This window comes from Melitaea cinxia, chromosome 29 (assembly GCF_905220565.1).
Source record: "Melitaea cinxia chromosome 29, ilMelCinx1.1, whole genome shotgun sequence".
Classification (NCBI taxonomy): Eukaryota; Metazoa; Arthropoda; class Insecta; order Lepidoptera; family Nymphalidae; genus Melitaea; species Melitaea cinxia.
Window position 1 is genome coordinate 219,225 of NC_059422.1, and position 288,358 is coordinate 507,582.

The 288,358-nt window shown below is 36.3% G+C and overlaps 8 protein-coding genes and 5 long non-coding RNA genes across 14 annotated transcripts; 3 read left to right on the forward strand and 10 right to left on the reverse strand.

Annotated features, from left to right (window-relative positions):
- The first annotated feature begins 734 nt into the window (after positions 1 to 734).
- On the forward strand, positions 735 to 74,741 carry LOC123667676. Its single transcript, XM_045601518.1, has 9 exons — positions 735 to 817; positions 49,149 to 49,244; positions 57,325 to 57,431; positions 63,064 to 63,209; positions 64,478 to 64,558; positions 64,924 to 65,073; positions 72,199 to 72,346; positions 73,069 to 73,207; positions 74,099 to 74,741. The coding sequence occupies exons 1-9, from the start codon at positions 760 to 762 to the stop codon at positions 74,293 to 74,295; spliced, it is 1,122 nt and encodes a 373-aa protein (XP_045457474.1). The 5' UTR covers positions 735 to 759; the 3' UTR covers positions 74,296 to 74,741.
- LOC123667679 lies at positions 1,341 to 17,706 on the reverse strand. The gene is made up of 2 exons (XR_006745475.1): positions 17,639 to 17,706; positions 1,341 to 1,372 (listed from the first exon to the last, which is right to left on the reverse strand). It is a non-coding gene; the product is annotated as an uncharacterized LOC123667679 (long non-coding RNA).
- LOC123667677 lies at positions 23,370 to 23,851 on the reverse strand. Its single transcript, XM_045601519.1, has one exon. The coding sequence runs from the start codon at positions 23,797 to 23,799 to the stop codon at positions 23,398 to 23,400; it is 402 nt and encodes a 133-aa protein (XP_045457475.1). The 5' UTR covers positions 23,800 to 23,851; the 3' UTR covers positions 23,370 to 23,397.
- Positions 24,412 to 24,917, reverse strand: LOC123667678. Its single transcript, XR_006745474.1, has 2 exons — positions 24,763 to 24,917; positions 24,412 to 24,556 (listed from the first exon to the last, which is right to left on the reverse strand). It is a non-coding gene; the product is annotated as an uncharacterized LOC123667678 (long non-coding RNA).
- A 5,320-nt stretch (positions 74,742 to 80,061) lies between the features above and the next one.
- LOC123667675 lies at positions 80,062 to 102,496 on the reverse strand. Its single transcript, XM_045601517.1, has 15 exons — positions 102,398 to 102,496; positions 101,279 to 101,432; positions 96,828 to 97,012; positions 96,211 to 96,282; positions 95,739 to 95,824; positions 94,879 to 94,979; positions 88,877 to 89,021; positions 85,811 to 85,916; positions 85,029 to 85,107; positions 84,464 to 84,557; positions 83,760 to 84,134; positions 83,020 to 83,486; positions 82,725 to 82,806; positions 82,024 to 82,114; positions 80,062 to 81,267 (listed from the first exon to the last, which is right to left on the reverse strand). The coding sequence occupies exons 1-15, from the start codon at positions 102,494 to 102,496 to the stop codon at positions 80,098 to 80,100; spliced, it is 3,306 nt and encodes a 1,101-aa protein (XP_045457473.1). The 3' UTR covers positions 80,062 to 80,097.
- A 19,272-nt stretch (positions 102,497 to 121,768) lies between these two features.
- LOC123667671 (probable NADH dehydrogenase [ubiquinone] 1 alpha subcomplex subunit 12) lies at positions 121,769 to 124,882 on the reverse strand. Its single transcript, XM_045601512.1, has 4 exons — positions 124,704 to 124,882; positions 123,214 to 123,355; positions 122,469 to 122,525; positions 121,769 to 122,093 (listed from the first exon to the last, which is right to left on the reverse strand). Exons 1-4 carry the CDS (start codon positions 124,808 to 124,810, stop codon positions 121,956 to 121,958), a joined length of 444 nt encoding a protein of 147 aa, XP_045457468.1. The 5' UTR covers positions 124,811 to 124,882; the 3' UTR covers positions 121,769 to 121,955.
- A 595-nt stretch (positions 124,883 to 125,477) lies between these two features.
- On the reverse strand, positions 125,478 to 129,015 carry LOC123667856 (G patch domain-containing protein 4). The gene is made up of 4 exons (XM_045601690.1): positions 128,874 to 129,015; positions 128,646 to 128,797; positions 126,863 to 127,140; positions 125,478 to 126,021 (listed from the first exon to the last, which is right to left on the reverse strand). The coding sequence occupies exons 1-4, from the start codon at positions 128,917 to 128,919 to the stop codon at positions 125,487 to 125,489; spliced, it is 1,011 nt and encodes a 336-aa protein (XP_045457646.1). The 5' UTR covers positions 128,920 to 129,015; the 3' UTR covers positions 125,478 to 125,486.
- Positions 129,016 to 130,266: 1,251 nt separating this feature from the next.
- Positions 130,267 to 134,416, reverse strand: LOC123667898 (putative gamma-glutamylcyclotransferase CG2811). 2 transcript variants are annotated; one of them, XM_045601729.1, is made up of 5 exons: positions 134,135 to 134,416; positions 133,864 to 134,059; positions 132,460 to 132,565; positions 131,765 to 131,890; positions 130,267 to 130,340 (listed from the first exon to the last, which is right to left on the reverse strand). In XM_045601729.1, exons 1-5 carry the CDS (start codon positions 134,192 to 134,194, stop codon positions 130,283 to 130,285), a joined length of 546 nt encoding a protein of 181 aa, XP_045457685.1. In that variant the 5' UTR covers positions 134,195 to 134,416; the 3' UTR covers positions 130,267 to 130,282. The 2 variants fall into 2 exon arrangements, with proteins under 2 accessions (XP_045457685.1, XP_045457686.1); XM_045601730.1 differs by having other exon boundaries at positions 131,695 to 131,890.
- A 15,896-nt stretch (positions 134,417 to 150,312) lies between these two features.
- On the reverse strand, positions 150,313 to 151,519 carry LOC123667908. The gene is made up of 4 exons (XR_006745489.1): positions 151,240 to 151,519; positions 150,964 to 151,077; positions 150,503 to 150,746; positions 150,313 to 150,352 (listed from the first exon to the last, which is right to left on the reverse strand). It is a non-coding gene; the product is annotated as an uncharacterized LOC123667908 (long non-coding RNA).
- A 7-nt stretch (positions 151,520 to 151,526) lies between these two features.
- On the forward strand, positions 151,527 to 212,301 carry LOC123667907 (pyruvate dehydrogenase (acetyl-transferring) kinase, mitochondrial). The gene is made up of 9 exons (XM_045601739.1): positions 151,527 to 151,855; positions 195,912 to 195,969; positions 202,304 to 202,453; positions 203,211 to 203,395; positions 207,430 to 207,637; positions 208,240 to 208,399; positions 209,027 to 209,141; positions 209,794 to 209,903; positions 210,747 to 212,301. The coding sequence occupies exons 1-9, from the start codon at positions 151,753 to 151,755 to the stop codon at positions 210,888 to 210,890; spliced, it is 1,233 nt and encodes a 410-aa protein (XP_045457695.1). The 5' UTR covers positions 151,527 to 151,752; the 3' UTR covers positions 210,891 to 212,301.
- On the reverse strand, positions 161,546 to 162,012 carry LOC123667910. The gene is made up of 2 exons (XR_006745491.1): positions 161,818 to 162,012; positions 161,546 to 161,644 (listed from the first exon to the last, which is right to left on the reverse strand). It is a non-coding gene; the product is annotated as an uncharacterized LOC123667910 (long non-coding RNA).
- Positions 180,771 to 184,296, reverse strand: LOC123667909. Its single transcript, XR_006745490.1, has 3 exons — positions 184,062 to 184,296; positions 183,229 to 183,233; positions 180,771 to 180,783 (listed from the first exon to the last, which is right to left on the reverse strand). It is a non-coding gene; the product is annotated as an uncharacterized LOC123667909 (long non-coding RNA).
- A 9,549-nt stretch (positions 212,302 to 221,850) lies between the features above and the next one.
- On the forward strand, positions 221,851 to 262,497 carry LOC123667937 (methionine--tRNA ligase, cytoplasmic). The gene is made up of 24 exons (XM_045601767.1): positions 221,851 to 222,070; positions 222,786 to 222,909; positions 223,857 to 224,010; positions 225,468 to 225,611; positions 226,546 to 226,643; positions 228,500 to 228,613; positions 230,344 to 230,460; positions 231,326 to 231,401; positions 231,937 to 232,064; positions 232,213 to 232,317; positions 233,336 to 233,513; positions 244,046 to 244,210; positions 250,007 to 250,108; positions 250,463 to 250,580; positions 251,379 to 251,449; positions 252,400 to 252,497; positions 253,198 to 253,346; positions 253,558 to 253,690; positions 255,254 to 255,397; positions 258,407 to 258,542; positions 259,340 to 259,405; positions 260,067 to 260,267; positions 261,411 to 261,572; positions 262,366 to 262,497. The coding sequence occupies exons 1-24, from the start codon at positions 221,965 to 221,967 to the stop codon at positions 262,480 to 262,482; spliced, it is 3,006 nt and encodes a 1,001-aa protein (XP_045457723.1). The 5' UTR covers positions 221,851 to 221,964; the 3' UTR covers positions 262,483 to 262,497.
- The last annotated feature ends 25,861 nt before the right edge of the window (positions 262,498 to 288,358 follow it).

The following is a 288,358-nucleotide window of genomic DNA, read 5'->3' on the forward strand; positions in this document are numbered from 1 at the left end:
TTATAATTTTGAAGTTGGTGCCAAGTAAATACTACAACAACCTGGCTACAATAACAAATACAAACAACACACACACACAACAAACAAGTACAAAAAATATTATTAGATATGTCAAAACAATAACAGAATAATAACAGTATTCAACCTAATAGTCAATGAAACAAATTATGAAAGAAAACTGAATACAACTTACGAGTAGATACTAGAGTAGTTATTGTTTTATTATATATATATATATATATAATTTATTATAATTATATTATATATATATATATATATATATATATATATATATATATATATATATATATATATATATAATGGCATGAAACCGGTGCTTACACTCCCGTGGTTTGCCGGTTCGATTCCCCCTCGGGATGGATTAGTATTTGTACATATATTTCTTTCCGGTCTAATTATCCTTGTGAGTCTCCCCACCGCGCCTCGGAGAGCACGTTAAGCTGCCAGTCCCGGTTGTTATCATGTACACCTGATAGCGATCGTTACTCATAATAGGGAATATATCCGCCAACCCGCATTGGAGCAGCGTGGTGGATTAAGCTCTGATCCTTCTCCTACATGGGGAAAGAGGCCTATGCCCAGCAGTGGAATGTTACAGGCTGAATCGTATCAATCTATCTTATTATATGGGAAGTTATTTACTTAATTTTTTTCTATTTTATTGCTTTTTATTCTAAGCTAACAATGATCACTTTGTTACAGGTTTTAGTGCCTTGTGTCGAGTGATTTGAATTCAAAATGGCGTTCCGTAAACTAGTGTTGTGCCTCGGCTTCGTTCACATGGTGGCGGCGAAAGGTGAGTTGTATTAAATATTAACGAAAGCTTTGAAATAAAAGGGTAATGTTTAAATTTATGTACAGTTTCATTTACTTGTTGACAACATACGATACAAATGAAAACGTAACACAAATTAAATATACTACATACCTTTGTTTTAACTGAGGTAGGGCACAGCAGAAGTACCTCAACCTTACAGAGGATCACAGCTAAATGCTTTCAAGCAGTGTTGTGTTCCTGTGGTGAGTAAGGTGACCAGAGCTTCTCGGTGGAACTAGAGATGGGGTCGGCAACACGCTTGCGATGCTTCTGGTGTTGCAGGCGTCTATAAGCTACGGTAATCTCTTACCATCAGGTGAGCCGTACGCTTGTTTGCCGATCTGGTTACATTAAACACATGGAACAAAACATACACACTCACGCACAAGTGCACTTAGACTTATGAAGAATAATTATAATATTTTCATTGTGTTATAAATTATTTTACCTAATGACGTTTCAAAGGTGTTTTAAAGCCTAGTTGAATAAAGGTTTCTTTATACAACTAGGTCGGCAAACAAGCGTACGGCTCACCTGATGGTAAGCGAATACCGTAGACTGTAAACGCCTGGAACACCAGAAGCCGAGCGCGTGGCCGACCCTATCCACAATCCCTCTAAAAGCTTTTGATACAAACACAAAAAATAATACAATTTATGTAATAAATATTGCAGCAAAAACAATGAACAGTTTAACAGTGCACCGTGTTTCTAAAGTAATAATACTAAAGTATCAAAGACATTATAAACAAAATATGCCATTAACGTGATAATAATAAATTTCTAAAACTTCGTTATATGGGGAAGTAGCGAGTCATTTCCCAAACGAGTGTCTACCACTACTCACTGGAAGAGTCGACCAAACTTTACTGGACGAGATTAAGAAGGGATTAAGAGTCTGTTTGTAATTTGAAAATAACCGATTTTTACTAAATGCATATGGATGTAGAAAACATACGGTACATATTACATCAAAATAACATTTTTTACATTTTTTGTGTCTGTCAATCTGTCTGTCTGTTTCTTCCGGCTAATCTCTGAAACGGCTGGGCTGATTTTGACGGGACTTTCACTGGCAGATAGCTGATATAATGAAATTTATTTATTTTATAATTCTGAGAATTGAACAAAAACTTTTTTTGTTAAATTTCGAGCGGGCGAAGTCGCGGACACAGCTAGTGATGTGTATATTTCTTTTTTCGTTTTAAATTCAGTCCAGTTTTTGTATTCCTTTTAATAAATACAAAGTCAGTCTTCATAATCCGCTGAGCCTACAGGTTATTTAAATGACGGTTTGTCTCTGACAGCGCTCCGCGGCGATTAGGAGGGATCAACGTCGGTATTGTGTGAAGCTAATTAAGTTCTAGTAAGCAAGAATTTTATATGTATATATATATATATATATTATTAATAATATAATTAATTGTTGTTAAGAAAATAGTGACTCATTGATGTTACTTAGCCTAGCCACGCATTTTGAAAAAAATAATAATTGATATTTAGTGCTTACTAGCTGACCGAACAGATAATGCGTGTCTGGTGAACTGCCAAACGTTGTGCTGTTACTGCTGCTGCTGCTATTCATATTTCAAGTTGTGTTGCTGTTTTCAAGCAGTGTTGTGTTCCTGTGGTGAGTAAGGTGACCAGAGCTCCTGGTTGGCATTGAGGGTAACGTCGGCAACGCGCTTGCGATGCTTCTGGTATTCCAGGCGTCAAGCTACGTTAATCACTTACCATCAGGTGAGCCGTACACTTGTTTGCCGACCTAGTTGTATAAAAAAAAGAAAAAAAATATCTTTTCTAGCCTAGATGAAATAGTTTTTTTTGTATTTTAAGTCCGAATAATATACACAATATTAAGGATAAAAAAAAGAGGTGTGGCTACGGCACTAAAGAATTTAGCCACCCCCTCTCTTCCCGTGGGTGTCGTAAGAGGCGACTAAGGGATAACAAGGTTCCACAACCACCTTGGAACTTAAGAAGCCGAGCGATGGCGGGATAACCATCCAACTGCTGGTTTTGAAATACACAGGCCGAAGACGGGCAGCAGCGTCTTCGGTGCGACAAAGCCAGTACTGCGGTCACCAACCCGCCTGCCCAGCGTGGTGACTATGGGCAAAACACATGAGTTCACGTTTTTTTTGGCGTAAACTTGTGGAGGCCTATGTCCAGCAGTGGACTGTATAGGCTGTAATGATAAGGATAAAAATAATTTGTGGTGTCATGGGTCACCAGGTAGGAACGAAGTTCCTTCGGATAGTATAGAAGCAACACAATTTGAAAAAAAGTGTTGAATTATATATATATTTTATAGTTTTTGATTTTTTTTTTAATTTTTTGATTGGTTTTTATTAAGTACATAAAAGTATTTAGGAAATTTAGTATTTTAGAAAATAGCAAATACCGTAAAATAAAAAAAATCAAACAAAATAATAATAATAATAATAATTCAAACTATTAAGTGAAATAAAAAACATGTGTCTTTATTTATTTTTGTCGACAGTAGTAATTACATAAATAATTTTAAAAAAAGTTTACTAGTAATATATTAGTTTTACAAACGTCATATTATACAGTCGTGTGACTGATATTACGTCACTTCTGTTATATATTTTTTTTACGGTTTTAGTCTCACATTCTTCTCAGTTCGGTCGCTCAGCCAAATGTCAAGCCTGCCGTAAGAAGCTTCGTTCCAATATTTGAATTCTGGAGAGGAAATCGGGGTCATTGAAACCTTCGCAAAAATAACTATAAAGTAATATAATTCTATATCAGACGGTTTGAATCCTTCCTTTTGTCAAACAGAAGTAACACGCAGTCGCTAATTAATTGTATTCAGCATATCACGCGAGCGAGGCCATTCAACACCAGCCACCAATAAATTTAGTTCTTGTATTTTGCTTTACATTCTGCTTGCGATTCTTTCTTCTTTACGTTTAAGTTAATTATGGTTTAAAACAACTGAGCTTCAAAAGGTAATTTTTTAATTTAATTGTAAATTTTAATCAACGTTTTAAAAAAATATTATTGTTATTTATGAGATAATAGTTTACAAGCTTTCATTATTCAAATGATAAAAACCGAGATATATTACTATGTTTTTTATTTTCATTTTAAGGAAATCGATATTTCGACCGTATCCACGAATGTCTTGTCCAAGAGACAGTCTATCAGACTAAAATAATGTCAGTAAAGAAAATAACAATGTTAATTTTAAATCTAATATAAACTTTTATATTCACTAGCTTTATGATTCACAAGCTATAGGGTAGGTAGGTGTATATGATAACAACCGGGACCGACGACTTAACGTGCTCTCCGAGACACGGTGGGGAGACCCATAAGGAATGCACAAACACCTAAACCAAACATCAGCATGGCCAATGCAAAAGTTTGTCATGTGCGGGGATCGAACCCGCAACCGCTAGTGCAATAGCGACAAACCAGTACTGTAACCGTTGCGCCAACGCGTCATCTTTATTTCAGAACTAGTTAATAATTAAATTTAATAAATCATGAAATAAAAAACAAAAAAATCTTAAAAGAACTCGCTTTGTGAGCACGGCCATATTAATATGAAATTCAGTCCACTACTTTATTCTTTGTTGGACTGGAACGGGGCATAAACTTTTTTACCTAAGTATTTTTAAGGTCTAATTAAAGAATATAAATGTTATCGTTTGGTATTTTAATTATAAAGCAGTTAAGATGAGCTTACAATGTATTTTTTAATTATATCCCTCGAGGGTATTAGTCAAAATTAATGATATTTTTATAACTCGGATTATTACAAATGTCTAGAATCTTCTGGGAAAGGTCATTAAATAAATATTAATTTTATTACAGCCTACTAAATTAATATGTGTAATTAAATGGAATGAAAATATTTATATCGCCATAAGGTGAATAACTGAATACACGCATTTAACGCACGTCGAAAAAACATTACAATTACAAAAAAAAAGTGAAGGTAGCAAACACATTAGGTACATTACAAACTTAGGTATTCTTCCCATTGTTATCCAGTAACCTTAACTTTGTCACAATTTAATTAACTAAATCCTAATGTCGCGGTAGACATTACAAATTCCCGATTAAAATGTATAATACTATTTCAATAGCAAGTTTACGCCTCAAATGTACGAAACCAATGTAATAAAGATCACAGAAAATCTAAATTTCTATAAAACCTTCTTATTCTGTTTATTATTATATTAATTTTTATTTTATTATCATACTAGCTGTGTCCCGCGGCTTCAAACGCGTTAATTTAAAGGAAAACATACTAAAATACTATACATATAGCCTATCTATAGCCTTTCTCGACGACGCGCTGGCGCAACAATACTGGTTTGTGGCTGTTGCGTTGGCGGTTGCGTGTTCGTTCCCCGCACATGACAAACATTTGTATTGGCCATACAGATGTTTGCCGTGGTCTGAGAGTTTGTCTTTGTGGGTCCTCCACCGTGCCTCGGAGGTCACGTTAAGCCGTCGGTACCGGTTGTTATACACCTGATAGCGGCGTGGTGAATTAAGCTCTGGTCTTTCTCCTACATGGGGAAAGAGGCCCAGCAGTGGGATATTACAGGCTGAAACGAAGCCTTCCTCGGTAAATGGACTATCCAACACAAAAAGAATTTTACAATTCAAACCCGTAGTTAATGATTAGCGCGTTTAAACACACGAACAACACTTTTTCAGCTTTATAATATATACTATCTATTTATATATTATTGTATTATTAGATTGTAGGATCTACTTTGTTTTTAATTTTCTGTTTTGCCTTTTGATAACCCTACTCTTTTTATTTTAAAATCTCCTCTACCCCAAGGTTATCTGGAAGAAATCGCTTACCTAGCGATAAGACCGCCTTTGTGCCTAATATTGTTTTGAAAATTTTATTTTTAAAGATGTATGTCATGTAATATGCACAATAAAGTATATTTTTTCTTCTTCTTCTTCTTCTTCTTCTAGCCGATCTGTGCCCACATCGTTGGGCCTTAATTATTTTTGTGATGCAAATATATGTATAGTAAAGTGGTCATCTCCCTCGCATTTCTCCGACTCGATTTACATATATTATTATATTATTTTTCACTGAATTTTCTATTCATCATCATCATCATCACTTCAGCCTATGGCAGTGCACTGTTGGACATAGGCCTCCCCAAGTTCGCGCCAGACATCCCGGTTTTCCGCAATCCCTATCCAGCCTACACCGGCAATCTTACGTAGATCGTCGATCCAACGGACCGGAGGACGTCCCACACTGCGTTTGCCAAAACGCGGTCTCCTCTCCAGGACCCATCTAATCCAACGGCCATCGGTCCTGCGACACAGATGGCCAGCCCACTGCCACTTCAACTTGATAATTCTGTGGGCTATGTCGGTGAATGAATTTTTTGTTCAATAACAATAAAATAGCCTATAGCTTTCCGTTAGGGACAGAATTTTCATGATCGAATCAGAACTTGCGAAGATCTACAAACAAAGTTAGAAATTTTACCTTTTTTATAATATTAGTATAGGCTGTAGATTAATTGTTGTAATTGAAAACCAGAATAAAATATAATGACAAAAAAGCAAATGTACTTGGCATAACGAGTTGTCAAATAAATTAAAAGTTTTATAGTTCGATATATATAAAGCCTGTGGCGTTGCATAAAATTTTTATTAAACATCGTGCCCTGTATGTATCGTGGCAGTCAAGCGTAGCACCGATGATATTTCAATCATAAAACGTGTCAAATGTCAGTTATAAACGATTTATAAATTAAGCGTATTTATCGAGAATATCCCTGAGGGCTCTTTTTTACGGTGTAAGGGTACGCCCTGCCATACGTAACAGATATTATTGGAATTGAAGAGATTCCAGTTATCTGATACGGATAATGTATCTTGTAAATCAATCAAAATCAAAATCAAAAACAACTTTATTCAAATAGCATGAGCACTTTCGAATCGTCATTTTACAAATTAAAACTTTAAAAGTGATTATTATTTACTTAGCTCTGACCCTTCTCCTACATGGGGGAAGAGGCCTATGCCCAGCAATGGGATATACAGGTTGAAGCAAAGCCTTTCTCGGTATAATTGCGTTTCCTCGCAAACGTAAAAACAAACCAATCGACCAGTAATACAACGTAGGTAGACGAAAACTCAAAAATAAATCAAAAAGTAATCGACATAGATCAATATTATATTATCTGTGTATCCACATATCTCTCTTGCTCCGTTCGCCTCACCCGATCACACTTTTCGTAACGCTCTCGTCAAGCATTCACCAGTTTTTTGAAATTCTCGGTAAGTTCTTTTCCAAATTTAAAGTCGTTATTCAAAAACTTTAACAAAATTCACAGTATGAAATAATCAGGACAAACTCGAGACAGCCAATCGTGTGCCGAGATCACCACATGCCACCTTCCCACAATATTTGAAACTATATGTAATGACAGGGCGGGATATAGAGATAGCCTGATCAAGCCTAAATCATTTCCACGCCTTTGCATCGTTAAGGTATTCATCGATATCGTAATAAGCTTAAATTTAAATGGAAGTAAAATAATTGTGTTTGCTCGCAAACGAAAGAAAAAACCAACTGGAATTACATCGACAAGTAATACAACGTAGGTCGACGAAAAAATTGTCAAGTAGATACGCATTATTAGATATAATTCAAAAAGTAGTTGTTGGATCTCAAATAAATTTAAATGGGACCAAATGACACACACCACCTTTCAATTATTATTTTTTTGTCGAATTCAGTCCACCCAGTCAAAAGTTCTGATGTAACAAACATAAAAAAAAAAAAACGAAATACAGTCGAATTGAGAACCTCCTCCTTTTTTGGAAGTCGGTTAAAAATAGAATTACCTAAAACAACACACCCAGTAAAAAGTCATGAAGTAACACAGAAAAAATACAGTCGAATAGAGAACGTCCTCCTTATTTGAAGCCGGCTAAAACTATTGAATATAACTCTATAACTACTTATTTGAATTAATCGTCCATACATTGTTTCTGATTCCCAAACATAAAGTTTAAAACACTAGTTAATATTAATTAAAAAAACAATTAACAAAAAAGTTTCGTACCAAAAAGTTTTTAATAGAGATTGGAACATGATATGATTCATTCGTCCCACGCGAGGGAACGACCTTATGCCTTAAAAGGAATAACCTTTAGACACATACGCCATTCAAAAATCAACTTTACGTTCATAAAATTAAGATCGATAATTCTTTAAAACATATGACTAATCTAAATTTAAATGTGCTTATATTTGGTTCTTATTGCAAGGTAATAAGATTGGTTTTAAGATATATTTTTAAGACGCCTACGTTTGAGAAAAAAATATCAATGCTTCTGTTGTAATCGTAATACTTATAAAGAATGTATCTTTATGTGTCCCCAGTACTTTAAGGTTAAAGAGAATAGAAAACTGACTCATTTGAACCCATTAAACTGTTATAATTCAGCCTGTAACATCCTAGGCATAGGCTTTCTTCTTGTAGCAGAAGGATTGGAACTTAATCCACCACGCTGATCCAATGTGAGTTAGAGGATATATTCCCTACTATGAGTAACGATCGCTATCAGGTGTACATGATAACAACCGGGATCGACAGCTTAACGTGCTATTCGAGACGCGGTGGGGAGACCCACAAGGACTACTCAAACATCTAGACCACGGCAAACATCTGTAGGGCCAATACAAATGTTTGTCATGTGCGGGGATCGAATCCGCTAACGTCAGCGCAACAACTACAAAACAGTGCTGTGACCGTTGCGCCAACCCGTCGTCAAACTAATCGTATCTTAATTAAATTTATATAGAATCCTATGTACCAGCTTTCGCCTAAAAAAGAATCATCGAAGGTAACATCCACAAAAAATACAGTCGAATTGGGATCCTCCTCCGTTTTTAACCGACTTCCAAAAAAGGAGGAGGTTCTCAATTCGACTGTATTTTTTTATGTATGTTACTTCAGAACCTATTAGACTAGGTGAACCGATTTCGACAAAAAAAAATTTAATCGAAAGGTGGTGTGTGTCATTTGGTCCCATTTAAATTTATTTGAGATCTAACGACCACTTTTTGAGTTATTTTTAATAATGCGTTTTTACTTGACTATTTTTTCGTCGACTTACGTTGTATTACTTGTTTAAAATCAGTTCAATAACGAATATAATACACATGATAAGTTAAAATCTAATCAAAGAGGCACTAAAAACATAACCCCTCTTCTTCAAAGTCGGTAATCGGTTATAAAATTAAAAACACAATAATGGCCAGCTTGGAACACTGAATCAGTATCAGCGACACGTATTTGTAGCATCGCTAAAAACTATAGTCATTGACCCGAGGAAGCCGTTAGCTGGGAATCTGCAAAAAATATTATATCTAATTGTACCGGAGTGGGCGGAGGTCATTACACTACCGCCGGTAGCTCTGGCTTTTGTTATCAAGGGGTAGAATTACATACGGGACTACTCACTAAATAAAGTATTGTATTGTCTACGAAATATGTCACGTCATCGACACTAGAACAATTTAAACTACTGCAAATATTAAACGGTTAGACGTACGTTTTATAACATTTTTAACCGACATCAAAATAGGAGGAGGTTTTTTAATTCGACCGTATATATATATATATATATATATATATATAATGTGGTATAACGATAATAAAATTTTATGCTTGTCATGGTCTTAATTGAACACTAATTGTTATAAATATAATTGTGTTTGCTAGGAATCGAAAAAAACCGACTTCAATTACATCGACAAGTAATACAACGTAAGTAGATACAAAAAATTGACAGATGTTAGCCGTGGTCTGGGTGTTTGTGCATTCCTTGTAGGTCTCCCCCGTTAAGCCTTTGGTCCCGGTTGTTATCATGTACACCTGATAGCGATCGTTACTCATAGTAGGGAATATATCCGCCAACCCGCATTGGAGCAGCGTGGTGGATTAAGCTCTGATCCTTCTGCTACATGGGGAAAGAGGTCTATGCCCAGAAGTGGGATATTACAGGCTGAAGCGCGTAGAAATGCTATGTAGTGTGTGGTTTAACTAAATGCCTCTTGCTTGTATTCATCTGTATATAATGCCCCTAATGAAGTTTCAATGTGTTACCCATACAGATATGTACTAGACTATGATTTGTGACTTATTAAATGCCTACCGTTCCTTGTATGGAGGACTTCCAACCCACACGTATGGAACATTAAAAGCTCAGTACACTTATAGGTGATTCACATGTAATAATAATAATAACTAGCTGTGCCCGCGACTTCGTTCGCGTGGAATTAAAAAAAAAAAACATTGTTCAGTTCGCGGAGATTCAAAATTAATAAATATCCAAAATAAAAGTAACCTAATTTACTCCTTGTTAAATCAGATATCTGCCGATAGCTATTCTGGCTATCTGCCGATAGACTTCAAAATTATAAAATATTTATTTAATCATTCCTGATTAACTAAATCAAAATACGAATTACTTTGTACTAAGTAAATTTATTTTTCACTTTTTAGTTTCCTTTTTGAAGTCGGTTTTTTTTGTTAAAAATTATTTTTTTTTTTTAATATTACAAACAGACAATCAAATTTTATTTATGTGTTTAGATAATAAATACTCTTTATTTAAAAACAATAAACGTTACAAAAAAAGTGATACATACAAAGAAAGATGTACAAAGGCGGTCTTATCGCTAAGAGCGATTTCTTCCAGACAACCTTAGGGTATAGGACAGGGCGTAAACAATGAAAAGCGGTAGGGAAGTATACAAAAAGTTGATAAAGAATTGACACGTAGCTTACAAGCTATATGATATAAAAAAGTAAATACCTATACTACATCTAATATATAAAACTCTCGTGTCTCGGTGTTTGTAGGTAAACTCCTCCGAAACGGCTTGACCGATTCTCATGAAATTTTATGTTCATATTGGGTAACAATTTAAACTACTGCAAATATTAAACGGTTAAACGTACGTTTTATAACATTTTTAACCGACATCAAAATAGGAGGAGGTTTTTCAATTCGACCGTATTGACCGTATTGACCGCTTGACCGATTCTCATGAAATTTTATGTTCATATTGGGTAGGTCTGAGAATCGAACAACATCTATTTTTCATCCCCCTAAATGTTAAGGGTAAACCACCCCTAAGTTTTTTTTTTTTTTTTAATTTTTAGATAAATTATTTATTCTTTATTTTATTATGATTTGGCGTTGAAAAATACATACAACCCTAAATTTTCACCCTTCTACCACCAACCCCTATTTTTAAATAGCGTTTAGCGGCAAGACAACGTTTGCCGCTAACGGCTAAACGCCCCGAAGAAGATTCTATAGAGAAGCCGTCTTAAAATGACGTCAGCAATATGACGTCACTATCTTCAATATAATAATGTTCGTGCTATACGTCGTGATAATTCGTTTCATAATAAAACTATATTCGATAAAAAGCAATAACTTTAATTTTACAACACTTATCAATAACTTAAGCGTTACACTCGATAACAATATTTCAATGAATACAAATTTAAATATTAATACTCAAACACTAGTAATGTTAATAGTCAGACGGCTCGAATAAGAATAATAATGAAAGTAGCGCGACCGTCATAGAGACACCGCACCAAACATAAAAGCATCTTTCCTTTTTTATTAAAATCAATTAATAATAATAATTAATAAACGCTTCACTCTCAACGGATGCCCCAGTAGGATTTTCTCCTGTGCTGGGGGTCCGGAAACATACAATACACAAGCACACAACGCCCAGACCACGACTAACGTCTATATGGTCGATATAAATGTCTGTCGTGAGCGTGAATCGAACCAGCGACCGCCAGCGTAACAGCCAGTCCTATGACCGCTGCGCCAACGCGTTGTCAAGCGAACGATATTTGAAACATTTCGTCTCATATTTCACCTATTTTTGTGCATCACGAAAATATGTGTTATGTGGTGTAACAAACAGCACACGAATTGTAAAATGTAACATCGCCTTTATACAATTTATGAAATAAAGTAGAAGGCGTAGTAACGTGTTTTTGACATCGGAAAGTGTCTCGCGCCGACTTATACATGTAATTGTGTCTATACTAATATCAAAGAGGAAAGATTTGATTGTTTGTTTGCAGTGAATAGGCTCCGAAACTACTGAACCGATTTGAAAAATTCTTTCACTGTTGGGAAGCTACACTATCCGCGGGTGACATGAACTATACGATATTTTCAAAAAAATAATTGTGTTTGCTCACAAATGAAAAAAAACCGACTTCAATTTCATCGACGAGTAATACAACGTAGATCGACGAAAAAATAGTCAAAATTGGTACACCCAGTAAAAAGATATTGCAGATTTTTGAGAGTTTCCCTCGATTTCTCTAGAATACCATCGTCAGATCCTGGTTTCCTTATCATGGTACTAAACTAAGGATATCCCCTTTCCAACAAAAAAAGAATTATCAAAATCGGTACATCCAGTAGAAAGTTATGCGGTATAATACAACGTAGGTCGACGAAAAAAGCGTCAAGTAAAAACGCATTATTAGATATAACTCGAAAAGTAGTTGTTAGATCTCAAATAAATTTAAATGGGACCAATTGACACACACCACCTTTCGATTAAAAAAAATTGCCGAAATCGGTCCACCCGGTCAAAAGTTCTGAGGTAACATACATTAAAACAAAATACAATAGAATTGAGAGCCTCCTCCTTTTTTGGAAGTCGGTTAAAAAAAGGAAAAATTATTTTGAATTTTTTGTTAAATAGCCTCCCTCTTCCCGTGGGTGTCGTAAGAGGCGACTAAGGGATAATACACTACCACTATCAAACTGGAACGTATAAAGCCGACCGATGGCGGGATAACCATCCAACTGCTGGCTTTGAAATACATAGTCCGAGAACGGGCAGCAGCGTCTTCGGTGCGACAAATCCAGCCCTGCGGTCACCAACCCGCCTGCCCAGCGTGGTGACTATGAGCAAAACACATGAGTTCACGCCATTTTTGGCTCGAACTTGTGGAGGCCTATGTGCAGTAGTGGACTGCGATAAGCTGAAGTGATTTAACAAAAGAGGAAGACTTCAATTAATATCGACAAGCCCAGTACAACATTAAGTATAACTCACTACCGTCAAATCTCGCTATAATTTAAACGGGAGTACACGAAAAGAACCAGCGTTCGTAATGATGAAAATAACAATTCAAATCGGTATAACCAGTAAAAAGTTATGCGGTAACACGCCCTCCTTTTTTGATATGAATGAAAATGAAAAGCAGAATGTACGCGCAAAATATCTGGACGAAAACATTCAATTGAATTTTTTTTTTATTTCGTTCATTATTGATAAAACAAGATTTATATATGATTGTGTTTGCTCGCAAACGAAAAAAACCCGACTTCAATTACATCGACAAAAACAACGTAAGTAGACGAAAAAAATTGACAAACGCACTAGTCGTCACTACGATTTTCGAGGGTTTCCCCTCGATTTCTCTGGGATAACATCGTCATATCCTGGTTTCCTTATCATGGTACCACACTTAGGATATCTCCTTTCCAAAAAAAAAAAAAAAAAAAAAAAAAAATAAGAAAAAGTTATCCCCGAACATACATAAAATATAATATATGGTGGAATTGAGTAATCTGCTCCTTTTTTGAAGTCGGTAAAAAAATCCAACTTCAATGACATCAACAAATAATACAACGTAGGTAGACGAAAAAATAGTCAGTTAAATACGCATTATCAGAGATTACTCTAAAAGTAGTCATCAGATTTCGATAAAATATAAATAAAATCACCGATTAAGCAGCTTTCGATTAAAATAAGAATCATCAATATCGGTACACCCAGTGAAAAGTTATGCGGTATAATATAACGTAGGTCGCCGAAAGAGTAGTCAAATAAATACACATTATTAGATTTAGCTCAAAAGTACTTGTTAGATGTAAACAATTAAATTTAAATGGGATCACATTATACGCCATCTTTCAATTTAAAAAAAAAAATCATCGAAATCGGTCCACCCAGTCAAAAGTTCTGCGGTAACATACATAAAAAATAGAATCGAATTGAGAACCTCCTCCTTATTTGGAAGGCGGTTAAAATGTAGATTACACTACAGAATACAACACTAGCTAACGAGTATCGATATCGACTAGGAATATAAAATCGGTATTAACAATTCAAGTCGATGTATCGATATATCAAGGTAGTGCCTAGCTAACACCGCCCGGTGTGGACAGGTAGCATGGCCTGCGCGTTAATACAAACTGCTTTGTAATGTTAGAGAAAGACGGAATGATATCTTCGTTTCAATACCAGGCTAGTTAATTCTTTCGTGAGCATTAAATAAATATTTACGGTCAGACGTTTTGCACGTTACGCTTCAATTTGTAAATGAATCGAAAGTTAAATCAGATGGTGGAAAAAGAGGGTAGGGGAGAGGTTATTTTTAAGGATAAGTTTTAGTACATACAGAAGCTTAGTCCAATTTTATGCAGTCATTCGGAAGTTACGCGCGTGCATACATTTCGGCGATCCATTTTTATTTATACAAATTAATTGAAACAAAGTTACATATTTCGTAGATCGCATAACGTCTAGACAAGCATACGAGTACAAGACAACGGATACCGGTTGGCGGGAAAACGCAAAATTGACACAAGTTTAAAAATAGAACTCGTAGCGATGTTTTACCTTTTTTTTTTAAGTTAATATTTCTTCACGAAGCTGCCAGTGTTTTTATTAGTTTATTTTGAAAAAGACCGTTTCTAAGATATTTAATTTCCATGGTGTAACCTTGTAACTTTGTAAAATTGTATTTGTGGTCTTGTTTTTTCTTCTCTTTATAATGTAAGCACTTTCCAGCTTTCGAATAAAATAATTGTGTTTGCTCGCAAACGAAAAAAAAAACCGACTTCAATTACATCGACAAGTAATAAATACAACGTAGATCAACGAAAAAATAGTCATGCAACTACGCGTTATCAAAGATTACTCAAAAAGTAGTTATCAGATCTCGATAAAATTTATATTTGACCACATGATAAACATCAGCTTTCGATTAAATTAAAAATTATCAAAATCGATACTCCCAGTAAAAAGTTATAACGGATTTTCGAGAGATTCCCTCGATTTCTCTGGGATTCCATCGTCAGATCCTTGTTTCCTTATCACGGTACTAAACTAGGGATATCCCCTTTCCAACAAAAAAAGAATTATCAAAATCGGTACATCCAGTAGAAAGTTATGCAGTATAATACAACGTAGGTCGACGAAAAAAGCGTCAAGTAAAAACGCATTATTAGATATAACTCGAAAAGTAGTTGTTAGATCTCAAATAAATTTAAATGGGACCAATTGGCACACACCACCTTTCGATTAAAACAAAATTTGTCGAAATCGGTCTACCCGGTCAAAAGTTCTGATGTAACATACATAAAAAAAAAAAAAAAAAAATACAGTCGAATTGAGAACCTCCTCCTTTTTTGGAAGTCGGTTAAAAATCATCAAAATCGGTACTCTTAGTAAAAAGTTATGAGGTAACCAAAACATATACATACAACAAAATACAGTCGAATTGCCTTGTCCTGCTCTTTTCTAACCGACTTCAAAAAAGGAGGAAGTTACTCAATTCGACCGTATATATTTTTTATTTTTTTATGTATGTTCGGGGATAACTTCGTAAGATATTCTAAGTGTGGTACCATGATACGGAAACCAGGATCTGATGATAGAATCCCAGAGAAATCGAGACGAATGTTCGGAAATCGTAGTGGCGACTAGTGCGTTTGTAAATTGTTTTCGTCTACTTACGTTATATTACATGTCGATGTAATAGACGTCGATTTTTTTCGTTTGCTATCAAACACAATTATTGGTTAAAAATAAAACAAAAAAAACAAATTTTTCGAAGTCATCAAATCATGTAAATATAATAACAATAATACAAATGAATAAGTCAAACCGCATAAAACACGCCTCAACGAGTCATGTGTGTGTTCACGTTTCTCGGTACCCATTATTTATTGAGTCCACTCAACTGCTTACCATTAAACAATACATATACATACATAAACTGTTATTCTTACTAATTAATGCCCGCGGCGTCGCGTGCTTGGCTATATTTTATTTTATTTCTACTTTCAGTTGAACGCAGTAAAATCAGCAAATAACGGTATAATATTCAAAATGGTATTAAAATAATGTTTACATGTTTATGAAGATTATAGGCTTTAATACATATATGTATGATCTATAGAGGATTAATAGTAACTATTAAACAGTGTACGCGAGTATGTGTAACGATCGTTATCAGGTGTACATTATAACAACCGGGACCGACGACCCTATGAGGCACGGTGGGGAGACCCACAAGGACCGCACAAACACCCAGACCGTGGTCTCAAACATCTGTATGGCCAATACAAATGTTTGTCATGTGCGGGGATCGAACCCGCAACCACAAGCGTCGTCAAAATAATTAAACAATGTGCGTCCATCTAATTAAAATAACAATACTCCGATTTATAACAGTAGGTACCTACATAATAGAATATTATATATTTAATTTATATTTTATATTTATATTTTATATACTTTTAAGCTATTTTGTATTAGTCATACCACATCACTCATCTTTTTTAACTATTTTATGGAGAAAACAATACATATACGCATTATAAATTATCGTGTAAATTACAGAAATGACAAAAAAAAATAAACAAAGATAAAATGATGACGGGAAAATGTAAAAAATGTCGCAAACACTCCATTTTTATTAATGTAACTTAAATTAAATAAATAAATACAGCATACACGCACGGTCGTCTGTTCCAATTTTAAGCAACTTAATGCTTGTGTTACAGGTAACAGCCGATTGTTACAACTAAATATTTTTTTGAGAAATAATAATAATTATTATTTATTTATTCACTCCTTCCAACAAAACAATTTACAGCACAGTAAGTATTCACATTTTAAAATAATCTTAATATATATAAATCTCGTGTCACAATGTTTGTCCTCAATGGACTCCTAAACTACTTAACCGATTTTAGTCAAATTTGCACACCGTGTGCAGTTTGATCCAACTTAAAAGATAGGCTATATTTTATTTTGATATATTATGTTATTATTATATTTCAGAAAAAAATAAGGTGATACGAAGTTCGCCAGGTCAGCTAGTACATATATAAATACTCCTATTAGACCCACTCACGCGGGGGCGGGGCCACTACAAACTGCGCCAACGAGCTAGTCTCTATATAAACTGCTATCATGACAAACGCATCGAAAAACCACTTTTATCATAAAAACTTTCCTCCGCGACTGTCCTTAACCGACTACAAAATGTTAATGTAAACTTAGCTTAAGATATTATACTACTTATTTTTTTAGTATACCTACCAGCATTTACTACCACGTATATTTACATAATAAGTAGAATATTAATACATTTATATAAAAATACAGTATAATCTTACTGATAAAACTGCACATAATTTTATCGTTGATCTTGTATTATAGTTTATGGCTACAGTATCAAACAGATAACCGCCAGATAACATCGACTCTCACGCTATCCTACAATTACGTAAACTTGCTGATGATATTTAATTGGTTAATATTCATAGACCAAGTTATTAAAAGAGTGCTCATTCTCTGTAAGTAAACACTGCTGGGTTAAGTGCATCTTAGGGTAGTGGACTACAAACGTAAATCGAAATATTAGTTTTTTATACAACTAGGTCGGCAAACAAGCGTACGGCTCACCTGATGGTAAGCGATTACCGTAGCTTATAGACGCCTGCAACACCAGAAGCATCGCAAGCGCATTGCCAGCCTTTCCTCCCTCCTCCCCAGGAGCCTAGTCCCCTCCCCAGGAGCTCGTCTACCTTACTCACCACAGGAACACAACACTGCTTGAAAGCAGTATTATTTAGCTGTGATCTTCAGTAAGATCGAGGTACTTCCCCAGTCGGGTTGCTCCAGATTTCGAACAGGCTGTTTCCTGCTGTACCCTAGCTCAGTTACTTTATTGAAATAGACTTCAAAATGTTTTCATTATCTATTGTAGGTAATATGAAGTTATAATTGATTTAGAATTTAGATTTCACTGAGGAGAAATTTTAAGGAACTCAAAAGTTTTTTACCCGTCAATACATAACTTAATCATTATTTATTAGTAGTACTAGTAGAGGCGATTAAGGGATAACACAGTTCCACTACCACCTTGGAACTTATAAAACCGACCGATGGCGGAATAACCATCTACTGCTGGCTTTGAAATACACAGGCCGAAGATGGGCAGCAGCGTCTTCGGTGCGACAAAGCCAGCCCTGCAGTCACCAACTCACCTGCCCAGCGTGGTGAGTATGGGCGAAGCACATGAGTTCACGCCATTTTTGGCATGAACTTGTAGAGGCCTATGTCCAGCAGTGGACTGCGAAAGGCTGTTGTGATGATGATGATGATGAGTACTAAAAACTAACATGTCAAAATTTTAACAAAACTGTAAATTTGGTCCTTTTTGTTCTAAACATTGGGCACTTATCACGCTGAAACTGCTGAAGAAAATTGAACTTGGCAGGATTTGAGTCCAAACAACGAGCTAAGAAGACACTGGGACACGTTTAACCTGAAATTTAGTAAAATTTCCTTAGAAGATACAATTGAAACGTGTTATAGCGAACGAAAATGCGCACAATTATAATAGACAGACAAAAAAATTGGTAATTCGTTTAATAAATCAAATAAAAAACAGAATAATAGTCACGTAAAGAAGAGGAACAGAAGCAGGTGTCCGCTATATATCGCTCAGTATATCTAATAGCATGTGAATATATACCCTCAACGGAATCCCACGCCTCATATCATCACATCTGTTATGATATCTTATAATTTGATACATGAATGAAATTGTACTTTCATTAAGATGGGATGATAAATATGATTAACTAGAGAAATATGAGACGGACCTAGCATATACATAAGTCAAAGATGAGCTTAAAATAGAAGAACCGAATAAGTCAGTATATTTCCGGACACCCGATACAGGAGTGAGCCCTTAGCTAATAGCCAATTTTTTTCATATATATAACTAGGTCAGCAAACAATTGTACGGCTCACCTGATGGTAAACGATTACCGTAGCTTATAGACGCCAGAAGCAACGACCTATCCCCAATCCCCCTTAAGAGCTCTGGTCACTTTACTCACCAACCGGAACACAATACTGCTTGAGATCTGATTATTTAGCTGTGGTCTTTTGTAAGGTCGAGGTACTACCCCAATCGGGGTGCTCCATACTTTGAGCAGGAAATTTCCTGCTGTGCCCTACCAATTAATTAGCTTAATAGTTGTAACAGCCCAGCTGCAGAAGTAGCTCAATATTACGGAAGATCTCAATATTACAAAAGATCTCAGTAAAATAATCCTGCTTTCAAGCAGTGTTGTGTTCCTAGTATTATATTAGCCAGAACACCTAGGGAGAGTTTGGAGTAAGGTTCAACTATCTTAAAATGTTTCTGGTGTTGCATGCGTCCATAGGCTACCACTTCACTACCGCTTGACTATCACTTAAAGGTAATCGCTTGCCATCATGCGGTTTGTACACTTATTTTCCTCCTTCTTCCGACCTGTTGGACCGACGATCTACGTAAGATTTCCGGTGTAGGCTGGATGAGGATTGCGGAAAACCGGGATGTCTGGCGCGAACTTGGGGAGGCCTACATCCAGCAGTGGACTGCAACAGGCTGAACCAACTGACTAACCATAGGCTACGGTAACCGCTAACCATCGGGAGAATTTTATGCGTGTGTGCCACTTAAATTATGTAAAAAAGCATATAGTTACTATTAGTCGACGATCTCGACAGTAAAGAATGACTCTAATCTGTCAGTAATCTAGCTTAACAAAAATACCCATTGTTCAAAACTCCCACAGTAATGGGGAAAACGCCATTTTCGTATCAACTGTAGTTGATACGGTTGACATCAAAATTATCTCACTTTTTGTTTGAAAGGTAACAGCTAATAGGCCTCGTAATGATGTTGCTTTGATATCTGAATGAGATGTAATAAAAGATGTTATGTTTCATTTGCGGTTTTTCTCATGGTCTCAACTTGTCTGACTTGAGATTTATGTTTATAATTGTGTTTGCTAGCAGACAAGAAAAAACGACTCTAATTACATCGACATATAATACAACGTAAGTAGTCGAAAAAAATTAACAAACGCACTAGTCGTTACTACGATTTTCGAAGGTTTCCCTCAATTTCTCTGGGATTCCATCATCAGATAATGGTTTTCTTATCGTGGTAACACCCTTGGAATATTTTCTTATCAACAAAAAAAAAAGAATCATCAAAATCGGTTCATAAACGACGAAGTTATCCGCGAACACAAATCAAAAAAATATATTATATATACGGTCGAATTGACAGACGTCTTCCTTTTTTAAAATCGTTTAAAAATGTTATAAAATGTCCGTTTAATATTTGCTTAATCTAAAAGTAGTTTAAATCTCTCTTGTGTCGATGACGTGACATATTTCGTAGACAATACAATCCTTTATTTAGTAGGTAGTCCCGTATGAGGTTCTTTTTCTAACAAAAAAAAAATCAAAATCAATAATATTATCTTCCACCAAATACGATTCATCTACAAAAAAAAAAGCAAGAAACTCAAATATAACATCGTCAAATGAACAAATATTGAATGTTTGTAATATTGTAAGTAAATGAACGGGAAACAGTTTTAATAGCAAGGCGAGCAAACCTCAGCGCGTACTCGCATGTGTTCGCAGAATAGGATCGTCACTGACAACGCCTGCGGTCACGAGTGACGACAGCAGAATAATATATCGAGGGGTGAAAGGCAGAACGGTTTAAGCGACATTTTGTGAACTTTACAGGAGAGCCATTTAAAGTTTAAAATTTCAGAAAAAAAATCATTAAAAAAAAAACTATTGTAGCTATTCTATGGGACAAATTTTTAAATAAAGAAAGTTAAAAATTTCTAACTTTTGGTGATATCAATAAATTAATTAGAGCTACAGATAAGAAAATAATGGTCGCTTAATACAAAAGCGGTTTTAAAAAGGTAAAGGCAAAACGGTTTAAGTGACAATCATATCGTTTCTTCGTAGCTGCCAAATAAGTTTAAGCGCATTATCTGAAACTTTTTAATGTAAAGCAAAAAGTTTTATGCGACATAGTATAGAAATATTAACTGCAAGCTATTTGAGTTATCTTACACCTGCGATAATTTTTACTGAAAGGAAAAATAGTTCAACTGACCCTTACTCTAAAATGTTAAATGTTTTATATCTCAATTTTTGTCATCAATATTTAAAATTGGTAGTTAAACCTAAGTTGATTAGGAGATTTGTGTCATTTTTATACACCTTAAGTGCTATTTGGGGTTTTTAAAAATAAATAAAATTCTCTTATTTACCCTGTTTTTATTGAGTTTTATCACAATAATTAAATCAGTCTTATAGGAACTATGAATAATTATCAAACAATAATCATTATCAAACAACCTCTATTAAATTAACAGAGTTCTAATAAAAATAAACTTAACTCACTTATTACACTTTAACTTATTAATAATATATTTAGATACTAACGTAACGTAACTTTTTGTTTTTCTTTGCTAATTATAACCTACCTAATATCTATATTTTGTTATTTTCTTTGGTTATTATGACTTACCTACAAATATAATAAACAAAAAAGTAACTATCTCTAGTATAACAGAAATAACAGTAACGCAAATGATAAAATATTAAAGTAACCTATTCATTATTATCTGAACTATCTTCAATGTCGGTGTCCACTAAGACGTCTTTGATATTGACACTTTCTAATTGTAAATATTCTTTATGGAATATTTTTGGTATGACTCCAGTATCACATAATTTCTTGAGATCGTTATATTTTGCTCTAGTGATGGGTAAACCTGATTTATATTTTTGGTTTATACTTTTTGGTCTAGCTTGTATAGTAATTGTCTCCTCTATTGCATCATCTTTCATACTACATTTTATTTTTAAGATATTTGGAGAAGATTTTTTAAATGTAGCTATTCTTATTTTGCTAATCTTGCCCGATAAGTTACCTTTAAAATATTTGTCTGATATAGCTTCATAATTAAGAAAATCGTCGTGAGTTAGCTGTTCTACTATGTATGCCTCTGGTTCTTTTCGAGCCAATTGGGCTACTGTAGCCCATTGGGAGGGCGCCCAGAGTATAGTATTTCTTACCGCCTGTTCTATGGTGGAATGAATGCTGTCTACGGTCATTTCAGTATGCCCAGGCAGAAGATAGTTTAACTGGATCGACTCTAGATTTTTGGCTTGAAGCAGTGCATTATGAACTGCCGCAAGCACAATTTTATTTTTATTTTGACCGGGGCATGAATCTGAGTACAAAATTAAATTTCTTATCGATTTTCTCTCATCGACATCTTGTATATATTTGTTTAAAATAGTAGCGACTTCGTTTGCTCCCCTTTTTGCTTCAGACTCGTTCCAGATGAAACAAAAACCTTTTCTGGTAATGCTCTCATAAAAACACAAATTATATACAGCAAATTTTCTTGCGTAAAATAGTAACATACTGTTACCATGAGGAGTAGTAAGTACTTTTTGTAGATCGAATGATGTACATAGGATGGAAGAATTATCTTTACCTATTTCTCTATGAAATTCTAAACGCTTCTTTGATGCATCTTTTTCTTCTAAATGGGATTTCAGTTCCACACACTCTTCAGGGTTTTGGCCTTCTAAACGTAAGCATATAGTACATTTGTCCTTTTTGGGTACGTGAAACCCGATGTTAAATTCCGTATTGAATATATTACGAAATAATTTTTCACTTACTACGTCCATACCTTTGTTAGTGCGGTCTTCTTTGTAAATGCGATATACGTTTTTTATATTCTTGAGTTCGGTTGGAAGGTATAGCTTTGTGGAATCTTTTCGACAGTAATGTGAGGCCACTGCAGGAAGGTTTTTTATGAAATTTTTTGCCGATTCCTTGATTTCATTTGTCGTTTTATTTACTGGAATATGTTTGCCTCTTGCATCGTCTTTTGAAATTCCTTCTGACAGATTTGACAAAGTATAGTATACGTATCTCTGCGTAATATCAAGAGTATTAAGGAGGAACTTGAGGCAGACCTGGCGGCGACCGTCTCCGTCATTTACGAAGTAGTTGAAAGTGTTGCTTCTGTAGCTAGAATCTTTCGATCTTTTTCGTTTTATGGCTTGTTTCGAAGACATAGCTACTAGCCATTCTTTTTTTCTTTGTTGTGATAATTTCCAATAATATTCAAAAATATTTCTTCTTTTTTCTGTCTCTATTTCTCCACATTTATATGGACAGTTTTTTCCTATGCAAGGATTTGGTTTTAATTCTTTTTCCTTCACAAGTGTACCATCTTTCTTGACATATTGCTCACCCTTCGATTTTGCTTCTTTTTTTTCTTTTCTTTTGTTAGTTCTTTTCTTTTTTAATCCTTCACTCCCTACTTTTCCATCTTCTGTATTTGATCTTTTCTGCTTTCTTTTCTTTTTTTCTGATTTGGGTCACTAGAAGTAGTTGAAGAACCGTCTGTATCCTTCCAAGACGTTGAATCCCATACAAAGTCTTCATCTTCGCTTAAAAAATCTACATAATTCTTCTTTAACTCAGTTTGTTTTCTTTTCTTTTTTTCTTTGTCTGAAGCTTTTCTTTCTGTTTCCATTTCTGTGTCCTTTTTCACATTGCCGTCTTCTAAAGATTGTCTTAAAATCTCCATGTCTTTGTCTGCATTATCGTCTTCTAACGATTTTTTTAGTTTTTCCATATCCTTTTCTCCAATTACTTCTGTAATTGTTGGGTGAAGACTATCATTACTGACTCTTCTTTTTTCTTGCCTTAGTGACATATTTTCTGTAAATTTTTCCTTTTCAAATTCTTCTGTTTCCTTATTAACCTAAAAAAAGTCAAAATAGTAATGTAAATTTCTTTTGTACAACTGTATTTACTAAATCTGTTCATCCCTAGTCTCTGTATTTCCCTAGCCCTACTTGTTATAAATGCGAAAGTTTGTATGTTCCCTTTTTCGCTTTATATAGCACAGAGGTAGACCATGGTATGAAGAAAGAGCATAGCTTTCATTGACACTTATGTAGCGTGAGTAAAACCGTGTGGCACAGTTAGTACACAGATAAAGAGACAGACATTAGGCCAACTTTAAAACAGTGCTCTTTGTGCAGTCAGGGGTTATAATTATAATGAACCATGTGTGAATCTATCTACAAATTAAGAAAACTGTAAAGAGTTAGGTGCTCTAGTTCTGGAAGAAATACATAAATGTTTAATACTTAACTACACAATAGGTACCCAATCTACTCACACACTATTGGTAAATGTACCTAGTTGATACATTAATAACTAAAAGTAACATAAAATCCTAATATATAAATCCTAATTGATATATGACATACCTCTATGTCAAAATTATTTACACAATTTTCTTTGTCTTCAGATGATGTTCTGTAGCTTCTTGAATCAAGAAATATCTGCGAATCTCCATTTTGACTATTAGAAGGGTGGATGCTTTCCGATGCTTCATGTATATCAGCTAAATACCTTTTAATTTTGTGTTTGTAAAATTTCTGTCTCTCAGAAGTCATAATGATCTAAAACCAATAAATAAACTAAGTAAACACAATACTTAATACAAAGCACTTAAAACAACGTAATGTTAATAATAGGTAATTAGGTTTTTAAGCAGAAGTTTATCGCAATAGGAGATTTTCCATAAAAAAAGTAACGTAGTTACTCAATTACACACAAACATTCTCATTTATAATAATCAATGACATAATAAGGGATAAATACTTACGATTAACTATTAAATAATAAAAACAAACTCAATCGGCGTGTAAGTCCGAGCACAAATACTAGCTATCTGCGACTGCGCACGTCCGAACTCGCTCACGCTCGCGACCTGTTTATGCAAGTTATTTTACTATTTGCTCGCGACCGTCTGACGACTGAATCGCCATCGCGTAATGGTCCGGTCACAGCTGTCAACTCACGATCGACGATATAAAGTTATAAACTGTGTATTATGTGACAGTAATAAAATGCGCCATATTAAAATAAGTCGGCTTAAATTACAATCATGTATCTTTTAAAAATGGGAAAAACGTTTTAAATCTCAGCTTTTAATTAACTGTTTATCATAAGCGACAATCTTTTAAGACTTTGGTAGATTAAAAATGTTTTAAACGACGTCTGTAGATATATAAAGGAAAGGAAAAAATGTTTGAAGCGTCACTCTGGGTGGAAATCAGTTGCAGGCTAAATAGTTTAACCGACATTCCTCATAGAATTTGGATGCAGGCAAAATGTTTGAAGCGACATCACACCGTGTAAGTAATGGCAGGGAAAATGTTTTAAGCGCCATCACATGGTATAATCAGTGGAAGGCTAAATGTTTGAACCAACATTGGACTGTAAATTTGGGTTAGTAAAAATAGCTTATATCAAGGGTGGGTATAATGATGTCAGGTTTAAGTCCGTCATCGAAAAAAAATATATAAATTAATGTTGGACAATACACTGGCCCTTAGAATTGAATCCTAAAATAGCTATGTCTCAAGCGCCAAAAAAGTGCTCCGATTTAGATGCTACTTGGCTCAATCGACGCAGAAAAATGCGCTGATTCTGAATATATACATAACTCAATATCACCCAAAATGTCGCTTAAACCTTTTTGCCTTTCACCCCTCGATATATATCCTACACTATTTACTTTATTTTAACTTAGAAGTTATAAAGTATATAGCTATGGTTAGTTTATTAAAAATGGATATGATTTTATTTGTAATATAAAAAAAATTAACACAAAAATTTAAGCGCCGCCGATAAAACTGAAAAGCAAACAAATTGTGAAAACTTAATTGCCAATCGCAATCAAGCAATAACGCAATAAGTCCCGAGTTCACCCGATTGAGCCTTTCACCTCAGAGCGTGACGGAGGAACTTATTACCTACGAAAAATGTGTGCGCGATACGCCAAAAGAAGATTTTAATTCAAAAATATATTTTAAAATATAACCTTTTTATATAAAGACTTATTCATATATATTTTTTCAAGCAAATAAATTAATTATTAAGCGTCATGCGAGATGACCGAAAAATGCCGAGCGTTCACGAAGCTAATGTCAGCAAGTTTAATGTCGGCAAACGTTGTGGGAAGTGTATGTGCGGAGAGCGTTGGAGATTTCACGTTGTAAACAGTCTGATATCGATAAATATATCAAAAGCTAATATTATCTTAGTCTATAGATTTATTTTTCTGTCTGTACCGATATCGTTAGGTAATATGCGCTCCACCGCAGGCTCCTGTCGAAGTCGTACAATGTTAGGGCAACTTGTCAAAATGGCGGACCAATTTAGACATTAAATAGATCAATGAACCTTTGAAATATATATCGGCACGGAAGTTGAGCGCTCGGTGACAGTGGGGATCGCTTTGTGTAGGGGCGGCGAACAGAAAATAAATTGTTTAGTGTTATTGAATAAAATGTGAAGGTATGCAATAATCAATATATTATTGAAATAAAAGTAGAGAGCAGAACCAATACAAAATGCGCCAACGGCCTAGTAGGGCTTTTAAATTAAGCTGTTGTGGATTACACTAAAAACCTTTTGCACCTTATTGTGACCTACAGCTACGTAGAAGAACTTGTGTAATTTAAAGAATTTTGACAGTATATATAATTGTAAATTATATTTGGAACGACGAAATTTGACCTCAGTTTACAATAGAAGATATAAAAACGTTGGTTGTCAAAAACATTGTCAAATAAATACGCAGTATTACGTATTACTCAAAATAAAATCGTCAGATCTCGATTAACTCGATCAAATTTAATAGGACCACACTACAAGCACCAGTTTTCGATTAAAAAAAGAATCGCCCTGTAAAAAGTTTTTAGGTAACACACATAATAAAATTCGCTGTGTGGTTACGGCAGTAAGGATACAGCAACACCCTCTCTTCCCGTGGGTGTCGTAAGAGGCGACTGAGGGATAATAACACAGTTCCACTACTACCTTGGAACTTAAAAAACCGCTCGATGGCGGGATAACCATCCAGAAGAGACGCAGCAACGTCTTCGGTGCGACGAAGCCAGCCCTGCGGTCGCAAACCCGCCTGCTTAGCGTGACTATGACCAAAAAATGGCGTGAACTTGTGGAGGCCTATCTCCAGCAGTGGACTGAGATAGGTTGAAATGATGGTGATGATGATGACACATATTAATAAATATAACAATAAAAAATAATACAGTCGAATTGAGGACCTTCTCTTTCTTTTAAGTCGGCTAAAATTAATCTGGTTTTATACATTATACATACAAAACAATAAAACCACTTCTAGTTCTGACTGGCCACCGGATAATGTAAGCAGAATTGTGGGCAAAAACTAGTATTAAACGTGTCAGTAGAACTTGAAGGGAGGTCTCGACCTACTGTCTGTCACGGACCTCGGAACCCGGATGGACGCTAGCTCATCCAGTTTAAGAAGTTGTCAACTTACCCGATTTCACTAATTTTTAATTTAGTTTTGTATTATAACTAAAGTGTTTCATGAAAGATACCTTTTTTTCATGAAAGATACCTTTTTTTTATTAAAACAGTTAATTTTTTTAAAACAGTTACTGTCTAGTTTCTTGCCGATTACTCTCTGCAGAATCTACATTCCAAATCCCTGGTAGCTTCACTTTTAATACGCTTCAGCCTGTAATATCCCACTACTGGGCATAGGCCTCTTTCTTCATGTAGGAAAAGGATCAGAGCTCAATACGGGTTGGCGGATATATTCCCTACTACGAGTAACGATCGCTATCGGGTGTACATGATAACAACCGGGACCGACGGCTTAACGTGCTCTCCGAGGCACGGTGAGGAGACCCACAAGCATATTTGAACGATCATTGACTATTTTCGACTATCCTACGTTGTATTACTTGTCGATGCGATTTGAAGTCGGTTGTTTTTCAACATTAATATTATCCTGTGTATGTGGGTGTTATACGTGGGAAGTTTTATATTATGTATTACATTATTGAAGTTAAGTTGTTATAAAATTAAATAAATATCAAAATAGAAAAATGTATGTCTTTCTTACGAATTTCCCGAAGCGTAATGATCGTCGTGGGACGACTCATTTATTCCTAAAATAACTGTTCACTATACGACATTTTTAACGCAAAAACGCAAAACGATTGCGACAAAAAATCATATAAAAATATGCTGTATGAACTAAATTATATTCCCTTTGCATTAAGTAAACTGTCGCTTTAATTGTCTTTATTATTTATAATAATCCTTTATTTTCAAAAACATGGTATTATTGTTGTACAAGGTACATTAAGAGCCAAGTCTCTTAAGAATTTGTTTGATAATCAGTTCAAATCAATATTATTAGTAAGACTTTTTGTATACAATTAGGTCGGCAAACAAGCGTACGGCTTACCTGATAGTAAGCGATTACTGTAGCTTATAGACGGCTGCAACACCAGAAACATCGCAAATGTGTTCCCGGCCCTACTTTTAGATTTCCTACCTTACTCATCACGGGAATACAACACTGCTTGAAAGCAGTATTATTTAGCTCTGATCTTCTGTAAGGTTGAGGTACTACCCCAGTCGGGCTGCTCCAGATTTTGAGCAGCATATTTCTTGCTGTGCCCCACTTTAGTAATGTGTGACGACAGTGTAGAAGTTCACGCGACTGTCTTACCACGAATGGCTAGTACTACACGACGTAAAAGCGAAATTTCTCTAATAAAATTAGATTAACATACAATTTCCTCGCGAATGAAAAGGAAATAATGTAAAAAAAGGTCCTAATTTACATGAATTACATATATTAATATGTAGCGCTCCAAATTGAAGGAAAGCCTTTGGATATTACGTTTTTTTTAAACTCATAAAAAAATATTAGTATCATTTTATTTTAATAAAAATAAGCGCTAACATTCAACCTTTACTAAAACAGCAAGTAAGACAGACAGATTAATAATTGTATCTGATGGCAAACGAAAAAAAAAAAACGAGTGTCCTTTAGACCACAAGACTGAAGTAAAACTTCGTAAAAACGTAACTCTGTCTCTTTCTATCTTCCTCTTAACTTTAGTTCGCTTCGCCCGATCACACTTTTCGTAACGCGTCACGCATTCACGAGCTTACTCCTAAAGTCAAGCGTAAGCAAAGAAGTTTAACTCCAAAACGACTTAAATTACATCGATAATTAGTACAACATAGGTAGTCGATAAAACAGTCAATGAAATCCGCATTGTTACGGATAACGCAATAAAGTACTCGTAAGATCGATGAAATTGAAAAGGGTCGACACGACAAGCGTCATTCAATTACAAATAAAAAGATCGATACACCCAGTAAAGTTCCCGTATACGTATAGTTCATCATCATCATTGGCCATACTCCGTCTATTGCAGACGATTTAGACAGTATCAGACAGACACTGTGTCGCCTAGGACACTCTTCAGGAAAACGCAGAGACGCCTAAGCTTGCGCCACCCTCTCAACCACTGGCTAGGCCCACAGGAATGAAGAGTCGATACGCGTGGAGCCAGTTCGGCTGCAGGAGTCTTTCGCATTTTAGAGTTATGCCACGATTGCTTGACGGAGACTCCATTCTGGGTTTCAAATGAAGTTTTTCTTCTCTAAGACCTGGCTCAAAATCATTTATACCCAATACAAAAACAATAATGTAGGACTTCTAAAACTAGGATATTCTGGTCTTAGCTCAGTATTATAAACTACTATATTCTGGTCTTAGCTCAGTATTATAAGTTCTAGTAATGTAGGTACATAAGGGAAGCGTGTAATGACCGGATTGTTCCGAGTAATCTCCGCACGGATGTAGGATTCCGGTTAAAGATTGATGCTCATTTGTTTGCAGAACCGTATTACTTTACATATAATATTGACGCATTTTTATTATATACTTTTATAACGTTTCGTGTCGTCTCGACTTTTCTGTCGAGTAGAGTCTGTTTTCGACTTTTTTTTTTGTGAGTTACCTCGTAATCTCTTACCGGGTGGGTCGATTTCGAGTAATATTTTTTTAATCAAAAGGTTACGTTTGTCATGGAGTCTCATATAAATTTGATCAAGGTCTGATAAGTAATTTTTGAGATATAATATCTAATATATCTATATAAATATTAAATGTAACCACATGACAAGCACCAGGTTTGTTCAAAAAAAAAGAACATCGAAATCGGTCTAAAAAATTAAGAAACTTCTCCTTTTTTGAAGTCGGTTAAAAGGTCATTAAGAGATTCGGCTTTCTATTACAACGTCAAACAAGCAAACGTAATTCCAATATAAATGCGAACGAAGCCAGGTCAGCTTTGAGTATTAAAAAGTAATTCCGTCAGAGCTCCGAAGTCCGGTTCGCGCTGCCTACATTCAGTGCCCTTGCACACTGACCCATATCCCTACTCGGTCAACGATAGATCCTATACATATGAACTATTAATGTGTTCTGGCTTTACATGGATGCTATGATGTTTTGGCGCCTTGGTTATGTTGTATGAATGTTTTATAGTCGGGAACTGATTCGATAAAAAAAATCTGCTGATCTTTTTTAGGGCGCTTGTTAAAATAATCGATTAGGAGAAAATTAGGCCGAGATATATTTCGGCTGTTTTTTAAGTACACAGGTGAAAATGTTTTATTAAAATTCGATTGTAACAAAAAATTATTGATTGTTGTAAAAATTGATTATTTTTTTCACATCACTAGTATGCTCAGCTTGCGGCTCCCTCGAAAAGTGTCGTTTCGGGCCATGGCCCTATTGGCCCTAGGGTAAATACTCCCTTTACTGGGATTGATAGCTCTACATGTTTTCCATATATGTGCATCTAGAATAGAAGATAATATTTCTTTTTTTTTATGTTACGGCAAACAAGCGTACGGCTCGCCTGATGGTAAGCGATTACCGTAGCTTATAGACACCTGCAACACCAGAAGCATCGCAAGCGCGTTGCCGACCCAATCCCCAATCCCCCCAGGAGCTTTGGTCACCTTACTCACCAACAGGAACACAATACTGCTTGAAAACAGTATTATTTTGCTGTGATCTTCTACTTCTGCTGTGATTTCAACAAATATATACAATATCTGCCCGAAACAATAACAAAACCTAATGCGGTTTAACAATTTGAGTATGCTATCAAGGAACATGCTATCGGTCACTACCACGTTCCAGCCCGTAACATCCTACTGCTGGGCATAGACCTCTTTTCCCTGTAGGAGAAGGATTGGAGCTTTAGACACTGCGTTGACGCAACGGTCACAGCTATGGATTGTGTCTGTTGCGCTGGCGGTTGCGGGTTCGATCCCCGCACATGACAAACATTTGTATTAGCCATACAGGTGTTTGCCGTGGTCTGAGTGTTTGTGCAGTCCTTATGGGTCTTCCCACTTGTCTTGCTAGCAATGAAACAGCGTGATGTGTTACGCTTTAACCTGTAATATCCCACAACTGCGCATAGGCCTCTTTCCCCATGTAGGAGAAGAATCAGAGCTTAATCCACCACGCTGCTCCTATGCGAGTTGGCGGATATATTATGTATGTATGTATATATTCCCTACTATGAGTAGCGATCGCTATCAGGTGTACACGATAACAACCGGGACCGACGGCTTAACGTGCTCTCCGAGGCATGGTGGGGAGACCCACAAGAACAGACATCGTAACTACACCAGAGCGGTTGAACGAGAGTGCTATACGAGAACGTAAGCTAATTTCTAGCTAATGGCTTAACATATATATTATATAACATATATTTTTCTAAAGCCCAGTCTGAAAGCAATCACTGCAGGTTAAAGGTGAGCCAGCATTACCTACTTTCAGACCCGTCCCAGATAGGTAATGGGAGGCAAAGGTACATATAAATTATACATTTCTTCGTAATTTAAATTATCTTTACATTAACGTTTAATATTTACACCGCTAGATGGCGCTGTTGGTTTTATTTTTTTATTTGTATAATGTATTTTAGTTAAATGTTGCAAGTTGTTAATGTTGGAAGAAAAATACGCTGCAAGTTGAAATATAAGTTTCATACCACAGTTTCGAAAACTGTAGTTTTTAAAACCGCTTTATACTTTTTTTTTTTGGGTTTTTGATAATTAATGAGTAATAAAATAAATAGGAAACCAATTGTAAAAGGCCTATTATTTTTTCATTTTAATTACGAAAACTAATAGCTTACAATGTCACTTATTTAAGTTAAAAACAGCTTTTTGATGCAGTATTTTGATGATATTTATATTCAAATAATTCTTAATCCTCTAGCCTAGCAACATTTACGCCTGATTTCCTTTAAAAATCTAAAATGATATGGTTTTTAATTTAACGATCCTACGGAACCATTTCACGTGTGAGACAGGTTTGCATGACAAGTATAATCCTCCTAATTGTCACACCTCTACGCAGAGATTGTAAAACACTTATTTTATGTGACATTGGCTCAATCATCTGTGCTCATTTGGCACTACTGAAAGCCATTAACCCTGAGGAAGAAGGAGATGTAAAACACTTACGCTATAACGATATATAGTTCTTTATAACTTTATTTATTAAATAAATAATATATTTTTCATATAAACAGAGTGTTTTATTATTATCTTTCATAATATTAATATGAACGCACCGGCTCATGATTTTATAACATTATCTGTGGAAAATTACAATAACTCAGTCGATTTAAATAATGTTCTTAACAAAGAGTTGCTCATTTGACTAAATTTATTTGACAGAGGTAAAATTAAAAATTGTTTGTGATAAAATTTTGCTAATTTGACTAAATTATATATACGCTTATTACAAAGATTCCTAGCTTGGATTTCGTCAAAAATGTGTCTGATTATTATAAGCCTTCTAGTGACGACACAATGGCGACTAAACGGTTATACCAACTTTAATATAGTTAGCCTCTTTGAGTTGCTTCTTCATATAACAAATACACGGATTAAAAAATAAGAATAAAGGACTTTATTCTCCAAGCATACAAAACAAAAACCCATTTATGTTGGTATTAACATAAATTACAGAACAGTTGCCAGTGTGAGACCGTACACTCAGCCTACGGCTGTAAATAAATATGTTCAATACACACGGTCGTCTGTTTCTAAGATGGGTAACTTAATACCTGTGTTATATCATATATTATTTTCATATTACACCGAGACTCGACTATAAGGCAAAGGCAGCTGCGCCAAAGGACCAGTCGATAACCAATATGGCACACAATTGTATTTCAAAACGCATTACAAGATCATTGATTCTGATTTTGCAAGCGTCTAAACACATTAGTCGTACAAGAAAAAAAAATGGGGTAGGGCATAGCAGGATATATCCGGGTCAGAATCTGGAGTGGCCCGACTGGAGAAGTACCTCGAGTCTACAGATCACAGCTAAATTACTGCTTTCAAGTAATGTTGTGTTCCTGTGGTGAGTGAGGCTGGAGCTCTGGGTGGCTCGGGGGTTGAGTCGGCAACGCACTCGCTTTGCTTCTGGTGTATATAATTTATATCACTAATTTTGAATGTATATATTGCAAAATAAGTATATGATTTTTTTATTATTTATAACCTTTTTGTTCAATTTTTTTTTACTTTATCACAATTGCTTTTATGAGTCCCGCGATAACATCATTTCTCATCACCATGGGTAGACTGGTAGAAACCTCTTACAGAGATAAGTTCGCCCTTGCCAACACCCTTTGTAAAAATGACTTGTAATTATGTTTTGTTTTAAAGTGCAATAAAGAATAAAGAATATAACCTTTAAAAGAATAAAAACATTATTCTTTATCATAATTGTTATAACAATGCACCAGTGTACCCTTTTTAAACACCTTTTACTTATAAAACTCCGTAAAAGTTCATAAAATTTCATAAAAAAATCCATTAATACATAATCCTCACGCTGTCTCAAGGTAACGAGAGTTCCCGAGGGACAGGAAACTTGGAATGTTGCTTGATAATGTATTTTTATAACTTATCGAGTATAAAAAGGCTATCTCGTTAAGTCCATAAGTTACGGGAGCGCTAGTGATGTTCGTTTATCGATACTATTTATCGATTGTCGTTTTTTAATTAGTAAGATTTTACTTCATAGTTATTTGTTTATGTGTGAGTTTGATAACAATCACTTTAACCGTTCTTACATAAAAGAGCAATAACCATCTGTCTCCATAATATTTCGAGTCTCTGTATTAGATGAAATTAATCGCATAATGTATGTACGAACATAACTTGCAAACAATTGCACCAAATTTGAAAAAAAAATTTTATGTCCATTATTGTCAAGACGAGTATTTGATCATATCAGCTACCTTATCTATATAAATAAAAATGAATGTCGCTAAGCGCATAACTCGAGAATGCCTCGACCGATTCGGATAATTTATAGGCCCACGGAAGGTATTCACCTTAACCACCCCACCCAACTTAAAAAAATATTTTTACTACTAACTTGTGACAGAACGAAGTCTGTCCGGGCAGCTATTATTTACAAATATTATAAGCTAGTTGATATTATCAAGTATAGCCAGCTAGCTGTGCCCTGCGGCTTTACCCGACTTTATTTAAGTAATAAAATATGCTAAAATATTATATAGCCTTTCTCGGTAAATGGACTATCAAACGCAAAAAGAATTTTTCAATTCGATTTTGTAGTTCCTGAGATTAGCGCTTCCAAACAAACTCTAAAGCTTTATAATATTAGTATTGATAAAAATATAAGTAGGCTAGACAGAAGGACATCACTAGGTAACATTTACCTCGTGAGCTACTTTTTAACCGTCTTGTAAAAAGGAGATATAAATAACTATGCAGGTTCATAACAGGTCCCGACTTGTCTTACTGTTAATCTAATGAGATATTTTTATGTACATTTAATTATATTATGGTCGGCCAGTGGTCGAAATTCGACCATAACTAATTTAAATTATAAGTTTGAGCATTAAACAAAAGAGTATATATGCGTGTATGTGTTAAATAGTGGTAGTGTGTGTAATGCTTATTTTATTGATTTAATATTTTTTTATGTATAATTAAAAAAATACATTTTGCACCCCTCTATATAAACAATAAGTGTACGAAATTTCACAATCCTCCGTCCGCGCAATTTTCGTAAAAATGGTTTCAAAGTTTTTGCTTCACGTATTAATATAATAGATAACACATAAATTATATATTAGTTACCGTTATTTTAATAATTGTATTTGCTGTCAAACGAAAAAAACCGACTTCAGTTACATCGACAAGTAATACAACGTAGGTAGACGAAAAAATAGTCAAGTAACTACGCGTTATCAAAGATTACTCAAAAAGTAGTTATCAGATCTCGATGAAATTTAAATGTGACTACAAGATAAATTTCAGCTTTCGATTAAATTAAAATTAATCAAAATCGGTACATCCAGTAAAAAGCTATGCGGTATAATACAACGTAGGTCGACGAAAAAAATAGTCAAGTAAAAACGCATTATTAGATATAACACAAAAAGTATTTTTTAGATCTTAAATAAATTTAAATGGGGCCAAATGACACGCACCATCTTTCGATTTTTTTTTTTTTTTTTTTTTTGTATAAAAAAATACAATCGAATTGAGAACCTCCTCCTTTTTTGGGAGTCGGTTAAAAATAATATTTCGTGTTATCACTATTTTAAAACCGTTTTTTTTTCTGGGTTTTTTGCTTTTAAAGTATATTACATTTTTACTACTGCTAGGCTTATTGCACTCAAAAGTCAACTTTTGTAAAATCGTAATGTTATTAATGAAATAAAGATTTTTTTTGACGCAACGTGTGATGTGCGCGACTTGAGCGGTGATTTAACGCAATCGCTTCAGCCTGTAATATCTCACTACTGGACATAGGCCTCTTTCCCCATGTAGGAGAAGGATCAGAGCTTAATCAACCACGCTGCTCTAATGCGGGTTGGCGGATATATTCCCTACTATGAGTAACGATCGCTATCAGGTTTACATGATAACAACCGGGACCGACGGCTTAACGTGATATCCGAGACACGGTAGGGAGACCCACAAGGACTGCACAAATACCCAGACCACGGTAAACACCTGTATGGCCAATACAAATGTTTGTCATATGCGGGGATCGAACCCGCAACCGCCAGCGCAACAGGTACAATCCATGGCTGTGACCGTTGTGCCAACGCGGTGTCTGATGGTGATTTAACAATTGTTGTAAATTATTTATTTTTAACAACCTTTTGGGTATCGTTGCGCGAGTAGTCGCCTAAACACCGACGGTTTGGGGGATATGTACAAATATTTCTTTCCGGTTTGGTTCCCCACTGGATTTCCGGTTGTGTCTACCGACCGTACCTCAGCACGTTAAGCCGTAGCTCCTGATTATTATCATACTTACCTGAAACTCGCTAACCCGCAGTGGAGCAGCGTGGTGGATTTAGCTCCGACCTTTCTGCTACCCGGGGAAAGAGGCCTATGCCCAGCTTTGGGATGTTACAGACTGGCTGGAGAAATTATGGTAAAAATCTCATAAACCTAACAAAAACATGGACAAATGCAGACCAAATTCTCATAGATCTCACAGCCTCTCATTACTCGGTATGAGATTTTTTTATGAGATTTTTTTATAATTGGAACGAAGTTCCTTATGGCAGGCTTGACATTTGGCTGAGCGACCGAACTGAAAAAAATGTGATACTAAAACCGTAAGAAAAATATATAACGGAAGTGACGTAATGTCAGTCACACGACTGTATAATATGATGTTTGTAAAACTAAAATATTACTAGTAAACTTTTTTTTTCAAATTATTTATTTTATACTGTCGACAAAAATAAATAAAGACATATGTTTTTTTTATTTCACATAATAGCTTGATTTATTATTATTATTATTATTATTATTTTGTTTTATTTATTTTATTTTACGGTATTTGTTATTTTCTAAAATACTAAATTTCCTAAATTCTTTTATGTACTTATTTAAAAACCAATAAAAAAAATTAAAAAAAATCAAGAACTAAAAAATGTATATAAAATTCAACATTTTTTTTTTCAAATTGTGTTGCGTCTATACTATGCGAAGGAACTTCGTTCCTACCTGGTGTCCCATGACACCACATAATTTTTTTTTTTATTAATATTTTTTATTTATTTATATACTTAATAAACATAAATATCTATTCGAAGCGAAAGATATTAATTCACAAAGTGGTCCGCTAATGTACAATCGTTACGACTGCTCGCAACTCGCGGTACAGTTTCAACGCAGTAATTATTCAGAGATTCGCCGGCGTCAGGCGCGTGCGCGGAATCGTTAACTTATGTTATTATTACGTATGGGACTCTGGTACTTGCTACTGCTGTCTGGTACTTGTTAGCTTGTGCTGTGAGGTAATCTAGTACTTTATTGGTAATCTAGTACTTTATTGGGTACGGCTAGAAGACATCCTTTAACTTTTCGACCTGCAGTGATTGCTTTCAGACTGGCCTTGGGAAAAAATATACAATATCTTAAGTCATTAGCTAGTGATTGGCATGTGTTGTAACACTGGCAGTCGTGAGTTCGATTCCAATTTAGGACAGATTTTAGTATCTGTTCATATATTTGTTCCTGTACTGGTTGAAATCTGCGAAAAAGAATGTAAGAATGTAAAGATGCTGCGTGAACGCTGTCCTAACGTGTGCTGTATGCTATTTTGCTACTAGTTAGCTGGGCGTCTAACGTCATGTTAGTCGGTCATCATCATCACTTCAGCCTAATACAGTCCACTGCTGGACATAGGCCTTCACAAGTTCGCGCCAAAATGGAGTGAACTCATGTGTTTTGCCCATAGTCACCACGCTGGGCAGGCGGGTTGGTGACCGCAGAGCTGGCTTTTCGCACCGAAGACGCTGCTGTCCATCTTCAGCCTGTATATTTCAAAACCAGCAGTTGAATCCCGCCATTGGTCGGCTTCTAAGGTGGTAGTGGAACTGTGTTATCCCTTTGTCGCCTCTTCCGACATCCACGGGAAGAGAGGGGGTGGCTATATTCTTTGATGCCGTAACAGTCCAGTAGTAGACTGCAAAAACCTGCTGTGATGATGATGTGATTATGTGATTATATATAAAAAAATCTTGTGTCACGATGTTTGTCCGGGCTAATTTCCGAAACTACAGGACCGATTTTAATTAAATTTTGCACAGTTAAGTAACTTCCTCCAACTTAAAATATAGGCTATATTTTATTTCGATTAATAACCACGATATTTTTATTAAAAATTAAAAAAAAACATGGCGATACGAATTTTGAAGGTCAGCTAGTTATTTTATATAAAGACTGAGCTTAACGTTGCAAATACCACTAGCTAGAGTTCCCTAGATAAAAGTGACATGCAAACAAACAGCCGGCCATTTTATCAAACTTGCAATCATTAGCTAATGAAAATAAGCATTAATAAATAACATCGCACAAAATTCCCGGGAATCGAATCCGATACCATCGCGCGATTAATCTGCATGCTAATGAATATTTTTATATGCGCTATAAACTTTACGAAGTTTATTTATATCTTTAACTAGTAAAAGCCCGCGGTTCTGTTCACGTTCAAGATTATCTATAGATAGGCATAATAAAATATAACAGACCCTATTACTAACAGTACAATCAATAGGTACATATATTAAAAATGTAACGGATCGCTGTCTGTATATGGAAGATATACGAGATAATTGTGTTTGCTGGCAAACGAAGAAAAACCGACTTCAATTATATCGACAAGAAATAGAACGTAGGTAGACGAACAAATAGTCAAGTAAATGCACATTATGAAAGATTACTCCAAAAGTTGTAATCAGATTTATTTATTAAGTAAGAACCACCAACAGAGAAGCATCGCAAGCGCGTTGCCGACCCTACCCCCAATCCCTCCAGAAGCACTCTACCTCACTCACCACAGGAACACAACACTGCTTGAGAACAGTGTTATTTAGACGTCACATTCTAAGGCTTAAAGTAAGGCTTAAAGTACTTTCCCAGACGACCTGCTACAAATTTTGAATAATTTTTTTTCCTAGACATGGGATCAAAAAAAATTATATAGCAAACCTAAGGTAATGTTAGTGGACCTTAGCGTGAAACTCATTACCATCTAAATATACGCTGTCGAGCAACAATTACTATAAATTACGTTTAAGAGCTTTGTCTGCAGCGCCGCGCTGATACCATCTGCTTCCTTAGATACCCCTTATCTGATTAAAGAGATAAGGATATACAGACGTCTTGTGTTTTTGTATTTTGTTAAAACCTTAATTTATATTCGATCCGGTGTAGCGGTGTATGCACCGTGTTTTCGATCACACACCAGCGATTGCTGATTCGATTCTCGCACGGGATGAATATTGGTATTTGTACGAGTATTTCTTTCCGGTGTGATGTTTGTCTTTGTTGGTCTCCCCACTGTGCCTCGGAGAGCACGTTAAGCTGTCGGTCCCGGTTGTTATCATATACGCCTGATAGCGATCGTTACTGATAAGGGAATATATCTATCAACCCGCATTGGAACGACGTGGTGGATTAAGCTCCGACCCTTCAGCCTTCTCCTACTTGGAGAAAAAGGCCGACCTTCAATTCATGGGACAAGGTGACATTTGCGCCACCCTAACTCGAAGCCAATATTTGCTATTATTAATCCGAATCACTTATTTCTTAAGATGTTACCAAACAACCATCTGGCATCATTATACTAATACACATTTTTATGTTCATTCTTTGTAAGTCTGTCTAACTGCTAATATATTTTCTACCTACCCGTTATACCTACCTTTGCAATACTCATAAAAATATAATAATACATTATATACAAAGTAACTAATTACATATAAGACTATATATTTAAAAAACAAAAACAAGTAATGATCGCGGAAAGCCGGAAGCACGCGGGTCACGGTCTGGGAGCTTTACTATAAATCGTGTTGACTTCTTTATCTGATTTCACATGGCATCAAAAAAATCATGTTTCTTTACCAATTTTGAAAACGAAAAAGTTTTGTTGCGTAAGATTTTTCCTATGTTTCTAGTGAAACAGTTTTTTTTTCAAACTCCGTATTAGTTCCATAGTTACTACTATGTGCCAACCTGCATTAAAGCAGCGTGGTGGATTAAGCTCTGATCCTTCTCATACATGGGGAAAGAGCCCTATGCCCAACAGTGGGATATTACATGCTGAAGATAAGTTACTAGTTAGTAGCTTCAGTTTCAATTGTAACTAATTGGTTTAAACTAATATAAATTATAATTTTTAAAATCACAATTTCAAAGTCTGTCTAACTGAGGTAGGGCACAGCAGGAATATCCTGCTCAAAATATGGAGCAGCCCGACTGGGGTAGTACCTCGACCTTACAGAAGATCACAGCTACATAATAATGTTTTCAAGCAGTGTTGTGTTCCCGTGATGATTAAGGTGGTCAGAGCGCCTGGGGGGATTGGGGGTAGGTCGGCAACACGCTTACGATGCTTCTGGTGTTGCAGGCGTCTATAAGCTACGGTAATCGCTTACCATCGGGTGAGCCGTACGCTTGTTTGCCGAACTAGTTATATAAAGAAACACCTTTATAAGTAATTTTTTTTTTTTCGATTTGATATCGTTTTTATTTGTAAATAAAATTAAGTTCATTATTTATAAATAACAAGAATTTTTAAATGAACTTACTTGCGTTATCTACAAGATATCTAATACATAAAAAAGACAAAGAAATTAATAGTTACAAATAAATAATAGTAAAAATTTAGTAAACAAAACTCACCATCCTTAAATAAAGGCTCTTCACACGGGACCGCAGCCGAGCGGAACGGGCATCGAACCTGCTACCTCGGTCAACTTATACGTAATTATGGCGAAATTATAAAATGTTTTTTCTTATCTTCTTTCATACCTGTTACTTGTTAAATCGTGTTTTATTTATCTTGATAGAATCTATGTTTATAATAAATTTCTAACAGGTAGGTCATTATGTTGATAATATTTTGGATGTTATTGTATAAATAAGCTTTAATATTGTACAACGCGACGCCGCGTTGACGCAACGGTCACAGCCAAGGATTGCGGGTTCGATCCCCGCAGATGACAAACATTCGTATTGGCCTACAGGTATTTGTCGTGGTCTGGATCTTTGTGCAGTCCTTGTGGGTCTCCCCACCGTGCCCCGGAGAGCACGTTAAGCCGTCGATGCCGGTTGTTATCGTGTACACCTGATAGCGATTGTCACTCATAGTAGGGAATATATCCGCCTACCCGCCGTGGAGCAGCGTGGTGGATTAAGCTGCAACCTTTCTCCTACATGGAGAAAGAGGCCTATTTCCAGCAGTTGTTACAGGCTGAACTGTGGAGTATTTTTTGGGACTGATGCTATTATTAATTGAATTGTATGACTTTTTATGCCTCTATTAAAGGTACTGGTGGCGAAAAAGCGTACGTTTCGGCTGTCAGTACGTGGTACCGCAGACTACGGATATTGGGAAACCAGTGTTATTTAACACTGTCTTTGAAATTCTTGTTGTACATTTGGGGAATGTGAGGAACAGGGTGTTAAGTCCCTCATCCACCATTAAAAAGGGGGATCTTCCGACCAGACGGGTGTTGTGTCTGGTGGGCTAACGCCCCCACGGTTGTTGTCGGGTTCTTGTATATATACTCAATCACTTTGATAACTTTGATAGCGCGATGTAGAATACGTCAGTTTTCTCTAGTTCCCTAAGTTCGAATGCTGCTCGATAGATGTCGCTACATCCATAATTGTGTTTGCTCTAAACGAAAAAAATCGACTTCGATTACATCGACAAGTAATACAACGTTGGTAAACGAAAATATAGTCAAGTAAATCGCTTTAATTTAAATGGCACCACACGACACGCACCAGTTTCCGATTAAAAAGTAATCACCAAAATTGGTACACACAGTAAAAGGTTATGAGGTAACACAGAGGTCAAGTTGAAGTCGCATTGGAATGTGACTTCAACTTACACAAGAGTTTCTCGGTAAGCTTATCGATTCATATAATAAAAATGTAACTGGTCGCTGTCTATGCTTTATCAACGCAGATAGCACCCAAAATAACTATTGTTAGAATTTTTGTCCATTTGTCTGTTTTTCTGTGCGTTTGTGGACGCTAATCTCAGAAACCGCTTATACGATTTAGTTGTGGTTGTCACTAATATATTTTGGCAAGCTAGTCAACCGGTTCATAAATAAAAAATTTATGCCAATTCAAATAATCACATTGAACATGTAAAGTCACTATTCCACGCGGACGAAGTCGCGAGCACAACTAGTTGGATTATATGAATAATAGAAATTTAAATGTTTAGCTTTGTTTTGTTATTTAAATATATACACAGTGATGCAATGATGACGCGTTCTAAATGTCTTATGTAACATACATAAATAAAATTAAATTTAAATAAAAATAGTATACACGATATTATACTGCGTGTTGGGAAACGTTTTTAAGGGAACCAGCTGACGAAGTTTCCACCGCGATACAGCCAGCTGATATTGATCTGACATTAATTTTCACTCATGATAGCATAGATACTATCACCAGGTCAATTTTTATTTGAGAGGCAATAATTGAAAATATTTTTTTTTTTTCATTTTCAATCAGCCAGCAAATGTATAATCCATAATGTTATGGTCAGCTGACTTGAATTTTCCTTCAAGATATTTGATTAAACTATAATTCAACATAAAGTGGGAGGAAATGACTAAAAAAAACTTTTTTCTCCATGCGTGGGATGCTGCCACTGCCCCACCCACGGAGTCACATCTGACGGTCGCGAATATTCATAATATAAATCCCTAACAACTAGAGGAAATGCTGACAGAACTAAGCGCTGCTAGCGAAAATATAGGTCTACAACTAAATATCTCGAAAACAAAAGTGGCTACCAACGGTACGAAGAATCCCATACTAATAAATCAAACACTTATAGATTACGTAGAGAGCTATATTTACCTCGGAAAACTAATATCATTTAAAAACACAAGACACCATGATGAAACAGACAGGAGGATCAACATGACCTGGAAAAAATATTGGAGTTACAAAGAAATATTAAAGTCTAAACTTTCAATTAAACTAAAGAAAAAAATGATGGATTCGAGTCTATTACCCTGTTTATCGTACGGTGCCCAAACCTGGATCTTTAACAAAAGTACCTTGTCGAAAATACGTACCTGCCAACGGGCTATGGAGAGGAGCATCCTTGGCATCAAGACCATCGACAAAGTTAACAGTAAAAAAATCAGACTCAAAACCAAAGTGATAGACGCATTAGAACTAGTGTTGCCCAAATGCAAGAACAAGACGAGACTTAGCCAGTCTTGGTCTTGGTCTTGCGCCAATACACCTGGTCTTGGTCTTGGTCTTGGTCTTGCGCTCCCAGTCTTGGTCTTGGTCTTGGTCTTGCAGCAAGAGTCTTGCAAGTCTTGCAATTACCTATTAGTCTATTACTATTTATTAAAGTTTACTTTAAATCTTAGAAAAACGTATTAGAATTGGAACATTGTGAGCTTGAATTAACATAGCCATAGTAAAGATCAAGCAGATTAATAAATAACTGAAGATTTGATAAGAAATTCGAAAAATCAACTGACCTATATGTCGTTTTCCATGGAAGTAACTGTTTCTTAATAAACATTTATGATTTATAAGCTTACATTTGCTAAAACATGTAAAAAAACAAATTAATTACAATAACTTGACTGTATTTTAAAGAACAATACTTATCTGTCTAGAAAGAGATTGAACCCTCAACTTATAAGAAATTTAATAAAAGAGTTTTACGATTTATCATTTATTTGAATAAAAAATAAAATACAACACAAATCAACAGCTTTATCATTAGGTTATGATACTTTATATCAATTTTTTTGACCAAGAATTAATACAAAGTAACCATCTGGCTGACTCATCACTTAACCTATTTCTATGTTTTCTAATTACTAATGATGCTTTAGAAAATAACCTCTCAGCAGGTACTGAAGTTGCAGGTATTGAGAGAAAATCACGGGCCATTTTCGATAAAATCGGATACTCTGTCTCATGCGTCCTCCACCAATCTAAAATGTCTTCCGAGCTGGCAGTTCTTGGTTTTCTCAGGTACTCCTCCAACTCGTCTATCACTAAGCCTTGAAGACAAGATCCAGATGACGTCGAGGGACATTCATAGAGTTTATCAAAGTCTATTACGTCTTCATCTTCATCACATACTTTATTTTCTTTTTCTGGTAATTCCAGAGATTTGTTCAGTGAGTGTAGACTTTTATATTCTTCATAAAGTTCATTGAACTTGCGCAGACTTTCTGTTTTAAGTTGCTTCCCCCACATTGTCAGGTCAAAAGTCTGAGCCTTATGCCTTGGGTCTAAAATTAAAGAAGTACAATAAATCCAGTTGCTCTTCTTGTAATGTTTAAGCATTTTGTCTCGAGCTGCTTGGAAAGCTAGAATGAGCCTTTCATCCACTTCAGATCGATTAGGTTTCTCATCTAACTGTTTTACCATGGATTCAATTTTATCTAGCAAGAGATTGAATGATACAATGACTAGCGGTAATGTAACATATTTGTCTCCACCAAGTTTTGTACTTAAAAGTTTAAAGTTTATTAGAAATTTATGTAATTTTTCGAGTACCTGCCATTCATTAGCTGTGATTTGAAAATCATTTAATTCGGTGACAGAACTGCACAATATGTCAATGCCCGCTCTCACTTTTAAACCAAATCCAATCATATCATGTGTGGAATTCCATCTCGTTGGACAGTCAAGAATGGCATTTAGATTTGATGGCACGCCAGCTGCTTCACAAGCAGACTGAAACTTCTTCTTCACTATCTCACTTCTTTTTATTTTACTGGAAATACTGCGTAACTTTGTTACAGATGTACGCGAGTCAGCAATATTTGGTGCAGATTCTTCATCTTCCTCATCCTCAGTTTCGTCTGCATAGTCTTCGTACTGCTGATCTTGCGCGTTAGTGTCAGACTCACAGTGTAATGCTAAGGTCTTTAATAAATCTTGTACACCAAGGTTTAAAATGTGAGCAAAGCACCGGAAATTTTGATTGTCTGAATCAAAGTGTGGCGGCAGCTGTTTGCCCAGTTCATACATAAATTTGGTATTTGCAGTTGCGTTGTCGACCGTGATACCTTGTATTTTATCAATTATGCCATATTCCAATAAACATTCATGGAAAATCGTTGCAATATCTTCCCCAGTATGTCGACCGCGTGATGGTATAAAATCAAGAACTACAGATTGATACTTCCATTCGTTGTCTATATAATGAATAGTAACCCCGTAGTAACTCCTACCAGCAATTGACGTCCACCCATCAATGGTAAAAGACATTTTAGATGATAATTGTTGAAGTCGTTCCTTGAGATTCAATTGGAGCTCTTCAAATCGCTCTTTGACTTTCCTTCTAAGTGTAGACCTTTTAGGAAACACCATATTAGGGCAAATACATCGAAAATATACTTGTGTAGCTTCGTCATCGAAAAATGAGAAGGGAAGATATTTTTTCACCACCCAATCAACTGTAGCTGTCGTGATGTTGTCACTGCTGTTTTCCGACTGAAACAAAACAATAAATCTTGTGTTATTATTTAAAACATACTAGGTTTGAGCGTATAAGAGGAGGAGGTTTGTTGTTGTTAAATCGAGAAAATCGTTAAATTGATATTTGTTATATTAAGGTTGCACTGTACTGTAATTTACCAAAATAAAGTACTTAGTTGTTACTGGCCGATTAAATGAAAATATGGGTGTTTATAAAAAATATTTAAGACGATAATTACATACTTAATATGTCGCACCCCTAGATGAAAACACCACTAACTCAAAAATACTTACGTAAGTTAATGGCGTTTTTGAAAGTATCGCATGAATAGCTACGCAGAGTTAAAATTCTTTTAACTGTTAAAAAAATATTCTTACCTGTCCACTTCTTCCAGCGGTTACTAAAAAGTTTGTGATATCTCCACTTAATTTTGGTTTAACAGGAAGAAATATTTCTGATTCCTTTTTGTGGAAAGATATTAGATGTTTCCTTAAGCCTGAAGTGTTTCTGTTTTTCATTTTTATTTCAATCTTTTTATGTGGGCACAATTTACAGAAGGCAGTTTGGGATGCATGAATTATTTCGAAAAACTCCTCAAATTTGCTTTTGGGTCTTTTAGATCTGTGACTCAAACTCTCGTTACTCGGACTAGAATAATTTGAATCTTCGTCACTCATATTAAATTGTACACGTGATACGTTTTTAGAAAACAACGAGAATTAGTAAAAACAATTATTAAGTTAGACTCGAAGCACAGCTCAATTGGAAATGACTGGAATTAAAATAATTCCTTTATTTATAGTACGTTTCCTTGCTTTCTACCGCGCCGCCTCGCCACGTGCCGGCTCTATGAAAAGGATGCCGCCGCAAATCAAACAATGCCGCGTGCGGCGTACAAACACACACTAAATATTACCTACTTGTACAGACGCGACGCGTGAATAAAATATATGTAAGAATTAGTGCCAATCACTATTCTTTACATATAAGTGAATGTTTTGGCGTACATCTATACTAATATTATAAAGCTGAAGAGTTCGTTTGTATGTTTGATGACAGAAGTTTTAAAATAAATAAATAAGTCCTGAACGTCACTATACCTCCAAAGTTACTATTCCTCGTGGACGAAGTCGCGGGCACAGCTAGTAAATACTTACTCTCATCATCTCTCTCAGAGATATTCGGGCTGGTAAGTAATACAAAACTCTTATCGCAGGCTTTTTATTTTATTAGTAGGTAAGTACCTACGCTTTTTATATTATTTTATTAGTTTTGTAGAATTTTTTTACACGTTTCAAGTATATTTAAAAGTGGCTACAATATTTATTAAACGGGTGATATTTGAACACTTTTTGCTATTTTTTCTTGTAAAAACTTAAGAAATATAATGACTAAATGTACAATAATAGTACCTAAGTAATTAGTTTAAAACCATATAAGTAATCAATATTATAATATATACTTACTAGAATGAATTTATATGACATCTACTACCTATCCTTACCATTTTATCCTAATCATAATACTACTTGCGTGATCAGTATAATGTATTCATTTTCATTCTAAGCACTCTGAAACTTATTTATTCTTTGGAACACCTGTAGGTACTCTTAAAATTCGAAATTATTTTGCATGAGTATACCTACGCCCTATGGCGGCAATCAAATAGTGTCAAATGTTATGATTTCGGCGTTGCGGCAACGATTGTTTTAGATTTCAAAAGAAGCCGCCGGCGCGTGTATCATAACCATGTACTTCCGAAAAGCGGCAAATTTCTTTGAGAAGTAAGTACAAAACCTTTGATGCCGCATTATCAAAGTGCCGATGGTTAAAACATAACTATGCATGCACTCAGTTTGATTTTAATAGATATTTTTTTATTCGCTATGTTTATGGTATTAGTCGTAATGCGCATAGGTCCAGTTTTTCATATTCTTTGATACAGTTTTTTGCGTCTCATAGAATTCCTAAGCGTACCTACCTATACACCGAACTGTTACACCTAACTACTCAGTGAAATAGCGCTAAGTCCTAGCTGCAAGACGCAAGAGTCTTGCAGGCTATGTCTTGTTCTTGCTCAAGTCTTGCACGGTCAGTCTTGGTCTTGGTCTTGCTAAAAATACGCGGTCTTGTTCTTGGTCTTGGTCTTGCAAAAACGCAAGAACAAGACCAAGACTGCAATACCAAGACTGAATTTGGGCAACACTAATTAGAACACGCGCAGCGCTTGAAGTGGAAATGGGCAGGACACATCGCCCGTTCTTCTGAAGAAAGATGGCCTAAACGAGTAACAAAATGGACAGGCCCGGGAGGGAAAAGACAAAGAGGCAGACCAAAAGCCCGCTGGATAGATGACATAATTCGATTGGCAGGAAGGGACTGGATGAAAACAGCTAACGACAGGCAAAAATGGGGACAATTGGAGGAGGCCTATACCCGAAAGGGGCCATGACAGATTAATCTCAGACACCTTATTGATACATAGTTTTCTATATATAGTTTCTATATATATATACATATATGAAGTCATGGATATGAAATAAAATAATTTTAACAAAAAAAAACCGACTTCAAAAAGGAAACTAAAAAGTGAAAAATAAATTTACTTAGTACAAAGTAATTCGTATTTTGATTTAGTTAATCAGAAATGATTAAATAAATATTTTATAATTTTGAAGTTGGTGCCAAGTAAAACAATAACTACTCTAGTATCTACTCGTAAGTTGTATTCAGTTTTCTTTCATAATTTGTTTCATTGACTATTAGGTTGAATACTGTTATTATTCTGTTATTGTTTTGACATATCTAATAATATTTTTTGTACTTGTTTGTTGTGTGTGTGTGTTGTTTGTATTTGTTATTGTAGCCAGGTTGTTGTAGTATTTACTTGGCACCAAATTCAAAATTATAAAATATTTATTTAATCATTTCTGATTAACTTGTTGAAGAGTTCCTTCGACTATCTTTCTTCTCCATCATCAGATCGACTCCAGACCTTTATTAAATAGTAGTGCTTTATAGTACTTAATGAAAACATGATTAAATTTACTAGTCACCCTTACGATTTTTGAAAGTTTCCCTCGATTTCTCTGGGATCCCATCATCAGATCCTGGTTTCCTTATCATGGTACCAAACTATGAATATCTCCTTTCCAACAAAAAAAGAATTATCCAAATCGGTTCATGAACGAAAAAGTTATCTCCGAACATACATAAAAAAAAAAAAATATATATATATATATATACGGTCGAATTGAGTAACCTCCTCCTTTTTTTAAAGTCGGTTAAAAAGGCTTATATAAAAATAATAATAATAAAATCCCTAATGCATTTACGAAGTTTTATCGCATTTTTTTATAAACATTTCAAGGAAAGTCTTGAAGAAACATCAAATACATTGTAAATTCAATTCAATTGTAATCGTAATAAAATAACTCGCATTGTATTATATAATACCTAATGATTGAGAAAAACCTTAAAAAGTTTTTTTATTTTTTTAGTTTTTACTATAATTAAATTGTTAAATAATTTTATGTTTAATTGCAAATGTCAATAAAACTGTCTCCTTGTTCTAGGTTCTGAAGCGCAGATCGAGTGTACGCCGGAGTACATGCGGGTAGTGGTGCCCATGGACGGCGACAGGAAGCTGTCCTACCTCAACCAACTTAAAGGTAATTTTATAATATAATTCGGAAAAAATGGAAGAAATCGCTCTTAGCGATAAGACCGCCTTTGTGCATCTTTCTTTTCATGTATCACTTTTGTTGTAATGTTTCTTTGTGGTGTACAATAAAGAGTATTTATTATTGTTATTATTATTATCCATACATATATAAATCAATTGCTGTTCGTTTGTCACGCTAAAACTCGAGAATAGCTGGATCTATTTAGCTAATTTTGATCTTGAAATATTTGCGGAAGTTCAGGGAAGGTTTAAACGGTGAGAAACATAATTAATAAGTACCTATCGGAAAATACTAAACCGACAATTTAAAATATTTGACGTCTTTTGCCTTTTTTTAAATAAAAAATTGTCCCTTGGTTGTCAAATAGTTATGGGTGCGTTCGAAAGTCGTTACAAGTCCACCGCCGCGGCGCTCATCATTATTACAGCCTATACAGTCCGCTGCTGGACATAGGCCTCCACAAGTTTACGCCAAAAATAACGTTAACTCGTGTGTTTTGCCCATAGTCACCACGCTGGGCAGGCGGGTTGGTGACCGCAGTACTGGCTTTTTCGCACCGAAGACGCTGCTGCCCGTCTTCGTCCTGTGTATTTCAAAGCCAGCAGTTGGATGGTTATCCCGCCATCGGTCGACTTCTTAAGTTCCAAGGTGGTTGTGGAACCTTGTTATCCCTTAGTCGCCTCTTACGACACCCACGGGAAGAGAGGGGGTGGCTAAATTCCTTAGTGCCGTAGCCACACAGCACCGCGGTGCTCAGTTAGTAACAAATAAGGTAAAATATATAATCACTGAGATTAGGTAGAAGATATTTTCTAATTTGATTCAAGTTTTACACTTGATATTAGTTGAAGGTCATGAATTTAAAACGCCACAAAAACTGTAATTTTACTAGTTTTTATCCTAACAATGTAATGAATCAAAGGAAAAGGAAAATATTCAATTTACTTAAAACAGATAATACAACACAGTATAAAGATGTATAATTAAAAGACAAAAAAATAATAATGAGGTTATATATTTTTTCCCGCTGAGCTCTACCGCAGAAGTATGCCTTTTGTCTATTAGCCTACGTGTTCTGGATGTCTAGCTATCGACGTGTCAAGTTTCATTAGAGTTCCATTTATTCAGTTCAGTACAATTTGCGTGAAATAATCTAATATATATAATTCTCGTGTCGCGGTGTTTGTAGTTAAACTGCTCCGAAACGGCTTGACCGATTCTCATGAAATTTTGTGTGCATATTGGGTAGGTCTGAAAATCGAAATACATCTATTTTTCACCCCTCTAAATGTTAAGGGTAGTCCACCCCTATTTTTTTTAATTTATTAGATAAATTATTTATTCTTTATTTTATTATGATTTGGCGTTGAAAAATATATACAACCCTAAATTTTCACCCTTCTACCACCAACACCTATTTTTAAATAGCGTTTAGCGGCAAGACAACGTTTGACGAGTCAGTTAGTAATTAATAAAAATAATAATGATTTAGTTGATTATAATGAAACAACTATTTCGGATTTAATCGCGGTTTATTTAATTTCTTAAATGCTCGACGTTTCGGATACTTTACAGCAACCATGGTCACGGGAGGATGAGACGGGCATCTTAATAAACCGCGATAAAATCCGTTAAAGTTGGTTCATTATAATGAGTAAAATTCGCGTAAACATTAGAAAACAATAAATGATTGTTGAGTTCTTGTGTCAGTAAATCGTTGCATTAAATTTCGCTGAATTACGTCTTGACCTAATGATTAGTATGTACTTTCGTGCGTATCGAATTGTTGAAATATGGTAGAACATTTTATTATAGTTTTGACCCGGTTTTTTACTATAACAATTTTGTAAATATGTTTGATCAATTAATTATTAAATCTGTATATATATAAATGAATGTTTGTCTGTATGTCTTTAATAGAATCGTAAACTACGCATTTGATCATGTCATGATCTTCAGCAAAGTGTTGTTCTGAGCCCACGAAGGTTACTGAGTTGGTACGACCAAAAAACAAAATAATTGTGTTTGCTCGCAAACGAAAAAAAACCGACTTCAATTACATCGACGAGTAATACAATGTAGATCGACGAAAAAATAGTCAAGTAATTACGCGTTATCAAAGATTACTCAAAAAGTAGTCATCAGATCTCGATAAAATTTATATGTGACTACATATGATAAACATCAGCTTTCGATTAAATTAAAAATTATCAAAATCGGTACACCCAGTAAAAAGTTATGCGGATTTTCGAGAGTTTCCCTCGATTTCTCTGGGACCCCATCATCAGATCTTAGTTTCCTTATATAGACCAACTGTTTCCTACCAAGTTATTTGGCATTCAAGTGATATATAAAAAAATCTATAACGCGACGAATTTTAATCTTTTCCACTTGAAATCTCAATATGGCCTAGTTTTAATATATAATTTCACTATACCACGAATACAATTAAAAGAAAGCGATGAAAACGTGCGAATGGGAACACTCTCGTTGACTCGTATCTCAAATCTTAAAAACAGAGGAATAATTAACTCGGTACATTTATTTTTAATCGACTTCAAAAATAGCGATTCAACGGGAAAATGCTACCAGCATTCTTGGCACAATTCAACGCGGACATGATTTGTACCAAAACTATCTATTATCTGTTTTCGTTTGCGAGCAAACACAATTATTATTAGGTACAAATCGGCTATAGATAATAATTATGAATTCTTGTAAAAATTGATAAAATTTACACATTCTTAGCTAGTGGCAGCCCCACTATTCCTACGGCAGCGGCCGCGGTAACGGTGGGGTAGAGGGTGCTAAGAATCACCGGGTTACGGGACGCTGAGGAATGCGGAAAACCGAGATGTCTGGCGCGAACTTGGGGAGGCCTACGTCCAGCAGTGGACTGCAATAAGCCGAACTGACTGACTGACTGAGTTATCACTCTTAATACGTATGCTCAGCTCGCGCCCACCTCGCTGATTGCCACATCGGGTCATAGCCCTTTTGGCGACTACTGGTATGATTACACCAAAAAGGTTGCCATAGTTAACCCAACTATATTACTATGTTAACCGAAAGAGAGTTTAAAATCAATCAGACAGATCTTTAAACAAGCTTGATAAAACAAAACAAAATATCTTTAACCAAACACCTAATTGTCACCAGTTATGTTAATTTGCAAGTTATTTCATATGTCACGGTCACGAATATTTTTCGCAATATTTTGCCGAATTGCTAATTATTAATTGTTTACATATTTTCTACGCGACGTCTGCAACTGATGACATAATGTGACATTGGAACATTGACGAGTCAGCGAAAAACGATTGATGTAACTTTGTGGTCTATACAAATAAATAAAATTGGAGTGTCTATTTGTAATATTGAAATAACCGCTTTTTACTAACTGCTGGATGTATACACGGTACATATACCAAAATTACATTTTTAACAATTGTTGTCTGTCTGTCTTTCTGTTTGTTCCGGCTAATCTTTGAAAAGGCTGGACAGGATATTTGATTTAACGGACTTGAAAAAAATGAGAATGTTCCTGTTAGACTGTGGACTGATTTTTATGATTATTTTTTTGATTCGAAAACCAGTGCATGCCGTGTGGTTCTGATTAAATTTGAGCGAAATTTGACGACTCATTTTTGATTTATCGCCTATAGGTCGGAGAATCGGCCAATATCTATTTTTCATACCTCTAACTTAGAAGGGGTCCCCCCCTTCCCCCCCCTTTAAGGGGTTTAATAACACATATGGCAAAATAACGTTTGCGGGGTCAGATAGTATATATGTATATATCATTCAAATTCCTCTCAACAGTGACTATTGAAGATCGTATTCGATAAGCTCTGTTATCCACTTAGGACATTTATTACAGGAGCTGCGGCGAGCGACGCTTGAATAGAACAAACACACGGCATGTTACACGTTGATTTAGGATCGTACAGTTCTGAGGTCGTGGGATCGAGTTTGTTTAAGATTATTTGTTAGACTGCACTGCACAAGCATTCTCGTGATTCCATGAGAGATGAAAATGAAAATTGAATTTCATTATTTCGAATCTTTGCCTAATATCACATAAAAATACTGTTTCCTGTACCATTTAAAGCTACATAGCGTAATTTTAGTTGTAACCTATCTTGTGACTAAGATATATTTGACTGATTTTACTGATTATACCGATATTATAAAGAGAGATTTGATTGTTTGTTTGCATTGAATAGACTTCGAATCTACTGAACCGATTTGTAAAATTCTTTCACTGTTATAAAGCTACACTAGCCACGAGTGACATAGGCTATATTATATTGTAAAAAAAATAGGGAAAACTTAAATACCATTACATACAATACACATTAATTAGACACAGCTAAATAACACTATTTTCAAGCAGTGTTGTGTTCCTGTTGGTGAGTAAGGTGACCAGAGCTCCTGAGGGGAATTGAAGTCGGCAACGCGCTTGCGATGCTTCTGGTGTTGCAGGCGTCTATAAGCTACGGTAATCGCTTACCATCAGGTGAGCCGTACGCTTGTTTGCCGACCTACTTGTATAAAAAAAAATGGATAACTCAAAAAACATCTGTCGGATTTCAATCAATTTTATCGACAAATGAGACCACATAACAAGCACTAGCTTCTAAATAAATAGAGAATTATATAATTGAAAAAAAAAATAGAGTCGAATTAATTCCTTTTTACATCCTCCGGCCCACTGAAACGACGATCTACGTAAGATTGCCGGTGTAGGCTGGATGAGGATTGCGGGAAACCGGGATATCTGGCGCGAACTTGAGGAGTTCTGTGTCCAGCAGTGGACTGCAATAGGCTAAACTGACTGATTAAATTCCTTTTTTGAAGTCGTTAAAAACAGATATGTTTCATCTGTACCTTAGCATTTCATTGTACACATACATACATATAATCACGCCTCTTTCCCGTATGGGTAGGCTGAGACCACTTCTTTCCACTTGCTACGATCCTTACATACTTCTTTCGCTTCGTCCACTTTCATTATTCCCTTCATACATGCTCTTCGGTTTAGGGAGCTCATGACCTGGCCTTTTTTCAAGACGTCCCTTATTTGGTCTCGGAACGTCCGCCTAGGTCTACCCCTTCCAACCCTTCCATCCACACTCGCCTTATACACTTTTTTCGTCAATCGTTCTTCACTCATTCTCTCGACATGACCAAACCATCTGAGCATACTTTCCCAATTTCTGTCACTACATCTTCTTTCAGACCACAACGTTTCCTTATCTCACTATTTCTTATCCTGTCACTCAGTTTAACTCCTATCATACTTCTTAACGCATCCTATCATACTTCTTAGCATTTCATTGTAGTTATTGAATAATACATTTTATGAGAAAACGCGAATATTAGATGGAAATTATGGAAAACTGTCGATCGATTGTGTCGATGGGATGAGAAATAGACAACATTTATGGGCAACGCCAGCATATAATTAGAATAACACCATAAATGACTCGTTATAAAAACTGTGAAGCTATTCTGATATCTGGGATTATAATGAGAGAATATTGAATACGATTATTTCTATTATTAAAATATACATATAATAGGTAATATCTTGCTTATATCAATTTTATCATCTGGTTGTGACCTATACACAGACATTCCCTGTTTTTCAAACGCAAACCCTAATTAATAATTATCCATAATTCCCTGTTTTCATACGCTGTGTGGCTACGGTAGTAAAGAATATAACCACCCCCTCTCTTCCCGTGGATGTTGTAAGAGGCGAGTAAGATGTAACACAGTTTTACTACCACCTTGGAACTTAAAAAGCCGACCGATGGCGGGATAACCATCCAACTGCTGGCTTTGAAATACACAGGCCGAAGACGGGCAGCAACGTCTTCGGTGCGACAAAGCCAGCTCTGCGGTCACCAACCCGCCTGGCCAGCATGGTAACTATGGGCAAAGCGCATGAGTTAACGCCATTTTTGGCGTGAACTTGTGAAGGCCTATGTCCAGCAGTGGACTGTGATAGGCTGGAATGATGATGATGAATGATGATATTATAAAAAAGAAATCTGTGTTAATGTTATAAATAAGAAAGGTTATTTTCTGAAGTTGTACTTCTTTTGGCGTGTTAGAGAAAAATAATGAAATTAAACCTGAAGTTAGCTAGTCAACGAAGAAAGAGTTAACAACGTGAAGTTAGCTAGCCAACGAAGTAAAACCTCTTACGTGCGTACTTAAGTACAGACACACTATTTTTTTAAATGTCGCTAAAATTAAAAACTGCAGCACCGATTTTAAATTCTTTCAACAGTATAATGTTACTAATCACTCTAACATGAGGTATATCTTAGCGGCAGAAAACAGACCAGCCAAAATCCGGCCACACACGGCTAAGCCACAGACGGTTCAATATTACTTTTTTTTTTTGTTCGATATATAAATGAAAAAAAAACGATTTATTACTTTATATGTATTTTGTATATTAAACAGGTGGACTACTTCCGGATAGATTCATTTTGAAGCAAAATAAAATCTAGTATATATAAAATTCTCGTGTCGCGGTGTTTGTAGTTAAATTCCTCCGAAACAGCTTGACCGATTCACATGAAATTTTGTGTGCATATTGGGTAGGTTTGAGAATCGAACAACATCTATTTTTCATTCCCCTAAGTGTTAAGGGTAGTCCACCACTAAAATATTTTTTATTTTTTTTTATTTTTAGATAAATTATGTATTTTTTATTTTATTATGATTTGGCGTTAAAAAATACATGCAATGTCCACCCTTCTACCACAAACCTCTATTTTTAAATAGCGTATAGCGGCAAGACAACGTTTGCCGAGTCAACTAGTAATAGTATGTAATTGTATACTTCGCACGTTGACCAGAAAGTAAAGTTAATTCGTAAAACACTCAATGACACTGCAATTAAAACATTATTTTCCTTGTCCAAACAAACGGTCGGCTGTTCTCTTTGACGTCCCCACCGGGATAATTATAACGTTGTGTGGATTGTTTACCTTGGAGACGAAAATTTTTTACATCGCTCCTTTAAGTTTAGTGTACTTTTATTTATAACGAATGCCTGAGAGATTGTCTTATTCAGATCTTTAACTGCTATTTAGTTTTATTTTCATACGATTCTTCTCTTCTCTCCCTCCATATAAGAGAAGGATCTGAACTAATCCACCATGCTACTCCACTACAGGTTGGCGGGAATATAATTATATTCCCTACTATGAGTAACGATCGCTATCAGGTATTTATGATAACAACCGGGACCGACAACTTAACGTGGTCTCCGAGGCACAGTGGGGAGACCCACAAGAACAGACATCCAAACTGGATATAAATATCTCTACAAATACAAATATCTATCCCAAACGGGAATTGAATCTGCAAACCGCCGGTGTTTGTGCGCCTATACGGCACACGCAACACTACACCAGAGCGGTTGTTTGATACGATTTTATAACATAGAAATAACTTCTATCAAAATATTGTCAACCTTGGACACGTCCTTAATTTTAAGTGACTATCGTCATTTTCAAACCAATTGTGGCTTTCACAGTGGCAGAGTATTGCGAAAGAGAGCTTAAGGTTTGGAACCGCCTTAGTTCATAGCCATTCAAATGTATATTTGAGACGAACTTAATGTAAAGCTATCATTTGAGTTGGGGATGATTTTGCGAAGAATCGGCAAGAAAACCAACAGTAACAGTGTTCCCAAAGTGTGCGATAACGCCCCCTTGTGGATGCTGCAGTACTAAAGGGCGGTAAGAGACCTAGAAAAAAAAGTTGGCGTCGTGTATAGGCTTTGGGGGCGATTTCTCATTTAATCTATAAGGACTCTCGACTACAACTTGTGAACATCAACTAATATTCATTAAAAGATTGCTCAAAGGGGGCACTATAAAATAATTTATTCTCTTAGTGGGCACTAGACAAAATAAGTTTGGGAATCCCTGCTCTAGAAGTTAAACTAACAGAAACTAGTAATTAAAATATAAAAATAAAAAGTATCAAACACTAATGGTCATAATGTAATATATGTCATATGCAATATATGTTTCAGACTACACGCCCTGCAAGCCCAGCTTCGAAGAGAACAACTTGACTTTCATCCTGGACCTCCTCGACTACCAGAAATGCGCCGTCACCAGAATACTGAACAAGATTACTGTAAGTACTATACCTTTTTTAAGCGACTTCAAAAAAGGAGGAGGTTACCCAATTCGACCGTATGTATTTTTTTATGTATGTTCGGGGATAACTCCGTCGATTATGAACCGATTTTGGTAATTCTTTTTTTATTGAAAAGGAGATATTCCTAGTTTAGTACCACCTCCTTTCCAACAAAAAAGAATTATTAAAATCGGTACTTCTTCTTAAGGTGCCGTCTCCTTGCGAAGGTTGGCAATCATTAGAGCGATTTCAACTTTTGAGACCGCTGCTCTAAAAAGTGATCTTGTACTCTTCCCGAACCACTGGCGCAAGTACTTTAGCCACGATATCCTTCTGCGGCCAGGCCTCCTTCTGCCTGCTACTTTCCCCTGAATGATAAGTTGAAGGAGTTCATATTTTTTGGTGTTGCGCATCACGTGTCCAAAATATTCCAATTTCCTCCTCTTTATGGTTGTAAGTATCTCTGTGGCCTTCCCCATTCTTTGTAGCACGGTGGTGTTTCATACGCGGTACGGTAAAAATAAAAATAAAATCGGTACACCCAGTAAAAAGTTTGTGGTATAATACAACGTAGGTCGACGAAAAAAGCGTCAAGTAAAAACGCATTATTAGATAGAACTCGAAAAGTAGTTGTTAGATCTCAAATAAAATGGGACCAATTGACACACACCACCTTTCGATAAAAAATTTTTTTATCGAAATCGGTCCACCCGGTCAAAAGTTCTGATGTAACATACATTAAAAAAATACAGTCGAATTGAGAACCTCCTCCTTGATTGGAAGTCGGTTAAAAATCATCGAAATCGGTCTACCCAGCCAAAACTTCTGAGGTAACATACATAAAAAATCTACAGTCGAACCTTCGACTTTAGAACCTCCCCCTTTTCTATAAGTCGGTTAAAATGTCATTCTCTCCAACTTCCTACTTCAAGATAAAAACGTAGTCAACGCGAGTTCATACACATTAGATAAGCTAGGATACTAGTTTTTGTACTTGACTCCATTCGATTTTACTTCCCAGTTTTTTGTTACGTACTGTACTTGCGATGTTACGAACTAGTCCGATGTTACTTTCCTCGATATTTATAACTGTTACAAATTTTTTTTTAATAAGGAAGGTTAGAGTTGTAGTTTTAAATGATAAAGTGACGCTGTATTTCATGCAAGATATTACCAAAAAATTTATAATTTAAGATTTCTTATATTATTCTAACGGTCTGTAAATCTCGTTATTGTTTATTGTGATGTAATTGGAACGAAGTTCCTAATGGAGCGTTGCGGAGGCCGAGCCGGCAAAAAACGTTTATAACGTTAAAAAAGGCTTAAGACTTTTATTTGTAATCTATGTATGATGGCTATACAGTGTTTAATGTATAGTCTACGTGATGATTGTTTTTATTATTGCAGTTTGCTATTGTTATTATATCATTCGATAATTATTATATATTTTTATAAATCATTGTAAATAAAATAAAGGTTTTAAAATAATTTTGTAATGTAGTTTTTTTATTATTATTATCGATAAAAAAATCATAATAAAAATACATACGTGAATAATTATTTTCTTTAATAATAATAATAATAATAATAACAATAATAATAATCATTTATTTCAGACAAAAATTGTCCATTATACCACGTACCATCGTTATACCACGAATAGAACTTAAAAGTAATATTTTTTTTAATAAGGAATTTCGTTCCTATCTGGTGTTTCACGACACCACGGGGATTTTTTATAACATTTTGTTGTGTTTACAAATAAATTTAAACGAAACGAAATTGTATTAACGCTTCCAGCACCCACGATAAGCTCAGATTGACAAATTTCTTTCTCCGTTGACCCAGTTAACCATAATAGTGTAGGTATACGGTGTGACTCCGTAAGCATATGATGTCATATACTTATGTAATGTGATACTCAGAGCCTATTTCGTCTGTTGCCATTAAGCTTTGCTGTTAAAGCCTATCACTAACTTTTTTTTATATACAATTAGGTCGCCAAAAAAGCGTACGACTCACCTGATGGTAAGTGATTACCGTAGCCTATAGACGCCAGCATCACCAGAAGCATAGCAAGCGTGTTGACTACTCACCAACAGAAACGCAACACTGCTCGAAAGCCGTATTATTCAGCTGTGACCTTCTGTAAGGTCGAGGTATTTTCCCAATCAGACTGCTCCAGATTTTGAGCAGAATATTTTTTTCTGTGCCTCACCTAACTTTGTGTTAAATAAAGTATTTTTTTTTTATGTCACTAGGTCGGCAAACAAGCGTACGGCTCACCTGATGGTAAGCGATTACCGTAGCTTATAGACGTCTGTAACACCAGAAGCATCGCAAGCGCGTTGCCGACCCAATCCCCAATCCCCCCAGGAGTATATTAGCAGTAGGTGAAACGGGCTTATGTAGGATTTTATTTCGAACTAAAAGGCATTAATATATATTGTGTACATTTTAGTTTGTGATAATAACAAATAGTATGTAACTAATAAATGTACCAACGCTGATTTGGGAGGTGTGATGGACAGGATGTTAAGTTCCTCAACCACCACTGAAAAGGGAGGATCCTCCGACCACGGGTGTTATGTCTGGTAGGCTACCGCCCCGACGGTTATTGTCGGGTTCTTGTATTTATACTCAATCACTTTGATAACTTTGATAGCGCGTTGTAAGATACGTCAGTTTTTCTCTAGTTTTGTATGTCGCGAAATAGATGTCGCTACACTGATGTCCAGCTGAAGTCGACATACGGTCTAGCAATGCCTACCCGGGCATCCTGGATAACCCGTAAACGGGTTACCCTGCGATATCAAAAAAAAATGTCCAACCAAACATATTCGCAGATATTTCCTACGCAACCATTTATCACGAAAGATCAAATATATGAACGCTAATATAACATTATGTTACTGCCGCCACCACGGTAATCATTCATAAATAAATCAACAAAATCTTTTTACCACAGTCTGTTGTGTCACGATAAATAATATGCAAGTGATTCTCAAACTTTTAATATTTATTTTGGGTATAAAACTAAATAAAATGCACAAAAATAATAAATGGAAATGTAATGTGGACCAAGTGTTGATAAGCGACTCCATCGATCAAATCGATTGTTACTTTATTCAAGTACGCCTCAAAAGCTCCTATAAATCGCCATTTTAGAGAATACGGAATAGTATTTCATTTATGAATTACTAGCGACCCGCTCCGGCTTCGCACGGGTGCAATGCTGATACTAAATATACTACAGAATGTTTGTGTGTTTATTTATAGTGTGAAGCTAGCTTATAGCATGGTTATTAACATAACAACCACATTCAAATATCCGTCGTTAGATTACACGTTGTTACAGAATGTGATGAAGAAATAAAGGTTCACTGCTCGTTCCCCGTAGGTGATAGCGTGATAATATGGAGCCTATATGTTGACCCGACTTCTTAATAATATTCGTGCCAAATTTGAAGTAAATCTGTGCAGTACTTTTTGAGTTTATCCCGGACATACATACAGACAAACAAAAAAAATCCTTAAAACTATATTTTTGGCTTCGGTGTCGATTATAAATCAGACCCCAGGTATTCTTTTAAAAAAAAAAAACAATGTATAGTTTTGACTTTCCTACCATTTTATTATATGTATAGATAGTAATGTGAAGCAGCCGTAGATCTAGAATGTAAATTCTGCTGAAAAGAGCTGGCACGTTAGTAGACGGTTACTTTTTGAAGTAAAACTTCTCTACACACGCTTGACTTGGGGAGTAAGCTGGTGAATGCGTGACGAGAGCGTTACGAAAAGTGTGATCAGGTGAGGCGAGTGGATGTTGAGACGGAGATGTAAGTTAATGAAGATAGAGAATGAGTTACGTTTCGTATATTGCTGTAGGAGCAAATAAAGAAGTTCGGTCGTGTGGTCTAAAGCACATTCGTTTTTTTTTTTTAAATCGTCAATCATTATAAACTTAGTCATGTATGCATGCATGAAATACAGTGACACAAAACCCACACATCCATATCATTATTATAATCTTGAGCGGAATAACTGTTTATAAAAATGGTCTCCACTTCTTTACAGATTGAGAACAACTGTTCGTGATGACACAGTGTAAATGAACTGTGGAAATTTCTAAGAAACGCCTAAATTTACCTGAAATTGATAAAAATAGATGCGTGAAATTTTCAATTATAAAATGATTAATCGATTTGGGATGCTTGTATTTTTGTAATTGATTAATTGAATTTACGTTTGGTTTTTATTTTTATATTTAAGTGGAATTAAAAATAAGTGAAAGTAACATTTTTTTCTTTGTTGACGTGACAACGTCTAATAAATCGATAACGCCATCTGCATGCACGAAAAATGATGACTCATTGTCCCGTTTCGCTCATTAACCCGTTACGCTCATTTTACGCTTGCGCCGCATCTATCTCTCTTCCACTCGATTGGTCTGTGCGTCCGAGGAGATGTTTTGTTATGACGTTGTCACGTTAAACTATCGTCCGTAAACCAACTTTACAGACAACAATTTTTTGTTACGGTATTCATTTATCTACTATTACTATTTACTATTACTATCTCTAAAATTAAATAATAATTTCGTTGTGTTTCTGTTTCCGAAGTAAGCGACTTCCTTTGTTTGATGTGACTGCTGACTGATAGACAGTTGGCATATTTTATATCACATTCAGAGCGTATATCGAACTCCCGGTCCGAGAGCAAAAAGCTAGGTCATTGCCAACTACTTTTATCGATTTGGGGCTCAGCAGAAGACATTTTGCTTCGATCTTCATCTGTTTGCGAACAAACACAATTATTTAAAACAATCTTATTTAAATTTACAATAGTTATTAAAATAATAAAAATGTTCTACGAAGTGGTTGAAAACAGACAGAATAAAATATGTATTATAATAATTTAATTTGTTTCCCCAAATTAAATTATTATATTATTAAATTATTATACAGTTTGTAGCTGAACTCTTGCGTTACAGCATGGTAACTCTGCCTATCATTATTATTACGGTTATATAGATAGATAGACAGATACTCTTTATTGTCCACAACAACAATCAACACAATAACATATTACAAATAAAAAAAAACAGTGTACAAAAGCGGTCTTATCGCTAGAAGAGCTATCTCTTCCAGACAACCTTTGGGCATGTAGGACACAGCGTAGTGAAAGCGGTAGGGAAGTGTACACAGAGAAGTGACAATTAGTGTCACCTAAAACAATATCAACTATCGAGTACAAATACACATACATATACAGCACAAATTTTAACTGAGGTAGGGCACAGCAGGAATTTCCTGCTCAAAATATGGAGCAGCCTGACTGGGGTACTACCTCGACCTTACAGAAGATCACAGCAAAATAATACTGATTTCAAGCAGTATTGTGTTCCTGTTGGTGAATAAGGTGACCAGAGCTCCGGGGGGGATTGGGGATTGGGTCGGCAACGCGCTTGCGATGCCTCTGGTGTTGCAGCCGTCTATAAGCTACGGTAATCGCTTACCATCAGGTGAGCCGTACGTTTATTTGCCGACCTAGTGACATAAAAAAAGCACAATATATACATACATAGATTACATCAAACAATTTTAATATAATTACAAATAAATTTCAGGGTAAAAGAACCTACTACCACAATATCATAATAGAAGACTCGTCTGGTGGTCGGGAGACGGTGTCAGTCCGGTGCGTGGTGAGCGGCAAGCACGCGGTCGCGCGCCGTGCTGTCGAGCCGTTCCCGCTGGATTTTAATGAACCAGAGTAAGTTTTGAGCCAGTTTAGCTAGCTGTGTTGTTACGGCAGCAAGGAATATAGCCACCCCCTATCATCCCGTGGGTGTCGTAAGAGGCGACTAATGGATAACACAGTTCCACTACCACATTGAAACTTAAAAAGGATACCGATGGCTGGATAACCATCTAACTGCTGGCTTTGAAATACACAGGCCGAAGACGGCAGCGTCTTCGGTGCGACAAAGCCAGCCCTAACCTAACCTAACCCGCCTACACAGCGTCGTGACTATGGGCAACATGAGTTCACGCCATTTTTGGCGCAAACTTGTGGAGGCCTATGTCCAGCGGTGGACTGCGAAAGGCTGAAGTGATGATGTGAGGATGATTAGTATTAGAAAATATTTAATCATGTATTTATATACAAAGCATGTCAATAATCTTTGGATGAACTTTAATAAACATACTTGGTTATGCGGAATAGTTTTAGATGCCTATTATTGACGCAAAACTAAAAACCTGCCCTGTGCCCAAGCTATTGATTCTATTTGATAGCTTTTCGCACTATAGATTTGAAATATAATAGTATATCTGTTTATGTATGTATGTATGTATTTGTACAGTATGTATATGAATTATTTGCTCGTGTATATAATATAACGATTGTCACTAACGTCACTTTATTTTTCTTCCTTTTTTTTCTTATGTGAAGTTTACTAATACTCAATTTTGCACACCCACAAACGTCTGCTCTTGTACGTCCTAAGGTTGGCTGGTAGAGAATGCTTTTAAGGTTAAGCCCGCCTTTGTACAATTTTTTAATGTATTGTGTAATAAAATAGTAATAAATCTATACAAATAAATAAAATTGAAGTTTCTATTTTCTTTAATGTATTGTGCCATAAATTAATAATAAATCTATACAAATAAATAAAATTGAAGTTTCTGTTTGTAATATTAAAATAACCGCTTTTTACTAAATGCATATGGATTTTTACACGGTATATATACCAGAATAATATTTTTACAATTTTTGTCTGTCTGTCTGTTTGTTCCGGCTAATCTCTGAAACGGCTGAACCGATTTTGACCGGACTTCCACTGGCAGATAGCTGATGTAATAAGAAATAACTTAGGTTACTTTTATTTTAGAAATTCATCAATTTTATAACTCTGCGAACTGAACAATAAGTTTTTTGTTAAATTTCACGCGGACGAAGTCGCGGGCACAGCTAGTAAATAATAAATAAATAGTATGTAGTATGCGTAATTATTTGGTTTTATGTGTTTTTTTTTGCAGTGTTTTGAACATAACGAGGTATATGGAGAGTCGCGCTCCTGAACCTATCCTCGGCGCTGTCGTCAAACAGAACGGCAAACAGTGAGTATCGTCGATAACACGCTAAAATTATCGATTTCAGTGATATAACCGTGATCAAATCAGACGTTATACCAAAGTTCGTTCGTTCTTCTATTTTGTTTTACAGTGGGACCTTTTAATTTAATTTTGATAAAAAAAATAATAATTTATTTCTATAATCTCTGGTACAAATCATCGCCGAGTCTTCCCAGTAAGTACAGATACACTTGTATTGGAAATGACTCGCTACCTCCCTTACGGATAACTAAGACTATAGTATATTGATAAACAGTAAAAAATAAGGTAACCTATTGAAGAAATCCTATTTTTTAAATTGGTTAAATAGTTGTTATTAATTGATTACTAAAGTCATATATTAATTTCAGAGTCTCCGGAGAAATCTCCGTCAGCCCCGGAACACCGCTGTCCATGGAGATATTCCTGGACAACGCCTCGATGCCCGTGTACGGTCTGCTGGTCAACTACATGCACGTCACTGACACCGGCAAACAGCAGGAAGCTATTATATTTAACGGGTAAGTGTCAACTGTGTTATCCGCCAACCCGCATTGGAGCAGCGTGGTGGATTAAGCTCTGATCCTTCTCCTACACGGGGAAAGAGGCCTATGCCCAGTAGTGGGATATGACAGGCTGAAGCGAGTAAGTGACATAGTTCCATTAGAACCTTTTCCAATCAACATGACATCAACAAACCTGCTTATATGTCATAGGGCATAACAGGAATTGTCTGTCTTTCTGTAAAGAACTCACTATAGTCGGCGCCACGGTTCGCTTAAACCGAATATAAAATTCATCATATCAAAAATTTCGATCTAGCGAATACATCGTTCCATAGCTTAATTGGCTAGAGCGCCGACACGGTCAGTCGGAGACGCGGGTTCGAATCCCGCTGGAGCGCTCAATTTTTGATATGATATTCAAAAATGTTTAGGAATTGTCTAGTTCAAAATCTGGCACAGCTAGACAAAAGATTTTGGGTAGAGCTCCTAAGGTGGGTCAGAGATACAGTCATCAAAGCGCTTGCGACGCTTCTAGTATTGTAGGTGTCTATAGCAAAATCAAAATCAAAACCAAAAATAGCTTTATTCAAATAGGCTCCAAGAGCACTTTCGAATCGTCATTTTACAAATTAAAACTTTAAAAATAAATTATTATTTTTGTTAAAGTGAAGCTACCGCCGATTCGGAATGTAGATTCTGCAGAGAAGAATCGGCAAGAAACTCCGCAGTTACTCTTTTGAAAAATAATATATAAACTGTGTTTTAGTACAAAATTAGAAACATGTTCCATGAAATACAGCGTCACTAAGTCCACACATCTTTATCAACTATGTAATCCTGCACCGAGTAATAAGCTTTATCTATTATTATTTTTTAATAAAAACTTTAAATTTATATTGAGACAATTCCAAAATGGTTTGTGGTATTTTATTATACATGCAAATACCGTGACCCAGAAAGCAACCGCTTGCCATCAGGAGGGCTGGCTGAGAGTTGGCTGGTTTGCTAATCTAGTACTGTAAAAAAAAATCTAAACTATTAGGTGACAGAATTCAAAAAGAGTTTCTCTTACAAAAAAACTAAGGCAAGGAGATTTACATTTATATTAATAACTAGATTCTGCCCGTGACTTCGTCCGCGTGGAATAATTTATTTGGGCTTACGCTAACTTTAATAATTTGCGAAACTTTAACTGTTTACGCGGCTAAGATCTAGACTAGGTAAAACCGAATTAGAAAAACCGAATTATGGGGTTTTTGGGTGTGGAGGGTGGAGGGTGTAGGGGAATCTATACAAGGTAACACTGTCACACCTCAAAACCCCATGGTTATGGAGATATCCATTTTTTTTTTTTTTTTTTTTTTTTTTTTTTTTTTTTTTTATTTATTGGAACCACAAACAAGTTTACAATAGACATTAACATTAAATGTAAGTATTACAATTTAAGTTATTGCAAACTCAACACTGATGGTCACATTGAACATAATCAAATTGCAAATGGTGAACCTGTCTTACAATTCATTGTTTCTATAATTGAATTTGATAAGTCTTAATCAAAATATATAATACATATGTACTCACATATAGATATAGACTATAAAATATATATACATATACATAATATATATATATACACCCACATACCTAAACATATACAAATACACTAATATAGTAGTTTTAAATATTCTTTTATATACATACATATTTTCTTCAACATAGGTATATTATGCGTGTAAGTGACTTGTGCGTTAAGGTTGTCCATTCAGAATATTAATAATCTGGCTCGTATATGCATCATTACAATTGGCAAAAATGTCTAATGTATAAAATTTACTATTATATGTATCAAACATTCGATTTAACGGGGAACGGATACCTGCATTCGTACGAGATCGCTTCACTGCAAAAAATTGGTAACGGCGGGATGGTCGCAAATGAGCGCGAGAAGGCACAGAATATCTAATTTTGCTTACAATGTCCATGCAATCATACTTATTATTACAAAGATCGTAAAGCAACATAGCTTCTAGTTGCAGTCGTCTAGATTTCAAGTCGAGCAGTTTGTAGTTCCTTAAAAGCGACTCATAAGGTATACGTTTACGACAATATTTGTAATTCATGTGACGTAAGAATTTTTTCTGTACCCTCTCTAAACTTTTCTCATATTTAATATATAATGGATTCCAGATAGCAACGGCATATTCAAGTTGCGGCCTTATTAAGGACTTAAAAAGATACACGAGTGTGGATGGTTGTCTAAATTCAGTAGAGGACCGCATGACAAAGTTGTACATTTGAAAGGCTTTATTAATAATGTTATCTATGTGAGCGTCAAAGTGCAGCTTGTTGTCTAACGTTACACCTAGGTCTCTTATATTTTGTACTTTAACAATATCTGTGTCACAGAGGGAATACGTGAAACTGCTTATCGTTTTTCTCTTAGTAAAGCTTATGCTTTTGCATTTATTGAGGCTAAGCTCCAATTTATTTTCATAGCAGTAGGTGGTGAATCTATCCAAATCTTCCTGAAGCAACTCGTGGTCTTGGTAAATGTTTATTTTTCGATATATTTTTAAATCATCAGCGTAAAGAAGAAATTTACTATTAGGGAAGCATTTGTTAATATCGTTTATGAAAATGACAAACAGTAACGGACCCAAGATAGATCCCTGAGGGACGCCTGAGCTCACACTTGATGTAGATGATTCATAACCACCAACCACCACCCTCTGTGTTCTATTAGAGATGTAAGATTTAAGCCACCTCCAAAGATTTCCTCTTATACCATTATAAGCAATTTTTTCCAGCAGTATACGATGGTCCACTCGATCAAACGCCTTGCGGAAATCAGTGTAGACACTATCGATTTGGGTGTTTGCATCAAGTCCATCAAATAAATCAGTTGTATAGGTCAACAGATTTGTTATAGTCGAGCGTCTTTTCACGAAACCGTGCTGCTGCTGTAGGATATTATTGTGCATGAAAGGATATATAGCATTGTGGACTAGTCTCTCAAAGACCTTAGAGAGAACCGGTAGAATGGATATAGGCCTATAGTTCTCTATATCACTTTTTGAACCACTCTTATATACAGGGACAATCCTAGCGCTTTTCCATATTTTTGGGAAAATACCATCAGTTACACATTTATTATAAAGATAGTGAAGAGGCTGATCAATCACTGTTGCAGTTTCCCTAAAGAAAATGGGAGGTATATTGTCAACTCCAGCACCCTTAGAGACATCAAGAGATTCTAATGACCTACGAATTTCTGTTTTAGATAAATTTACATCGTTAATAATAAAATTAGATGTATTTTCTGATAAACTAAAGTCACTAATGTCTAGACTATTGGGTACACAGGAAGGCTGATAGACTGAAAGAAAGAATTTGCTAAATAAATTACATGCATCATCGAGGTTACCGGCTTTTGATGTTTTATAATGTAAATTAATAGGAATATCTGTTGATCGTTTCCGATGATTTACATAGCTCCAAAAGTATTTTATGTTACCCTTTATACTAGTTTCTAATGAACTCATATATGTCTTGTAGCAGTTTTTAGACGCAATCTTAAATTCTTTCCTATAAACGGAGAAAATATTATAGTTTGAGTCATTATTAAATTTTTTCATCTTTATCCACGCTTTATTCTTTTTCTTAAACAACTGTATTAATTTGGAGGTGAACCAAACTGGGTAACCATTAGTTTTAATATTTTTTAATGGTGCGTTTTCCTGTATTATTATATATAATTTGTCGTAAAAACATGAAACAGCCTCTTCAATTTCTCTATTTTTAAAAAGATCACTCCAATTTATCATTGACAATTCCTGTTTAATTTTATCATAATTAGCCTTTTTAAAACAATATTTATAAAATGACCTACGCTGCAAATAATTGGAGTTGCTCGTGAATGGAACTGAAACCCAGAAGGGTGGATGGTGTTCGTCCGGCAACACTAATGAGTGAGGTACTGGCAACAAAACACAATCTAGAACGTTGGTAAAAAATAAATCCAGTGTTGTGTTATTACGATTCTTCAAAGTATTTATTTGATAGCAATTTGTAATCGTCATAAAGTTATTTATGCACCTATTTATTTGATTTAAGTTACCACTCCTCAGGTGTTGCTTATACGGCTCGCTATTTATCCAATTCAAACTAGGTGAATTAAAATCACCAACAATAAAAATATTCTCCACATTATTACCTTCATCCAATATTTTATTTTGCAAAGCATTAAAATAGTCATAATAAACCTGCTGGTTTTGTTTCGGCGGAATGTAAACAGCTCCTATATAACAATATTTGTTAGCTAGTTGTAGTTCAATAAAAACCTGATCTATGATGGAAGGGATGGGAGCGATCGGTGCGAGCGCGCAGCCCGCGCAGAGTGCCCGCCGCACTGCGATCAGTACGCCACCGCCATCGAGCCGACCGCTCGCCTCTCGATCACGATCCGCCCGAAATGTTAGATATCTATTGTCAATATACTCGCTATCCGAAATGTCTGTATGCAACCAAGTTTCGGTTAGTATTACGATATCATACGAATAGGCTAGTATGTTCATGAACAGTGTATGTAATTTGGTTCTAAGACCCCGGCAGTTCTGGTAATAAATAGAAATGTTATGAGTGTAAGCCATTGTTAATTAAACGTATAATAAGTGTCATAGTTGGTAGACATGCAATCAAGTCATAAATACATTTGAGTGATATTATTGTTTTACTCCAGAGCTGCCGTGCTGGAATGATTGATTGATAAAATATAGGCCAATTATATTGATAATTTATTATAAACGTACAGAACACACCACAAATAAAGTATAAATCAATATTTTTATATGTTTTATAAAATAAATATAATATATAGGTATTCATGCTCATACAAAGAATGAATTTGAAAGACACAAAAATAAAAATAAAAAACGGACAGAACACATTATAAATAAAATATAAATAAATATATTTTTTATATGTTTTATAAAATAGATGTAATATTTGGATATTCTTATTCATACACAGAATGAATTTGAAAGATACAAATATAAAAATAACAATTGTCACTACGACATCAGTACAAGAATACATCTTAATTAAATTAATCTCAAAACTACTTATTATTAAATTATTTAATTTTCTTGACGTCATGCTCATTCCGCACCGCAAAAATTGCCGAAGAATCTGTTTGTCGTACGAGTATCGTTCCATTTTTGATCCATACATACTTATATTTATGCTTAGCTGCAGCTTCACGACACATCCGAAACAATTGCTTATTTTTGACGGTGAGGTGTTCGTTTATAAATATGTTTTGCACAGTTCCGGATATGGATAGCTGGTCCGATTTCAACGCTCCAGCCAACTTCGCAGCAGTGATGAAATTGTTGCGAAGGATTTTGGTGGTAAATCTCACTATAATATTTTTAGGTTTAGAATTTTTCTTATCAAAATGAGGAACTCTATGAATTGATACAATACTTGAGGTGTCAATGGGATACTTGATAACACTTCCAATTTTTTCCAGGATAGCAATGAGGTTTTCATCCCGACGTTCAGGTAAGTTAGTGATTTCCACGTTATACAGCCGGGCCTGTTGCTCCATGGAATCCATCTTATATTGAAGTTCGCTTATTTGGCTGCTTATACCTGTATTTTCTTTAAATTTGATTTCGGCTTCAGTCAAGCGAGCATCAAAGGAATCCTGACGATCCGTGGCAAAACACAACGATGTCTCGATAGTGTCCAACCTGTCGTTAACGTGTTTAAATATTTTATTAAAAGACAATGAAATTTTCTCCATCTCTTGTTCTATAATAATTTGCATTGAGTTTTTTATTGTTGTAGCTATAGATGTATCCAACTCACTTTTCCATGCATTTAATTTTTCGTCAATTTTTTTCTCAATAATTTCCAACATCGCATCTTGATTATCATCGTAATTCTGTTTACGCTTTCGAAAGTTAACGTTGGCGTTTTCATTGCCACGAAGAGATTCTGCCAAATCAGGATTAGATGAGAACTTTATTTGCTGGGAAGTCGTCTGTGGCGGAGATCGTTGCATTTTAGATTTCTAAGTTGGCGGTAGTCACAATTAAATATCAGCTGATATAGGAGGTGGAGTTCGAGCGCCCGCCGTCACAGCACGTAGATACGATGCAGAAAGGCGTTTACACTTTATTCTTACACACAAGTATCACACTTATCACAAATTTGAAGGGGTCAGTTAGCATAAAATACTTATCACAACAACAGAAAGTTAGTACACATCCGTGTAGAACAGGTTCCAACCGACGAAATGAATCCATGGTTAAATTTTTGAGGTTAGAAGAAGAATTTAAAGCTATTATAATACCTTTGAGCTCATACTGTTTGCATTGTGTGACAAATCGACACTTTTAAACAAAATAACGCGTCAGACATAATATTCTAATAAAATTAGTAACATTGCGTGCTAGAATATAGGTTTAGAAATTCGAAAAATACCCAAAACCGAATCGGAGCACCCCACTGTCCACGTTGTCTTGGTCTGTCCTACCCCTAGAGTGTTTTTTTATGCCGCGGAGGCGCGGAGGGAGGACAGCTCACTCATGCTCCGTTCCGCAGCGGAGGCTAGTCGCCGACCAGCCTCGGCCGCTCCTCTACGCATTCGTTCGCGCGCTTTCGCACGCAAGGGTGGAAGGGCTGCACTTCCCACAGCGCCGGAGCCAAGCGTTCCTCTAACTTTCGAAATTCTTCTTCTGACCTCAAAACTTTAACCATGGATATCTCCATAACCATGGGGTTCTGAGGTGTGACAGTGGTACCAGGGGTAGCGTTCCCCACCCTCTCCCCCCTTTCCCCCACGGTCCCGAAATTCGGTTTTACCTAATCTAAAGCTTTACCGTTTACGCAGTGCACACAGCGGAAGCTTTCAAAAGGAAAAAAATCCCGATTTTGCAACATTCTTCATGGACACTCCGCTCTTATTGGTCCTTAGCGTGATTATGTATAGCCTATAGCCTTCCTCGATAAATGAACAATCTAACACTGAAAGAATTTTTCAAATCGAACCAGTAGTTCCTGAGATTAGCGCGTTCAAACAAACAAATTCTTCAGCTTTATAATATTAGTACTGATTAAATTTATAAATTCCAGCTGCGCAGTGGATCCATATTTATTCGACAACTTCGTGACCACCGACGGTAAGAATCTGACCGCCAAGTTCAGAGCGTTCAAGTTCCCGGACACATCCTACGTGCAGTTCAAGGGTACTGTCACAGTCTGCCTCGACAAGTGTCAAGGGGTAAGTTGGATTAATTTTAATCTCTTGATTAGTTACTACCGCATCCATTTTGATTATAGGTACTTTGACTAGACTTCTGGTCTGTATTGCCATGTTAGCTTCATTACCGTACCTCGGAGAGCACGTAAAGCTTTCAGTCCCGGTTCTTATCATGATGCGTTACTCATGCTAGGAAAGTTATTCCGAGGAAGAATGTACTAGATTGAAATTCATCAAGGAAGGGTAAGGATCCTACATGATGATTTAATTAACTTCAGACATAAATAGATAACAGATTCAAATAATTTATACCGAGCACTTTTAATTATAACAAGTTGATCTCACGTGACTAAACATTTATATTAGTTAAATATTTCTGAATACATTGTTATATTTGAATTAACTGCTCATGCAAATCATCATCAAAAGACATATCTTTTAGTTCTTCCATCTACTTCCACCCACATATCCATGTAAAAGACAGCGTTATTGTAACAATTGTCAGAAATCATGTTGGCATCATTCTAACAATTCTGATAATCGAGCAAAGAAGTCATCTTAACTGCCATCTTTTTTTGACGTTTTGCACAAATTGCATTCCAATCGTGCGACGCGTCGATGTCTTGTCACCTTGACCAAACTTCCGATTTCGTTCTGAATTGATGACTGTCTCAGATATAAATAATTATGTTTTCCAATTATCTTTTCTATACGAATGGTATCAGTAATATTAATGGTATTAGGTACAATGCTCGTCTGGAGTGACGGCGTACGGTCGGCGGCGGCGCGCGGTGGCCAGCAGAGCGGACGCGAACAAAGTGTACGAAGTGTCTCTGACCACCATCATCAAGGTGGAGCGAGCTGATGGGAATACGGAGGAAGGTATGGAGACTATACAAATTAAATTTAATCTCCGAAATATACGTACGCACACGATCTCCTTTGTAATCCGTGACGCCACGTTGACGCAACGGTGACACCCATGGATTGTACCTGTTGCGCTGGCGCTTGCGGGTTCGATCCCCGCACATGACAAACATTTGTATTGGTCATACAGGTGTTTACCGTGGTCTGGGTGTTTGTGCAGTCCTTGTGGGTCCCACCGTGCCTCGGAGAGCACGTTAAGCCGTCGGTACCGGTTGTTATCATGTACACCTGATAGCGATCGTTACTCATAGTAGGGAATATATCCGCCAACCCGCATTGGAGCAGTGTGATGGATTAAGCTCTGATCCTTCTCCTACATGGAGAAAGAGGCCTATGCCCAGTAGTGGGATATTACAGGCAGAAGCGTACACGATATTTGCCTTGTTAATTGTTAGTTATTATGAGTTTCCAATATTTTGGACTGTTGCATGAGACTCGGTAACAGCATCGTGAGTATAAACTATAGTTTTTGTAAATATCAAAAAAGATCATAAATTAGTGATGCTGTCAAAAGCTCTAACCATCATAGTCTAAACTGTAAAATCAATAACGGAAAGTAAAACGAAAAGTGAATCGATCACGTGGTTCTGTGGATCAAATTGCAATGCTTACTGACATGAACTACTCATGTTAGTAGCAGTAGGTATTGAAGCAAAACATTATAAAAAAATATGTGTGTATCAGAAGTTATTGTGAAAGTTCATTTACCTCAAAAATATTTAATTATTAAAAGGTTATTTGGACTTTTACAGACAATATAAATTGCTGAGTGTTTACTGAAATATATTGCTCAGTAATGTTGTGAGTATTTAACTTCTAAACATTTATAACAATTCCATCTTCCAGAGGATGACCTGATACTTTTGAACTTGAAAGGCGGCAACCAGCTCCTAGGAGACAAGGACGGTACCCCCGCAACAGTGTCCGAGACTCAAGACACCAAACTGATCTACGTAGACGAACTAGTTCAGAGTCTCGCCAACACACAGACACTCAGCTGTCTACTTCTAATTATTAGTTTAGTACTTAATTTTTACAAGTAGTTCATATCTAGGTTATGTTTAGAACCGTCCAAAGGTGACGTGATAAGGTACTTTCCCGGTTAACCATAGATTTCTGCTATTTTTTAGATTTTACAGTCTGTAATTTTAGTTATCTGTGAAATTATAATTACGTTTTAATCTGCCAAACTTTGAAAAATGTAGACTATAAATGTAATAAGTTTTTTTTTATATTTCAAAACAGATTCTTTTCGCTGATTGTCAAACGATAGTTTTTAAGTGAAGTGATTTTTAATTAATGTAAATTAAGTGCCTTTTTAACGTAGTATTACAATGCTAACGCATTTAAGTTCACTAGTCTTTAATAATATGTAATAATAAAAAACCATGTGAATATCTACCATTTCTCATCAAAACGATTAACAATAAGTGATGTACAATAACTTTAATTTAAAAAAAAAAACTTAAAAAAATAAATACCTTATGGGTAAACTTTATATTTTTTTACCTATGTAACAGAGTCACTCAATATTATTGTTGTTTAAATTAAAAATGATTTTGTATGACACATTCAAAATTCAATTACTAGTAAATTGAATTTCTTTTTTTTTTATAGAGTGAAAAGTATGCATATACCATATATGTATTTCTGTATTTCTTTGTATTTATATCATATAAAATAACATCTACTTTGTTACAAAGACTCCGACACGCGACTGGAATTTACTTCTTAAAAATGATTATCATTTTATTTAAAATTAAAATATCCCATTAAATCCTTCTGGGGGGGATTGGGGGTAGGTCGGCAACGCGCTTGCGATGCTTCTGGTGTTGCAGGCATAAGCTACGGTAATCGCTTACCATCAGATGAGCCGCACGTTTGTTTGCCGACCTAGTGACATAAAAAAATTAATCAAATTATAGTTAATTAAAACAATTTAAATCAAAACATACGTTAAAGCACTGCTTATTTTATTCATACCGCGCGCCTTATATCGTCTTAAAGAGTAAACTCCAAAATAGTCCTGGCTTTCTTACTTCATTTAAACGACAGCTGCATAGTTAGTCTGTGCAAATGTCAACGTTAACGAAACTAAAGACTCATTGGTTATTGTAATAACGGTGCTTCAGTAACAATCGCGTTTGTGAAATAACTATTTTAATAGAATAATTTTTAAGATTAATAAAAAATTAAAACCCCTAATAATTGAAGTTTTATTTTACGTAATAACTTTTAATTCTTATTTAATTAAGGTTCAAACTTATACTCTATGGAGAAATATATAGCGCCTATATGGAGAAAGAGGTATATGCCCTTAGTGTTACAGTCTGAAGCGTGCGAGTGAAACTATTTAATTTTTTAATATACTTGCTTCTTTTTAAACAACTTGCTTCTTTTTGCCACGGCAAACATCTGTATGACCAAAACAAATGTTTATCATGTGCGGGGATAGAACACGCAACCGCTAGCGCAACAGCCACAATGTGCTGTCACCGTTGCGCCAACCCGTCGTCAAGCAAGTTATATCGAAAGAGAAACGTGCTGTGCCCTACCTCTGACGACTACCTCTGAGACGTTACAGGCTGAATCATCATCATTGAATCGTCAAAAAAATATGTATATAGATATATTAGTATTTAGGTGAATTAAATGAAAATAAGAATGCTAAGATGAATGTGAGGATTGACGAGGAAAGATCGGATTAGAAATGATATTATAAGGGGATTGGTCCCGGTTGTTATCATCTACACCTAATAGCGATCGTTACTCATAGTAGGGAATATATCCGCCAACCCGCATTGGAGCAGCGTGGTGGATTAAGCTCTGATCCTTCCCCTACATGGGGAAAGAGGCCTATGCCCAGTAGTGGGATATTACAGGCTGAAGCGACATATGTGAAAGTTTGAAAGTAGCACCCGTGACGTAGAAAATGAGGAGCAATAGGTTAGCGTGGTATGGGCATGTAATGAGGAGGGATAAACAAGGAATTTCGAAGGACGAAGAGCGACCGGTAGACCAAAAAAGCGATAAATGGATTGTGTCAGTTAAATTATGAGAAAGAAAGGAGTGAGCGCTGAAGTGACGAATAATAGAGAGGAATGGAAGAGGAAAACATGTTGTGCCAACCCTACATAATAGGGACAAGGACAGGAATATGATGAAATGAAAATAAAAGCAGAAGATTTCAGTCTTTTAATAGAACCAGTATAGATAGATCTAGTAGAAACTAACACAGGACAGTACATACGAACGAAACACATCACAACTGTTCAATCTCAATTCCTATGATAACGGACAGACGTATACATGGAGGGATGAGGGTAGTGTACATATGTTATCAATCACTTTAATAATATCACTATTATTAATAATTATAATTTAAATAGTAATAGAACATTTTTGTGCTAAATTTAAAAAAAAAAGAATTACGCTACTAACGACATTTTAAGGTAGCTAATAAAGTGTCTGATAACCTATCAATAACTTTAATGTAAGAAAAAGGCAACTTTTGCTTTTACAACCTAAAAATATCTTACAGACAACCAATTCAAATATGTAAAACATGTCGGAAACTTTTTGTGAGATGTCGTTATGCATCAGATAGCTGCCTGCAACTGTGTCAGCGACCGGTAAGATTAGCTCAACAGATTTTATAAAATATCGTTACATGCTGATTTTATGCGAAAAAGTACACCAAAATAAATCAAGAAAATATAGTTATGGCAAATTTCTATATAAATTAATACTTTCAGTTACTATGATAACATATCCACATTACACTCATTTTGTACAATATCTAAAAGTCATACAGTAATTACAGAAAAATATATAATTACATCATATAAAGAATTAAATAAATTACACAAAAATCATCTTGTAAAAAATTTACACATTTATTAATTAAAACAAAAATTGTCATGTCTTACAAAAATCTCAGTTATCATTAAAATCTACTTGCAACTAAAATCTTTTTACAACTAAAACTCGCAAGAAATCATTAAACAACTACTGATTATGCAACTTATGTCAATTAAATACAAATTTTGACGTTTTAATTAATTTTTAAAATATAACAATGGTAATATACAAATAAGAAAGAATATAGTTTTTACACCTATAATTAAAATTACAATTAAAACAAGACATTCGTGCTTAAGCGAGTTTTTTTTTAACTGTGCGCCAAATGAAGGAACTTTTAGTTTATCAAAGACTTAATATATATAAAATGATTGTAATAAAATAAAATTATTCTTTGTTGAGTTGCAAAAGCAGTAATATTACGCAACAAAATATATTTTATGAGTATCTATTTCTCTAAAACAACACTTGAATTGAAGTTTTATGTTTTAAATTATACGTCATATATTTAGAGTTGCATTTACAGTCATGTATTTTAAATCTATATTTATTTATTTTTATTACTGCGTATGCAACTACCAAACAAGGTAAAAAATTTAGAATAATTTTATTTGATCATATTAAAAATATCGAGAATTATTACAACACTAATTCGAACCGATTACAATCACTAACGAACATCTAAACACTTAATACTTATTGTATTTACAAAATATATTGCTTCATTGGAAGAATTTTATGTTACGAAAGGCAAGAAATGCGAAAACAACTTCAGGTGTCCTAAAGTTTAGTGTAAAGAATTGTTTCAAAGAAATAAATTATATTTTAATACTTGTTTTTAGCATCACTAATCGATGTCTTTTCTACAACGAAGTATATAAATATAGTATAAATTAAGTTTATTGACGTCTAGCTCAATTCGTTCGATTCTGAACTTTGTCTCTTATGAATACGATAGAAAAATCGTTCTAATAATTCGTTAAAAGTACTTAATCTAACAAGTTTCCTTAATTTCTTTATGAGTTTATTAAAACAAAGAAACTGAGAAGCGAAGACTTTCGGCTTTTGAATTTTTAAGATTTATTTCACTTAACCTTACAACAATTAAATAAAAATATAATTGAATAAGTCAAGAAAATTTTTTACGGTTTTTATCTTGTACATAAATCACTTTTTTGTTGGCACATAGTTATAATAGCTAGGTTTCCGTTTTAGTTTTACATATAAATATAATACCGGACCTGGTCTTAGATAAATATAAAATATACTAATATATACTTTTTAATAAAACCTAAATAAAAATTCAAGTGGTAAACCATTATTTTATGGAGGATTAAGGTTGTGGAATGTTAATAATTGTGAATGTATTTAACTTTGGACAACAGAATATGTGTTGTTACATTTTTGTATACTATTCAGTCTGAAAAATCCCACATCTGGTCATAGACCTCTTTCGAAACAGCCATGTGAAATACAAGTAATTTTGAGTCATATGTAAGTGCAATTTGAGTTATCGTCGAGAATATCGTCGGTATAATCATCAGATGCTATAACTTCCTATGGACGGTTGGGGGAAGTATTCCATATTCAAAAATTATGATTAAACTATATCTTGAAATATTCTAAAAAATCTATTTGTTTAATAGTATATAAAATAATTTGTTCTTTATAAATATATATAAGATGGCAGTTTTTTTTTAAATAACGGACATCTCAATTTAACCGACGATATACTAAAATGGCAACTTACTGATTAATCAACTAAAAACTTTTCACAACTCAAATTAAGCTGCAACAAATCTCTGAACAACTGATTGAAAAAACTAATATGCTCAGTTTTCAGGCCATATTAATAAATAAATCTTAAGATCTAGCATGTATACACTGTAATATTATTAGGTTTTAGTATCACAATAGTGTTGTCCTTTTCAAACCTATTACATTTTTTCGATGTCGTTCACTCACGAGTTAGTTCTACAAAAGTTATGTTATTGCTGTGAAGTTTTTTTTTTATAAATAGGTCAGCTAACAAGCCGTATAGGTGAACATTATCACCTGATAGTAATATATAATTATAGACATCTGCAACACCAGAAGCATCGCAAGTGCATTGTCGACCCTACCCCCCATCCCCTCTACCCCAAGCTCTGGTCATCTTATCACCATAGGAACACAACACTGCCCAAAGCAGTATTATTTAGCTGTGAAGTTATTTCATTATTTTGAGTATTTTTTTATGATTTTAGAGAGCAATCGATTGAAATAAATTGATTTGAAGAGATATTTTTTTACAGTATATTTATTAAGTTCTTTTAATTTAGTCATCATTACATAATAATTACCTAATATTCAATCCATGGCATAGTTTATACTCTAAATCGAGAGAAATTATACATTTTTTTAACTCGACAAAGGTTTTTTTGAGATATATTAAAAAAACCAAGTAATCCGCTATATACACTTGAATTAATGAAATTCCTAATATAAAATCATTTGTAATTGGTCTGCATTCAAAATGCAAAACCAATTACAAATTTCATCGTGTTTTCCATAAGTTATTGTATACAGATGAACCAATTTTTATCAATTTTTGTAAGTATCTACAATTTGGTCCAACTTGGGAGATGGGGTAGTTTTTATCTCAATTATTGATCTCAATATATTTGTATTACAAATTAAATGTTTATTATACGATTTTAGTGTGTATTTATCGGCTAGTTCTATAAAATCCTAATAGATGGCGGTTTAGCATCTAAGTTGCACAGATATCCGGTAGATGGCGCCGTAGTTCTATTTCTTTATGGCGGTTGGCATCTAAGTTGCACAAATATCCGGTAGATGGCGCCGTATATCAAAAGAATTAGTAAAAAATTGATTCAATCTTTTATAATTACCGAGCCACAGCAACGCGTGACTGGGTCAGCTAGTTTAATTATAAAACAAAAAGTACAAGTAAAATCACAAAATTAAAACTTATAGCTTATTTAGTCCGTGACTTGTTTCTCTGAACCACTTTGCCATCCAGAGTCCATGGTGTTAGTATCACTATAACAATGGTGGTGGTTTAATTTTAGTATTTCTTCTTGTTCCCTTACAGGTTCGTACTGAGAATCCGGAGCAAGGCATTTGGAAGACTTAGAAGCTTCTGGCTCGTTCGAATAAACTGTCTCCTCTCTTCTATCCCCTTCTGAGGATAGAAGTGACTCTTCTGTGTTCGGTGATAGAGGAGAGAGGGGTGAGAGATTTTGGGTAAAGAATTCTTTAGAATCTTGACGATTCTGTATAAAGAATTCCTTAGAATCTGAGCGCTCTTTGGGACTCGTTCTGGGCATTCTTAAAGGACTCATTTGGGCGCGTTTCGGACTACCCTCGATTCTTATACTCGAGTTTAAATCAGATAGTCTACGGTCTTCGAATCTTGAATCGCTTAGTCTATCTCTTTCACTCATTACCCGAGTGTCATTCATTCTATCTCTGTCAGTTATTGCTCGAGAATCAATCATTCTGTCTCTGTCACTCATTGCGCGGGAATTATTTATTCGATCGGTCAATCGGTCTCTATCTATACTCCTAGAATCATTCAAACGGTCTCTAGAATCGTTCCTGTCTATCCTAGAATCATTTGATCTATCTGATTCAATTATTCGTTCGGACATTCTTTCCCGTTCGTTCAATCTGTCTCTAGAATCTCTTGATTCGCGAGATTCATTCATTCTTTCGATTCTTGAATCGTTTAATCGATCTCTTGAATCGATCATTCTATCACTCATTCGTATGTCTGCCATACGGTCACTGATTCTTGATTCGTTCATACGGTCACTGATTCTTGACTCGTTCATACGGTCACATATTCTTGATTCGTTCATACGTTCACTCATCCTTGCTTCGTTCATTCTTTCCATTCTCATCGAACTGTTCAAATGTTCTATTTGCTGTTCCGTGAGTCTTATAGAATTGTTAAAATCTTGTCGTATTTTCTCCTGTGTCTTTGTGTGTTTGTCTGTCTGTCTCGGTCTGCGCTTGGACCCGACCTGTGGTTGCGGTCTTTGCTGACGCGTCAGAGTAAACGAACCGGTATCTGACTCTGACGTAGATTCTGGGTGCGTTTCTATCGTGCCAACGAGAGATACGTTGGGGTTGATACAGCAGTCCGCCTGGAAATAAGAAATATTCCAGAAATTATAATATTAGGAATAATTACTATTATATAAGGAATTGTTGAATATAATACTTTGAACATAGAGGAAGAGTAGTACTAGTAGCAGTAGTCTAGAAGTATTTGTTGTAGAATTGAATTAAATGAGACCTGACGATTTTCATTGAGGATTATTTACTTAAATTCTTATCATTACGGTTTTGGACATCGTATCTAGACTTGCTCGAATAAGTTACTTAGTACAGGACAATGTGACTCGGTGGAAGTTTGTTCAGATATTTTTTTCTCAATCTACTATCTATTATCATGGAGCTGTTGTGCTTCCGGTAGCGGGTTCGATCCCCACTCAAGACAAATATTTGTATTGGCCATACACAAGATGTTAGTCGTGGTCTAGGCGTTTGTTCTTGTGAATTGTGTTTCCGGACTCCCGACACAGGAGTCCATCGAATCTAATGTGTATATGTGTATGGCACGTGTTGCGTGTCACACTGTACGTGCCCATGGCACGTGTCGCGTGTCACACTGTACGTGTGTATGGCACGTGTCGCGTGTCACACTGTACGCGTGTATGGCGCGTGTCGCGTGTCACACTGTACGTGTGTATGGCAAGTGTCACGTGTCACACTGTACGTGCCCATGGCACGTGTCACGTGTCACAATGTTCGTGTGTATGGCACGTGTCGCGTGTCACACTGTACGTGTGTATGGCACGTGTCGCGTGTCACCTCAGTACGACATGTGTCGCCCTCACCTGCACGCTAACGTTACAGCAACTAGACACGTCCGCGAAGTAAACCTCCGACTCCGCGCCCACCACGCCGTGGCCCGAGCGAGCTGATGATCTGCAAAAACATTTAAAAATGTAAAAATCTTATGGACAACTAGCTGACCCGGCGAACTTCGTATCGCCTAACAGTGACTTTTAAGTATTATCACAAATCTTTTGTATGGGAGTATAGAAAAGTGTTGTTTTTAGACTTTTTCAGGAAATTTTAAATTTTTTTTTTTAGAATTTTTCTCTCCGTAAGAACCATCCTCGTACTTCAAGGAATATTTAAAAAAAAAAATTCGCGAAATCGGTCCAACCGTTCTCGAGTTTTGCGCTTAGCAACACATTCAGCGACTCATTTTTATATTATAGAGGACAATTATAGTCTTAAACGTTACCATGCAGGCGAATTTACAGAATTCTTGAGTTAGTACTATCGAGTATAACAAATCAAAATCCACTTTATTCAAAGGTGATTCAAAAGCACTTTTGAATCATTTTACAAATAATAAATACGAATTAATTATAGTTGATATGAAGCTACCGGTTTGGAATGTAGATTCAATTACATCAAAATTTCACTATTATAATAAAACATTTTAACATCCAAAAATTCCGAATGGGTTTTTCATGCAATATAAATATGCTAGGGGCATGTCAGTAAATAAGTAAATAAAGTTTACCTTATAGGAGAATGCTTGTCGTTTTGAAATCCTAAATTTTCTTTTCCTTGCTTCTGACACGAGTCACTACTTTGGTCTGACACTGAAAACAAAAACGAAATCAATTTAAACATTTTTACAAAATGGAATAACAAATATTTTGCCATAACATCTAAACCAACTGTGCATTTATTTTATTTTAAAATTAGGGATAAGTATCGGGTGAAATAAATTTAACAATTAAACTATACATATGCCCAGCAGTAGCCAACGTTTTGGAAATTACATCAAAAATTCCGAAAAAAAAAAATGTCACCTTTACTAGCAGATTTCTGATGCAAGCACTCTATAGATATTTCCCCACAATCCGCATGAATATTCCCCGCACTGACTCCTGACCTCGGACAGCCTCTATACTTCACGAGGTGACCTCTCAACGTATTGAACCTCTCCACACTAACCATATCTTGCAAACGGATATCGTTCGGATCATTCGGATACATCAATTCCGGATTCATCCGATTTATATCAGGATTCAACCGGTTTATGTCTGGATTCAACCGGTTCATATCTGGATTCATCCGGTTTATGTCTGGATTTAACCGGTTCAGGTCTGGATTCAACCGGTTTATCTCTGGGTTGATCCGTGCGATGTCTTGTGGGTGATAGTTCCTGCAGGTGTGTTGTATGGTGTGGTCGTGTATGGGGTGGTCGTGTATGGTGCGGGGGTCGATGTGGTGGTGGAGTAGAGTGGTGGTTGCCGGGTCTTGGTGGAGATGGTGTCTGGAAATAAATGAATGAATTTATAATTTATATGGAGAGTCCATAAAGCGAAGTCTAAATCTAACATTGATATTGGGTGACTGCAATATATCAAATTGTAACAAGTGTACGCTTAGTGACATAACTTGTATTTAATTAAAATAATAAAATTATTAGATTTCAAATTACAAAAATAATAACATTTGTCTTGAAAGATACTAAAACACAGGTTATTGAAATAATTTTTGTGGTTTTTAAGGCTATAGATGTTATATTAGTATATAAGTTATTTACCTGCTAGCAGAGCGTCCCTGGGGACTGTAAGGCGGTGGAGGACCCCAAACACCAGTCTGAGCATCAAAACTACCCCCCGCCTCCCTAGCAGACAGACCAGGAGCTTGAAAACCAGCGCCTTGAGGGTATCCTTGGAAATTAGAACTTTGGCTGAAATTTGCAGAATTTTGGACAAAGTTTTGGGTTTGGGGGAAATTGGGTGTGTTCGGGCTGAAAGTGGGGGTGTTTTGGGGGAAGTTCTGACGCTGGAACTGGTCGAAGTTTGTAGGGTACGGTCGCTCGTCGTAGGACTGTCCGGGTTGGTTTTGTTCCGTTTCACAGAAACCGTAGGCGCTGTCGCCCGACTGAGGGACGCCGCTCATACGACAGCGGGAACTGGAAATAATAAATAATCGCTTCATATATAAGAGAAATAATAATTATTAAGTATGTTAAGTAATTTTAAACACAATTAAAGATGATTTAGAGAAATGTTTTGGAAAGTTAACCTACTTAACCTTTTTACAATTCTAAAAAGCTATAAATTTTTTTTTGACCAAAAAATCATGTTTATGGTATAAGATAAAATTAGGACTATTTACGCATATTACACTTAAATATATAGATAAATATAAAAATTCTTGTTTGTTTGTTTTTTATAGGCGGGTTGGCAAGGGTTGGTTATAGATTCACTATAATTTATGTCTAAATAAACTAAAACTTACTTCTGGCTGTTCCCTCTCGGCCAAGGAAACCAGCTCCACGGTGACGTCTTTCTGCCAGTTCCTGGGTTAGGTGAGTACAGGTTGCCTATGCGACCTGAAATTTTAATAAAGCAATTTATTCAATGTATTTACTTTTATAATGTATTTTCCGATTTAACCTAACTTAAACCGAACAAAATGACAAACTAATTTTTATCGGAAACTATTCAATGATTTCACATGTAACATCTCACAGCTATATAGACCTCTTTTTCCATGTGGGAGGGGATTATCTAATCACATTCAAAGAATCTTAACTTTTTAGAAGTAATTAAAGATTGGTATTAAATAAAAATAAGTCGTATTACAGATAATATATAGGCACTATTAAATTTAAATTGGTCAAATAAAAACAAAAACTGTCACAATTTAAAAAAACAAAACATCAAGTATAGGACATATTTTTGTAAACAGGTTATATTAAATTAAAACAGGGTCATATAAAATCAAAATAGGCCATATTAAATCCCTTGATTTAATATGGCCTATTCGTTAGCTCGTATTAAATGAAGGGACATGTCCTCACCAGGAGCCCAGAAGCGATGTTGCAGAGTGAAGTCCCAGGCGGGAGGAGCCGTACATTGAGCACAGCAACTGCAGGTGTTCTGGCAGATAAATAGTTTAGGATGTTTAGGAGCTTTTAAACCAGTTGTGGATAGCGCTATTTACCGGATGACAGTATAGGATTTCCTCCTTTTTCGGAAGTCGGTTAAAAACAATGATATGACAAATACAGTTCCGTTCTATCCATAGTACTCAATCATCACTTCAGCCTACGCTTCAGCCTGTAATATCCCACTACTGGGCATAGGCCTCTTTCCCCATGTAGGAGAAGGATCAGAGCTTGATCCACCACGCTGCTCCGATGCGGGTTGGCGGATATATTCCCTACTGTGAGTAAAGATCGCTATCAGGTGTACATGATAACGACCGGGACCGACGGCTTAACGTGCTCTCCGAGGCACGGTGGGGAGACCCACAAGGACTGCACAAACACCCAGACCACGGCAAACACCTGTATGGCCAATACAAATGTTTGTCATGAGCGGGGATCGAACCCGCAACCGCCAGCGCAACAGGTACAATCCATGGCTGTAACCGTTGCGCAAACGCGGCGTCACTTCAGCCTATTGCAGTCCACAGCTGGAAATAGGCCTTCACAAGTTCGCGTCAAAAATGCGTGAACTCATGTGTGTTGCCCATAGTCACCACGCTGGACAGGCGGGTTGGTGACCGCAGGGCTGGCTTTGTCGCGCCGAAGACGCGAGAAGATAACGCTCAATATTAAACAGTTATCATTAATATTACCTGCACCTGTCTCCCAGCAGCGACTGCCGGTTGCCCACTGGGAGGTCTGTACAGAGACCTGCATCTCAGCTCCAGCTGCTCCCAGTACATCTTCTTACGCTCATGACTGTTTGGATGAAGTTCAAAATTAAAACTAAAGTAATGGATGAGGAAGAAAAAATACAGGATTATTTTAATAGTAAAAACGTAGAACAAATGGGTGATGGTTTGGTCTCATGTGGCGACACTAAATTTGTAATGTGCAAATTTAATTTTAGTGACTAGATATTTATCTAAATTATTATGTCTGAGATACTCGATACTACGATAGACGGGTTGTCTGCAAGAAATGGCTAATTAGCCAATCCGCCCATTGTACTTCATTGTCTGTAACTGTCTTTATGCTTTGTTTGTATATATATTTGTGGTGTACAATAAAGTATAAAATAAATAATACTCTTAATTTAAAATTAGATTTTTTTTCTAAAATAAGCATAACATCATTATATAATTAACGCCAAAACAATTACGTCTTTTTGATTCCAGTAGAAAATGTAAATTTTTGTCCGAATGAACCATAATATAATCAAGCAGTAAGCTTATTTATGTTTATGTGATGGGCAGAACAAAATCGCTTCAACAAGCTAAATATGGAAACAGGTAATGAGGTCAAACTATTTTTAACTTCACAAACGGCATTGACTTATAAATACAATTCGGTTGCTATGACAACCACATTTGTTGACGAGACACAGCCAATAAAAGAGGCAATAAAACACAAAATACACCCTATTTTTAGCACAATAAGGAAATTATTTTGTTTTTTGAATCAAGTGGGGAAATTTGCCTTGTCAGTGTCAAAAGAACATCTTTTGATGGCTATGTGTACCATATTTTGCTGAATATTTAAAAAAATAATGTCTCATTCTCATTCTCACGTCCACAGAAGCAGCGTGAGCCAACATTCTAGATCGTCTTGTCATTTCACAAACGAATTAGACGAAATAACTGACGAGGAACTGATCAAGCAAGTGAACGACTTGAAACAACAGATACGAGTGCTCAGTTTGGAAAATGAAATCTTCGAGCGGACAATTATGAGACTGGAACCGTCTCTGATGCATGGCATCGCACAAGCGATGGATTATGCTCTAAAAATGCAGAGCAATTCTTCATTAAACGTTGGAAGTTTCGTAAAATCACAAACTTCCAAGTTCGGAATAGAATCCTTGATAAGTCCGTCACGAATGATGACCAGTCCTTCCAAAGTATCAACGAGACGCGTTGATTCTTCCGCTAAAGTAAGCGGAACTATCATATTCGGTTCCGGGCCCAGGATCAACGTTCTGGAACGTTCCGAACTAGTTTCCATTGAAATGGAATATTTGATCAACAATTTGGAAAAAGCTAGAAAGAAAGCGCAAAAACAGCACGCTTTGCTCAAAGCTCAATTAGAGGAAATTAGTCTTAGGGAGACAGAGATACAGAAAGCTAGTGAGAATTTTGAAAAGGAAGTTATTGTTGAAGGATGGGATAAGATAGCTCAACGAATACCCGCGGAAATCTGGATAAGATACATGACAGAATGGGAAAAAGTTACTGATAGTTATATTGGTAAGCTAAGACTGAGAACAAGCACTTTGAACACACAATATTCGAAATTAAAAGGTCAAATTAAAGTAAAATCTGAATTGAGCGAAAGTTTACGTGCAGTTGATTTCGATAAACTAAAGATTGAGAATAAAGAATGTTTAGAAATCATTGATTATAAGCTACAGCAGCTATCGGAGCTGAAGAAAATGACTGGAGATGCAAACTTGAACTTGACAATTCACAAAAAAGCTATGATCGAACAGAATAATTATTTAAACAACATTTTGAAAACGATTAAAGAGAAACAGAAGCAAACTGTTGAATTGGACAAGGAGAGAGAAGTTATAAAAGTTCAAGCTGATAGTTTATCTCAGAAATTAGATAACGTGAAAAAATTAAAATTGGCGTACGAAGTGCCGGATGTGATCGATTATGTAAGTGTTAAATCTGAAGTGACGGATTTGAAACACAGCATCCGGTTGTTGGAGAACAGAGTTCACATACAACAGATTGCGTTGGCTTCGCTTAACAAGCAATTGAAATCTATTTAATTTGGTTAAAATTTATTGTGTTGTTTGTTTATTGTTATTATGTTAATTGTTGGTTTTTTTATTGATTAATTAAATACATAATTTCTTGTAACTTTGGTGATGAATAGTGTCTTTTTCACTTCTCACTAACCACTTGTACCATATCTAATATTATCTTTTTATAGGCAAAACAATTATAATAAGTTGTCTGTTATGTATGAGTTGGTTTTGAATAAAATTAATCTTGACTTTTTAACCGACTTTAAACAAGGAGGAGGTTACTCAATTCGACCGTATATATGTTCTTTTTAATGTATGTTCGGGTATAACTCCGTCGTTTATGAACCGATTTTATCATTAATGATAATTCTTTTTTTGTTGGAAAGGAGATATCCCTAGTTTGGTACCATGATAAGGAAACTCGGATTTTATGATGGGATCCCAGAGAAATCGAGGGAAACTCTCGAAAATCCGCATAAGTTTTTACTGGATGTACCGATTTCGATGATTTTTAATTTAATCGAAAGCCGATGTTAATCATGTTGTCACATTTAAATTTCATTGGACATCTGATTACAATTTTTGGAGTAATCTTTGATAATGCGTTGTCATCTACCTACGTTGTATTACTTGTCGATATAATTGAAGTCGGTTTTTCTTCGTTTGTCTGCAAACACAATTATTTGAGTAACCATTAAGCTTTACTCAATTGACGATAAAAAAGTTACTCAAGATCTATTTTATTATCATCTTCATTTAGTCAAAATCATAACTAAATATTTCTAACTAAGTATTCAGTTTAAAGAAAATAATACGCATTTTCCTAGCAGAAATTCTGGACTTTTGTATGAAATCGAATGCAGCAGAAATTACGCGACCGAAATCAGGCGACTGACAACACACAAAATTACGCTCGTTTTGCCTCACCCTTATACATACGTCATCAGATGCACTTTTTACTGACCTGAGCAGTTGGTAGGCGAGCATGCAGCTGAAGATGCAGACGAGCACGGCGCTGACCGACAGCGCGAACACGCCGCGCAGGCACCAGTACAGCGCGCCGTGCACCACGCCGCAGTCCGACACGCCCTCGAACACGCACCGCGAGCCTGCCCGCACAGGTGTGGTCACGATATAGACAACATACAGACGAGCACGGAACACGGAACACGGAACACGCCGCGCAGGCACCAGTACAGCGCGCCGTGCACCACGCCGCAGTCCGACACGCCCTCGAACACGCACCGCGAGCCTGCCCGCACAGGTGTGGTCACGATATAGACAACATACAGACGAGCACGGAACACGGAACACGGAACACGCCGCGCAGGCACCAGTACAGCGCGCCGTGCACCACGCCGCAGTCCGACACGCCCTCGAACACGCACCGCGAGCCTGCCCGCACAGGGTGTGGTCACGACATAGACAACATACAGACGAGCACGGAACACGGAACACGGAACACGCCGCGCAGGCACCAGTACAGCGCGCCGTGCACCACGCCGCAGTCCGACACGCCCTCGAACACGCACCGCGAGCCTGCCCGCACAGGGGTGTGGTCACGACATAGACAACATACAGACGAGCACGGAACACGGAACACGGAACACGCCGCGCAGGCACCAGTACAGCGCGCCGTGCACCACGCCGCAGTCCGACACGCCCTCGAACACGCACCGCGAGCCTGCCCGCACAGGTGTGGTCACGATATAGACAACATACAGACGAGCACGGAACACGGAACACGGAACACGCCGCGCAGGCACCAGTACAGCGCGCCGTGCACCACGCCGCAGTCCGACACGCCCTCGAACACGCACCGCGAGCCTGCCCGCACAGGTGTGGTCACGATATAGACAACATACAGACGAGCACGGAACACGGAACACGGAACACGCCGCGCAGGCACCAGTACAGCGCGCCGTGCACCACGCCGCAGTCCGACACGCCCTCGAACACGCACCGCGAGCCTGCCCGCACAGGTGTGGTCACGATATAGACAACATACAGACGAGCACGGAACACGGAACACGGAACACGCCGCGCAGGCACCAGTACAGCGCGCCGTGCACCACGCCGCAGTCCGACACGCCCTCGAACACGCACCGCGAGCCTGCCCGCACAGGGTGTGGTCACGACATAGACAACATACAGACGAGCACGGAACACGGAACACGGAACACGCCGCGCAGGCACCAGTACAGCGCGCCGTGCACCACGCCGCAGTCCGACACGCCCTCGAACACGCACCGCGAGCCTGCCCGCACAGGTGTGGTCACGATATAGACAACATACAGACGAGCACGGAACACGGAACACGCCGCGCAGGCACCAGTACAGCGCGCCGTGCACCACGCCGCAGTCCGACACGGCCTCGAACACGCACCGCGAGCCTGCCCGCACAGGTGTGGTCACGATATAGACAACATACAGACGAGCACGGAACACGGAACACGGAACACGCCGCGCAGGCACCAGTACAGCGCGCCGTGCACCACGCCGCAGTCCGACACGCCCTCGAACACGCACCGCGAGCCTGCCCGCACAGGTGTGGTCACGATATAGACAACATACAGACGAGCACGGAACACGGAACACGGAACACGCCGCGCAGGCACCAGTACAGCGCGCCGTGCACCACGCCGCAGTCCGACACGCCCTCGAACACGCACCGCGAGCCTGCCCGCACAGGGTGTGGTCACGACATAGACAACATACAGACGAGCACGGAACACGGAACACGGAACACGCCGCGCAGGCACCAGTACAGCGCGCCGTGCACCACGCCGCAGTCCGACACGCCCTCGAACACGCACCGCGAGCCTGCCCGCACAGGGGTGTGGTCACGACATAGACAACATACAGACGAGCACGGAACACGGAACACGGAACACGCCGCGCAGGCACCAGTACAGCGCGCCGTGCACCACGCCGCAGTCCGACACGCCCTCGAACACGCACCGCGAGCCTGCCCGCACAGGTGTGGTCACGATATAGACAACATACAGACGAGCACGGAACACGGAACACGGAACACGCCGCGCAGGCACCAGTACAGCGCGCCGTGCACCACGCCGCAGTCCGACACGCCCTCGAACACGCACCGCGAGCCTGCCCGCACAGGGTGTGGTCACGACATAGACAACATACAGACGAGCACGGAACACGGAACACGGAACACGCCGCGCAGGCACCAGTACAGCGCGCCGTGCACCACGCCGCAGTCCGACACGCCCTCGAACACGCACCGCGAGCCTGCCCGCACAGGGGTGTGGTCACGACATAGACAACATACAGACGAGCACGGAACACGGAACACGGAACACGCCGCGCAGGCACCAGTACAGCGCGCCGTGCACCACGCCGCAGTCCGACACGCCCTCGAACACGCACCGCGAGCCTGCCCGCACAGGTGTGGTCACGATATAGACAACATACAGACGAGCACGGAACACGGAACACGGAACACGCCGCGCAGGCACCAGTACAGCGCGCCGTGCACCACGCCGCAGTCCGACACGCCCTCGAACACGCACCGCGAGCCTGCCCGCACAGGGTGTGGTCACGACATAGACAACATACAGACGAGCACGGAACACGGAACACGGAACACGCCGCGCAGGCACCAGTACCGCGCGCCGTGCACCACGCCGCAGTCCGACACGCCCTCGAACACGCACCGCGAGCCTGCCCGCACAGGTGTGGTCACGATATAGACAACATACAGACGAGCACGGAACACGGAACACGCCGCGCAGGCACCAGTACAGCGCGCCGTGCACCACGCCGCAGTCCGACACGCCCTCGAACACGCACCGCGAGCCTGCCCGCACAGGTGTGGTCACGATATAGACAACATACAGACGAGCACGGAACACGGAACACGCCGCGCAGGCACCAGTACAGCGCGCCGTGCACCACGCCGCAGTCCGACACGGCCTCGAACACGCACCGCGAGCCTGCCCGCACAGGGTGTGGTCACGACATAGACAACATACAGACGAGCACGGAACACGGAACACGGAACACGCCGCGCAGGCACCAGTACAGCGCGCCGTGCACCACGCCGCAGTCCGACACGCCCTCGAACACGCACCGCGAGCCTGCCCGCACAGGGTGTGGTCACGACATAGACAACATACAGACGAGCACGGAACACGGAACACGCCGTGCAGGCACCAACGTGCACCACGCCGCATACCAAATAATCTCATTACACAGATGTCAGAAGTCACTTTAGAAAATTTGGAAGCACCTTTGAAAGGTACTTAATAAACAAAGATACTGGAGACTTCAACTGAATGCTCAGTGTATTTTAAATTGAATTGGATTTATCAAAGGCATTTGATTATGTATAGCATGTACAAGTGTAAACTAACCAGTATTGAATTATTATATAAGAACAGCTATTATACCCTTGAAACGTAATTCCAGTAATTTAGAATGGATCAATTAATTTTATACTGAGGTACATTTAATTACAATAATATAATTACCCCCATTTCCCAAAATTGTCGTCCTGCAAGGGTTCGTTTTAGGTCAACTTTTTAATAAATTTTATTAATCTAAATGTCATATATATTTCTATCTCTATTTTTAATCTACATACATACATACATACATATAATCACGTCTCTTTCCCTTAGGGGTAGGCAGAGACCACTTCTTTCCACTTGCTACGATCCTTAAATACTTCTTTCGCTTCGTCCACTTTCATTATTCCCTTCATACATGCTCTTCGGTTTAGGGTACTCTTGACCTGGTCTTTTTTCAAGACGTCCCTTATTTGGTCTCGGAACGTCCGCCTAGGTCTATCCCTTCCAAACCTTCCATCCACACTCGCCTTATACACTATTTTTGTCAGTCGTTCTTCACTCATTCTCTCGACATGACCAAACCATCTGAGCATACCTTTCTCAATTTTTGTCACTACATCTTCTTTCAGACCACAACGTTTCCTTATCTCACTATTTCTTATCCTGTCACTCAGTTTAACTCCTATCATACTTCTTAACGCTCTCATCTCAACTGCATTTATTCTGCTTTCATGTTTCTTCTGCCATACCAACTTTCACTTCCGTAGATGAGTGTCGGAACAAACACCCCCTCATGCACAGCCAAACGAGCCTTGTTAGACACCCTCCGACTGCTCATAAAGGAGTGTAAAGCTCCATTCACCCTGTTTCCTGCATTCACTCTTCTTTTAATATCACTCTCACACTTGCCATCTCTTGTAAACTTTGAACCCAGGTACACAAACTCATTCACCTGTTCAATTTGTTCATCTCCAATCACGATATTGCAGCCTGTCACTGCCTCATCTCTTTCAAACACCATCACTTTCGTCTTCTTTACATTCATTTTCATTCCCTTTCTTACAAAAGCTCCACTCATATCAGTTACCCTCTCCTGAAGCTCCTCGGGCGAAGACGCAAGTAATACTTGATCATCAGCATAGAGAAGATATTTGACGAGTAACTCATTCATGATCAACCCTTTTTTATTCTCTTTTAAATCTGTCAAACAATTGTCCATGAATAGATTAAACAGCCACGGTGACGCTACACATCCCTGTCTAACGCCTTTTTCGATATTAAACCATTCTGTGTATGCCCCATTTATCCTCACACAAGCACTAGAATCCCTATAAAGATATTGCAATGCTCGTATGAGGACACTGCTCACACCATTCACGGAAAATGCTGACCACAATTTATTCCTCATCACTCTATCCAAATCTAATCCTTTTCTAAATCCACGAACGCGCAATAGACTTTTTGTTTTTGGCCAAACACTTTTCGGCTATGCACCGCAAAGAAAAGACCTGATCCGTATATACCATTCCCATTCTAAATCCCGCTTGTGCATCCCATACTTTATCATCTGTTTCATTCACAACCCTCTCAATCAACACTTTTGCATACAATTTACCGACGACGCTGAGGAGGCTTATACCGCGGTAATTCCTGCAGTCCTGCCGTGACCCTTTTTCCTTCTACAATGGGACGATTACGGCTCTGCACCAGTCTTCCGGTACTAGCCCATTTCGCCAGCACAAATTGAAAAGGCGGTACAGCTGGCTCGCCACTATGCCATGTCCAGCCTTCAGCATTTCGACGGTAATCCAGTCATACCCTGCAGCCTTACCTAATCTCATACTTTTCAACGCTTTCACTATTTCATCCATGCTTATCTCACTTTCATCATCCTTTATACTCTCTTCCATGGAAGGTGCTGTATGTTGTACCTGCACTTCCTCTCTTTCGAATAAACTTTCAAAATACTCTTTCCATCTCTTTAACACACATTCTTCTCCTTTTATAATGCTCCCATCTTGACTCCTGATTGTACTCAGTTCCGAGGTAGAAGTTTCTTCTCTGGCTGTTTTGATGGATTTCCAGAAAAACTTGATGTTTGACTGGAAATCTTCAGTGAGCCTTCTATCAAAATCATCCTTTCGTTCTTCTTTCTTTCTAGACACAACTTCTTTCGCCGCTAATTTCAATCTTTTGTATTTCGTTCTTGCTACCTTTATCTCGTCATCCGTTGCCTTTTGAACTTTTTAGTTAGCTTTTGTCGCTAACCAATCCATCCATTTTTAATCTACGTTTATACATTTGATTCTATATCGCTTCAGCCTGTAATATCCCACTACTGGGCATAGGCCTCTTCCCCATGTAGGAGAAGGATCAGAGCTTAATTCACCACGCTGCTCCAATGCAGGTTGGCGGATATATCCCCTACTGTGAGTAACGATCGCTATCAAGTGTACGTGATAACAACCGGACACACTTCAATTATACTTCAATTATACTATTACGAAAGTTGAAGAAAATTCGGTTCACAATGAAATCGAAAAAAATACAATAATATGTTAATTTATTATATTACATATAAAAAAATTGAATAAATCCGATATTGAAAAACTAAAAATAAACAGTTTTATATGTAGTGTTTTATAGTCACCTTCATCATCAGAAGAACTGTGCTGAACGTCAGGGGATATGGAGAAACATGTGCATGTCCTCGTCAGTTTGGTGTACTCGCAGAATTTAAGTGTTTGTAATCTGGAAGAGGACATTTTGATTGTAATTATAAATATTTCTAGTCTAGAAATGAATATATCAGTAGTGACTATTTAAGGAAGTTAATTTGTACTCATACAACAATTTTACTAATAAGCGCACGGCTCACCTGATGGTAAGCCATTACCGTAGCTTATAGACGCCTGCAACACCAGAAGCATTGTCATCATCATCATCATCATCATCATCATCATTCCAGCCTATTGCAGTCCACTGCTGGACATAGGCCTCCACAAGTTCGCACCAAAAATGGTGTTAACCTATGTGTGTTGCCCATAGTTACCACGCTGGGCAGGCGGGTTGGTGACCGCAGGGCTGGCTTTGTCGCACCGAAGACGCTGCTGCCCGTCTTCTGTCTGTTTCAAAGCCAGCGGTTAGATGGTTATCCCACCATCGATCGGCTTCTTAAGTTCCAAGGTGGCAGTGGAACCTTGTTATCCCTTAGTCGCCTCTTACGACACCCACGGGAAGAGAGGGGGTGGCTATATTCTTTGGTGCCGTAGCCACACAGCACCATGTGTACCTCTACCTTACCACAGAAACACAACACTTCTAAGATCAGTATTATTCAGTTGTGATCTTCTGTAAACTCGAGGTACTTCACCAGATAGACTAATCTAGAATTTGAGCAGGATATTTTCATGTGTACCCTCTTCGTCAATTCAGTATAATTGTAATGTGACTATGTGATAAAAATAATATAATAATAAATGATATATTTAAGTATTAAACAATACTAACTTGTTCATATGTATGACTGTGGTTGTTATAGTGACTAAGACACAGGTGAGCGCGCAGACGAGGCAGCAGGCGCCGACCACTTTGATCTGAAAATATAGATAGATACTGAAATAGAATTAAATTAAGAATGGAAACTAAAAGAACTTTCTAGACAAACCTTAAATTGAAGAAACAGAACCAATCAAGAAAGACAGAACAACTAAACTATAAGACGATAAACTTATAGATAAAAATTAGGTAATTGTTATGTGAACGAATCGATTCTACCCGAAATTTAACCAAAGTCTGTTACTATTTTCAGTTGTATTTCGCTAGTTCGCCGTCAGTTTATATAGATCCCTATCTAGGTAGTTTGGAGGATCAATTCTAGTCAGGAAATACTCGAATTACGTAGAAGAGGTCAATTTTCCAAGTAGTTCGTAATAAATATTTACATAACAAAAGCATGCCTAATAAATGTTGTGGAACCTACTTTTCTTACCATGTAGCTGTATCTGTTCCTGCGGCGCGCGAGGCTCATTATACACACCCCTGTCAGCACCAGCTGGAAAGAATGAAAATTTGGTTAAACGGCTGTAAAGAGTACGCCACCTTGTAGTGTAAGCCACCCCCTTTCCTCCCGTGGCTGTCGTAAGAGAGTCACCTCTTAAAGGATAACACAGTTCCACTACCACCTTGGAACTTGAAAAGCCGACTGATGCCGGGATAACCATCGAACTGCTGGCCTTGAAACACACAGGCCGACGACGGGCAGCAGCGTCTTCGGTGCGACAAAGCCAGCCCTGCGGTCACCAACCCACCTGCCCAGCGTGGTGACTATGGGCAAGACACATGAGTTCACGCATTTTTGGCGCGAAATTGTGGAGGCCTATGTCCAGCAGTGCCTGCAATAGGCTGGGATGATGATGATGATGATGATGATGATGATGATGATGATGATGATGATGATGATGATGATGGTGGTGGTGGTGGTGGTGGTGGTGGTGGTAGTGGTGGTGGTGGTGGTGGTGGCGGTGGTGGTGGTGGCGGTGGTGGTGGTGGTGGTGACGATGATGATGATGATGATGATGACCTCTCATGGTAACTCACCATAGCGGCAGGCACGGCCGCGGGCACGGTCTCCAGGTGGTGCGGCGAGGCGGTGTACGCTCGCAGCAGTATGTGCTGCGCGGCCAGCAGCCCGCCCAGCGCGGCCGCCAGCGCGCCGCACCCACAGCACCACCACGCGTACTTGCGTCGACGACAGACCGAGTTGCCCTGGCAGCCCACCGACGCTACCCAGAGAGATTATTATAAATATTTAACTGAGGTAGGGCACAGCAGGAATTTCCTGCTCAAAATATCGAGCAGCCCGACTGGGGTAGTACCTCGACCTTATAGAAGATCACAGCTAAATAATACTGTTTTCAAGCAGTATTGTGTTCCTGTTCGTGAGTAAGGTGACCAGAGCTCCTGGGGGGATTGGGGATTGGGTCGGCAACACGCTTGCGATGTTTCTGGTGTTGCAGGCGTCTATAAGCTACGGTAATCTCTTACCATCAGGTGAGCCGTACGCTTGTTTGCCGAACTAGTGACATAAAAAAAAACACAGTAGACACACCAGTAGGATGAGAATTATATTACAGTACAACAAAACGAAAAGGCAATAAATAGGGGGGAGGGGGGGGGCAGAGCGTAAAGTTCCTCATCCACCATTGAAAAGGGAGAATCCTCTGACCAGACGGGAGTTGCGTCTGGTGGGCTACCGCCCCACTGTTGTTGTCGAGTTCTTGTATATATATTATATATATCGGGTTCTTCCTTTATATATGTTGTATATATCTTATATATATGTCTTCATACGTTAATTTTTAGTTCGTATGTGGCGAGATAGATGTCGCTACAAATACAAAAGCCTAGGCAACGACAAGGATGTGCATGGGTTTTTCATAACTGTTAACGTATTTACTGTGTGTAGTCAAAACATCTTCATGGATCTATATGTATCAATCATGGATCTATATGTGTCAATATATTTTAAGTTCTGAATCCACCACCGATACTGAATCACTGGGCATCAAACAGAGATCTACATTAAAAAAACCGTCAACAATATATATCTATATATCAGTCATACGTCTAGAGCCAGGATTACTAAACCTGCCAGTCGCCACTATCCAAACCAGACTTGACGTAATTTTAATGATTTATATCTAAGCGTTACTAAAAATTGATGTATATTACGATATCACATTAGATGTAAAAGACACGAAGTAGAATGATCAGTGTGGTTGAGATTACAAACCCAATTAAATATTACAGACATACTCTTATATTCTCAGTACCAAACAGATGTTTTACATCACAGCGTGATATTATATGGCCTATATTCCATATTTTCTGTAGTATTTTTAATCGAATTTAACTATTTAATAGGTTCAATAAATTTAAAGAGTTGGGTAGAATATTATAGTACTAAATATAGTAGAGAATTCCCTACATATTGGCCATGTTAGCTCTACAATTTCATTCTTAAAATTGTAGAGGAAAAAAAATAAGAATTTATTTTATTTTTTAAATATATTTTTAAATTTTTACATTTACAAAAAAAAATAATTTTTACAAAAAAATTACGAATAGTAAAATTAATGAATTACCAAAATATGGTGGCGGCGGTACATAGTGCTGTGGTACATTATTAGCGATCGTCGCCTGTGGGGACACTTGGTACTGTACCACTTGCATCAGATCAAAGAATCACAACATAAAGACCACAAAACTAACTAAAAATCACTCTCTGTCAAACGAAATACACATGATCAAATCTAATACAATTCAATTTCGTTTTGCCGCTAAAAATTGACACTTGAAATTGCGCGCCATTTCTCTCAATCGATATACACACGCAAACACTAAACACTAAGAACAATGACCCCTCACAATAACACTAGGAGTATTTACGTCCGAAAATAACACGATTGAACATAAATTGAGTAATTTAAAAATAAAACTCAATAATAATTCACGATCTACTAAATATTTCACCAATAAAGCACTTGTGTAGTTATTAAAAAAAATTTTTTTCCTCTTTATACATTTTAATGAAATAAACACGAAAATTCTATTCACTTCTTACATATATTTAAAAACAATAATTAAAAATACGTATGTTGTTATTATAATAGCGGTTTATTTGACGACATTTTGATTTATAGCATATTTGATTGGATTCCTGTAGTGAACTAGGTTATGAGTTACAAAGGACGATTCGCGCAGAAGCAGTGGGCTCTTTGTGGAGCACAGGTAAAAAGGTCTTATATTATGGGATTCGCTAATGTTATATGGATTTTATACAACGTTTATAATTGTAAATGTGTATAAATTTAAAATCTAGTGTTGCCATGGGTAACTTTTACTTTAAATTCTTAAACTATTGTGTTATCATAGAAAGATACCTGAATAGAATGATGTTTTTAAAAGAGGTCGCAAGAAAAAAAGGTTTTATATGTTTTTGTTAGATTTCCACCTGTTATCGAGACAGGTAGGTTATATTTCTATTAAAATTGGGATGGTTACGTTTTTGTCGATATAATTTCATTGTAATTTTTGCGTGAGAATATTTGCGACATTTATTTAGTTAGGTGACATGTTACACAAAAGTCATTTCGAATTTTATGTATTTTTTTTTTTGTATTTCAACCGGAAAGTATAAATCTTTTTTTTTTTAATTTAATAATTTATTTCTTTGGTCAAGATTGAACAATATACTGTACAGAATTCTTCTAAATAAAAAAATTCACATACAAACTTTTACCCGCGACATTGTTCGCGGTGAAAAGATATCTTAAACACCATATTTAAGTTTTTAGAACATTATTTTACAAATTCTTATTTTATATTCACTTCTTATCAAGTTCCTATAATAGCTTCACGGTTCTATCTTAGGCAATTACGAACTTTTACATAAAATTTGCTTCTTCAAACCCTTTATCCTTTTTTTCGCCATGCGAGGTAACCTGTCTCCTTTCTTTAGGTGTAATCTATATCTGTACATCAATGAAATAATTGTATTTGCACACAAACGAAAAAAACCGACTTCAATTACATCGACAAGTAATACAACGTAGGTAGACAAAAAAATAGTCAAGTAAATACGCGTTATCAAAGATTACTCCAAAAGTTGTTATAAAATTTCGATGAAATTTAAATTAGACCACATGATAAATATTAGATTTCGATTAAATTAATATCATCAAAATCGGTACATTTAGTAAAAAGTTATGCGGTATATTACAACGTACGTCGACGAAAAAATAGTCAAGTAAAAACGCATTATTAGATATAACTCGAAAAGTAGTTGTTAGATCTCAAAAATATTTAAATGGGACCAAATTTTTGTCGAAATCGGTCCACCCAGTCAAAAGTTCTGAAGTAACATAAATAAAAAAAATACAGTCGAATTGAGAACCTCCTTCTTTTTTGGAAGTCGGTTAAAATGTCTTTCTTTTCTATATCCATATTATTATTATTTTTCATTTTTTTTGTATAAGTACAAAAAATCTACAACTAAATATATTTCCACGAAACAACCCTTATATATGCAGAAACACCTAAAGCTATGACATTTATATGGGGAGAAAAAAATTATAAATTCGATTCGATTTTGAGCTCTTTGTTGATATAAATAAGAGTTATATGATATTGTGGGTTCATTAAAGTTATTGGGGGTACTCGAGACGAGGGGACAGCAGTCTAGACCACTCTATTAGTGTAAGTATTATTTTTATCTATACATAAGTACATACAGTTAAGTAATGTATGGGCTTCTAAAGTGTAACTGCGGAGTTTTTTGTCAATGCTGCAGTATCTACATTCCAAATTGGTAATTCAACTTTAATTAGATATAATTAATTATAATATTGACTAAGTTAAGTTTGCTGGATAACACTAGGTATAGATTTTTTTTATTGATTGGTGTTTTGCTACCTTATTTTTTTTTTTGGTAGTTTAGTCCTCCCGTGACCAAAGTATCCGAAACGTCGGGCATCTAAAAAACTTAATAAACCGCGATAAAATCCAAAAAAGTTTTTTCATAGTAAAAAAGAATACAGTCGAATAAAGACCCTCCTATTTTTTTGAACTCGGATAAAACGCGTGGAGTAGTATACATACAATTGAATGTGCGATTAGCGCAAAAAAGTTTTATTCAATATATAATATTATAATAATACTAGCTGACCCCGCAAACGTTGTTTTGCCATATATTTTACTAACCTTCTCAATCCCCCCCCCCCTATATCTTAGGGGAATGAAAAATAGATGTTGGCCGATTCTTAGACCTACCCGATATGCACACAAAATTTCTTATTTTATTAAACTTTTTAACCTCCCCCCCCCCTATAACTTAGGGGTATGAAAAATAGATGTTGTTCGATTCTCAGACCTACCCGATATGTACACAAAATTTCCTGAGAATCGGTCAAGCCGTTTCGGGGGAGTTTACTACAAACACCGCGACACGAGAATTTTATACATTAGATAATAATAATATATTGTCTCACCATTATTTCTCCGATTGGTGGCTGCAAGGACGTTGGTGGGTGGTCGAGGTGGCAGCGCTGGTGGGGTGTCAGTCTTCGCTGGAGCTGGTGGGCCAGGGTCGTCTGCGCACGCGTACTGCACTGATGATGGCTTGCATGTACATGCTACTTGGTACTGGAAGATACAATAATTATCTTTAACCATTGCCTACATGGAGAAAGAGGTATATGCCCAGCATTACCATGTTACAGGCTGAATTGTCGTTCAACTATTTTAAATTAGCAGATTAAACACTAACTGCTACTAACAATTTTTATGGATGAAAATCTGAAATAAATTATTATTATTATTATTAAACAGCTTTCCTTAATATAACACCGTAATACAATGCTTGGTGTCCAACAGACACTAAACTATCTGTCGATAGATACGTTTGACAGATTTGTTTAGGCTTAAGAGGCTATCTAGAAACTTCTTTTTTTATAACACTACGCTTCAGGCTGTAATATCCCACTACTGGGCATAGGCCTCTTTCCCCGTGTTGGAGAAAGATCAGAGCTTAATCCACCACGCTGCTCCAATGCGGGTTGGAGGATATATTCTGGCTATGAGTAACGATCGATATCAGGTGTACATGATAACAACCGGGAGCGACGGCTTAACGTGCCGAGGCACGGGAGACCCACAAGGACTGCACAAACACCCAGCCACAGCAAAAACCTGTATGGCCAATACAAATATTTTTAACACTAGGTCAGCAAAAAAGTTTACGGTCCCTCAAACGGTAAGCGGATATCGTAGCTTATTGACGATTTCAACACCAATGTTCCAATCGTGTTGCTGAACTACCCCCGATCCTCTCCAGGAGCTCGTCTACCTTACTCACCACAGGAACAGAGCACTGCTTGAGAGCAGACCTATTTAGCTGTGATTCATTTTAAGGTTGAGGTCCTTCCTCAAAATATGTCCTGCTATTCCCTCCCTTAATGAATCCATCTCTGAGAGAACACGCTTTGCCCAGATGTTTGACATGGAGATCCTCTATCAGTTCAATGGGTACGGTGACCATAGTCTTACTGCGTTGATACAGTTGAACCTTTCTTCTACATGACTGAATCGTGATACAGTAACGGTCATACCTTGTGCAAGTCGGATGTGACGGAGGCTCCCGTGTCGCACTCGGGGCAGGAGTCTGGTGTGGGTGAACTGCGCGCGGACCGGACATCCGCTAGCGACATCTTGCTTCACACCCACTAGAACAATATTACATATTAATACCTATATAATTCCATTTAACATTCGCCAGCTAAGGTTCAAGAGCTGCGGTAGATTTAGCAGTAAGCTGAGTAATAGTAGGGTAGGGCGGCAAAATTTAGGGCCAATTTGCCTACCTTTTTTTGTTTTGCAGAAATAAAAATACATTATTACATACATTCAGAAAATGAGTCTCAAAAGGTAATCAAACATTTAAATATTTCAGTACTGTACTCCTCCGTATTAGGTAGGGTATCGAATTTCAGAAGTCACCAGGAGCGGCAGAAATTGAATAGCCTACTGACTACAAATTATTAAATCCGCCACTGTTCAGGAGTTTTTTTTTTTTTTTTTTTGATGATACAAATAAAAATATATTTTATTGTACAACCAGAAACAATATATGTTACAAAGAAATATGGAAGAAGAAAAAAAACAAATGTACAAAAGGCGGTCTTTTATCTGAGGAGCGATCTCTTCCAGAGAACCTTTAGAAAATGACACCCAAAATTGTTAAATCAAGCAATAATAATACAATTGTGTTTACTTGCAAACGAAAATAAAAACCGACATCAATTACATCGACAAGGAACACAACGTAAGTATACAAAAATATAGTATATATATTCAAGGACGATGGTGAGACCCAAGGACAGACACACAAACCGGAAAGGCATATTTGCACAAATATAAATATCCTTCCCGAGCGGGAATCGAACCCGCAAACATCCGGTGTTTTAAGCGACTACTCGCGCCACTACACCAGAGCGGCGCTAAAAGTATAAAATTTGAAAAACAAAAAAATTAACGATTACATCAGAACAAGTAAACCTGTCCTGATCCGACAAATGTAATATTAATTTTACACGCGAACGCAATATCCTGTCGAGTGGTAAAAAACTGTATTACAAGTTCCGCATTACAGACATTGTGTGTATAGGCAGACGGACTAGTTATAAATTAAAGGGATTCTTATGCCACCATAGTGTACAGTTTCCACCCGCTGTTGTAACGTATAAGCCACGTTGATATTATATATGTATATGACCTTACCCTATTTCTTAAATTATGCATCATAAGAATGTACTGTACCGACCCGTACTGACCCGGTGAATCCCAGGCATTCATATAGATCTAATTTTTAACAAGCAAAAATTAAAAAAAAATATCCATTTTGTCCGATTTTTTGGAAGCTATGCGCTACTGAGGTATGACACAACAGGAAATGTGCTGCTCAAAATCTGGAGCAGCCCAACTGCAGTACCTCGACTTTACAGAATGTCATAGCTATATACTGCTGGAAGCAGTGTTGTGTTCCTGCGGTGAGTAAGGTGATCAGAGCTCCTGGATTTGAGTTAGGGTCGGTAACGCGCTTGCGATGCTTCTGGTATTGCAGGCGTCTATAGGCAACGAAAATTGCTTACCATCAAGTGAGCTGTACGCTTGTTTGCCGACCTAGTTATGTTAACTGTTAGAAGTTTTAGTCTAAAGACATTGTATAAATTTTCAAAACCGAAATATCGTGATTTCGCCTTAAAAAACATACTGCAGCATTTCCTAATAAAAGCTGAAATTATGAATGAGAATTTCAATGCGGACAAAGTCAAATGCAAGAGATTGTATTTAACAAAAAACTAATGAAATCAATAGCCTTCCTGTCAGCTGTGTTGTGCAACATAGCGCGTGCAAGAAGCGAGTGCACGAATTGATTTCATTCCACATTTTACTATAAAACATCTGCCAAAATGACGGAATTTCCTTTTGTTTTAACATCTGGATTTTGTATTCTATTTATACTAATATTGTTATATCCAGCTAAAGAGTTTGTTTGTTTAGACGTATTACTCTCAAAAACTACTGGTTCTAATTGAAAAATTATTTACGTGATTTACAGCTCATTTAAGGAATAATATTTTAATATGTTTTTGAATCGATTTCCATATATGCCCCAGGTATGAAAAAAATGTGAGGAGTAAAATTTACTGAACGAATGACCTCGTTACGTTTCTCGTAACGCCATCTATTGTAACCAAATAGTCCCGATAGATGGCGTTATTTAATTCGTTTATTTACCATTTGATACGGTATTAATCTTTTTCTTAGACTAGTAAGCCTTTTTGTGCCTATTTAGACAGTCGATCTGAAGGAGTATATTCTCAAATTAATTCGGATGAAACAGCAAGGCACGACTAGTAAAAACATATGCAATGTTTGCACGGATTTCACTCAATCTTAAGAGACCGACTAAAGAGTTCTAAGGCATTTTGGCAGAGAATATGTGTTTGTATTAATATTACAAAGAGATAGTTTGTGAGTTTGACGTTCCAGTAAAAGTAACATAACTTCCTACAGTTATTTTATAAACCACATCGCACTCACAACACACAGGCACAAACGACCAAAGATCAACATCTGTATGGCCAACGCGTTGGCCATGTGCGGTATCGAACCCGCAACCGCCAGTGCAACAGCCATAAGCCAGTGCTGTGACCGTTGGGCCAACGCGTCGTCAAATTTTATTTTTTTAAATTTGCTTTTATTTCTAACTACCTGTGCCCGCGACTTCGTCCGCGTGGTATTTAACAAAAACGTTATTGTTCAGTTCGCAGAGTTCTAAAATAAATAAATTAATAAAATAAAAGTAGCCTAAGTTACTTCTTATTACATTAGCTATCTGCCAGTGGAAGTTCCGTCATAATCGGTCCAGCCGTTTCCGAGATTAACCGGAACAAATAGATAGACAGACAGACATACAAACAGACAAAAATGGCAAAAATATTATTTTGGTATATGTACCGTGTATGCATTATTAAAAAAACGGTTATTTTAATATGACAAATAGACACTCCAATTTTCCGAGATTAACGGGAACAAATAGACAGACAGACATACAGACAGACAAAAAGAGTAAAAATATTATTTTGGTAAATGTACCGTGTGTACAGATGCATTAGTAAAAAAAAAATACAGTCGAATTGAGAACCTCCTCCTTTTTTGGAAGTCGGTTAAAAAAACGGGTATTTTAATATGACAAATAGACACTCCAATATTATTTATTTGTATACATATGTTATAAAATATTTTATTTCTGTATTATAAAGTTTTTAGTCAACAAAATTACATTCAAATTACATTTTTTTGCTTTTTCAGCAGAATCTACATTCCGAACCTGCTGTAACTTTAGATTAATTAATTATTATGGTGCTAATTAATTATTAAATAGCTGTTATGTATTAAATACTGATAAAATTGTTAAGTGATGACTCAAACTTACTTTTGAAGTTAGGGTAAAGTAAGTTTTGGTTGTGATGAATGAAACTCATAAAAAAAACTTAAGTACAAAATCAGCGGGAAATTAAACCCACGCGGCTGGTGTCTTAGTAAATAAAAAATATTAATATTATCAGTAGTATTATGATTCCACCATCATAAAATTAAATAAAAACATTTGCCAAACATTCGCATCATTTCGCGCGAATTTGAATGCGAATATTCGTTACATCACTACCAATAATGTGTCACTTCACTATGCTTTGATGATAAATTAAAGCCAATTTTTAATTGTTTTTGCGAACACGCAGTTATTGATATTAGAATCGTTGATAGGCATAACGGCAGTGATTAGCGCTAGCTCACACGGTGCGCTGTCGTCAGCGGGGTCAACGCTCGTGATCATTCAATCAGCGAGGGAATCATTCGACGGAACTCATTCTTTGTTTTGTTTTTAACTTCTTCATGTATATATTGACATTCTATAGTTTTCTAGATAATTTTGTTTGCTCGGAAACGAAAAAACCCGCATTTAATTTTTTTTATTTTATTATTATTATTATTATTACAGCCTTTACAGTCCACTGCTGGACACAGGCCTCCACAAGTTCACGCCAAAAATAACGTGAACTCATATGTGTTGCCCATAGTCACCACGCTGGGCAGGCGGGTTGGTGACCGCAGTACTGGCTTTGTCGCACCGAAGACGCTGCTGCCCGTCTTCGGCCTGTGTATTTCAAAGCCATAGTTGGATAGTTATCCCGCCATTGGTCGGCTTTTTAAGTTCCAAGGTAGTAGTGGAACTGTGTTATCCCTTACTCGTTAGTTAGTAGTTAGTTAGTGTAGCAGAACTTTACCATTAAAATAAAAATATTTCAAATTTAAATATTGTCTACGATTTATTACAAAATAAAATCAAACACATGTGAAAGATCACACGAGAAAAACAAAACGTTCTGTATATTTCATACTCGTCACGAAATTTCCCACATTTTAAATTATTGCATCAATTTCATTTCAAAATGACAAAAACTTACGATTATTATTAAATTTAAACTAACAATTTAAAATAACAATGGCTGAGATTCTATGTACGTGATTTTAAAATTACAAAACATCACATTTATGTTCATACGCTTCAAAAACAAAAAATTTCGACTGTTTAATGGTTATTTACTGACTATCTGAATCGTACTTCGCTGGTGTTAAGTAAATCTATCTATACTAGGGGTATCCTATCCTAGCCTAGGTCGCCTACTGGTCGAAATTCGCCCATAATTAATTTAAATTATAAGTTAAAACATTATTAAGGTTCTGTTGTCAATATAATAATAAACAAAAGAGTATATATGCGTGTGTGTGTCAAATATAAAATAATTATTTTTGCTCGCAAACAAAAAAAAACCGACTTCAATTACATCGTCAAGTAAGTAACGTAAGTAGACGAAAAAAATTAACAAACGCACTTGTCGCCACTACGATTTTGAAGGTTCCCCTCGATTTGTCTGGGATGTTTGATCTCCCATCCAACAAAAAATGAATTATCCAAATCGGTTCATAAACGACGAAGTTATACGCAAACACACATCAAAAAATATATATACGGTCTAGAAACCTCCTCCGTCGTCTAAAAAGCGGAGGTTCTCAATGCGACTCTATTTTTTGTGTGTTACTTTATTATTACTCGTCAAAATCGGCCCAGCTGTTTCAGAGACTAGCTGGAACAGACAGACAGAGACAAAAATTGGAAAAAATGTTATATTGTTATATGTACCGTGTATACATCCATATGCATTTAGTAAAAAAGGTTATTTAACATGACTAGCCCGTTGGCGCAGTTTGTAGTGACCCTGCTTTCTGCTCCGAGGGTTGTGGGTTCGATTCCCACCCCGAGTCTGGGTGTAATATAAATATTTATTTATATATTTATATATGTATTATTTATAAGTATGTTTATCGAAAAAAAAAAAATGTAGCTATATACCAGTCGGCTGTTACCTACAACACAAGCATTAAGTTGCTTACTTTAGGAACAGACGACCGTGTGTGTATTGTGTAAATATTTATTTATTTATTTATTTATTTATTTAATATTACAAACAGACACTCCAATTTTATTTATTTCTATAGATTTAAATCGAAGTTGGTTTCATTTCTTTGAGAACATGTATTTACAATTACCTAATATAAGACCCGGTCGAAAAACAATTTAAGTGTAACGGGCGGTACGGTTTTGTACCAAAGGATACAATTACACAATAGATCACTACCTGCTTGCAAAACTTCGCTTTCTAACGTTAGAGATACACGTGTAGGGCCGAGATGGGCGGACATTCGTGTGGGTTGGCCTTAATTAAAAAATGTATTACTTATTATTTATTGTTGGTGGCTTGAAATATTACTATAATTTAAGCGACTACTAAGAAAGGTTATATAGGACAGATTAGGTGGGTTCAAGCGATAGGTAGGCATTAAATTCAACCACAGGTACTACATATCTCCCATATAATATATAGGTAATACATATCTGTGATAGTGCAGGATTACATGTATGATAAAGATGTGTTTTTTTTTTTTTTAGAGATGAGGGGGCAAACGGACAGTTGGCTCACCTGATGGTAAGTGAAAAACAAGATCCACAGACACCCGCTACATCAAAGGATTAGCAGGCGCGTTGCCGGCCTTTCAAAAAGGAATATGCTCTTCTTTTGAAGGTCCCTAGGTCGTATTTGTTCGGAAATACGGTAGGTGGCAGGTGGTTCCAAAGAGGGGTCGTGCGTGGCAGAAAATGGCGCAAAAATCGAGCTGTCGTAGACTTCCAGACATCGAGGTGATGTGGGTGAAATTTTGAATTTTGACGCGATGTCCGGTGGTGGAATTCTGCTATAAGTATTAGGTTGACGAGTGATGACGTAGTGACGCTGTATTTCATGAAAGATATTACTAGTTTTGTACTAAAACACAGTTTTTTTTTATGTAACAAGATCGGCATAACAAGCGTACGGCTCACCTGATGGTAAGCGATTACCGAAGCTTATAGATGTCAACAATACCAGAAGCATCGCAAGCGCGTTTCCGACCCCATCCCCAGTTCCCCCCGGAGCTCTGGTCACCTTACCCACCAACAGGAACACAACGCTGCTTGAAAACAGTATTATTTAGCTGTCATCTTCTGTAAGGTTGGGGTACTACCCCAGTCGGGCTGCTCCATATTTTGAGCAGGAAATTTCCTGCTGTGCCCTACCTCAATTAGTTTATATATTATTTTCAAAAAAGTAACTGCAGAGTTTCTTGCCGATTCTTCTCTGCAGATCCTACAACCCGATGATAGCTTCACTTTTAAAACTAATAATAACTTTAAAATTTTAATTTGTGGAATAACGATTCGAAAGTGCTCTTGAAGCTTATTTGCTCAGATTAATAAACAAATTATTAATCTGAGCCTATTTAAACAAAAAAAAATTGTGATGTGATCATGAGCATTATCAAAAAAAAATAACATTTTTTTTCGTCGTTTTTATTTACATCACAGCTTTTACCGGGTTAACCGATTTTGATAATTATTTTTTTAATCGAAAGCTGGTGCATGTTATATAGTCCTATTTAATGTTGATAGAGATCAGCTTGTTAATTTTTAAGTTTACTCTGATTACGCGTATTTACTTGACTATTTTTTTCACATATCAACTTTGTATTACTGGTCGATGTAATTTATGTCAGTTTTTTTTATATGCAAGCAAACAGTTGTTTAAAAGAATATTTTTTGAGTTTCTTAGCGTTTCTTAACAGAATCTTCATTCCGGATCGGTGGTACTCGTAGCTACATTTCAAGTATAATTAATTTAATACTGTAACTACTGTTTAGATCCGCTACCACCTTGGAACTTAAAAAACCGACCGGTTGCGGGACAACCATCCAACTGCTAGCTTTGAAAAACACAGGCCAAAGACGGGCAGCAGCGTCTTAGGTGCGACAAAGCCAGTCCTGCGGTCACCAACCCGCCTGCCCAGCGTGGTGACTATGGGCAAAACGCGTGAGTTCACGTTATTTTTGACGTAAACTTATGGAGGCCTATGTCCAGCAGTGGACTGTATAGGCTGTAATGATAATGATGATGATGATGATGTTTAAAGTAAAAAATCAAAAGGTATTTTGAGGCCAGATTGAATACAACAACTAATTCGATTTTTAATATAAAAAGCTTAATATAGTGATGACATAACAAATAACTAAAATAAAATAAAATTTCACCTTAGAAAGTTATGATTCATAAAACAATTATTTATAATATTACAAATACAATTAATCGTAATAAAACAAAATAAAAAGAAACAAGCGTTAAATCGATTGAAACAACATCAATATTGAAATGTACACAATCGTAATAGTGATGCTCGTTAAAACGTATCGATGTCGATAAAATTAAATGATGAAATTAACGTACGCCTATTTAATTTACTTTGGATTGTAAAACAATTTTAGAAACTTTGCATGTAGAAATACTAGTAAAATATTATGGTTCCACTTATATTATTTTTAATATGTACGATTTTATTTTTGAGTTACCCACACATTAGGAATTATAAACATTTTTGAATATCATATCAAAAATTGACCGCTCCAGCGGGGATCGAACCCGCGTCTCCGACTGACCATGTCGGCGCTCTAGCCAATTAAGCTATGGAAAGATGAAAAATAGTCAATTGACAATCTATATGATTTTTGGCTATTTTTAAAAGATTAACTGTTTAGTTTCTTGGCGATTCTTCATTCTTCTTGGCTTCTAACAATCCGCAAAATCTCAATTTTGAATGTAGTGATAACTTCTAATTAAATATTAATATAAAATGGCGATTTAAAAAGCTTTTAATGTAATTTAAATATTGATTTTAAGTAATTTTTGTATCTTTTTAATCGACAAAATATTTTCCCAGTATTAATATAATTACTAATCCACCTTATTAACATTCTTTTAAATATGTAAATTATTATCTGTAATACTATAACCAATACATTTCAAGTTCAGAAAACTTTAGATTCAAGCATATAACACCGTTATCGAGATATGCTAAATTTTATTTACATAAACATTTTAATTAAAATTTCGAAATACTCATGTGTGAACTCATGTGTTTTGCCCATAGTCACCACGCTGGGCAGGCGGGTTGGTGACCGCCAACAACACATGAGTTCACGTTATTTTTGGCGTAAACTTGTGGACGCCTATGTCCAGCAGTGGACTGTATAGGGAGTAATGATGATGATGATGATTCGAAATACTAACGTCATAAGTAAACGTAAAAATGCAGCCTTATTTTGATAGTGGATTAAATAATGCCTAATTTAGTTTTAAGTATGAAGTTATAGCGTGACTGAAATATTTTTTGAGAAAGTAATTCTTACGGAAAAGTAAAGACAATTGTTTAATCACAATCGTCGTGAGGCTGTTCCCATCCTGTCGCAGTGAAAGTTTCAGATGAATTTGGGCTTTATTGTCTTTTTTATGTTGTGTTTTTATCGTAAGGTAGAAAATAAAATGTCATAAGTTTTAACAACCTTTGTACGGAAAATGTAATACCAGTTTGAGAAACACCAAAATCTTTCTGCAAAGAAATTATGTAAATTGGTGGATGTTGTTTTATCAATAGTCTCTTAGGATGTTAGGTACTTATAGGTATAGGTATTATACATACATATATGTGTAATAACAAAGCAACAAAGTCGCCGTACGGCAAAACTCTTTGATAAATAAATAAAGTTTGTATGCTTTCGTGTTTATAATACTAGCTGTGACATTCCTTTTCTCGAATATACCTTTATGATTTGTGAGATAAAAAGTAAAAATTTCCAATGACATTTGTCATAGCTAGTATTTACTGAAATAAAGCAGTTACATTCAAATTTATACAGTATTTTTCGCGTGATGCGTGGCCGAAATAACGAAAGAAGAGAAGATTGCCATAAAGAAAATAAAATAGGTTTTGTCTTCTGTATTATCATTAAATAACTATTCCAAAAAAAAAAAAAAAAAAAACATTTTAAACATATTTTTAATTTACACAAGTGAACCTGTCACCGTTTTATTATAACTATGGATTGTCATTCCATGTTATCTAATATTTGTTTAAGCTACTCATCAAGAGATTGTACTTAAGTGTCAAGACACAACATGAGTAAGAAGCTAAATTAGGTTCACAAGCTGCACATTGTCCAGTTGTCAGTGATCCCGAACGTCATAGTTTATTAATGTAGGTTAATGTCCTGTTCCAGCACACATACACACATACATTCACATACAAAGCTGTATTATACTCATTGCTCCTTAGGATAATGATTCAAAGTTAAATGTTGTTTTAAAATTTATCCCCAATAGGGAAAGGCAAAGGACTATAATCCATACAGCCTAGTTTGAATTTGTAAGTTTCGTTCTGATATATCAAAAGGCCGGAGCCAAGTCTGAAGTAACTTTATTTTTCTTCTGATTCGATTTTAAAACGATTCAAAGTTAAAGTTTTGAGACTTTATAGATGCATTTACACCTTGGGCATATTAATGAAAGACAAACAGTGTTAAGCTGATTTGATTTTTTTTTTTTTTTTTTTTTTAAAGTAAAAACAGTTATTTATATTTAGAAAAATATTTGTGTAGGTACAAGAGACTTCGTTACGACTTCACTTTATTTATAGAGTAATAACTAAACTTCTAAACGGTGTGTTAAGATGAAACTTACGCCAGATTATAAGTTATACACCCAGGATCACAAATTCGGAAATCGAAAAAAGGAAATGGTTACGTTTACCGTTATAAATATCCTTATTATTAGGTTTTTCCTTAAAATATTTTGAATATCTAGAGACAGCGATTGGTAACTTTTATTATATCGATCTATGGATAGGATAAAAAATTGGAACTGATTTAATTTGACAGCCATATTTAAATTAATAATTCGTTTATTTACATATAAAAATTATAAACAACTGCATATCTTTAAAAATTGCAACTATTACGAATTGTCGCTTTTGCAGGAGTATTTGTGTTTAAACATTTGTTTGATAAGTCTAACACTACGCTAGTGTAGCACTGTACAGTCATCTTAGCTGACCTTTCTAAGGGAGGTCAATTAAACAAGATGGCGTCGATTGGCGGAAATATGTCACATGGCGTTACTTGGTATGTTTTGTGAAATGTGTTCTGTGATGTGTATAAATGTGACATAAATGTGTTTGCAAACGAAATATGAACCGATTTTAATTTAGCTCCACAAGTAATAGGACGTATGTAGTCGAAAAAAATTATTTATTAAATACGTATTATTAGGTGTGCTTCAAAAATTACTTTTCAAATCTCACTCAAATTTAAATGGGACCACATGACAAATGACAGCTTTCAATTTTAAAAAAGATCATCAATATCGGTTCACACAAACAAAAATAGATACAGTCGAATTGAGCGACTCCTTTTTCTGAAGTTGGTTAAAATGATTGTTTACTAATAATAAAATAACTATCTAAGCTACATTATAATAAAAGTATTAGGATATAGCAATTTTAAAAGAACTTTTAATTTATATACAATGTCAACATGGGTAACATTTAGAACATATTACAATGAATAAACTGAAATAACTAACTAATGATGGTCTCATGCCATTTGGATTATTACCTAAATATAAGGAAAGATAAATAAATTTTACTGTAATATGTACTAACAATGTGGTCAATCGATTTAGCACAATTCATTTAATTATAGCATTCCTTAGGAACAACAGCGCTCTGTCTGACGCGAATCGCATCCAACCGACAATGCGTTACTACGTTATGCGTTAATATTTCAATGAACCGCGCTACAGCACAATTTCTTTATTAACATCTTCAATATTAGACTAGATGAGTACAGCGGTTTTACTTACTAAAATCACGCTCACAAGAATTTTGAGAAATCCTATGCTTTCATTGAATCTCTATGGTTCACACAAATCTGGTCAATACTGTTTATTTTCTATGTCAATAATGAGCTTCTAATCAAAACACCATCTTACATTAATGTACCAACATATCGTTTCATCATCACTTCAGCCTATCGCAGCTCGCTGCTGGACTATGCCTCCCCAAGTTCACGCCAAAAACGGCGTGAACTTAGGTGTTTCGCACATAGTTACGACGCTGGCAAGGCTGGTTGGTGACCGCAGGGCTAGCTTTTTCGCACCGAAGACGCGGCTGCCGTCTTCGGCCCGTGTATTTCAAAGCCAGCAGTTGGATGATTATCCCGCCATCAGTCAGTTTTTTAAGTTCCAAGGTTTCAACATATCCTCTATATTCTATTAATAAAAATGGAACGTGAAATGTTTTAAGCAAAACTCGAAAACCACTGTACCAATTTTAGTGGTATTACTTAAGGTTTCTAATAGTCAGTAGAAGAAAAACGCCAAAAAAATTGAGTAAATTTCATAAAACAACGATTATTTCTACTTTACGCATTTAAAAGTTCGTGAGAAAGGACTTTTTTGCTCTGAGCTTTTTTGTATCAACTACGATTTTTTTTTTAACTGTGTTCAAATTTACAGTCATAGTTGAAACCTATTAACATATAATCGATCGATTCGAGAGTTAGAATAAACTTAAATTGCTAATTTCGTCTACAAAGAGGACAATGCGGATTCAAATCAATCATTAGGCTTCAATACACGAACAAATGACAACAGAATACTTAGCGAGTTTATTGTAACCAAAACAGTAGTGATGCGACGATGAAATGTCGATAATCGATAATCACGTTTTCAAAACGTGCGTGCCAATGTCCGGACAATTAGTTCCAAGCCAAGTAACAGGCCTTATTCGATAACTGTGGGAGAAATTCTTTTGTGAACGATCGACTTTACCGTATCGTCGTATCAATCACTGTAACATGTTGCTTGCGGTGTTGTACGTTGTACGCTTAAGTGTCTCATTTTCATTAAAAAAAAGATGATAAATATTTTTTATTTATTATAGATATCACTATTTATAGTATTTAAGTTTTTTCAGTAAATAATTTCGCCTTTTCAATGAAACATTTTTGTATAATATTTTTTAACTTAAAGCATTTTAAGAGTTTAAACCGACGTCGAAAAGGAGGATATTCTCAATTCGACTGTATTTTTGACCGACTTAAAAAAAGAAAAAGCTGCTCAATTCAGCTGTATATTTGTTTATGTGTGTTACCTCACAACTTATTACTGGCTGTATCGTTTTTAATGTTTCTTTTTCAATCGAAAACTGGTACTTGTCGTGTGTTCCCATTTAAATTTAATTGAGATCTGTTTGTTTTTTCGTTTGCGGGCAAATACAATTATGTATAAAATATTTCTTTACATGAAAATATCTGACACAAAATGTTATGAACACTATTTATTATCTTTAATAATAATTCTTATTTTTATTTCTATCCCCTTCTCACTAACAGCTTATCATACAAAATAATAATTATTTAAAAAACGGATACAAAAACGTGACTAAAAAAAACTAACAGTAGATGAAACGAATACATTGAGATTGTAATCTTGCGGCATTCATTGTTTGTTACAATTTTTCCCCGCCTCTTGGCTATTAACATATAACTTCGTAAAAATCCTGTTCGTTCAAGCTTCATACATGTTCTAAAGTCTCAAAAGTATTCGACACATTCTGTAACCCAAGTAACATGACGCTTGCCATATGGCTTAGGTATTAGCGTCGAAATATGGCGTGTGAAATGATTATGGCACAGCTACTTAACCTGTGTCCCACGGTTTATTCGTGGCAAACACAGCTTAAGTTAAGTTAATTTGCCACGAAATTCACTCTCTCACACACTCAAGTTCAAACAGAAGCTTAAAAATCAAATTCTATTTCAATCCATCCAAACAAACAGATCCATTAGGAAAAACTTTGAGTGTTTACGTAAAATTTTGTTTGATTGATGATAACGATATGACGAGCCATGTAAGTAATCCTAAATTGCGTTTATCTGGTAATCATCATTAGACCATTGACATTTACTGAACATAATACTTTCCTTTCTAACAAATTACAAAGATAGCCTTTGACCTACAATAAAAAGTTATAGATGCAAACGTTTGTGAAGATGGATGTATGTTTGTTAATCATTCACGCAAAAACTACATGACTAATTTTGATGAAATTTAGTACTAAATAGCTGGAGATCTAGAACAATACATAATTTACTTTTTATCCCGATATTTCTACGAAATCGGAAATTACGCGGGTGGAATCGAAAACTACACGGGTGAAACCGGGTGGCGCAGCTGGCTACATATAAAAATTAATATGCTTTAGAACATTAAAAAAAAAAACATAGCACTATCTTACAAATATAAAAAAAAATAATTATTAAAAATTATATGAATTTAAAGCTTACTAATGCAAATATCAGTTACAAATGTAAAAAGAGTAAAAATTAAGTGACTACAAAACTCAATCATACAAATCATATATTATCAATAAGTCAATAACTATTAAGATAATACTTAATGATACTGCTATCAAGAACTAAAAGTAATTCTTATTTTAGTTTTAAATTGAAACTTTTACATTTACGTTATCTTTTTAACGAGAAGATGCGTGAAATGTGTTTATTTTGATGAATTTTCGATCGAACAACTTCTGGTGTTCGAGTAGTCGTCTAAAACATCGACGGTTTGCGGGTTCAATTCCCGCTCGGGGCGGATATTTCTATTTTTACAAATATTTCTTTCCGGTTTTGATGTCTGTCCTTGTGGGGTGACCGTGCCTGGGTGTGTCAAGCTGCCAGTCCCGGTTGTTATCATAAATACCTGATAGCGATCGTTACTCATAGTAGGGAATATATCCGCCAACCCGCAGCGTGATGGATTAACGTTCAATCCTTGTCCTACATGGAGAAAGAGGCCTATTTCAGACAATGGGATGTTACAAACTTTATCATTTCGATCCAAGAGTGTGAGAGCAAAAACAAGTCAAACCAATTCGTGAATACGTAACAGTTGATGTTGACCGTGTAATCGTCAGTCGTTATTTAAAATCGTACCATCGACAATGGTTCGCAAACGTAACGAGGTGAAAGGTTCGTCCAGCGTAAAGGTTAATACTGGTCTTCTTAATCGTTATATGCCTCGGAGAGTGCTCAAATTACTCTCCTAACCCTCAATTTTAATAATAAGCCAAGTCAAAATAGTTGCAACTAAATGCGACTCATAGATATCAAAAAGATGTTTTTCTCATTTTACTGAAATTAATTTTAAAAAATATTATGTTTAACGTGAAGCTACCACCGATTCGGAATGTAAATTATGCAGAGAAGAATCGGCAAGAAACTTCTCAGTCACTCTCAATCAATCAACTTCACTTCGTTCCCAGTCTATATTGTAACATAGGCTTAGGAAAAAAATCTGGGCTGTACATTGTGGCTACTGGAAGCCATTCATACGGATCAATGAATCATTTATACATCCCATGAAAACCAAAGTTTTTTTGCCTTTTAAATCCCAAGAGGTTGTTACAACCTTTAGATACATAATATAATACTACAATATTTTGTCGCATAGCTTTAAGTAGCGTGAACTATTGTAAGCTTTGTGATCACGCCAAAACTAGTCTAAGCTCTCAAACGGTTTTGTGGATTTTTCCGTTGAAATACGAAAAGTAAATTTAAAAACAAATATCGAACTTCTTTTTGTGAAACTAAAAACCTTAAGATAATTTATATCACATACAAAATAATCACATTCTCAACACAATATTTAACAAATATTTATTGCAGGTATTAATTTAATTTTGAACACGATAACAATGGAATTCAATAGTAAAATGTAAAGGTCACAGCGATAGACATTCCACGCGAAACGATTACTACTCGACAATTAAACAAAAACATATTTTAAAGAAACTTATTTAAAACCATGTATTGTTAAAAAATAAAAAAAAATAAAAAAAACTATCGACAACGCTATTTTTTTTACCGCCCACACTATTTTTTTTTTTTATATATATATAAAATGTAGATTATGCAAAACTAAAATGAAATAAACTGTATTACTTAAAACAATAGTGTATTATAATGAAATAATAAAGCTTACCATAAAATTTATAACGAAATCCTTTATTCAGTTATAGCATCTTTTCGCACTGAACTATTTTGTAACTTATTAACGATGTCACTGTACTAACAAAGATCATTTAAACTTTATACCGCCATTTTGTAACTAATAACACTAAAATTCATTCACATAATAATAGTTTAAAAGTTTTTAAAACTATTTAAAACGCAGAGATGCGTCGGGTTTACGCGTCGCGTTTTGACTGGATAAGTCAAGTCCGACTCCTAAGATATTTTTACCTGTGAGAGAAAAAAAGTTTGTTCGTAGAGCAACTAAAGTGAGCAGCCTATTTTAGATCTTATATTCAAGCATTAAAACACATAACTCTATGTACGTTTTAAATGCATTAGTGTAGCTATACTGAAGTGCTACCACAGATAATTTTCGACTTTATTTCATGACTGTTACGTTTTAAAATACATTGTGAGTTGTCGTAAAAGCTTAAACCACCATTTCTCAGCCTGTACGTATGTTGTGGGCAGTTGTTTTGAGTCAAAGCTTCTCAACCTATTATATTTACTGTTGCCCTAGTTGTGAGGTTTATTGTCTTTCTTTATTTGTTTTGTTTTATCTCGCGATCTTAATTAATACTTTTGAAATAAATGTTGTTTATTTATTTTTAGTAACAATAAAACAGTTTTTCTTTTATTTTTTGATTAGGTTTAGCGCATAGAAGCTATTCTTATTTATAATAATAATTGGTTCTTCTTTCACTACAATACACGCTTTCATGTAATTTACATTATCTTTAGTATAATAATATAAAAATATATATTTTTATATTGTACCTATATTGTATACGGTCGAATTGAGTAACCTCCTCCTTTTTGAAGTCGGTTAAAAAGAGAGGGTTACGTTTCGTAAGTTTTACTTTAGTCGTGTGGTCTAAGGCACATTCGTTTTTTATTGCAGAAAGAGGTCTATGCCCAGCACGTTGGTCCTATATATATATATATATATATGTACGTTCGGGGATAACTTCGTCGTTTATAAACCGATTTTGATAATTCTTGTTTTGTTGGAAAGGAGATATCCCAAGCGTAGTACCATGATAAGGAAACCAGTATCTGATGATGGAATCCCAGAGTAAACGACGGATACCCTCGAAAATCGTAGTGACGACTAGTGCGTTTATTATTATTATTTTTTTCGTCTACTTACGTTGTATTACTTGTCAATGTAATTGAAGTCGGTCTCTTTCGTCTGTGTGCAAACACAATTATTCTATCTTCACTTCTATCTCAGCTCATTTTTTCTATCTTATCTCCCTCTCAGCTTCCGTACACCTCGCTCGATCACACTTTTCGTAACACTCTCGCCACGCATTCACAAGCTTACTCCCCAAGTCAAGCGTCCGTAAAGAAGTTTTACTTCAAAAATAGTCGGAGCTTATTCAACCACATTTTTTTTATCGCAGGGTAACCCGTTTACGGGTGATATCCAGGATGCCCGGGTAGGCATTCCTAGACCGTATGTCGGCTTCAGCACTTGGGGGTGCACTACCGACCAAAACCCTTGCGGGAGCTTTCAGCCGCTTTAATTGGAGGGTCCCGGATCTGCAGGCTACAGGATCCCTCCAGCGACAGGCTGGCCTCGGCGAAAAGACCACATTCAACCACATTGTTCCACTGCGGGTTTGCGGAAAATTATCTACTGACCTAAAATATTTATTGTCTGTCTCTCATTTCTCAAATACGTTTCTCATCAAGATCACGAACTCACTTAAGTTTGAGCGCCGCTGTCCAGGACCCGTAGTCCCAAACCTGTTTGAACTGAGAAATAAAATAACAGGCCCCAATTTGATATGAATTAACTCATTTCGATTGTTATCTAGCCGAGGTTTGGGATAAACCTCGTTAGCAACAATAAAATTATTGGCAATAAAAAATTATTACGGGAAAAAATGGCAAGGCCGTATAATAATAACGATCAACTTAAATTGAAAGATGGTGATTGTTTAAAAAGATGATAAGATGATATTAAAAAATGGCTAATTCGGCAGTGTCTGTAAAATAGTATAAAATATAAATATTGAACTAATTCTAAACCATGTGTGTTAAAACTTAGTATGTAAGTAGATAGTTAATGATTAAGAAATTAATAAAAACAATGTCGATTTTAAGCGTATTTTAATATATTACAAAACGAAAATATGCCACTTATATTACTGTTTGATAGAACCTTGTAAATATTCTGCTTATCTTCTTTTTATACAACTAGGTCGGCACAAGAGCCTACCGCTCACCTGGTGGTAAGCGATAACCGTATCATATAAACGCCTGCAACACCAGAAGCATCGCAAGTTGTCGACCCATACTCGACCCTCCTCAGAGGCTTTCTACTGTACTCACCACAGGAACATAACGTTATTTGAGATCATTATTACTTGGCTGTGATCTGAAAGGATTTGCGCAGGCTATATCTTTGTTGTTTACAAATATGAACCTAATTGTGTATAAACCAGTTACTTGTCAGTTACATAATAGTACATTGATATGGTAGTCGTTGCAAGTTACTACCCACCCACTCAATAGTTGATCCAGTATCCAGTTATCTGTAATACGTTTCCGGTATAGAGACGCTGGTGCAATAGCACATTGTACGTAATAGCTTCGGTAACGTGGTTGGCAACTGATTGGCAAAATGGATAATCTTTGGTATTGGCAGGTTTTAAAAAACGCTGTTAAAAATTTTAAAAATTATGTGGTGTCATGGGACACCAGGTAGGAACGAAGTTCCTTCGAATAGTATAGAAGCAACGCAATTAGAAAAAAATCTTAAATTTTATATATATTTTCTAGTTCATGAATTTTTTTTTTTTTTTAATTTTGTTGATTGGTTTTTAATTAAGTATAAAAAAGTATTTAGGAAATTTAGTATTTTAGAAAATAACAAATACTGTAAAATAAAATAAATCAAACAAAATAATAATAATAATAATAATTCAAACTATTAAGTGAAATAAAAAACATGTGTCTTTATTTATTTTTGTCGACAGTATAAAATTACATAAATAATTTTAAAAAAGTTTACTCGTAATATTTTAGTTTTACAAACGTCATATTATACAGTCGTGTGACTGATATTACGTCACTTCCGTTATATATTTTTCGTACGGTTTTAGTATCACATTTTTTTCAGTTCGTTCACCCAGCCAAATAAATGTCAAGCCTGCCGTAAGGAACTTCGTTCCAATAAAAAGATTGTTAGTCAGTCAGTCAGTTCAGCCTATTGCAGTCCACTGCTGGACATAGGCGTCCCCAAGTTCGCGCCAGACATCCCGGTTTTCCGCAATCCTCATCCAGCCGACACCGGCAATCTAGATCGTCGGTCCAACGGGCCGGAGGACGTCCCACACTGCGTTTACCAAGACGCGGTGTGGGATAAAAAGATTGGAATAGCAATATAAATTGTAAATTTTTTAAGTTCATTTTTTAGTCATTATTTCATACATACGTAGGTACTTTTAAATCTCTGGTTCTTCCACATCCTGAAATAATCTTTCGAGTTTTCAAACCATGTATGTAATAAAAAAAATATTACAACTTGATCAATAAGGCGATGTAATGTGAAGCTACATATTGCTACACAGCCTTTTAGTTTTATAATAATACATCAATAAATCTGAAATATAAATATTGTATAATATTTAAGTATCTCAATGGATTCGATTTCCTTTGAATATTATTTTAAAATGTGGTTTTTATTTTGACTCAGAGTCAAGTCAATAACTAATGTTTATAAAATAAGTCTGTCATCTGTGAGACTCCATAACAGATGGTTGTGGAATTTGGTTGTAATAAAAAGGCTGTAATGATGAAAAATAACTTCAGCAAATATTTGATTCAAATATTATTAAATAAAATATCGTAATTAATATAACAAGATTTATTTCATTTTCTACTTACAGCTAAACTATTAAGCAAACAAAAATTACATTTTTCGTCCTGTACAGTATTAAATAATTTCAAAATCATGACAATTTTATTATTTTTCATCGTTTTGACGTTGCAATGAATACGAAAGAAATGAAAGACAGTTTTTATTTATTTATTGATCTCTATACGTCGCTCTTAGGTTTAGGGACCCAGGGTTCGATCTTAGGCCTTGTCGTGCTGTATGGAACATACTGGCCTGTGGTTCCCGACATATTTTCCGAATACTCCATCATCCATTTGTATTTTGGTCTGCTTGGGTCCTGGAAAGAAATATTTATTTTAACACTTTTTTTATACACTTTAAAAAAATATAAAAGAGAAATCACATCATCACAAGTTCGCGCCAAAAATGGCATGACTCGTGTGTGTTGCCCATAGTCACCACGCTGGACAGGCGGGTTGGTGACCGCAGTACTGGCTTTGTCGCACCGAAGACGCTGCTGCCCGTCTTCGACCTGTGTATTTCAAAGCCTGCAGTTAGACGGTTATCCCGCCATCGGTCGGCTTTTTAAGTTCCAAGGTGGTAGTGGAACTGTGTTATCCCTTAGTCGCCTCTTACGACACCCACGGGAAGAGAGGGGTTGGCTATATTCCTTGATGCCGTAACTACACAGCAGTGAATAAATTAAATTTACCTGGTGGGGAAGAAGATCAGTTTTATAATGGAGCCATCCAAACCATTCAGGGGGGACCTGAAATCAATTATATAATTATATTTAATTTCATAGTATTATTAATATGAATACTTCATTCGTTTCCACAGTTTTTATCCATTTGTATTAATTATTATAAACCAGCTTAGCCAGTAAAAATCGTAAAAAAATCGCTACCCAATGCTTCAGCCTGTAATATCACACTGCTCTAGACCTCTTTCCCCATGTAGGAGAGGGATCAGAGCTTAATCCACAACACTGATCTAATGCGGGTTGGCGGGTATATTCCCTACTATGAGTAACGATCGCTATCAGGTGTACATGATAACAACCGGGACCGACGGCTTAACGTGCTCTCCGAGGCACAGAGGGGAAACCCACAAGGACTGCACAAACACCCAGACTACAGCAAACACCTGTATGGCCAATACAAATGTTTGTCATGTGCGGGGATCGAGCCCGCAACCGCCAGCGCAACAGGAATGTGTACTGATGCACATTTAAAAAAGTGTGTGTGTACTTTTGGACGCACGTCTGAAGTTATACTTCATTGGCTAGCTTCACGTTTCTAACTTCTTCTTCCTTGACTAGCTAACTTCAGGGTGTCGGTTTTTTGTGACGGTGTGCGCGCGCATCTTAAAAATTTAATGCGCAAAAAGAAGTATAACTTCAATAACGTTTACTTTCACAAAAATAAAGCCTATTAAATAAGAAGTATCATGCGTACTTGGCTACCGTCGTAGTTCATGTTGAAATTGTCCGAGTACTCGACCCATCGGTTCCTGCTGTAGAAGTAGCGCGGGTTCTCGTAGTACTTGTTGCCAAACTGATCCTCACCCACCAGCCTCCCGTCTTTCAGCTCATCTTGTCTGGAATAGCGTAATTCTTAAATTATTCTTAAATCTTATAGTCAAATGTTGATAGGTAATGGTAGGTTGTCTACGACGCATTGGCGCAACGGACACAACATTGGTTACAGCCGGGCATAGGCCTCTTTCCCCATGTAGGAGAAGGTTCAAAGCTTTATCCACCACGCTGCTCCTATGTGGGTTGGCAGATATATTCCCTACTTTGAGTAACGATGATAACAACCGGGACCGACGGCTTAACGTGCTCTCCGAGGCACGGTGGGGAGACCCACAAGGATTGTACAAACACCCAGACTACGGCAAACATCTGTATGGCCAATACAAATGTTTGTCATGTGCGGGGATGGAACCCGCAATCGCCAGCGCAACAGCCACAAACCAGTGCTGTAACTATATTTGTAATTTATTTACTACTACTTACTAGAAATAATAATTAAGAAAAATTTCTAAAAAATAAAAATACTATCAACAAAAATAGAGCATATTTACTTATGAAAATTTATTGCATTAATTTCCTCTAATATCACTATAACTAAGATTAATAAAAAATTCAGCTATGAATAATCAATTATTTAAATATTTATTTTAAAGTGTTTGAACCTTGCAATAATTATTTATAAAGCAGAATCTAAAAGTATGTTAGTTATTTCGTTTGTATTGTTGGCCATTAGTGCCTAGATTGGAGCTAGGAGGATAGGCTAAGCTAAGCGATAGCTCCTATACTGTCTGTACATTTCATTAGATGTAATTATAAATATGGATGCTTTGGTCAATCACTGTCATAAGTCTAAGAGCATACAATTAAAATATTGCTTAAAGAAAATAAAAACTTAATAAGAATATCTGGCAAATGTAGGAGTATCCATATTAATTTTTTTATTTTTATTTTCTAATATTTCATATTGACGAGAAATTTTTAGTAATTATTTTTAAACTGAATACTATAGGGTTTCTTTTATATACTCTTCGCTTTCAAAATCCAGGCCGTAGATTAAAGCTAGTAAGATAATATTTGGAAATGATTTTAATAAAAATTAATGTATATCGCGAGATGATTTCTTGAAAAAAAAATGATAATTTCATAATTTTATGGGTTACAAGGTAAAAAAAAGATATATTTACAGTTAAATTATAGTAAAGTAACAACTTATTTTGTTTTATTATTGTCATTCTTGATGAAGTTATCTAAATTTACTACAACAAAATAATATAATTAAAAAATAATTCTTGACAGAAAACATTAAATTTCAGATATTGAACATTTCCTATTACTAAATTAGATAAATAATAATCATTTACTCATCAGAAACACAAAAATAACCAAAAAATTACATAATAATTAACTTACCTGTACAACTTGTACAGAGACGCACGAATACCGCCATTCTGTCGAATAATATTGAAAAATGTGCCTATTTTATCTAGGGCCAGTATTTTGGCGATTGAATTCGACATTTTTAATAAACGTAGTGAACTTTTGTTCGCTCGATATCAAAATAATAGTTTGACAGATGACATTGGCAACGATCAGACAGCTGTGAGCTGACTCAAATTGTGATATTATATCATTCATAAAGACATGAATATCGATGTTTTACCATCGATGTCGAACCCTCAAACATCGATGATACATCATTCTTCGTGATTACAAGCGTAGATTTTTAATAGTTAACCGTCGTTCCCTATCTAAAATTTATATAAACCTAGTGCTGGACTTTATCTTGGGGTTAAACAAAATTGATAGAGGTAAATTTTTCTCAAACACAACCAAGCATCCCAAGACGCCCTTGGTTTTCTCTTCATGATCGAGTTTCAAATATCGATTATAAAGAAGTTTCACATCAAAAAAATAATTGTTATAAGCAGAAATATATTACAATTCGCTTTTACCCGCGGCTTAGCTCGCATTCAATCTTTTTGTTAATATAAAGTATCCTATGTTACTTCTAATACCTCCAAGAATATGTTTACAAAGTTTTATGATGATCGGTTAAGTAGTTTTCGCGTGAAAGCGTAACAAACTTACATTCACATTTATAATATTAGTAAAGATTACTATTTTAAGAGTTCAAAGCTGAAATGGAAAAGTATCAGACTGAAAAATACAAATAAATTAAATAAATTGTTTATTTTAAATATTTATTTCCTTATCTATCTTCTTCTTTTTGTTCTTTTTACTTGAACTTTCAATTTGTACTTCTGTAACAACTTCAGGCTCTTCTCCAGCTACAGTACTACTCTTTCTTGTCTTCTTGCATTTTAATTCATATTCGATATCACTTGGAACTTCAATAATAGTTTCAATTTCTTTCTTTTTAGATTTCTTTCTTTTCTTTCTTAAATCTTTATTTACATCAATACTTTCATTATTTATTCTTTCATTACACTCATTATCTACATTATCATTAATATGATTATCATTACATTCATTAGTACTAACATCATTATTATCACTCCCCTTGCTGTTGCATCGTTTCTTTTTTTTCTTTTTCTTCTTAGTAACTTCAGTATCTTCAAATAAACTTGTGTCTTCGACGACTTGATCCACATCGTTGCTTTTATTTTTTGCTCTGAAGTGATTATATTTCTCTTGTTGTAATAACTGTTTTTCCTGCTGCTCTATTCTCGCTAACTTACCTAACGCCCTGAGACCGTGTCGCGCACCCCTAAAATTATTATTTCAATTACACACACAAATATTATAGGGTTTGTAAATGTTTCTATTATTATTCATTATATATTTATTTGTAATATGATGAAAATGATTTGATTATTATTATAAGAAATAAACTAGAGATAAGACAAAAACATTGTATTTAAAAAGCAATTGTGAACATTGCGTGCTGTGTGGCTACGGCACTAAAGAATTTAGCCACCCCCTCTCTTCCCGTGGGTGTCGTAAGAGACGACTAAGGGATAACAAGGTTCCACAACCACCTTGGAACCTAAGAAGCCGATCGATGGCGGGATAACCATTCAACTGCTGGCTTTGAAATACACAGGCCGAAGACGGGCAGCAGCGTCTTCGGTGCGACAAAGCCAGTACTGCGGTCACCAACCCGCCTGCCCAGCGTAGTGACTATGGGCAAAACACATGAGTTTACGTTATTTTTGGCGTAAACTTGTGGAGGCCTATGTCCAGCAGTGGACTGTATAGGCTGTAATGATAATGATGATGAACATTGCTTAGCATATACATAAATAAAATGGTATTATCATTCCTTTACGATTTGTAATTCTTGATTTTATTTAAGCAGATAAATAAGGCAATGTTTATCAACGAATATGCAATATCTTTCTTAGTTATGTAAAGTAAGCAAAAAAATTTAGGCTACAATTAAAACCTTAGTCATTATTTTTTTTTTATAATTACAAATAACAAACAAAATAGCCAGCACGTGTCATTTTGTTTACTAGCAGCGTCCAAATAAGAACTCATGAGGCCCTGGTCAAATCCAAAAATTAAAAACCAATAAAAATAACTAGTTAGTGACAATAATATCATACTTATGAGCCGTTCTGCCTTCACAAGCCGCATACAGCTCTTCATCAGTTAATTTCAAAGCATCTTTCTTATCGGTTTCCTCTTCAGAATCTGAATCCTTGACTTTCGTAGTCTTGGAGCCCCCGCTGCCCAACACAGCTGTTCTCACAAAGGACTCTGAATATTCCTCTGTGCTATCATTGTTATTTTTTCGTTTTAAACGCCACATGCTATTTGTGATTTCAAATTCTTTGTCATCTACTCGTTTCATCCTTTTCGTTTTGCCGTTTCTTTCTTCCACCTTGAAAAACATACAATTCTTTAATTATTAATATAAATTATTAAATTATTATTATTATTAATTATTATTATTATTACACATGAATTCACGTTGTTTTTGGTGTGGACTTGTGGAGGCCTATGTCCAGCAGTGGACTGTATAGGCTGTAATGATGATGATAATGATGATAAATTATTATAGCTGACTTAGCCAACTACGTACTAAATTATTTCTTTTGTAAATATAATAATTATATATATCGAAATTACACATAAAAAAGTCACATATCGCCCAGACAAACAATGTGACACACAGATTATTATATGTATATAAGGTGTTCGACTCCTAACTAAGTTACTTCAAATGGTTCAATGGGTTCTGTCATCATCATTACAGCCTATACAGTCCACTGCTGGACATAGGCCTCCACAAGTTTACGCCAAAAATAACGTGAACTCATGTGTTTTGCCCATAGTCACCACGCTGGGCAGGCGGGTTGGTGACCGCAGGGCTGGCTTTGTCGCACCTAAGACGCTGCTGCCCGTCTTCGGCCTGTGTATTTCAAAGCCAGCAGTCGGATGGCTATCCCGCCACCGGTCGGCTTTTTAAGTTCCATCGTGGTAGCGGAACCGTGTTATCCCTCAGTCGCCTCTTACGACACCCACGGGAAGAGAGGGGGTGGCCATATTCTTTAGTACCGTAGCCAATGGGTTCTGTAGGTGTAATAAATCAGGTTCTAAGTGAAAAAAATATTCCTAGCCCTACTTAGCCCTAGTTAGGAGTTGAACATCCTGTACAGGTCATATACTACATTAGTATACAACTGTGTTGCAATAATAACTGTTGGCTTCAGGCATTATATCATATGATTGACAAAACATTACATATATATAAACACAAAACCTAAAAATCAACATAAAAAAAACTTTTACCAAAGAGTTTGTCTGCATTGTCTACTGTTTTTTTTTTAAATATATATTAAGAAAAATCAACCAAATAGATTAAGAGAGAGAGAACTGAAAAAAATTATACTTAACTCTGTCTAAACACATAATGCATATGAAAATAACGACATTAGAAATCTATCCAGAAATTTTAGTTAATTCTCAATGGTAAACTTACATTATCCCTACATCTTTATTAACTGACTACAAAAAAAAAGATTTTCTCAATTTGACCGTTTTTTATGCGTGTTACCTCATAGCTTATGACGGTGGATTGAATTTGATGGTTTTTTTTTTTAAATTGTAAGCTGGTGCTTATTGTTAGGTCACGTTTAATATGATCAATATCGAACAAGTGCTTTTTGAGTTTTTGAGTTCCAAATAATGCGTTTGAATAATTTTTTTTTCGACCTACCTATGTTAAATAACGTGTCAATGTATATTGAAGTCGGTTTTTTTTCGTACCGAGCATACACTTTCCAAAAACCAACTTTGTATTCTTAATAATGTCATTTATTATAGAAGTATAGCCCATAAAATAACATTACTTCGCAAATGAAATAAAGAAATTTCGTTACTCACTTGAACATTGCTGGCTGCCTTGTCATACAACGCGCTCCACCAATGTTCCGTGAAATCTGCCGCTGCATCATAGCCAATACCCGTCACACTCCGCTTTAACTTCGGTTTCAACGCTTCGGATATACCATTTTCATTTTTACCAAGGCCTTTTCCTAAAATATCGATATGAATAAAATACGATAACATTCGAGATATTTCAAAGTGAAATAACAATTTGTGTAAATTTACCATCACTCCAACCATATTTTTCGAGTTGTTTTCTTGCGAAATCCATGATTTATATGTGGAAAAAATAAAAATAAGTAATAATTACTGTGATGAAAACATTTTCCTAACCTTAACAACTTGGCACGTTGAAGTGACACTTGACATTTGTCAAGATTCATTTTTTTTTGTGCACGTACCCCATCACGGGATAGGTAAAGGTACTAAGCCATACAGCCCTGTCTGATGTGTTTTGTCCAATAATAATATATAAAAGGCCATCTAGCCATGTCTTTTGTAAAAACTGTCTTTTAATCATAAAATATCGATCGTTTTTTTTCACAAATATGGTATACCACTGGAATGAAATATCAAAGTACGACTTTGTTTAGATATTACCAATAGGGGCAATAGGAAATGTTATATACTCGTAAGTAGAATTTTAAGTTTCAATTTCACTTGCTGTGTGGTTAGCGCAGTAATAATATAGCCTAAAGAGGTGACTAAGGCATAACACAGTTTCACTACAACCTTGGAACTTAAAAAGCCGACCGATGGCGAGATAACTATCCAACTGCTGGCTGTGAAACACATAGAACTGAAAGACACTGAAGACGGGCAGCAGCGTCACCCGCCTGGTTACTATGGGCAAAACACTTGAAGGCCTCCAGCAGTAGATTGTATTAAGCTGAAGTGAACAATTCTTAGTAATTATTGTTCTTGGGTTGCCACGGAAGCGCAAAAGACGCACCCCCGCAACCGACCTCACACACTTCCAGCAGCTGCCGAACTTATCAAGTTTCATCTTTAACAACATAAGTTCGTTATTTGCCATTTCATATCAAATTGAACCAAAAATATTTTCGTAGTAATAATTTATGATGTCTAAAATTGTAAGTGATAACGGTAGCGTAAATAAATGGATTGAAACAAGAAACTGTTTTCTACTAAAGCAGCAGATTCGTCGATATATTTTCGTCATACTTCAATATTTGAGATTAAGTTAAAAAATTTTTAGACATCGCTTCAAATAAACTAATTAAAGTTACCTTTTTCTAATGTTATTTCATTTTACATCTTATTACTGAACAATAAAAATTATCTAATACTTAATATAAAAACCATTTTCTGGAATTTTTAAATAAAAAAAAAAAAAATACCACAAAATATTTTTTTAATTTATAATTTTCATAATTTAGGTACACAATTAAATGAAGAAATTTTAACTTAATACTTTTAGGAATGTTACAATGAAACAAAATAAATATATATTTTTAAAATACAAAATATCTTTTTAAATATTATACACACTTATAGTTTAATTTTTATAGACATATATATTTTTAAAAACTAAGTTCGAATTTCACAGCCACAAATAATAAAAGTGATATGACTAAATTTAATTTAGCATTTTTTAATATTTATTTATCAAGTCATTTCTGTTGAACGTCGCCATCGTCGTCGAGATCATCTATCGTCGATTCATTATTACTGTAAAGATAGTTAAAATTAGTATTGCTAGTTAAAAATATAAACTAAAATGTGATTATTTATTCAGAAAACAGTTATTGTAAATTGTTTTCGTTTTTTTTTTTAAATCTAAAGCTGGATTGGAGGGATGGCAATAAAAAAAGTGCGTACGTACAAAATACACATGTCAGAAGTGAAACTTCTTTGGCAAACTAATTTTTTTTTGGCTTTAGATATCCGTTCCAGCGCTACTTATTTTGCAATTTAATACTATCGATATTAATGTAACAACCTTTGTAGTTTCCATAGTACACCTAGGTGGCTCTGTTGTTCGGCAAAAATTGTTGCTCATCTTCGTGACGCTAATATTATTATTATCGCGTTTCATCCGTTAAAAAATTTAACCTCATTCGCCTAAAGAAGTTTCACTTCGAAAAAATCAAAAATGGATACACCAAAGAACAGTTATCATCGAGAAGTTAAATTGAATTGTATTGAGCGGATTAGTTAAGAAAAATTTCTATTTGAAATATATTGATTCTTCAAAGAAAACGTGTTTTACTTAATTAATGGAAAATGGATTTTGGACACATACCAGTAAAGTAAAAAAAAGGTGTGTCTCGGGACGCCCGACAGAAGCGATAATTTAAACTAATCTAAGTTGAACTGAGGGTTAGAGTGAGAGAGGAACCCGCCTACCGATGCCGTACGCGTGAGAGAAAGGGACGCCAGACAGACTGGCGCCACAACGTGTTAGTAACGAAGCGGTTTACCCTCCCACAGGAAATAATTATCAGTTCAATAAAATGATTTTGAGAATAAATTAGATAAATAAGTGTACCAAATCTTTCCAGTTCTTGTTCGAATTTCTAGTATTCAAATAAACATTTATGCTACATTGCATTTATTCACCAGCTGTTATCCCTATTGACAGAAAGCGTTGTAGGCCTGCAGTGGAGTTACAAGGCACTACAAGTCACTTGCAAGTATTAACAAGTAAATAAATAGGTTACTTTATAACACTAAACAAACATTATAAAAGGAAACACTACAAGTCACTTGCAATTAAAAATATTAGTTTTTTAAATTTATCCTTCCTTTACTTGGGTTATCTGGAAGATATGGCTAAATAGCCATAATTCCGCCCATTGCGCTGTCTGTCTGTTTGTCTTTAGATGTGTTTAACGTTTAAAATGCAGTTGTTGTGTACAATAAAGTATAAATAAATAAATAAATTATATTTACAATGTAGTGTACAAGTTGCTTGCAAATTATTTACAAGTTGGATAGTTGAATCAGCTAGTTTCTAAAGCATATCTACGGATACAAAGTAGTTGTAAATAATATAAATTTTTCAGCAAAGCTACTTGCTTACCTAACTAATTTATTCTCAAATTCATCGTTTAACTTCTGGATAGTAGTTATCATTTGGATCTCTTTTGGACCTTTCCAAGTATTTCAATCCGTGGGATCCTTCGGATGTGTAGTTCTCAAATTGTTCCTTGGCCAACAACTCCGGTCTGAAGTTCTTTAGGAAGTACACCCAGCATTTTTCTATTTCTTCTTTTCCACTAAAAAATGAAACGGTTATTAATAAACAATTTTCAAAAGGCTGGAATCTCCGATCTACGTGGGATTGCTGGCAGCGGCTGGATGATGATTATGGGATTTAAAAATTATTATATAGGTACTGTTTGTTTCCATTAAAAATAAATAAATAAATAAATGAAAATAAATAAAATAGAAAACCGGATTGTTTGGGGCATACTTTAAGGTTTATATCCAGCACTGGACTGCAATAGGCTGAAGCGATTAATATATAAAACCCCCGTGATGTGTTTGACAGAATATCAATAATAAGGCTAATATATTACCGACACCCTTTTAAATTGATGTTTATTCAGCCTGTTACACCACACAGCTGGACATAAGACACTTTCTTCAAGGAGAAAGGTTGGCTACAATCCATCACGTGACCCTACTCCGAGTTGGCGGATATATTCCCTACAATGAGTATCACGCCGAAACTCCTGGATAAATTTGAATAAAACTTAATACGATTTGAGTCCACATACGAGCTAGTACTAAAAATCCAAGTAAGCTTGAAGGTACAATTAGAACATAAAGAATATAAACTAACGCATTGTTCACAATAATGTCATCGATTACTCGTATGTAGTAGTTGGGGTGATCTTCCAATATATCTAGTTTGCTTAGCATTGTGTCGTCAATTTCATACACTTCACCTGAAAAGAATATATTACAAGAAAAAGAAATATGCTACTTACAGAATGAAAAAATTTAAAACCAATAAGAAAATCCACCGCGTTGGCGCAACGGTCACAGGCATGGATTGTACCTGTTGTCCTGGCGGTTGCGGGTTCGATCCCCACACATGACAAACATTTGTATTGTATGGCCATACAGGTGTTTACCGTGGTCTGGGTGTTTGTGCAGTTTTGTGGGTCTCCCCACTCTGCCTCGGAGAGCACGTTAAGCCGTTGGTCCCGGTTGTTATCATGTACACCCGATAGCGATCGTTACTCGTAGTAGGGAATATATCCGCCAACCCGCACTGGATCACCGTAGCGCATTAAGCTCTGATCCTTCTCCTACATGGGGAAAGAGGCGTATGCCCAGTAATGAGATATTACAGGCTGAAGCGTAAAAAAAACCATTGGTTTTTTTATCTTTAAATAAGTAATTTCTTTATTGATGTATTACGGAGTTCTAAGATAATAAAGATAATACAAAATACAAGTAATTTGAAAATCTCCTTTTTAAAAGTTCATGGCTAATCGGTGGTATAGCGTGGGGGTACCAGGGGGGGCCATGACAGAGAACTGAGGTAGGGCACAGCAGGAAACAGCAGGAAATATCCTGGTCAAAATGTCAAGCAATCCAAATGGGGGAGTACCTCGATCTTACAGAAGATAACAACCCTGCTTTTCAAGTAGGGTTGTACTGTGTGTTGTACTAATAGTAAGCGGTCACAGTTGCCTATAGACACCTGCTACACTCACACTACTGCAAAAAGAATGTAACTATAATAATCGGCTGTTATCTATATAGAAGCATTAGGTTGCTTACCATAGGGGCAGATGACCGTGTGTGTATGATGTTATAAATTATAATGATCTCATAAATCTCATAAGACATTGATATGATTTTTTCAAATAATGTTAATTTTCTAGTTTTGCTATTTCAAAACTTTTTCTTTTCAGTCGGTTGAATGAAGTTGGTTCAAGTTTTGAATTATATAGCTAAGTCATTAAATGCATTCATGTATTGTAAAAGGCATACAAAACATTGACTTTCTCAAATAATTTAAATTTTCTACTTTTTTGGTACATAACTTTTATTTTTTTCTTAGTCAATTCAACTATTACATTTTATTTTATTGTTATCATATTTTTTATATTTTTTAGTTAACTTTTTAAATATATTATTGTTAGACATAACATGTAGTTAATTTAATATAAATTATATTTAATTATAAATTTTTAAATGTTAAGTTAGTCATAACATGTCTAAAATATTATACCTTTAACATGATGACCATCCCCTGGACTGTACAGCAGGAAGGGAATATTATATTTAGTTGCTATTATCAAAGGGTATTTAGTTTTAGTTTTTCCCTCACTGACAAACATTCCCACACCATGATCCGGATTTGTGAGCCAGTGGTGATTGGGCTCATTGCGTTTTAATGTACCATACACGAACACTTTGTGAGACATCTGAGGATTTGATGATTAAATTATAAGAAACGTTAAATTTATTCTAGTAATAGTTATACGAAGAAAAATACTTACATTTCTGATAATTTCAATATTTATTTTTATACGAAATAATAATCCAAAAGGATTATTCATTTAAAACTCATGTTTTATTACTTTTTAGTTATAGATTTAAACCACAAGATTATATAACTGTGTGTACCTACTAATTGTTTTCAATTGTGCAATTGCAAATGCCAAAATTGCCAAATACCAATAGGTATAATGTCAAATTGTCAATAATAATTCATAACAACTTAAGGGCCTGTTTCATCAGTGTGGTAACCCATGGTGGTAACGCAATTTGACGGACGACAGTAACCTACCCCACCCCAGCCTGCAAAATAATGATATTTGTAATAAAAAAAATACTAATCGATAAATTTTCAATAGCTTAATTGAACTACATTGTCCTTTTAAATTGCTCACCTTAAATTATTTAATTAAAAATCAAAAAAGTCGTTGATAAATATTCATTTATCAATAATTTCAAACTCCTATATCTTTTAATGTATACAATATTTTAAATTGCTCAAAGTGTTAAAAAACTGTTTGAGTTGCGTTTATAATTGCTTAAGTACAGTTTAGAACAGCTCCACTTTCCTTAATTTTTAAATAAATATAAATAGTTTGAACAAATAAAATAAATATATTTGTAAAAAAAAATAATACTAATCGATAAATTTTCAAGAACTTAATTCAACTACGTTGTCATTTTAAGTTGCTCACCTTAAATTATTTAATTAAAAATCAAAAAAGTCGTTTATAAATATTCATTTATCAATAATTTCAAACATCTTTTGATGTATACAATATTTCAAATTGCTCAAAGTGTTAAAAAACTGCTCGAGCTCAGATTAATAAACAAAATGTTTATTAATCTGAGTTGCTCACCTTAAACTATTTAATTCAAAATCAATAAAGTCGTTGAAAAAAAAAATCATTTAACAATATTTTTAAACTCCTATATCTTTTGATGTATACAATATTTTAAATTGCTCAAAGCGTTAAATAGCTGCTAAAGTTGCATTTATAATTGCTTAAGTACAGTTTGGAACAGCTTCACTTTCCTTAATTTTTAAATAAATATAAATATTTTGAACAAATAAAATAATGATATTTGTAAAATATATATATATATATATATATTAATCGATAGATTTTCAATGGCTCAATTAAATTATGTTGGCCTTTTAAATTGCTTACCTTAAACTATTCAATTAAAAATCAAAAAAGTTGTTGAAAAAAATTAATAGCAGCGTTTTACCTGAAAATAAAACGCTTATTAAATACTTACCTTATTTGAAGCTTACTTGTTTGAGATAGGCCCCTCCACTGTTTTCCGTCTTATTCACCTCTCTTTCTACCCTATATGTCTGTCTCTTTCGCACACATCCCCACCTACCACCAGGCAGGGCCACGACATTTGATGTAACGGTCGGAGGCCCGCTCGCGTTATTGGATCGAAAAACACCAGGCAGAGTTAAAAATGTAAGCTTCAAATAAGGTAAGTATTTAATAAGCGTTTTATTTTCAGGTAAAACGCTGCTATTAAAAACCTGACCGTTATTTGAAGCTTACTTGTTTGAGATTTGTTTGTTATCGCCTGGTGGTAGTGGACGCCAATGTGAATGATAGCCACATAAATTAAAAGGAACACAAGAGAAAGGTTCACGAAATGGGATGTGTGATAAAAAAAATATTTATTGAAAACCAAGTATACTATATTATACCATATTAACTTTTACAAAAATAAATCTTTTAAGTTCTTCTTTTGAAAGCTAATAGTTAAATAAACTTTAAAATTGGTATTTAATTATTGTAATCGATGTATAACCAAAACAAAAAATACTCAATGTATTTAAAAAGTAATGTGATTCAGTAATTTTCATTAAAAATAATTATGATAATTAAAACAATATTATTTTAACAAAAAAATCAGTCAATTGGGTTAAATAAACTGGTAACACTACTGTTAGCTGATTGTGGTTGGATTTCGCGCTTATAAAACCGAGCAAATGTGTTACATGTCTTCCAATTTCCTCGTGATAAAATTTCGTCTAGAGGAAGATTATCAGCCCAATTTCTAGATGCTACCGCTGATCTTACGCTACCAGCCGAGGCAGATATACCAGCTTCTTTCAGCAACGATTTAAACCAGCCGGCAATTACGGTACGTGAGGCTGCTTTAGGTTTGCCTCTGATATTAATGAAAAGATTTGTACAGTTGCAAGCTTGACGTTTCGGTTCAAGAAGTTTCATAGTTTGTTTAACCCAAAAAACTGGATCTAACTTTTTGTTTTCAGAGTTAGAAATCAACCTCCAACCTGACTGCCTATGCTCAGAGCTATCCGTCTTTGACCCAAAAATTGGCCACATCACTAAACTATTATTGTTTTCGACTAAATGCTGTGAATCTATTGAAAGTAATGTTAGATCGTGAATTCGTCTACCGGAGCATAACAACAGTAGCGCCGCCGTATGTCTGGACGTATCGAAAGTATTGTATTCATCTATGGGCATACTCTGCATGTAATCAACTAGCAAGTTGATGTCCCATATAGGAGGCTTTCGATTAGCTGGTTTCTTTAAAGCTATCGACTTGATAATGTGTTTAACTAATGTATGAGAACTTAAGTCAGTAGGCTGGTTCGCATTACAAAGTGTAGCAACTACGGATTTATGTAGTAAAATTGTGTTATAAGACAATTTCTCAATTATATGCAAGTCAGCTAAAAATCTAGCTAATATAGAACCATCCGGTTGAAAAGGATCTAATTTATGTTTCTTAGACCAGCTTAACCATCTATTCCAGGCTGCTCGATACGTTCTGCGAGTTGAAGGACGCCAGGAAGATAAGAGTAGTTGCCTTTGATTTTTACTCCACTCGATTAAATTCCTTGACCACCCCCACACTTCCAGACCTCCAAGGTCATCTCCTGGACTTTGGGAGGTGGAAGGTTGGTCGTTGTATCTATGAGGTTCTGTTCCAGTTTGTATATCGTGTACGGAGCTGCCAGCGCTCGTGACTTTAGATCGGCTCGCCAAAAAACTCGTTCCCAGCGTGGGACCACTATCAGGTACACTCCGATCGCTGAGTTCAAATGAGACAGGACTTTCGGAATTATGTATGGTGGTGGAAATATCCAAGCTAGGCTGTAGTTCCATACTTGAGAAAAAGCATCGTGATATAGGGCTATTGTATCGTTTATCTCCAGTGACACATAGTTGGCTACTACATGCGCCCGACGAGATGCGAAGAGATCCACTACTGGTGTCCCGAACTTGCGGAATATCTTTTCTACGCAATGTTCTAGGAGATGCCACTCCGGCGGTAGCCGGTGCCTCGATAAATGATCGGCATGGCTGTTGTAGAGACCGGGAATGTGATAAACCGACAGTTGAATCTGATTGAGACTGATTAGGTGAAAAACCCTGGCCGTCAGCTCCAACAGAGGAACAGATCTTGTTCCGCCTTCGTTCCGCAAGTAAGTCACAACTGTGCGATTGTCGCATTGGAGTAACGTCGTCGACTGACGCAGTAGGTAACCTTGGTTCTCGAGAACTTTCAGGACCGCAAGCATCTCCTTGATATTGCAATGTAAGGCTTTTTCTTCGTCGGTCCATGTCCCTGATATTGAATGTCCGTCGATTTGTGCTCCCCAGGCTAGATCGGAAGCATCTGTCGTTATGAAATGGGTCGGCGGTGGTAGGTGAATTGCTGAACACTGATGACAATTTTGGAGCCACCATTTTAGGTCTGTTATAGCTTTTTCTGGTAACTGTGCTGCTACTGCAGGCTTGTTCAGTAAAGAGTTGAGGAATATTAGGAGTTCTCGAAAATGCAACCTGCCGTTGGGCACAACAAAACTTGCAAAGTTTAAGTGCCCCACAACACTCTGTAATTCTCGAAGTTTTACTCGTTTGCTTTTCAGCAAAGGAAGTATCTTGCTGGTTATATTCTTCATTTTTTCTTCTGGAAGGAATTTTTTGTTCTTCCAAGGATCCCAAAGGATACCTAAAAAGACTAGACTCTTTTCGGGAACAAGAGAGCATTTTTCTAGATTTATCTGCCAGCCTAGGTAACGCAGGTGGTCTAGGAGCATTTGTACGTGAATTCGTAACGTGGATCGATCCTGATGGACTATTAAAAAGTCGTCCAGGTACACAATTATTCGTAGACCCTTCTGCCTCAGAATTTGAGCAATCCAATTGGTCAATGAAGCAAATACTTTCGGAGCCGTACTTAGGCCGAAGGGAAGGCAAGTCATTTGTAGCAGTTCTCCCTTGTAAATCAGCCGAAGAAATCGCCTGTGACTTTCTTTTATAGGTAGGTGAAAGTAAGCATGTGAAAGATCCACTTTGCACAGCCAATCGTTCTGTTGCAGGAACTCTGGTATTCGAAATACATTTATCAATCTGAATGGTTCGGTTATAACATATCGGTTCAGGGGTTTTAAATTGAATATAGGCCGGTTCGAGCCATCGCTCTTTGCTATCAGAAACATCGTGGACAAGAAACTTGGGGAGAGTTGAGCTTTTTCTAAAATTCTCTGAGATTTCATCTTTTCTATTATCTCCGTCATTGCATCTGATTCTGGAGTGCAATAAGCTACGCTTGTGATGCTGGGGAAGACTAAGGGAGGTTTTTTGCGAAAGGGTATCCGATACCCTTTTATTATCTGTAGTAAAAACTTTGGAGCTCCCATTTCTTCCCACTGGCGGTAGTAATGAAGCAGTTGCCCGGCCTTGAACGTCGAGTCAGTATTTTCGTCTTTTGTTAATGGAGTCGAAGTCGGTTCTATTTCCAGGGCGCTTACGTTCGTTTTTATTTTGACCTCTGCTGCTCGTGTTACCTCCTCGCGAACGAAAGGAACCTCTAGTCGCCTGTGCTGTGCGATTTGTTGCATTTAGCGAAGGTTGTCCCTGCGAGGGACGATTATAGTGATAGCCCTGCGAGGGCTGGTTACAGAAAATACCCTGCGAGGGTTGTTGATTACAAAAATGTTGTGAATGAGCTCGGGAGGAGCAGCATCCTTGATTTGTGGTACCCTGCGAGGGCCCATGAAAAGCAGCCGACCCCTGCGAGGGGTGGCGTATTGACCTGCTGGATCCTGCTTGCGAAACAGGGCCAGTATTGGTCTTGTTCAGTGGCATAAAGACTTTTTTGACACCGCTGTTCTTTTGCAGAAATGTAGTGAATAATTCCTCATTAAAAAGGTGCTTATTGGAAGGGGGTATTTTACGTAAGGTGTTCTTCAGCAGTGGGTCACGTACTGAATTAATCAAACCTTGCCGACGCATCTGTATGGCTTCGGCACGATGTCCACAGACTAATTGTAATAAATCCGCAGAAACTTTGGCATATTCACCTTTTGAGAATAAGTCGTTAATTTTATCATGCATATTTTCAACACTGAAATTCGTTTCATTACTAGCCCAGGAAATTAAGTCTTTAAGGCTGGCTTGCAGGGCCTCCCTTTGTTTAAGAATGCAAAAAGAAAGAGCCGCATAAGCTTTATCATTATATGACAAATTACGCAATTGATCATAAGATTTTACTTCATCGTTTGTTTCTAAATCTACAAAGCCCGGTGTGTGGTTGTATAATTTTTGTACTTCTGCATAACGCACTTCAGACCATTCACTTTTATTAAAATATTGAATATCATCAAGAATTTTTAAGAAATGTTGTGGTGTTTTAGGTATAGCAGATTCTTTTAATTTTGTTTCAAAGTCGAAGTTAAAATGAAAAGGCGATTGACTTTGCTCAGCAGGTTGTTCAAATTCGCTATACAAGATACCACTTACATTATCGTCTACAATTGGTTCTTGGTCATTGTAAGAACTTTGTTCGTTGCTAGGAGCACTAAAATTTAAATGTCGGCGCAGTTCGTCTATATCCTGCGTTAATTTATCCAGGCGGTTCTTATCATAACTATTTTTTCCTCCCTTCCTTTTTTTACCATGCTTGCGTTTACGGCGACGAGATCGTTTTGCTTTTGCATCGGAAGATGATGTAGACAAACTTGAACTACTACTACTTGAACTACTACTACTTCTTGATGACGCGCTACCCACTGACCTGGCTCTTTTAGATTTTGAAGCATCCGTGGGCTTAGTACACCGTCTATCTTCTGCTTGTTGCCGTGTCTCACGCGTTGACGTTGCACTTGTCGAAGCCAATGCAGGAACTTACTCCACATTTTGCTGCTCATCGATAAAGTTGTCCATCCTATACAAATATTTTTAAATACATACTTTAAAATCACATGTATGGCTAAAAAAAATAATAAGAGACGGGTAGTAAAATATCGCCTTGAAAAATCTTTTTATACCATTTTAAAAAAAAATAAAAATTTTGAGGGTAGAAAGTAACATGTACAATCAAATTAACTTTTGCAAATTAATGACTAATTAATTTGTACCGAACGATAAAATCGTTATATTATTCTAAAATCACTCAAAAACTCAAAGCTGTACTTACATTTCACCGCAATGAACCCACCTTGAAGCACAGAAGATATTTTACACTTACGTTCAACCAGAATTGAACACTTTTGTAATACGCAGATAAAGGTGGTATCTGACTTCCTTTCTCGACGGAAAACAGGACGCCAATGACGCGAGCGGGCCTCCGACCGTTACATCAAATGTCGTGGCCCTGCCTGGTGGTAGGTGGGGATGTGTGCGAAAGAGACAGACATATAGGGTAGAAAGAGAGGTGAATAAGACGGAAAACAGTGGAGGGGCCTATCTCAAACAAGTAAGCTTCAAATAACGGTCAGGTTTTTAATTTACCAATATTTTCAAACTCCTATATCTTTTGATGTATATTTAAGTCTTTGATGTAATTTTAAAGCTCAGTGAACGATGAAAGATTGTAGAGGTATTAGATCAGAATTAAAAATTATAAAGTTTTTTTCTAGTATTATATACAAGTTCAAAATTTTAAATGTAGAATTTTTACTTGATCTATGTGTAGAAGAGACAATATTTTGTAGAGCGGCAACACTAATCGAGTAGATTATTCGAGTCTTCGAGTCTGTAACTGTACAATCACTACAATCATAATCGTCAAATAATCGTGTATTCAACGAATAGTCTACCCAAAGAGTATATAAGTAAAGAGGTGTCACTCCATAGACACGGTCGAGCTCCGGGTTCAAGGTTTTGCTATACTTCAAGTACCAACTTTGTGGTTGAGCTCTATTTTTTTCGTTAAATTGGTAATAATGAAGCATAGTGTTGTTACTGTTATCCTACCGGAAATCGATAATAGTGTGGAAAAAGGTCGATAAATTAGTCGATAAAATTATCGATACTTTTTGAGCACAGGGTTCTTAATTTTATAAATTTTATTTAAAATAAAAGGTTTTTTGTATATATATAATGTATATTTAAAACTTCTTGGTATATACTACACTACTACTAAATTTCTTGGTACTACTACATTTAACCAGCGAAAAAAAATCTACATTTTAAACAGAAATGAAGGTAATTGTTACAATTAAACATTACAAACATATTATTTTGCCCTGATCACTAGTGTCTGGGTAGACATCACCTATCTATTATGTCATCGGCTTTATAAAATAAATATTACAACAAATTATTTAACCTAATGTTCCTAGTGTAGGCCGAGAGGAAAAAAAGCCGGACAAAACTCTCGGTAGTCTTTTCAAATTTAAAGCTGTTATACAAAAAAGTTACATTATTGAAGGCATGTCGATCACAACAGCTAACAAACAAATTTTATATTTTCGTAAACATACTGCGATACATCCCACAGCTCTCAGCACACTCTAGGCCTCTTTCTTCAAGTAGGAGAAGGATCGGAGCTTAATCCACCATTACAAAACAAATTAAATAGTAATTATCAAACAATAACAAACACTTTTACAAAACAAATTAAATAATAACAACTATTAATTATCAAACAATAACAAACAAAATGATTTAAAACATAAAAAACATGTTAACAAAACAAATTCTTAATTATTAAGATATTAATTAATATTTAATTATAACATAGATGATTTACAAACATAACATAAACTTCTTTATAAATCAAATTAAAATAAATAAATATAATATCTTATAACATAGATGATTTACAAGCATAAACTTATTTACAAAACAAATTAAAATAAATAAATATAATATAATATCTTATAACATAGATGATTTACAAGCATAACATAAACTTATTTACAAAACAAATTAAAATAAATAAATATAATATAATATCTTATAACATAGATGATTTACAAGCATAACATAAACTTATTTATAAAACAAATTAAAATCAATAAATATGAATAAATATAATATAAATTTTATAACATAGATGATTTACAAACATAACATAAACTTCTTTATAAAACAAATTAAAATAAATAAATAAATATCTTTTTTTTTTTTCTTTGATATGTATTATTTCTGTTTTTGGTGTACAATAAAGTGTATTATTATTATTATTATCTTATAACATACACACAGTCATATATTCCTATGTTAAGCAACTTAATGCTTGTGTTACAGGTAACAACTGACTGTACATTTTTTGAAATAAATAAACAGAAATAATATATATATATATATATATATATATATATATATATATATAAATACACGTAGTACATTCAATCTCAGGCGGGAATCGAACCTGCAACCCGCGGAACAGTAAGTAACAATAACAAAAAAGATGATTTAAAAGCATAACAAACATTTACAAAACAAATTAAATAGTTTCTAATAGTAATTGTCAGCCAATAACAAAAAAGGTGATTTTAAAGCATAAAAAAAAATATTAACAAAACAACTTAAATAGTAACAAATAGTAATTATCAAAAATTAACAAACAACATGATTTAACACTTAACGTAGCATAGTCACAAAAAAATCAACTCTTAAAAAGTGATACAAATGAAATGATCTCGCAAAACAGTAATTATCAATCAATAACAAGCAAGACGATGAATTTGACTCATAACATATTCACAAAAATCTAAAATTTTTAAACGTTACATATGTAACGATCCGACATACAGTAAATAACAAACAAACATAACATAAACATATTTACAGATATTGTCTAAGTAAAAACAATTCTGAAAAGCGTTATATAATGATCCTAGGCATACAGATAAAAAACATAATGATTTACAAACATAATAAGAACATATTTAGAGTAATCTTCTAAATTCTTATTTTTGTATTATTAAATGTTTGTAGTAGGTAATTCCATAAAGTACTACCGATTTTAAAAATTCTTTCACGGGATGCTACAATTCCATGTACGCCATTTAATGGTATGTGGATAAACGAACAGCGGATTATGGGAGAAAACGAAATAGCGAAAATCGCGTAATCTATGTGGGCGAAGCCACAGCGGAAATTTTTTTTTTGTTTCTAAGGTAAAATATACACATTTAAAAACTTGGAAAACAAAAAACATTGCAAAGACATTAGATGTCAAGAAGAACTGCCAATATGTATGTTTTCTACAAACATTGTTTTATAGTACAGACAATATAAATATAAATATTCAACAAGAATCTTAAAAATTGTTATCTAAGCTTTGTCTTGATCACATTATTCTAATTGTATATTTTTGTCTTTACATGATTTTCTAATGAATAATAAACAAAGATTATGAATTAATTGATTTGTTTTTTTCTATAAAATGCTCATTACTTAATTGCAAACTAGTCTACTGCTTTATATTTTTAATTTGTAAGTCCTGAGATATAATAGCTTTGAAATGAATTTGGCTCTTGTTTACAAAATGACATAAAGGTTCAGAAGGCAAGCACAATGAGCTCGAATCTTTCCACCATTCTTTAAAACTAATATAATTGTTTAAGTTGTCTACTGGTTTATCAACTTTTAACGAATCTTTACATTTCTGACATTTCGTTCTATCTAATAATTTTGCAGCTAAATAACCACTAACATATAATACTGGCTGCTCCAAAAAGTTACATAAATCATTTTCATATAAAAAGAAATCGATTTCATTGGGCAAAGACAAAACAGGATAAACTATCTCATCAACAACTTGAATGTCATAATTATTATTTCTATTAGGCATGTCAGTGCGGACCCCGCTAATATCGTTATAAGCTACAAACAATTTATTAGTGTCTTCCTCACAGTTCGCATTTCGACTGCCAAACGCTTTAAGCTTAATTAAGTTTGAGTCAAATGACTCAGCAGGATCTTCTCACGTTCAGTTAATGTAGAATCTGAAATTTAAAAAAAATCCTGTTATTATATATACATTTTTTTGTGTTGAAAGTATACAATATTATGTATAATGTGATCTATTCCTTTAATTTCATAAATTTTTACTTAAATATAATATTATAAAATAATTTATTGCTTTTATTATATTAAGATACATTTATTATTTTTATTTCAATATTAAACAACGCTAATATTGATATATTTTATTAGTGATCGTTACAGTTTAATATGTATTTAATTTTGCTTTAAATAATAACACAAGTATACGACAAAGGAATGCCCATTGCATGATACAATTGGAATCATTGAATGTAATTATTATTTTTTTTCCTTTTTCTTCAATTTACTTGAAATATTATAACAATAAAATATACGTATTTGATTACTAAGGAAAGAGCTATATCTAAATAAATTATTTTGTCATTCTATTTTTTAAACTATACTATACTTTAATAGTATTATATCGAATATATATAAATGTATAAAATATAGATAAATGAAACTATGTTAAACATTAATGTTAATGCATATTTAACAAAACTAAGCAAACTTTTGATTTATAAAATGTAAATTATTGAAGCAGTATAATTAAAAATTGATTTGACTCTCATATGCTTGATATTAGTCAAATGTGTACCGGGCTATTCATGGGTATAATGAAATAAATAATTTTCCCATAGAAAGAGTGTGTGCTTCTATTAATAACTGGCCTCAACTTTTAAGTGTATTGCAGCCAATGGAGACCACTTCGGATTAGCTTTATTTTCATAGAATTATATTAATGTATTAAACTAACACACTGTAATAGTAATAAATGTTATGTGCAACAGAATAAATGTTTTTTTTTTCTTTATAACAATATTCAGGACATATATACATATATATTGGCATTATATATTGGCCTGCAGTGTGTATATATATATATATATATATATATATATATATATACATCCCGATACATTTTTGGCGTCAAGCACGAACTGCGTTATTACGACGTCCCTCAGTTATGCTTACATTTTATATGTTTTTTCTGCGAATGTTGCTTATTTTTTTCATTTTAAATTCCGTGGGTTATATCAATTTCTTTAAATTTCTTTTTTGAGAATATTCTGCTTACAGTTGTGCCCAACCATTTATGAACCCCTTTCATGATACTTATGTTATTGCTTCCTCCATATATCCATATAGCCTCACTTAATGCACCGATTATTTAGCGTCCTATATAAGTAATGATGAAATGAGTGAGAAGTAAGCTGAAATGCGACGTTGCCAGTTTTCTAGTAGGTGTGATCATCTATCGTTAACTTAAGAAATAATTCTATTACGCTCGTTGAAATTTTAACATGTAATGGTCATAGGAACACCTCCAATTTTTCATCTTATAATAGCTCTCTTAATAAGCTGCAACATATATTTTATTTAGGCTTTTAACATTTTAATTATTGACGACGTAGCACATCATCAGAATAATAATATAATAAATAATTATTTATCGTTGTATCCATTTGTTATAAGTATTCTTTGACTCAAAGAATAATAATAAATAATGTTCCCTTATCCTGGCACGGATACTTTCTGTACATTGAAGATATTTAAAAAAAGTGATACGGTCTATGAATACAGGTTACTGAATCGAACATTTTTTTTATATGTTTGTATGTGTCGTTGTGTCTTCATCACGCCAAAACAGCTAAACGGATTTCAAGTAATTTTAGAACATGGGTAACTGGGTATCCAAGAATACGAGGATATTATTTTTTCTTCTTCGCTGACGAATCTTATAGGTTAATTAAGTTTTATAGCCACAAATAGTTGTGCCACCTGCTTTTACAAACAACATATTATTATCATTTTCAATATAAAAATGTCTCATGGCTAAAATATTTTTTATACAGACTAAATAGTCTAACTACTTAACTCTATTTCACTAGAATGATTTACCTAAGTCGTCGTCTGGCAAATTTAAACGTCGTCAAACAATATTTACTTATAAAATATAAAGTATATCTTTTAAGTAGGTTTCTAATTTTTTTTTTAAGTGGATAACAATAGTTTATTAAACATTATACATATTTACAATTCACAACTTAAGAACTAAATATTTACAGATAGTTTTGTTATAAATCATGTCCGCGTGGAATCGTGTCAAGAATGCTGACAGCATTTTCTCCTTGAATCGCTATGCCGATTCTTTGGGCAAAAAAATGCACCAGCCCTCTTGTCACCAGTGGAGGCAATAAGGCGAGGAGTTATCTCATTTAAAAAATAATTTAGCACTGCTACTCCAAGGTCCAAGTGTTTCGACTGCAAATGGCACAAAGATGTAATTTGAAATTAATGACGAATACTTGTGCCGTTTAGTCGTTTCAGCTTTTTCCGCTGTGGCTCCCGCTTTTAAGGCTGTTTCCCTGACATGAGAAGGAGCAAGTGTGTCAACGCAGGTTGCGTCCCACAAAAGCGCCCGTCCCCTTTCCCAGGGAACCAACGTCAATCCATCAGGTCTCTTGCCATCATTGCGACTAATTCCAGTAGGCTCGATAAGAGCAGGAACGTCGATGGTAGCAAGAGCTTTTTTATGGTATCGTTTAGGGAACCGTGGCGGGAAAACCTACCTGAACTCTTGTTACAGGAAAGGCCGTGTAGTCCGAAAGAATCGACCTCTTTTCCGCACGGAGATCTGTGTTCAAAGCACAGTGGAGCTCCCAACCGGAGACCGAGAGCAATTCTAAAACTTTCATTGTCTAAAAGTGTCCCAAAGTTTTTTGACGGCATTGCGTGTAGCCTGGATTGGGTCAAAAGCCAGAACAGCTGCAAAAAAAACTTCGTATCCTTAATAACAGTATGCGTCAAACTAACGTCCGTATATGTGTTACGTATTGCGTAGCCCTTACCTTATATACGGACGTCGTAAACCTGTATACCTACTATTCGAACCACTACATATTCGACGTCCATGACCAAACCGTCACTAAACAAAAAACACAAATCTTCAGTAGGGGCGCTCAGTAACCAAATAAAAAATCATTGCAAAAATGTATTAAATGTAACAGAACCTTTATTTTTTCAAATTCAAAGACTACTACCCAGCCTGGCTTCCATGTGCATGCAAAAAAGTATAGATAATGTATATTAACTTATAGAAATATTTTTATTTTTATGACAAAATAGTGTCACTTTTCCGTTCAATATGTAAATTCAATTCGTAAATTCGTTAAAGCCTCACTTTTTCCTTTTAAGTGTACTTTTATTTTATTTTACTACTTAAGCAGTATATTGCAACCGAGCGTCAAATAAGCAGCGACACGTGCGTAGCAACTTCGGCAAACTGTTTTTAAATGATTTGTTTTGACTTAATTGAATATTTCAAAACCTTCAAATACAGTCAGTTTGGCAACGTCGCAATAGGACGTCAAATAATCGGTTGTATCGGAAGAGTTTTAGCAGAGTATACGCTCTGTCGATATACGCGCTAGACTAGCGCTGCACCGTTGGTGCGGAATTTCGCGGAAGTTTTAGTTATACAAATGCAAATGTCTCAACGATTTTTTGCCTTCCGGCGATTTTTGTTGTACAGGTAGCTAGAGCCAAAAGGACTAATGGGACATCGATTAATGGCCAGTTTCAATACTCTATCTATCTCTAAATTTGCTTACTAGAGATAGAATTTTGACGTTAACTCCATATAAATTGTGTCAAAAATCTATCGCTAGTAAGCAAATTTAGAGATAGATAGAGTATTGAAACTGGCCATAAAAAAGTGGCGTCCGATATGCGGACGTCTAAAGGAGGTGGACGCCAGTTTAGATGCATTTCGGCCCATGTGGGACGCCTAATTATTAGCAGGATGTATATATATATATATATATATATATATATATATATATATATATATATAATATGGATAGATACTAACTACTACTATTTACATAGTCTACCACATAACTACATTAATAACTACCACAACTTAATCCCTTGTAGTTGAAGTTGTAAATTATGATTTGAAAATAATTTCAATAAAAATAATTTAAAAAGGAGTAGGCTACAAAGAACTATACTGAATTACATTCTTTGCTACATTAAAAGATTGTTGAAAATTATACCTCTATTTCTATTAGGTTTTCCCACAATTCTTTCATAGTTGCGAACAGGAACTTTAACATTTTCTACTGATTAATTCTGGGAAACTGTAATTACATTGATAAAAGTGAACAATAATAAATAAATATCTTTAACACATACACACGGTTGTCTTTCCCTAAGGTAAGCAACTTAACACTTGTTTTATAGACAACAACCAACATGCATATATATATATATATATATATATATATATATATATATATATATATAAATTATAACATAATTATGTATAGTAATACACCCAGACTCAGGCAGGAATCGAACCTACAACCCCCGGAGCAGAAAATAGAACCAGCACAACTGGAATAACAGGCTACTCATCTAAATGTATAAAATTCAATTTTGAGACAAATAAACATTTAAAAAAAAATTAATACATAAAAATGTTTTAGTTGCTTATAATTATCTATGTAGTAACATATACAGTTAGAGAAATATTTTATATAATAAAGTGAACTTGTGTCATAAAATTAAATGCTAATTAGCTATATGCTTATAGTAGACATGTTACTTGTTAATGTTTTATGTAATCAAAAATGTGAAATTTTCATTTGTTATTCTTACCTAGTGTTTTTTCAAAAGTAAGTCCTTGTGGTGGCTGCGAAGTAGAGGGCAAAGGGAGAAAGCTGTATTCAGCATCTGAAAAATAGTAGTACAATATCTAAATATATCTAGTATCTATTACTTGTTAATTTTTTTTTTTTTTACATTTTCCATTATTTACTCACACTTAAATTATCTGAATTTTATTTTCTACTAGCTTCTACCCGCAACTTTGTCCACGTGGAATAGTTACTTTGGGCTAGCTGGGGAAGGTCTCAGAAGGAAAAAATCCGATTTTGAAACATTCTTCATTGGTGGTCCACTCTTATTGGTCTTTGCGTGATAATATATAGCCTATAGCCCTAGCCTTCCTTGATAAATGGGCTATCAAATACTGAAAAAAAATTCAAATTGGTCCAGTAAGTCCAGAGATTAGCGCGTTTAAGAAAACAAACTCTTCAGCTTTATACTAATAGTATAGATTTGATATGAAATTATTTTTATTTTAAAATTAAAGTTAATGATTACTTATCTTGTTATATAGAAGATGAAAATGATTATTTTCCGAAGGTGTTATTCATAATCATTTTATAGAAAAATAAAACTAAAAATCTTATACTGCATTGGATCATTTGTATCATATGTTGTGAATCGTTGCATATATGTGTTAAAAGATATTAAAGATTCTCAGAAAGTGTTTTACATATCTCTCATTTTATCAGCGATATGTATATCAATCAGCCTTAGATATCTGATATCTAAGGGCCAATATTTTCTAGGTAAATGTATAAATAATAAATTAAATATATGTCAGATGATTTTTTAGAACATTGACTAACAATAATCTATTATATGATATTTATTACAACTGAGATTGTACTGCCATTATCAGTACAAAATATATTTAAAAATTATCTTTTTCTATACAGTACAATTGTGAACATTTGTATGGCTTTTATCTCATCTTTATTTTTTTTTTAAATTTCCAGTACATATTTAGTAAGACAGAGTTTTTGAAACAACAAGACATTGTTTTCAAGAAAACTTTTTGTCACTTATTAAAAATGTATAAGACTTGCAACAGCAAGTTATTAAAATTATAAGTAAGTTCATTTAATTAACAATAAAAATCTTAATTTTATCCATCATTAAAAATATATTACATAACCAAACATGAACTAACAAGATGCTGTACCTCTTAAAAACACTTGTTACTTCTAACAACATAACATAAATAAATATAATAAAGTAGTTTACTCACTTTTAGATAAAATATTTTCATTCCATTGCACATTCTCTGAATTTGTTATATCTTGAAAACTAGAAAATAAAAAAGAATTTATCATAAACATCAATTAGCATATTATGAACCAGAAATAAGGCTAGACAAATAGCTAAACAAGAACACCGAGAAAAAATAATTGTAATGTAATTTATAATTATCATAAACATATAAAAAAAAATTTGCACCTTTCAAGACTTGAGATTTTTCTTTTTCTTCACCATATAAAGGAAAATCTACCAAAAGACTAGAAGACATCCAATGGTTGTGGCAAATTTAATGTTGGAATAGCATTTTTAATTAATCTATTGCCCTTTGTATTAAAATACTTTTTTTCAAAGTGATATCCACACAAATATTTAATTTCATGCAATTTTTTAACGGGTATGTAAGCAGTCTTCATTCCCAACTGCTTTGACCCAAGAATGACACCTGAGAGTAGAATTTTAATCGTCAATTTAAATTAAAAGTTTAAATTTTACATAGTCTACAACTAGTTTTCTAGTATACATAAGTATGTATAATACTTTAATGTTACTTTATTACTACAGTTAGCTATTTACTGTTATAAAGATTTTAAGTAGAATTTATTTAAATATTGTATTATTCTATTGTTACCACCACAGATCATAGTAATATTTACACTAACCGATCTGGATCAAGTGGAAACTTCTTCAAAAATACATTGGCTCCAGTCCAGGGGTCCTCTTGAGACCACAAATAGTACATTTTTGATATCTCACATTACGTTTCACTGTATTTTCTAAAGGAATGAAAACAGAAAAATATAGTATAAGTAATAAAAATATAGGTATAACTATAAAATACTATTATTTTCTGTTGATATAGATATTAAGAACTTATTTTCAAAAGCAAAATTACTTCGTTCGACCAAAAAGACCAATGATTCAGGGTCAAATAAAACCCATAGTAAATCCCTAGAAGCGACGAATAATATTCTCACAATAAAGTATTAGGGCTCAGAAAATATATATGCAGAAAAAACTAAAAATCCAAAATTCCGGGCGTGGTTACTCGGTGGTTGCAATATAATATGGCGGTTAGGAAATAATTGTTCGAGTCAAAATTTGACAATTACGACGTTTCCGACGTTTAAATTTTTTCATTTTGACGTACAATTTTGCCAATTTATATAAAAATTCAAGTTTGGTATACAAAGTATAGCAAAAAAAGTGTCGCCCTACTGAGTCTACCAGTATATAAGTGTATAATCTATGGAATAGTCAGTTTCAGTCAGTTTAATTTTTTGCGCGTTGATAGCTGGTTCACGTCGAATCATAATAATATCGTGATCTTTAACAAACTTTAAATTTATTCAACAATATGTGCGCCTTAAACATTCAGTGAAAAAAATATTTTGTGTGATCATAAACAAATTATTCAGTGTCAGTTTTAATTAAAAAATAAAAAAATAAAAATGAGGTTGGCGGGTGCAATTTTCAGCAATGTTACAAAAATGTTAGACTTTTATTCACAGTTCAATCCATCTCCACTATCAATAAAACAGTTTATTGATTTCGGTAAGTACTTATTATATATTTACTTCAAAATACATACGTATTGTATATATATATTGTTATGGTTGTCGCTTCTGAAGGTCGAAAGGGTAAAATTTTATTTATTTACATTGATATTTTTCAATGTATCAATAACTTACGCAACTCCTATATAAACAAGATAATAGCTTTTAACCTATAGGGAATGTGAGTCAAGGCTAGCGCGATAACCTATGATGCTAAAAAACAGCCACTTTCCAAAGTTCATGTAAAAATTTAAAAAAAAATTAATATTCATTTCTTATATTCTTAGCTTCAAAATTATATATTTCGAGAGAATTTTAATTATAACAAATATTATTAGTTAACAAAACCTGCTTTATTAAAAGGATAGTTAATAAAATTTTAAAGTCATTCAATATATATATTTTTTAATAAATATTATTTAATATATTGTTTTAAATTTCCATGGTTCTTAACATTATTTGAATTCGTTTTTTCGGGATTTATACCATGTACCTTTTTATCTTTGAGGCTCCGATATTTCGGCGCAGTTGCATGCGCTATGGTCACGGAATAACTGTTCGATTATTGCGGGTAGATGTTATGGGCAGACATATCGGTCTACCCTCCGTCTCAGTCTTCTATTACGCTCGATACCGGTACCACTGTCTGCAAACTCACTACTCACTCGACCCTGTTCGACCTGACTCACGACTCACTACTCACTCAAACCTGTTCTGAGAACAGGTTCGAGTGAGTAGTGAGTTTGCAGACAGTGAGACGGAGGGTAGACCGATATGTCTGCCCATAACATCTACCCGCAATAATCGAACAGTTCTTCCGTGACCATAGCGCATGCAACTGCGCCGAAATATCGGAGCCTCAAAGATAAAAAGGTACATGGTATAAATCCCGAAAAAACGAATTCAAATAATATAATTTAAATATTAAAGTAGAAATAAACAGACTTCCTAGTTTTTGCTGTGAATACAAAAACTTATAATTCTTGTAATATTCAGTTCTTGTTAGATTCTTATATTATTTTCTAATTCAATTAATATCAATATGTTAACAAATCAAAAGTGAAAAAAATATATAATAAAATATATATACATAAGATAGTCAAATTATTTCTATTAAAATTTTAAATACATAAAATCAGTTTTTTTCTTACTTACACCTATTTGGTACATAAACAAATATATAAATAATAAATAATAATAAAAGGAAAAGAAAGACATTATTTAATTATATCAAAATAATAGCACAACTATTAATTAATTGTTTTAATTATTTTGTGAAATCAATTTAAAAAAAAATTTTTTTCTTAATTTTTTTTCTATAATTATTTTTGCTCAAACAATCCAATTTGCTAGTTAACAACTAGGATATCCAAAATGTATATATAATTATCTCTACTGTATTTATTTAAAATTTAAATTAAGCATTAAGTGGCTTATGTTAGGAACAAACGACCATGTGTGTTATAAACATAAGATTAAAAGAAATAGCATTAAAATCCAATAAATAACTTGAAACTTTACTTCTTTTCTAATTGTAAAGATGATAAGATTCATTATAATCATTCATTATCCACGAAATAGTCTTACAAGACTAGTAATAAAAATTGTAACAGTAAACCAGTAGGATTTTCTACTGTATACCCCTACAAACACAAGCGCAAACGCCCAGATGACAGAAATATTTCTGTTTATAATAATCATTTTATTTATAGTTAGTCTAATGTGAATAAAAACAAATAAAGTAAAAAAATTATAAAATATTTTGCATAAAACTTCATAATTCATAAACACTAAGGGCAATTTTCACCAGTTCATCAGATTTTTCAGATTAGATGTTAGCAGTAGGATTTAAATTAGGCCATTAACGCCTAATTCTCTCCAATTAATAAACAACATCTATAATCTCATTGGCAAATAGAAATATCCCATATATAAACGTGGAATTTGGTGTTGATTAAGAATTATCTGGTTGATTACTCAAAGATTAAATAGAAATTTGTGAAACTGGTAAATATGTCCTTTGTTTATTGTGTTGACAAAGACACTTAATCATATACAATACACAAATCTGTAGTTTGTTTGAAGGCTTGGTAATCACAACTTCCTGTAGCTATGATAAACATCTGCTTTATGGTACCTATTTAGTAAGAAAATGATTCAAACTTAATATTTAACAGATGAAAAGGCACTTTGATTTTATTTCAATATGATTCCACCCGTACATGTTAGGTCGAAATTTTTGATAATTTACATCGTTCCATAGCTTAATTGGCTAAAGCACCAACACGGTCAGTCAGAGATGCAGGATCGATCCCCGATATTAAAAATGTTTAGAAATCCCTAATATGTGGGTAACACAAAAATAAATATTAAGAAGCTAGTAATGTTTCATAAACTATGGTAACAGCATAAAAATCCATTATGTGATAAATTTTTCAAACTCATACCCATATTGTTTAATACACTTTAAAGAAACATTCTTGAATTGAAATTGATCAGCAGCGGAACGATTACAAGTACTTATATTAGAAAATTAGATTAGAAAACTGTATGGCCTTAGTTGTCGATAAATATCGTTACATAGTATAAAACAAAGTTGCTACCCGCTGTCTCTATGCTTAGATCTTTAAAATTACGCAACGGATTTTGATGCGGTTTTCTTTAGTAAAGAGAGTGATTTCAGAGAAAGGTTTATATGTATAATACATGCATAATATAGTAGAGGAACACTACTAGTTTTTGCAATCGTGCGAAGCCGGAGCGGTTCGCTAGTATTATTATATAACTTCTAATAAAACTGTCTAGGCACCAACGTCACAACGTCATTTGGTCAATAAAAGAAAAATCAAAATTTTCCATTTGATAATCAACAATACGTGGACAGTAAAGATTTACTGACGTGAAGATATTACTTGGTCTTTATACAGCATATAAGATAGAGGCATTAAATTAAACTACATAATATCACTTCGCTTCAGCCTGTAATATCCCACTATTGGGCACAGGCCTCTTTCCCCATGGAGAAGGATCAGAGCTTAATCCGCCACGCTGCTCCAATGCGGGTTGGCGGATATATTCCCTACTACGAGTAACGATCGCTGTCAGGTGTAAATGATAACAACCGGGACCGAAGGCTTAACGTGCTCACCGAGGCATGGTGGGGAGCCCCACAAGGACTCCACAAACACCCAGACCACGGCAAACACTCGATCAATCGGGGTCAATCGATTCTTACTGAGTAAACTTCAATAAACTGTAATAAAAATACACAAAAGTATCATAAAAAAATACATTTATCTAAAAAAAAAAACACACAAATAAATTACAAGTTGAACCAAAAAACATAACTTTGATAATGTTGTTTTAAAGTCGTATAAGTATGATAAACATCTGTTTGTATATGATTTACGCTATAAAAGGCGAAAAATCACGCTATATCTTCATATGTTCATTAATTCATTCATTTTTATGAATGGCTGACGGTTGTCAACATTATCAAAATGGTACAGATGATTTTGCCAATGACACGTAGAATGGAATGAGAATCGACGGAGATTGATCGGTGCGTTCGAGATTACAATCTTAATAGAATTTTGAGGAGTGTAAATTTAGTTGTTATTTTATGGTCATTCTTATTTTCTTATTGAAATAGATCGGTTCTATCTATGGACTATATAATTAACCGTGTCGCTCGGGTTTACCCGCGTAATTTGCCGCGGGAAGATCGGGATAAAAGTTGTCTAGGTGTTATTCTGCATCTCCCGTTTTCTACGTACCTAGAGTTTCATTGTAATCGATTCAATAGTTTTTTTTTCATGAAAGAGACAAAAATCCATATAAAATTCCGCTTTTATAGTATTAGTACGGGTCATATAAATTAGACAAAGAAAATCAGTGATACAAATATGACCATTTACAGGTTAAAAACGCGCGTCCCAGCTAGCTTGAAAAAATATATTAAGTTGCTAAGTATCAACAAAAGCGACGTAGTTCCCACAAACATATTATGTACCCGCTATTGTACGTTCAGATATTGTATTACGGATGACTCAAGTTTGTTTTCAATGTCACTATCAGTAATTGGATAATACTAAGAAAACTTGTTTAAATACCTAATCGTCAATTGGGAACACGTGAGTTCCAGTTTGAAGGTAATGGGGTCGATTGTGCGTTGTACTAATTTTTAAAATTGTCCGGCTATTGTGTACATCAAAGGTAGATTAATTTGTGGGAGGTTAAATTTTTATTATTTCTGACTCTACCTTAATTCCGGTGCTGCGGGAAGTGTACTCATGCCGTACTGCGGCTATCACGCGTTATTTTCGAACAAATTTACGTAAAAACGATCTTTACTGCAAGATCAAAATACGATACGAACTGACCGTCAGACATAATATTCTAATAAAGTTAGTAACATTGCGTGCTAGAATATAGATATCGAAATCGAAAAATACCCAAAACCGAATCGGAGCACCCCACTGTGCACGTGGTCTTGGTGTGCCCTACCCCTAGAGTGTTTTTTTTAAGCCGGAAGCGCGGAGGGAGGGCTGCACTCCCACAGCGCCGGAGCCAAGCGTTATTCTTAGGTTAATTTTTTTCGATTTAAAAATTGAACCTTAAAACTTCAACCACGATATCTCTGTAACAATGGGGTTTACACGAAAATAGTTGTCCGGGAGGGGGGGGGGGGTGTAAAAAACCCACACTCCCTCCCACCCCCACCCCCCTTTTCTCCCCAACCCCATAAATTACTTGCCGGCGATGTACATAATTACCTTAGTACCACAAAGTGTTTACCATTAGCATACTGTCCAACCGATGGTAAGCGATTACCATAGAATATTGAAGCCGCAACGCCAGAAGTATCGCAAGGGTCGAGTGGAATATTTCCTGTTGTCTCCTCATGAGGCACTTGGAAGTAATGAGTTTATTTAGACATTAAGCCGAATAAAAAAACACCTTCAACGCAGTTCCGAAAAATCTGTGCGTCATCGTATCAACGTCGTATCCCAACGATCAATTTATATATTTTCAGAATCGTACATAAATCACATAAATAAATATCATATAACATACACACACGGTCGTCTGTTCATATGGTAAGCAACTCAATGCTTGTGTTACAGGTAACAGCCGACTGTTATAACTATTTTTTTTTTTTTGATAAACATACAGAAATAAAACATATATAAATACAAATATTACACCCAGACTCAGACAAGAATCGAACCCGCAACCCGCAGAACAGAAAGCAGGACTACTACAAACTGCGCCAACGGGCTAGTCAAATCAGTTATATATATTATCCTATGTAAGTTTAAATTTGTTAGAATTTAACACTTTAAATAATATAGTAATATCTGTAGGACAAAAATAATACTATACGATGGGAGCAATGATCATCATCATTACAGCCTATACAGTCCACTGCTGGACATAGGCTTCCACAAGTTTACGCCAAAAATAACGTGAACTCAAGTATTTTGCCCATAGTCACTACGCTGGGCACGCGGGTTGGTCACCGCAGTACTGGCTTTGTTGCACCGAATACGCTGCCCGTCTTCGGCCTGTGTATTTCAAAGCCAGCAGTTTCAAGCAATGGATGGGAGCAATGCTGGATGAAAAGTAACCTTGTCTTATTCCAGACATATATAGCCCACATCTGTACCAAATTTCGTCCAGACCCGTTCAGTCTTCCTTTAGTAAACGTAGCAAACATACAAATTTTCGCATTTGTTTGTTTCATTGTGGTAGGGCAGCTCAAAAATATAAGAATAGCGATTTGACAATTTAAACACGTTATTTATTACCCAATAATACCCACAGATGGTGGAAAACTTGTAGATATTTTGTTTGTTGACGGAACTAGTGACTCATTATAATGAAACAAACTTTTTCGGATTGTATCGCGACTTATTAGGTTTTTTACATGCCAGACGTTTCGGATAATTTACAGCAACTACGGACCTTGTTTCATTATATTGAGTGAAATTCGCGTAAACATTAGAAAACAAAATAGATGTTGTTCGATTCTCAGACCTACCCAATATGCACACAAAATTTCATGAGAATCGGTCAAGCCGTTTCGGAGGAGTTTAACTACAAACACCGATGAGAATTTTATATAATAGATTTATATATATGTATAATTTATATGAATGTTTTTCGAAAGAAAAATATGTAGCTATACCCACCAGTCGGCTGTTACCTATAACACAAGCATTAAGTTGCTTACTTTAGGAACAGATGACCGTGTGCGTATGTTATAAATATTTATTTATTTATCTATTTATACACATGCATCAAAATTTCCACGTACAGGAAGTCGTAAACAATATCTATTGTTATGTATGAAAATTGTTTAAGCTACATGTTTTTAAAACAGATTCGAACACATAATTGTAACAAGTTGGTCAATCCGTTATCATCTGTTTTGTTTCATAATATGTCATAATGATTTGTTAATTGCATGTTAGTGTAACAAGTAATACAACGTAGATCGACGAAAAAATAGTCAAGCAACTACGCGTTATTAAAGATTACTCAAAAAGTAGTTATCAGATCTCGATGAAATTTATATGTGACCACATGATAAACATCAGCTTTCGATTAAATTAAAAATTATCAAAATCGGTACACCCAGTAAAAAGTTATTACGGATTTTCGAGAGTTTCCCTCGATTCCTCTGGGATCCCATCATCAGATCCTGGTTTTCTTATCATGGTACTAAACTAGGGATATCTCCTTTCCAACAAAAAAAGAATTATCAAAATCGGTACACCCAGTAGAAAGTTATGCGGTATAATACAACGTAGGTCGACGAAAAAAGCGTCAAGTAAAAACACATTATTAGATATAACTCGAAAAGTAGTTGTTAGATCTCAAATAAATTTAAATGGGACCAATTGGCACACACCACCTTTCGATTAAAACAAAATTTGTCGAAATCGGTCCACGCGGGCAAAAGTTCTGATGTAACATACATAAAAAAAAAAAAAAAAAAAAAAATACAGTCGAATTGAGAACCTCCTCCTTTTTTGGAAGTCGGTTAATAATAAAAAAGTGATTAAGGGCGTACCCTATCTGAATGACCTCGCGCGTTTCAACTCGCTTGACCGCCCCCTTCCCGCTCTTCACCTGACAACTTTTACGTATTTAAGCGCGTGAGGAAAAATACGACATCTAGCGGATTTGTTACGTATTATTACAACGCGCAGTCATCAATCGATTTTATAGGCCGAGAGTTGATAACGCAAACAGATTAAAATACCTAAATATATTTTATTTATTCACTTTGAAATATATGTGAATACTAACTTTGCAAATTATTTAAATACGCTACAGAGTTAATTTGCAATTAGGGATGGACTAAAAAGAAATACCTGGATATCTATTTGTTGGTAAGTAATTTAATTAGTATAGATGTGCTGATTATAGCTTTGGCCACCTTGACTAGCCGAATAGTCGATTGTAAAGAGACCACTAGTCAGCGGGCCGAATAAATAAAAAAAAAAAATCCTACTCTTTTTAACCGACTTCAAAAAAGGAGGAGGACCGTATATATTTTTTTATGTATGTTCGGGGATAACTTCGTCGTTTATCGACCGATTTTGATAATTCTTTTTTTTGTTGGAAAGGAGATATCTTAGGTGTGGTACCATGATAAGTAAACTAGGATCTGATGATGGGATCCCAGAGAAATCGAGGAAAACTCGAAAATCCGCATAACTTTTTAGTGTACCGATTTTGACAATTTTTGATTTAATCGAAAGCCGATGTTTATCATGTGGTCACATTTAAATTTCATCGAGATCTGATTACAACTTTTGGAGTAATCTTTGATAATGCGTATTTACTTGACTAATTTTTTGTCTACCTGCGTTTTATTACTTGTCGATATAACTGAAGTCGGTTTTTTTTCGTTTGCTTGCAAACACAATTATTATATTGAGTACACATGATTAAACATACACTCATTGATTTAAAATTGTGATTTTTATTTTTAAATATGAATCGGTTACATTTTTGCTTTTATTTGAGTATATTTCTTAAATAATGTGTTCGGATCAATCAGTTCTGGAAGTATGCAGTCAATATAGAATTTTGTCAACTTTTGTTTTATTTCCTTCTGCCAAAAATTATCGTCTTTATTAATAATTTCGATTCTAAGGGATTCATTTTCACTGCCCCATACCGCATATATACATTTTTTGCTTTGTGTTACATGTAATTGACCTTGAATTTGGTAATACCAATTTTTGTTAATGTGGTATTGACCATTCTTATTTATTTTCCAGACGGTTATTTTTTTCTTCCTAATAGCTTCGTCTATGCCGATTCTATGCGCTGTAATGGGACATTTCACCTCAATGAGATGACGATGTTTGCCAATAACCTTGTGATTGTGGTCGTATGTATTTTCAGTGAAACTAGGCAAATTTATAGCTGACAACACTTCTTCAAGTTGTGACCGGCCACATCCTATTGCGATGGTACCAGCTACTGCACATGCATTCAAATTTAAATAATTGTCTTCACAGATATCATTTTCGATTGTAAGAGTTACGTTATACATTTTACACTGAAAAGTAAATAATGATATCAGACTATTTTGATTTTCTCCTGTTAGTATTATATCATTCGATGAATACGCTAGATGGCCATGTTTACAAAAGTTGAGTAATTTTTTGCGTGAATTGAGATATGGCCACAATCTTCCTTCCGACGTGTTTATCGGATATAATTTCTTCCGGTTCCGTAGTAACAGTATACTGAAATTAAAAAAATAACTGAATCGAGAACAAAAAGTTGAACACATATTTTATTTGTTTACCAGAAAGAAAATGTGAAAGGTAAAATAATACAGTGATAACTAAAATGGAAATACCTCTTTTTCTTCACTTTCTAATCCCTGACAATAGGTTGAATTAAACCCATTAGTTGACTCTGCAAACTTATTCTTATGTGCCATAGGCGTAATTAAATCTAGACCTTGTGGCACTTTTTTGAAGGTAGTCCTAGAAAAAAATATACATTTACTAAGATAATAACATATTTTACATTTTGTACACATTGAATTAAGATAACACAAAGACACATATCTACACACACATCCACGCAAACAAATACTAGTACACTTATTGCTGCATTTTTTTTTTTTGGTACTATATAGGTATGTTTGACACACTAAAACATACATTCATAAATAATATACATATACAAATACTTTATTCGTCGATTATAAGTAGGTCTGTCATTTCATTAGATAGTATGAATAAAGACAAAAAGAATACACAATATAACATACATACATACATACATACTTAATTACATACACACATACATATAACACACAAAACTTATACTATTACGTAATCGATGCCTACGATTAAAATGTCACTTCCTGGCTAGGTACTCATTTTTCATTTAAACTAATCCTAAGTAAAAAAAGGAAATTAAAAGAAATAAATAAAAACCGACTGCATAAAAACTGAAAAGAAAGATAAACAAGTCCAGTACTCAATCTAGATTCCTATACTGAGTACTGGACTTGATTTTAAATCACTCACAGCGATTTAAGCAGTCGGGTTCACATAACGATTTACTTTTTTTATAACCGCACCAAGTCCGCAAAGCCCAGTCAGGAAGTGTCTAATAATGCGGTGTGACTCTTAGCCTATTTTACTTACTGTGTGACATCGCAAGTTCGAAGTTGACAATTTTCTGAAGTTAAATCTTTTCTATATTTCCATCGAGTTGTTGTAGTACCTGTCTTTTTCTTTGAGCTCTGTAAATAAAATAATAAGATGATTATTTATATTGTAAATTTTCCTATGCGCATAAATTGTTTAGCGTAATTGATATTATATTAATTTTATTAATACGTTCTATAGTATTGTAATAAACTTACAATACAATATAAAATTACGATAAAAAATCAGTACGTAATTAAGTACTTACACTGCGATTTTTATTTCCGTGAGCCTTTGTTGCTGATATCATTTCACTTTTGATACTTTCGGCATATTCAATTTGCACAAGTAAACAAATAGGTAGTTATTTCGTCCTTTCGCTCGCTTATAAAACTAAATAAACAGTATTTGCACAAGCAAATAAGTAAATGCGTCCTTTCGTTCACTTGTAAAACTAAAGTGTCTACAGTTTCCTATCACACAAATGTCAAAATTGTGGGGTCAATAAAAATAAAATAATAAACAATAAATGCGCGCGCGTCGCATCAAACGACACAAGGTCCTCATACAACGGCCGAGAGGCGAATGCTCCTCGTCGCCCGCGCAGACACCCGCTTGCCCGGTTTACTTACGAAATTCAATATTACAGATTTCTCAAAAATTATCTATTTAATTGAAAAATTGGCAGACAGTATTGAAGAGTAATGCATTATTCACTACTGGTTAAAGTTTCATGTCTATGCGTTGCATAATTAGCGAGTTTATACGGATTTTAGACCGAGAAAAGCGTTCACGAAAAATTCATTTTCTCGTGATAAGGTAAGTTTTTCAATATATCAGTAGACACAATTACAGATCAATTATCAAGCTAAAATATTGTCTTTAGAACTTTATTGTTTATTCAACGTTCAAGCATACTATAAGGAATGTAAAAACAGTAAATTCGGCCGGGTAGCCCCTTAAGAAATCTATACTAATATTGTAAAATTGAAAAGTTTGTTTACATTAACGCGCTAATCTCAGGAACAACTGGTCTGATTTGAAAAAGACTTTCATTGTTAGATAGTCCATTTATCGGGGAAGGCTATAGGCTATATAATATATCTTAGTACCTATTTTTTTTTAATTAACGTGGGTAAAACCGCGAGATACATGTAGTGCATAAACTTTAGACTACTAGAGAGGGATTTATTATAATAATAATGGTGCTTTACACTCAAAAGTGCTCCCAGTAAGATGTAAATTCTTTGTCTGGAAACACAATACAATCGTAAACGTCCAGACGACGGCGGCGATCGAACCCCTTTACCCACGTAATTGTATTCGTTCGCAAACGAAATAATTGTGTTTGCTGGCAAACGAAAAAAAATCGACTTCAATTACATCGACATGTAATACAACGTAAGTAGACGAACAAAATTAACAAACGCACTAGTCGTCACTACGAATATCAATAAATAAATAAATATCTTATAACATACACACACGGTCGTCTGTTCCTATGGTAAACAACTAAATGCCTGTGTTACAGGTAACTGCCGACTGGTATAATTTTTTTTTTTTTTTTTTTATAAACATACATAGTGCTGTGTGGCTACGGCACTAAAGAATTTAGCCACCCCCTCTCTTCCCGTGGGTGTCGTAAGAGGCGACTAAGGGATAACAAGGTTCCACAACCACCTTGGAACTTAAGAAGCCGACCGATGGCGGGATAACCATCCAACTGCTGGCTTTGAAATACACAGGCCGAAGACGGGCAGCAGCGTCTTCGGTGCGACAAAGCCAGCCCTGCGGTCATCAACCCACCTGCCCAGCGTGGTGACTATGGGCAAAACACATGAGTTCACGTTATTTTTGGCGTCAACTTGTGGAGGCCTATGTCCAGCAGTGGACTGTATAGGCTGTAATGATGATGATGATGATGATACATAGAAATAGTACATATATAAATATATAAATACAAATATTACACCCAGATTCGGGCAAGAATCGAACCCGCAGAACAGAAAGCAGGGCCACTACAAACTGCGCCAACGGGGTAGTCAAATATCGAAATATCGAAGGTTAACCTCGATTTCTTTGGGATGACATCATCAGATCCTGCATTCCTCATCATACCACCCTTAGCATATTTCCTTTTCAACAAAAAAAGAATTATCAAAATTTTCGGTTTACAAACGACGATGTTATCCGCGAATACACATTAAAAATAGGTATATACGATCGAATTGAGAATCCTCCTTTTTGAAGGCGGTAAAAAAGACAATTTAATTTACATCGACAAGTAATACAACGTAGGTAGTTGATAAAACAGTTTACAGTATTAGGCATAACGCAAAAAGTACTAACATTACATACGATACATTCGGTAAAAAGCTATGAGGTAATTTACATAAAAATACAGGCTCCTTTTTATTTAAGTCGGTCTAAAACTTATTTTTTAAAAAGAATAAATGTAATAGTATGCTCGACCTCTAAAGTAAATAGGGATATCATTAAAGGTCATAGGGTCACCGACGATGTATTATATAACGTCCTCGGAGTTAAAGGGTTTTTAAAGGGCATTTTCCGTGACATTGGGACTCGGAAGCGATTAGAACTGTTGGGACGTACGTATTATGTGATAAGAGAATAGTAGAGGGGAAAAGTATAATAAAAAACGTTAATTGTGTTTGCTGACAAACAAAAAAAACCGACTTCAATTCTCGACAAGTAATACAACATAGGTGGACGAAAAAATAGTCAAGTAAATACGCGTCATCAAAGATTACTCAAAAAGTTGTAATCAGTGCTTGACGAAATTTAAATGCAATCACATAATAAACAGTAAGTAAAAACGCATTATTAGATATAACTCGAAAAGTAATCGTTAGATCTCAAATAAATTTTAGTGGAACCAATTGACACACACCACCTTTCGATTAAAAAAAAAAATCGTCGATATCGGTCCACCCAGTCAAAAGTTCTGAAGTAACATACATAAAAAAAAACAGTCGAATTGAGAACCTCCTCCTTTTTTCGGAAGTCGGTTAAAAATAAATAAATTATCATCTTGAAATTTGATGCCATATTTTCTTCTGAGTTCTTGCTACTGGTTGATCAGGTTCTCTTCTATTATTACATTAACAGGATAACTTTGCATGTCGCGTTTGCTTTAATATGTTTGTACATTTAGAAATGTAGTCTATGATAAAATTAATATTGTAATGTATCATAAATGTAACAACTGCTAGCAAACCTTAATAAATAAATAAATAAAATAAACGAACAATCAAAGTCGCTTCGTACATAAGAAATACATAAAGATATGCAGAATGTTATTTTTGCAAGTTGGTACGAGTTACATCAAATGCGTGTATTACGCTTAATGCCAATCACATTACACTCACCAATTGTTACACAGTTAATTTATCTTTACGCTTTACGAGATATATAATCTAATATATAAAATTCTCGTATCATGGTGTTAAACATTGAACTCCTCCGAAACGGCTCGATCGATTTTAATAAAATTTTGTGGGCATATCGGCTAGGTCTGAGAATCGGCCAACATCTATTTTTCATACCCCTAAGTTATAAGGGGGGGGGGGGATTAAGCGGGTTAATAAGATATATGGCAAAGCAACGTTTGCGGGGTCAGCTAGTTTTGTTTATAATAAATATTTAATTTTGTTCGTTTGAAGCCGATCATCGTTACAGTCTGTTACCAAGCGTTATTACACAATCTAAAATAATTGTCTAGCTAATCTCTTGGCACTCGAACGTTTGATATTTGTATATTTTTTTAAAAATAAAGTATCTTCTTTTTAATGATAAAATGAGGGTAGATTGAAATATGATACTAATTATTGTTTATGAAATTGACTGACGCAGAACTGGATAATTCCTTTTTTTTTGGGTTCATAATTGTCAGGATAAGGTTTTTGAAGAAAGGAAAATTAAAATACATATACCTAAATATAATTATATTTGACGACGTGTTAGCGTAGCGGTCACAGCACTGGTTGTGACCACCGGCGGCGGTTTCGATCCCCGCTCACGACAAATGGGCCTTTGTGCTTGTGTATTATGTATGTTTCCAGACCTCCGACACAGGAGAAATCCTACTGGTGGCCGTTGAATGTGAAACGTTTATTATTATTATTCAATATTTACGAAAACAATTATAACGGTACGATGTTTGCTACTAGTTCATACAAATTTAAATTTACGGCACCTTACCACCTTAACTACCTTATTATAATTGTTAATTTAAATGCTTAATACTTTTCTGTTATTCTTGTAAGCAAAGTTGCGCATAAATATCCTCTTATTAAAATACTAGTAGTTATTATTATAGTATTTGGGTAATTAAAATATTTTGAGTGTATTTTGTTGACGGAAACTAACGTGGCTGCTGAACGAAACGAGGAAAACTCCTTTTTTTTATACAACTAGGTCGGCAAACAAGCGTACGGCTCACCTGATGGTAAGCGATTACCGTAGCTTATAGACGCCTGCAACACCAGAAGCATCGCAATCGCGTTGCCGGCCCTACCCTAACCCCTCCCAGGAGCTCTGGTCACCTTACTCACCAACAGGAACACAACACTTCTTGAAAATAGTATTATTTAGCTGTGGTCTTCTGTTAGGCCGGGGGACTACCCCAGTTGAGCTGCTCCATATTTTGAACAGGAAATTCCCTGCTGTTCCCTACCTCAGTTAAATACACAGGGAATACACAGCTTAGACAATTATCATAAAAGCTAGCAACAAGTACTTTAGAACGTATATTTGTATTAAAACATTAGACTTAACCGAACTAAATGTAGACAGTAAATAAGGTATTAGTAATTGTGTTTGATTAGTATTTGTGAGAGTGTGTAGGTCCGCAAAAAAGCGTACGGCTCACCTGATGGTAAGCGATTACCGTAGCTTATAGACGCCTGCAACACCAGAAGCATCGCACGATGCCGACCCAATCCCCAATCTCCCCAAGGAGTCAAATCACTCCCCCCCAAAAGCTAATTTGCTGATCTCTATCAAGAAGCTCTTGTTAAATTGCTCTTCTCAGATCTTAATCAACGTCCGATCCTTGATGATTGACTTTATTTTTCGTTTTCTAAAATTCGGTTTGTCAAAGATATCTCATTTTTAACCGGCTTCCAAAAAGAGAAAGTTTCTCAATTCACCCGTATATTAGCATATATATGTTATATGTTCGCGGATAACTTCGTTTATGAACTGATTTAGATAATTCTTTTTTTGTTGGAAAGGAGATATCCCAAGTGTAGTACTATGATAATGAAACGAGGATCTGATGATGGTATCCCAGAGAAATCGAGGGGAAACCTTCGAAAATCGCAGTGACGACTAGTGCATTTGTTAATTTTTTTCGTCTACTTACGTTATATTACTTTGTCGATGTAATTGAAGTCGGTTATTTTCGTTTGCTAGCAAACATAATTATTTTATGACATCAAAATACACTGAAAACTTTTTTGAAGCGGTTACAAGTGTGCGGATTTTTTTCTCTCTTAATCATCTTCCGCGTCCCTATTTCTCTGCCAATTAAGTTATGCGCCGTACTGACTGCAGTGGTGATTTTTTTTGGACCAGTGTTTTATACCAATTAGAGGAAAAAATGAGTAATTTATATCCAAGTAAATTTACTTGTTTGTGTAGTAGAAAGTCTCGGAACGACGACATCTTGAATATATATCCTGGGCACTTGTACATTATAAACCAAATACCATAACAAAATTCTATATGGTTACACAAAAATTTATATTAAGTGGGAATTAGATCCACCACCACTAATACCCACTTTGTGCTACCATTACGTCATTCCAGCATAATAATATTGTTTTTAATATTTTTCGAGTCTCGAAGCCCGTACTTCATTGCATTAAGGACAGATGTCGCAAATTCCTCGTTGGAAAATTCCGTAATATAATCTGGACTAAAGTACTAAGAAGATCCTAACAAAACAAAGAAGAAATAACTGTACGTTTTTCACGGACAAAGCTATCTTAGAAATTACAATTTGGTAATAAACGGTAATTCTGTTGCTTCTACAGAATATTTATAGATTATTATAATAACAGATTATGAGATAACCCTCACGCGCATGCGCAAAGTCAATGCATTGCTCAAGGTGATACGCGCTATTAAACATGCTAATTGACGATATAAATTCACTCATGTAACCAGTTTGAACAATTTGTAGACTTAGGTGTTTAACACTACTTGAACTGATAAAAGGTCTCTAACCTTACGGAGACTGGATATTGCAAGGTAATTGTTTTATGATTATGATGGTCAGTAAATAATTGCTTCATTTTTGCAAGTCAGAGAAATATGCTGATCTCGATAAAATTCCGATGTAAACAAATAATTAACAAGTCATAATCCGACCAGAAAAAATAATGATCAAAAGTCAGATTTTGATCTGGTAAGAAAAAAAACCGGCTCCATTTGTTATTATATATGCTAGCGATTTCTGTCCGTCCGTTAAGTAATCACTAACATATCATATACTAAAACCTTCTCCGAAACACGCTGTATCTTATGGTATAAGTATTATACCGATCGGTTCAGTAGTTTTCGCAGTATAACCGAAGAAAAAAACCAGCTCTCCATTTATAAGTATAGTAGTTGTGCCCGCGACTTCGTCCGCGTGGATTTCAATACTACAATAATTTTGCGTCACACGCAAGCTCAAAATCAAAAACAGCTTTATTCAAATAGGCCCCAAGAGCACTTTCGAATCGTCATTTTACAAATTAAAACTTAAAAAATAAATTATTATTTTTGTAAAAGTAAAGCTACCGCCGATTCGGAATGTAGATTCTGCAGAGAAGAATCGACAAGAAACTCCGCAGTTACTCTTTTGAAAAATAATATATAAACTGCGTTTTAGTACAAAATTAGTAACATGTTGCATGAAATACAGCGTCACTGAGCTTGAATGACATTTACATTTGGCTAATAGTTACATTTTTTTGTTCCCACGGTAAATACTAAGTACAAAGTTCAATGATCTTTTTGACGAGTTATAAAACATGTTTTGTCAATAAACATTATCTATTTTAGTTACCTGTCAAATAATACACATGTGGTAACAATTGGTAATATAAATTGATAAATTGGTAGTTTGTATTGTTATTGTATTTAACATACAATCGGGGCTTGTCCTCCCGCGGTGATTTCGATGGCATTAAAAATAATTCAAAAGATTTCTTAGACGATTATAATTTATCATCCCTTATCGAAAAAGTCTCATAAAACATGGACAAATTGAGAGATATATAGATCTCATAGCCTTTCATAACTCGGTATGAGAATTTGGTCAGAATTTCTCTGTGTTATTATGAGCTTTATAAGATTGTTTTCCATTGAGCCAATTCACATTAAAAACAATAGCTAACTAACACCCACGACCAAATTTTACCCTCTCTCGTAGTCGACTGCTGATATCTTTACACCGAATAAAAAAAGTTTGTTGTAACAAATAAAACATTCAAAGGCGACCTAGCTGACTTTGAAGACGACACGTGAATGAAGATTAGATTCTGAATTTTGGCAAAGAGAAATTTTGTTTGTGAAAATAAATTATTGAGAACATAGGTGCGTCGTAGACCATCTTAAACATGTAGGTAATATGACGTCATATCCAGAGACATCTGGAGTACTTCTAAATCGCTGAGTCATCTTGAAAGGAAACAATGACATCGGAAACAATATCTGAAAAGTTGGTGGTCATGCTTTTTAGAAATGGCCGCCTACTCGTCGTTACCGATCCGCTGGAATTTACACTATACAGGGCTTGGGTATAAACGAAATTACGCGATACGCAGATAGACGCATGCTTAGGAAATATAATTGTTTTTATTTGTCGCGCTCTGGTAACGTAAGAGCCATTTATTTTAACCCATTTACCGAGCAGCTGTTGGTGTAATTTATTTTATTTATTTATTTTCATGGAAACATCTAATGTAATACTAAGAACACCTTGTTAGGTGAATTTAGAATCGTCTGAGTCTTGATGCAAGGTTACAGATGATTGGGTACACTATAAGAATGGTTAATCGAGTTGTTTAACACTTCTTTATCCTTATAATAAAAAAATACAAATCATTGAAAGAAAAGATTAACCACGGAGTCTTGCCGTAACTTCTCTGCAGAGTCCACATTCCGAATCGGTGGGTAGCTTCATTTTGACTTTATTTATAAAATGAAGATTTGCTTGTGCTTTTGAAGCCCTCTTGAACGAATTTAATTTTGATTTTGAGAGAAGTACATTTGTATTTCTCTCAAAATCAAAATTAAATTCGCTATGCTTCTGTAACCTTGTAGATATTTCTTCCAGCACATCTGAAATTATCTGTAATTATATATTTTCGAAGATTAAATTTATTTACATTGCAACGGCATTACCGTAGGAAATGTTGTGCCAATGATGTCTTCTGGCTCCTCGCCATGCTTGCTCTAGGTCAATGTCGTCGCGTCAAATCTAAATAAAGACAGTTAGAAGTTAGATACAGGATTCGAAAAATTGTTAATTTAATATCTTTCTTAATTATTTTATGTCCAATTTATATGGTCGCTAATTTTCCGAAATTGTAAAATACAAGAGTTCGTTTTGTTGGCCGCGGTAATTTCAGGAAGTACAGGTTCGAATCGGGACATTCTTTTTGTATTTGATTTATCGAGGAATATTATCATATATCATGCTACGACTAGTAGGAGCCTTTAAGAAAAATGTTGCAGAAACTGGGAAAATTTATTCTTCTCAATTTTCTCTGTTCCCCTTACTTACCAACAGGAACACAATACTGCTTGAAAACAGTATTATCTTCTGTAAGGTAAGGTACTGCCCCACTCGGGCTGCTCCATATTTTGAACAGGAAATATCCAGCTGTTAAATGATTAAATAGGAAGTTGGTAAATATGAACTTACCTCAGAAATTAATCTCAACCAGTAAACCCAAAATTTATTCGTTAAATCATCCCTAATATAATAATAAAATACGCTGTATACGTAGTTGAAGGTTGTTCAAAGATTTATGACAATTTAAGCCGATAATCCATTGCGTACACAGGACTGTTAATTTTGTATCTTGTCTTACGTCAGGCTTTAGTGATAACTACGTATTGCTTTGGAAAACACGCCGTCATATCAAACAGCTGTTGATGTTTTTATAAGTATATCCGAAATAATATTTGTTTGCGAGTATAAAACCCGGATTTTAATTTACATCAACAAGTAATACGATGTAGGTAGTTGGAAATAATATCTATATAACAACACGTGAAGCAAAAACTTTGTACCCATTTTCACGAAAATTGCGCGGACGGAGGAGTATGAAATTTCGTACACTTATAGTTTATATAGAGAAGGAGTGCAGAATGCTGATATATTTTTTTAATTATGCATAAAATATATTAAGCCATTAAAAAAACATGACACACACTACCATGTATTTGACACACACACGCATGTTTATACTCTTTTGTTGATTGTCAGTCTGTAGTCGAATTGAAAAATTAAAAAGATTCTTTATTTTCATAGTTTTTTGGTTTCGTTTAATTAATTTTTTTTTTCATAATGGTCGAATTTCGACCTCACGGCGCGGCGACCACTAGTTTCTGTAAATACGAATTATTAATGATAACTCAAAAAGTACTTGTCATATTTCGATCAGGTTAAACGGAACGCGACAAGCACCCGCTTTCATTTGAATAAAAGAATCCAGTAAAATGTTATATTGTGTGAATTGAGAGAATTAGTCATTATTGAAATAGTAGTTTTAAGCGTCAAATGTGTGAATGTTTCCACACAAATAAATGTAGTTAGTATAGTAGAGTATTTTAATGATATAGGTCACAGCGAGAACTATCGTGCTCCAAGTTTCGTCCATTTTCGTCATTCGTCCTTACATAAGATCGCAGCTAAATACCACTGCCCTCAAGCAGTCTTGCGTTACTGCAGTGAGTAAGGTAGCCAGGGCTCTTGTGGAGGGTCAGAGGATTGAAATCGCCATTGCAATATTCCTGGGGTTGCAGGCGTCCCTAGGCTGCCTTTACATATACCGTCGTGCGGGCTGTAATTGATATTCTTGTGGCATAAAAAAAAACGAGTATGCTTTAGAAGTTTAGACCACACGACTGAAGTAAGCTCTTTCTATCTTCACTAACTTATATCTCCCTCTCAACTTCCGTTCGTCTCGTCCGATCACACTTTTCGTAACATCCTCGTCACGCATTCACCAGTTTACTCCCCCAAGTCAAGCGCGCGTAAAGAAGTTTTACTTCTTCACTAACTTATATCTCCCTCTCAACTTCCGTTCGCCTCGTCCGATCACACTTTTCGTAACGCCCTAGTCACGCATTCACCAGCTTACTCCCCCAAGTCAAGCGTACGTAAAGAAGTTTTACTTCAAAAAGCTACCTAATCAGGTGTAATTTAAAGATATCTACTGATTATCCTAAAAGATAACATCAGTATGACGCATCACATCCTCAATCATCTTGTATGTACCATCGTTAGTGCATCGTGACGTCGATCGCTGCGCGCTACTAGCATACGGAGTATCTAGTTATTAATAGTTAACAGGAAGATAGGGCTTTAAATCAGTTATGATTTTGGTGGCACTTTTAACCGACTTCAAAAAAGGAGTTCTCAATTCGACCATAATATATATGATCCAAAGACGAAAAGACAATCATTATATTTTTTTTATTATTAGGTACATTTTTGTACTTATTTATAATAGAAAATGTCTCGATAAATAAAATTTTATTTAAAGTAATCAGTCAGCTCAGCCTATTGCAGTCCACTGCTGGACATAGGCCTCCCCAAGTTCGCGCCAGACATCCCGGTTTTCCCGCAATCCTCATTCAGCCGACACCGGCAATCTTACGTAGATCGTCGGTCCAACGGGCCGGGGGACGTCCCACACTGTAAAAGTAATTAATTTGTTAAAGTAATCAATAACAGTTAATCGTCACTGTAGAACAACGTACGCATTACGAATTGTGGAAGTTTGAATACAAATGCATTACTTTTATACGTTCCAATTGAAAAAATATATATACATAGGTGGCTATATTATGTCGACATTCTAAGCCGGTTTATTTGGCCTAATTTTACTCATCAGACTTTCTAATATAAATATAATTTCTCGAAATCGAACCGGTAATTGCTGATGTTAATACAAAGCGTTTTATTTAAATAAAATTTCTGTACGCGCGCTTGACTTGTGGAGTAAGATGTGACGTGACGAATGTGACGTATTGGGGGTGGGGTCGACAACGCGCTTGCAATGCTTCTGGTGTTACAGGCGTCTATAAGCTGCAGTAATCGCTTACCATCAGGTGAGCTGTAAGCTTGTTTGCCGAAATCTATTATTTATTTTACACTTTATTGTACACCAAACAAGAAATAAAATAAACAAGCAACATTAACAATAATTAGTAGAAAAATGTACAAAAGGCGGCCTTATTGCTTAAAAGCAATCTCTTCCAGGCAAGCTTAAGGCAAAGGAGATGATATATTGACGGTTTTAAGTCGGTTAAAACGTCAAAGTAAAGTGAGTGAATCGATTAAAGTTTAAATTAACGTTTTTATGCGTTCTTTACTCCAGTTTTGTAAATTATTCGTAATAAAATGTAAACGTAATGGACACTTCAAAGGCCCTTAGAAGAATGTTAGTGTCATTGCAAAGTGACATTCATTGAACTTTAATATATTTATTTTCGGTTACAGCCATGGATTGTACCTGTTGCGTTGGCGGTTGCGGGTTTGATCCCCGCACATGACAAACATTTGTATTACATACATACAGGCCATACAGGTGTTTGCCGTGGTCTGGGTGTTTCTGCAGTCCTTGTGGGTCTCCTCACCGTGCCTCGGAGCGCACGTTAAGCCGTCGGTCCCGGTTGTTATCATGTACACCTGATAGCGATCGTTACTCATAGCAGCAATATATCCGTTTAAATTTTACTTTGTCTTGATACACTATATTTAATATAAAATGTAAATAAATATTTATGTAACTTCATCACGATTAAGTTACCCTCCTACTTTAAAAACATCGTGTGTGTATGTTACAGATTTTTTTTAAATCTATCAGTGAAAATAAATATACGCTTCAGCCTGTAATATTCCACTACTGGGCATAGGCCTCTTTCCCCATGCAGGAGAAGGATCAGAGCTTAATCCACCACGCTGCTCCAATGCGGGTTGGCGGATATATTCCCTGTTATGAGTAACGTTCGCTATCAGGTGCATATGATAACAACCGGGACCGCCGGCTTTACATGCTCTCCGAGGCACGGTGGAGAGACCCACAAGGACTGCACAAACACCCAGACCACGGCAAACACCTGTATGGCCAATACAAGTATTTGAGCGCAACAGCCAGCGCTGTGACCGGTGCGCCAACGTGTCGTCTAAGATTATTATTTTATATAACAAAGTCTTCGGCTGTGTTTTAGTTTAAGTACGGCATTCAACTTTCATCCTCCTCTATATATCACGACGGGCGAGGTTATAACGTCTCACCTTGCGCATCAACATCTAAAATGTACGTGTGTATAGTTATTTATAAATAGACCAGGAAATTTTTAATGCGTTCAATCTTTTAAAGCATATTTTTAACCGACTTCAAAAAAAGGAGAAGGTTACTCAATTCGACCGTTTATAAATATATATATATTTTTCAGGTATGTTCGGAGGTAACTTCGTCGTTTATAAACCGATTTTGATCATTCTTTTTTTGTCGGCAAGGAGATATCCCAAGGGTGGTACCATGATAAGGAAACCAGGATCTGATGATGGAATCCCAGAGAAATCGAGGGGAACCCTCGAAAATCGTAGTGATGACTAGTGCGTTTTGTTAATTTTTTTGAAATAAAAAATGGAGCTAATATATTTTTGAAGTTTACTTCTTTTATTATTGTCGAGTTTTTTTTTAATTTATTTATTTGTATTATTATTTCTGTAATTGACATTATTTTGACTTTCGTTAAGTGTGTACATCACTTTATGATGAAATAAATATTTTCATTTCATTTCATTACATTTAAGAATCGATCTTTATATCAGGCCCCCGGTATGAAAAAAAATATGAGAGGTCAAATCTACTGAACGAATGATATCGTTACGTTTTTGTTAACGTCAACGTAATATACAACTTAAATAGATGGCGTTATTTAATTCGTTTAGATTTACCATTTGTTATGGAATTAATATTTTTCTTAGACTAGTAAGCCATTTTGTGACTGTTTAGACAGTCGATCTGAAGGAGTAAAGTCCGGTAAGTAGTTTGGGAGTCCATCGCGAGCAAACAACGTGACCCGTAATTTGTATATATTAACTAGCTGACCCGGCAAACGTTGGCTTGCCGCTAAACGCTATTAAGAAATAGGGGTTGGTGGTAGAAGGGTGAAAATTTAGGGTTGTATGTATTTTTTAATGTTGTATCATAAAAAAATAGAAATTAAACATTTTGTGTAAAAAATAAAAAATAATAATTTAGGGGTGGGACTACCCCTAACATTTAGGGGGATGAAAAATAGATGTTGGCCGATTCTCATAGATACCGGATAAGCACAAAAAATTTCATCAAAATCGGTCAAGCCGTTTCGGAGGAGTATGGCAACGAAAACTGTGACACGAGAATTTTCTATATTAGATATTTAGGTTACCTACCTAAGAACTATAGGTGAATAACAGATTCCAGTTGCAATTCTTGGAAGCAAAGGTCGTGGATTCGAATTACAAATATAAATTTCAATAACAATTTGATTTGTTTATATATTATTTTAGTTGTACCTACTTAATAAGTATGTTTAATTCAATTATGTAAATTATGCATTCTATTTACATGTCAATAAATATATGCAAGTCATTTAGTATAAAAATAACATAAAATGAATTTATAAAAATTTTGCACAACAACGTTGCTTGAGACAGTCCGTATTGAGAGTACGTTCCTCAGCGTGGTGCCTCAGCTACCGGCGGCTTGGCCCTCATATTTCAACTAAAACAATCTTTTTTATATTATTAATATTATTTTGCATTTGCATACTTGAAATTGTATGAGATATACGCTTCAGCCTGTGATAGGCGTCTTTCCCCATGCAAGAGAGGAAGGACCCCAAAGAGACTTGATGTTCCATACGTGTGGGTTGGAAATCCTCCATACATAGAACGGTAGGCATTTAATAAGTCACAAATCATAGTCTAGTACGTATCTGTATGGGTAACACATTGAAACTTCATTAGGGGCATTATATACAGATGAATACAATCGAGAGGCGTTTAATTAAACCACACACTACATAGCATTTCTACGCGATTCAGCCTGTAATATCCCACTGCTGGGCATAGGCCTTTTTCCTCATGCAGCAGAAGGACCAAAGCTTTATCCACCACGCTGCTCCAATGCGGGTTGGCGGGTATATTCCTACTATGAGTAACGATCGGTATCAGGTGTACATGATAACAACCGGGACCAACGGCTTAACGTGCTCTCCGAGGTACAAGGACTGCATACATACCCAGACCACGGTAAACATCTGCATGGCTAAAACAAATGTTTGTCATGTGCGGGGATCGAACCTGCAACCCTCAGCGCAAACTGCCACAATCCAGTGCTGTGACCGTTGCGACAACGCGTCGTCTGCACAACTGCATACGGTGTGCAAATTTTATTAAAATCCGTTAAGTAGTTTAGGAGTCCATTACGGATAAACAACGTGACGCATAATTTATATATATTAAGATAATAGATAAATAATAATAACATGATAAAATAAATTGTTATTTTACTGTCTTATTTATTATCACCGTAAAATACGCGCGTTTGAAGTTTAAGCAAAATAGATACGAAAATATTGCTCAAGGTAACAGATTAGATTGTCAATTTCCTTGTCAAATTATATAATAATGTTTATTTATTGTTTTAGTATAAGTAATAAAACTGATAAACAAAATTACCTATAATAATATCACCGCAAACGGAAAGTCAAGTTCCATACATTTCAACTGAGGTGGGGCACAGCAGGAATTTCCTGCTCAAAATATGGAGCAGTCCAACTGCGGTAGTAGTGCTGTCTCTGTTGCGCCAACGCGTCGTCAAATCATGTCTGTATGTTTTTTTACCAAGGTGCGTGGTTGTGATCTTTGAAGGGTCCACTAACGAGATCTTGGAACCTTTTTCGAAGTTCCATAAGAAACTGACAGTATATCTGATCGTCAAACGATTGAAATTCGAGCTAAGGATCTATTTACTGAGGTAATCTTACTATCTAACTGAGATAGGGCACAGCAGGAATTTCCTGCTCAAAATCTGGAGCAGCCCGACTGGGGTAGTACCTCGACCTTACAGAAGATCACAGCTAAATAATAGTTTTTCAAGCAGTATTGTGTTCCTGTTGGTGAGTAAGGTGACCAGAGCTCCTGGGGGGGGGGGATTGGGTCGGCAACGCGCTTGCGATGCTTCTGGTATTGCAGGCGTCTTTAAGCTACGGTAATCTTTTACCATCAGGTGAGCCGTACGCTTGTTTGCCGACCTAGTGATATAAAAAAAAAATTACAGCGTTGATTGCTTCATTGTTGAGTGCGGACGGACTTGTTAAATTTTTCCCGGGTAAATTATAAGATTGATAAAGTAAAAAAAACTTCAGATTCATCAAGGCGTATAATTATAAATCAAAATTGATGGGTTTGTTCGGCATCTATCGTCATTATCTGATTCGTTGGAAGAACTGTCTTTAGCTTTAGTTATCTTTGTATGACATTCTAAATTAGTCACCTGAAAATAAGACAAAACAAAAGCAGGAACAAATAATGAATAAATAAAATAAGTTTGATCAGGGTTCATCACACCCGCTGACAACTTTGACCAGTTCTGTAAGTCGTCATTGACTGACGCGATGGCAATCGATGACTTCTTACCTTCCTCCGCGCAGTTACTCAGACACACAGCATAATAAACAATTCTGTATTAAGATATTGATCAATTTATCTTGGTCTGGTTGGACCACACCAAACTACGCTCGCCGGGTTAACCGAGATCCGACAAGTACTTTTGGAGTTATCTCCGATAACGCGTATTTACTTGACTATATTTACGTCTACCTTCGTTGTGTTTATACCGCATGACTTTTCGCTGGGTATACTGATTTTCATGATTCTTTTTTTAATTGAAAGCTCGCTCTTGTAACATGGCACCATTTAAATGTGATTGAGATCTGATATCTAAGTACTTTTTGTCTTATCTCGAACAACGCGTATTTACTTGACTATTTTTTCGTCTACCTTCGTTACGTTACTGGTCGGTGTAGGTATGTCGGTTTTTATTTTCGTTTTACGATCAAACACAATTATTAATTCATTTAAAAAGGAACAATTAAAATTATCATTAACGCTACGTAACCGAGGAAATGTTTATTTTAGCATATCAACTAATTTAAACAATTGAATGCATCGTTGAAAATACAATTTGAATTCAAACAGTCCTACAGTTTGAAATTAACATCACTGTGTTATATTAACCCACATTAACTATGTTTTTATATATTAAATTTAATACTAGCTGCAAACGTTGTTTTGTTGTATGTTATTAAAACCCCCTTAACCCCCCCCCCCCCTTATAACTTAGATGAATGAAAAATAGATGTTGGCCGATTCTCAGACCTACCCGATATGCATAATTTCATCCAGCCGTATCGGCGGACTATTGTAACTAAAGAATTTTCTATATAAGATTTACACGTGGATCGAGTACCTACTTTGGTCGCTAGTACAGAGTTTCTATGTTCGAGTTTACCATTGTGGTGGTAAACAAGGGTACAGTCCACTTGATGGTGAGTGGTTACCGTAGCCTATAGACGTGCGACACCAAAATCATCACACCTTACTCAGTGAGTAAAGTAGAGCAGTGTTATTTAGCTGTGATCTTCTGTAAGGTCGAGGTACTACCCAAGTTGTCTGTTCCCCGTACAGATTAAGAGTTTCGTGATGATCGTACATAATCTTATTATTTATTATTCTTTTGCCCTGTATTATATTTATTAAATAATAATAATATTATATCAATATTATTATTTAATTACTTTAGTTTCTAATTTTTAAACAAACAAAGTCTTAACGTCGTACTTTTTTTTGCATTAAAACCTCTTTATTACAATATTATAATATTATGTGCAATAAAACGCTAATAAAGTAATAAAAAGATACACTTTTAAACTGTTTTGAACATAAACAATAATATAGAAAATATGAAGTATAGTTTATTTTGTAGATAAATTTGATAGTAAAAAATAAATAAAGCAAAAATGTTATCTCATGTAAACATATTGATGAATGAAGTCATTTGAGATTAATTGTTATTATATATACAGTTGATCGAAAATGAAATTGAGTTCAATTCAGTTTGAACCGGTTTTACATACACACACACACACACACACACACACACACACACACACACACACACACACGCACGCACATACAATATTTAAAAAATCATGAATTTAAAAACTGTATGTAAAAGTATGTGGCTGTTGATTTATTTATTTTTGTGTAAATAGTTTACACAAGTAATCAATTCAATCAAACAATTATCTATAATGTATGTACACGCATAATTTCCAAACGACTCAACCAAATTGGGTAATTCTTTGTTAGTGTTCGTTATTGATAAGACAGAGAATGGATAAATGAAAAAAAAAAAACCGAGTGCGCTTTAGACCATACGACTGAAGTAAAACATACGAAACGTAACTCTCCCTCTTTCTATCTTCACTAACTTATATCCTCCCTCTCAACTTCCACTCGCCTCCCCCGCTGCCCGATCACACTTTTCGTAACGCTCTCTTTACGCATTCACCAGCTTACTCCCCAAATCAAGCGTACATAAAGAAGTTTTACTTCAAAAAAAACGATATATTCACAAAAAGATATGGCGGTGCGAATTACGCTAATGGCCAGTTTCAATATTCAATTTATCCCTGAATTTGTTTTCTAGAGATAGTATTTCGACTTAAACTCAATATAAATCGTGTCAAAAATCTATCATCATTGGCCTTACTCCGTCTATTGCAGACGATTTAGACAGTGTCAGACAGACACTGTGTCGCCTAGGACACTCTTCAGGAAAACGCCGAGTTGCCTAAGTTCTGCGCCACCCTCCCGACCTCACTGGCCAGGCCCACAGGAACGACGAGTCGATAGGTATGCAGCCAGTTCGGCTGCAGGAGTCTTTCGCATTTTAGAGCTATGCCACGAATGCTTGACGGAGACCCCATTCCGGGTTTCAAATGAAGTTTTCCTTCTCCAGGACTCTGATGATTTTGAGCCAGGTTTATCCCTCGGTCGCTTTTTACGACCCCCACGGGAAGAAAGGGGGTGGTGCTATTCTACTCGGCCGACACCACACGGCTACAAAAATCTATACTTGTTGGCAAAACCAGAGCTGGATAAATTGAACATGGATAGAATATTAAAACTGGCTGTAAATTAATTTATTTTTGCCATCCCTACCTCCTACCAATTTATTACGTGGAAAATCGAGTCGACTTGTTATCAAGTGTGTCAGCGCTACATGTGATTGTTTACATAACAGGCAGTTTATTGCGTACGATATGACATTACTTATTTTATAAGCAAAGTTTATGCAATAAGTAAAAACTTGCTTCCGTAAGGGATCTAATGGGTGTTAATTAGTTATTTTATCTTTGTAATAATTGTGTTTGCTCGCAAACGAAAAAAAAAAAAACGAAAAAATCAACTTTAATTACATCGACAAGTAATACAACGTAAGTAGACGAAAATATAGTTAAGTAAAGACGTGTTATCAAAGATTACTCAAAAAGTTGTCATCAGATCTCGATCAAATTTAAATATGACCAGATGACAAGCACCAGCTTTCGATCAATACAAAAATCATCAAAATTGGTTCACCCAGCGAATAGTTATGTGGTAAAACAGCTTTATTCAAATGGGCCCCAAGAGCACTTTCGAATCGTCATTGTACAAATTAAAACTTTATAAATTATTATTTTTGTAAAAGCAAAGCTACCACCGATTCGGAATGTAGATTCAGTAGAGAAGAATCTACTACGCTACACTTACCCAAGGCTACTTTTTAGCCTGATCTTCTCATAGGATTGAAAATTATACGAGTAAAGACGCGAAACGTTGCTAGTGTTTAAAGTTTTGATAGCAAGAATTTGATAGTTACTTGGAATCTAACGTTTTGTAAACAACGTGCAAGCGGTCACGTGCGCAGCGGCGTGCGAAATGTGTACGTGTGTGTGTGTGAGCCGAACTTGCATCAATGTATGACTCAAAATGTACTTTGAGACTTTTTTACCGGTTGCGTAAAAAGATTATCCTACACTTAAGTTACGAATATACTTAACGGGAGGTATGATAGGCCAGTGGAACCTGTCTCATCTCAATTGATAAACTACAAATTAAGATTCACATGAATAATAAAGTGAAGATCGATGATAAAGAGGAATAAATGTTGATCTGTTTGATACCATCTTACGTCAAAAAGCTTTAACGGTACCCGGTGAAACAGGTTATTATAAGTTTTATCCGTAAATATATAGCAATTAAATTTTTTATTATGATTTAAATTTATAGTATATTTAATTTGTTTGTTTTTTATGTGTATGTGTGTGTATATGTGTCAGCTCACACGTATCACTGTCCTTGGTTTGTGCTGTTAAATTTCTACTGATAACTGCGATCAAGGATGACATTTCAAGTATGACTCAAAATGGATTTAGACTGTCACATCACATGAGGGGCAGGGGGGGGGGGGTTATCATGCCCTTGGCGCTACTCTAAAAAGGGCGTCCAATTGGTCCACAAAACAAGATATTATATGATTGTGCAGTCCTTGTGGGTCTCCCCACCGTGCCTCGGAACGCACGTAAAGCCATCGGTCCCGGTTGTTATCATGTACACCTGATAGCGATCGTTACTCATAGTAGGGAATATATCCGCCAACCCGCATTGGAGCAGCGTGGTGGATTAAGCTCTGATTCTTATCCTACATGGGGAAAGAGGCCTATGCCCAGTAGTGGGATATTACAGGCTGAAGCGATCGAATGGGGTGGGGGTTAGAAGGTATTGTGCCCCGGCCTCGATTTGAGCTCGCTACATCACTGTAAATATTATAAGTTTATTTTAAATAATATATATGGAAAAACAACATTAGCTGGGTCAGCGGGTGTTTTTATATTATGTTATCGTTTTACGGTTTATTTGTTAATCGTAAATGCGTAAGTGTAAGTGTCGTTAAGGGATTACCGTCGATGCGGCATCGAGTGGCGTGTCAATAGGTGTTTTTATAAAACTCGAGATTATTTTCATTGCCCTGTTGTTATTATCTGTCCAAGGTTATCGTTCGATTGGTCCGCGCTTCGAATGTTTTTATTGTTATCAACTGTTTTCCGGTTTTGTTTGTTGGCAACTTTGTTGGCAACTGTTTGTTTCGTTATCCTATTACTTTTCTTTATTCAGGCTACTGTAACGTTTCACTGCCGGGCATAGGACTCCTTCTCCGTGTAGAGTCGTAGCCTATTTCACCACGCTGCTCGACTGCGGGTATATATACTCTATTATGAGTAACAACCGCTATCCAGGTGTCTACGATAACAACTGGTACCTTTTCCTTGGGGTCGTCTGTATTATCCTTAGTTAATAAAAAAGTACCCACATCAACAATTCTCACGACCGACCTTTATGGTGTATCGCTGGCCACTGATCCACTTTACCTACAACTTTAATCTTTGAGTCAAAATTAAATCCATGTTCTTAATATTAGGTACTCAAAAATATCGAATCAATTGATATACCAATATATTTTGGTGTCGTTTTTATTTATATGTACATAATTTTTATCTAGAATATCTATTAATTTTTTTTTAATAAAAATATTATATTTATATTACCATCATGTGATCCCAGTCCAGGGTAATTGTTGTTGAAGTACTACAAGGCCTTTACAACGTTTACAACTAAAGTTTCAATTAACTACAAGGCTAAAATGACTCAATGTGTATACGTGTTGCCGGGATGAGTACTTCCCGTGTTGGCATTTCTTTAATTTTATCTATTATTTATTTTCAACTGTGTTCCGGTTTTATTTGTGTAACTTTTAATCATGTCATGCGTGAGATCTTGGTATAAAACAGAGTAATCTCATTTTGGTAGTAAATCATTTAGTTTTTTTTTTTTTTTATGTATGTCACCTCAGAACTTTTTACTGCGGGGAAAGATTTCGATGTTTCTTTTTTTAAATCGAAATGTGGCGCTTGCCATGTGATCTTATTTAATTTAATCGAGATCCGACATGTTCTTTTCGAGTTATATCTAATTATGCATATTCACTCAACAATTTTGACCGACTTCAAAAAAGGAGGACGTTACAAAATTCGACCATATATCGAATTTATATATATATATATATATACACCAACTACCAAACTAGGCATATCTCCTTTCCAACAAAAAAAGAATTATCAAAATCGGTACATCCAGTAGAAAGTTATGTGGTATAATACAACGTAGATCGACGAAAAAAGCGTCAAGTAAAAACGCATTATTAGATATAACTCGAAAAGTTATTGTTAGATCTCAAATAATTTTAAATGGGACCAAATGACACACACCACCTTTCGATTAAAAGAAAATTTGTCGAAATCGCACCACCCAGTCAAAAGTTCTGAAGTAACATACATAAAAAATAATCGTGTTTGCTCGCAAACGAAAAAAAAAAACCGACTTCAATTACATCGACGAGTAATACAACGTAGATCGACGAAAAAATAGTCAAGTAACTACGCGTTATCAAAGATTACTCAAAAAGTAGTTATCAGATCTCAATAAAATTTATATGTGACCACATGACAAACATCAGCTTTCGATTAAATTAAAAATTATTAAAATCGGTACACCCAGTAAAAAGTTATTGCGGATTTTCAAGAAGTTCCCTCGATTTCTCTGGGATTCCATCATCAGATCCTGGTTTCCTTATTCGGTTACAAATAAAACAAATAAAGTGACGTATGCAATTATCTTTCCCCTTTTTTTCACAGAATCGTGATAATCGTGATCATGTTATCGTGATAGTTGCATTTAGTGGAATAAGAGAAATAAATAAACGTATGCAATTATCGACAAAAATATTTTTGGACTTACATGTCGACTAGATTATGATGCGAAAAAAAGTGTTAATTCGATGTGTCTCGTCACAGAATCGTGATAAACGTCATGCTATCGTGATACATGAATTTAGAAAAATGAAACCTATAAACAAATATGCAATTATCGATACAATATTTTTGGATGTAATCTGTGATAAAAAATGTGCAATGGTAAATAATTTGGTGCGTTTCGTCACAGAATCGTGATTATCATTTTATCGTGATATACAACAAACGAGTGCAATTATCAATAAACTATTTTTAAACTTCAAGCTTATTAAAACTGAGCTATGGCACAATAGGAAATATCCTGATTAAAATCAGGAGTAGCCCGACTGGGGAAGTACCTCGACCTTACAGAAGGTCACAGCTAAATAATACTGCTTTCAAGCAGTGTTGTGTTCCCGTTGGTGAGTAAGGTGATCAAAGCTCCTCGGGGGAATTGTGGATGGGGTCCAAAACGCGCTTGCGATGCTTCTGGTGTTGCTGGTGTCTATAAGCCACGGTAATCGCTTACCATCACATGAGCCGTACGCATGTTTGCCTATCTAGTTGGTTAAAAAAATCCTGTGATTAAATGCTTTTGCTGTAATGACGCTTTAGCTAGAAACAGTCTAGAATCTCCTTCTATTCGTCCAGTGTTAGATATTTTTATGAGACCCAGTGCATGTGTGAATAATTTTACTTTTACGTAATAAATTTGTTTTTGCAAAGATATGTCTTAGTAACACGCACGTATATTACGCGCATGCGATTAGTAGACACCGCGTTAGCGCCACGGTCACAGTACTGGTTTGTGGCTGTTGCGCTGGCGGTTGCGGGATCGATCCCCGCACATGACAAACATCCGTATTGGCCATACAGATGTTTACCGTGATCTGGGTGTTTGTGCAGTCCCTCCACCCTGAGTCGGAGAGCACGCTAAGCTGTCGTCGGCTGTTATCATGTACACCTGATAGCGATCGTTAGGTACTCTTAGTAGAGAATATATTCGCCAACCCGCTTTGGATTAGCGTGGTGGATTAAGCTCTGATCCTTCTCATACATGTGGAAAGAGCCTATACCCAGCAGTGGGATATTACAGGCTGAAGTGAAAGGTAAACCGATAACAACGACACTTACCGGGTCCAGTTGTGTTTTCAAACCATCCATGAACCCATAGAAATATTTAACCTGTACAAACTCATACAAAATTTCAACCAAATCGGCTCAGCCACTTAGGAGGAGTAAATTCAGAGATAGATAAGAGTATTGAAACTGGCCGTATGTCAGATAAATCCAAAACACATATATAAATACTTCAAGGTCATGTTTGTTTATAAATAATATTTTATAAATAAACAAGTCGGTCGCAAAGTCCTCGTCTCGAAGTCTACCGCTCGTTCGACTCTTTTAAAAATAGCCCAAATTTATTACCCGTGTTGTTTCTGGCGTTAAATGAAAATGAGTTATTTTTAATTGGACATTGTTAGTGGTAATAGGTTAAAAATGTAATATTTTTTTCGTCATTTTCAGTCATATAGACCCGACAATGTTATGAGGGTAGGTAAATGTAATGAGCTTCACAAGTGCGTTACCAACCATACCCCCGACCATTCCTATTATCTATGGCTACCAAACTCACCAACAGGAACACTACACTGCTTGACAGCAGTATCATTTAGCCGTGGTCTTCAGTAAGGTCGAGGTACTAGTCGGACTCCCCAGATTTCCATCAAGATATTTCCTTCTCTGCCCTACTTCGATAACTCTTAATAACTCCTTCAGAATGATTACCGCGATGTTTGAAATTATTATATTATCTCGATAGAGATTGCACCGTGAAACGTCGCTCTCAAGGCAGATCAGCAATGCTATTGCTATCGAATTGCTATCGTACGATGTCACTCCCAATAATTTTTAAGCGAAGCTTTTATTTTATCGCCCCCAATTTTTTTGTTCATCTATCGCATGTCGCATTACAGGCCGCGAAGTAGGGATGAAGGAAAGGCGCATGGCAGAGCAGCCAAGGCCAATATGGCGGCGCCCGTTGCTCGCATCAGCTGATCGTGTAGCATTTATAGCATTTATATTCTCACTTATTCGCGCAATTTTAATTTATTTTAATCTGTGTGTATTCATGTAAATTTTTTAATCACTAAAGTTTAACTTCATCTTAGTTTCATAAAACCACACTCTTCTTTTTTTATACCACCGGCCTGTGTCTTAGGGAGCAAACTTCGATTACACATCACTCATCATCATCATCATCACTTCAGCCTATCGCAGTCCACTGCTGGGCATAGGCCTCTACAAGCTTGCGCCAAAAATGGTGTGAAATCATGTGTTTTGCCCATAGTCACCACGCTGGGTAAGCGGGTTGGTGACCGCAGGGCTGGCTGTGTCGCACCGAAGACGCTGCTACCCGTCTTCGGCCTGTGTATTTCAAAGCCAGCAGTTAGATGGTCATCCCGCCATCGGTCGGCTTTTTAAGTTCTAATTACACGGTAATACTTTATTGATCAACATAGCTTTCGTCCACTCATAGTTGACTTCGACTACGTAGACGATGTTCTCGTTTTATTTTTATTTTATTTATGAGAACCAATAATATTTTTTTCACATGTTTGTGTAAAATAATATATAATACGTAACACACATACGTCACGCTGTGTTGTTTGTGTGGCCACAGTCCACACACATCAAGGACGGAGTTGTTTTTAAATATGAACAAAATAATGACGGACTTTGTACCCTCATTTGTGTTCGCTGTCCGTTTACTCTATGGATGTTGACATGGTTTTTTATTTAGGTTTTAGGACGTTTCAATTGTTTGGAGTTTTACTTTTAATGAAATAATGTAATGCTTGTTAGGTTAGGTCCGTATACACATGCGGGGTTTGTAAATTATGTTAAAAAAAAGGAATTATAGAAATTATATACTCTGTATATGTTGGGTATCTTTAGCGGTATTTTTAAATTCTTTCAAAACATCTTACATCGACCATTTTAAATTTCATCGAGATCTGATTACAACTCTTGTATATAATGTATAATCTTTGATAATGCGTATTTACTTGACTATTTTTTCGTCTACCTCCGTTGTATTACTTGTCGATATAATATCTTTGATAATGCGTATTTACTTGACTATTTTTTCGTCTACCTCCGTTGTATTACTTGTCGATATAATTGAAGTCGGTTTTTCTTCGTTTGCCTGCAAACACAATTATGGTCGTACCAACTCGAAATCTTTGTGGGCTCATGCATAACACTTTGCCGAAGATCATGATGTAGTGTAGTAACATTTAGTTTATAAGACATGTATTTTCATTATATGTATGCAGAATAAATCAGAGCGTTGTCCGGAACACTTGTGCGCCTTTTACTGTATCTCCCCGTACCTCACACCTCATGGCGACCCTGCCAGGCCGTGGCGGTTGCGAGTGTCGGGTGACCGGCGCAAAACGCAAACGCGACGGATTCCAGTGTGCCTCGGTGCAACTTTTGAAGAATTTATAATTTATAACGAGCAGTGAATAAAGTGAGACCTTCATTAAAACTATATCTAATTAATAAGTAATATGGGGAAAAATTACTCGAAAAACGAAGATAAGGAAATATTAATAACGCAGAATGCCGCTGCAGGGAGTAACACTGGAGGAATTACAGAAATCGAAAGTAACATAAAAACGAGTAATATTTTAATCACCGTGGCCCTAATAATTTTTATTTGTACTATGGTTTACTTGGCATGGAAAAGCTGGAGAAATAAAGAAAGAAAATGGATAGAAAAAAGAATGCAGTCTGAATTTTTTACGAGAATTCGGCAGAGGTTTTCTGGCAGATTCAACCCTACAAACGCTGACGGAGGAGATACGGTATAGTGAAAAGTGAATAGTGAAAGTAAAAAGTTAAAAAGTAATAATAATATAAATGAAAAGTGAAAATATGTGAAGTGAAAACCTTTCCTTCCCCTCTATTGTTAATTTCTGTGTATAGATTTCATACCATATTTACGTAAAATATGTAAGAACTATGTGTAATATTGACTGTAAGTTTAAAACTATATGGAAAAAGAATTAGAAATTATTTTAAATAAGTTAAGTGAAATTCAAATTGATTTAAGGAAATTAGGTCCCACTAGAAGATTACAATATACAGGTAATGTGAATAAAAAAATTGTAAAAGCTGAAAAACTATTTCGTGAATATAAAGATATTATTAATATTTTTAACGAACAAAAATGTAAAGTTGAATTAAAAGATTATGTTTATGGAATATTAGAACGCATTGAATTAGTATATAATAAAATTTTAAGTTACAAAATTAATTGTGTGGATAGTATAATGGAAAAATCGGAAATAACAAAAATGGATAGGTTCGACTTAAAAACTGCTACTTCTTTAATTCCCGTAATGGATAATACGGAAGAAACTACTGAAAAAATTATTGACGGAATTGAAATGTATGATGAGTATCTTGTAGATTTCACACAGAAAAAATTATTAATTTCATTTGTATTAAAAACCAGGTTAACTAAATGTGCTAAATTAAAATTAAAAAGCGAATATAGTGATGTAAAGAGCTTAATCCATGATATTAGAAATTCTTTATTAACAAAAAAATCAGCAAATGCGATACTTAGCCAATTAAATAACTTATCTCAAAATAATATGTCAATTCATGAGTATGGAGATAAATTATCTGAGTTATTTGTAGGCCTCACTATAGCACAGAGCAACGGAAACCCGAAGGCTTGTGAGATATTGAGACCTATTAATGAAAAATTAGCGATTAAAAGATTTGCAGATGGATTACGTAATAGGCGACTCAGCACAATTATATCAGCTCGAGACTACTCCGAGTTGAAGGATGCAGTCCGTGCTGCTGAAGACGAGGAGTTGGGACAACCTTCATCGTCTAACAATATATTCAACGCGCAAAGAAGAGGTAATCGAATCCCCTACTATAGGTCTTCCCAAAGAGGCAGAGGCGGACGAACCAATAAAACTAATTTTTACTCACATCGTGGACGGAACAACAATCTCAATAATACCCCTCGTACAGGTATGTATGTTAAAAATAATTATAATAATTCAGGATATTATTCTAACAAAAACCACTCGACCCCGACTCGAGGTCCCCGTCGAGTTTACAATAGTAGCGGTAACCGTAGTAAGCAAAATATTTGTTCGGTACAACTTGAAGAAGAAAAAACTACTGAACCGAAACAGTTTTTTCGGGACTAAAAATTATATTTTAAATTACGAAAACAATGTAAAATACATATTCTTAAATATCTATAGAAAAAAATGTTCGTGGTTACTAGATACCGGTGCATCTTTATCGGCTATTCGTAGTAGTATATTATCGAAACATACACCGATACATAAAGACCCTATAGTCATTAACGGTATAGGTGGCAAGACATATTCAGAGGGTTATGTTTATTTAACTTTACAGGCGTTAGATGGAACTAATTATGAACACAAATTTTATTTGTTTGAGGAATTACCTTGTAAATCAGATGGAATAATTGGGTTAGATTTTCTAAACAATTTTTATTCGATTATCGATTTAGAGAAAAATATATTAATGTTAACAAATGAAAAACAAAGCCAGATACCATTATATACTTCACCTAAATTATGTACAGACTATATAACGATACCAGCACGATGCGAAACTATTCATTATATAAAATTAAATTCAGATGTGAAAGAAGATAGTGTGATTGTACAGGAAGAATTACAAGAAAATTTATTTTTAGCTAGTTTAATAGTAAAACCAAAAAATAACATAATACCTATTAGATTAATGAATACTAGTGACAAAGAAATTATTATTCCAATTTTTCAACCTCAGCTATTACCATTAAAAGAGTATAATGTTTGTTCTTTTGATAAGTGTACTTCGAACTCTACACGTGCAAAAACATTGTTGCAATCTTTGAAACTTGATCACTTAGGTACAAGTGAACGTAACAGTATAGAGAGTATTTGTTCAAAGTATGCTGACATATTTTATTTACCCGGTGATAAGCTTACGACTACTAACTTGTGTGAACAATCAATTAATTTGAAACGAAATGTAAATCCAGTTTATATAAAACCATATAGATTACCACATAGTTTAAAACCTGAAGTAGATAAACAAATTAAACAAATGTTAGCTGATGACATAATAGAACCATCACAAAGTGAATGGTCCAGTCCGATATTGTTAGTACCCAAAAAATCAGATGACAAAAATAATAAAAAGTGGAGATTAGTTATAGACTATCGAAAGTTAAATGAAGTAATACAGGATGATAAATTTCCATTACCAAACATAACAGAGATATTGGATTCGTTATCAGGCGCAATTTATTTCTCTCATTTAGACCTAAGTCAATCATATTATCAATGTTCATTAAAACCCGAATCTAGACCAATCACATCATTTACAACTAGTACAGGTCAGTTTCAAATGAAACGTCTACCTATGGGGCTAAAGATCAGTCCCAGCGCTTTCTCTAGAGTCATGTCAGTAGCTATGTCAGGTCTTAACTATATAAATTGTTTTATTTATTTAGACGATTGTGTTTGCTTCGGAAGAAATTTAGAATCACATAATAAAAACTTAATAGAAATTTTCGAACGCTTACGTAAAGTCAATCTCAAACTAAATCCGAGTAAATGTCAATTCTTAAAAACAGAACTATTATATTTAGGCCATACGATATCCTCTAAAGGAATTCAACCAGACCAAGACAAAATTAAGACTATTCAAAATTACCCAATACCGACGAACGTCGATGAGTTGAGACGTTTTGTGGCAATGTGTAATTACTATAGAAAGTTTATTAAAAATTTTGCTGAATTAACTAATTGTTTAAATAAACTTTGTAGGAGGAATGTCAAATATGAGTGGACTGAACAATGTGAGATATCATTTAATATTTTGAAAAATGCTTTAATAAATCCACCCATTCTACAATACCCTGATTTTTCAAAAGAATTTATATTACAAACTGATGCTTCAGGGACAGCAATAGGTGCAGTACTTTGTAATAATAACATGAGAGCTGTAGCATATGCTAGTAGACCTTTGAATAAAGCTGAATTAAATTACCCAACTATACAGAAAGAACTACTTGCCATAGTTTGGAGTGTAAAATATTTTCGACCATATTTATTTGGACGTACTTTTACTATTATGACGGATCATAAACCCCTTATATACCTATTTGGACTAAAAGACCCTTCAAGTAGACTTTTAAAATTTCGGTTAGCACTAGAAGAGTATGATTTTAAAGTAGTATACGTGAAAGGTAAAGAAAATGTAATAGCGGACGCTTTATCGCGAATAAGTATGACTTCCCAAGATTTGAAAGCTATGAATGAAAGTTTATTAGCAGTAACAACAAGAGCACAGGCTAAGAAAGTAAAAGAGGCAGAAAGAAAGAATGAAAGTGGAGATGATAGAATGATAAGCGATATTCCAAGTATTGACCCGAACAATTGGCCTGATCAACCAAGTGTTGTGGAAATACTTAGAATACCGAGTGGATCAGTTGAGTTAAGTTTAATACAAGGGAAAGAACTAAGAAAAATGAAAGAGAAAAAATATATGGATGTCGAATCTGAATGTTTCGCATTTAATAAAAATAAAAATATATTATATGTTAACCTTGATTTTAAAGCACATTATACGCGAGACGTTTTTGTGGAAAAATTGAGGAAAATATGTGAAAAGTTAGAAATTAGAGAAATATGCATTATAAAGAAAGAAGATAACGCGTTATTTATAAGGAGTCTTATAGAAGAAATAAAAAGTAAAAATAAATATAACGGTCCAAGGATTTGTATTTTGAAAGGTATAAAAAGAATAGATAGTGACGAGGAAAAACAATTTATTATGAATGACTATCATCTGCTACCCACAAGCGGACATGCTGGGATTCGCAGAATGGTAAATAACATAAAACGTAAATTCTACTGGCCAGGAATAGAAAATGATGTTAAGAGTTACGTTAGAAAGTGTGAAAAATGTCAAAAAAGTAAACATTCTAGGCATATTAAGGAACCCCTAGTTATTACAACCACAGCTAGTTCTGCTTTGGAAAAAGTTTTTCTAGACATAATAGGTCCATTAGATAGAGATTTAGAAGATAATAAATATATATTAACAATACAATGTGAATTAAGTAAATTTGTAGAGGCATATCCTCTTAGAAATAAGGAAACGGTAAGTATAGCTAAGAATTTTGTGAATAATTTCATTTTAAGGTTCGGAATCCCAAAGGTCATCACTACGGATCGTGGAACTGAATTTATATCGGATACAATGGAACAGGTTTGTAAGTTACTAAATATAGAAAAACTAAGTTCTACTGCATACCATCATCAAACTATTGGTTCTCTTGAAAATGCACATAAACATTTAGGTTCATTTTTGCGCATACAATGTGATAACCATCCAGAGACATGGAGCCAATGGCTACCATTTTGGTGTTTTACATATAATAATACAATTCACTCAAGTACAAGATATGCACCATACGAGTTAGTTTTTGGAAAATCATGTGAAATACCTAGTAGAATTTCTTCTGACATTGAACCTTTATACAATCCAGACAATTACAGTTTAGAATTAAAGTACAGGTTACAGACAGCTAATAGGGATGCGAGAGAAAATTTGTTAAAGTCTAAAGAGAAAAGAAAACAGAAATATGATAAAAAGGTAAATAAAATAAAATACAAACCAAATGATATGTTATTAGTAAAAAATGAAACAGGAGGAAAATTAGATACCTTGTATAATGGCCCGTATTTAGTTATTGAAGAGCAGGAACCGAATGTAAAAATTTTGAGAAATAATAAAATTGAAATTATTCATAAAAATAGAACAAAACTTTTTGTAAAAGATAAATAATTAATGTTTATTTCTAAATCATTTCAAATTATTGTATACTATATTTAGATACATACTAATTGTTTTATTACTATTACTTTTACTTATTAAAACTTTTCATATTTACATTATATACTTATACAAAAAAAAAAAAAACTTAATTATGTAATTAATTTTTATTTTTTTATTTTGCCCCGGTGGTGTAGTGTAGTAACATTTAGTTTATAAGACATGTATTTTCATTATATGTATGCAGAATAAATCAGAGCGTTGTCCGGAACACTTGTGCGCCTTTTACTGTATCTCCCCGTACCTCACACCTCAATGACATGATCAAATTCATAGTTTACGATTCTATAAAAGACATACAGACAAACATTATATATATATATATATATTACCTATTGAGATAGGTATTATATATATATATATATATATATATATATATATATATATATATATATATATATAATACCTATCTCAATAGGTATCTGTCTACAATGTAACGTCTAATACAAAACACGTTAAGACACTTTCCGAGTCGTCGAGCCGCGAAACGAGTTGACAGCTGCTTGGAAAATTAAATGATAAGGAGGGACACGAAGCACCCACGCGCTCACGTATCACTGGAGTGCGATAAGTGTTAATAGAAATCACTTTTTAACCGACTTGAAAAGAAGAGGTTGTCAAGTCGACTGATTTTTGTGTGTATGTGTGTGTTTACCACAAAAACATTTTACTGGGTATACCGATTTTGATGCTTCAGCCTGTAATATCCCACTACTGGGCATAGGCCTCTTTCCCCATGTAGGAGAAGGATCAGAGCTTAATCCGCCACGCTGCTACAATACGGGTTGGCTGATATATTCCCTACAATGAGTAACGATCGCTATCAGTTGTACATGATAACAATCGGGACCGATTTTGATGATTCTTTTTTAATAGGAAACTGGTGCTTGTCTTGTCAGTGACGTAGCGAGCTTAACTCGCCCCCAGGACACAATACCTTCTTAGCGCCCCCTCCTCCATTCGAAAACCATATAATATGTACAGCAATTTCTTTGTCTTGCGGACCATGCCCGGCCGGCGGATGGCATGATGTCCCCCTTGCCCCCCCTCCCTCGCTACGCCACTATGTCATGTGGTCCCTTTTAAATTTGCTCGAGATCTGACGAGTATTGTTTGAAATAACGCGTATTTGTTTTATCGACTACCTACGTCGTGTTACTTGTCGATGGATTATTTCGGGTCCAGTGTCAACGAAATAAAAATTAGAATTATAGAAGAATTAATTTGAAACCTATCCAGTACTGCCGTACGAACACATAACGATAGACCTAGGTGCATAATTTTATTTCTATGGGAATAAAATAATTTTGATTCTATTCACCCCTTGATTGGTTTAACTGCATCAGCTGAAAAGCGATCCTCTACGGAATAATTACTATCCAATCTGCCAGCTTTTAACAAGTTAAGCTCGTTGAATAGATCGCTTTAATGGAAACCAGGCACGCGAAGGTTATAGCTAAAATCATAGACAAAATTTTAATTTCTTTTTCGAAATAATGGCCGAATTTTTCAAAATTAATTTTAAGTATAAGTTTAAGTACTAACTAAAACTGTTATCTAATACTATTAATATTAGTAAATTTGTGTAAATTCAACTTGTATTAACACAACGAAATTAAACAGAATAAAAATAACAACAAATGCACTCATCATCATTGGGGCAGCGTGGCGGATTAAGCTCTGATCCTTCTCCTATATGCGGAAAGAGACTTATGCCTGTCCTGAGAATTATGACTTATGCATGAGCTGTGGGATATTACAGGCTGAAGCGTAGCGCCTAGCCAGTAGCGTGCATAAAGTTTTTAAACAGGGTAGGCAGTAAAAAAAAATTTGAACAGCCACACTGCACTTTCTCGCAATATTTTTTATAATTTATTTTAATTTTATTAGGAATAGAGGCTTTTAGATGCATTGATGCATGATGCATTTATACTAATAATGCAGGCATACAAATACACGTACAGCAATCATAGGCTATGGTCGTCACTGCGATTTTTGAAGGTTCCCCTCGATTTCTCGGGGATGCCATCATCAGATCCTGGTTTCCTTATCATGGTACCAACGTTGGGATATCTCCTTTCCAGCAAAATAATAATAATTACAAAACAATATTACCCGCGAACACATAGAAAATATATATATATATATATATATATATTTACGTTCGAATTGAGAAACCTTCTCCTTTTTTGAAGTCAGTAAAAAATAATAAATGACAATCAGTCGGATTCATACCTTTTACGTAATGGATCGTCAGCATAAAGGTTACGCCTTATTGTGACGTAACTAACAAACACACGCGATTTGACGCTATCGATTTCCGAACAGACTATCTTTGGGGTCGTCTATTAATGACGTTATGTTATTAGCAACATTTTAGCCCTCTACCCCCCTTGGATATCTTGGAAGGTTTTAGACTACCGCCCTCCCTCATACCATATTTATTTGTTTTGAAATAAATTAAGTGATTAATTATTAAAAATAAATTAATCTTGTGATATTTCGTGATTTTTTCCAGCCGCCCCCCTCGCCTTTCGAGTCTCACGTGATTAATGGAATACCCCTTTTTTTACGTGGGGAAAATCCTTAATGGATACCCTCCAGCGCGGGGGCGTCAGAGGGTTATCTTAGACTCCTACTGACTAAAAAACCACCACGCGTGAGCAGTCGTCCGCCTGGGTGGGGCGAGATGGGGTCGCGCTAGCATTCGCCACCTCGCCCCGTAACGGAATACCCCTATCCCAGTTAGTCGTAAACAGTATTCTTTAATAATATTTGTGATCTACAGAGAAGAATTGGCAAGAAATTCCGCAATCACTCTTTAAGAACACCGTCAATCATCATTGTTACTATAATCTTAAAACGAATAATTGGCTTATGTATTATATACTTTAAAAAAAATATGCGTGTGTACTTATGTACGCACGTTAAAAGTTTATACTTCATTGGTTAGCTAACTTCACGTTGCTAATTTCTTCGTCGTTGACTTCAGCTAACTTCGGGGTGTCGGTTTTTTGTGATGGCGTGCGCGCGCATCGTAAAAATTTACTGTCATCATTTTTCCCTTTCGCGCCAAAAGATGTATAACTTCAATAAAATCTTGAGACATAAACTACATATTTATGATGCATAAAATGATTTGGACATAGTATAAAATGGCTTTTCTAACCTAACCTAACCATAAATTTCGTTTTTTTGCAGGGTTGAACGCGTGCGAGAGGAAATCCTACCTGTTCCTGAGGAAGGAGCTACCTGTTCGGTTAGTTAACAACTTATGTTTGACCTATTTCATAGTTGTAGCTGGACCTCCCACTCCGTTAGGGCTTGCCTTCATCTCGACGATGTTCGATTGATGTGGGATTGGGTCGGCAACGCGCTTGCAATGCTTCTGGTGTTGCATGTGTCTATAAGTTACGGTAATCGCTTACCAGGCTTATCAGGTGAGCCGTACGCTTGTTTGCCGACCTAGTGACATTAAAAAAAAAAAAAAAAAACTAAGAGATATCCCATAAGATGAACTTCAACCCAGAGCCTTGAAGCTGGTGAATGCCTGACAAGAGCGTCACGAAAAGTGTGACTGGGCGAAGCGAACGGAAGTTGAGAAGGAGATGTAAGTTAGTGAAGATAGAAAGAGAGAGGGTAACGTTTCGAGTTTTACTTCAGTCGTGTGGTCTTAAGCAAACTCGTTTTTTTAATTCAAAGTTCATTATACACGCTCGACGTGGGGAGTAAGCTGGTGAATGCGTGACGAGAGCGTTACGAAAAGTGTGATCGGACGAGGCGAACGGATGTTAATAGGGAGATATAAGTTAGATGGAGCTTAAGAAGTTTCCATGTTCCTTCATGACTGGTTGGTTTTTAGTATCCGCCCTCCTCCGTCAGTGACATTGTAAACGCCATTAGGGAAACATTAAAATAACTTAAGAAAAAAAATGGTATTTTACATAACTTGCTGCTGTTCTAATATAGTCATAGTGTGATGTTTTAAAGTCTGTTAACATTTTAACGAGAAAAGATTTGAAAACATTTTTGAATATTACATGAAAAATTGACCGCTCCAGCGGGGATCGAACCCGCGTCTCCGACTGACCGTGTCGGCGCTATGGAACGATCTACCCGCTAGATCGAAAATTTTGATATGATGATTTTTATATTCGGTCTAAGCGACCGTGGCACCTTCTATATAATTTTACTTTTTGATATTATTTTTTTTACTTTTTACGTCATAGTTTATTTTTCAACTACCACGTAATCTCATATCAACTCCCGATCGACGCCGGGTATCATAGCTAGTATGAAATAAATCAGTAAATATGTGTTTGTAATGACGTATAAATGTATGTGTGTGTTGTGTTTATGGTTATATTTTTATAGCTTGTATATTTATTATAACTTGTTTTCTTCTTTTGCCTTTTTATATTAACTAGTTTTAACCCAGTGGATTATTAAGGTTCTGTTGTCAAAGGCAAATAATAAACAAAAGGGTATATATGCGTGTGTGTGTGTGTGTGTGTGTGTGTCAAATATATGGTAGTGTGTAATGTTTTTTAAAGCATAATTAAAAAAATGTTAGCATTTTGCACGCCTCTATATAAACTATAAGTGTGCGAAATTTCATACTCCTCTGTCCGCGCAATTTTCGTGAAAAGGGGTACAAAGTTTTTGCTTCACTTATTATTTAGCTGCAATCTGCGACAGAAGATCTGCGACAGAAGGTCACAGATAAATAATACTGCTCTCAAGAGCAGAGTTCGGTTCCTGTGGTGAGTAAGATGGCCAAAGATCTTGGGAAGGATCGAGTAGCAGGCGTGTACGGTAACCCACGTATCATCATGTGGACCAGTAGCTTATAAAAACTTATGTTAAAAATTTAAAATAAATAATCAAAATAAATAACTCAGTAAATAATGTATTAATCGTTATCTGGAATAAATATTTCCTTTCCGATAACCTCAGCTGTTCCTAATAAGATTAACACGTACTTCAAGAGTTATATCGCGTATGTGACCTTGTACATGTTATTTACAAGACCGAGTTATTATAACGATCGTGTTTCAATGGAAAACCAGTCATGCGAAATTTTGATCACGTTGAACCCCTGCCTCCCACTTTGTGACGCTGTCACACTTGCATAACGCTTCAGCCTGTGATATCCCACTGCTGGGCATAGGCCTCTTTCCCTATGTAGGAGAAGAATCAGATGTTCATCCACAACGCTGCTCCAATGCAGGTTGGTGGATATATTTCCTACTATGGGTAACGATCGCTAACAGGTGTACATGATAACAACCGGGACCGACGGCTGAACGTGCTTTCCGAGGCACCGTGGAAAAACCCACAAGGACTGCACAAACACCCAGACCACGGCAAACATTTGTATGGCCAATACAAATGTTTGTCATGTATGGGAATCGAACCCCAAAACGGTAGTGCCGAAATTCAGCGTTTTTTTAACTGTCAATTAATATTTTCAATTAGCTGACAAGGCATATCGCTATATTTTTTTTCATGGATAAATTAAATTTTCTTTATATTTTTTTCATTTTTAGGGTTCCGTAACTAATAAAGAAAACAAAACGGAACCCTTATGAGATCACTTTGTTGTCCGTCTGTAATTCATATTTAATACTCCGGCTTACTTTCCCTTGGAGCTGTGAAAAAATCAAACTTCTAAGGCAACGCAATCATAAGATACGGCCGTTTGTGTTACAAATCGACACTCGCAAGGGAATCAAAACCTACAGGGTCCCGTGAACTCAGAATCTTGAAATTTAGTATGAAGCAACGTCTTATAGCACAGATAAAAGAAAAATTGCGAAAAGCATACGTCCTTAGTTACATCAAATAATAATAAAATATTTTTAACCGACTTCAAAAAAAGGAGGTTACTCTATTCGACCGTATATATATATTTTTATGTATGATATTTTTTTTATTTATCAACCGATTTTGATAATTCTTTTTTTTGTTGGAAAGGAGATATCCCTAGTTTGGTACCATGATAAGGAAACCAGGATCTGATGATGGGATCCCTGAGAAATCGAGGGAAACTCTCGAAAATCCGCATAACTTTTTACTGGGTGTACCGATTTTGATGATTTTTAATTTAATCGAAAGCCGATGTTTATCATGTGGTCATCACATTTAAATTTCATCGAGATCTGGTTACAAATTTGAAGTAATCTTTGATAATGCGTAGTTACTTGACTATTTTTTCGTCTACCTACGTTGTATTACTTGTCGATATAATTGAAATCGGTTTTTCTTCGTTTGCCTGCAAACACAATTATTAATAATTTTGTTTGTACGGAACCCTTGGCGTGCGAGGCCGACTCGCACTTGGCCGGTTTTTATTTATATTGTTTGTAGAACATACAGGACATAATTTAGTGTTAATGACACAACGTCATTTTACAAAAGAACGTAGAGCGTAGGGTGCGTTGATCCAAGGGTTTCATCATTAAAATTGAAGTATCAGATAATTATCATCTGAAAAGTTTATCGACCTTTGATTGATGTGGATTTATAATATAAGGCAAATAAACAGAGGCGATGACGTCACTTGTATGTAGATAAAGTTATCTCGTGTACGTAGAGTTATATGCGTAGGTATAGATTTTTTGGTGTGTAATTTTATATAATTACTAGTTGACCCAGCGAACGTTTTTTGCCATAAATGTTATTAACCCCCTAAATCCCCCCCTCCTTATAACTTAGGGATATGAAAAATAAATGTTGGCCAATTCTCAGACCTACCCGATGTGCACACAAAATTTCATAAAAATCTGTCCAGTCGTTTCGAAGGAGTATCGGAACTAACATTGTGACACGGGAATTTTATATAAGATATACTTATACTCGTATAAGATTTATTAATAATAATGTACTTCTAAATATATTTGTGTATAAAACGGGGTATTTATTATATTTATTATTCTTATTTTGAGCTATCAACATTTCAGAAGTGTTGCAAGTGTCATGTTTTAGGTGCATTTATACCCCTATCCACCCAGGTGCACAGTAACATACAAACAGAAATGTCACCTTGAATTTATATCTCAAATATATATCATATCACAGAATCAAATCAAAATAATATCTTAATGCGAATTATGAGCATTTTGTAATCGTTACTTTCCAAATGAAAATTATTTCACATTTTATCTGTATATTAATTAGTATATAAATTACTACGTAAAACGTAATACGTGAAGCAAAAACTTTGTACCCCTTTTTTACGAAAATTGATAGGACGGAGGTGTGTGAAATTTTGCATACTTATTGATTTAATAGAGAACGACTGCAAAATGCTTATACTTTTTAAAAATTATGCATAAAAATAAATTAAATCAATAAAAAAAACATTACACACACACACACACGCACGCATGCACGCTCGCACGACACATACATATATACTCTTTTGTTTAATATTCAAGTTTCAAATTTATAATTTAAATTAATTATGGTCGAATTTCGACCCACTGGGCGACCACCAGTTTGCTTGATTACTTCAGTTAAAGTGAAGCCACCATCGATTCGGAATATTGATTATGCAGAGAAGAAACGGCAAGAAACTCCGCATTTACTCTTTAAAATAAAACTGTCAATTGTTATAGTCGTAAATTATGTTGTACACGAAACCGCACCACAAGTTGTCATCACTCAGATGTCATTCAATAGCGGACAACCGCTGATAACCGGCCAGTAATATAATACGATCGCGGCTTGTTGACCTAGCTACATAATATCGTTCGTAACTAATGTGTATATAAATTATATAACAACTGGGAACGCTTGTCGGAAACGTTAAAATTACGTTGGAGAACTCTCTCATAGAAGAACGTTAACTGAGGTAGGGCACAGCAGGAATTTCCTGCTTAAAATATGGAGCAGCCCGACTGGGGTAGTACCTCGACCTTACAGAAGATCACACCAAAATAATACTGTTTTCAAGCAGTATTGTGTTCCTGTTGGTGAGTAAGGTGACCGAGCTCCTGGGGGGATTGGGGATTGGGTCGGCAACGCGCTTGCGATGCTTCTGGTGTTGCAGGCGTCTATAAGCTACGGTAATCGCTTACCATCAGGTGAGCCGTACGCTTGTTTGCCGACCTAGTGACATAAAAAAAACATTCATTAAATGTTGCTGAGATATGATTAAAAAGAGGGATACGATAGATTGCAAAGAGCAACATTTGATTACGCTTCAGCCTGTAATATCCCACTGCTGGGCATAGGCGTCGTGGTCTGGGTGTTTGTGCAGTCCTTGTATATCTCCACACCGTGCCTCGGAGAGCACGTTAAGCCGTCGGTTCCGGTTATCACGTACATCTGATAGCGATCGTTACTCATAGTAGGAATATATCCGCTAACCCGCATCCGCATATTATAAATGCGAAAGTAACTTGATTTTAATAAAATTTGGTACACAGATAGTCTAGAGCCTGAGAAAGGACATTGGCTAATTTTTAATGCGAAAAAGGGGGTAAGGGATTGAAAGATGGGGATGAAAAGTTACCTGGAAGTATCGTCATTTTTAGAGCTGGAAACTTGAAACTTATTTTTTAGGCTGTTGATTCTCTATAAATAAATATGAAATTCAAAGTTTGTAAAAGTTCTACCTTCAAGGGTGTAAAATAACAATAGGATAATAACTACCGGTGCATTGATATATTTGTCTGATCAATACCCCAGATTGATGAGAAGATTGGTGCGATCTGGTAACTAGGACTTACCGAATTATTTTTTAGCTTTACTACACTACATCATTTTTATTGTAATAAAACCATTTAACATAATAATTGTGTTTGCAGGCAAACGAAAAAAACCGACTTCAATTATATCGACAAGTAATACAACGTAGGTAGACGAAAAAAGAGTCAAGTAAATACGCATTATCAAAGATTACTCCAAAAGTTGTAATCAGATCTCAATGAAATTTAAATGTGACCACATGATAAACATCAGCTTTCGATTAAATAAAAACCCAGTAAAAAGTTATGCGGATTTTCGAGAGTTTCCCTCGATATCTCAGGGATCCCATCATCAGATCTTAGTTTCCTTATCATGGTACCAAACTAGAGATATCTCCTTTCCAACAAAAAAAGAATTATCAAAATCGGTACATCCAGTAAAGAGTTATGCGCTATAATACAACGTAGGTCGACGAAAAATGCGTCAAGTAAAAACGCATTATTAGATATAACTCGAAAAGTAGTTGTTAGATCTCAAATAAATTTAAATGGGACCAAATGACACACACCACCTTTCGATTAAAAAAAAAATGTCGAAATCGGTCCACCCAGTCAAAAGTTCTGAAGTAACATACATAAAAAAAAATACATTCGAATTGAGAACCTCATCCTTCCGTCCTGTCAGATTTTGCTCAAACGTAAATGGGACCACACAAACAAGGTTTTTGTCGTGTGGTCCCATTTATCCGTCTAATAAAAAAAAAGAATCAAAAATCAAAAAAATTAATACACCCAGTAAAAAGTTATACGGTAACACCTCTTCGAACCTCTTCGTACCTCTTCGTTTTTTATTTTTAAGTCGGCTAAAAACTGACCACGAATATCTTTGGTTTCTTCCAGGTTAGCAAACATAATGAAGGAGATAGCCTTACTACCGGAGAATCTCCTCCGCATGCCATCGGTTGGCCTCGTGAACCAGTGGTACGAGCGTTCCTTCGAGGAGATCATCGAGTTTGAAAAGAAGGAACCCGACCCCCCCACATTGACACAGTAAGTTGCCTTATTCGTTTATTTTTATGCTAGGTATTGTGGTGCCAAACATTCGTACAGTTTGATGGTAAGCGGTTACCGTCGTTAGTGCCTGTAACATCATGAGCAGAACAAGTGTATTGCCGAACCTACCCATGTGAACACAGCTCATCATTACGGGAATTGGTTACCTCACATCATTTCAGCCTATTGCAATCCACTGCTGGACATAGGCCTCCACAAGTTCGCGCCAGAAATGCGCGAACTCATGTCTGTTGCCCATAGTCACCACGCTGGGCAGGCGGGTTGGTGACCGCGGGGCTGGCTTTGTCGCACCGAAGACGCTGCTGCGCGTCTTCGGTCTGTGTCTTTCAAAGCCAGCGGTTAAATAACATTCAATTACTTATATTGCTTTGCTAACAAAATAACATTCAATTACTTACATTTAAAGATAATATTCTGAAGAAAAAAAACGAGTGTGCTGTACATCACACGAATGAAGTTAAAGTTCTTTAGCGCAATCCAACTTATATCTTCCACTCAATTTCCGTTTGATTCGCCCGATCACACTACGTAACGCTTCCGTCACTCATTTACCAGCTTACTGCCCAAGTCGAGAGTGCGTAAAGAATACTTCAAAAAAAAAATCACGTTATTAATAGAAGTCCACTAAGGATATTGATTAACCTATCTCATTTACCTCCCCCCCCCCTCCCCCCGAATTCAACTGCACTAGTCATTATTACTATATTTTCAAAGCAATTTCTCTCTCTGTCAGGTTTTGCGAGCGTCTAGTCCACATCCGCAACCGGCACGCGGACGTGGTTCAAACCATGGCCCAGGGGGTGTTGGAGCTGAAGGAGTATCACGAGGTGGAGCCGGGCATCGAGAACTCGATACAGTACTTCCTCGACCGGTTCTACATGAGCCGGATATCGATCCGGATGTTGATTAATCAGCACAGTGAGTTATTGCGGCTTACGAGCTCGTATTATTTATTTTGGCCTATTATTAATGTTGTTTTTGTCTGTGATTTTCTTTCATGAAATATATAAATAAGGCCATTTTATATCACAACTATCGAATAACATAACATAACAATACAGATTGATTCTAACAAAGTATCATTAGGTACAAATGGCGGCCTTGTCGCTGAAAAGCGATCTCTTTCAGATAACCCAGGGGCAAAGGAGATGGTATTGTGTCGGTGTAGGTGTACAAATTGAGACAAACGTGTGAATATATTAATCTAATAGATATAGTGGTTACTTATTGATATCACAATAATTGTTTCTTCAGATTCTGTGGTGCCGAAATGTGAATAAATTAAATAATAAATAAATAAATAAATATCTTATAACATACACACACGGTCGTCTGTTCCTATGTTAAGCAACTTAATACTTGTGTTATAGGTAACAGCTGACTTTTATAACTATATATATATATATATATATATATATATATATATATATTTATAAATATAAATAGAAATAATACATATGTAATATAAATACAAATATTACACCCAGACTCAGGAGGAAATCGAACCCGCAACCCGCGGCACAGAAAGCAGGGTCACTACAAACTGCGCCAACGGGCTAGTCAAAAATCAATTAATCTTATTATTTTTATTGTGTAAATATTTTATCGGTATGTATTGCTTTTGTTGTTACATGCCGCTTATAATTTTACTAGCTGTGCCATGCGGTTTCACACGGGTTAAATTGAAGAAAAAAAATAGCCTATAGGCTATAGCCTTCCTCGGTAAATGGGCTATCAAAGACAAAAAATAGAAAACCAAACAAATATACTTGTCAGCTTTATAATATATAGAGGTTACTCAATTAGACCGTATGTATATATGTTCGGGGATAACTCCGTCGTTTATGAATCGATTTTGATAATTCTTTTTTTGTTGGAAAGGAGATATCCCTAGTTTGGTACCATGATAAGGAAACTAAGATCTGATGATGGGATCCCAGAGAAATCGAGGGAAACTTGTAAATCCGCATAACTTTTTACTGGGTGTACCGATTTTAATGATTTTTACTTTAATCGAAAGCCGATGTGTTTATCATGTGGACACATTTAAATTTCATCGAGATCGGATTACAACTTTTGGAGTAATCATTGATAATGCGTATTTACTTGCTATTTTTTCGTCTACCTACGTTATATTACTTGTCGATATAATTGAAGTTTTTTTAAACATTTTTGAATATCATATCAAAAATTGACCGCTCCAGCGGGATTCGAACCCGCGTCTCCGACTGACCGTGTCGGCGCTCTAGCCAATTAAGCTATGGAACGATGCACCCGCTAGAGCGAAACTTTTGATATGATGATTTTTTATTTTCGGTTTAAGCGAACCGTGGCGCCGTCTATAGTGAGTTCTTTACAGAGACCCAGAGACCCGTAACTATTCATTCCATAGCTTAATTGGCTAGAGCGCCGACACGGTCAGTCGGAGACGCGGGTTCGAATCCCGCTGAAGCGGTCAATTTTTGATATGATATTCAAAAATGTTTAGAATTCCTAATGTGTGGGTACACAAAAATAAAAATCGTACATATTGAAGTTTTTTTTTTTTCGTTTGCCTGGAAACACAATTATGTTAGTTTAAATTGTCAATAAAGTAATTTTTTTATACATCAAATAAATATTAAATTGTACGATAAAATTGTGTTTATGTAACTTTTATCGTCAAGTTAACAACATAATAAAACTCGCGAACTTTTGACCGACGGTATAACGAAACATTGTTTTGATTTTTTATAACAATATATATATATAATATTTATTATTTTTACAACCTACGCTTTGGTGTAGTCATGCGAGTTAGAAATATTTGTATTTATATTTCTTTCTGTTTTTGATGTCTATCCTTGTGGGTCTCCCCACAATACCTCGGAGACCACGTTAAGCATTCGGTCCCGGTTGTTATCATAAATACCTGATATCGATCGTTATCCATAGTAGGAGACGTAGCCGCCAATCCGTCTCCTACATAAAGAAAGAGGCCTATGTCCAGCAATGGGATGTTAAGGGGCTGAATGCGATATATTGCTTAATATTTTTTTTTATAATATACTAAAAGGCTCGGCCAATTTGTTACAGTCAATTTTTTTGTGAACATTAACAAACTTTGTTCTGACAAAAACATACACAAAAAATATCCAATCTTGGCTCAATTATGCAAGAACATACATTCCGGTTAGTCTTAATTCTCCAAATATTTACCCTATGGAAAAAAAATTCATATAACATGGACAAATGCAGAATAAAAAATCTCATCGGAGTTATAAAAATCTATCAGATCTCATACTCTCATAACCCTGTGTGAGAATTTGGTCTGCATTGGTCCATGTTTTATGAGATTTTTTCCATTGGGTATAACATGTGACCCAAAAGTAAAATCAAAATCAAAATCAAAAATAGCTTTATTCAAATAGGCTCCAAGAGCACTTTCGAATCGTCATTTTACAAATTAAAATTTTAGGAATTAATTTTTATTTTTGTAAAAGTGAACCTACCAAGTAGAAGGGATTCCACCCCGTGTGCGAAAGGTGATGAATGCTAGAAAGAACAAGTATGCGGAATGAAAGTGCGAGAGGAATACAAGCGAGAACTGGAATGAAAGAGTATTAGCTGAAACCAATCTCCTTCCCAAACTCGTGTGTCGGAGGAATAGTATAAAAAAAATATGTAAAAGTTTGTGAGAATGGATATATGAATGTTTGTAATATCACGCAGTAAATAGTAAGGTAATAGACCGATTTATTGAAAAATAGCTGGAGATCTGGAATAGCACATGGGCTACTTTTTATCGAGTCCTTCCTACGAGATTAGAAATTACGCGGGCTAAACCGCATGGTACGGCTAGTTATTTATATAGATAAATACGTTCAGAATAGCGCAGGTAAAATCGCAGGATTGAACTAGTAATTGTCATAATACAAATAAACTGGTGGTCGCCTACTGGTCGAAATTCGACCATAATTAATTTAAATTATAAGTCTGAACATTATTAAGATTCTGTTGTCAAAGACTACACTTCTATAATAATAAACAAAAGAGCGTATATATGCGTGTGTGTCAAATACAAGACAGTGTGTGTAATGTTTTTTTTTAAATTAATTTAATGGATTTTTAATGCATAATTAAAAAAAATATTAGCATTCTGCACTCCATCTCTATATAAAGTATAAGTGTGCGAAATTTCACACTCCTCCGTCCGCGCAATTTTCGTAAAAAGGGTACAAAGTTTTTGTTTTACGTATTAATATATAGATAATACAAATGTTATCATACGTTTGATACTACGTACTAGAAGTTATGTAAATTTTATTGTTATTGTGTATCGAGTGCTCATTATTATATAAATGAGGTTACGCGTTGGCAGCATTATCAATGATATCAAAACGAAATAAACGATCAAAAATTCAAAGGACTCCAGTTAGCTGAAATTTAGTGTCGACGGTCTAGAAAGATCACTTCCACTTCAGCGTGATCCTATCTTTGAGAGAGATCCAAGTATATCCCGTTCCATTGCACGTTGTGCTCCATAAAACACGTAGACTAGTCCCTTTGTCGGTGTCCTTAATTCGGCCCCGTATAGCAAACAGGCAGGATGCGTCGCTCGAAGACTTCAGTCTTCAAATAATTATTACGGCAAACATACGCAGAAATTTATTTTGAGTCCGATCAAGAATCAAACCTCTTGAGCAGTGAATTTCAAACTATTTGACCAAGAGACCCCTTTTCCAAAATGAGCTGATACATAAGACCCCCATCGCCACATTACTTTAAAAATCCTGTCTTAATTTTTTTTCTATTGATACAAAGTACTTTAAAAAATTCCGCTTTCGGCCTCATTTGGTATCCACTGCCGTCCTTGCACTAGAGCATCGTCTAATGCCTGCCATTTATTAGACACCCGCAGTTTTGCAGTATCGGACAAAGTTACAAAACTAAATTTCTATTCCCTATTTCAGCGTTACTATTCGGCGAGCAGCTTGGAGGTAGGCAGGCCTCTGTTAATGGCATGGGAAATGGAGGGAGACACATCGGTTCCATAGACCCCGCTTGTGATGTGGTCGCAGTTGTGAAAGACGCGTACGAGAACGCGAGGTTCCTCTGCGATAGATATTATCTGGCGTCTCCGGAACTTGAAATGCTTCAGAACGGATGTGAGTTGATTTTGTTAACTTTAGGAATACTTAAGTAAGTGGTAACGTTATAGTACGTTTGAAGTCTTTCACTTTCACTTTTGGAAGTTTGAAATTGAACTTCAACTGATGACAGTGTACCAATCCTACTATAATATACAACAGAACACTTTTGAATCAAAATTTTTTAAACAAAAAATTACATTATCCTAAATTTTTAGCCTAAATTAGTGTGACTCAATTGGGTACTGTTATAAGAATTTATTACCAACGGGACAACTTACCGATTATCCGCAATAAACAGCATAATCGGCATATAATAATAATTCGATGGCACACAAGCGTACGATCCGCCTGATGGAAACCTGGTACCCTAGCCTATAGACGTTTATAAAACCAGGATCATCTCGAACGCATTGCTGTCCCTACCCACCTATCAAAACAGCTCATCCCGTGGATCTGGTCACCTTACTCACAACAGGAACACAACACTTGAAAGCAGTATTGTTTGACTATTATCTACTGTAAGTTTGAGGTTCCCCGATCGGGCTGCTCAAAATTTTGAGCCAAAGTTTTTCCTACCACACCCTACCTCAAATGTAGCCCTAATCTCTACTACCTCTACCCAGTGCCCAGCGACCGGCCGATGCCGATAGTGTACGTCCCATCACATCTCTATCATATGCTGTTCGAACTATTCAAGAACGCGATGCGTGCTGTTATGGAAAGCCACGAGAACTCGCCTCCCCCCATACAGGTCAACCTGGTGAGTGGGAGGGAGGATGTTTCGGTCAAGGTTAGTACTCGAAATATTCAAAACTACCCCCTACTTAAAGGATTATATCATGATGAAGAGTGTTTCAAGTTTTCGTGGTAATGATAAAATAACGCTTATACAAAGGAACAAATATTTCGTTATAATAGTGTGAAGTATGGATGATTATAAATGGAATTGTGTTTCTATTATTTTGTATTGACTTACTAGTTAATCTTAAAAGAAAAAACATGGTCTAAATAAAAAACTTTTATATAAATTTACTAGCAAACCCAGCAAACGTTGCTTGGCAATATATATTATTAACTCCCTTAATCCCCCCCGCTTGTAAACTTAGGCGTATGAAAAATAGATGTTGGCCGATCCTCAGACCAACCCGATATGCACACGAAATTTCATAAAAATCGGTCCAGCCGTTTCGGACGAGTTTGTTGGCAACAAACACCGCTACACCAGATTTTTGTATATTAGATGTAGCTAAGTTGTAATCTATTATGCTTTTATTCAAAATCATCTTTTTAAAAGTAATCTTCAAAAGCACTTTTAAATTTAATTTTACGAATTATAAGTAATTTTGATTAAAAATTTGTTTGCAATCTTACTATGTTCTGATTCCGTCTTTGTTTAAAACCTTAATTACCTTTCCAGATGTCAGACAAAGGCGGTGGTATACCGAGGAGTGTCTCCGACCTTCTGTTCAAGTACATGTACAGTACAGCGCCACAACCTTCAAAGTCTGATTCGCACACTGTTCCATTAGCTGGTGAGTCTTTTTCACTTTTCATATGTAAGAGGGAGATGGGTATATTTAGAAAATACTGTTTGCAGAACTACCCTCATGAGATGTTTAGATAATTTTTCAGTTGAGTTTATGGTTCGGGACTGTTTCGCTGATACATGTCATATCTGATGTTTTATAGCTTACGACTTTTCAAAATTAGTCGAAATGAATTTTTATTTTCTAAGTTTTGTGTATTTATTAGAATAATAGTAATAGTAGTATAAAAATAGTAAGGACTAGAAGTTATTGTGTCTAAAAATAAACCATAAATGAGTATTAATTTCTAAATGAGTACTTCACACAAAAATATTATAAATTTTGTTACTTATCAATTCATATATAAAATCACAGATCAAAAAGAATCAAATTTATGTTAATATGTATTGTTGGATATAGTACAATAAAAACATTTATTTATCTGTGCCCATCCACTCTAATTTATATTTTTATATATGGTATCATTCACTGTTCTCTTGTCATCGATGGCGACTAAAGATGTCTGTTAATTAATTGCTCTGCTCTGTTTTTGCTTTTGTAAAGTCCGCGTGTACAGAATAAAGTATAGAGAAGTTAGAATATAAACGCCTATTATTAACCCAAACCCAATATGTATGAACATTTTATTTTTTCTCAGGCTACGGCTACGGTCTACCCATATCTAGACTGTACGCCAGGTACTTCCACGGCGATCTAGTGCTCGTGTCGTGCGAGGGGTTCGGTACAGACGCCGTGATATACTTGAAGGTGAGATTTTAGGTTATCCGGCTTGACGGACCAGAATATTTTGTTAAATATTTTGTAACTACCGTCAAGTAATTTTTACTAAGACAAACTAGAAATCAAAACTGTTTTCAATTCGAAGCTTGGGTCAGTGATACCATACAGCTTAGTTAAATAAATGAATATCTATAACATATACATACGGTCGTCTGTTCCTAAAGTACGCTCCTAAAGATAACTGAGGTAGGGCACAGCAGGAACTTCCTGCTCAAAATACGGAGCAGCCCGACTGGGATAGTACCTCGACCTTACAGAAGATCACAGCTAAATAATACTGTTTTCAAGCAGTATTGTGTTCCTGTTGGTGAGTAAGGTGACCAGAGCTCCTGGGGGGATTGGGGATTTGGTCGCCAACGCCTTAGCGATGCTTCTGGTGTTGCAGGCGTCTATAAGCTACGGTAATCGCTTACCATCAGGTGAGACGTACGCTTGTTTGCCGACCTAGTGACATAAAAAAAAAATGAATTATTTGCTTATGTATATACTAAGCCACTAACGTTACTCTATATTTTTTCCCTTTTTTTCTTCTTTATCTGAATGTTTACTGGTAATCGATTTTGCACACCCACAAACGTCTGCTCTTGTACGTGCCTAAGGTTGGCTGATAGAGAATGCTTTTAGCATTAAGCCCGCCTTTTGTACAATTTATAATGTATTATGCAATAAAGTATTAATAAATAAATAATACGGTCGTCTGCTCCTAAAGTAAGCAACTTAATTCTCGTGCTATAGGAGCAGCCGACCGGTATAGCATCTCATATATATATATATATATGAGAGCCAACAGTAACCTCATGTCCGTCGCAGGCGCTCTCGAACGAGGCGAACGAGCTGCTGCCCATCTTCAACCGCACGTCGTCCTCGTTCTACCGAACGAGCAGCGGGCCCGGCGACTGGTCGGCGCCGCTGCCGCAGCCCTGCCGCCGCGACCGCCCGCCCCACGCCGTCTAGGCCTGTCTGGACTGGGCCTGTCTGGACTGGGCCTGGACTCCTGGCCATCGCCCTCGGTCCTCTCCTAGTGAAATGTGTGCTAAAGTGATACGAGCTGTCCCAAAACGGTCCTCTCCTAGTGAAATGTGTGCTAAAGTGATGTGAGCTGACTCAAAACTGTGCTACAGTGGCAACTCGTGCTTTCTACGTCTCGCAAGTAACTTCTGTGCGTGTGGGAGGGACCGGCCTGTCTCCTCCCCGCAGGCGACTGGACTACTGGCCATCTCTCTCGGTCCTCTCCTAGTGAAATGTGTGTTGAAATGATATGAGCTGTCCCAAAACTGCCTGCTACAGTGGCGAATCGTTCTTTCTACTTCTCGCAAGTAACTTCTGTGCGTGTGGGAGGGACCGGCCTGTCTCCCCGCAGGCGACTGGACTACTGGCCATCTCTCTCGGTCCTCTCCTAGTGAAATGTGTGCTAAAGTGATGTGAGCTGACTCAAAACAGCCTGCTACAGTGGCGACTCGAGCTTACTCCTTCTCGCAAGTAACTTCTGTGCGTATGGGAGGGACCGGCCTGTCTCCTTCCCGCAGGCGATTGGACTACTCGACATCTCTCGGTCGTGGCCTAGTGAAATGTGTGTTGAAGTGATGTGAGCTGTCTCAAAACTGCCTGCTACAGTGCCGACTCCTGCTTTCTACTTCTCGTAAATAACTTCTGTGCGTGTGGGAGGGAGACAACATGACTTAGTACTGGGCAGTGCTGCGCTAGTGATGCGTGAAGAAATTCTGACACATATTAGAGAGAGAGAATAGATCTTAGCGCTGTGCGATGATGGAATAAAAGTATCAGACACACAAGAACTGTCTCAGAGTTGGCAATGTAGAAGATTTGGTCGTCTCTGTCACTAGATAGTACAGTAGAATGGAATTAGATGGAGATACAGCCCGTGTTACAATAGCCCGTCCCTTTCTAACGAGGTGTGGTTACGTGTGACAGACAGAGACAAATGTATTAGTGTTAGTTTTGTCTGGTTAAGTGAATGTTAAGTGTAGTGACATATTTGTGTTGTATCCTTTAGAGGATGTCTAAATGAGAAATAACAATTAATTACAATTTTTTTTGTATATCTTATTGTGAAAGCAATAACGATAAAACAATCAATATATTAACAGAATTATATATTTTGTATAATCTATGTGAAATGTAACTAAGGAACAAGATTTCGTCACAAATGAATATAATTCAAAAAAAAAAAAAAAAAAAACTAGTAACTAAAACTTGAGGGTACCTAATTATTTCAAACAATGAACTTAAAATATAGTTTGAATGAATATCTCCTACATACGAAAGTACTGTATAGTTATGTATCAAGTATGTATGGCTGTATTTTAACAGAATTTCTACAAAAACATACACAAGAATTCTCAGCTTAAATAAAATAATCTTACCAAACACCGAACTGTCTTCCTGTTTAGTCGTTGAATCTTTTACAATCTGGTCGCTTATTTAAAATTCTATTTGGAACAATCTTTTAGCAGTTAAAGTAAAAGATGCAACTTCTTTTGGGTGTTGTGTGGTTCCTCACCGAGGGCCTTATCTGAGTTTTCATCACACAGGCATGTTGCCTCCGAGGTCATTTTATTTCACGCCCAATGAGCTAGCATCCTGTGAGTCAATACAATCATTTTCATAATAATTTAGTTCATCTACTTGACGATAGATGGCGCCTCTAGTTAAGAACGCTAAAAATGTGATCTGTATTGAGTTAAATGTTTGTTCAAAGGTCGTATATTTTATTTTTGCAATGGTCTTTTCGTAAAAATTCTATTAAAGTATATGTACGGACAGCACAATACAGTAAAATAATTGTATGTAAAAAGAAATGTGATTGAATTCAATTCGGCTCCTTTGATAGATGTCAAAGATGGCTGTTATGACTTGTAATGTTGTTTAAATTGTAATTATTTAATTATGAATGTGTGAGAGATATTTATTGCTTTTTTTTTTTTAGTTCGATGTTAACAGATAAAAAATATCATGATAATACAGATTATCATTTTAACTTGTAAATATGAAAGTATATTTTTTTGTGATTTTCTTATAATGTGATACTCAACGGCGATTGATATACGATGAGTCTAATAATCTTGTTAGGTTTTAGCATTAAGCATTTAACAGGTGCGGAAATCTGCTTTTACAATTGTTTTAAAGCTTAAAAAGTTCAAACATTTAAATCACAACGGTTTTAACAGTTTGGCTAAACTATCTACTTAGTTTTACTGATCTGATATATAAGGTGTTCGACTCTTACCTGCGTTCCTTCAAATGGAGAGTTCTGTATGGGTGATGATAAATAGATCACGTTCCAAATGAAAATAAATTCCTAGCCCTTTTTTTTAAAATTTGACTACATATTACTTCGACAATGACATGTGGGAGGGGGGGGGACCGATGACAGTAGAGATTGTTTGATATATACATTAATATTATTTAGTCTGTGTTGTTGTAGGTTAGGAATTAGGAATGAAATTATAATGACTTTAAAATTTTATCAAGGTTGTATTCTCGACCTCACCGAACAATCTTTTCAAATTCAAATTCAAATTCAAAATATTTTATTCAGCATAAAATTATTACAATTTCTTACTGAACGTCATGAGTCTACTACCAGTTCGGAAAGAAGAAGCCTCTGACCTGAGAAGAACTGGCGGAAGAAACTCAGCGGGACTAATATCATATTTTTTTTTTTTACAGTAATGTTTTTTTTTTTTTTTCCCAAAGCAAATCGAATTGAACAATAATTTTATAAGTTGAAATAGCCTGGAAGCGATCACATCATTCCCAAGGCGTACTGTCTTCTAGAAAATCATTAATCGAATAATATCCTTTACTACACAATCGTTTTTTCACAATTTTTTTAAATTTAGCAATAGAAGCTTTTTGAACGTTTTCTGGGAGCCTGTTGTATAAGCGTATACATTGTCCATAAAAGGAATTACTGACTCGGCGTAAGCGAGTTACAGGCACTGCAAGTTTATGTTTGTTCCTAGTATTAATGCTATGCATGTCGCAATTCCTGGGAAATTCGTGTATATTTTTATGAACATACATAACATTTTCGTACACATATTGAGAAGCAACAGTCAATATTTTTATTTCTTTAAACTTATCTCTTAATGATACTCTAGGGCCTAAACTATAAATTGCACGAATAGCTCTTTTCTGCAGGACAAAAATAGTATTGACAGTAGCTGCATTTCCCCATAATAAGATTCCATATGACATAATGCTATGGAAATAACTAAAATATACTACGCGAGCTGTATCTACGTCAGTAATAAGTCTAATTTTTTTAACCGCGAACGCTGCAGAGCTGAGCCTATTCGCTATCCCCTCAATATGAAGATCCCACCGCAATTTCGAATCTATAGTGATGCCTAGGAATTTAGTGGACTCCACCGGTTTTAACATCTCTCCTCCCAATTCTACACCATTATCAACAAGTTTAACATTAGGTGTCGTGAATTTTATTAATTTTGTTTTTTTTTTATTTAATAATAAATTATTTGAATCAAACCAGTAGACAACCTTTGAGAGAGCATCGTTTACATCGTCGTATATAAGTAAATTACGTTTCACCTTAAAAATAAGTGAAGTGTCATCAGCGAACAATACTATCTCATGCTTGTCCTGTACAAAAAATGGCAAATCATTTATGTAAATAAGGAAGAGAAATGGGCCAAGGATAGAGCCCTGTGGAACCCCCATATCCAGAGGAGCCCCAGGAGATCTCTTACCATTTATATCAACCCTCTGTATTCTATTATTCAAATAGGAATTCAGGAGGTCGAGTGCCTTATCTCTAATCCCATAATGATGCAGTTTCCTGATCAACGTCTCATGGTGCACACAATCAAAGGCCTTGGATAAGTCACAGAATATCCCAAGAGCATCCTGCGACCTCTCCCATGCCTCAAAAATATTTTTAATTAGCTCAACACTAGCATCTGTTGTGGAGCGACCTTTTGTAAAACCAAACTGTTTCTTATGTAGTAGATTGTGTGCATTAAAATGCGATAACATTTGCCCGAGGATGATTTTTTCAAAAATTTTACTAAATGTTGGGAGTACTGAAATTGGTCTGAAATTATTAGGATCTAGGGTACTGCCTGATTTAAAAATAGGAATTACTTTACTGTGTTTCATTAGATCAGGAAACACACCATGTTCTATACAGCCATTAAATATAGTAGCTAGATGAGGTGCGACAACATCAATTATCGAACTAACGACTTTTACAGATAAACCCCATAGATCAGCTGTTTTCTTGACGTCCAGGCTTCTGAAGGCTATTATTATATCTTTGGGGTTTACAGGTTTAAATGTAAATATTACATTACATTCTTTAACGTTTTTCTTTAGCAAAAATTCGGCAATGCCTGGAGACGAATTAAGTGATTGCGTTGTAGAAAGCGGAATGTCAGTGAAAAATTTTTCAAACTCAGATGCAACTTCTCGGTCTGAGGTAACAAATTTATCATTGACATTTAACTTAAAATCGAAGCTGCGATCTGTGACTCTTCCACTTTCACAAGCAATTATGTTCCATGTCATTTTAATTTTATTATGCGCATTTCTTATTTTGTCTTTAATATACAAGGATTTTGCCATGGAACATACTCTTCTAAACATTTTTGAGTAGGCACTTACAAAAGAAGCAAACGATACACTATGATTATAGGCTTTTTCACTGTACAATTCATAAAGCCTTTGCCTGCTCTTGTATATGCCAGTAGTTGCCCATTCACCAAATGTCAAGAGACCCCCTGAATTGACTGTTTTTGAAGTGAATATTGTAGAAAATTCAGTTTTTACTAATTTAAATAAAGAGTTATATAAGTAGTTAGGGTCATTAATGTATGATAAATAAGGAAGTTTTGCCACAATACTACCTCTAAACTTCTCCACACGTGTAGCACTTATAGGTACAAAGGTCTTTTTTAAAATATTTTTGTTGACATTTAAAGAATAAGAAAAGGAAGCTAACTGGCCACAATGGTCTGAGCTTAACTTATTAATAATAGCTTTAGAATAAGGTTTACAGTTTGTAAATATGTTGTCAATACATGTAGCACTAGTAGCAGTGATTCTAGTGGGTTCAGTAAATAAGTTATGTAGGTTATATGATAGAAGCATAGACTTAAATCTCAGACTTATATTAGAATTATCTAATAAATCAATATTAAAATCCCCACATACAACAATAGCCTTATTAGAATTATTTGATTTTAACAAAACTTCTTCCAATACTTTCTCAAAGTACTCATATAACCCACTAGGAGGTCTGTATACGCATACAACAATGAAGTGCTCAAGCTCTACGCAGGCTAATTCAATAGTTTGCTCAACAGAGAGGCTCACAATGTCTTTACGTTCTTTATATTTAAAAAGTTTACTTACAATTATTAAAGAGCCACCGCGTATAGCTTTTTCTCTGTTGAACATACTAGCTACCTGGTGACCGCTGAAGTTAAATATGGACTGGGAAATAGAGAGCCAGTGTTCTGTTAAACATAAAATATTGATATTTTCACCATTCATAAATAACTCCAGTTCAAGATCTTTACCTAGCATGCCCTGTATATTTTGGTGCACCAGGTTTACAGTATATAAATTTTTACAACTGTGGGCTTTCCTTACCAAATTATTATGACATTTATCTGATTTAATGTCATGGATTATTAATATGCTAGAGGTTTCCTCTGTTGTCTTAATAATTAATTTAAATTATTATTTGGAACGGATTCCACGTCAGAAAATGTCATATTACAGTTTTGCTCAATATGAGCAGATATCAAAGTAACCAGATTATTGGCTATGTCTGTTTGTATATAATATGATAGCACAGATGCTATCTGTCGTTTAAAGAAAAATGGTAGGCTCAGCCTACTATATGTCAACATATAATTATTATTGTTCCATAAATTATTTATGTCAATAACATCAATTTTGTTACTTTTTTTAATATTTACATTTAAATACTTACAAGTAGTTATTGTGTGCATTAGATTATTAATGTCATATCTTAACCTATTTTCCTGTGGCAATTTAGCTAAATAAGGTAGTGTAAACAATAAAATTTTATTTATATTTAACTGATTCAATCTATTTAAAATGTTTTCCATTAGGTGTTTGTTTACATTACCCCTTCTCCCAATTAATAAAATAATAGTTGTGTTGGGACAGTGAGCCTCACTCAAAATGCTATTTACTATTTGATTATAAGTGGCTCCGGGCATGCAATGATTGATTACTCGCTGGCCCACACAAAAATCACTCAATAATACTCCCATACCTTTTCCTAACTCATCACTGTAAATTTTTATTTTATTTTTTTCCTCAGGAATAGATATGGAATGTACAGGTAGTTGTACATTATAATATTTGGGGTCGGTGTGAGTCCCCGCAGGCCGAGTAAGGGATTCACTAGTTAAGCTAGTATCTATCTGCCCTGTTGGACCGGAGGCTGAAATGTGGCATTCGCAATTATGATAATTAATAAAAGAGTCAAAACGCTCGAGGTTATTGTTGCCAAGTTTCACCAGGTCATCCATGGCAGATATGTGTTCAGCAATTTCTTTCTGAGCAGTACTGTATTTAGATGTTAATATTTCTAAACTATGCTTTAAATTTCCAATCTCAGACTGCAGTGAGCTAACATCCGCCTCATAGTCTTTTTTTAATATATTAATTTCTTGACAGTATGATATCATTTTTGTTTTAATTTCTATTTTCTCTTTACAAATATTATTATACTTTTTATAAATATTTTTTGTTTTTAAGAATTTGTGACATTTTTTGATGAGTTTATTAATTTTGATATATTTTTTTAATTTATTTTTACTTGGCATAGGGATGGTAGTGTTCGAGTCATCACTGGTTAAATCTATTACACTAATATTATTTTTCAAGTTTGAGACAGAAGACACTAAGTTTGGTGCGTTTTCAACCAATTCATTGTATAGACACTGGGTTTGAGAGGCTGTTAGACTATGGTTTATATTTTTAAGCTGAATAACTTGTTTATTTGCCTCATGCAGCTGATGTTTCAATTCACTGTTGTCTTTTCAGCGTGTCTTCTTTATCCCACATGACACAGCGAAATTATTTGTGTGTAAATATGGCTAAAAGCCATGAATGTTCAGTCCATCCAAAGTCAAATAAAATTTTTGATCCAACCGTTTAATCTAATAAAGATTGCTGTTGAAACTGATGTTTATAACGCCAAAATTAAAACGACACCATTGTAGTAGCAGATTTGTGCTTCTCGGTAGTATTCGTTTTTTTTTTTTTGGTTTTTTGTGAGTCATAAATGTGTATAGTGTGATCTTCAATACAAGATACAAGATGGTATTTCAGAACACACCCCAAGTAACATCACTGATTTTTGAATTAAATTTTTTTTTTTTCGTTTTTTATTTTACATAATAAACAAAATATTTAATTTTTTGTGCAACGGTATATCATACTGAAGTGTAAAACACGTGAAAAATATACATAGCTTTTGAAAAACGTAATTTTTTTAAAAGTAATTAAGATCACGGTCTATTATAGCGAACACTTGTATTACATTGAAGTTACTAAGGTAAATGAGTTTGATGAGATTGACGAAAAAACTGTAAAAAGTACTCTAGTACACAATAATACATAGTATTAGAATCAAATTATATCATATAGTTGTAAGTTCGAATAATTATAGAAAATGTAAATTTTATAAACAATTCTTTGATAATATAAAAACTTTTTTTGTTTTGAAAACTGTTTTTATTTTTAATAAGGTACATTAAAAATGTCTACCGGCTTTCAATTTGACAACAATAGAATTGTTTTTAAAAGATTTTTGAGGACAGATGAATAATTTTTTATAGAACGGATTTTGTATTAAAAAGTAAGTGTCAAAATAGTAGCTAAGTGCAAAAACACAATTAGGATTAATGTTGCTAGTGAAAAAATAAATGTACTCTAAAGATTTATTATATTTTTAGTATAAACGAGAAAAAAAATTGTACAAATAATTTATTATTTTCCGATAGCAACAAAGTTGTATTAGTAATATAAATAATTATTAATATTTTGTTTCGAATAATAGTTCTAGAATAAGTACAATTCCTTAGAAATGGCACAAAACACCATTATAACAATATTTTTTTAATATCGTTAAATACTAAAAGATTATGATGCAATAATGCTCATTCTGGTAGCAAAACGATTAGATTTAAAAAAATCTATTTGAATTACTATTAATTTAAACAAAATATAGCTACTAAAATCATGATAATACTTGAGTTTCATTTGTTCTCGATTCAGTGCATTTTCTTTGACATCTTTTAGTTGTAAGCGTTATTCCAAAATCGATATTTATGTAAGGGTAGTGATGATGTAAAAAAAAAGAACATGTTTAATTTTTACGAATAAAACTATGAAACATCTGTGTTGTTTATTTAATAGTCGAAACGCTTCCCTGTCCCATTGATGAATTTCCATAACCAAATTTTAAAATTATTCGGCTAATATTTTCGGAGAAGGGATTTTTTGGTGCTTAAACTTGTCCAGCTGTGGACTTCGATAGGCTGAAGTGATGAACAGTTAATCTACGTTTACTTGCCTGATTAAAAAAATAATTTAAGATGGTAACATTAATAAAGTGCTAAAATTATATTTTTTCCTAGTGTAAAGGAATGAAACACAATTTTATAAAACATTTAATGGTGCCAGAGACAGATTTCCATGACCAATTTCCTCCCAATCGTAACTTCGTAAAATACATTAGGGATTTATATTATAAACATTCGCGCCCGTTAGCTGCGACTCAGTAGGTGGAGCCGTGGCAACCTCCCACGCATAGATAAAAAAAAGTTTTTTTAGTCATTTCCTCCTGCTTTAAAATTTGTTGGATTATAGTTTACCTAATATCTTAAAGGGAAAATAGTCAGCTAAACATAATATGAAAAAAAAAAAATTCATCAATGATTTTCTCGCAACTAAAAATTAACTTGGTGATAGTTTCTATGCTACTATGAATGAAAATCAATGTCAGCTGGCTGTATCTCGGTGGAAACTTCGTCAGCTGGTACCTTGAAAGATGTAACAAAAAAGTTATAAGGGATCACGATTCAGCCTGTAATATCCTGTACTGCAGCTAGGCGGATATATTCCCTACTATGAGTAACGATCGCTGTCAGGTGGATATGACAAAACGGGGCAAACATCTTAAGTGCTGTCAAAGGCATGTTGGGGATAACCACGAGGACAGACATCCAAATCGGAAAGAAAAATTTGTACAAATACTTTCCATACCGAACGGGAATCGAACTCGCAAACAGTCAAGTGTTTAGGCGCTTACATGGCGAACGCACCACTATACTAGAGTAGTTGTTATAGTTAGTCATTATTTTTTAATTATTTTTTTATACAACTAAGTCGGCAAATAAGCATACAGCTCACCTGATAGTAAGCTATTACCGTAGCCTATAGACACCTGCAACACCAGAAGCATCGTAAGCGCGTCGCGACCCTACCCTCAATACCCCATCCAAGCCCCATCCCAATCTCCAGGAGCTCTGGTCACCTTACTCACCACAGGAACACAACATTGCTTGAAAGCAGTATTATTTAGCTGTGATCTTCTGTAAACTCGAGGTCCTTCTCCAGTCGGGCTGCTCAAGATTTTGAGCTAGATATTTCCTGCTATATCTACTTCAGTTAGAAAATAGTGGCTCATCGTACTCATTCAACTTAGCTAAGCCCCTTGACTTGTAAAATCCATTCAAAGTAAAATATATAAGTGTGCTCACATAATCCAATTGAAATAAGTTTCATAAATTTTAAAAATTGTTATGGTTTTTTTTTGCCCATTGAATTGAAAAAATAAGACAAAAAGGCAGCCTATCGCAATACATAGCTAGACATAAGCCTTCTACCTTCATTGCTGTTTCAATTGTTCAATGAGCGGCGTTGATTGTAATATAACGGTTAACGGACTTGGAAAATGTTTTCAAGTTCAAGTCAATCAAGTTCTCTTTAACATTTTTAGCGTTAACTTTATAGTTAATCCATTAGTCGAAATGTTAAATTAGTTTATTAACGAATTAACAAGTTATTGTCTAGCTATAGTTATCGGTCATTTCGTCCATGTGGCTAAAGGTTTCCAAGGAATTGAATCGATTTTGCAAATGCAATTAGAACTGCTCCGAGAAAAGTAAGTATGTAGGGTGGGGTCCAGCGTAGTTCGAAAAATAGACCTACTATAGCTACTTACACATTTCTTAATGTATCAGTGAATGTGTCTCTCATCTGAAATTATATAATGTGACTCGTTCCTCGTCACAGTCTCTGCAATGTCCAAAATCTTTAGGGCTTTTATTCAAAAAAGTAATATTTCAAATGAATACATAAAAAATACATAATTAAACATGCGCGCAACAGGTACAATCCATCGATCCCCGCACATGACAAACATTTGTATTGAGTTATTGACCATACAGATGTTTGCCATGGTCTGTATGTTTTGCAGTCCTTGTGGGTCTCCCCACCGTGCCTCGGAGAGCACGTTAAGCCGTCGATCCCGGTTGTTATCATGTATATCCGCCAACCCGCATTGGAGCAGCGTTGTGGATTAAGCTCTGATCCTTCTCCTAGATGGGGAAAGAGGCCTATGCCCTGTAGTGGGATATTACAGGCTGAAGCGTAAACATGAGCATATGATGAAGGTAAGTCAGTGCAAATGAGAACGTAACGTTCAATAAATGATAAGTATATTTTTTCAAAATTAACAGAATGACATCCCAACTTTTCACAAATATTAAATAAAAAAAAGAACTGGTAGCAACATTGAATGTCCCAAAAAAGTCCCAAATGTCCAAATCGACAATTCGTTGACGTGTGGTTGACGTATACTGACATTTATGTCATGTGTTAACAAAGTCAGTGGAGGTGCCAGATTGCTGGTTCCAATCCAATTAGAATTTTATTATAGGTTATGTTTCGCGAAACTTAGATTATTAGTGTAACTTATTTACTTAAAATATTTATAATGAAGATCTACACTAATGAAAATAATACCGCAACGCTAAAATTGCTCATAGCGGCACATTTAGCGAGCAAAAAAATAAAACTGGAGACGGCTACTTTTGAAGGTAGTATCATTAAGAATTATTATATTTTTTATAAATTTACGAACAAGTTTCCTATTTTTGATACTGTATTATGCTTTATATTTTCATATTCATTGAGTTAGTGAAGGCATTTCATTTAGAATCATAATATTTCATCAGAATATTTTTTGGTTAGTCATCAAAATTTATTTTTCACCTGCTTTTTTATATGTTCTTTATAAATTATTAATGCACATAATAATAAGTGGGAAAAATCTAATTTTCCGCGATAGGGCTTCTTCGACTAATCTATAGCCTATTTAATAATAAATAATTTAAAAAAAAGTTATTAGTTTAAAAATGTCACATTCTAAAAAGAGATGTGTAGAAGAATTTAATAGTGTATATCTCTTGGTAATATAGAACCTATTGCTTGAAAAGCTAAATAACTGTTGGTCATTTTTTCTTAATTATTTTCTTTTTTGCCTTTTAGAATTTTAATTATAGTCATATCATTTTGTTTAACTCTTTATCTTAGCCTGTTATTGCACGGCTTCTGATAATATTAATCAAAGAAAGCACACAGCAATTCCTCATTTTCAATTTATCACCTATATTTATAATGCTATATCTATATATGATAAATACATACCAAAAACCTCATGCCATGTCTATATAAGTAGAGTATATAACAAGAATCTATAATAAACATAAGCATGTCACTAACGGTGAGGGTACTGAGCACTGGTCTGCACGGCAGACGTGTCTGCAGGGCCGAAGTCACTCCCGCTGCTGGTTGTGGACGATGAGCTCAGCTTCTTCAGCAGTAATGCAGCCACACAGTATTTATTCCCAATTTTGGATCTCTCGGAGAATGGGCAGTGGTGAGTTTTATTATTATTATTTCGATGTTGTAACTTTAGAATTGTGTAGTAAATTAAAAATGGTTAAGCAATTAAGTGTAAAGAAAATGGTCCTAATGTGGTGAAGTAAATGTTTTATATACATATAATACAACGTAGGTAGACGTAAAAATAGTCAAGTAAATACGCATTATTAAAGATTACTCCAAAAGTTTTAATCAGATCTCGATGAAATTTAAATGTGACCACATGATAAATATCGGATTTCGATTAAATTAAAAATCATCAAAATCGGAACACCCAGTAAAAAGTTATGCGGATTTTCGAGAGTTTCCCTCGATTTCTCTGGACTCCTATCGTCAGATCCTGGTTTCCTTATCATGGTACCAAACCAGGGATATCTCCTTGGTAACAAAAAAAAGAATTATCATAAACGACGAAGTTATCCCCGAACATAATAAAAAATATATATATAATTGACTGTCCCTACGTACAGTATCGAAACTGAAAATTTTCTATTTTTTTTATTGCATGAGAAAACTACTTTTTATGTATATTTTCAAAGAAAAAAGAGAGAATGCTATAAAATACACATAAAATCACATTTTTCATGAGCTTTTACTCAATATCGATACTTAACAAATCATTCAGCGTAAAAAATGTAAAGTGCCTTTTTTCAATTTCGATATTATACGTAGAGACAGTCGATATACACGTTCAAATTGAGTAACCTCCTCCTTTTTTGAAGTCGGTTGAAAAATTAGTCTGAAAATGCTTTTAATCTATATGCAAATTATTAATATTTACTCCTGTTATATTATTATAATAAAGAAACGTTGTGCAATATTTTATGAAACTTGTTTTGGAAAAGTAATCCCTTTGTCAACTTTATAAATTGAGAAACACAAAAAAAAAATACAACTTCTTGTCCAACTGAATTTTAGCATTTAATAGAATGCTATTTTTAGTCAGCAAATGCTAGAATGGGAAGCCACAAGATTACAGCCGACGGTAGCGTCAGTGTTAACAAGCAAATCTTTACCGTCCGACCTTAAACAGGCACTGAACTCATTACTATTGACGATCGATGGACTGCTAAAAGAACATCAGTATATTCTTGGAGTAAGTTACTAGTTTTTTTTTTTGTTAGAATGCTATGAAGGCATATTGTCTTATAGGCAACCTGATCGTAACCGTTTATATTGTACTGGCAACCTAAAAAGCATGGCAAGTGCACGGTGTACCCTACCTCCAAATCTCTCTGAGAGTTCTAGCTTCCTCACCTCACACTACAGTAATACAACACTATTTGAAAGCAGTGTTTTATAGCTTTGATCTTCTGTGAGGTCGAAGTACTCACTAGTCCACAGTCCCTAGCAGGGCCGTCTTAAGCGTATTCCGCGCCGGGGTGCGGATAATCAGCCCGCGCCAAAAATTCCGCGTCCAAATTTCCAATTTCTAGCATTCGGCGCCCCCTACGACACCGAGCCCGGGTGCGCTGCAGCCCTTAAATCCCTGGGTAAAGACGGCCCTGGTCCCTAGTTTAGTAATAAAATTGATTTTTTCCAAACTTGATCGATTGATTGGTTTGATGGCTTCCTTCCTCTTTTACTTTGGCTCCCTGAAGGATTTGCCAATATCTGAGTTGAGCTTAGCTTATGTTATGAGAATCGTTAAGTTAGGGCAAAAAAATCAGTTGTGCCAAAGAAGCAAGGTTGATTCCGCCAATGTCACGTAGAGTTGAGAACACACGTAGGAAATTGATTGATCGGTGCAGATGAGATAACAGTCTCAATTTAATTTTGAAAACAGGCAAAAAAGTCAGTTTTTTAATTTCAAGTTGTAAATAATAATATTATTATTTATAATTGGCGTTATTATAATGGCATTGGCAACTGGAAGATCACAGCTAAATAATATTGCTTTCAAGCAGTATTGTGTTCCTGGTGATGAATAAGGTGACTGGAGCTCCTGGGGATTGGGGGTGGAGTCGACAACCTGATGGTAAGCGATTACCGTAGCTTATAGACGTCTGCAACACCAGAAGCATCGCAAGCGCGTTGCCGACCCAATCCCCAATTCCCCCCAGGAGATGTGCGTCGCGCTTTTTATCGCGTTAATTTTAGAAAAAAAAAAAACATACCAAAATATAATATAGCCCATATATAACTTCAATCGTTAAATAGAATATTTAACACAAAAATAAAATTTCAAATCACCCCAGTAGTGCCGGGACTAGCCCGTTGGCGCAGTTTGTAGTGACCCTGCTTTCTGCTCCGAGGGTTGTGGGTTCGATTCCCACCGCGAGTCTGGGTGTAATATAAATATTTATTTATATATTTATTATTTATAAGTATGTTTATCGAAAAAAAAAAAAATGTAACTATATACCAGTCGCCTGTTACCTATAACACAAGCATGAAGTTGCTTACTTTAGGAACAGACGACCGTGTGTGTATTGTGTAAATATTTATTTATTTATTTATTTATTTATTTATTATGGCAATTAAACAAACAAACAAACTCCTTAGCTTTATAATATTAGTATAGATTTTTAAATTTGAAATATTAATTTCTAGGATAAACTGTCAGCGGCAGACATATCAATATGGAGCACCGTATACCCGCTGTGCTTCAACAAGGAACACAGACAGCAGTATCTGGCAGAATATCCCTGCATTATGAAATGGGCGGATGAACTGTTGAACGCTAAGGCTATACAGGTGAAGTATATTTGCAAATATATATAAAAATGAAGTGAAATGTCTCCAATAAAATGTTTTAATTAATTTTATTTAATTATTTTAAATTATAACCTGGGCATCTTTAAGTCGCGAGTGAATAGGTTACTTCTAGGTAAGCGTGCTCCATCTTAAACCGCATGTATAAAAAAAAAAACATTGACGAAATCATCTGTGCTCATTTGGCACTATTGCCATTAACACAGAAGCAGACGAAAATGTTTTAATATTTCAATTAATATTGCATCGATAATTGTAAAATTTTAGAAAATATGATGATTATTTGAACTTTACATGTTTAAATAATTCATGAGACAGGTTATATTGTATAGATTAGTCCGTTAGGTTAGGTTAGGCAGTCGGCAGTGCCTTCATTCTGCTGTTCTCAAAATGTCACTCCAGTTCCTTCTTTATCTCACACCCCCATGCTCTTCTCTATCCGTCTCTCCTCCTGATCTCACGAAAGACAAGAACGACCAAGATACTGGTAAAAGATTACGTATCATACAAAAATACATATTCTTTATTAACAATACGCTTCAGCCTGTAATATCCCACTTCTGGGCATAGGCCTCTTTCCCCATGTAGGGGAAGGATCAGATCTTAATCCACCACGCTGCTCCAATGCGGGTTGGCGGATATATTCCCTACTATGAGTAACGATCGCTATCGGGTGTACATGATAACAACCGGGACCGACGCCTTATCGTACTCTCCGAGGCACGGTGTGGAGACCCACAAGGACTGCACAAACACCTAGTGGTCTAGGCAAACACCTATATGGCCAATACAAATGATTGTCACGTGCGGGGATCGAACCCGCAACCGCCAGCGCAACCGGCACAATCCATGGCTGTGGCCGTTTCGCCAAAGCAGCGTTTGGCGTATTAATAATAAGTACATAATTATATTCTAGGAAGCGATAAAACAGTGGGGAGGGTCTGCGGACGGTCCGTTCGCTCAAACTTCAGCGTTGGGGATACCACAGGTTACTAACTTGGCCTCCCCTGCTGGGTAAGTACTGATTGATATGTTTATTGGCTATCATAGTCTGTATTAGACAAGGGAAAAGAAAGGGTGGAGGGAGAAGAGAGGAGGGGAGTTGCTGTGAACTGTCCACCAATCTGAAGGGAATTTTACATAAGTCATATGAAGTTTGGATGTAAGTATATATTTATTACATGCAAACTTAAAGCTGGTCCGCTGGAGATTGCCTTAATCGTATTCAGACTTCGTTGCTTTCCAAATAAATATCTTTCTAACTGTAAATTATTTTTAAAATCGTATCATCACAATCTAGACATAGCTAAAAGATAATTCTAGATGAATAATAAATATATATGATTTATTTATTTATTTATTGTATTTTAGTTGCATGTGTATATATGTATGTATGTTTGTAGAAATTTATATATGTATTTTGATTAAACTTTATTACTATTGCGCAAGCCCGTTACACTGCTAGCTTTTTTTCTGTTGGGTAATCTGGAAGAGATCGCTATTTAGTGATAAGATCGCCCATTGCACTTTATGTATCTAATATTAAGGTTTGCTATGTATATGGTAAAACCGGGAGAGATGCCGCTGTGGGATAGATGCCTCATGTTCTAAAAACCTAACATCCCGAACTTACAAATAAAAATTAATCGCATAAGTAGGAGTCGAAGTCACCCCGTACCTCAGATATCCACAGATATTCGTGTGGCAAGGACGCGTTTGGATCGTGTGTGTAATTTTCTCCGTGGCGAAATTTACAAACACGTCAAAGTTTTAAAGGTTAGTATTTAAGGTTGTACAATTTTATAAATAGTAATAAATTCCGTTATATTTTTTATCACGTCTATATACTGGGTCATTGAGTCTGCATATAGTTGTAAATAGATGCTATTTTGTTTATAATTTATTTAAAAAATACGTGGGCATCTATCCCAATCAAAAAGGATAGTTGCCCTGATTTTTTGAGGTATAGGTGCCCTATCCCTTCATTCACAATATACAGAGTAAGTTTATATGTATAATTTTTTTTGTGTCTGTTATATTTTTTATGTATTTACGTATATTTATGTTTGGATGTTTTACTGATTCTAGCAGAACTATGCCACGAAAATATAAAAGAAAGAAAGAAATGCGAGCTTGAGTATGTTCTTGGACTATAGAAAACCTACAGTCAGCTTTCGATGAGAAAGTATGATTGAGCAATGTGCATGTTGACACTTGATATGAATATTTTAGACCAACAATTAAGAATTTATACTCTTGTTGAATAAATGCTTGTAAAATTTAATGAAATTTATATATATATAAATAATTTATTATATATATCATGTTGAAACTTAAGAATTTATATTTTAGTTAAACAAAAGCTCTAAAAATTTAATTATGTATAGTAATCTGTGTGATATAAAAATTATATTCTAATTATAGCAATTAAAAGATATAAAAAAACACTTTTTTTTTCATTGCTATAGCCCATGTTTCTTGGAGACAATCGATGTTTTAGGAGTAGAACTAACCTAACCTAACATTTGGTTTGAGTTTTTCGTTTACACGGTTTAAAGGGCACCTATCCTACTCACTATTTTCATGATGGGGCAACTATCCATATAGGTAGGCATCTATCCTCAAAAAAAAGGGTTCACGAAAAGCTAATTTCTGCTTAATCTGCATTGGCTAGATTAAAAAAAATAGTCATAATTCAACATAAAGGATTGAGCTAGCTACATTAATAAAAATTATTCGTATAAAAATCATATTTTTAAAATTAGGTGGCTATTTCAAAAAGTGAGGCATCTATCCCGGTTTTACCCTACTATTTTTAGTTGCAATAAAGTGGTTTATTATTATTATTAAATATAAACCCTTAATTTCAGTACTCCGGAATCTCAAGAGCCGACCGTAACAGCGGAGGAGATAGAGGCTGCAAGAGAGAACTGGCTCCATGGACTGCAGAACTTGCAAGAGCCTCTGAAAGAGGAGAAAGTCGTGTTAGTTATGGCTTTGTATTATATGATTTTAATTATAAATCGGTTAAATACTATAATATGTCCGTCTTTTTATAATAAACTAGCCGACCCGTGCCCACTTCGCTGGGCGTTAATTATTATTATATTAACCAAATAACATACTTTAAAGAACAAATTTTATAGCACTCCAATAAATAATATGTTGCTCCAACGCCAACTATCAAAAATCGAGAAAACGTCGTCGATAGACTAAAATAAGACTAAATTAATAACGTCGAAAAACTAATAAATTGTTTTCTAATAGCGATAGATGGCGCTAGTTTATTTCCCATTTTGATATTATATTTTATTCTTTTTCTTATTTACAGAATTTTTTGTTCAATTACAATAAAATATAGCCTATGTCACTCCCGAATAGTGTAGCTTTCTGTTAGTGAAAGAATTTTCATGATCGGATCAGTATTTGCGAAGATTACCCCCTACATACAAACAAAGTTATAAACTTTACCTCTTTATAATCTTAGTAGAGATAACAAACTAACAGTAGTTTGCTCTTAAGGTAAGCAACTTAATACTAGTGTTATATGTTAACGGTTATCGGTCGATTGATTTAGCTATTTTTTGTTTTTACGATAAACATACATATAAATAATACATATACAGTTAAATATAATATACCCAGATTCGAGTTGGGAATCGAATCCACAGCCCCCGGAGCATATAGCAGGGTCACAAGTGTTTAGCAGATATAATTAGTGGCTAATAGATGACATAGACAAATGTTATGACACTTTACCTTTACTAAAGATAAAGTAAAAATTTGTTTGAGTTATTTAACAGTAGGCAACTTAGCCCATCTTTTAGGCAACAGTGAAAAATCGATCGGTATGTATAATTGAATATCTTTATATTTGTAATCTCAGCGCTCAACTGCTCGATGGCAGATATATTCCTTGCAAAAGTTAGCACCGTTTTCAGGTGGACATGATAACACTTCGATAGTTTTACATGTTCTCTCTGAGGGATGGTGGGAAGAACCTTAAGCTCAGGCACACAGACCGGTAACAATGCATCGAACGGGAATCAAATCTGTTTTTAACCGGCTTCCAAAAAAGGAGGAGGTTCTCAATTCACTTCAGAACTTTTGACCGGGTGGACCGATTTCGACAAATTTTTTTAATCGAATGTGGTGTGTGTCAGTTCGTCCCATTTAAATTTATTTGAGATCTAACAATTACTTTTCGAGTTATATCTAATAATGCGTTTTTACTTGACGCTTTTTTTTGTCGACATACGTTGTATTATACCGCATAACTTTTTACTGGATGTATCGACTTTGATAATTCTTTTGGTACCATGATACTCTCGAAAATCCGCATAACTTTTTACTGGGTGTACCGATTTTGATAATTTTTAAATCGAAAATAATAAAAATATTTATTTAATCGAAAGCTGATGTTTATCACTTGGTCACATTTAAATTTTACCGAGATCTGATAATAACTACTTTTTGAGTAATCTTTGATAACGCGTATTTACTTGACTATTTTTTCGTCGATATACGTTGTATTATTTGCCGATGTAATTGAAGTCGATTTTTTTTTCGTGTGCCTGCAAACACAATTATGGGTCTATAATATTAAATATATTTTACCGTACATATTTCATACAATCGTTCTTCTCAAGTATTTTCTAAGATTTTTGAGGTAATTTAATGAAAATGGTATTTAATAGACATTAAAATGCTGCAGGTTGCCGATAAAAGGTAAGAAGAACGTTTTGATAACGTCTGCCTTACCGTACGTCAACAACGTGCCCCACCTCGGGAACATCATCGGCTGTGTGCTCTCCGCTGACATATTCGCCAGGTGACAAACATACACTCATAAGTTTATATAATGGAAATCAAGAATCATTTTACTCAAGTAGCCTGTCGCAAAGTGGCAGGTCATTTATTTATTATATTTTATTTACTTTATTGTACACCACAACTACATTTTAAACAATAAACACATTTAAAGAAACATTTACAGACTGTGAAGTACAATGGGCGGACTTATGGCTATTTAGCCATTTCTTCCAGACAACCCAAATATGTATATTAGAAAAACAAAGGGACCTAGAATTGATCCCTGTGGAACTCCCATTTTTAGTACAGATCCGGAAGACTTTGTACATATACATAAATACATGTAAATTGCTTTCAAGCAGTGTTGTCTTCTTGTGGTAAGTAAGGTAGAGATCTCCTGGGGAGGATTGGGGGTAGGGTCGGCAACGCGCTTGCAATGCTTCTGGAGTTAGAGTTGTCTATAGGCTACGGTAATCGCTTACCATCGCCTGCAATACCAACATAAAAATTTGGCCATCTTACTTAGCACAGGAACACGACGCTTCATGAAAGCAGTATCATTTAGCTGTGATCTTCTGTAAGGTCGAGGTGTTTCCCCAGTCGGACTGCTCCAGTTTTTGAGCAGGATATGTCTGACTTTCACATAAGCTTATGGCAATCCACTGCTGGACATAGGCCTCCACAAGTTCGAGCCAAAAATGGCGTGAACTCATGTGTGTTGCCCATAGTCACCACGCTGGGCAGGCGGGTTGGTGACCGCGGGGCTGGCTTTGTCGCACCGAAGACGCTGCTAATATTTCTGACTTTGCCCTACTTCAATTAGTATTTCGTGATTATCTTTCTTCATCAGGTTTATTAAGTATTTACAAAATACATCTGTCCAGGTACTGTCGTCTTTGTGACTACAACACGCTCTTCATATGTGGCACCGACGAATATGGCACGGCCACTGAGACCAAGGTGGGTCATACTCTTATAGTTGTTTTTCTATACTTCTATTTTAATACTAGCTGACCCCGCAAACGTTGTTTTGCCATTTTATTATTACCCCTTAATTCCCCCCCAATAAAGAGGGGACTCTTTATAATTTAACGGTACGAAAAATAGACGCTGGCCACAAAATTTCATAAAAATCGGTCCCGCCGTTTCGGAGGAGTATTTTAACTAACATTATGACACGAGTATTTTATATATAAGATTATGTTTGTAATGGATAAAGTTAGATGCTACTTAATTGATTTAAAAAATTATGTTACCGGTAGAGTGCTATATTATCACTGTGTGAGATAGGCTATATTTTAACCAGCTGGCCAGCAGTGGAATGTTGCATTGCAGGCTGAATCGTAATCGAATACGGATGTTTCTCGTGATCTGGACATTTGTGCTTGTGTGTTGTGTTTCTGGACCACCGACACAATATAAATCCTAGAGGGGTTGTTGAGTGTAAGGCGTTTTTTTTTTATCGTCATTATAATTGTATCAAATATATTTCCAGGCGTTAGAAGAAGGCGTAACTCCGCGTCAGATCTGCGACAAGTACTTCGCGATCCACAACGAAGTGTATCGCTGGTTCGATATCGGGTTTGATTACTTCGGAAGGACCAGCACGCCGGAACAGACTGAGTGAGTGCTATATTTTTACCAAATAATTTAGCTATATATATATATATATATATATATATATATATATATATATATTTGTATAATTATTTTTTTAGTTAATTTTAATCTGTATTTATTTTATAAGTAATGTTATTTTCTTGTCACACAGAATAGCACAGAAAATGTTCTTGAAGCTAATGGACAACGGCTTCGTCAGTAAGCAGTCAGTGGAGCAGTTGTTCTGTGAGAAATGCGAGCGGTTCCTGGCGGACAGGTGTGTTGCATGGATGGTTACATGTGTCATGTTACATTTATTTATTTATTTATTTATTTATTTATTTATTTATTACAGTTTACATTTATTGCACTTACAGTATATAACCAGGGCGTACAATAAACAAGCATAAATTAATAACACTACAACTAATACATTAAATAAATAACAATTTATCTTATAATACGAGTGTACACATTAACATAATTCTAAATACTTAAAGCAAGATTTAACAAATTCAGACGAATTCATAGCGAATATATCAATACTACTATTGGAGGCCAACATATTATTTAGTAAGCGAAGGGCTGACATGTACGGCGGCCAGTATGACTAAATGAAACCGACTGAAGGTATTTGGGATGAAAAAGTGACATTGTGTGACAAGGGGTGGGGAGGGGTGCAAATTTTTGTGTCATCGCGTTTCAAAATATGACATATCTAATTGTATGTATTAAAACTTGATATTTCAACTACGTAGTTTAAAAAAATAATTTGAAAATTGAAGGTAACATTGTCTTGTTAGCGAATTTAAATTAATTAACATGAAAATACGGTCACCCTTTAGCCCAGCGTGGTGACTATTTGCAACACACATGAGTTCACGTTATTTTTGGCGCGAACTTGTGGAGGCCTATGTCCAGCAGTGGACTGCAATAGGCTGAAGTGATGATGATGAATGATGATGAACATGAAAATAAAAATAACTATGAAACAAGTGTTTCAATACGGTGCCAATAGATGGCACTTATCAATAATACGTGTATGTAACGGTCACAGCAATTATGGCCGTTGTGCTGGCGGTCGCGGGTTCGATGCCCACTCATGACAATCATTTCCATTGGCCATACAGACGTTCGTTATGGCCTGGGCATATGTGTTTATATACTGTTTTGGAAACACAACTTTTATTATATTGATTTATTTATTTATAACAATGAACTCTAATCACATAATCTTATCGACTCTGAATCTTACTCAGCTACACTATAGATACTTATTACCCCCCTCCCCCCAGATTCGTGGAGGGTACATGTCCCCACCCGGGCTGCCAGTACCCAGACGCAAGGGGAGACCAGTGCGACAAGTGTGGAAAGCTTATAAATGCTATCGAGCTCATAGAGCCCCGATGTAAGCTCTGTGCCTTCAGACCGGCCGTGAGACCCAGCGAGCAAATGTTCTTGGAACTTGGCCAGGTGTGTTTCTATTATACGTTAATCTTCTGTATTGCCATATTAAAATAAAATAATAAAAATAAAAATCTGATGTATGTGTTTAGGTCTTTCATTGAGAATTTTATTAATTTCATAATAAAACATTCTTTTTTTTAAAGAGTAACTGTGGAGTTTTTTGTCGATTCTTCTCTGCAGAATCTATAATACATTCCGAATCGATGGTAGCTTTACTTGTAACAATAATCGATTAATTAAAACGAATATAAAATTAAATATATATAAATATATATCTATAATTATAATTTTTGATTATTTGTTACAATAAATAACGAAGACAGACAAATAAAAAATAAGTGTGTTTTGACCACACGGCTGAAGTAAAACTTCTGCACAATATGCCTGCACTGTGTCTTAGATATATGAAACGTAACTGGTTATGAAAGAAAGAGAGAAAGAAAACGTGCGCTTGCACCTCTCTTTCTTGCTCCGTTCGCTTCTTCCGATCACACTTTTCGTAACGCTTCCGTCACGCATTCACCAGCTGACTTCTTAAGTTAATCGTGCGTAAAGAAGTGTTACTTCAATAAATAATAAGCTGTGATCCATAAATTACGTGGCTATGCTTTAGATTAAGAACCATCAAATTATGAGGTTTTGGGTGTGTTTGATGCATTATGGTTCAATTTTGTACGATGAAGCGGGTGAATATTGATAACACGTGTTGTCTTCACAATAGTTTACTCGAGACTAATTACAAGTTTTTATACACCTTATTCTATGCATTATAAAAGTATCGAACATTCCGCCCACCAAAGCGTATACAACGGTTTACATTAAGAATCAACATTTTAACTAGTGGACTGTATACAGAATTATAAATGTTTCTAATGAATAACTTTACAAATACAAAACTAACATAAATTACATTATTAAATTGTAGTAGCAAAAATACATTAATTTATTATAAGTTTTATTGTAGTGACATTTGCATGAACTTAAACTCCAGAATAAATGCTTTTAGATATTTTAAATTTCAAATTATTAAATTAAGTTAGAATTTACCTTTAGTTAAGTTTAGTCTTTAATTTCTTTAGGAAGAATTATAAGTTTAGATAGAGGTATCTTTAAAATATTGTTGCCTTTACACTGGACGAATACAACGCGAACTAAATTGTCTGATCCTGGATGCACATCTTTTACACGTCCTAATAACCATTTGGTTGGTGGCAAATCATCTTCCTTGATAATGACAATGTCTCCGATATTTGGTGATTGTATGTCAGTTTGCCATTTATAGCGTTGTTGCATAGTGTTCAAGTATTCTAATCTCCATCGTCGCCAAAAATCTTGGGTCATCATTTGTATCATCTGCCATCTGCTAAGTAGGTTAATATTGTAGAATTGTTTACTCGTACTAAGTGTATCTTAACTGATTGTATACCCGCTTCCCACAAACCGCCATAATTTGGCATTCTCGGAGGAATAAAGTGCCACGTCGTCCCATCATTAGCCAACAATTCTGCAATTTCCTCCGTGATGTTGTCTTTGCCCTTTTTGAAAAGTGTTTTAAGCTCCTTGTAGGCACCGATAAAGTTAGTACCATTGTCACTCTATAAATGTAGACAAGGTCCTCTCCTAGCAACAAATCTGCGAAATGATGCAATAAAAGCTTGTACTGTGAGATCAGTTACAGCTTCTAAATGAATAGCACGAGTCGCCATGCAAATAAACAAACAGATATATGCCTTTGTTGCACGGTGACCACGCCCCTTGGATGTTCTTATGTATATAGGGCCAGCATAGTCAACGCCCGTGTTTAGAAAGGCTCGATGCTCATTAACTCTCACGTAAGGAAGTTGGCCCATTTTCTGTGTTGAGATTTTTGCTTTGTCGACTATACACAAACTTTACACATTCTTATACATTTTTTAACTTCATTTTTTAAATTAATAATCCAGTATTTACTTCGAATATATGCCATCATTAATTGAATACCACCATGGAGAGTCTTAATGTGTGCCTCCTTGACTAATAATTTAGCAACATGAACCCTTGGCGGTATTATAATTGGATGTCTTGAAGACTCAGCAATGTTTGCATTTTGCAAACGTCCCCCAACTCTTATCATCTCGTTCTTATCCAAGAAAGGAGAAAGTGTTGCAAGGGAACTTCTTTTCTTTACTTTTCCATCTTTATTGATGTCTTCTATCTCTTTTTTGTATGCTTTCTTTTGATAATATTTAATACAACTCTCTAAAATCATTTCCATTTCATCTATCGTTAAGTGTTTCTCAATATTTCTTTTATTCTTTACCTTTAAAAATCTTCTGCAATATGACAACACTCTCTTCATTTTAGATATACTAGAAAATCTCTCCCATATCGGTGTTTCTTCTTCAAGTAAATGTATGTAAAAAATTTTCTTTTCTAGATCAGTTCCAGGAATTTTAACCTTTGACCGTTCGATATATCTGTGATTTAGCCACTGCGGCCCATTCCACCAAAGCTTGGTATCTTTTAGTTCACTAGCCTTAACACCTCTTGTAGCAATGTCTGCAGGATTTTCCTCTGACTTAATGTGGTTCCATCTACTATTATCTAAAACTCTTAATATATCAGCCACTCTATTCCCAACAAATGTGCGCCAACGATGTGGTTGCGACTGAAGCCATGACAAAACCACCATCGAATCTGTGTAAGCATAAATTTGTTCAATGGGAATCTTAAGCAAACTACATATTTCCTCTACGAGCTCAGATAACAATGCCGCTGCACACAGCTCAAGTTTTGGTATAGTGAGTTGTTTTAAAGGAGCTACTCTTGTACGAGATGCAATCAATGTAATTTGGACATTATCTTCTTCGTCAACGACTCTCAGGTAAGTGACTGCAGCGTAAGATGTCACTGAAGCATCTGCAAAGCCATGGATTTGAATTTCCTTAGTGCCAGCGCTTGTGTGGAACCATCGTGGTATTTCTATAGTCTTCAATTCAGGTAAGTCGTCTCTGTAATTCTTCCATTCTTCCACTAATTCGACAGGTAGTTCATCATCCCACCCAAGGTTGCTAAGCCAGAGTTTTTGAATCAGAATTTTTGCTACGATTACTAAAGGAGATAGCCAACCAAAGGGGTCGAAGAGACGAGCAACGTCAGAAAGAATGGATCTTTTTGTTATAGGATACGTTAAATCAGGTAAGTTTACTGTTACTTTAAATTTATCATCCTTTCTATCCCATGTAAGACCTAGAATCTTAATAATTTTATCTAGTTTAATTTCAAATGTATCTTTTATATTTTTATCACCTTGTATAAATTGTAACAACTCTTCAGAATTACTAGACCATTTTTGCATTTTAAAACCTCCCCTTTTTAGTACTGTTTTAATATCCTTACATAGCTTCTTAGCCTTTTCTATATTATCACTTCCTGACATGTAATCATCAACATAAAATGACCCTTTTATTTCAGGTACAGTATCTGGATATTCTTCTGCTTCGTCATCAGCTACTTGGTTTAAGGTTCTCACTGCGAGGTAAGGAGCTGCTGCCGTGCCGAAGGTAACAGTTGTTAAATCATAACTTTCCAGGCTTTCATCAGGATTATCCCGCCATAGTATTCGTTGTAATTTAGTGTGTTTATCCGTCAGTTTAATCATTCGATACATTTTCTCGATATCACTTATCACACAAACTCTGTGTGTTCGCCACTTTGTAATTAAACTTCTCAGGTCCGGTTGCAGTACAGGTCCCACCATCATGTTATCATTCAAAGAAAAACCTCCAGACCCTTTCGCCGAAGCATCAAATACCACACGAACCTTTGTTGTGTCTTTCTCTTCCCATATTACAGCATGATGAGCGAGATAAATGGCATTTATATCATCTGTTTTGCTGGGAGATCATATGCTCGATACTGAACCGTCGATTCGTGACTTAGGTGTTTATCTGGATACAAAGCTTACGCTTGATACACACATTGATCATATAATAAAAAAATCTTACCGCATGTTAGGTTTTATCTGCCGCATCACGAAATCTTTTAAGCGAGAAGAAACATTTATGTGTCTTTACAAAAGTTTAGTGCGCTCACAACTTGAGTATTTATCCCCCATTTGGAACCCATACTACGATACGAATGAATACTACTATACGAACTTGTACAAAAAAAGTTTTTACGTATCCTCAACTACCGTATTCATTCCCCAAGGTGCTCTTATGATGAATTATTAGATAGATACAGCATGATTTCTCTTAGCGATAGACGTTCGATGGCTGATGCACTTACCCTCAGACATATTTGCATGGGTGAAATAAACGCACCACAACTTCTTGCAGAACTGTATTTTCGAGCTCCAGCTAAACCAACTCGGTCTAAAAACCTTTTCCATATAGAATTAACTAGAACAAATATAGGTCAACGCGCGCCACTTTACAGAATGTGTGTCCTACACAATAGTTTATTTAATGATATAGACATGTTCTCGTGCTCCCGGCATCTTTTTAAAACTAAAGTTAGGAAGCTATTTAGTTAGATCAATTAGTTGCCTTGGTGTTTTCATTAGCTCTAGACTATTAATAGTAAAAACTAATCATCATTACTGTCCTTGCTGTAAATCTTATCCCTATGTTCTTAGTGAGACATAGAGGGGACAATTTGTATCTATTTTTTTTCTGTTTTATGCTACGCTGTTATTCTGTAATTGTTTCTGTACCGTTCTCCAAATAAATAAATAAATAAATAATAAATCTGTTGTTTCAGATTTTTTCATGTGTCCTAATTCCTTGTACTCGTGTATTACTTTCTTATATTCTTCTTTCAACTTAGGGTGTCTCTGAAACTTCCTTTCTAATTGTTTAAATCTATGTACCGCTTGATCTTTAGTGTTACCACACAGCTTTACCGTGTCCTCGATGCTTTGCTTCAGAGGTAAGTATACAATGTAATTTCCAGTATCATCTCTCTTCGTCGTATTCTTGTAATTCTCTTCACATCGTTCCTCTTCCTTTGTTAAAATCTTTCTTTTTTTATATAAATCTGTTTCTACTTCCCAAAATCTCTTTAAAAGATTATTATCTTCCTCAACTTGTCTTAATATATGCAAACTCTTTACATGTTGTGTATTTGAATCACCCAATCGGCCTGATAAAATCCAACCCAACCGTGTACATTGTGCAACTACTTCACCTGGTCCCTTTATCAAACCTACATCTATTATTTTACCAAATACATCAGCACCCAGTAAAATGTCTATCCTACCAGATGAGGCAAAAGTTGGATCGGCTAGTTTAATATTACTAAGTTGAGACCAATTATGATAACTAAGATTTACATTTTTAGGAGGAAGCATACTAGTTAATGATTTTAAAATAAAAGCATTTACCTTTAATGAAAATTGTTCACATCTAGAAATTATTTGTAACTGTGTTGTATGATTAATACTTATTGAGTTGTCACCTACTCCAGAAACAACGCCGCTGATTCTGAATTTTTTCAAACCCAGTAACTCCACCACTCTCGCAGTGACGAACGATGCCTCTGAGCCCTGATCAATGAGCGCCCGGAAGACGTGTGTTTGACCTTCACTTGTGCTGACATCTACCAGTGCCGTTGCCAATAATACCATTTGATCAGGTTGTTTCTCTCCTAAAATGTGTATCACAGTTACCCTCGTATCTTTAGGTTGTGCTTGATCCTTTTGTTTTGTTCTCTCTGCGTCTCGACTTTCTTCAGATGTTTGTTTTTTGTCTCTGTGCAATAAGGAGTGATGCTTTTTCCCACATACTCTGCATGAAGTCTTGCGTCTACAGTTGAACACAAGATGATTAGGAGCTAAGCAATTGAAGCATAAATTTTTATTTTGAATAAAATTATATCTTTCTTCTACTGATTGACTTGTAAAATCCTTACAGTTAAAAATATAATGTTCTCCTTTACAATAACTACAGGAAGGCTGTTCATTTATTTTAGTATGCGAAAATTGTAATGTGTTATGATTATTTTGATTTAGTTTTGATATTGAGTTAATATGAAAATTTTTGTGCTCCTGAGGCTTTTCTCGAGTATTATAAATTATTGTTGGATTAACTAATTCTAATGTTCGAAATTTTGATTCAAGAAAGCGCTTCAAATCATTCCAAGTAGGTAGGTCATCCTTATTCTCCTTATAAACACTCTCCTCCCAATCTTTAAGTGACTCGGCATCTAATTTTTGTCCAATGAGATATATTAGTATAGGATCCCAGTTATCAGTGCAAACTTTCATATTATTAAGGCTATTTATACACTCTGTTGTAGTGTCGAGCAATGATTTTATTTGCTGAGCAGATTGATTAGTTAACTTCTTTTGACTGAATAATCTTTTCATTATTGAATTTAAAATAGCTCTTGCATTACCAAAACGCTTTGATAATAATTCCCAGGCTGGTATATAATTGTCATCCGTAATAGATATATGCCTTAATAATCTCTCTGCTTCTCCCGATACACTCGTTTTTAAATAATGTAGCTTTTGGACATTGCTTATGTTAGTATTGTGAACAAGTGCCATGAATAAATCTTGAAACGTAGGCCAATCTTCATATCTTCCGGAAAATGTAGGTAATTGTATTCTCGGTAGCTTAGCGAACGACGCTTGGCCGTTTAGTAACGACGTTGACATATTATTTACTTCGGTCGTTCTTTTCGATTCTAAACATAAAAGCTGATCCGTCAAATCACCTTGTAAACAGAGAAACATTTCCTCACATGTATAATATTGTTCATTAAGGAAATATGGCAAAACTCCGCGATGCTCTTGTGGTGTACACTTCAAAAGTTCATTGTGTGTTTGTCTAAACATACTCCAATAATCCTCAATTGTTTTCAATCTTCCTTTAATATAACCTTCTGTTAACCGTTGTTTAGGGCATTTTTTAATATTAATTTGCGCCTTTTGTATCATGTTGGCTATGTCTTCTAATGTAGCCAAATATTGAGATTGTTGTGGAGTAGATGGAGCCATTTTGAAATTTATTAACTTTAAAGTTATTTACAAACCGCAAACTTAACAAATATTCACTATTGATTTACGTATAATACAATAAAAAGTTAATTGTTTAGTTTTCTTGCAACAACGTATGAGATGTATATTTTTAAAACAAAAATAATGTTCAACTGTTCTTTTAAATCACACACTTACAACTTCCATTTTAAGTTTTAAGCACTAAACACTAGTTGTATAGTTCAATCATAATAATTAAATTGTCTATAATCAACTTAAAAGGTTGTATTTTATCCGTAAATTGAACTAATAATCTTGATTATCGTCCACGACAATGTTTTTAGCACTTATTCACCAATATAATGTTATTGAGTTAAACGTATGCAATATAACTTCACTAATTTACCGGAAACAAGTTTTTATACGTAGCCTATTGTATTCAACGCTCGAGTCACTTCACCGCTTCACCGGTCCATCCGGCTCGATTATCGACCATATGTTTGATGCATTATGGTTCAATTTTGTACGATGAAGCGGGTGAATATTGATAACACGTGTTGTCTTCACAATAGTTTATTCGAGACTAAATACAAGTTTTTATACACCTTACTCTATGCATTATAAAAGTATCGAACAGGGTGGATGAGTGGTGGTGGAGAAGGAACTACACTAGGTAACACTGCCATCATTCGGACTCCAATGGTTATGGAGATATCCATCGTTAAAGTTTGAGATTAGAGGAAGAATTTAAAGCTATTATAATGCCTTCGAGCTCCGCGTCTGACTCCACCTTATGCTCCGTTCCGCAACTTTAATAAGTTAATAAGTTATTTTCGAACAGGAGTACGTAAAAACGATCTCTAAAGAACACTAGGGCACGGGTTCCCAAACTTATTCTGTCTACTACCCACTTTGAGAATAAATTATTTTATAGTGCCCCCCATTTTTTCACCAACTTAATAACCACTAACTTCAAATTAAATTAATTTTATTGCGAGCTATATTAACGGAGATTAAATATTAATTCTAAACGACTTTTACTATAACCCGCAAGAGTTAACTTGAGACCTGAGCGCAGTAGGTAGTACACAGCGGTACTCAAATCTCAAGTTAACTCTTACGGGCTACAACTGCCAATGAGAATAATTATTGAAACGCAACTTTATAGTATTTAGATAGAATATCTTTTATTCATAATAAAATAAACATAATCGATTCTAATATAAAAACTAACGTGAAGCATGATTTAAATCCAAGCCAACGCAACCATTTTTTTTCTTAGTCTCCCTTTAGACCTGCAGCGCCCACAAGGGATCGTTATCGACCACTTTGGGAAAGGCTGCTCTAGGGGTAGGACAGACTCGGGGCGAGGTGGCGATTGCTAGCGCAACCCCATCTCGCCCCACCCAGGCAGACGACTGCTTATCGCTTCAGCCTGTAATATCCCACTACTGGGCATAGGCCTTTTTCCCCGGGTAGGAGAAGGATCAGAGCTTAATCCACCAACGCGGCGACGACTGCTTATACGTGGTGGTTTTTTATCTGACATAACTAATGGATAGTTAGTAGATGGATTTTCCCCACGTAAAAAAAAAAGAAAAAAGAGGGGTAGGACAGTCCAAGACCACGTGAATAGTGGGGTGCTTCGATTCGGTTTTGGAACCAAGAATTGTTTTTAATATATATAAATAGTTTATTGAAATAAAAACTAAAGTTGTTGCCCAGAAAAGAGAAATTTATTTTTTATGGTAATTATAAACTCTTTTATTTTGCATATACATATTTGAAAGCTTTTAATAACTCTTCCTAAGGATCTAATATAATTTTGAGCTTAAAATTTAATATATTTAATTAAAATCTAATAAAATCTAATCTAATATATAAAATTCTCGTGTCACGGTGTTTGTAGCTAAACTCCTCCGAAACGGCTTGACCGATTCTCATGAAATTTTGTGTGCATATTGGGTAGGTCTGAGAATCGAACAACATCTATTTTTCATCCCCCTAAATGTTAAGTGTAGTCCGACGTAAATTTATTATTTTAATTTTTAGATAAATTATTTATATTTTATTTTATAAGGATTTGGTGTTGAAAAATACATAGAGCCCTAAATTTTCACCCTTCTACCACCAACCCCTATTTTTAAATAGCGTTCAAGACAACGTTTGCCGAGTCAGCTAGTCTTATATATAAAATTCTCGTGTCACAATGTTAGTTCCGATACTCCTTCGAAACGACTGGACAGATTTTTATGACATTTTGTGTGCACATCGGGTAGGTCTGAGAATTAGCCAACCCCTATTTTTAAATAGTGTTTAGCGGCAAAATAAAGTTTTGCCGAGTCAGCTAGTAATCTCTAATCTAATTTTGAGCTGACATTCAATAGGTTAATTTTTTTTTTTTTTTTAATTCATGTCATGTTTTTGTTTGTCACTTTAATATATTTTTATATTTACTTATTTTCTGTCATATATTCAATAACAATTATTAAAAATGAACTAAAATATTGAATATTTTTCGTATATAACAGTAAATAAGTAAAAATGAAATATATTTAAGTAAAAAACATAACATGAAATATGGCTGTATGGTCTTAGACCTTTGCCTTTTACAGTTATTTAGACAAAAATAATGAATTTATGCTTACATTATTTTGGAGCGAAACGATAAGTAACGCGCCATTTTTTTTAAAGCATCTATCTCTCAGTCGTTAAACATCAGTTGTATCGTTTGTTAAAAAACCGTGTGAAAACGTTAAATTAACGTGTGAAATATGAAAATAACGTGCGAAATGTGAAAGTAACATGTGAAAGCTACGGAACGGAGCATGAGTAACGTAAGTTTTATCGTTTGTTGATCTTGGAGTCGAGATCGTTTTTACGTACTCCTGTTCGAAAATGGATATCTCCATAACCATGGGGTTCCGAAGTGTGGCTGTGGTACCGGGGGTAGCGTGGGTAGTAGGGGGCAACACACATGAGTTCACGCTGTTTTTGGCGTGAACTTGTGGAGGCCTATGTCTAGTAGTGGACTGCGATGGACTGAAGTGATGATAGTGATGATAAATATAACATATATCCATCCATCTGTGACAAACATGGGGGGATTTTCAAAAATCGTTAAATTCTTGTGACGTAATTTATGGATGGCCCCTAATAGATCCACCAACCTGTAAAACAGTGTTTGGATTAAACTCCCCTGTTCCTAGGCTTTGCAAGCTGGTTAATGGCCATAGTGACCTGTTTGATATTAATGCAGACTCAACTAATAAAGTTCGATCGCTGTTAAATACCGAACTCTCAATCATCTTAAAATGTGTTTATACTTCTTTCTTTTTTGTGTTTTTTTATTTTGTTTTTATTTAGTTTTTACTTCCGACTCGTGATTAGAAGTTTTATTTCTATTAAGCATGATGTATCTACCTGTAAGTGTTTGTTACATCTAGATTAAGTTATGTATATTATGTATTTTTGTTTCTGTATGTATTGATGTAAACAAATGTTGGTGGATCAATAAATAAATAATAGAGACACACATCAATTTTATTAACACCCCCTACCTAACTACCCTTAGCTGGAGCCCGCGCTGCGTACGTGGATCGCGCGCTCGCAGGGCGGCTGGTCGGGCCCCGCGCGGGCGGTGGCGCGCTCCTGGCTGAGGGACGCGCTGCGCGCGCGCGCCGTCACGCGGGACCTCAAGTGGGGCGTGCCGGTGCCGCTGCCGAGCTGTAGGGACAAGGTGAGGTAGGCTGTAATACGTTCACAGTCGGGCCGGTCGGGCCCCGCGCGGGCGGTGGCGCGCTCCTGGCTGAGGGACGCGCTGCGCGCGCGCGCCGTCACGCGGGACCTCAAGTGGGGCGTGCCGGTGCCGCTGCCGAGCTGTAGGGACAAGGTGAGGTAGGCTGTAATACGTTCACAGTCGGGCCGGTCGGGCCCCGCGCGGGCGGTGGCGCGCTCCTGGCTGAGGGACGCGCTGCGCGCGCGCGCCGTCACGCGGGACCTCAAGTGGGGCGTGCCGGTGCCGCTGCCGAGCTGTAGGGACAAGGTGAGGTAGGCTGTAATACGTTCACAGTCGGGCCGGTCGGGCCCCGCGCGGGCGGTGGCGCGCTCCTGGCTGAGGGACGCGCTGCGCGCGCGCGCCGTCACGCGGGACCTCAAGTGGGGCGTGCCGGTGCCGCTGCCGAGCTGTAGGGACAAGGTGAGGTAGGCTGTAATACGTTCACAGTCGGGCCGGTCGGGCCCCGCGCGGGCGGTGGCGCGCTCCTGGCTGAGGGACGCGCTGCGCGCGCGCGCCGTCACGCGGGACCTCAAGTGGGGCGTGCCGGTGCCGCTGCCGAGCTGTAGGGACAAGGTGAGGTAGGCTGTAATACGTTCACAGTCGGGCCGGTCGGGCCCCGCGCGGGCGGTGGCGCGCTCCTGGCTGAGGGACGCGCTGCGCGCGCGCGCCGTCACGCGGGACCTCAAGTGGGGCGTGCCGGTGCCGCTGCCGAGCTGTAGGGACAAGGTGAGGTAGGCTGTAATACGTTCACAGTCGGGCCGGTCGGGCCCCGCGCGGGCGGTGGCGCGCTCCTGGCTGAGGGACGCGCTGCGCGCGCGCGCCGTCACGCGGGACCTCAAGTGGGGCGTGCCGGTGCCGCTGCCGAGCTGTAGGGACAAGGTGAGGTAGGCTGTAATACGTTCACAGTCGGGCCGGTCGGGCCCCGCGCGGGCGGTGGCGCGCTCCTGGCTGAGGGACGCGCTGCGCGCGCGCGCCGTCACGCGGGACCTCAAGTGGGGCGTGCCGGTGCCGCTGCCGAGCTGTAGGTACAAGGTGAGGTAGGCTGTAATACGTTCACAGTCGGGCCGGTCGGGCCCCGCGCGGGCGGTGGCGCGCTCCTGGCTGAGGGACGCGCTGCGCGCGCGCGCCGTCACGCGGGACCTCAAGTGGGGCGTGCCGGTGCCGCTGCCGAGCTGTAGGGACAAGGTGAGGTAGGCTGTAATACGTTCACAGTCGGGCCGGTCGGGCCCCGCGCGGGCGGTGGCGCGCTCCTGGCTGAGGGACGCGCTGCGCGCGCGCGCCGTCACGCGGGACCTCAAGTGGGGCGTGCCGGTGCCGCTGCCGAGCTGTAGGGACAAGGTGAGGTAGGCTGTAATACGTTCACAGTCGGGCCGGTCGGGCCCCGCGCGGGCGGTGGCGCGCTCCTGGCTGAGGGACGCGCTGCGCGCGCGCGCCGTCACGCGGGACCTCAAGTGGGGCGTGCCGGTGCCGCTGCCGAGCTGTAGGGACAAGGTGAGGTAGGCTGTAATACGTTCACAGTCGGGCCGGTCGGGCCCCGCGCGGGCGGTGGCGCGCTCCTGGCTGAGGGACGCGCTGCGCGCGCGCGCCGTCACGCGGGACCTCAAGTGGGGCGTGCCGGTGCCGCTGCCGAGCTGTAGGGACAAGGTGAGGTAGGCTGTAATACGTTCACAGTCGGGCCGGTCGGGCCCCGCGCGGGCGGTGGCGCGCTCCTGGCTGAGGGACGCGCTGCGCGCGCGCGCCGTCACGCGGGACCTCAAGTGGGGCGTGCCGGTGCCGCTGCCGAGCTGTAGGGACAAGGTGAGGTAGGCTGTAATACGTTCACAGTCGGGCCGGTCGGGCCCCGCGCGGGCGGTGGCGCGCTCCTGGCTGAGGGACGCGCTGCGCGCGCGCGCCGTCACGCGGGACCTCAAGTGGGGCGTGCCGGTGCCGCTGCCGAGCTGTAGGGACAAGGTGAGGTAGGCTGTAATACGTTCACAGTCGGGCCGGTCGGGCCCCGCGCGGGCGGTGGCGCGCTCCTGGCTGAGGGACGCGCTGCGCGCGCGCGCCGTCACGCGGGACCTCAAGTGGGGCGTGCCGGTGCCGCTGCCGAGCTGTAGGGACAAGGTGAGGTAGGCTGTAATACGTTCACAGTCGGGCCGGTCGGGCCCCGCGCGGGCGGTGGCGCGCTCCTGGCTGAGGGACGCGCTGCGCGCGCGCGCCGTCACGCGGGACCTCAAGGGGGGCGTGCCGGTGCCGCTGCCGAGCTGTAGGGACAAGGTGAGGTAGGCTGTAATACGTTCACAGTCGGGCCGGTCGGGCCCCGCGCGGGCGGTGGCGCGCTCTTGGCTGAGGGACGCGCTGCGCGCGCGCGCCGTCACGCGGGACCTCAAGTGGGGCGTGCCGGTGCCGCTGCCGAGCTGTAGGGACAAGGTGAGGTAGGCTGTAATACGTTCACAGTCGGGCCGGTCGGGCCCCGCGCGGGCGGTGGCGCGCTCCTGGCTGAGGGACGCGCTGCGCGCGCGCGCCGTCACGCGGGACCTCAAGTGGGGCGTGCCGGTGCCGCTGCCGAGCTGTAGGGACAAGGTGAGGTAGGCTGTAATACGTTCACAGTCGGGCCGGTCGGGCCCCGCGCGGGCGGTGGCGCGCTCCTGGCTGAGGGACGCGCTGCGCGCGCGCGCCGTCACGCGGGACCTCAAGTGGGGCGTGCCGGTGCCGCTGCCGAGCTGTAGGGACAAGGTGAGGTAGGCTGTAATACGTTCACAGTCGGGCCGGTCGGGCCCCGCGCGGGCGGTGGCGCGCTCCTGGCTGAGGGACGCGCTGCGCGCGCGCGCCGTCACGCGGGACCTCAAGTGGGGCGTGCCGGTGCCGCTGCCGAGCTGTAGGGACAAGGTGAGGTAGGCTGTAATACGTTCACAGTCGGGCCGGTCGGGCCCCGCGCGGGCGGTGGCGCGCTCCTGGCTGAGGGACGCGCTGCGCGCGCGCGCCGTCACGCGGGACCTCAAGTGGGGCGTGCCGGTGCCGCTGCCGAGCTGTAGGGACAAGGTGAGGTAGGCTGTAATACGTTCACAGTCGGGCCGGTCGGGCCCCGCGCGGGCGGTGGCGCGCTCCTGGCTGAGGGACGCGCTGCGCGCGCGCGCCGTCACGCGGGACCTCAAGTGGGGCGTGCCGGTGCCGCTGCCGAGCTGTAGGGACAAGGTGAGGTAGGCTGTAATACGTTCACAGTCGGGCCGGTCGGGCCCCGCGCGGGCGGTGGCGCGCTCCTGGCTGAGGGACGCGCTGCGCGCGCGCGCCGTCACGCGGGACCTCAAGTGGGGCGTGCCGGTGCCGCTGCCGAGCTGTAGGGACAAGGTGAGGTAGGCTGTAATACGTTCACAGTCGGGCCGGTCGGGCCCCGCGCGGGCGGTGGCGCGCTCCTGGCTGAGGGACGCGCTGCGCGCGCGCGCCGTCACGCGGGACCTCAAGTGGGGCGTGCCGGTGCCGCTGCCGAGCTGTAGGGACAAGGTGAGGTAGGCTGTAATACGTTCACAGTCGGGCCGGTCGGGCCCCGCGCGGGCGGTGGCGCGCTCCTGGCTGAGGGACGCGCTGCGCGCGCGCGCCGTCACGCGGGACCTCAAGTGGGGCGTGCCGGTGCCGCTGCCGAGCTGTAGGGACAAGGTGAGGTAGGCTGTAATACGTTCACAGTCGGGCCGGTCGGGCCCCGCGCGGGCGGTGGCGCGCTCCTGGCTGAGGGACGCGCTGCGCGCGCGCGCCGTCACGCGGGACCTCAAGTGGGGCGTGCCGGTGCCGCTGCCGAGCTGTAGGGACAAGGTGAGGTAGGCTGTAATACGTTCACAGTCGGGCCGGTCGGGCCCCGCGCGGGCGGTGGCGCGCTCCTGGCTGAGGGACGCGCTGCGCGCGCGCGCCGTCACGCGGGACCTCAAGTGGGGCGTGCCGGTGCCGCTGCCGAGCTGTAGGGACAAGGTGAGGTAGGCTGTAATACGTTCACAGTCGGGCCGGTCGGGCCCCGCGCGGGCGGTGGCGCGCTCCTGGCTGAGGGACGCGCTGCGCGCGCGCGCCGTCACGCGGGACCTCAAGTGGGGCGTGCCGGTGCCGCTGCCGAGCTGTAGGGACAAGGTGAGGTAGGCTGTAATACGTTCACAGTCGGGCCGGTCGGGCCCCGCGCGGGCGGTGGCGCGCTCCTGGCTGAGGGACGCGCTGCGCGCGCGCGCCGTCACGCGGGACCTCAAGTGGGGCGTGCCGGTGCCGCTGCCGAGCTGTAGGGACAAGGTGAGGTAGGCTGTAATACGTTCACAGTCGGGCCGGTCGGGCCCCGCGCGGGCGGTGGCGCGCTCCTGGCTGAGGGACGCGCTGCGCGCGCGCGCCGTCACGCGGGACCTCAAGTGGGGCGTGCCGGTGCCGCTGCCGAGCTGTAGGGACAAGGTGAGGTAGGCTGTAATACGTTCACAGTCGGGCCGGTCGGGCCCCGCGCGGGCGGTGGCGCGCTCCTGGCTGAGGGACGCGCTGCGCGCGCGCGCCGTCACGCGGGACCTCAAGTGGGGCGTGCCGGTGCCGCTGCCGAGCTGTAGGGACAAGGTGAGGTAGGCTGTAATACGTTCACAGTCGGGCCGGTCGGGCCCCGCGCGGGCGGTGGCGCGCTCCTGGCTGAGGGACGCGCTGCGCGCGCGCGCCGTCACGCGGGACCTCAAGTGGGGCGTGCCGGTGCCGCTGCCGAGCTGTAGGGACAAGGTGAGGTAGGCTGTAATACGTTCACAGTCGGGCCGGTCGGGCCCCGCGCGGGCGGTGGCGCGCTCCTGGCTGAGGGACGCGCTGCGCGCGCGCGCCGTCACGCGGGACCTCAAGTGGGGCGTGCCGGTGCCGCTGCCGAGCTGTAGGGACAAGGTGAGGTAGGCTGTAATACGTTCACAGTCGGGCCGGTCGGGCCCCGCGCGGGCGGTGGCGCGCTCCTGGCTGAGGGACGCGCTGCGCGCGCGCGCCGTCACGCGGGACCTCAAGTGGGGCGTGCCGGTGCCGCTGCCGAGCTGTAGGGACAAGGTGAGGTAGGCTGTAATACGTTCACAGTCGGGCCGGTCGGGCCCCGCGCGGGCGGTGGCGCGCTCCTGGCTGAGGGACGCGCTGCGCGCGCGCGCCGTCACGCGGGACCTCAAGTGGGGCGTGCCGGTGCCGCTGCCGAGCTGTAGGGACAAGGTGAGGTAGGCTGTAATACGTTCACAGTCGGGCCGGTCGGGCCCCGCGCGGGCGGTGGCGCGCTCCTGGCTGAGGGACGCGCTGCGCGCGCGCGCCGTCACGCGGGACCTCAAGTGGGGCGTGCCGGTGCCGCTGCCGAGCTGTAGGGACAAGGTGAGGTAGGCTGTAATACGTTCACAGTCGGGCCGGTCGGGCCCCGCGCGGGCGGTGGCGCGCTCCTGGCTGAGGGACGCGCTGCGCGCGCGCGCCGTCACGCGGGACCTCAAGTGGGGCGTGCCGGTGCCGCTGCCGAGCTGTAGGGACAAGGTGAGGTAGGCTGTAATTCGTCACCTCGAGTCTCGAGGGAATGGTGTTCACCTGCTAATACAAGGTGAGGGGTAGGCTGTAATACATCTCGTTGTTTTTTGAGGGAGCGATGTTCATCTGAAAGTACAAGGTGAGGAGTAGACTGTAATACGTCACGTGGAATTTTGAGATCAAAGTTCACCTGCAAGGAAGGGATAGGCTAAAATACGTCACAAGTCTGTACCCACATTAAAAATCAAGTATAGCAAATCTTCTAGAAAAATAATCTTCAAATCGTTGTGTCTTCAGGTGTTCTACGTATGGTTCGATGCGCCCATCGGCTACCTCAGCATCACACAGAGCGCCACCAAGGACTACGAGAAGTGGTGGAAAAAGGACGAAGATTATGATGTGAGTTTACTCTAAAACATAATTCTAAATACCTGAACTTTTATATTATCACTCTTAACTCCTGAACCTCTAAACTATCACTTTATCTCCTGAACATCTAAACCACCACTCAAATTCCTGAATCTCAGATCCATCAATAACTCCAAAACCTCTAAACTATCACTCTAACTCCTGAACCTCTGGACAGTCTCTAATAACTTCCAAGTTTCTTGCCGATACTTCTCTTCAGGATCTACATTTCGAATGTGTAGTCACGTTGACTATAAGAAACTGGGTGGGGGGGGGGGGGACCCTCAACAACATTTTTCGTGACCTTCGTGTAAAAGTTTAATACACCAAACTGATGTCTCCCAGGTCCGACTGTACCAGTTCATGGCGAAGGACAACGTGCCCTTCCACGTGATCATGTTCCCCGCTACTGTCATAGGAGTCAATGAGGGACATCTGCTGGTCGACCACGTTTATGCTACCGGTGAGGACATACACACATACATACCTACTGCTATATTTTCATTCAATTTTTTTGTGAGGTTTAGGATAACATACTTGTATTAAATCACAAAACGCTGAGAGATTCAGATGGAACCTCAAGCGCCATCTTGAAAAAACGATGATTATATACGTAAGATATACGTTATTTTAAAAATTAAATAAAAAGTAAAAAGATGCCCTGACAACATGCAAAGGCTGTCTTATTGCTTTTAACGTTTAAACGATCTCTTCCAAATAACCAGTAATTATTAATAATGTAAAAAAAAAATATATGTTTTGCTTAGAGAAGGAAATTTAAAATTTTTTCTATCTAAAATTGTTGTTGGTCCTTCGAGTCGAATACTTCTCAGCTTTAAAACGAATAACGTTGTGTTTGTTCTCAAATATATAAAAAAACCGACATCAAATACTCATTATTCGGGTTAACTCAAAAAATACTTGTCAGATATCGAATTATTATAACTCAAAAACTATATGACAGATCTCGATCAAAATAAAATAAGACCACACGACAAGCAGCATCTTATAAATAACAAAAGGATCATCTAAATCGGTACACTCGGTACAAAGCTATGAAGTCACACACATATACACTCACAAACTTTTTATCGAAAGTTAAATTAAATCATTCAATGGGCTCGGTTAACACTGCGATTAGCTCACCTCATGGCTCTGCTACGCCATACTTCTTCGTTAACTCTCTGTCCTAGGCTGTATAACATCAAGCTGTACACGTACTAACGGAAAATTATTAACGTGAGCTCAATGTTGATTTCAGAGTATTTAAATTACGAGGAAGGCAAGTTCTCCAAGTCTCGAGGCGTTGGCGTCTTCGGAACAGACGCTCAGGTCTGAAACTTTACTTAACCGCTCTTGTATATGTTTGTACTTATTAAAAATCTAATATATATATTTCCAAAATATCAAGTAATGTCTCAAACTGTGTAGGCAACTTTTACCTGATAATATGTATACGGGTACAGCAGGAAATTTTAATGCTGCTTTCAAGCAGTGTTGTGTTCCTGGTGGTGAGTAAGGTGACCAGAGCTCCTGGGGGGGGGGGGAGGGTGTTGGGAATAGGGTTAGCAACATGCTTACGCCGCTTCTGGTGTTGCAAGCGTCTATAAGCTACAGTAATCGCTTACTATCAGGCTTGTTTGCCGACCTAGTTTTATATATATATATATATAAAGCAGTGACATTGCTTCATGTAAAAGACGATTGATACAGATTCATATCGTACATATATTTTTTCTCAAGTTAGTCATATGCGTGCGGCTCCTAACTGTTCCAACAAATGGGGGGTTCTGTAGGTGTTATATGTTATAGATCACGTTCCATGTGAAAAAAATTCATAGACGTTTTTGAATTTTACTTTGCCTTAATATACGGTAGACCTAAAAACTATATTAACCCTAACTGCCGTATACAGCTAAATAACCGCATATGAAAATTAATTCTTCTCGTAGAGTGTTCTTCATTGTAAATTATATCCGTGCTCACGCGCTCACGAATGGTTTCATGCGGAACCAGTCTATCAAAGTAGCTCATATTTAAATAAAGTCAAAAAAAAAATATATATAAATAAAGTAAAAAAGTTCTCGGGAACTTTTTTCGCGTGGTATGTGATTTGTTACACCTACGACTCCCATTTGAAGGAATGAAATTAGGAGTCGAACGCCTTATACTTTTGTTGAGAAAACGATCATTAAAAATAAATATCGTAGTAAATAAAGTCGCCAAAGTCTTTTAAAAATATCTTGTCCATCAAATTTGTAACTAATGTGTACATGTTTCAGGAAACCGGTATCCCAGCGGACGTGTGGCGCTTCTACCTGGCCAGCATCAGGCCTGAGACCTCCGACTCCAGTTTCAGTTGGACCGAACTCGGAACCAGGTGAGGAACTGTACTGTAAGGGGGGAGGGGGGGGACTGTAGTAAATTCTTACACAAAATTTTGGAGCAGTCCGTCTGGTGAAGATACCTCAACGCTACTGATAATCGCAGGCGAATAACACTTCTCTCAAGAAGTTTTGTATCAGGGTTAGTAAGGAGGATGGAATTCTTTGGCAGACCTTTCTGTCACCCTATACAAAAAAAAAAACCTAGAGATAGAGAAAATAGAATAAGTAAGAGAAATATGAGAGACCTTATGTCTGTATATTTACTGTAATGAACTCTAAATAGACTGGACTTGATACAGTTAGAATTATATCGTATTTTAACCGACTTCAAAAAAGGAGGAGGTTACTCAATTCAACCGTATATTTTATTTTTTGTGTATGTTCGGGGATAACTTTGTCGTTTATGAACCGATTTTGATAATTCTTTTTTTGTTGGAAAGTAAATATCCGCAGTGTGGTACCATTATAAGGAAACCAGGATCTGATCATGAAATCCCAGAGAAATCGAGGGAAACCCTTAAAAATCGTAGTGACGACTAGTGCGTTTGTTAATTTTTTTCGTCACCTTTTACGTTGTATTACATGTCCATGTAATTGAAGGCGGTTTTTTTTTTTCGTTTGTGAGCAAACACAATTATTTTGTATATTCTGAAAGTTAGCTATAACTGCAATATATGTCTATCCCGTCTCCAGGAACAACTCCGAGCTGCTGAACAATCTGGGCAACTTTTGTCACCGATCCCTAAGCTTCTGTGCTAACACCTTCAAAGGAATAGTTCCGGAGGCCAAATTAACCAGTGCAGATTATGAGCTCATCGCTCTGGTCAACAGAGAAGTTGTTGGTACGTACCCACTTTGATAGCTTGGTGGCCCACAGCTGGGCAGAATACCAGCTCACTCCCCCAAGTCAAGCGTGCGTAAAGAAGTTGTACTTCAAAAATACACTGTTCCTAATGAATAATAATAAATACCTATATCATTCGTAATGAAACTTTAATTGTGTATAGTTCAAGTTCATGATATGTTTGTTAATAATGAATGTATATATTACAGCCTACGTGCAACAAATGGAGAAGGGTCGCCTCCGGGAGGGTCTGAGGCACGTCTTGAGTGTGTCCAAACTGGGGAACCAGCTGATGCAGAGCCGGCAACCCTGGGTCCTGCTGAAGGGGAGTGATGAAGACAAGTAAGATGAACTTTGAGGGTAGTTGATAAGTTTCGAGGTGTCTTGGGTGTTGCCAATGGAATGATAACGACAGCAGTAGTTATAATTGTTGCAAAAGTTAAATAATTAAAACCTTGTAAACTTTTTATATTTCTATATTGATGCACTCCATTTTAACCATTACATTTTTATGACACAGAGAGAATAGACAGAAGGAGGACAATCGAACAAAGACAATTGACAAACCTTGTTTCACTAAAATAGTTACTAGATGGCGCCACAAGTATTCTTATTTAAAAGATTATAATATTTGCATAATACAACAATAATAGCAATGGTTGTTAACGTTAGCGGGTTCAATCACCGTTTACAACAAATGTTGGTATCGGTCACGGATAGAATTTGGGCGTTTATGTCTGTTTTGTGTGTTTTCGAGCTACGGAAAGAGGGTTGTGGTCCAAGGGGCCGTTTTAAAGTAAAATGTTTATTTGAAAAAAATGAAAATGAAAAAAATATTTATTTCAGTACCATCGAGTTATTTTACACATTGTGATTGACTCCCTCAATTAGGCGCAGAAAGCACCTGAGCCAGATGGAGTCGCTCTTCCATTATAAACTAAATACAAGGAAAAACAGTACTTAGCGCTAATTCATACAATACATATATATACAATAAAGAAATAAAGAAGTAGTTAAATATTCATACATAAATATACATGTGTGTGTGTGTACGCGTGTGTGTGCGTGTATTTATTTATTATTGAAGACAATATCCATCTCGTTATAATGTTTTGATATCAGAGAAGAGTCCATCTAGTATTTAAACATAAACATTTTAGACTCAACGATTGACAATTACTCTCCTGTGTGGTATTTAGAAATATATTATACAAGTACAAACGTCCAAACCACAGCCAACATCTGTATGGCCAATACAAATGTTTGCCATATGCGGGGCTTGAACCTGCGACCTCACGCAACGGTCGGTACCAATTTTATAGTTGGTACATGACTCGTCAGTGACAATTTTATAAATCGCATTCAACCTAACATCCCACTGCTGGGCATAGTCTTTCTTCAGGTAGGAGAAAGATTGAGCTTAACATTATTCTTAGTTAACATTCTTATTGATCGATAGAATTGTTTCGTTTATTATATTTTTAGTTTAATCTGTAAATTAAATAGTTTCACACTCTAATCTCATTGACTCATGTAAGTTTGGTGGGTTTTAAGGCGCATTTACGTTCTGGTGATGATTTTCTAAATGTGTGCTTTTTTTTATAAAAATTATTATATACTGTTTGTTTTCGTTAAAAAATGAAATAAATAAATAAATTAATTAATCCAACATGCTGCTCCACTGCGGGTTGGCGGATATATTCCCTTCTATGGGTTACGATCGTTATCAGGTATTTATGATAACAACCGGGACCGACAGCTACGGTGGAGAGACCCATGAGGACAGACATTTATACCGAGAAGAAATATTTGGAACCCGCAAGCCGTCGATGTTTTAGGCGACTACTCGTCCCCACTACACCAGAGTAGTTGTACTTCACAACTAACCCTCGTGTCCATCGGCAGAGATCGAGGAGCTACAGCCGTGGGTCTGTGCTGCCAACTGGTGGCGCTGCTGGCGACGCTACTAGCGCCCTTCGTGCCTCGGGCGGCCGCCAGGTTACGGGACCAGTTGAGGGTGTCTGCTGCGCAGCTGAAGGTTAACCCCAAGTGAGTACTGCTGTGCTGTGTGGCTACGGCATCAAAGAATCTAGCCACCCCCTCTCTTCCCGTGGCTGTCGTAAGAGGCGACTAAGGGATAACACAGTTCCACTACCACCTTGGAACTTAAGAAGCCGACCGATGGCGGGATAACCATCCAACTGCTGGCTTTGAAATACACAGGCCGAAGACGGGCAGCAGCGTCTTTGGTGCGACAAAGCCAGTACTGCGGTCACCAACCCGCCCGCCCAGCGTGGTGACTATGGGCAACACACATGAGTTCACGCTATTTTTGGCGTCAGCTTGTGGAGGCCTGTGTCCAGCAGTGGACTGTATAGGCTGTAATGATGAAGTACTGCTGGACATAGGTCTCCCCAAGTTCGCGCCACACATCCCGGTCTTCCGCAATCCTCATCCAGCCTACATCGGCAATCTTACGTAGATCCCCGGTCCAACGGGCTGGTGGACGTCCCACACTGCGTTTGCCCAGACGTGGTCTCCACTCCAAAACCCGTCTACTCCAACGGCCATCGGTCCCGACACAGATGGCCAGCCCACTGCCACTTCATCATCTTCCTGCCCTTATCCCACTTATGTAGGGTCGGCACAACATGTTTTCCTCTTCGATTCCTCTCTATTATTCGTCACTTCAGTGCTTACTCCTTTCTTTCTCATATCCTCACTCACACAATCCCTCCATCGCTTTTTCGGTCTCCCGATCGCTCTTCGTCCTTCGACATTCATCCCTAACATTCTTTTACCGACATAGCGGTCACTGCCACTTCAACTTGCTAATTCTATATATTAAGACGTCAAACAAAAACTTGTGCCCCTTTTGACGGAAATTGCGCGGACCAAGGAGTGTAAATTTTCGCACAATTATAGTTTATATAGAGACGTGCAGAATACTAATACTTTTCTAAAATTATACATAAATAAATATATATTAAATCAATAAAAAAAAAAAACATTACACACAATACCATATATTTGACACACACACACACGCATCTATACTCTTTTGTTTATTATTATAGAAGTACAGTCTTTGACAACAGAATCTTAATAATGTTCAAATTTATAATTTAAACTAATTATGGTTAAAATTCGACCACCGAACGACCACTAGTGTGTATAAATATGTATATCAGCTGGCCATAACCTAAAACAGAGATTAAAAGCCGGTTTCCATAATCTATCATGATTGCCTATTCATGTTTGTATGTATGTAAATTTTTATAATTTATTTTTGTGCTACCCACACTTTAGGGAATTCTAAACATTTTTTAATATCATATAAAAAATCTACCGTTCCAGTGGAAATCGAACCTGCATCCTCCGACTGACCGTGTCGGTGCTCTAGCACCCGTAATGAACGGTCGATTTTAGATATGATATTAACAAATGTTCACAATTTTATATTCTACTAGCTGACCCCGCAAACTTTGTTTTGCCATATATGTTATAAACTCCCTTAATTCCCCTCCCCCCATAATTTAGGGGTATGAAAAATAGATGTTGTTCGATTCTCAGACCTACCCGATATTCACACAAAATTTCATGAGAATCGGTCAAGCCGTTTCGGAGGAGTTTAACTACAAACACCGCGACACGAGATATTTATATATTAGATGTAGTTAATTCTAATTTATATAACAATTATTTGTACACTTCCTAGCCGCTTTTCTATGCCCTGCCCTAATACCCAAAGGTTGTCTGGAGGAAATCACTCTTTTAGCGATAAGACCGCCTTTGTACATCTTCCTCTAATTATACTACTATTGTTTGTGCATTTTAGTTGTGTACAATAAAGAATATTATTATTGATGTGCCTCCGAAAAACATACAACATTGTATATGAAGAAGCAGTGTATACTTTGCTATTTACGTACAGTCTGTTGAATATGTTATCTATGGTTCGACTACCTTATGATAAATGACGGTAGTAGAATATCCAGCTAGGACTCGTTTAGCCGTCACTTTGAGCGTAATAATCTTCACCAGAAAGGACTTCCTGCAATGCTGTATGTGAAAACATAATATCGGTTTTATTGTTATGTAAAACCGTTACATTATCTCTGGTTTTGCCTACTAGCGATAGATTTTTGACACAATTTGTATTGAGTTCACATCAAAATAAATTCTATTTTTGACAGACTTCAAAAAAGGAGGAGGTTACTCAATTCGATCGTATATGTTTTTTTTATGTATGTTCGGGGATAACTCCGTCGTTTATGGACCGATTTCGATAATTCTTTTTTTGTTTGAAAGGAGATATCACTAGTTTGGTACCGTGATAAGGAAACCGGGATCTGATGATGGGGTCCCAGAGATATCGAGGGAAACTCGAAAATCCGCATAACTTTTTACTGGGTGTACCAATTTTGATGATTTTTAATTTAATCGAAAGCCGATGTTTATCACGTGGTCATATTTAAATTCCATCAAGATCTGATTACAACTTTTGGAGTAATCTTTGATAATGCGTATTTACTTGATTATTTTTACGTCTACCTACGTTGTATTACTTGTCGATATAATTGAAGTCGGTTTTTCTTCGTTTGCCTGCAAACACAATTATAAGGTAGCAAATACAGAGATAGACAGAGTATTGAAACTGACCGTAAGACTATGACAGTATAAAATAAGGGAGTTTCTTTTATTCGTCATTTTAGAATCACCAGGTCTCACAGACTTCCAAGTCACCACTGATGGGTTAAGAGCCCAAATGGGCGGAAAGTACTCTTGGCCATAAATTGTCTACATTAGGTACTGACCACTTGTGGTTTTGTGTGTGTCTGTGTTTTGTGTGCCCTTAAACATACTTTGGTCATTAACTTATAACAGGGTGTGTATATTGAGGTCGAGCACAACGACAGATACCTTGAACACAATCTATAGCAACCCGAGTAAGTCAGAAGTAAAGTTGAGACTTCACAGAAGATCCACAGCTCGGGGAGGTCTTAGGGACGGTAATTTTTTTTTAATTTGTCATGTAATGTTATCAACTATCTCCAGAAACCCATCGCTCATCCAGTACCTGGCGCCCGGACACGTGATCGGCAAACCGGAACCACTGTTCTCCAAACTCGAACCGGAAGTCTTGGAACAGTTGAAAGCGAAATACGCGGGAACACAGAGCGACAGGGCTAAGGTAATTTGTACTAAAAAAGTGTAAAGACTTAAGCGAGAGTTAACTTCAGGGTGTCGGTTTTATGTGACGGTGTGCGCGCGCATCGAAAAAATTTACTCTCATCATTTATCTCTAACGCGCCAAAAGAAGTATAAAAGCTTCAAAAAAGCTTCATTTCAGTTGAAAATTATTTTTAAAACACGATTTCATAGTAAAATGAATCGCTAAGTGTTTTGATGCAGATGAGCGCAAAACTCGAGAACCGGTAGCGCTAGATTAATTTAGCAAAATATTTTAAAATTGTCTCAATACCTCGTAGAACGTAATTAAGAAATGAAAAAAAAAGTTAAGCTAGCTCAGTAAGTTAGGGAATTTCAGGAAACGTAATGAATGATGATTACTTTATTGCAACACGTTTAATAGTTCTCAAGACAGGACAACGTATGTCGGCGTCTATATATAAATCATACGATTTTGGAAAAATCGTAAATCTGGCTCGAAGGACCAATTTTTTTTTTTTCGATAAATCCTAAAGTATCACTGTACAGGTTACCGCACATTCAGCAATCTGATTGTCTTACAAACTAATAACCTCCTTTCATTTAGGTTATTTCTTACGAAATTGTTGTTTGTCTGGTGCGGATGACGTCTTTACTTTTCTGCCTATATACACTCAAAATAATCTTAATAAACTTAGTGTTAGATCGATTTTCATTGGGTTTGGTTTCCCTCATACCTTCCCTCACATGTCATCTCTCACTCAACCATAGACTGTACCATACAATCACAGTTTTATAGTAATTTATGTTTGTCGGCAGAACGACGAAAAGAAAGCAACAGGGAGTGCTAGTGTAGCAGAATTAGAAGTGGCGATAGCAGCGCAGGTGAGATATCTTGTATTACCCGATTCATCTCTGCACAATCTACATTCAAAATCGGCGATAGCTTCACTTTTAAATATAATTACAATTTCAATTGGTCAGATGATGATTTGATGGTGCTCTTGAAGCCTATTTAAAGATATTTTGATTTTATTTTTTTTTGCTAACCAAAAAGAAATCGAAAAGTTGAATAATAATTTTGTTCAAAATAACTGTTAAAAACGCTTTGAATGAATACACGATATAACATTATATATTGTTATTTAATCTTTATATTGTATCTCTATAATTTAACATGCTTATTATGTACTCGTATGTTTGTTTGTTTTCTAAACACGTAAATAAAATAAATAATTGTATTTGCTCGCAAACAAAAAAAACCGACTTCAATTACATCGACAAGTAATACAACGTAAGTAGACAAAAAAAATTAACAAACGCACTAGTCGTCACTACGATTTTCGAGGGTTTCTCTTTTTCGATTTCTTTGAGATTCCATCATCAGATCCTGATTTCTTTATCACGGTACCACTCTTGGGATATCTCTTTTCCAACAATATATATATATATATATATATATATATATATATATATAGATATGGTCGAATTGAGTAACCTCCTCATTTTTTTAAGTCGGTTAAAAATACATATATTTATTTGTCAGGGCGACAAAGTCCGCCAGTTAAAATCCACAACAAAAGACAAGGCAGTGTGGCAGCCGGAAGTGGACAAGCTTTTAGCGCTGAAGAAACAACTCGCCGCTGCACAGACACAGAACACACCAAATACGGACACACAGAAAGCACAGAGTAGCGGGGTCACTGGAAGGGATGTCGTCAGCTTGGAAAAAGCTGTAGCCGAACAGGTGATTGAATTTGTTTATTAACTTCGAAATGATTGTTTGCTTGCAAATGAAAAAAAAACGACTTCAATTACATCGGTAACATGGTAGACGAAAAAAATGTCAAGTAAATACGCATAATTAGAGATAATTCAAAAGCTACTTCTCATACCTGTTCAAATGAAACGCGATCACATGACAATCACTGTCATTGGCCTTATTCCGTCCATTGCAGACAATTTAGACAGTGTTAGACAGACACTGTGTCGCCTAGGTCACTCTTCGCTATGCCACGAATGCCTGACAGAGACCCCATTCCGGGTTTCAAATGAAGTTTTCCTTCTCCAGGACCCTGATGATTTTGAGTCAGGTTTATCCCTCGGTCGCCTTTTACGACCCCCACGGGAAGAAAGGGGGTGGTGCTATTCTACTCGGCCGACAGCACACGGCAAGACAAGCACTAGCTTCCGATTCAAAAGAGAATTGACAAATCTTTACTATAGTGCGTTTAAAGAGCCGAGATACCAAATGTAAACAAACCAAATGCGAGGTCATTCAACTATGCAGGGCTTTGTAACCTTTTTTTTACTTACATAAATTTTTTAAATGTAAAATATATTTATATATTTTTGATAATTAGCGAATTAAATATAATTAATTAAATATAATTATGTATTTAAGATTTGATACTTGTTAAATAATAATTATCGAAATATAAAAATCACCCGAGCGCTTCAGGACACGGAATGAAATAAAAATAAATAATACAAAATCAAAGGGCCGTCCGCGGTCCGATTGTTTTCAAGGCCAGTTAAAATATCGTTCGACCTCGCAGAGAGACGTGCAGCAGATAGCAAACAAACAAGATAGCAAGAGATAGACTAGATTTTGTTTGTTCCGTCGTCGCTACGAAAAAATGATGGGCTTTGTTTACATTTGGTATCACTTCTCGTTGAACAGACTATACTAGTAATTGACTATTTTTTCGACTACCTTCGTTGACGGTGTTCTCATTTTATTACTTGTGTAAATAAAAGTCGGTTCCTTTTTTTTTACTACAAACAAAATTATTTTAATTATTTTAGTTTCTTACGTTTAGTTTCTTACGTACCTATATAAACTTATTGCACAATGAACTATATTAAAATAAAATATTAAACAAAACAGGGCGAAAAGGTCCGGAAGTTAAAAGCGTCAACCAAAGACAAGTCGGTGTGGCAACCGGAAGTTAACATCCTCCTGTCTCTCAAGAAGCAGCTGGAGGCGGCGAAGGTCCAGGGCTCCGGTGACGACAGTGTTGCTAGCTTAGAAAAAGCTATCGCGGAACAGGTGACCACAGTGACTCTTTTAGCCAAAGACAGATGGACATAATGTTAGAACTGCGGAATTTTTCTTTCGATAATTTTTCTGGTGTTTTGGTTGGTGACAAACCATTCTGGTAAAGGTTTTTAAGCTTTCACGGTCACTATTAAGACTGGAAAATATCACAAGGAAGGACGAGGGGGGGGGGTTAATGATATATCACGTCAAGTTTTTATTCTTGAACGTCCTAACCCTTCAACCTTAATGTTTGTTTAGACATTTCTAAGAAGATACTTTGTTTTTCTAAAACTTATTAAATTATATTTATAGATAATATGATTTTAGGGTATGGGGGGTAGGATAAATTTCACCACATATTACGGGGGAGGGGAAGGGCAAAAAATTTCCTATACAACATCATGTGACTAATGGATAACCCCTTTTTGCTGATTATGGCTTGTATTGCGTGAAACTTAAACGCCGCTTGGCAGTGGGTTTGATTCCCGCTTGAAAGAAATATTTGTATGTGTACAAATATTTTTTTTGGTCCCGGTGTTTGTAAAGGTTTCCACAAATATTTTTAGATCCCGGCTGTATAAAATTGAATGCGGTTTCTCCAGTTTTGACACAAGTGGTTTAACTTAAGCTCTGTGAAATGGAGTTTTTACTCTATAAACAGATGAGTAAGGTAGAGAGCTCCTGGGGGGGGGGGTGGGGGTAGGGTTGGCAACGCGCTTGCGATTCTGGAGTTGCAGACGTTTGTAAGCTATGGTAACCGCTTACCATCAAGACTAAATATAACATGTTTGAACATGTCCAGGGCGACAAGGTGAGGAAACTGAAGGCGTCGACGAAGGACAAGGCAGTGTGGCAACCCGAAGTCAATGTGTTATTGGACCTCAAGAAGAAACTGGCGGCCCTGCAGACAAATAAATAAATATTTATTAACAAATGATATGTTTTATTGAAACTGAGAATAACGAGACCAGTAAACATCTCTTATAGTACCTACCTTATCATCCCACTGCTGGGCATTTAGCTATGAACTTATGATTTTTTTTTTAAATTTATTCATATTACAAGTATATAAAACTTTCTTCCAGAGCCTTAGTTTTACAAAAAAAATAATAGTAAATAATTAATTATATTAAAAAACAATCATTGGGCAAAATCGAGTTTGCTTTAGACCACACGACTGAAGTAAAAACTTAGATATACAAACGTGGCTGTAAGAGGAAGAGAGAAAGGAAATCTGTAATCACCTCTCTCTCTTGCTCCATTGGCTTAGCCCAATCACACTTTTCGTAACGCTCTCGTCACGCATTCACCAGCTTACTCCCCAAGTCAAGCGTGCGTAAAGAAGTTTAAAGTAAAAAAACCAGCCATGTGCGAGTCAGATTCGCGCACCGAGGGTTCCGTACAAACAAAATTATTAAAAATATTGATTAATGATGTAAATAATTGAATTTTGATTGAAATGATGATTATATGATATAACTAAAAATTTACGCTTTTCGAATTTTTTTCCTTTATCTGTGCTACAACCTATAAGACGTTGCTTCGTACCAAATATTAAGATTCTGAGTTCACGGGAAGTACCCTGTAGGTTTTGATTCCCTTGCGAGTGTCAAAAACATGCAGCATAAACGGCTGTATCTTCTGAATGCGGGAATATATCCGCCTACCCGCATTGGAGCAGCGTGGTGGATTAAACTCTGATCCTTCTCCTACATGGGGGAAGAGGCCAATGCCCAGCAGTGGGATATTACAGACTGAAGCGGATGTTCTACGGACAATATAAATAAAAACCGGCCAAGTGCGAGTCGGCCTCGCACGCCGAGGGTTCCGTACAAACAAAATTATTAAAAAATTTTTTTTTATGACGTAAATAATATGCTTTTCGCAATTTTTCCTTTATCTGTGCTATAACCTATAAGGCGTTGCTTCGTACCAAATTTCAAGATTCTGAGTTCACGAGAAGTGTACCCTGTAGGTTTTGATTCCCTTGCGAGTGTCAAAAACATGCAGCATAAACGGCTGTATCGTTTGATTACGTTGACTTAGAATTTTTATTTTTTCACAGCTCCAAGGGACAGTAGACTTGAGTATTTGATATTTATGTATTTACTTATTTACAGAAAAAAAAGATACAATTAATGTGATAAACAGTTTAACAGTGCACTGTGCTTCTAAAGTAATAGTACTAAAGTACATACGATATTATATACTAACATAAAAATATGATATAAAATTCAGTATGATACCTCCACGCGTTCCTGAGAAAAGAGCCTTGACAGACAGACAGACAACACTCCTCCTTTGAGTTTGTTTTATACACTAAATTAGCATTTGGAACGAATCCTTTACATCCACTGGAATGAACATTTATGACCCGCATACCTTATATATTAAATACTTATCTATAAGTATATAATATATAACATTTTATTTCTTTTTTGAACTCGGTTAATTTTGACACTAAAGTTGATATTTAAATTAACTCATTTATTATTTTCGTTTTTTAATATTAATTACACCAGCGTAGTTTTAATTACAGATGACAGCGTAACTTCCAGAGACGTAACCTAATTAGAATCAGTACGACTTACTCGTAACTTTACTTATGAATACAAATAAGTATCCCTCTGGTACGAAAGATGTTCATTCAATGCGACAGTCTGATAATGCATTAATTTGTATTATTTATAAGAATTTTTCTAATCTTTATTTATATATATAAAATTCTCGTGTCACGAAGTTACAATACTCCTCCGAAACGGCTGGACATATTTTTATGAAATTTGTGTGCATATCGGGTCTAAGAATCCAACATCTATTTTTCATACCCCTAAGTTATAAAGAGTAGGGTTGATTAAGGGGGGTTAATAACATATATGGCAAAACAACGTTTGCTGGGTCAGCTAGTATTATTACAAATGCAAAAGTTTTTGAGAATAGAATAATGATGTTTGTGACTATTTGTAATGTAAATTAGTGTGTAGGTAGCGGAGGAAGGAGGAGGACAGAGGAGTAAATTCAGGATACCACATAAGCTACTTTTTAATTTAATATACCGACGGGTTCGGGTAAAACCGGTTCGGTTTTGAGTTGGGGCAAGCAGGAAATTTCCACCTCAAAAAATATTACTTTTTGTTTTATTGTTGTAAATTCTGTTTGTAATCATAATAAATAAATAAATTCCCATGGAAAAAAATTCATAAACCTGATAAAAATATGTTATGAGACACTATGAGATCTATGCGAGTGTGGTCTGAATTTGTCCATGTTTTTATTAGGTTTTACGAGATTTTTTTCATAAAGATCATACATCATCATCATCATCACTTCAGTCTATGGCAGTCCACTGCTGAACATAGGCCTCCCCAAGTTCTCGCCAGACATCCCGGTTTTCCGCAATCGTCATCCAGACTACACCAGCAATCTTACGTAGATCGTCGGTCCAACGGGCCGGAGGACGTCCCACACTGCGTTTGCCAAGACGCGGTCTCCACTCCAGGACCCGTCTACTCCAACGGCCATCGGTCCTGCGACACAGATGACCAGCCCAAAGGCCACTTCAACTTGCTAATTCTGTGGGCTATGTCGGTTACTTTCGTTCTCTCGCGGATAGTCTCATTTTTAATCCTATCTTTGAGAGAAACCCCAAGCATAGCCCGTTCCATTGCACGTTGAGCGACTTTAAACTTGTGGACCAGTCCCTTCGTCAGTGTCCACGTCTCGGCTCCGTATGTTAACACAGGCAGGACGCATTGCTCGAAGACTTTTGTCTTCAAGCATTGCGGAATCTTCGAAGTGAAGACTCGACGAAGCCTGCCAAACGCCGCCCAGCCCAACCGAATCCTCCTGTCGGCCTCCTTCTCGAAGTTGTTGTGGCCTAGTTGGATAGTATGGCCTATGTAAATATAATTCTGAACACCTTAGAAAAGGGTCCCATCGACCGATACCGGTCTCGGTATGACTTGGTAAAGATCAGATTGGAAAGATCATACAAATTATGAAAAAAAGTCCTTACTAGTTGCATAACTAATTGCATTTCCTATTCAGGTTTGCTGTGTGGTTACCGCATTAAAAACATAGCCACCCGACTAAGGAATAACACAGTTCCACTACCACCTTTGAACTTATAAAGCGGACCGATGACGGGACCATCCAACTGCTGGCTTTGAAATACACAGGCCGAAGACGGGCAGCAGCGTCTTCGGTGCGACGAAGCCAGCCCTGCGGTCATCGACCCGCCTGCCCAGCGTGGTGACTATGGGCAACACACATGAATTCACGCCATTTTTGGCACGAACTTGTAGAAGTATGTCCAGCAGTGTATTAGGCTGAAGTGACTCAGGTGAAAACCGCATGTGACAATGTTTCCGTATTTATATTAAATTGAATATTTTGATGCGTTTCTAAACAAAAAGTTCTGTTAGCACATTATCAGCTATTGCAACGAGTTACAACGGATTCGTGCAGATGTACAGTTGCCAAGAATTAATCCAGGAAATTAAACTTTTGTGAATGAACCATACGAGACTTTGACTGGATTGTTTGTAAGTGTAGGTGTAGGATAATCTTTTATTTTAACCGTTTGTTTTGTCCAATAAGTTGATTCAGCCTGTAAAACCCCACTGCTTGGCATAGGTTAGTTTTTATCTCGTAAAAACCATGCTCGACAGTGAGAGATCATGGCAGGTGGCGGTCTCCTTCTGCGAAGAGGTAATGACGCACAGAAGGAGGCCGCGGAGTGGACCAGGGAGAATGACGTCTCCGCTGACCCACTCCGGAGCAGACGTACAGGGGCAAGGAGGAGGCGTTTGCCCACACCAGTGGGGTCGCTGGCCGATAGTCAGGGGACTTCAGTCAGCTGGACGATACGACCCCACACGTCTGCGAGGTGGCTTGTTGTGAACGAGGCCACCCCCAAATTTGTGCTGGGGCCCGGATGTTTAGACGTCCGGGCCTACCGCCGGGGCGACATGGCGAATGCTAGCGCGAACCCACCTCGCCCCACCCAGGCGGACGACTACTCACACGTGGTGGTTTTGTAGCCAGTAGGAGTCTGGCATAACCGCTCCGGTGCCCCCGCGCCGAAGGGTATCCATGATGGATTTTCCCCACGTTAAAAAAGGGTAATTTTTATTTCAATTGGACCCGGTAGGTGGTGCTGCTATCGGTATGAAGGTAGTTTTCCGGGCAGGACAACGTCTGCCCGGTCCGTTAGTAATTATAGAAATACAATAATCGTATACAGGGTGAGTCTGCATAAAGTGCACATATCAAAATCAGGGAAACTACACCCTATTTCATCGATGAAAAAATTATCAAAAAAAAAAAATAAAAAAATTATATTTGATTTTTTATGAATATTTTAAAAATTTTAATAAAAAATCAAATATAATTTTTTTATTTTTTTTTTTGATAATTTTTTCATCGATGAAATAGGGTGTAGTTTCCCTGATTTTGATATGTGCACTTTATGCAGACTCACCCTGTATATAACTTCATGGCAACTTTAATTTTTTTTAAATTGATTGTAGTGAGTTAAGTGTTCGTTAGTAAAAGAAAAAATAAACAAAGTTTAACTTATATCAAAATGAGAATTACAACAACGTAGTTGGAGGCTATTAGTACGCATTATTAGGGGCAACTAAAAAGTACTCATCAGATCCCGCTCAAGATTAAATGGGACACCCGTTTTCGAATACACCTGTTTAGGATAGGTGAGGGAGGATATTGTAAGAATTTCGAATCAAATTCTTTTACATAATTTATTCAAAAGCAAAATGAAAAATAACTTTATTCAAATAGGCTTCAAAAGCGCTTTTTGAATCGTCATTTTACAAATTAAAATTTTTAAGTGATTATCAGTTTTTAAAAGTTAAGCTACCACCGATTCGGAATGTAGAATCTGCAGAGAAAAGCGGTCTGAAACTCCGCAGTTACTGTTTTGAAAAATAATATATAAACTGTGTTTTAGTACAAAATTAGTAACACGTTGCGTAAAACATAGTGTCACTAAGTCCACACATTTTTATCAACTATGTAATCCTGCACCGAACATTAGGCTTCATATATTCATTTCTTTTTAACACTAAATTTATGTTGAAACATTCAGAAAATTGTTAACAAAGGTATACTTAAAATCGAAATTAAACATATTTATTTATACAAAGCTAACATCAAAGGGAAGTGTCAATAGCGTGTGGTATTTACACTTTACAATAAATCTTTTACTTAATTGTATTTGGTACGCTACAACAATAGACGTATGTTGAGACAAGCTTAAATTATTCGTGTAGGGGTTTCGAAGGAGTTTTATTAATAATCACAGGAGCTCATATATACGATCTAGCATCAGATGGATACAGTAAATGGCGATATTTGATAATTTCCAACTAGGAGAGGTCTTTGTAAGAGAAATAGAAGGAAATTCGTTACATTTTTGAAGTAAAACTTTTTTGCACACGCTTGACTTGGAGAGTAAGCTGGTTAAGGCGTGTTGCGAAAAGTGTGATCAGGCAAGGCGAACGGAGCAAGTGAGAGAGGTGCGAGCACTCATTTTCTTTCCCTCTTTCTCTCATAACCTGTTACGTTTCGTATATCTAAGACACAGTGCAGACTTATAGTGCAGAAGTTTTACTTCAGTCGTGTGGTCTAAAGCACACACGTTTTTTTTTAGTTACTATCAGTCACAATTAAAAATATATAAATCTTTGAATATGTGTTTGATAGCTAAAGTGAGCGAAGGTAAAACCGCACGGGTCGAGTATATAACAAATAAAAGTATGTAATATAATAATGAATGTTTATTTTTTACACAAGAAGCGGTGTTCAAGTATATTTTTTTATATACAACGAAGTCGGTAAACAAGCTTACGGTTCACCTGATGGGAAGCGATTACCGTAACTTATAGACGTCTGCAACACCAGAAGCATCGCAAGAGTGTCGCCGACCCGACCCCTGACCCTCGCCAGGAGTTCTGCTCACCTTACCACAGGAACACAAGGCTTGTAAGCAGTATTATTTAGCTGTGATATATAATAGGCGGCACAGGTATATTGTATAATTATTTGTTTCTGGTTTGGATACTTGTGCGTTGGATGATGGCAACGCATCGCATATGCTCCTAGTATTAGAGGCGTCTAAGCGCTACAGTAACTGCTTACCATCAGTCTTGGTTTCTTTTCATCAGTCTTTTTACGCTAGCTTAATATCCCTAGGGAAAAATTTCATAAACCTCATAAAAACATGTACAAATGCATACCATATTCTCATACTTGCATTATTTGTCTGCATTTGTCCATGTTTTGACGACGTTTATGAGATTTTTTCCATAGAATCCCTAGCTTACTAGCTACTACTACTATACTACTGTATTATAAAGAAAAACTAGCGATACCCGTCCGAATAACTCACAATAAATAAGTAAAAAAATTACCAACCGTCAATCATGTTGACATTGTTTCAAAATTAAAGCCGTCATATATTATAAAAACAAAAGCAATAATATTTTTTTTAGTTGTGGATGCCGGTAGAGCAACGAATTATCTATAAAATGATATAGGTACCTATAACTTATGTGGAATAATTGTGAGGTTTTTTCTAAAAAGGGAGGCAAACATCTTAAAAACCTTAGCGTATTAATATATTATATATATATATATATATATATATATATATATAGAAATGGTGTGTACTACACGCCCTTAACGGATCTAGGTCGACTTTCCTGTAACCCTGTATAATTTTATAATTATTTTACAAATAAAAAGCAGTAGCTTTATTAGTAGTTGTCGCCGGTAGGCAATTATGTATAAAATTATATAATTTATGTAGAGTAATTATGAGGTTTTTTTTTTCTAAAAAAACCTCCCGGCAAATAATTATCTTACCTAAAATATAAAATACCTTAGCGTATTAATATATAATCATGATAAACTTTGACAATGATAACTTTTCTAACTCTCAATTAAACCAGCGAACCGTTTAACCGTTAATACGTACCCACAAGACAGTGTCGGCTCCTATCATGATGACAAGGAGATATGTTCATTGTGATTTTTTTTACATTTTCCTGGAAAAGCGTCAATCATTAGTTATCCACGTGATATTAGTCAGTCGACGCGTCAGCGCCACCACGCGCTGTTGACTTAACAAGTGGACAAGTTAATTTTTTTAATATAAAAACGGATAACATTATATTTAACACAGATTAAAGCTTGCATTAGATACTAATTAGATCGTGCAGTTTTACGCGCTTCATTTTAAATCAACATTTACTGTCACTTACTTATGTACTTCAAAAGCCGACCGGTGGCGGGATAACCATCCAACTGCTGGCTTTGAAATATACAGGCCGAAGACGGGCAGCAGCGTCTTCGGTGCGACAAAGCCAGCCTTGCGGTCACCAACCCGCCTGCCCAGCGTGGTGACTATGGGCAAAACACATGAGTTCACGTTATTTTTAACCGACTTCCAAAAAAGGAGGAGGTTCTCAATTCGACTGTATTTTTTTTCTTTTTTTTATGTATGTTACTTCAGAACTTTTAACTGGGTGGAGCGATTTCGACAAATTTTCTTTTAATCGAAAGGTGGTGTGTCATTTGGTCCCATTTAAATGTATTTGAGATCTAAGAAAGATCTAAGAAAACCAGGATCTGATGATGGGATCCCAGAGAAATCGAGGGAAACTCTTGAAATTCTGCAATAACTTTTTACTGGGTGTACCGATTTTGGTAATTTTCAATTTAATCAAAAGTTGATGTTTATCATGTGGTTACATATAAATCTTATCGAGATCTGATAAGTACTTTTTGAGTAATCTTTGATAACGCGTAGTTACTTGACTATTTTTTCGTCGATCTACATTGTATTACTCGTCGATGTAATTGAAGTCGGTTTTTTTTCGTTTGCGAGCAAACACAATTATTGGCGTATACGAATTACGTATTAACATTGTCTCAATATCAAAATTGTGTAAAAAAAATACCTACCATTACTCATTGTATTGTAATTACATACCACCTACTCATTGTAAGTTTATATATTTTAACGAAAGCTGTCTGAAAGTTGGGTAAACGCAGTTGCTAGCAACGTTAAGTCCGCCCATTGTTACACAATCTGAGTGCCTAGTGCGAGTTTTGTTTAATCCGTCTCGCAATGACGGGCGTAAATTTTAACTCCATTTTGTATGGGAAATTCGGGATTTCAACCTAGTTCTCGCGTTTGCCGCTAGATGGCTCTGTATCGATTGCATCGTATACTATTCTTTATGATCTAGGCTGCACTGTTTAAATTCCCATACAAAATAATCTTCACGTATAAACGCGTTTCTGTCATGTTTCTGTGAATAAACCTCGCACTAGGCACTCTTTAACTATCTTTAACTTTTGTTAGGAAGTAAAAACGCATTCAGCCTATAACATCCCACTGATGATAGGCCTCTTTCTCCACGTAGAAGGATCGGAGATTAATACACCAAGCTGCTCCACTGCATGTTGGCGGATTTCTGTCACCCTAACGAAAAAAAAAAAACTATAAATAGAGAAAATAGAATGAGTAAGAGAAATATGAGAGACCTTATGTCTGTATATTAATTGTAATGGACTCCAAATAGACTAGACTTGACACAGTTAGAATTATACCACTTTTCACATATTTTGAAAGTTGGGATTTTAGTAAACCCTCATGTATAACTGCCATATCTGTCTGTCCCGTCTCCAGGAACAACTGTGCTACTACTACTGTGAGTAACGATCGATATCACGGGTACATCTTAACAACCGGGACTGACCAGCTAACGTGATCTCATGAGAGGAGACCCACAAGGACAGACATCCAAACCGGAAAAAAATATTTGTACAGATACAAATATCCTATCCGAACGGGAATCGAACCCGCAATCCGTCGGTGTTTTAGGCGGCTAAACGCACTGCTACACAGAGTGGTTGTTAGCTAGAATTAATACATTAAAACAAATACGATTTTCAGTTCTAAAATGACGATTTTAAAATTACTTGAGAAGCCTGCAATAAAGTAGTTTTTAATTTTCGATTTTTGCGTTATAACATAGTCATAGGCGTGGGGCAAAGTGGGGTATTTCCTCACCCTGAATCGAAGTTTCGAAATGATATTTCAAAATCAAAAACAAATAGGCCCCATAAGCCACTTACGATTATTATTTTTCTAAAAGTTAAGTTTTTGAATTTATTACAAACATTCAAACAATACATATAATTCTTTATACTCGTAATATATAGATAGTAACGCCAGTTCCGTGAATAAGAGTTCGCGGAGGGGACGCTCAACTGAAATACAAGAGACATTTCAGGAAGACCGCAGATGCATGCCAGACGCGTTACAGGCTACTCGCCTCGGTAAAAACCGTTGTTGAATATATTTTGTGACTGTTTATTAAAGGTGAGTTGATTTCTATTTATAAAATTAAATTAAAAAAGATTTTTTTTAGATAATTTTTTTAAATGTTAATTGGTGTCTAGTTACTTTGAGTTTGAGTAGTAATTGGTTTAAAAAAATTGTAAAAAATAGTTATGATTTTAGCGTCTGTTTGTTAAATTAAAAGAATGTTTTAATAAGATATAACTAAATCTTTTTAAAGTTTTCATAAAATTTTTAAATTCCAATTAATATTAGGTATGTATATCGAAAAAAAAATCAAGTAAAAGATTAAATATAATGATTGTTTCAGGTATTTTTTATAATAAATTAACGAAGTGTTTTAAAAATCTTTGTAAACTGTTATCGAAACATTTTAAATTCCAATTAATATTACGTATATCGAATATTAAATTACATTTTTTTTAAGTAAAAGATTAAATAATGAACTTTTCAGATAATTTGTAAAGTTAAGAAGTGGTTTAAATCTCCTTGCAAAATATGTTTTTTATCATTTTAGTCTTACAACTATATTATTTGTAAAGTATATTTTTATATTTTATATTAACTCTTGTATAATATAATTTTCAAAAAATTTCTTCTATTATATGCACTAATTATACCATTTGTTATGGAGGTGCTACATTTCAATTTTTTTTTGCCAAATAATTTATATTATGTTCTATTTGTAATCGGCTTGTTGATTTAAAGTAATTAAAAAATATATATTAGTAAAATTAATTTAAACGTTATGAAAATATGAATTAATATGATAACAAATTACTATAAAAATGATCAAAATAATATTCAATACAACAATTAAAAAAAAATTCATTCCATTACTGAAACAATGCTACCAAAATACTGACAGAATTTTCATATTGTACTTATAGCTTCTTAGATTGTGTTTTCAAAAAATAAACATTAATTTTAAGTTTCAAAATCAAAAACCGAAAATAACTTTATTCAAACAGGCTTCAAAAAGACATTTTAGAAATTAAATTATTAATTATGATAAATGTGGTGCACCGATTCGGAATGTAGTTTCTGCAAAGAAGAATCGGTAAGAAACTCTATAGTTACAATTAAAAAAAACACTAATACAGTAAGTTTTAATATAAAATTACTAATATCTTGCATGAAATACAGCGTCACTCAGTCCACACATCTTTATCATCTACGTAATCCCGCACGCAACTTTAAATTTATTCTCAGGCAGTAAAATCGTTTGTGGCTGTTGTTTATTAAATTGTTACCTACTAGCGACCCGCTCCGGCTTCGCACGAGTATAAAATTTAATTATAGCCTATGTCTTTCACTGAAAAAATGATTAAAATCGATCCAGTAGTTTTGATTTATTCATTACTGCCCGTGGCCCGCACGCGTTAACTTTAGAGTAAAAGCCGGCCGGAACCGCCGCAAACGCTACGTACCGCAATTTTTAAATCCGTAATATCTTCGAAAATATTCATTTAAATCATATGCTGTAAAGGGCATATAGATCTATATTAAATCAGAAATGTATTTAAGGTATTTAATTAGATAGGGATTAATGCTGTATTGGTTAAAATCGCTTTGAAAATTAGCCATTATTTGTCGAAAAAGTAAATGATAAAAAATTGTTATTGTGGGATATCCATAAGAGATAGGCATATACCATAGCGGAGTTTTCTGTAGACCTTTTCAATATGTACAAAACTTAGTACATTATTCTGATAAATTTCATAGGGTTCAGGCTGCGATTGCAATGTAAGCGGATAAAATGTAATTATTTACGACATCACATTAGAAACCTCAAAAATAACAGTATTTTTCCACTATTTAATGGATGTTATTATACATATAAACCTTTCTTTTTAATCACTCTATCTATTTAAAAAAACCGCATCAAAATTCATTGCGTAGTATTAAAGATTTAAGCATACATAGGGACATAGGGACAGAGAAAGCGACTTTGTTTTATACTATGTAGTGATATGTTATATCCTATATGCGACCCACCTCGCTTCGCAGGGATGAAACGTTGATACTAAGTACTATCTACAACAAAAGATACGTTAGAAACCTCCGAAATTATCAGTGTTTCTCTACCATATTATGTATATATTATACATTCCTTTGGAATCACTCTATTTACTAAAAAAAACCGCATCAAAATCCGTTGCGTAGTTTTAAAGATCTAATTATATAGACAGCGGGAAGCGACTTTGTTTTATACTATGTAGATGTGATGTTTTAATCTGTATTAATCTAACGAAAGCTATGTATATAGTGATTAAACGAGACGCGTTGATGTCTTTTAATAGAGTACGCGTTCCTTGCTCACTAAAATAATTTTTACTTTTCTGATTGAGGATTCTAAAGTTGCGGTGAAGTACCGATGCATGTTTATACAAAAAAAAAAATGAATAACAAAGCACGGGCATAATAAGCCTGTGGATATATCACTTAAAAAAAAAAAAAAACGATAATTGTCAAGTAAGTCGGAAAAAAATCTGCCAACTGCGAGCTATTCTGGCGTACGCTGCAAAAACTGTAGAGTTTACATGTACATAATGTGTAAGAGAAATGTTTATCTTATTTACTCCCTCAAAAAAGTCCGCGACAGCATATATCTATCTTTTATGAGTAAGCCATATGGCCAAAACAGTGAACCATAAATACAATATAAATTGATAGTATATTTCTCATGCACATTTGGTGCCTTGCATGGACCCAGTAAAACACATTCACATAGTAAAAAAAAAATTGTGAGCCGTCACGTGACGGCAGTCATCATCATGTCATCATCATCATCATAGCAGCCTTTCGCAGTCCACTACTGGACATAGGCATCCATAAGTTCACGCCAAAAATGGCGTGAACTCATGTGTGTTGCCCATAGTCACCACGCTGGGCAGGCGGGTTGCTGACCGCAGGGCTTGCTTTGTCGCACCGAAGCCGGCCTGTGTATTTCAAAGCCAGTAGTTGGATGGTTAAGGTAGTAGTGGAACTGTGTTATCCCTTAGTCGCCTCTTACGACCCCCACGGGAAGAGAAGGGGTGGCTAAATTCTCTGATGCCGTAACCACACAGCATGCACGCATGCATGCATGACGGCAGATGTGAATGATCGAAATTATTTTGTACAAACAAGTATGGGCACAAAAGTACAGATTATGAAAGGAACTAAATATGTCATGATGCAAAAATACAATACTACCAATTTTCTCCAGAAAATGTTGCTTACCGTAGGAACAGACGACCGTGTGTGAATGTTAAAAAAAAGGTAAAAGAAGATTATTAATAACAACGTGCGGGATATATTCTTACTCTTAAAGAAACGATTAAACACACGCTTTAAACATAGTCACCTTAGATTCATCATCTTACAAATAAAAAATTTAACTATCATAAAAGTGAAGCTACCATCTAATCGGAATCTCGACCGATTGGAAGTCGGAATTAGAGTTGACGCCCACACTTTATTTTGATATTCGATAGTTTAGGATCACATTTTTCTTTTTTTTTAATCGACTTCAAAAAAAGGAGGAGGTTACCTCAATTCGACCGTATATACAGGGTGTCCCAAAAAGTAGTGATAAGCGGAATTCCAGAGATAGGGCACCCCTTGGGGTATCCGAATCACCCCTATGTATGTTCAGCGATTTTGCATAGTTTTCGAGTTATGAATTTTTTTATATGTTTTTGAGAATTTTCCACCTGAACAACTTTAAAAATTTCTAAAAAAAAAATTGAAGATTTTTTAGAACTTTTGTTTTTGTATCTAAATATTCATGAGTTGTAGCTTCCCGCTTAAAAGATTCAGCTTCTTAACTTTGATGGAAATTGTGAAAATCTAAGTGTAAAGTGAAAATTTTACGTTTTGAGAACTATGGCTTCAATTTTCAACTTAGAATTAAAAATCCAAACAGGCAATTTTATGGTTTCTAATTAGGCTTAAAAACTTTTTCAAAGTCTCAGCTTTCATAATCATAAATAAAAAATTGTACTTAATGGGGCTACTTTTGCTAAAATTTGCCTTCAAAGACATCAAGGTGGAAAATTCTTAAAATTACCAATTTGAATAAAAATTTTTTTTTTGCTCAATTTATTATTCCTTTAAGGTTAAATAGTTTTGTCGGCGCTCTAGCTGGGTCACACGTATAGGATTCGTGCGGAGGAAAATGATAAATCCGTAGACTGAGTGATATGGTTCCAAAACGATGGTGCTCCATGCCACTTTGCAAGAATAGTCAGACAACATTTAACAGAAAGATTTAAAGACAGATGGATCGGCTGTGGAGGGCCCATTGCATGGACGCCGCGGTCCCCAGACTTGAATTCAATCGATTTCTTTCTCTGGGGATATTATAAAGAAATAGTTTACGCTAAAAACATTAGCAACGTAGCGGAGTTAAGACGAAAATTGAGGCAGGCAGAAGAAACAATTAAAAACAACAACAAGGGGTGCCCTATCTCTGGAATTCCGCTTATCACTACTTTTTGGGACACCCTGTATATATTTTTTTATGTATGTTCGGGGATAACTCCGTCGTTTATGTACCGATTTTGATAATTCTTTTTTTGTTAAAAAGGAGATATCCCTGTGAGTTGAGGATTGGGTCCGCAACGTGCTTGCGATGCTTCTGGTCTCTATAAGCTACGGTAAACGCTTACGATGGTGAGCCGTACGCTTGTTTGCCGACCTAGTGACATAAAAAAAAAGTTTGGTACCATGATAAGGAAACCATGATCTTATGATGGGATCCCAGAGAAATCGAGGGAAACTCGAAAATCTTCTTTTTAAATTCTACTTTTTACTGGGTGTACCGATTTTGATGATTTTTAATTTAACTGAAAGCGAAGTGGTCGCATTTAAATTTCATCGAGATCTGATTACAACTTTTGGAGTAATCTTTGATAATGCGTATTTATTTGACAATTTTTTCGTCTACCTACGTTGTATCATTTTTCGATATAATTGAAGTCGGTTTTTCTTCGTTTGCCTGCAATCACAATTATTAATTTAAAATTTGCACAAACCTTGTTCTTGCAGTAACAAACACAAAAAAAGTGTGTGTGTCAACTCACGCATGAGTGAAGTTTACTCCATTAGATCGACTGTCTAAATAGACACATAAAAGACTTACTAGTCTAAGAAAAACATTAATACCATATCAAATGGTGAATAATCGAATCAAATAACGCCACCTATCGACGACACGTTACGACGAGATGGCGTTATTAGAAAACGTCGTTACGCCTTTATTCTTTACGCGATAGATGGCGTTACGAGAAACGTAACGAGGTCATTCGTTCAGTAGATTTAACTTTTTTTAAATACCCGATTATCCGCGAGATAATTTAAAATTTCAATACATTTAATTAAATATATAGTTTCTAAATAAAGAAAAAAAAACAAAAAAAATTACGTACGACCTTTGCATACGACCAGCCTTCTCTTCTTATTTGGAACATGATATAACGTAAGCATTAACTCTGTTTAAACAAAACTATTATAGTAATCAACAATAACTTCACAATTACAACTTAACATATGAAACATATTAATGACTATTAAACCAAATTGAAACATTCTCGCCATCCCTTTTGCGAAAACTTTTGTCGTTTTGAAGGTCGCTGATGGTATTCTGTGATGCGCTCTCACCCTTTACTATGATAATGGTACTGGGTACTGTTAATTACAACTGAATATACTTCTTAAAAGGATCCCGGCCCTATCTCCATACAAACGTAGTCGACTGTTTCCTCCCTGGATAATTAGATCAAATAGTTTTGTAACATAAAACCTTTAACTGCCATGACCATGCCCAATATCTTGGTTTTTTTCATATTCTTCTTATCATAGGGAGTAGGAGTCTTCTAAAACTAGAAATATTGCTTAATTTTTTATACATTTACAAAAAAAAACGAGAGCATAGGGGCGTAGCTAAAGGTTTTTTTAATTACATAAAAAAATGCATGTTTTGGTTAAATAGTCGCCAACGAAATGCTGTTTTGGCTACTATTATCTATACTAAATATCTTTCTAAAACGGTCCGAGCTGCAGTTGTCCCTTTCTTAGCTCGGGGCGCGGCGACGGCATACAACGAGTACCTATTTTTCAAAAGTACCTCAGGTACCCTTTCCTCTTAAGAAACCATTATATACGTATGCTCGTATTATGAAAAGACATTGAGAGTGAAATCACGTAAACAGTAAGACCGAACGAATTAGTGATGATAGAAAGTGAGAGAGTTACGTTTAGTATATTATTTTAGGAGCTAAATTTTTTGTCAATAACTCCTCGCCTTATTGCCTCCGTTGTTGACAAGAGGGCTGGTGCATTTTTTGCCCAGAGAATCGGCATAGCGATTCAACGGGGAAATGCTGCCAGCATTCTTGGCACAATTCCACGCGGACATGATTTATACCAAAAATACCTATAAATATTTAGTTCATATGTGTACTTTAGGAGTTAAAGTTTACATCAGTCGTGTGGTGTAAAGCAGCGGGTGTGCGCCGTGTGTTTTTTGTTACATTCAACAAACGAAAAAAAACCGACTTCAATTACATCGACGAGTAATACAACGTAGATCGACGAAAAAATAGTCAAGTAACTGCGCGTTATCAAAGATTACTCAAAAAGTAGTTATCAGATCTCAATAAAATTTATATGTGACCACATGACAAACATCAGCTTTCGATTAAATTAAAAATTATTAAAATCGGTACACCCAAAAAAAAGTTATTGCGGATTTTCAAGAAGTTCCCTCGATTTCTCTGGGATCCCATCATCAGATCCTGGTTTCCTTATCATGGTACTAAACTAAGGATATCTTCTTTCCAACAAAAAAAGAATTATCAAAATCGGTACACCCAGTAAAAAGTTATTGCGGATTTTCAAGAATTTCCATCAATTTCTCTGAGATCCCGTCATCAAATCCTGGTTTTCTTATCATGGTACTAAACTTGGGATATCTCCTTTCCAAAAAAAAAAGAATTATCAACATCGGTACATCTAGTAGAAAGTTATGCGGTATAATACAACGTAGGTCGACGAAAAAAGCGTCAAGTAAAAACGCATTATTAGATATAGCTCGAAAAGTAGTTGTTAGATCTCAAATAAATTTAAATGGGACCAATTGGCAAACACCACCTTTTGATTAAAAGAAAATTTGTCGAAATCGCTCCACCCAGTCAAAAGTTCTGATGTAACATACATAAAAAAAAATACAGTCGAATTGAGAACCTTCTCCTTTTTTGGAAGTCGGTTAAAAAAAAAAAACGCAAATTCCCATCGAAACAAGTGTAATATATTCTCTCAGTAAACACATATCCGAGATAAAATAGCAGAAAATTATCTAATAAAGATTTTGTTTCTTTGTTCCGTAACGCAAACAAGAAATTCTATCTGATTCTAAAAATATTAAGGAAAAAATGTTTGCAGCTTCTGATTAAGCAAACTGTTATGTACTTCCGTTTTACTCTTTGCGTTGTAAAGATATTGAACAAAAGAATTACGTAATAATACTGCTCATTAAATTCCTTTATTCATCATCTCGTTTACTCCTATAGCTTATTAATTGGTATTACTATTTATTATCTTAACATCCAATTAAAATCTAATATGTTAATAGTTTAGTAAATAGTTAATCGAGGGAAAAAGAAGTTTCTAGACGTACTTTCTAAATTTATATAGGTATGACGTCAATAGTTTTGTTTTTGTTACATATACAAACTTTTTGTATCAGAATTATATATATATATGTCATTTAATGTTTTTATGTTTTGTAAAAAAGTATTTTTTGATAGATGTCAAGAGTTTATATTTCATTTTTTTTTTTTATAATTTATATTTATAATCTATTTTCTATTATATATTTTGTTGCGTGAACATTGTTTTTTGATTTTATTATTCTTTAATAAAAAGTTATTGGAGATGTCACGTGTAAAATACGTCTTACCCTAGCCCGTTGGCGCAGTTTGTAGTGGCCCTGCTTTCTGTTCTGCGGGTTGCGGGTTCGATTCACGCCTGAGTCTGGATGTAATATAATATTTGTATTTATATATTTATATATGTATCATTTCTATGTATGTTTATGAAAAAAAATAATTATAACAGTCGCCTGTTACCTGTAACACGAGCATTAAGTTGCTTTCCATAGGAACAGACGACCGTGTGTGCATGTTATATGATATTTATATGATATTTAGCTAAAGTTTAACTGATACGACCTGAGTTGAAAGAGGATACTTCAGACTTGGATCTGGCCTTTTGTTATACCGGAATGAAACTTACAAATTCAGACTAGGCTGTATGGATTATAGTCCTTTCCCTTTCCCTATTGGGGATACAATTTAAAACAATAACAGCAGTTTTAATGATACCTGTGGATGGCTATCGAATTACTTTGCTTACATTATAAATGTGAAATGAGTCTGTAGTATTGAAACTAATATTTAACGATTGTTGGTTTTCAAATATTTGAAATTTTGCTTTGAATGATGTTGTTCAATCTTATTTTTATATCATACGTGAAATTTAAAGAAACGAAATAGGCGAAGTAATTTTACTAAAGAAAATTACAAAGCCGTTCAAGATAATTCATAAAAAGATCTTGTATCTGGAGTTGCGTATCGAGAAACAGACAACGTAACTAAAAAATCACCAACTGTTATTTACTTAATAATTGGAAGGTCCACCTGATGGTAAGAAGCCTACGGATTAGTGGCGCATTTACCAGTTTGTTAGGCTGAGTAAGCTGGAGCCTAGCAAATTTTTGGCAGCATAGTTTTCCTAAATTTAATTTTTAAGCATTATTATATACATCCAGAAATACAACCTTTGTAGAACAAAGAAAAAAATTCAGCCAAAGCTTGTTTTCCCTTAATTTGATTATTTCGTGGAATTATGGAATGGGTAGCCTAAAAAAACGGACAGCCGAAATTCGGGTAGCTGTGACAAAAAACTTTTCGAGGACTAGAGCCGCGCCTGACTGTACCCCTACTTCTAGTAATAAGATATCGAATTTCAGAGGTCAGTAGGGGTGGCAAAAATTGTATTCACTTCCATCGCCGATTGGCGATAAACTTGTAATACGCTACGCGGATGCCTGTAGTACCGGTAGCGTTACAATCACTGCCAATCCTGACCCTGCTGTCAACACACCAGTTCCTAACGAGCTTTGACTACATTACTCATCACTGGGACACTGTGCTGTGTTGAGAGCAGAAATATTTGACTGTTCAGGAAGGTTGAGGTACTATCCCCAGTCAGTACTATATCTTACTCAAAATTTAGACCAGTCCGACTGGGGAAGTACAGACCTTACTGCTCCAAGTACAGACCTTCGAGATGAAACAGCTAAAAAAATATGCTCTATAGTGATTTTATGTTCTTGTTTTTAACCGACTTCCAAAAAAGGAGGAGGTTCTCTATTCGACTGTATTTTTTTTTTTTATGTATGTTACATCAGAACTTTTGACCGGGTAGACCGATTTCGACAAATTTTGTAATCGAAAGGTGGTGTGTGCCAATTGGTCCCATTTAAATTTATTTGAGATCTAACAACTACTTTTCGAGTTATATCTAATAATGCGTTTTTACTTGACGCTTTTTTCGTCGACCTACGTTGTATTATACCGCATAACTTTCTACTAAATGTACCGATTTTGATGATTCTTTTTTTGTTGGAAAGGGGATATCCCTAGTTTGGTACCATGATAAGGAAACCAGGATCTGATGATGGGATCCCAGAGAAATCGAGGGAAACTCTCGAAAATCCGCAATAACTTTTTACTGGGTGTACCGATTTTGATAATTTTTAATTTAATCGAAAGCTGATGTTTATCATGTGGTCACATATAAATTTTATCGAGATCTGATAACTACTTTTTGAGTAATCTTTGTTAACGCGTAGTTGCTTGACTATTTTTTCGTCGATCTACGTTGTATTACTTGTCGATGTAATTGAAGTCGGTTTTTTTTTCGTTTGCGAGCAAACACAATTATTAATTAAGGTAGCCAGAACTCCTGAGAGTTAGAAATGCGCTTACAATGTGCCTTGTGTTGCCGACGTCCATAGTCTACGATATTTGCTTATCATCAAGCAGACGGTACGCTGGTTCCACCTTTGGAATGAAAAAATTTAAAGAATATATATTGTACAGAAAATCACGCACACCAGCTAGACTAAAATAAAACAAAACAAAACTTTTATAAAGAGAAACGTAAATATAATAATATAATATTACCAAAGAGTTTTTATAAGCCTACCTCGATGGTCCTGTACTCGCTCGCCCCGCGGCGCCGTCCAAACTCCTAAACTCATTACCATACCGGTCTAATTTTCTGACTTATAATACGCGAAAATAAATTAATGAACTTTTTAAAATAAGCAACCCACGTATATGGAGGCTGTATTAATTACGGGGGCGGTATTTACGTATCTACATAATTATTTATTACAATATTTACATTTAGTATTTTGGGCCCTAAATATCTGAAGATCTTAGATTTTATATAAGCTTGCTAGGATTATAACTATTAAAGATAATTTTCTAAATAATTTTAATATCTCAAATGATATCGAAATATATATACATAACTATTTAACTGAGGTAGGGCACAGCAGGAATTCCCTGCTCAAAATATGGAGCAGCCCGACTGGGGAAGTACCTCGACCTTACAGAAGATCACAGCTAAATAATACTGTTTTCAAGCAGTATTGTGTTCCTGTTGGTGAGTGAGGTCACCAGAGCTCCTGGGGGGATTGGGGATTGGGTCGGCAACGCGCTTGCAATGCTTCTGGTGTTACAGGCGAGCCGTACGCTTGTTTGCCGACCTAGTGATATAAAAAAATATATATAAAGCATTATTATTATTAGTATGGAACATTATTAGTATTTTTAATAGTACATTAGCATTATTAGTATGGAACCAATTTAAGTTATTTTAAATAAACCTATATTGATGATTATATCTGACCGCTCCGGTGTAATGGTGCGTGTGCCGTGTCGGCAGCGCATAAACACCGACGGTCGCGTGTTCGATTCCCGCTCCCTGTGGATATTTGTGTTTATACAAATATTTATTTTCAATTTGGGTGCTAGTCCTTGTGAGTATCTCCACCGTGCCTCTGAGAGCACGTTAAGCCGTCGGGCCACGTTAAGCCAACACGGTGGCTATATTCCTTACTGCCATAGCCACACATGGTCACTAACATTATGCCTACTAAGATGAATGGGCTGATGATCATGAAGCTTAGTATTTTGGATAAGGTTCTTGTCTAAATCCTAGAATACAATTAATCTGAATATCTGGATGGAGGAGAACTCAAGATCAGAGCTAATTTTATAAAACCACACACACACACACATTTCCACCTACGATAACATATGGAAGTATTTGTTTTTTAATTAGATTAATTTTAAAAAAAAGTACATATTAAAATAACGCATAAATTTACATCATACGCTGCCACTGCCACTGCTGGGCATAGGCCTCTTTCCCCATGTAGGAGAAGGATCAGAGCTTAATCCACCACGCTGCTCCAATGCGGGTTGACGGATATATTCCCTAATTCATAGTTCATAATATTATCAAATTTCTCTGCTTTTCGGTTAAATTCACGTCATATTGTGTCAATATTTAGCTGTAACCACTCATAATTGGGAAGATAAGGTTGTTTATTTAAGGAATTAATCATTTTAAATTTAAATTTTACATTTTTCCAATAGGTTGTTGAAACAAAAGTGACCAGTACACAGGATGTGGCGCTGTGCGTGCGCAGTGGCGCTGCTCTGCGCTGCGCTCGCTCATTCACACGCTTTTAAAAGAGCAGAAAGTAAGTTATACACCCTTCCTAGCTGTACTCAGCAGTTTTGCACACGTGATCTCTCTTGGAGGAGTTTTAAGATAGTCTATGTGGTATAGGATACCCTGTAGCTACGTACAAACCAAATACCGTTGCAAAGAGTTTAAGAGCTTTTGAATAATCGAGTCCTCAGGTATTTTCAAGTAGTACAATTACTGGGAACTTATATATCATAAAATAAATATAATATACTAGCTGTGCCCGCGGCTTCGCCCGCGTTGAAATCAGTTTGTCACAAAGTTTTCCCGGCAAACTTCCAGTGAAACTCTCATCAAAATCGGCTTTGCCGTTCCGTAAACCTTCCTCTTGAAGCCCTCTCTCCATTTGTGAAACCGCATGAAAATCCGTTAAGTAGATTTCGAGGGAATCGGTCACATACGCTTTTGGGAACTTTGTTTTATAATACACTAACTGTTGCCCGCGACTACGTCCACGTGGTTATGAAGATATGCATTACTATTAAGATGCTTAACGCAAATTATTTTTTTTATTTCAGTCACTTGAAATGCTTATCACTCTGAGTAACTTTTTCAAAGGCACAATTTAGTATAATTTAATAGTTATTTTTATAAAAGCTCTCTATACACCACATTTTTAGTTTTATTTTCAGGCTGCAGTATGAATAACCTATCAGGCGAACTTGTTGCTACTGTATATGTTTCATACAAACTATCAACCCCAATTAAACCCCCTTAGCGATGGAATATCGCAAAATCCGTTCTTAGCGGACGTCTACTAACTATAATCTCCCTCCCTGCCAAATTTCATCTTTTTCCATCTTGGATGGATGGACCATCCAGCGGTTTTTGAGTTCTCGTGATGTCAATCAGTGACCTTTCTCTTTTATATATATAGATTACGATGTATTATTTGGACACTTCCTCGCCATCTATAGAGTATACATTTTAAATTTCAAGTCTCTTACCTTAATAACATATGACTTTCATATAAACTTCCAACCCCCGTTTTATCCCCTTATGGATCGAGTTTCGTAAAATCCGTTCTCAGCGGATGTTTACGCCCTATAAGGAACCTATCTGCAAAATTTCAAGTTTGTAGCTGTTATAGTTTCAGAGATTTCGTGATGAGTGAGTCAACCTACCATACCCCATTTTAACCCCAAAAGGGAGTTGATTTCTAAAGATACATTATTTTAATACCTTCTCAACATCTATAGAGCATACATTTTAAATTTCAAGTCTCTTACTTCAAAAACATAGGACTTTCATACAAACTTCCAACCCCCGTTTTATCACCTTAGGGGTCGAGTTTCATAAAATTCTTTCTTAGCAAATGTATATGCCCTATAAGGAACCTACTTGCTAATTTTCAAATTTGTAGCTGATATAGTTTCGGAGATTTCGTGATGAGTAAGTCAACCTACCATCCCCCGTTTTAACCCCAAAATGGAGTTGATTTCTAAAGATACATTATTTGAACACCTTCTCACTATCTATAGAGCATATATTTTAAATTTCAAGTCTCTTCCTCCAAAAACATAGGACTTTCATACAAACTTCCAACCCCCGTTTTATCCCCTTAGAGGTAGAGTTTCATAAAATTCGTTCTTAGCAAATGTATACGCCCTATAAGAAACGTACCTGCCAAATTTCAAGTTTGTAGGTATTATAATTTCGGAGATTTCGTGATGAGTGAATCAACCTACCATCCCCCGTTTTAACCCCAAAAGGGAGTTGATTTCTAAATATATATTATTTGGACACCTTTTCACCATCTATAGAGCATACATTTTAAATTTCAAGTCTCTTACTTCAAAAACATAGGACTTTCATACAAACTTCCAAACCCCGTTTTACCCCCTTAGGGGTCGAGTTTTGTAAAACCCGTTCTTAGCGAATGTCTACGCCCTATAAGAAGCCTATCTGCCAAATTTCAAGTTTGTAGGTGTTGTAGTTTCGGAGATTTCGTGATGAGTGAGTAAACCTACCATCCCCCGTTTTAACCCCAAAAGGGACTTGATTTCTAAAGATTCATTATTTGAACACCTTCTCATCATCTATAAGGTACATACATTTTAAATTTTAAGTCTCTTACTTCAAAAACATGGGACTTTCATACAAACTTCCAACCCCCTTTTTACCCCCTTAAGGGTCGAATTTTGTAAAATTCGTTCTTAGCGGATGTCTACGCCCTATAAGGAGTCTTTCTGCCAAATTTCAAGTTTGTAACTGTTATAGTTTCGGAGATTTCGTGATCAGTGAGCCGACCTACTATCCCCCGTTTTAACCCAAAAAGGGGTTGATTTCTAAAGATACATTATTTGGACACCTTTTCACCATCTATCTATAGAGCGTACATTTTAAATTTCAAGTCTCTTACGTCAAAAACATGGGATTCTCATACAAACTTCCAACCCCCATTTTACCCCCTTAGGGGTTGAGTTTCGTAAAATCCGTTCTTAGCGGATGTCTACGTCCTATAAGGAGCCTACTTGCCAAATTTCAAGTTTGTAGGTGTTATAGTTTCGGAGATTTCGTGATGAATGACCTTTCGCGTTTATATATATTATAGATTAACACATACAAACTAGTTAGGTAGGGCACAGCAGGTAATGTCCAGCTCAAAATCTGGAATCAGAAGATCACAACTAAATAATATTGGTCTCAAGTACTGTTGTGTTCCTGTGGCGAGTAAGGTGACCAGAGCTCCTGGGGGAATTGGTGGTAGGGTTGGCAATGCGCTTGCGAACCTCCTGGTGTTGCAAGCGTCTATTAGCTACCACCTGTATTTACCTGTCACCTGTATTTTTATTCTTTTAAATTATAAACTTTAAATGCATTGTTTTTGTTTAAAGTAACGGAATCGTATTAAGCTTATGGAAGGGACTGGACCCCACGACACAGGGAACCCTAGTGTGGGGACCAGAGACATACTGTTCTTTTTGTGACTAAATATAACTGATGTCATATGTTTTAATGTTATGTACTAACGTTTGAACAAGAAATAAAAATTTATTATTATAATTATTTATATTCGAAGACTGAATCAGAATCTCTGCTACAATGGTGTTATGTTTCAATATGTAGGTACAACTTGGATACAAGCGAGAAGCCTTATATAAAACCAAGTTCAGGTTCAGGCATGCGATAGTTTTTTTTTTAACCGACTTCCAAAAAAGGAGGAGGTTCTCAATTCGACTGTATTTTTTTTTATGTATGTTACATCAGAACTTTTGACTGGGTGGACCGATTTCGACAAATTTTATTTTAATCGAAAGGTGGTATGTGCCAATTGGTCCCATTTAAATTTATTTGAGATCTAACAACTACTTTTCGAGTTATATCTAATAATGCGTTTTTACTTGACACTTTTTTCGTCGACCTACGTTGTATTATACCGCATAACTTTCTACTGGATGTACCGATTTTGCTAATTCTTTTTTTGTTGGAAAGGGGATATCCCTAGTTTAGTACCATGACAAGGAAACCAGGATCTGATGACGGGATCCTAGAGAAATCGAGGGAAACTCTCGAAAATCCGCAATAACTTTTTACTGGGTGTACCGATTTTGATAATTTTTAATTTAATCGAAAGTTGATGTTTATCATGTAACATATAAATTTTATCGAGATCTGAAAACTACTTTTTGAGTCATCTTTGATAACGCGTAGTTGCTTGACTATGTTTTCGTCGATCTACGTTGTATTACTTGTCGATGTAATTGAAGTCGGTTTTTTATTCGTTTGCGAACAAACACAATTATTTAATACTTTATTGTACACCACAAATATATTACAAAAAAGCATAAAGATACTCGTAGTTACAGACAGTGAAGTACAATGAGCGGACTTATGGCTAATTAGCCATTTCTTCCAGACAACCCATACATAGAAAGGAAACTTATTATCTAAATTGAGTAGGTGGTGTAGATGTATAATAAACTTACATACAATGTTTACATTCTAATACTTATAATAAAATAAAGAATTTAATATTATCATTAGTACTATCATAAAAAATACATAAATAAATAAAAAGAAGAATAAAAATATAATATAATTCTATTATAAACTAATAAAGTTTTTGTAAGTTTTACGTCACCAAAATACATCAGAAATCATATTGCATTTTTAACTAGTATGTACCTAGTTGTATATCAGAAGCATTATATAATATCGTTCTTCCCGCAGTGTCAGCGTCACCTTTCGTCCTAAGCACAAGATACGGCCGCTCACCACCACGAATGATGGCGCCAAGGACTGACAGGTAACATCAATATATTTCTTAAACTTCTTTTGTCAAACCACTATAATGGATAATAGAGTACAAGGTCCGGTAAGCGGTTACTGTAACCCATCATTACAGCCTATGTAGTCCACTGTTGGACACAGGCCTCCACAAGTTTACGCCAAAAATAACGTGAACTCATGTGTTTTGCCCATAGTCACCACGCTGGGCAGGCGGGTTGGTGACCGCAGTACTGGCTTTGTCGCACCGACGCTGCTGCCCGTCCTCGGACTATGTATTTCAAAGCCAGCAGGTGGATGGTTATCCCGCCACCGGTCGGCTTTTTAAGTTCCAAGG

Coding starts and splice junctions, on each gene's coding strand:
- LOC123667676 (XM_045601518.1), top strand. CDS start 760: ATGGCGTTCCGTAAACTAGTGTTGTGCCTCGGCTTCGTTCACATGGTG. Junction 64,559..64,923: donor GTCAAACAGAACGGCAAACA/GTGAGTATCGTC, acceptor TATTAATTTCAG/AGTCTCCGGAGAAATCTCCG. Junction 72,347..73,068: donor GCCTCGACAAGTGTCAAGGG/GTAAGTTGGATT, acceptor TAATGGTATTAG/GTACAATGCTCGTCTGGAGT.
- LOC123667677 (XM_045601519.1), bottom strand. CDS start 23,799: ATGTCACTAAGGCAAGAAAAAAGAAGAGTCAGTAATGATAGTCTTCAC.
- LOC123667675 (XM_045601517.1), bottom strand. CDS start 102,496: ATGTCGCTAGCGGATGTCCGGTCCGCGCGCAGTTCACCCACACCAGAC. Junction 95,825..96,210: donor ACAGCTACATGGTAAGAAAA/GTAGGTTCCACA, acceptor CTATATTTTCAG/ATCAAAGTGGTCGGCGCCTG. Junction 81,268..82,023: donor GCTGTAACGTTAGCGTGCAG/GTGAGGGCGACA, acceptor TCTTATTTCCAG/GCGGACTGCTGTATCAACCC.
- LOC123667671 (XM_045601512.1), bottom strand. CDS start 124,810: ATGTCGAATTCAATCGCCAAAATACTGGCCCTAGATAAAATAGGCACA. Junction 123,356..124,703: donor TCTCTGTACAAGTTGTACAG/GTAAGTTAATTA, acceptor ACGCTATTCCAG/ACAAGATGAGCTGAAAGACG. Junction 122,094..122,468: donor CTGATCTTCTTCCCCACCAG/GTAAATTTAATT, acceptor ATTTCTTTCCAG/GACCCAAGCAGACCAAAATA.
- LOC123667856 (XM_045601690.1), bottom strand. CDS start 128,919: ATGGATTTCGCAAGAAAACAACTCGAAAAATATGGTTGGAGTGATG. Junction 128,798..128,873: donor AAAATATGGTTGGAGTGATG/GTAAATTTACAC, acceptor TCGATATTTTAG/GAAAAGGCCTTGGTAAAAAT. Junction 126,022..126,862: donor GAAGGCAGAACGGCTCATAA/GTATGATATTAT, acceptor TAATAATTTTAG/GGGTGCGCGACACGGTCTCA.
- LOC123667898 (XM_045601729.1), bottom strand. CDS start 134,194: ATGAATAATCCTTTTGGATTATTATTTCGTATAAAAATAAATATTGAA. Junction 134,060..134,134: donor ATATTGAAATTATCAGAAAT/GTAAGTATTTTT, acceptor TCAAATCCTCAG/ATGTCTCACAAAGTGTTCGT. Junction 131,891..132,459: donor GACATTATTGTGAACAATGC/GTTAGTTTATAT, acceptor TTCATTTTTTAG/TGGAAAAGAAGAAATAGAAA.
- LOC123667907 (XM_045601739.1), top strand. CDS start 151,753: ATGAGGTTGGCGGGTGCAATTTTCAGCAATGTTACAAAAATGTTAGAC. Junction 208,400..209,026: donor GGGAGGATGTTTCGGTCAAG/GTTAGTACTCGA, acceptor TTACCTTTCCAG/ATGTCAGACAAAGGCGGTGG. Junction 209,142..209,793: donor GCACACTGTTCCATTAGCTG/GTGAGTCTTTTT, acceptor ATTTTTTCTCAG/GCTACGGCTACGGTCTACCC.
- LOC123667937 (XM_045601767.1), top strand. CDS start 221,965: ATGAAGATCTACACTAATGAAAATAATACCGCAACGCTAAAATTGCTC. Junction 232,065..232,212: donor AGCACGCCGGAACAGACTGA/GTGAGTGCTATA, acceptor CTTGTCACACAG/AATAGCACAGAAAATGTTCT. Junction 233,514..244,045: donor TGTTCTTGGAACTTGGCCAG/GTGTGTTTCTAT, acceptor AACTACCCTTAG/CTGGAGCCCGCGCTGCGTAC.